The following is a 264,992-nucleotide window of genomic DNA, read 5'->3' on the forward strand; positions in this document are numbered from 1 at the left end:
GGAGGTGAATGACAGTAAATCCAAGTATATGCATGTGACTGTTATTGTTGCATTTGATCCACACAACACCTCTCTGGTAGCTCACGAAATAATTCAAATTGCACTGAATGAAACCACATGTTTATTGTACACATAGATCACTTAAAACTAACAAATACATTAACCGAAACACGCGTGTCCACTTGAGTTCCTCCCATCACGCCACTCTCCTCTTACTCAGAGTCCTTGACCAGTGCTGCCACTGTCCACATATCAGGTGAAATAAAAAGAGCTAAGCAATCAAACATGCCGCCCACCTAATTTGGACTACAAATTACAAATGAATGAATAAACTGACACACAAAAGGAGTATGTACATTGCAAGTCACCAAAACGAAGAACAAAAGAAAACAAAAAAGGAAAACAACTGCACTGTAAACTCTGCATAGTTCAGTCATCTGATGCTGCAGTATAACAAGATACATGGACATGTGAATCAATAGCAGAAAAAACACACAACTACACATCCACAGATAATGGGTGCCTCATGGGTCAGTAGGTAGGAAACAGGCATCTCTTGGTCACTGGTCGTTGGTAGGTTCCTTTGGCAGTGCACACAGACACCACACGAACATGACCGTCAGCTCCAGGATGAACCTCCTCTGTGATGCCAGTCTGCCACATTAGGGGTGGAAGATTGTCCTCCTTGATAAGGACAAGTGTTCCTGTCTGGACGTTGGTCTTGGGGTTGTGCCATTTGGTTCGCTGCTGTAATTGAGAGAGATAGTCACATGACCATCGCTTCCATATTTGCTGTCGACACCGCTGAACTAGCTGCCATCTAGATATATATGAAATTGAAGTAGTAAGACAGTCTGGTTCAGGGAAGGATGAGAGTGATTCACCAATCAAAAAATGTCCAGGAGTGAGGAAGGAAAATTCATCAGGATTGTTGGGTAAGGGGGTTATTGGTCGGGAGTTTAAGCACGCTTCAATCTGAGTTAAAAGGGTGTACATTTCTTCAAAGGTGAGAAGTGTGTCTCCGGCGACCCTCTTGAGGTGATTCTTCACTGACTTGATTCCTGCTTCCCAAAGACCTCCAAAATGGGGAGCATGAGGTGGAATGAAGTGCCAGTCAATACCTTCGTTGGACGCAAACTCCTTAACAGCAGACTGATGACTGCGGGACCTCATCAGGTGCTGCAACTCCTTCAGCTTTCTCATTGCTCCAACGAAGCAGATTCCATTATCACTAAAGATCTTGCTGCATCGTCCACGTCGTGACATGAACCTCCGTAGAGCTGCAATGAATGCCTCAGTAGATAGACTGCTAACAAGCTCGAGATGAACTGCTTTCGTGGCCATACACACGAAGAGGGCAATGTAACATTTGGTTCGTGTCCTGCTCCTAAGGGTGCCATGCTTGACATACAAGGGACCTCCATAGTCAACTCCACAGTTGGAAAATGGTTTGCTGGAGTTAACCCTTGCTGGGGGTAGCTGACCCATGAGTTGGTTTGTCGTGGTTGCCTTTAACTTGAAACAAGTGAGACAGTTGTGAATTACCTGTCTAACGATAGATTTCCCATTAGTGAACCAGAATCTCTGACGTAGAGAAGCTAACACCAACTGACTTCCCCCATGTAAAAGCCTATGATGTTCATGCAGGATGATGAGTTTGGTGATATGGTGTTTAGGATGCAATATGAAGGGATGTTTCTGGTCGTAGGGGGCTGAAGAATTTTCAAGTCTACCGCCCACCCTAATCAAATTGGCGCTGTCAAGAAAAGGATGGAGCGCCATAAGTTTGCTTTCAGATGGGATCATCTTCCCCTGTTGCAGGTTATGTAGTTCTTGCGCAAAGGTGGAATGTTGCGACATGCCAACGACAACCTTCAAGGAATGACGTAACTCAGCTGTGGTCAATGGCCCATGGCGCCTCTCAGTAACATTACTTCGAAGATTTTGAAGAAATCTAAGCAAATAGGCTGTCGTCGTAGTCTAGACCAACTGGAAAAGCGTCTAAGGTAGTCGTCCAGGTCATGGTTAACTGCAACGAGGCACATAGTTGGCGCTCGCTCTTCTGGTATGTTAGAGATGGTTTCCTTTAAGACTGGCCAAGTTGATGGATGATTCTGAAGCCAACTAGGTCCCGCCCACCATAGCAGCATTGTCTCAAGTTCCTGTGGTTCAAGTCCTCTTGAAATACAGTCTGCGGGATTGTCTTGTGAGGGAATGTGTTTCCAGTCCTCTACTCTTGACAAGTCCTGTATTTCTGACACCCTGTTAGCCACAAAAGTCTTCCAAGAATTGGGTGAATCTGCTATCCAAGCTAGAACTACCGTAGAGTCCGTCCAGTAATATCGAGCATCAATTCTCATGTTGATAGCTACAAACACCTTATCCATCAATCGGCTCAATAGTACAGCACCACATAGCTCCAGCCGAGGTAACGAGATTTGCTTTAGAGGTGCCACACTCGACTTAGCAGTCAACAGGGAGACGGTAACATCACCATTGATACTAATGCATCGCAGGTAAACACAGGCGCCATACGCTTTCTCCGATGCGTCCGAGAAACCATGTAGCTCCAGGCGCACCATTGCTCCGTTACATGTGACTCTCCTTGGTATGACGATGTTACTCAGTGCAGATAGGTGTTTATGGGTGTTTATCCATAAAATTTCAATTTGGTTGGGGAGGGACTCATCCCAGTCTACTTGTTGTTGCCAAAGTGTTTGGATGAAGAGTTTGCATCGTACAATAACTGGACCAAGTAGTCCCAAAACATCAAATATGGCTGCTACAGTAGCCAGAATGGTGCGTTTAGTCCACTGTGGAGGAGCATCCTTAGTTGATGTAACTCCGAACTTGAATATATCTTCAACAGGGTGCCAGAGAATACCAAGTGTTTTCACTACATCTCCAAAATTTAAATTACAAGGGACCTGATTTTCTTGCAGTTCTAAAGGAATGGATGCCAATATGTCAGGGTGATTAGCACGCCATTTCCTAAGTCTAAATCCTGCTGTGTTTAGAAGGGAAGTCAGTTCTGCCTGTAACTAATGGGCATCTTGGATGGAGTTGGTTCCAGTCAGCAGGTCATCAACATAGAAATCACGTGACACAACTCCACAGGCCCGTGGAAATCTTCGTTGCTCTTCCCTTGCCAACTGAATCAGACATCTGGTTGCTAAGAATGGAGCTGCTGCTGTCCCATAGGTCACCGTTGTAAGCCTACAGGTCTTCAGCGGTTGATGGGGTGAACTGCGCCATACAATTCTCTGTAAATCGCGGTCTTCAGGATGGACGTTGATCTGGCGATACATTTTCTCGATATCTGCAGTTATGACGTACTTGTGGGTACGAAACCGAAGGACAATGGAGAACAGATCTTGTTGCACTGTGGGTCCGACCATCATTATGTCATTAAGAGATACTGACGTTGTAGTTTTACACGACGCATCAAAGACTACCCTAACCTTCGTCGTAGTGCTACCTTTCTTTACAACAGCATGATGAGGCAAGTAGTAGGATCCTTGACTTTGAATAGGGGCTTCGATTTCCTCCATGTGTTCTAGTTGGTGATATTCTTGCATGAAGTTAGTATATTCCTCCTTCATTGCAAGCTGTCTTTCCAGTCTTCTCTCCAAGTAATGGAAACGTTTCTTAGCAGTGTCCAGTGAGTCTCCTAGGTTGCTCCGACTGGAACGAAGGGGCAGTTTAACCATGAAACATCCTGTTTCTTCTCGAGTGGTGTGCCTCTGAAAGTGTTCTTCACATTCCCTTTCTTCCTTTGTGAGTGGATTGGTCCTCACTTCTTCCTGTGCCCAGAAGCGCTCAACCTGTGCGCGGCAGCATGTCACCCTTTAAAAATAAAGCCTTAGTTGTAGCACTTCCATGTTGTACAGAGTGGTTCGGTATACAGCCAGCAAGTACCCAGCCAAGAGTAGTGTTATGAAGAATGGGATAGCCTTTCCTTGTGCGCTGCCCAGGTAGTAAGATATCATAGAACACACTTGCTCCCAGGAGAAGATCAATATCGTGTGGTTGGTTAAACCGTGAGTCTGCTAATACTATGTCCGCAGGCAAGTTCCAGTCATCACAGTTAATTCTAGTAGTAGGAAGTTGACCAGTTATTTGTCCTAACACAGAGCAAACAATGGATTTCCCATAATCACTAACTCTGGAAGAGATGGAAACTTGGCAAATATGTGAAGATTCCACTGTTTTCATATTGCTGATGCCACTGATTGGCATAGAATGGCGACTCAGTTTGAGTCCTAGTCGGTTCGCAAGGCCATGCGACACGAAATTCATCTGAGAACCACTGTCCAGTAAGGCTCGACATTCATGAACTCTACCACTACTGTCCCTAATATGAAGCACAGCAGTTGAGAGGAGAACTTCATGTTGTTGAAATGCTCCTTTCAAAGAGCAATATGACTGCTGTTGTTGGGGATAGACTGTCGAATTTGATGACCTCTGGTTGTCTTGCTGATAATGTAGCAGAGTGTGATGCCTTTGGTTACACATTCTACAACTGCCTGAAGTGCAACTGTTTGCAATGTGGTCACCTTTCAAACAATTGAGACAGAGCCTGTGGTCTCTAATTAACTTGATGCAGTCATTAACAGACATATCCTTAAATTTAGAGCACCGATAGAGAAAATGAGAAGCACCACAAAGTTCACATGATGAGGGAATGGAGGTGTATGTACTGGTGGAAGGCTTGGAAGATCCGCTGACCTTGCCTATTTCTTGCTTCTCTGCTCCGGTCTTATGGGAGGAGACGATTTCTAGTGTCTGGCAGTTACATTCAAGAAGGAGGATTAAGTCTTGTAAACTTGGGCATTTGTCCCCTGAGGTCGAGTTCTCCCACTGTTTACGTAGACTTAGGCTTATCCGTTGGAGTACTAAATGTGATAGGATGACCTCATGCAAGGGGGTCTTAATTTTCAAGGCTCCTATCGCATTCAGATTGCTACACAGCTGATTTATAAGCATTCTTAGGTCTTTGGGTGATTCACCCTTAACAACTGGAAGTGACAGAAGCTCTTTGACGTGAAGATCTAAGATGAGCCTTGGGTTATGATAACGATTACATATTAAGTCCCATGCTACTTTGAAGTTTTCTTGCGTTACTGGAAGGTTTTCAATTAATTTATGAGCTTCATCTGATACACATGACAGCAAGTAATAATAGCGTTGTATGTCAGTCAAAGAGTCATTACTGATGATTAGCGACACAAAGGTGTCATGAAAGTGCATGAATTCTGCGATAGAACCCTTAAATTTAGGCAAAGAAATAGTAGGTAATTTGAGTAAGTGGCCATTGCTTGTGGTTGAACTGTCTATAGGAGAGGAAGGCAAGGCAGTGTTAGTTAACAAAAGAGTTTGAATTTTTGACTGAATGTCTAAACAAATTTCTTCAAATGCTTCCCTATCAGAATCATGACTAACGTCGTCGTCATTTATTTCGAGTTGACTCTGAACATCGTTGTATTCTTCGATACTTCTTTGTAAAAGATCCTGCCTCAATTTGATATCATTTAAATTTTCTCCTTGAAAGTTACTGATAAAGTTTCCTAAGCGAGTAACTCGAGATTTCACAACAGCCCTTTTCTTCGTCAATGTGCGCTTTAGTTTTTCTTCCATTATGGGAAGGACAAGCAAGGAATAACAAGGAATGACAATTGAACCAGACTGCACTCACCCTTCGAGGACGCGATGATGCTGCTCCTGGTGGCTGACTCGTGAGTTGAAATTCCCGTTGGCTGCACTGATCCTTGTTCTGGCGGTGTACTGTCACTGTTGGCTCCACTGGCTGAAAGTGTGGTGGCAGCCCTGTTGTATGATGGCGTGGCTTAATTTGCTCTACAACATGGCGCTTCCCGCTGAAATCCACTCGTTTTCTTCTTGCACCTCAACACTGGCATGAACTGCTTTGATGCATATGATTTCACATTGAAAATGATTCTGACACTATAACCTCCTTACTTGTTCGCTCGCCCACTACGGCAATGTAATTATTTCCTTGATGTTCTACGCATGGACTGACCTCGTGGTTCAAGCGTGCTGTTACAGCATATCTCGGTTTAATAATGCACAATGAAAATCGTAAAGTCACACTGAAATGAATTCGGTCCACCTGTACTCCCATGAGGAGGAATATTTAATGAAACAATGATGCCGATGCGGTGAAGTGAAGCACGCTACGCTAAGGTACCGTATCAGTTTGAACATTAGGCCTACGGTTTGCACACTGCGTATCCGGCCCGGAGGACCAAAAAATGTTGCATTTGATCCACACAACACCTCTCTGGTAGCTCACGAAATAATTCAAATTGCACTGAATGAAACCACATGTTTATTGTACACACAGATCACTTAAAACTAACAAATACATTAACCGAAACACGCGTGTCTACTTGAGCTCCTCCCATCACGCCACTCTCCTCTTACTCAGAGTCCTTGACCACATGTCAGGTGAAATAAAAAGAGCTAAGCAATCAAACAGTTATAGAGGGCAGAAGAAGTCAAGATAATTTAACATAAATGGGCATAGTTTTGAGAATGTACGAAGTTTTGAGTATTTGGGAACCATGTTGACAAATAATAATAGAATAAGTGAGGAGATACATTGTAGAATAATAGCTGGAAACAGGGCCTATTATGCTAATCTTACATTATTTAAATCTCGCCTATCTACAAAATTCAAAATATATAAGACCCTTATTAGACCTGTAATGACATATGGCTCAGAAGCCTGGAACCTTTTAGTTGATGATGCAAATAAATTAAGAATGTTTGAAAGAAAGATTATTAGACAAATATATGGCCCAATTCAAGACCAGAATGGTTGGAGGATTAGGACGAATGCTGAAATACAGAGCACATTAGACCAGGAGGATATAGTTAGATTTATTAAGGCACAGAGACTGCAATGGCTTGGCCATGTGGAAAGAATGGAGGAAGATCGAATGCCAAGAAAAGTAGTTAAATACCGAATAGATAAAAGACGGCGACAAGAAAGGCCCCGAGACCAGCCGCTCAGGATCGAAGTAGCGCCGGATAAGTAAGTATTATTATTTTGTGTATGCTCTGCAATCCTTGTCTTCAGTGATTCACTCCACTTCTCAGACTATTATTTCTTGAGTTTAAAAAAATGCTTCAAGAGTGGGAAAATTATGATTGTAAATGCATTGAGCACAAGGGTAGTTCTCATTAGCTTGGAGCCACTTAGCAAGTTTTTGTTCAATATACAGTCTGTGAACATTGGTCTCCTCCATTCGCTTCACATGAATCCTGTGTCAGCCGTTATTGCGACTACCCGCGCTCATGACTGTTATTGTAACTTGCACAGCAATGCAACAGCACCTATTCAAAAATGTTATACGTGTAATGGAGCACGGAAGAGTCGTCTTGACAAGTATAGTAATCTGTTTTTTGACTTGCTTGTCAAAGTGGAACAAAACTCCTAACTCTGAACTGTAAAAAACTGAAAGCCATGCTTGTATGAATTGCTCTGACTTTATTGTACAAGGATACAAGAAGCAACAATAAACAAACACTACTTCTTCACGACTTGGATGACATCTTCATCGTGCATCACATGATGGAGACCAACTCGCTGGGGGGAGTACTTGGTACTTGTTCCCTGTAACACAACCAAATATTCTCCTATGTAACAGTAGCAAACATCACAAAATTATGTGTAAAATTACACTTACAATACTATACATATAAACAGAAAGAGGACTATTCAAGACTTGTCATAACAATGATCAGCTCATTTCACACTTCTAGGACACGTTTAAGGCTCTTATTTCAGCCATCTTCAGCTAATTGGTCACTTTAAAAGTGATACGTTATTTTCACATTAAAAACCCGTTCATTAGTTGCAAGAAAGAGCCTCTCCAAAGATTGTGTGGTTTCTGGGGAACACCAACAATCAACTCAGACAGACAGAAATAAGATGAGCAGATGGCACTGTGTCATTCCAGTCGGTAAATCATGCTGTACTGTTCACCTGCATACAGGATTTGAATTAGCATGCCATCTATACCTCGTCCAAAACCAAGTTAGAAATGTTGATCAAACGTGAGTCCAGAAGAATCTCGTGGGTTATTTGAATGGTAAAAAGCCAAATACACATCATAATGTCTTTAAAATTATTTAAATATTCAATATAATGATCATAAGTCTTGTTTGAAATTCAGCAGAGGAGAGAAAATCAAGCAATGACAAATTTTTGCGAGAAAGATCCTTACTATAAATCCCGGGCACCGAGTTTATTAGTCGTCATTTCTTGTGTTTCTGCGCTGCTCTGCGTCAGATTAGTCTATCAGAACATAATTGTTTTCTCAAGCTGGAAGTGTTAGTTGAGAGAGTAGGGAATTGAACTACATCTGAGTGGAGACATAGAGGATTGCTGGTCAGATATCCCTGCAGTGGCACAGTTCACTCAGGTAGTTTGAACAAGAGGAGGGCGTTTTGTTTTCTTACTGCCAGTCCCGGCCATACCTTTTTAGTGGAGCGGTAGCTTCTCGAGCGTGCAAAGTGTACACACCCCAGTCTACACATTACTAACCACCGGGCGAGTTGGTCGTGCAGCTGTGAGCTTGCATCCCACTGTCGGCAGCCCTGAAGATGGTTTCCAATTTTCACACAGCCAAATGCTGGGGCTGTATGTTAATTAAGGCAAGGGTCGCTTCCTTCCCACTCCTACGTCTTTCCTATTCCATCGTCGCCGTAGGACCTATCTGTGTCGGTGCGACGTAAAGCAACTAGCAAAAAGAAAACAAGTGTATCATCATACCACAAAAAAAAACTTGGGTATAGCCATGGATAGGATCATCTGTGCTTTTGTCTTGTTCTCATTCTCTATTTCTGGGCAGATTTTGGGCAAATTTTCTTTCATTTAAAGATAAGTGTTTTTGTGTGTGGTTGTAGGTAATCTCACTGTGTCCTTACGCTGATGTTTAATATATGGTCTGGGGAGTTGAGAGCCCCTGAGAAGCATGCTTGTGTCCTGTACAGTCTGAAGTGATATTTTATGATAATCCTATGGTTAGGATTCCATGTAAAATTTGTAACATTATTAAGTGACAAAGAAATTAAAAATCTCCACTATAAAGTATGCTATTGGTGTCTTGATCATTGTCAGCGAAACCCCCAGGACAATGCAAAGCCGACTACTGAATAATACTTTAAATTAAAATGATAATTACATTTTAGAAACAAATTACACCCAAAGAAAAAAATCAATTAAATATTAAAATATTTCAGTAAAATAAGTAGTTTTACAATAAATTACTAAATTTACAAAATAAGTTGCTACCTTCTCGAATAGTTGGGTTGAATAACCCACCAAAACATGACGTGACATTAACAGTCAAATGAAATGAAAACCAAAGGACAATCCAGAAGAAAAAATTAAATTAAAAAGAAAAAATTCAATCACAGATCAAACAAACCAAAATCACAAATAAAATAATATGGATCAGTACAGAAACTAAATCAAATCACATGGGCAGAAATAATCCCAGAATCAGTGACCATCAACAATGATCCAACAAAACAAAAACAAATCAGCATCCCCAGGTCAGGTAACAATGACATGGGGCAAAATACAACAATGTGATATTAAAGAAAAACACTAGAAACACTCCACTAGAAATGCATAAATCCCAACGTAATAATAGGTTTTTAAGTTAACTATCACCCTTTAGAAAGTTACAGTTTAATCATACATACATACATACATACATACATACATACATACATACATACATACATACATTATCATTATAGACTGTTATGCCTTTCAGCGTTCAGTCTGCAAGCCTCTGAGAATTTACTAAACGTCGCCACAATCCTCGATTTGCAACTAGTGTTGTGGCCTCATTTAGTTCTATACCTCTTATCTTTAAATCGTTAGAAACCGAGTCTAACCATCGTCGTCTTGGTCTCCCTCTACTTCTCTTACCCTACATAACAGAGTCCATTATTCTCCTAGGTACCCTATCCTCCTCCATTCACCTCACATGACCCCACCAACGAAGCCGGTTTATGTGTACAGCTTCATCCATCGAGTTCATTCCTAAAGTAGCCTTTATCTCCTCATTCCGAGTACCCTCCTGCCATTGTTCCCACCTGTTTGTACCAGCAATCATTCTCGCTACTTTCATGTCTGTTGCTTCTAACTTATGAATAAGATATCCTGTGTCCACCCAGCTTTCGCTCCCGTAAAACAAAGTTGGTCTGAAAACAGACCGATGTAAAGATAGTTTCGTCTGGGAGCTGACTTCCTTCTTACAGAATACTGCTGATCGCAACTGCGAGCTCACTGCATTAGCTTTACTACACCTTGATTCAATCTCACTTACTATATTACCATCCTGGGAGAACACACAACCTAAATACTTGAAATTATCGACCTGTTATAGCTTTGTATCACCAATCTGACATTCAATACTGCTGGATTTCTTACCTACTGACATCAATTTAGTCTTCGAGAGGCTAATTTTCATACCATACTCATTGCACCTATTTTCAAGTTCCAAGATATTAGACTGCAGGCTTTCGGCACAATCCGCCAGTAAGACCAAGTCGTCAGCATAGGCCAAACTGCTTACTACATTTCCACCTAACTGAATCCCTCCCTGCCATTTTATGCCTTTCAGCAGATGATCCATGTAAAGTACGAACAGCAAAAGTGAAAGTTTACAGCCTTGTCTAACCCCTGTAAGTACCCTGAACCAAGAACTAATGCTTATACATAGGTGCAATTACTGCTTTTGTCCAATCTGAAGGTACCTTACCAACACTCCACGCTAATTTTACTACTCTATGAAGCCATTTCATCCCTGCCTTCCCACTATACTTCACCATTTCAGGTCTAATTTCATCTATTCCTGCTGCCTTATGATAATGGAGTTTATTTACCATTCTTTGCACTTCCTCAAGCATAATTTCACCAACATCATTTTCCTCCTCCCCATGAGCTTGGCTGTTTGAAACAGCACCAGGATGATTTCCTTTTACATTGAGAAGTTGTTCAAAATATTCCTTCCACCTCTCCAGTGATTCCCTGGGATCTATTATGAGTTCACCTGAATTACTCAAAACACTGTTCATTTCCTTTTTCCCTTCCTTCCTAAGATTCTTTATTACAGTCCAGAAAGGTTTCCCTGCTGCTTGACCTAGCCTTTCCAGGTTGTTACCAAAATCTTCCCATGACTTCTTTTTGGATTCAACAGCTATTTGTTTCGCTCTGTTTCTTACATCTACATGTAAATCCTTGTCTACCTCGGCCATTGGAGCCATTTCTGATAAGCCTTCCTTTTACGTTTACAGGCTGCTCTCACTTCATCATTCCACCATTATGTTCGCCTTTTCCCATCTTTATACACAGTTGTTCCTAGGCATTCCCTTGCTGTTTCTACTACAGCATCCCTGTATGCCACCCATTCTCTATCTATATCCTGAACCTGCTTACTGTTTACTGTTTGAAACTTCTCACTAATCATATCTATGTACTTCTGCCTAATTTCCTAGTCCTGGAGATTTTCTACCCTTATTCGTTTGCAGACAGATTTCACTTTCTCTACCCTAGGCCTAGAATAACTTAGTTCACTACAGATCAGATAGTGGTCTGTATCATTGAAAAATCCACGAAAAACTCTTTCATTCCTAACGGATTTCTTGAATTCAAAGTCTGTTAAGATATAGTCTATTATGGATCTGGTACCCCTAACCTCCCATGTGTAGCGGTGAATAGCCTTATGCTTGAAGAATGTATTCGTAACAGCTAAACCCATACTAGCACAGAAGTCCAGCAAACGCTTCCCATTCCCATTAGCTTCCATATCTTCCCCACATTTACCAATCACCCTTTCGTATCCTTCAGTTCTATTCCCAACTCTCGCATTGAAATCGCCCATTAGCACTATTCTATCCTTGCTATTGACCCTGACCACGATGTCACTCAATGCTTCATAAAACTTGCCAACTTCTTCCTCATCTGCACCCTCACATGGTGAATACACGGCCACAATTCTTGTCCTAATTCCTCCAACTGACAAATCTACCCACATCATTCGCTCATTTACGTGCCTGTGTTGCGTGCAATGGTATTCCTGATAAAGAGCCCTACCCCAGACTCTGCCCTTCCCTTTCTAACACCCGTCAAGTATACTTTATAATCTCCTATCTCTTCCTCGTTATCTCCCCTTACCCGAATATCACTTACTCCTAGCACATCCAGATGCATCCTCTTTGCTGACTCAGCCAGTTCTACTTTCTTTCTCCCATAAGCCCCATTAATATTGATAGCTCCCCATCGAATTCCATTTCGTTCGCCAAGTTGTTTCCAAGGAGTCCCTCGCCTGTCAAATGGGAGTGGGACTCCATTACTCCCATAGGTCCGAGGCTTGCTTAAAATGTTCTGAGGTTTTCAAAATAATTAGGATTATTTAACCCTCTAAGCGCCAACGTCCTTTTGAAAGCCCCTTGCGTTTTCATCTGAAAAATGTCAACGTCCTTTCAAAAGTAAGTTCAGTATTAATTTTTTATTATTAAAAGTAACAGTCATTTCCTTTCAGAATTTCCCATTATGGTTAGTTAAAGACTTACTATTTTTGCAATAAACAGCCTCGTTTATTTTATTTAGTCCAATCAGCAGGCATATTTATTGGCGTGGCTGAGCAACTTGTCCGCTCTGTGTCTAGTTGCTCTCGATCTTTTACTCGTTCATTCATTTGCTGTGAAAATGATTATATATCCATTGTTCTTGACAAAACATAAGTGTGTTTGAGAGGTCTTGGAAAATATACTTGTACTGAATTTTATTATTATTATTATTGTTACCGAGTTTTGGTGGTAGGTAGAGGGGTAAGAAGGTGCGGGCGTGAATGGGTCTCAAACTACGGAATCAAAGTTAATGTAAAAGTTAACAAGGTTATATTTCCTTTTCAATATTAAGTAATAACAAAGAACAGGTACTTAGTAGCCGAAACACAATTTGAAATGTACAATTACAGGGATTACAGAGTTTGGGCTTCGAGCCCTGAGTTCACAATTTTGAGCAACTAGCCCAACTTTCCGATATACAAATTTTAACAAAGGGGCAGAAGACCCCAATCAAACCCTGGAGCCCTTGCTCCAAATTACACAGTAAAGCCTCCTCGAGGCATACAACACTCCGTTTCCAAAAGAGCCACACACTCTTTAATTTAAGCCTCTCCTAGGCCACACCAAACTCCACCTTCAAGTTGTCCTCAACGGACATAAACACAGGGGTAAAATACCCAATCTACTGAGGTCTATTAAATGAAAAGCAGGTTAATTGAATGACCTCTAAAACAATTTGAGAGGAGGCGAACTTGCACTCCTAATACACTTGGTTTTTAAGACCTACTTTGGCTCTTAGGCCACTGATGCAAGGGCTAATCCCATACTACAGAGGTGACGTAATAGCAATTTACATTACATTACGGAAGAATTGGTTGAGAGAATAAGTTCACCTCAAGACGATGTGAGTGGGAGCTCGAGAGGGTTAAGCACTCTCTATCCCGATATGTCGTTTTAAAATAGAATCGATACCAGTTGTTTTTACATTTTAGGAAAAGGTTACATGGTTGAACGCTTAGAACCCGCCCCGAAAGCTAAACTGCTGAGCAAGAAAAGAAAGAATTTATTAATCGGCCATTACCTTATTGTTGACCGCCGCCGAGGAAAGAGGCGCTTCCCGCCTCCTGCTATGTAATTAATACACTGAAAGATGGAACAGAAGTGGCCCGGAGACCCTAAAATCAGCAGTTTATATACTCTCGCGGAAGTTTCTAGGCGTTAGGGGAATGAAAACACCCGCCCACAATGTTTTTATTGGATAGGACCCCGCAACAGATACAAGTTGGGGGAAGATACACCAGATTGGTCAGAAATTACTAAAAGAAATTCGGGATTGGATAAATCTAAAACAAGGGGAAAAAGAGGGGTATACAGCCAACTTAAACAATAACAGAAAGAAATTTAACAAGAAACAAACTTTTGAAATAAAAATTTCTCCAACAAATAGTTCTTTGACTCCGCACTAGGGTGCGCTATTGTTGATCTTCAGTAGTGTCCTCTAGAAGAGAAAGTTCACACTTCTTACTTCAAGCGAAACAAAAACACATCAAAAGTGACACAGTTCAAAAACTCAAAATTTTCCACGTGGTGACATCTTCTGAGAAAGTAGAGAATTAATAGAATAGATAAAGTTCAACCTTCCTCCAGAAGAGGAGTTTCAACTGGCGCAACTTTTAAATAAACGGTGTAGAGGTGTACCGCGCGGTACAGACCTCCCCCCCCAAAAGTTCCTCCAGGGGTGACACATGAAATCAGTTTGAAACAAAGTCCAAGTAATGATGTTGATACGAAGATAGATAGCAGAAGCATTTACAAGATTTCTTAATTCAGTTTCAAAATGTTGTTGTTGCAGGTGAATGAAAGTCTTTAAGTTTGTAGAATTTGAATTTCTGAAGATAAACTTTTAATACTTAGAAGTGAAGAAAAATTTTTTTTGCACGGTCCACCAAATATTGCTGTTGAATTCCCAAATGTAGTTATCTCTTATAGTAACTGTCCATGTAGTTGATGTTGATGAAGTTGGATGGCCGGACCGGCCGTTGCAGCTTGCGTCCAAAAGGAGGCCGCTCGGACCCCTCAAGTACCCTGAGATACCGCTCGCCCGCACTATGAGGGGAGCAGAGGTGTAGAAGCACGCCGCGCCCGCGGTGAACATATACAGGCTGCGGGCAAGTAGCAGGTCGTGCGCCGCACGTCAGCCTTGGCCGGGAGGAGAGCTCCGGCTCGCCGTGCACATGTCGTCCTCGCTGGAGAGGAGGGGGCCCATCCCCCTCCCCAGTCGCTGCACGGCGCTGCGCGGCTGCGGGGGCGCTGAAACATTAAAGCTAGGCGGCAGAATTGTGTTGGACTATCATCTTCTTTGAGGGTACAGGCTTGTAAAGAGATTGAGGGGCCAGCGGCGTGCAGATATCCATGGCATTTACTATTATGAAGCCACAGTGTAAGGAGGAGCAGGAGACGGGAGCGTGGTAATGGCCGTGGCAAGAACAGGATGGCAGTTTAACGGGTCGGGGTGGGTTTTACAAAAGGCTTACATCTAAAACCAAAATATTATAGAAGGGGCAGAATGCCTTAAAAGTGAAACTCAAAAAAAAATATAACCTTCATATCCTTTCAGAATAATATGAAGCAAGTTAACACAGAAATTACACCGGTTTCACCTGGGACAGGTGAACTCTAAATATCCTCTCGGTGGCTGGATTACTTAGCAATAAGGTAACCGGCGTAAGAAAATCGAGAATGATACAAGGCCCATGAAATCTGGGGGCAAGCTTGCCCGCGGGAACAAAATTTTTGACCATAACCTGGTCACCTACCTTCAAAGTGGTGGGTCTCCGTCCACGATCATACCTTTCCCTAACCTTTTCATGAGATACTTTAAGATTAGCTTTAGCCTTCTTCCAAAGATCTTTAATGTTGTCCGGATCTATTGTCTCGGGCAGAATGTCATTCAGAGACCAGAGGTTAGAGAGCGGCGTGTTGGGAACGAACTTAAACATCAAAGAAGCTGGAGTAAATTTGTGTGATTCATGAACCGCCGAATTCAAAGCAAAAGCTAACCAATGCAGGGACGTGTCCCACCTGGAAGGATCTTCATGATGATAGGCGATAAGTGCGGACCTGAGATTACGGTTAACCCGTTCAGCCAGAGATGGTTGAGGGTAATAAGCGGAAGTAGTTACATGAGAGATGGACAAGTCAAAACAGAATTTACGAAATAAATTAGATGTAAAAGCCTTAGCATTATCAGATACAATGTATTGGCACGGACCAAAAGAAGCAAAAATAGAATTTAGGCAAGTAATAGTTGACTGAGCGGTAGCCAGCTTAGTCGGAAATAACCAGGAAAATCTTGTAAAACCATCTACACACACAAAGATGAACTTGTTGGCATTACCCTTTGACTGGGGGAAGGGTCCCACATAATCAATATACAGGCGTTCCATGGGGCGCGACGCTTGATGAGAAGACAAAAGGCCTACTTTAGTGGACATGGTGGGTTTACTGATCAAACAAGATTTACAAGCTTTTACAAGTTCCCGAATTTCACCGTCCATACCTTTCCATATGAACATTTCACGAATCTTTTCACGAGTTTTAAAGATTCCAAGATGCCCCCCCAATGGGGTCTCATGATAGTATTTGAAGATCATAGGTACAAGAACCGCTGGAACAACAACTTTCATCAACTTATCATGCCTCGAAGGGCAACATAGAACACCATTCCTCAGAACATAAGGGACAGCATGTTCCCCAGAAGAAAGGGTTTCCATTATCGGAGCCAGCGTCGGATCTTCACGTTGGTATTTCTCAATATCCCTAAAAAGCATGGGAGCATCTGTTAAGATGGCATTAACACCAGATAGTATGGACTCGGAAGGTGATGAACTGTCGACCGGTTCGTGGGTCTCTACGTCGTTATGAAACATACGGCTGAGTCCATCAGCAACAACATTTTCGGTACCTCTGATATGTCTAACATCAAACTGGAAGGCGGAAATACGAATAGCCCAGCGGGCTATACGACCAGTACGACGCGGCCTACCTAAGACCCAGCTTAAGGCTTGATTATCTGTCTCCAGGTCGAATTTAACGTGTTCCAGATAGAGACGGAACTTTTCTAAGGCAAATAAGACTGCCAAACCTTCGAGCTCATAGATGGAATACTTGGCTTCTTGAGCCGACAATGTCCTAGACGCATAGGCGATGGGTCGCCTCCCTAGTTCAGTCTCTTGAAGAAGGACTGCAGCTACTGCTGACGACGACGCGTCGGTTTGGACGATGAACTTCTTCGAGAAATCAGGCATAGCAAGTACAGGGGCATTACAAAGAGCTAATTTAAGGTCTTCAAAAGCGGCTTGTTGAGAAGGTCCCCACTCGAATTTGATGCCTTTCCTACGAAGAAGGTTTAAGGGCGCCGCTCTATTAGCAAAGTTAGGAATGAACTTTCTGAAGAAATTCACCATACCAATGAACCTGGCGATACCTTTAATGTCCTTGGGAGGTTTAAAATCACGGATGGCCTGTGTTCTAGAATGATCAACTGCTACACCATCGGGTGACACAATATGCCCTAGGAAAGACATAGAGGGCTTAGCGAAGGCAACCTTGGACAACTTAACAGTTAACCCAGCCTTACGAAGGCGATCGAGAACTTCTCGCAGATGATCTAGGTGTTCTTCAAAAGTCTCTGAAAATACTACGACATCATCTAAGTAGTGATATAAGTACTCGAATTTGATGTCGGAGAAGACCCTATCTAGTAGCCTAGTGAGCACAGCTGCCCCCGTGGGGAGCCCGAAAGGCACGCGGTTGTATTCGTATAAATTCCAGTCCGTGGCAAACGCTGTAAGGTGTTTAGACTCTTCGGCAAGGGGAATTTGATTATAGGCCTGATTTAAGTCCAAGATGGTAAAGAACTTGGCCTTACGAAACCATGAAAAACAAGAATGAAGGTCGGGAAGGGGCACAGATTGTAACACCACCTTCCGATTGAGAGCCCTGTAATCAATGACAGGCCTGAAACCTCCTTGGGGTTTCGGTACTAGAAAAATAGGCGAAGAATACGCTGACTTAGAGGGCCTAATAATACCGTCCTTCAACATCTGATCGATGATTTCCTTCAGAGCCTTCATTTTAGGTGGAGATAGCCTATACGGTGGAAAACGGACGGGAATCGAATCCGTAACCTCAATTTTGTATTCAATAAGGTCAGTGACACCAAGAGTATCAGAGAACACCTCAGGAAACGACTGACACAGTTTGCGAATACTATCAGCCTGCTTCTCAGGTAGATGTCTAAGGTCTAACAACATCTCATCCTGGATAGGCGAAATAGAAGAACATGACACAGAATTACACTTTAATAGTGGGATTTTACAACTAGAAGCAAATTTGAATGTGCACGACCTAGACTGCAGATCGAGCACAAGACCAGTGTGAGAAATAAAGTCAGCTCCCAATATAATGGGGCAAGACAATTGCTTGGCCACAAACAATTTAACTTTCCATGTAAACTTAAAAACACGAATTTTGACCAGTAAGGAACCTAGAATTTCTAATGGAGATGAATTAGCCGAAACGTATTGAACAGGAGAAGATTCATAGTCAGGAAGTTTACAAACCGTTTTCAATTTAGAATACCATTCAGCCGCAATAATCGAACAAACACTACCTGAATCTAAGAGAGCTGTTATAGGCTCGTTATTTACCTCAATCTTAAGAAAAGGAACAGGTGCGGGGGTATCCGCCGCAATCCTAAGACATTCTTTAGGGCATTCAAAAGATGAACTTGAAGGCTGATCGTTCTCTGCATTTACAATCTGTTTACTAGGGGCTGAGTCTCGGGAAGATAGATTAGTCGACTCAGCCGAAGCCACTAGTCACTTTTTATTATTGGCATAGGTGGAATTTGCACCAGAAGTTGAGCAGGAGGGGGTGCTATTTGAGTTTGGGCAATTCTTGGCGATATGTGAGAAGGCCCCACATTTAAAACAGCCTTGTGCTGAACCAGCTCCATTATTTGCCCTACTACTTTTGACTAATGGACATTTATTGCGAAGATGGTCAGGCGACCCGCAAGCATAACATTTACGGGGCGTGACTGGTCGGCGAGGTGGAGGCCGAGTATTACTAAAAGAAGGCGGGGGTTCTTTTGCTACACGCAAAGAATCGGCGTATCTAACTCCTTCCGCTGAGACGGCCAACGCTTCAAGTTCAGAGAAAGTTTGCGGGCACGCCGCAAAACACAAGTATGACCTATAAGATGGTGAAATGCCTTCCACAATAGCTTGTACAATTTGATCCTCAGGGAAGTGAAGAGCAAACACCCTGGTATAAAACTTAATGTCTTGTATGAAATCAGCCAAGTTTTCATCCAACCTCTGTACTCGATAATAGTACTTTTGAATCAGAGATGACCTCGCGCGGGCGGGAATAAAGTTTGCAAGCAAGTGTGCATGAAAATATTCAATAGATGACTGTTCAGCTATGGCTCTTACTATTTTGTCGGAGAGAATACCAATAGCATACGGATAGATAATTTGCAAGATTTGACATGGAGACAGAGAAAAAACAAGGGCATGATCCTGAAATTCCACTAGAAATCTTAAAAATGAAATTACGTCACTGGTGGTATTAACAGAAAACTTGGATATACCTCTTAGCAACATTGCCAATGGATGAGGCAAGCTGCTAAACCCGGGTGACATAGTAGGTAAAGGTTTCAATGGCAAGGAAGTCAATTCAGAACGGATGTTACTCAATGATGCACGACGTTCAGATTCGTTGTCCAATGGGGCAGGGATAGTTTGAGCAGCAACGGTTATCCTATTAACTTCTCCCTTGGGAGGAGCTTCCTCACTACCTGGATTCACTATGGTGGGTTGATCAGATTTGGGAGGAACTTCCCCAGTTAACAATTGAGTGACCTTACTAGATAACTCGGAAATATTTTCCAGGAGCGTACTAGCTTCCTTCCTCTGAACGTCATTCAGTTTTAGAGACAACAGATCGTTAACCCTATTCGAAAAATGATATAGCCTGCCTTGCACACGCTTAATTTGATTTGGAGACGGATCATTTTCATCAAAAAAACTAACTACAGAAGCTAGCCCAGTAATATTCTCCGTGATCGTGGAAAGAGAGTCGTCAATTTCTTTCTCTCCCAAATTGGGGATGGAAATGGGCAAATCAAGGGACTCTCTAAGCTTGTTAGTGTCTACTGCAACCGTGCCTCCAGATTGTACATTTCTAATAGTCAATTCATAGATCAACTCCTCCTTGCGCAAATAGTTAAGAAGGAGAACATCGCGAGGGCCGGGCATGATGACAGAACAACTTGGAAAAAATCAAAAAATTCCAGCAACTGAGAAAATGGTTAGAGTTCGGAACAAACAATGTTTAGCCGTCAAAAGGGGCTAAATTGAGACCCATTCAACCACGCTCTGCTACCACTTGTTACCGAGTTTTGGTGGTAGGTAGAGGGGTAAGAAGGTGCGGGCGTGAATGGGTCTCAAACTACGGAATCAAAGTTAATGTAAAAGTTAACAAGGTTATATTTCCTTTTCAATATTAAGTAATAACAAAGAACAGGTACTTAGTAGCCGAAACACAATTTGAAATGTACAATTACAGGGATTACAGAGTTTGGGCTTCGAGCCCTGAGTTCACAATTTTGAGCAACTAGCCCAACTTTCCGATATACAAATTTTAACAAAGGGGCAGAAGACCCCAATCAAACCCTGGAGCCCTTGCTCCAAATTACACAGTAAAGCCTCCTCGAGGCATACAACACTCCGTTTCCAAAAGAGCCACACACTCTTTAATTTAAGCCTCTCCTAGGCCACACCAAACTCCACCTTCAAGTTGTCCTCAACGGACATAAACACAGGGGTAAAATACCCAATCTACTGAGGTCTATTAAATGAAAAGCAGGTTAATTGAATGACCTCTAAAACAATTTGAGAGGAGGCGAACTTGCACTCCTAATACACTTGGTTTTTAAGACCTACTTTGGCTCTTAGGCCACTGATGCAAGGGCTAATCCCATACTACAGAGGTGACGTAATAGCAATTTACATTACATTACGGAAGAATTGGTTGAGAGAATAAGTTCACCTCAAGACGATGTGAGTGGGAGCTCGAGAGGGTTAAGCACTCTCTATCCCGATATGTCGTTTTAAAATAGAATCGATACCAGTTGTTTTTACATTTTAGGAAAAGGTTACATGGTTGAACGCTTAGAACCCGCCCCGAAAGCTAAACTGCTGAGCAAGAAAAGAAAGAATTTATTAATCGGCCATTACCTTATTGTTGACCGCCGCCGAGGAAAGAGGCGCTTCCCGCCTCCTGCTATGTAATTAATACACTGAAAGATGGAACAGAAGTGGCCCGGAGACTCTAAAATCAGCAGTTTATATACTCTCGGGGAAGTTTCTAGGCGTTAGGGGAATGAAAACACCCGCCCACAATGTTTTTATTGGATAGGACCCCGCAACAGATACAAGTTGGGGGAAGATACACCAGATTGGTCAGAAATTACTAAAAGAAATTCGGGATTGGATAAATCTAAAACAAGGGGAAAAAGAGGGGTATACAGCCAACTTAAACAATAACAGAAAGAAATTTAACAAGAAACAAACTTTTGAAATAAAAATTTCTCCAACAAATAGTTCTTTGACTCCGCACTAGGGTGCGCTATTGTTGATCTTCAGTAGTGTCCTCTAGAAGAGAAAGTTCACACTTCTTACTTCAAGCGAAACAAAAACACATCAAAAGTGACACAGTTCAAAAACTCAAAATTTTCCACGTGGTGACATCATCTGAGAAAGTAGAGAATTAATAGAGTAGATAAAGTTCAACCTTCCTCCAGAAGAGGAGTTTCAACTGGCGCAACTTTTAAATAAACGGTGTAGAGGTGTACCGCGCGGTACAATTATTATTATTATTATTATTATTATTATTATTATTATTTGTAGTATGTTATGTAAGTTACCGTTATGTAAAAGACGTTTGTACCGTATTTAGTAAGTATTGATATATAAATGAAAACGAGTGTAATTAGACTTGTATTTTTGGCTCATTTGGAAAAATTAATTATTTTTACCACAGATTTATTTTAGGCACAAAATGAATGAAATTTTCAATGTAGCTTCATAATCAGTTGTACTATTTAATAAATATGTCCGCGATGTACAAAAAAAAATTTGTTCTACCTAAATTTTATTGCTAAACTTTTGTTTTATTTTGAATTAATACTTTTGGGTTTGGCTGCCAAATGTTTACAAATGGTCATAAATAAACTGAGTAAGGCTTTATTCGTATAGGCAATTATTAGTAAAAAAATAACGAAAATGTAAGTTTCTACCTACAATAACAGCTGAACTGTGAGTGATCAAACAAAAGCTTGAAAAAACAGAAACTGGCCTTGGCGCTTAGCGATAGAAAAACCGTAACAGCACGCGGCGCTCAAAGGGTTAAACATTTAAAGCATCGCAAAATATAACTAGCCAGGCTGAGTGGCTCAGACGGTTGAGGTGCTTGGAAGGTTCGATCCTGGCTCAGTCCGGTGGTATTTGAGGGTGCTCAAATACGTCAGTCTCGTGTTGGTTGATTTACTGGCACATGAAAGAACTCCTGCTGGACTAAATTCTGGCACCTCGGCATCTCCAAAAACCGTAAAAGAAGTTAGTGGGACATAAAGCAAATAATATTATTATTATTATTATTATTATTATTATTATTATTATTATTATTATTATTAAAATATAACTAGACATATCCTTCCAAATGCCTTATGTATATAGATATATGAATGAAAATAGAATACTAATTTTTAAATGAATGAATGGTTTAAAATATCTTAAGTGAACAAATAATAATAATAATAATAATAAATTTTAAAACTTAAGAAGAAAAAGGGAGGAAATGGTGATTTACTCAGCGCATGAGGTGAACATAAGGCAATTTACGCAATAAAACATAATGCTATTAATTAATAAACTACAACAGAAGGACCAAATAACAACCCAAAAGAACGGGGGCTAGGAAAACCATATCCACAAAACACAAGAAAAATAATGGTAATAAAAACAGCACCACTCAAAATAAGACAAGAAATCACAATAAACCCACCAAAATAAATGTCACCCCAACAGGCAACATTAATTAAAGAACACATTTAAATCAATAATAATAAAGATATCAAATAACAAGACAACAGGTATAACGATCGCAAGTTTTGGAGACACACGTTCATGGCGACTAGTGAAGGATGTTGTCCCTAAGAGGACTTGACGTTGTAGGGAGAAAAACGGTAACGGGGTCCACATTCACTGACAAATTAAAAGAAGAGAACAGAACAACTACCAATTAAAATAAAGGTGTAACAAAGAATAACCACGGGGTTCGTATCCACGACTTAGAAATCACATGTGCTGCCGCACATCAACATTTCTCCTTTAATTTTCTTAAATGGCATATTTAGTATTTAACCCGAAAACACAAAACTCTTCACACAAGCGCATGATGAAGCGTAACCGGCGGCGTCCTAATTACAGATGGAAATCTTCTAAAGTTACAGTGAAGAAAATGGAAACAACTTTACAATTTGATTTACAAGGAAAATTAAAGAAACTGAGAATTTAAAACTCAATGCAGAGGCCTTTGGAGTAGCTGCCTTTCCTAAAACGCTTCAGTGAAAGACGCAATGCTCCAACACGGGTGCATTAAATCGAAACGTAATTACGGAAGGTATTCTCGGAGGAAAATTAGTTTTACATATAAACAACCAATTATGTTAATTAAAGAAATGGGAATTGCCTCCAAAATCAAAAGGATATCCTAGGTGCAGAGCTAAGGTATTACAAGAAAGGTGGCTAAAGCCAAGGTCTAAGGTAAACTCCGGATCTGAAAGCCCGCTAACGGGACGACACCCGAAGTGCGTTCGGCTGTTAAGCCGTACAAAAACCAAAGACGCGGACAAGAGCCCTGTTCCCACCAAGGAACCAAAGACCGGAAATTGAGAAACATGCGAAAGCCAATCAGGGAAGCTCGCTACAATTCATATATAAATTTTCACCAATTACCATGGAAATTTACCTTAAATGAGAAATGGCCGAAACACAAGAATGAATGAAATAAAATCAAACTCAACACAAATAACAAAATAGCGCTTACATATAAAGGCAAGTGTCCCAAGGCGGGACAGACGCAGAGCACATCCGCCCGCTAAGGTGATCAGAATTCACAGACGCGGACAAACTGCCTTGCACACACGAGGAGCCCAAAACCGAAAATCATGCGATTACAAGGTAACCAATGAAAACACGAAATTTCCCTAGGTCTCCGTATTCACCAATGAAAAAGGCCATTACTCTGACCAATAAAAATACATTTCCTTACATGGGCACGTTCTAGAGGGTTCGACTACGAAACAGCAGTTTCGTTATCGAAACCTCCACGTGTCAGTACAAGCTGACATGAAAGTTGGTTATCAATTTTAGATGCAAGTTACAACAGACCGATTACACAACCACAACTACAGGAAATTTTAATTACCCATCAGAAAAATTACTTTCAATATATTCTTCAGTAATGTCTTTGTCGAGAGTCCTAAAAACCTTATTCTAATTAACATTTTCTAATTCACATAAATTCTCAAAACACATTTTTTGCATAAGCTCTTCAGTTTTAAAATGTTCCCTTTGTTTTCGCAAACAGCAGTTTTACATAACATTTTAAAATGATGACAAGGCCAAAATTAAATAACATTGCATGACAAGGATTTGTATGGCTTCATTGATTTCTGCACACAGCTGTTCAACGTTGGTCACATCTTCATAGATTGAAACTTCTTCATTATTAACGTCCCACCATAGGTGACATCCTGCACCTCCCAACTTCGAGCTCAGTTCGACATTTACAATTTTGAATACATTAAATTAAATGGAGGTTTTAAGTCTTTGGCAAGACAACAAATCCGAAACATTATAACACAGAAATCTTAACCTCATTCTCACCACAAACGTCCATACAGGTCGAAGAATCACTAGCTGCCCACCGGTATTGCTGTATTGTGTAGGCGCTGACTACGGCCTATCGCCAACGACCTCCATCCACATTCAGTCCAACCTTAGCCTTCAGCGAAGCTTCATTTTTAGCTCACCTGTGTACTGAACTTACAATAAGCAAGTAGTGAAGCGTGGGACGCCGGCCCCGTGGTGTAGGGGTAGCGTGTCTGCCTCTTACCCGGAGGCCCTGGGTTCGATTCGTGGCCAGGTCAGGGATTTTTACGTGGACCTGAGGGCTGGTTTGAGGTCTACACAGCCTACGTGATTAGAATTGAGGAGCTATCTGATGGTGAGATAGTGGCCCCGGTCTAGAAAGCCAAAAATAATGGCCGAGAGGATTCGTCATGCCGACCACACAACAGCTCGCAATCTGCAGCCCTTCGGGCTGAGCAGCGGTCGCGTGGTAGGCCAAGGCCCTTCAAGGGCTGTAGTGCCGTGGTGTGTGTGTGTGTGTGTGTGTGTGTGTGTGTGTGTGTGTGTGTGTGTGTGTGTGGCACAGTACAGAGCAACTGCCGCACCAGGAACTTATGGTCACTCAACTCCAGTGTCGGATGCTAATCGGCCAGGAAATTCATAGTGCCTTTCCAACAGGCACAGCAGGTTCTCCTTTGGATGGACCTGGTTATCGCAGTCACTGCAACAGAGATCAATCCGCAGCAGAGAAAAGAAGACTAAGGAAAAGCCATCGTGTGGCCATTCAGAAGAGCTTTTCAAAATAAACGAAGGACTGAAGGGTGGGTTTTCTATTTTTCTTCACTTAAGCTGATAACTAAATTAGAGACACCAAACCGGTCGCTCAATAAGTCAATGTGGGGAGAATCTTCGCACACTATGCTTTCTCCCCCAGGGCAAGCACATTTAATAAATTTCAAAAGATGAAAAATAAAAGATAAAAGAAAGGGAGGTTTAAAGGAGTTTACCTTAACTCTGAAATTTACACATAAAATCTCAAGTTATGAACCCGAATGCAAACCTTTACATAACCTAATCTTATACCAACATACTAAAGGAAACAATCATTATCATTTCCAAACAACTAAATAACTCATAATTAAAATATAAGGATATACAAATGTTACCTGGCCAGCATTAAAAAAAAAAAAAAAATTGCTTACAACAAAGATATTCTTATAACTACCCAAATTCCTTATAACTAAAACACAAAGGATCTTAATTTGAGACGCGTGTACTCTGCTGATCCTCTTTCTCTCAGGATCCCTGACTGATAATGACACAGGGGTTAGGAATTCTAAAATTGTGCAGGGACCTCAAAATCTGGGGGCTAACTTGCTAATGACATGGTCCGCAGCACTACTGACAGGATACATTAAACCTGGTCACCCACAGACAGATTGTGCGGTCTTTGCCCGTGATTGTAGTTACGTTGATATTTACGTGCAAGATGCCAAGCAGAATGGATCGTTTCTGGACTGGCGACATCAGGAAGGACCATAGATTTGAAAGTGGAGAAACAGGAGTTTGCTTATGACTCTCGTGGGCAGCAATATTGAAAGCAAATGATAACCAATTAAGTGATGAATCGTACTTACAGCGGTCAGCAGAGTGGTAAGCAATAAGAGCAGATCTAAGATTTTGACTGACTCATTCAGCATAATTTGGCCTTTGATAATAAGGAGTAGTGGTTACATGAGAAACTGACAATCAAAACAGAAGTTATGGAACTGCACAGAGGTAAAAAAAACTCTGGCATTTTCACTCACCAAAAATTGACAGGGCCCAAATGAAGCAAAGATCTGTTTCAAACACGAAATAGTAGTAGACATGATACTGTATATGCTTTTGGGCTTATGCCGTGTCAAGAAAATAAGGTGAAATTCTTAACATTTCGCAGAAAATTGTGCTCTACGTCCTCAGAAGAAATCTCGACTGACCAAAAGAAAGGCTCCTTAAACAATGACACTTTGAATTTGGACATTATAATAGAAGTGAAAATGGTACGTTCATTCGCCACCAGATGGCTAGCGTTTGAAGCGGAACCTGAGTGAACCATCACAATCAGACTACGCGGTTCACGTAACGTGTATGCGTAACCACAGGCCGTGAAAGCATTAATGGCAACAAGAAATAGTAGTGTTAGCATTAGCCATACGACTAGGGAACAGCCACGTAAAATGCGAGAATACGTCAATACACACAAGTATGAAACGTTGGCCGGTCCGTGATCTCGGGAAAGGACCAATGTAATCAATGAATAATCTCTCCAAAGGACGAGAAGCATGTCCAGATGACAACAGACCTAGATGAGTATTAGGTGCGGGTTTATTGATATTACAGGTTTTGCAAGATTTGACAAAGGTACGGATTTCACCATCCATGGATTTCCAAAACAAATGTTTATGGATTTTCTCTCTAGTTTTGAAAACGCAGAGATGTCCACCAATCGAGGATTTGTGGAAATATTTAAAGAGAGCAGGAAAACACAGAACACCATTCCTAAGAACATACGGTTTGACATGTTCACCAGACTTAATCCTGTCAACAATAGCCTTTCATTCTGCATCGTCTTCCTGATGTTTAGCGATATCTTCTTTTTTTTTTTGCTAGTTGCTTTACGTCGCACTGACACAGATAGGTCTTATGGCGACGATGGGACAGGAAATGGCAAGGAGTGGGAAGGAATCGGCCGTGGCCTTAATTAAGGTACAGCCCCAGCATTTGCCTGGTGTGAAAATGGGAAACCACGGAAAACCATTTTCAGGGCTGCCGATAGTGGGGTTTGAACCTACTATCTTCCGAATACTGGACACTGACCGCAATTAAGCGACTGCAGCTATCGAGCTCGGTAGCGATATCTTTGAAAAGAAAAGGGGAGTTAGTGTGAACTACATTGACAAAGACTGAAACTTGTTCAGGAGAGGGATCTGCAAGCTCTGGTTGAGGATCATGTCGGAGTTTATTTTGTTATGCGCTTTCAGAAAACATTGTTCTATTGTTCATTTCCACAATCCAAATTTCCATCTGATAATTTATATGAAGAATGTCACAGTTACTCACCCAAACAAGAGCGTACTTGAAAGCTGCAACAAGAGTACGATGAATGGCATGGCAAACGTGTTCCACAGTGACCCCACGCCGTAGAATTAAACTGTCATCAAAGTCTGGAGGCTGGCCAGGCTTTTTGGTGTAGACACGGATCAGAGACAGATACTCCCACAACTGCTCCAACAGGTAGTCCAAGTTCAACTTCATGTTACAACTGAAACAAGTACAATGTGGTCATCAGTCCACAGCAGTGGGAATTTCCTATTTTATTGTATATTTTATTCTGTTTGGACTGAAATTTGGGACTTGGGAAGAATTGTTTCAATCTCATAAACCTGGAGTTATCCAGAACATTTTAAATTGACTGTAGCAAAAATTATCATTTAATCTGTGGATTTCAATATTTTTGTTTTTGGTCAAATTATCTGTGTGACACTCTGTACTATAATGTGCAGTTATGAAGGGACTTTTCCTGTTGTTTAATACACAACTTTATTCTCACTGAGTCAGCAAGAAAGAAGAGACTTATGATAGGAGAAAATAAGTGTACAAAAATGGGTGAATGTGAATTCTTCACTGTAACTGGTTTTCTTTGGTGATTGCACAATTTCCTGTTTCTCGAGCTTGCCTCGCTTCTTCGGTGGGCGCTTCTGTACCTTTGATCACCTGACCATCTTAGTGAGCTTGTCCTTTGGTGAGCTCTGTTTCTTCCTTTATTTTGATTTTTAACTTGATTCAAAAATAGTAATTTACCATTTTTCTTTAGCAGGAGTTTGCCCTTAAATTTCACGTTCCCTGCTAATTTTTTCAAAATGACTTTGCTTATATAATAGAGTTTGAGGGATGTTCCAACATTCAACATGTAGTAAAATATTTGAAATTTATTAAGTGAAGACCGGAGTCATCTTGTAGATAATCAAATCAATGGGAATCTGATAACTATCATCATGGGAATTGCCTACATACATACATATAATTGCCTATTTGATACCTTTTCAATCTATTTTAAAGAAGCCGGTTTTCTTCCACTGCATTATATTGTAAGTGATGTGCTCGACAGTATTATCTTCTCATTTCTCAAGATCTGTTTACCCCATGAACAAAAATGGAAATTCTTGGAAGTCAACAGACATAGTTCTTGGGAAATTTCCATCAGAAAAAACAAGGAACAATTTGACCTCAAAGCCTTCAACCTCTCCAACATTCTAAGACATATGCGAGAACCAATCAACGTCGAACCCTTATACCTCCTTCTCGACGTGAACCATTGTACGCGTACGCCTTGTCTTCAGAACGTGTTACGATTTATTGTGAAGAAGAAGGGTGTCTGTGGCAATGCCCGAAAAAAAATCATCGGGTGAGTTGGATGTGCGCTTAGGGGCGCGCAGCTGTGAGCTTGAGCCCCACTGTCGGCAGCCCTGAAGACGGTTTTCCGTAGTTTCCCATTTTCACACCAGGCAAATGCTGGGGGTGTACCTTAATTAAGGCCACGGTCACTTCCTTCCCACTCCTAGGCCTTTCCCATCCCATCGTCCCCATAGACCTATCTGCGTCGGCGTGACGTAAAAAATGTAATTGCAAAGAAAAATCGTCGAAGTCCTACTGGCTGAAGCGGTGGATCACAGATGGAAAGGTAGTCTTCTACCAAGCTTGGTAAGTTTGTTTGTTCCTTTTATCTTTTTTTGTGACTGAACTATGATCACATTTCACTGTAGCATTTATAGGCCAATTAATTTATGTATTGTGGAAAGTTATTTTGTTGTAATGCTGTATTAGTCGTGAACTTTCAATAATTTATACTACTAAAATGTAGATAATATTTTATTAGTGAACGAGGAGTTAGAACGTCGATGGTCTCTTGTCACAGAATGGATGAAAATTAAAAATCGGTAATTTGAAGTTTGATTCAATTCCTGCAAAAATAGAGATTTACAGCTGAAATATTTTATTTCTGTCTTTCTTTCTTAATCTGTTTACCCTCCATGGTAGGCTTTTTCCTCGGACTCAGCGAAGGATCCCACCTCTACCATGTCAAGGGCAGTGTCCTGAAGTGTGAGACTTTGGGTCAGGGAATACAACTGGGGAGGAGGACTAGTGCCTTTCCCATACAACCTCATCTTCTATGCTGAACAGGGGCCTTGTGAAGGCATGGGAAGATTGGAAGGGACAGGCAAATAAGAGGGAAGGAAGTCACCGCATCTTTAAGTTAGGTACCATCTCGGCATTTCCCTGAAGAGAAGTGGGAAACCACAGAAAACCACTTCGAGGATGGCTGAGGTGGGAATTTTATTTTTTGCTAGTGGCTTTACGTCGCACCGACACAGATATTTCTAATGGCGACGTTGGGATAGGAGAGGTCTAGGAGTTGGAAGGAAGCGGCCGTAGCTTAATTAAGGTACAGCCCCAGCATTTGCATGGTGTGAAAATGGGAAACCACGGAAAACCATCTTCATGGCTGCCGACAGTGGGATTCGAACCCAGTATCTCCTGGATGCAAGCTCACAGCTGTGCGCCCCTAACCGCACGGCCAACTCGCCCAGTGATGAGGGAATCGAACACACCTCTACTCAGTTGACCTCCGAAGGCTTAGTGGACCCCGTTCCAGCCCTCGTGCCACTTTTCAAATTTCGTGGCAGAGCCGGGAATCGAACCCGGGCCTACGTTGGTGGCGGCTAATCACGCTAACTACTACACCACAGAAGCGGACTACAAATGAATTGTAATTTTTAAAATCGTGAGTTACTTTCACCAGCGCTATGTGTAGGCTCTAGTGAACTTCCGCTACGCCTCCGCGCATCATAGGGTGAAGATCGAATGTGGTGCAGCTAGGACGATATCACAGAGGCTAGACGTACAAGATGTCACAGTGTGTTTAACAAGCTACAAAGACCATCTTTACAAGACCAGGCCAGTGAAAAGACCGTTGGTCTGGATTGGCGAGGTCCGGTTAGTAACCGTTGTGCTTGTAGGCGGCAAGGAAAGAGAGTATGGGGTGCGTAAGCTCTAGTATGCCATCTAGAGTCTTGCTAAATTGTGACAAAAAGTAAGGTTATGGGCGCATGCCACGACAATTTCAAACCACGCGGTTGGCAGCCGTATGGGCACACATGATGCAGGATCTTTTGCAGGCAACAGAAAATAGTCTTCACAACAGCTGACCAAAGCAACATATAAAATGTTCACAAATATGAGATGTATAGTATAGTGCCTCCGTTTTAATTCTTCTATATAAGTAAGAATTCTGCTAGAGGCAGCTTGTGAGTTTCTGACAAACATATAGGAAGGATCTCTCTTCTACGCTACTCAGGTATCGTTTCCCATCATTTTTATGATTTTTTTTCATCCGGTGAACTCGACAGGAAACTGCCAGATTATAACTGAACATTCTGAGGACATATTTCCTTGTAAATTACAAATTCTCTTGTTCCTACTTTAAAGTTTTGTACTTCTAGAAACATCACCTCTAATAGTCTTTCTCTATTTTTAATGAGAGAAATGCATGTTTATACTGTCCGACTCGTTGGCTGAATGTTCAGAACTGGCCTTAGGTTTATAGGGTCCCGGGTTCGATTCCCGGTCGGGTCGGGAATTTTAAACGTAAACGGTTAATTCCAATGGCTCTGGGGCTGGGTGTGTGTGGCATTTTCAGCATTAGAAATCATGCCAGGTATCGCCCTCATGTTCACAGACATGCAGGTCGCCTAATAGGCCGTCTACGAGAAAAAGACCCGCACTAGGCCTCTCCGGAGGCTATAGGCCATTCTTATGTTAATACTAAGCATTATTGCCAATTAGCCCAGCTGTAGAAATATAAGAACATTGTAATTTAAGTCAATTTTATTATTTTTCAGATCAAATGTGAAAAAAATACCATATAGATTAACATAGAAATACGGTGATGCATTTGACACGAGTACAGAAAGCGTTGTCATCGCAGCTTTTCTACCAGTCCACTGTGAACAGCGACCAACAACAATCTTCTATAGACCTGTGCACTGCAATGATGGGAGCTAACATCCTCATACATAAACTGGAGCATCTTCAGACTTCAACAAGCTGCCGGGAGCAATCACCAAGTAGGAGACGAGTGGCTTTCCCCCGGTGGAGTCATTTAGGGTTGTGGAAGAAGTCAGGAGAAATGTTGACCGAACCTCTGAGAAGGTAGCCGCTGTTAGTAAAAAGTTCCATAAGAATCCTACAGCAGAATCAATGATGGAAAACGATGGTAAAAGTAGCCAGGGTGCTACGAGGTGGGGTAGATGAAGCAGTTGAACTAAAACCAGATGAAGTGGCTTCATTGAAGTTTTGTATAATCACTTCCTGTGATGTTAGAGATTTCTCTCAGTACAAAACATTCTGCCCGGCAGGGGAATAAGATTGTTACCCAAAACATTGAAACGTTGGTTGTTGTAAATTCATTTTATAGTAACTGAGCGTGTTATTGAATTATAAGTATTTTTTTCATGCCTATTTTGTTGCCTATTTTACATGTTAGTGCCTATTTACATGCCTATTGTGGGTAATTTAAGGGCCTATATGATTGCCTATTTTAGCTGTTTTAGAAGAATAATAATAAAATGCCTATAATTCTCGTCTCTACTAATGACAAATTATATACACATTGACATGAAACGCTTGGCACTCTAAGAAAGTTCTTGGTTCTGGTTTGAAAACACTGCCGTCTGCTTGTGGAACACGGAACTGACTTGTTGGTCTTGTTTCATTCTATTCAAAAATATATGAACTAGTTGAAATATACACACTGACATGAAACGCACACAATGACATGAAATACTTGGTTCTTGGATCTGGGTTAAAAATACTGCCATGTGTTTGTAGAACACGGAACAGACTTGTCGGTCTTGTTTCAATCAACTTGAAAATATTTGAAATATTTGAATTAAAACACATTTGACAATGAAACATGACAAATATAGATACTGCTTTGCTCTAGTTCACGTAATCTTGCAGTGCTTTTCTGTAGTATGGAACAAACTTAGTGGTCTTGTGTTACGAATAATTGGTATATTTAAATTGGCTCAGGGGTTGGGGAAACATCCTTCATTATGGGACATCTGCTATTGGAACGTCTACTGTTGTTGTTGATGGTATGGCCTTGGTTTATGGCACCGTGTCTGAGAAAAAAGAAAAGAAATGAGAATCTTATGTGTGTGTTCGGGTTTGATTGTAAAGTGATTTAAATAGTACTGTTTCTGCTCGCGTTGACCTGCCGTTAGAAGAGTGGGATGTGTTGAATTGTGGAACATCCCTCAAACTCCATCATATTAATTATATGTCAAAACGGAAATGAAAATCATAACCTACGATAGTACAGCCAACAAATACGCTTACAAATAGTTAAATCTGAGGAAAAAGATAACGGTCATTAACAAAGATATAACTTTTTTGCAAGAATGTATTCTCAATAATCTAACGCCTAGATTTTTAAAAGCATACAACGTAAAACATTGGTCAACATTCCAAACACGAAACATTCATAGTTAAACCATCAAAATTTCGCTAAAAGAAGAAATAAAGTTCGTATATAGGAAAAAAACATTTTTGAACACTCATCTCTACGAGGCTCACTTAGACGCAGCTCGCACCCTTCCCCCAACTTATTGGGACGATTTTCTTAGACACACATTTTACGCAATGGAAAACATTGCCGTTAAGAAACTAGGCAATCTCAACAAGAAAATAGATAAGCTCAAAAAAGCGCACGTCAGTAATAATCACTCCCCATCACCTAAGTTAAATAAAAGAGGTATCACACTGTCGAACACTAGCATCGAAATACCCAATGAGCATAATTTCAACCTCCTAATCGTAAATATTTCTAAAACAACTTTTAATGAAACTGAAATTAAATATTAAGCAGAGGTCCAAAATTCAATTGGAGTCCGCAATCCAATGGAACTCACAATTAGCAAACTCTTCATGCTTCATCAAGAAGAAATTAGATGTGAAGCTAGAAAACGATTAAAAAAACCAATTAATGAATATTGAATTTTCACGATCGCATTGTAATCCAAAGCGACTTTCAAACTATTAGGTCGTGTTACGTACATTTAGTACCTCCCGGGACGTTGTGGGTTCGGATACCACTGGTGTCAGGTTGGCCATTTTTGTTCTGTACTTAAAATCTCTTCCACATGTACTAAATGTACATTACACGACCTAATAGGTTGAAAGTCGGTTTCGATCAGAAACTAATTAACAACAACAAAAAAACCTAACAAACCTAACCAGTAAATCTACCGACACGAGGCTGATGTATTTGAGCACCTTCAACTACCACCGGACTGAACCAGGATCGAACCTGCCAAGTTGGGGTCAGAAGGCCAGCACCTCAACCATCTGAACCACTCACCCCGACTTGTGAAAACTACATGAAGTCATTTATCTTTATCATGTTTAACTTTTTCCCTCCACCAAGATATTTAATGTTTCTCTTTCATGGGCCCGGAAGTGGGTAGGACAGTTGCCCCAACCATAAATATATATTTATCAACAAATCAACCAATTAAAAGAGAAAATAAAATCTAACAATCTCATAGTTACACAAGCGGACAAAGAAAATACCACCGTCATGTTAGACAAAGAAGACTATATCCAAAAAACCACCAACTTTTTTGAAGAAGGAAATTACAAATCTGAAGCTCTTACTTAAGAACACTTCATTTATTCTCAGTGAACAAGATTCCAGTAAATTAATAACCATGAACCCCAAGCTTCCAACAGCAAAAAAATAAAAATAAAGAAAACATCCACAGTAAGACCAATAGTCAATTTCAGACCCAGCCATACCTACAAACCAACTCCATTTATCCAAAAATTCCTCAAAAATCACTACGCCCTTCAAGCAAAAACTTCCATTAAAAACACATTAGAATTTTGCAACAACACCAAAAAGCTCAAAATTCAATCTTATCATTCACTAGCATCCTTCGACATCAAGAATATGAACCTGAGTATTCCTTTAGATGAGACCATTTCCATTATTCAAAGTAACTTCCAACAAAATAAACTACCGGGCGAGTTGACCGTGCGGTTCGGGGCACGCAGCTGTGAGCTAGCATCCGAGAGATAGTGGGTTCGAACCCTACTTTGGCAGCCCTGAAGGGCTGTACCTTAATTAAGGCCACGGCGGCTTCCTTCCCATTCCTAGGCCTTTCCTGTCCCATTGTCGCCATAAGACCTATCTGTGTTGGTGCGACGTAAAGCCACTAGCAAACAAAAAAACAAAGAAAAACACCAGGTACATCGAACATATTAATGCAGTCACACATAACAGACTTTCAGCCATGGATCTACGCACGCACGCACAAGTCCGATCATAAATTTTCTGACATAGACAAGGACATACAAATTATTAAAACCAAGGAAAAGGGACTTTTACTCAATATCAAGGAAATGTTTTACATATTGTTAGACCAACAAGTCAATTTTAATCATAATCTGAACGAATCCACCGAAAAAACAAACATTCTTTACGAGGCCATTCATCCCCTCACCATCAAGACATATCTAGGCAGAATGGCTCGACAACAAATCACTTTCCCACTCTCACACACCCACTCTACACCTCAACCAACCCAAAGCAAGCCACCGCTCCTGCCCCACCTCTCCCCACCCCCCTCCCCTAGCCAATAATAAGCACTACACACACAAACACAGTCGAACAGAGCACATCCCACTCTTCTAACGGCAGGTCAACGCGAGCAGGAACAGTACTATTTAAATCACTTTACAATCAAACCCGAACACACACATAAGATTCTCATTTCTTTTCTTTTTTCTCAGACACGGTGCCATAAACCAAGGCCATACCATCATCAATTCTACATCAACAACAACAGTAGACGTTCCAACAGCAGATGTCCCATAATGAAGGATGTTTCCCCAACCGCTGAGCCAATTTAAAAATACCAATTATTCGTAACACAAGACCACTAAGTTTCTTCCATACTATTTAAAGTTAAACTGTTCTAAGAATTCTATAAGAGCACAATTACTTACTCAATTATATTGAACTGTATATTTATCTATATACTTACTTTCCCGCAACCAAGGAAAATAACTGGATCGTCAAGCTATTCTCCATTTTACTTTGGCGTTTGAAACCACAGTGCCTGATATTGAATGTGTTGCGCTGATCACCGGGAGCCTGCTCGTTTTCAACTCCTACACGAATATTGACCTTCGTATGTGTTTGATTGTGATGTGACTCTATGCCGACAGTGTTTAAATAACTGGCTTTGAACAGTTCTCCGCTATTCGTAATCATTGTGGGACTTTGCCTAGCGCTGCGTGTGCCTTGCTGCCGCTAAGAGAATTGCGCACTGTTTTTCTTTTGAATGACTTGTATTTTATTTCTTCTAAGTTTTACAGTGTCTACCCCCGTTCATTTCCTTTTCATATTGCCTCTTGTACTGATCCTATGCATTGTTTTCCATTTCTTAATCGGCTGATGATGACCTGGACTAGGGTCGAAACCGGTACCATTTCTAATTATTATTAAATGAGAATGTAATTCACTACATTTCTTATTCTTTGGTATTGAATAGGTGGAATCTCCTTATCAATTTTTTCAATTTTAATTGTTCCGTACTACACAAAAGCACTGCAAGATTATGTGAACTAGAGCAAAGCAATTTCTATATTTGTCATGTTTCATTGTCAAATGTGTTTTAATTCAAATATTTTCAAGTTGATTGAAACAATTTAAATTTAAGAATTTCAATTTTAAGTCTGTATTGAACTGAGAATAATAGATAAGTAAAATTAAAACTGCACCCTTTCAATACTAATATTAAACTAAATAAGTTATAACATTTATTTGGAAGTAGTTTCGACGCTGGTGAGCATCATCTTCAGCCAAACATGAGAACATAAACACTCCTAGTATGGGACTTGTATCTGGAGAATAAAACTTCAAATAATCACTATTTCAAAATCCTAAAGTCACGATTAGAACAACGCTTAACACAATTTAATTCTTTTCACTCAAGTTAGAACTTTGAAAGTACTGAGTTCGACTTAGAACTGTAAGATTCTCAAATAAATGAAAAGTCTTGACATAAATGAAATGTTATACAAAGGTCGAACCACATATAGAGTTTCTCTGTAAATATGACAGTCACAGTTGGAACGGCACCTAATTATTTTACTCAAGATGTAACCTTGAAAGTCCTGAGTTCTACTTAGAGTAGGAACATTCTCAATTTAAATAAAAGATCTTGTCACAATTGATGATACATGTATAGAGTCTCTTTATAAATATTAAAATTATTCTTGAAAAACAAATTGTGAAGAGTCGTCTGTTTTAAATGTTGTAAACAGTTTCTGTGCGAACTGTAATACAGCTGTGGATAGTCTCCTTTAACTTGAATATTGAAATCTATTTAAAAAGGTGGAACTTGTATCATTAATAAGAACTTCAAGGAAATTTTTCTCAGTTTATTGCAGGGTCAAAGTAGTAAAAAGAAGAATAAAGATAAGTAAATTATGCAGAAATAAACAAGGGGAAGTAAAGGTTGAAAATAAAATTAAGTAAATTGTCAGGTAGAAAATGAAAGGGACAAGAGGAGGTGAGACAAATGAGAGAAGGGAATTAAGGAGAGTATAACTAAGGATATGCGTAACGTAAGAAAGTGTTATGCATAATATGAAAGATAGAGCTGCAGTTAGGAATTTTGTTATTAGCAAGAACTAAAATAAGAAAATCAAATAAAATTTTTGGTTTTCCGGAGATGTCATTTAACTTTAGGCCTACATTAAAATAATGGTCCAGGTCAAAGTAACAATTTTCCATAGCATCAAGCAAGGGACCTTTGTTTAGGACCTCCAATATCTCAATATCTTGATCGAATTCAGTAAAGGTATGATTAGAATCCTTCATACGTTGGTCTACTGCAGAAAACTTGTTATATTTAATTGCATTAACACCTGATTGTGAAGGAACAACCTGTTTGACCTACATATGAGCAAGAACAGTTCTTACAGCAAAACCTATAAGAGTTGCCCTCATTAGCAGGGGAGGGGTTGTGCAAAATATCGACATTTTTGTTGTTGGTACGAAACAAAATCTTAACATTGTGTTTTTTGGAAATATTTGTGACTTTATATACATTTTTGTTAAAAGTAAATGTGGAAAAGTAACAGCATTTGGTTTGTCTCTTGGTAAGGTGGTTTTAGGACAATACTTAAATTTGTTAATTATTCTTTCAATAAAGGCCTCTTTGAAACCATTAGCATTAGCTATAGAACAGATGTCTATTCAAATCAGTTTTGGACATGGCACGATTTACCAGACTCTTGTTCGTTTGAGGGTGACATGAGTCATATCTAATGGTAGTAGCCGTTTGAGTTGGTTTTCTGTAAATACTATAAGTAAAAGAGGACGAAAGTCTTTTAGTAGTTAAATCCAGAAAATTGATTGATCTATTTGTTTCCGATTGCAGGGTGAATTTGATGTGCTGATCTATGCTATTAAGGTTTTTTTAGGGTAGAATGTGCTTCAATAGAACGTTCATCTAGGTTTACAAACGTGTCATCCACATACCTGGCCCAGAACTGAATATTAGCAAATTTAACATCTTTATCAATTACGAAATGCTCTAGATAATCGAGGTAAATCTGAGTTAAAATTCCCGAGGCCGGTCATCCCATCGCCAAACAATCTTGTTTGTCAACAACATCGCCGAATGTGAATTATTATTAATGAAAAATCTTATGATGGTGATAAAGTCTTGAATTTCTAGTTTGCTAAGCTAACTGTTGTGAAGTTATTTTCTTTCAATAATTCGAGACTTTATGACCATCTTAAGATTTTTAATTAATAATAATTACTTTACATTCAACAATGTTGTTTACAAACAAGATGGTTTAGAAGTCAAGATCTCGACGTGCAGCCGTACAGTGCCAACACTCAACATATCATATTCTACAACATAAGAGAAGCCCTCACGTTATCACCAGAACAAGTGTACATTGACTAACATCGATATAATTCAAACCTTGCTTCAAGATGTACGGCATATCAAATGAAATTCAGCTCATAATAGGCACTATTTAACTTAATAACGGCACAAAGGAACGAATGAAAACAACCATAAGGCTCAACTTTAGCATATATACACCGTGCACTCACCAGTTTACAAGTACAATGCAGCGATAACAAACAGTACAAATCAGAACATTTTACTTGTTTTTACCATTTCATTTATTTTTAACTGGCCTGTTACATCGGGTCTAAAACTTTTGATGTAGATATATCTTGAAGACGATAATGCTGTAAATATGTAACAATTTTACAAACACATGAGGTTACAAGCCAAAGAATAAGATCCATTTACTACATTAATAAGCAACTTTTTAATGTTCGGTTTAATTGAGTCAGTTATATGAAGGTGTAATGTTTTACATATGATGTTTTTGAAACCAATTTAATGTGTGTCAGCTGAGGATGACCCCATCGGGGTCGAAACCGGTACTGACTGAATTTACTGCTTTATAGTTGATAAGGTGGAGGCTTCTAAATTATTTTATGTTGTAATAGCAATCAATACGGAAATGAAGCTAATAGATTATGAACAAGATGGGGTGCCGTGACACTGGCATACTACTTAATCAGATTGTTCCGCGAGTAGTCTGGGAGATGTATACGATGGGCCTGGGTGTGAAGAAATCCAAAGTCCTCTGCTTCCCTTAGTTGCCATTTAATGCCTTCAACTAGATACTATTTACATTACGTACATGTGTACACAATCTTGACATGATAGTTTATTCAACTCTGTAGCTTTCCTAAGTCCCCAACTTGAAGATATTATTATTACTACGGCGATAACATTGCGCTGACCGACAGAGTTTTGGCTTACAACTGCCTGGGCGTGCCTCCCTGTTTTATACTTTGTCGGTCACACCCGAGCTTCTCGAAGGGAGTAGAAACTCTCACTCCGTGGGAACTGAGTTCCACCAATTCGTTCAACATGATTTGTAACTTCTACAAGGCGATCTTCACCCTTGTTTTTACAGGTAGGTGTGGTAACCATTGTTTGACCAAGCCATGTCACCTTATTGCACAACTGGGCTGCGCATTTCCACACTCAATGCTTTTCCCATATTCTAAAATCTAACATCAAAAGCTTCCTCTAATATTGTGCACACTAATTGTGTCAATTACCACTATACATAGGCATAAATATGTACATATATATTCTCCCATTATTACCTAGTCATTCCTAAGCGACACCATTCCTCCTATGTTCCTGACTACAGGTTCGAACCTCGGAAGAAGTGGTTGTCCTGAGTTCGAGTCTGGGACGGACAAGACACCTCTGCCAGAAGCTCTACGCTCCTGGTCTGGGGTGCGCTGTGCCAAGTCATCCCTGTCATTTGTCCTGCCCACTGCACGCTGTTCATATAATTCTATTTCCGGTACCGATCCTGAGTTGCCAGGGGAAGTCTAGGATGCTGAAAATGGACAGTAATGCCCTCGTCAGAGACCATGGCTCTGTGATCGTTGGTAATTACGTTCTGAAAAATACATAAATTGTTGTCTTCTATACATTTGGATAAATATTCACATCTCCTACAGCAACCACAACAGTAGCAATAATAACAACAGATCAACAGTATCACTACAAACAAAATACTACCTTTAACAATTTTAAATAAATTTGTATACTCTTGGACAATTTGTTTCTTAAAGTCCTTTTCCTTTTGCAAAACGAGGGTTTCTACTTCCTCGGTTTTGTGACTTGCCCACTTATGTGGTTCAGTAAGCTACCTACTGTGACTCTGTTTAATTCAGGCACATCACCTAGTTTAATTTCACTGTCTAATTGCTTGCAGCAATCATAAACCAACATTATGTCTGGAAGTAAGTCCTTTTTAGTTGTGGTATTGACTGAACCCGTACTTTGAATGTTACTTGTGGGACAATACACTGTGCACAAGTCTGTGAACACCACTTAAACACTAATAGTATCTTGGCATACACTCGTCACTTTTGTCTCTTGTGGTGCGTAATACAAAAATAAAGCTACTATCATCAATAGGTATCCAAATTAGTTCGTAAACAGACATCACACTTTTCATACAATCTTCAGGAATATGACTAACACCAGTTAACAATTTGACAACACAATTACCCTTGACATTACATTATTAATTGGAAAATTTGATTTGCAAAATTTCTGTCCATTATCAGTCTTTTTGCACTGTTTCAACTTGTTCTTCGTTTAACTCGGCGTAAGTTTGTTTCTCTCGATCAATTATAACATATTGCTTTTCATTAGAAATATACACATAATGATTTGGATTATTTCTCATGGGAGTAGAAAAGGGAATACACTGGTATAGGTTGTATTTTATTCTGTTAGTAAATGGAGTACGTAATACATATACGAAGGTATCTTGTGTTAAGTACACACTCATTGTGGATATTTTAAAAATCAAGTACCCATAAGTGGCTTGTAATTCACATGGCAGATCATATACCCGTTTGGAAAATCCCTCTTGGCCTTCTTATATGCCCTTACTAAATCATCACTTGGACAGTTACCGTGCCTGTCTGCAAATTTTATCTAGCAAAATCTGACAATGCTCATGTAATTGTATTAAAAATCCCTGTAACTCAATTAGGTGCTTATTCAAAGTTATTTTTGTAACCTTTACTACGGTGGTTACACAAAACTAGTACTAAACACAATAAAGGAGGGAAGTAAGAGCAACTACACACTATACACTCAGAGAAACATCAGCTGGCCTACACGGATCTCTGCCATCGACAACATAATACGAAATATCAGTAGGGCCAACCAGTGGACAATGAACCAGGAAAATGGAAGGAACTACGACCTTGTGAGGGCATGGATATGGCTCAGGTTGCAGGTTCTGAAATAATTCGTCGTGATCCTTAAATTTGAAAAATATTATTTACAAGTGAAAATTTTACAAAACCGGGCGAGTTGGCCGTGCGCGTAGAGGCGCGCGGCTGTGAGCTTGCATCCGGGAGATAGTAGGTTCGAATCCCACTATCGGCAGCCCTGAAGATGGTTTTCCGTGGTTTCCCATTTTCACACCAGGCAAATGCTGGGGCTGTACCTTAATTAAGGCCACGGCCGCTTCCTTCCAACTCCTAGGCCTTTCCTATCCCATCGTCGCCATAAGACCTATCTGTGTCGGTGCGACGTAAAGCCCCTAGCAAAAAAAAAAAAAAAAAAAAAAAAAAAATTTTACAAATACTTTCCGAACAAAATCCACCATTTTACGATTTACGAAGTATACGCTCCGTGATACACATCTTAAAGGTTCTTTGATAATGGGCTTCACTACGAGTTTCAAAGTTCAAACCAACTATACAACTAGCTACAAATCCAGTAGTACAATGCAAGTTAGTACGATTACAATTTACAGTGAAGTGAATGTAATCTCCTAAACTCTAGCGTACATGAAGTGATACAGAACTACCAGAGACAAACCCCAAGGTAAACGTATTAAATTACAATCTACAATTTTCATCTCTGACTGTCTGAAAGTTTCATTTATTCCTGCCGTCTCATTCTGAATAAAATTCTTAAGCTGTTCGAAATTCTCACTCAGCTTTAGTTCATTCGCAGTGATGTCATACAGACCGACTGTTAGGTGGATTTAACCACCCATATTTGATCTTTTGCTACTCTAATCATGGACAACTGTTCCTGTCCTAACTCCTTAATTTTGCCTACGTAATATGTAGCATCATTTTCATCGAAGGTACCGAATAGGGTCTTTGCTATGGTGCCTATTGCATTTTTTAACCCACGTCTATTTCCTTTCCCATGCCTTCCGGCATGTCGATCTTAGTGATTCTCCTAATCAGGTCCTTCATCCCTTGAATTCTTTAAAATTGGTGCTCTACTAGCATTACCTCATGTTCGCACATAATGTGTAGCTCCTTTTCTATTTGTACACATAGGATTTTGGTCATTTGCAAATTTTTGCGAGCTACTGTGAACACGTTAGGTTAATATACTTCCACTCTATAGTATATAATTGTGCTTCCCCTTGATCATCAAAATATACAACAGGTGTATTTTCATAATAAACTACCTTGAAGTCCAGCTGGCTGGTGTATGCTGATGTCCACTGTATTATGACAGCGAGGGTTACCGTACGGCCTGGCCCACTCGCCTACCTTTCTTCTCTTCGACCTTCACACATCTTACTGCTAAGTGTTTATGAAACCCCTCATTCATCTGCTCATCTCTTCCTGACTAAACACTCAGTATTGACTGTAATTATCTCAGTCGTTCACCCGTACTGTTCACTGAATACGCAGCCTTACTTAACAGGATATTTGCTTCGACCTACACAGTTGGCCGTCTACCTGTCATTCAGTGAATTACCTTCACCACTAGCCTGGAAGTATTTCTTTGAATACCTGGCTACATACAAAAATTCATTTTCGTGAACTGACACCTCAGTAACATAGCTATGTAGTAGCTTTCTGCTCTCGGTGAGACTTCACTTTTCTGGGCAGCTTTAAACAATTCTTAAGAGCTATTGCTAGCTCATATTAAAAATTTCCCCTTTATCTGTATGACATTTACACGGCATTGTCTCTATAGTTCTGACCATCTACTCTGCATGATGTCCCTGCGTCACTCCTCCTTGATTCATGGCTAAATGAACAGCTTCATTGGCTCTCAATCCTTATGGGCCAACTGAGGATAACAAGGCCTGTAGTAATTTGCTAACAAATCGGCAAGTCATCTCCTTCATGAGTAAAAGTGAGGTAACCTCACCGAAGTTGTACCCTGTATCTTTGGAGTCACAACCCACGGGATGGTCCTCGTCATGGCGAAAACAACCACTTCGGTGTATTCCGTTCTCAAAGGAATCACACCGCTTCGGGTAGCCACCGGCTTAACGGTGATATACCCCAGGTGGAACCCGTCCTCCCGCAGGGTGCTTGTACCAGCTAAACACAAGGCCACTCCCTGTGGGGATCCATTAGTCACATCCTACAGTCTGGATCGCGCCGTGGTGTAATGCGTCCCGTGTCCAGATCTCGTCACCTGGACCATGTAAATCTTCCACATGTGAGGGAAGCGAATGGATTCCATCTCAGTAGAGCACTTTGTAGTAATTACAGGTAGAAGCTATTTACTTCATTACTCAGTGCTATCTTTCACTATTTGTAGTGAATGTTTCTCTGAAACGTGCACAACTTATTTGTTGATAATTTTTATCCATACTCAGTTCCAAACCCTGGGGTTCCTTTCTGGCAAGTTTGACAACTGGACGTACAGTCTCGCCACCTGTAGTCCCTCTGACGGGTACTTAGGATGTACTCGCAATGGTACTCCTGTACCAAAATTCCATGGTTCCTCAATCAGTCAGGTTCAAATTTCTATTACTTTCCTAATTTAGAACGTGATCTGACAGGGTATTTCATTTAACTCTATCAGCGGTCATCGCTAATCCACAATGCCATTGGAGTGAGGGAAAGTGTAACTCACTGCGGCCTCATGCCTTCGTCTTCAATTGATGTACATCTTTAACCTATTTTTATGGACCTTAATTTGCTTCCCATGCTTATTTACCTGTAGCGTGCAATTCACTCCTGATACATCAGTTGTCTTATAGGGGCCTTGGAATGGTGCGGAAAGTTTTTTCGAGCGCCCCCGACGTAGGGCATCATTGCGTAACAGCACAAGATCTCCTACCTTGAATGAGATTTCATTTTGAGCAGTATCATATCGTTCCTTTTCTCTCTCTTTACTTCTAATCATGGATTTCCTAGCTATCTCATGGCTTTCTTGGAGTTGTCTGGTTAGGTGCTCTAAGACATTGACATTTGTTATAGTTCTGTTCAGGTTTCTTTTGGAGCACACCTGGAACATTCACCTTGCATCCAAATATCAATTCAAATTGTGTATAACCTCTGCTAGTGTTATACACGAACATCGCCAATCATCTTGTGAACTACACACATAGTGTCTCCAATATTCTGTGAGTACCCTATCAGAGCGCTCCAGACTACCGTTACACTGCGGCCTGAATGCTGCTGTGTGGATTTTCTTAATCCGCAATATTCTACAAATTTTCTTAAAATCATCTGACATAAAGTTTGCACCCTTGTCCGTCAATATGGCATTTGGTAGGCCGAAAATGCGAATTACTTTATTAATCAGAGTTCGTACTATAGTTTTGGCACTTTGATCTGGTATAGCACTTGCAATCAACTATTTAGACAGCTGGTCTTGACAGGTGAGTATATATTTGCTCCCTGCTTCGGTTACATTCATAGGGCCCACTACATCTATGGCAACCTTTTTGACAACTGTACTGGGCATGTCTGTGATTACCATTGGTGCCCTCATTTCTGGCTCGGTAATCTTATTCTTTTGACACGACGGGCACGAGCGAATATACTTTTCTATGTCCTGCATCCCATCCCACTGGATGTGGTCCTTCATCCGGGCATAAGTTCTCGCAATGCCCTGGTGGCCTAACACTAGTCACTCATGACATTCTTTGATAATTTTTAACTTTTCCTGTTCCGTTACCTCTGTGCTAGCGTTTTTAACCTTCTCTGGTGACTCCTCCCGATCATTAACTGCCTCATCCTCGTTCTCAGGCTCTGTCACCTCTGCCGAAGCATCCTCGGATTGAGAGCTGAGTCTCTGCGTTCGCACATCATCACCTGGACTAGCGGGTAAAACTGGTGTCCTATTGGCATTCCGGTCCTCGTCACCTGTCCCCTGGTTGGTATCACCAGACCTGACCATTCGCACTTCCTGCTCAGGTGCATCAATCCCAACCGGAATCCTACTCACGACAGTTACGCTTGTCTTCCTTGTACACTATCTCGAAATCACACTTGGCTAATTTTAATCAGAACTTAATCAATCTAGATCTTGAACATTAAATGGCTTGTGGTCAGTTACCACCGCAAAATGCCGCCTGAAACACTCCAAACAATCGCTAGTAATTCTTTTTCCGTCACTGAATAATTCTTTTCAGCCTTATTTAAGGTCCTACTAGCGTAAGCTTTTGGTAAATCTTTACCTATCTGTCCTTGTGATAACACAGCTCTCAACGCCTTATTACTGGCGTCTGTCGTTAATATAAAGGGTTTCTCAAAATCTGGGTATTGCAGTATCAGTTTCTCTGTTAGCTTATTCTTTAAAATTTGAAAAGTGTGCTCCTGATTTTCTGTCCAAACGTATGGTTCTTCCTTCTTAAGTAACTCATACAGTGGTTTCGCTATTTTATTGTTTTTTGAATAAATCTACAATAATAGTTTGACAGGTTTGGAAATCCTTTCATAGTGGTAGGCTGAAGAAATCTCTTACTGCCTGAATTTTCCGGTCATCGGACTGAACAACGTCCTTAGTAATTACATGACCTTAGAAAGCCACTTCTGTTGTTAGAAATTCACACTTGTCTGGACCTAATTTGAGATTTACTTCCCTCAATCTTTGAAAAACATCACGCAGTTTGTGATTATGGTCCTCTACAGTGTTAGCATACACAGTCAAATCATCCAAATATGCCAGGCATTTAATACCTTCTAACCCTGTTAATGCCATCTTCAACAAGCGCGTGAAAGTTCCTGGGGCATCCCGCAATCCCATGGGCATTCTTTTGTACTGGTAATGCCTACCTACGGCAGAAAATGCCATCTTGTCTCTATCAGGTTTTAATAGCACCTGATGGTACCCACTAGCTAGATCCATAGTGGTAAAATACTTTGTCTCCCCTAGGGCATCTAATATCTCAGAAATTAACGGAATAAAGAATGTAGTCCCTGTAGTGACATCATTGAGACGTCGAAAGTCGACGATGCGCCACTTTTGCTTGCCTAGTGCGTCTTATGTTCTTTGGGACTAATAAGATAGGACTCGACCATGGGGATGTTGAAGGAGTTATGATATTGTCCTCCAACATTTTATTTATCTGCTGTCCTATCTCTTCTTTCTGAGCCTCAGGTAACCTGTACTGTCTTACATTTATCGGTGCTTGATCTACGGGTGTGGGGATAGCATGGTGCAGTACATCTGTATGTGTCAGTTTATACCCTTCTAAGTGAAAAATATCCTGATAAGCTGTACAAATTGCATAAATTTTCTCCCTGTCTTGAGGAGCTAAGTGTTCTAACCTCAGCATCTCCTGTATCCGCTGCGTTCGAGATTTGACACTATGATATTCTTATTACCCTTCTGCGTGGTCGGGCTCTTGTCACAGTTCCTTCAACCCTGTGTACAGTTGCCAGAGATTCACTCCCTACGTCCACTAGCTTGATGCTAACAAGGGCTCTCGTTAAACATGCCTGGTTTTACTTCCTGCCGCTTGCTTATCTACCTCTACCACCACACTCTTCTCTACACTCGGTACGAGTACCACCATCACAGTTTCCTTTGCACCCACTGGCTATCATGGCATAGCCCTCTCTGTAATTCAGGATGCTGTCCCTTCCCGGTAATTCCATCCTGTTTCACGTTGAAATCGTTATCTACTACATGAAAGTCCGGGCATCTACCTCCGACGGGGATTCGGATTTTTCCCTTGGTATGACTCGATCCCTTAGTAATTCCCTTCAATTTGAGATTTTCCTTTTGGTTTATCAATGTTCCATAAGGAAGACAACCTTCCTTTATAAGGGACACGTCGCTACCTGTATCAATTAAGAATCTTAGGGCATCTCTACGCCGTGCTACCACTACCAGCACAGTCTCCTCATCTTGCTGTCTGACCTTACCGGGACTGATAGTCCTTGGAGGAGCCCCAAGCATCCCTGTCTTGTGGCTCATGGCTAATTTAAATCCCCTCTTTTGAAATTGAACCAGCACTCCTTAGCTGAATGTGACACCTTTTACAGACTTTAGATTGCACTCTCTCGCGTGCCTTGTCACGGGGTTTATCATCATTCTGGGTATCCCTGTACTGACCTCTTGGCGAGCGAGCTCCCAGCTCTGCTCCTATGCTCGCTATTGCATCTGGTGCGGCACTGCCATTGCAGGTGGCGACCTCGCCGCAGGCATAACACTGCCTGGGCTTTGACTTCGGACCTTTCTGTGCCCTCTCTTTTCGCACTTAACACATTTTGGTTCCTTCTAAGTCAAGAGCTGTTGGTGACCAGAGGTGCGCACAATATTCACCTCTCCGTACCTGCAGCTTTATTCCTATCCTGATCAGATAGTCTTTTTTTTACACTGCCGTGCCCAATGGCCAAGCTTACCACAGTAATTACATCTAGTTTCTTACCTGGAGTTTCTTTTACTCCTCAGGTCTCCCTTCATCTCTGAGCTCCGATTTTTGTGTCTACAGTCCTTGGCCATGTGGCCTTCCTTCTCGCAATTAAAGCATATCAATAATGCCTTATTGTTTTGAAGGTTTTCCAGGTTTTTGTGTCCCCAATGTGGCCTTGCCTTGCCACTGGCATTTCCTGTGGCTCACGGGCTGACTATACCAGACCCACTTTCTCGAAGCTGAGCTATTCTTGTGGAGTGCCTCTCTCTTCTTCTGACAACTGATTAGGGCCTCCTTCTGTCGAGCAATCACAATGGCTGCCTCTAAAGTTTGAGGGCTGCGATCCTCCACCTTGCTCTGGATTCGTGCTGTGTGTATCCCTTGGATGAATCTCGCTATCGTGATTTTCACTAGCATTCTGCGCTGGCCTGTTTGGTACTCTACCGGTTCGTTTTCAAGGATCGAATTTCAAAACATTACTGCTGTTTCTTCGATCCTATGTGCCCATTGTGCTATCGTTTCCTTCAGGCTTTGGCTTTTTTGAAACAGCTGGCAAAAATACAAATCAAACGTACCCTGTTTGCTGTAATATTCCCCAAGGCTTCCTTAGCTCATCATCATCATCTAAAGGCTTTGCCTTGTCGCTGCAACCATTAATAATAATAATAATAATAATAATAATAATAATAATAATAATAATAATAATAATAATTGTATGGCCTCAGCTACCGTGTGCAGACATTTCAATTTGACGCCATCTGGCTGTCTGCTCGTCAATTTCGACGTTCCGTTTTACTCTAGGCCCCCACTAGATGGCAGACCGAGTAAACCGAAACTCTCTTGGGCGTCTATGGCTGAGATTTAATTAATTTTGTCGGGTAAACACCAAATGTGTCACCAGAGATCTTTTACATGCCGACATCGTACGACATGGAGTGTCGAATGGACTTTTTTCTGCCCTTCAAAAATCCGACTACCTCTGCCGGGTTTGAACCCGCTATCTTGGGATCTGGAGGCCGACACTCTACCGCTGCAACCATTGATCTCGTCTCTCTGCGATCCTTTTCATCTCATTACATGTAATAAATATCATTTTTGGTCCGTATTGATATTTGATAGAAATAATAACAGTAAGTTATTTATTAGACACCTAATCAATACAAAGTCTAATTTTGGATGATTCACATAAATTTGTTAACTAATAGTGGTACATGTTTCACCTTCCATGAAGGCATCATCAGCCGTAGTCTTAACCTTAAATTAAAAATAAGCGTCTAAATAACATGTAATAATGAAATGAATTTTAAAATCTTGAGGAGATTTGAAGTAAAATAACATTAAAAATAACAATGATGGTTTAAAAATACAATGTGATGAGATAATAGTGGAAGTATTAACAAAATTAACATTAGAAGGCTGCTAAAATAAGTGCAATGGATAAAACAACAGATTGTTATACAACAAGTAGTAAGATTGCATAAAAATAAAGTTGATAGTCTGGCGGTTATAATTAGATGATGGCAAAAGATCGTATATAATCAAAGTAAAGACAGACTTCTTGCTACGTGTGTTATAGCTGAAGGTTTGTGTTGGAGGGGGATCTGTTTGCGTTGACGCAAACCTTCAGCTATAACACACGTAGCAAGAAGTCTACTGTTGCAAATACTTCTAACTCATAACGTTACAAGCTATCTTTGTCACCGTCAAATGATTCCACTATTAATGCCTTTTCAACTAGAATATCTACAAACTCACAACTTACAACATTTGAGCATTACTTTAAAATTTGAGATGGTCCATAGAGATCCTATTTGAAACTGTTCTTCAACTTCTATTCTACAACTTCATATCCTCGACGTGTTCTAGAACTTCACCATATGCCCCCGACTTCCGGCTTTTATCTTCAAGATTATGATTAACTTTGGATCTCTCGACCAACCTTTGACTTTTATTCTCTCTTCTTTACTTTCTTTTGTTCATTATCTAAGAATTTATTAATTAAGAGTTGCTTCTTCTCCTCAAAGGCTTTCTTACACAGGGAAGTTCTTCTTTTTATTTCCACAGTGCATCTGTTGTCATCGGTAATAACTGGTCCCAGTTAATTATATCGCCCCTGGACAGCAATCTGTAATCTTCGCAAGGATATATTTAAAAAATAATGGCCGCTCCCTATCTTTGATCATATTCTGCAACATCTACATTGGCGATAAACTCACGAAGCTGTTCTGGTTTACTACCACTGAACTCATGACCAATTAACCGATAGCCCTCAGTGACTGACACATCGTGCGCCTCCCCCGCATTACTACTATCTGACATATTATCTGGCGTATCATTAGGAGAATTGGAACCTGCCATATTTACAACACTGTATGGGTACTCATCCCTGCCCGAATTAGCTGCAATCTTCTCCTCGTAACCAGATGCTGATGCTCCTCCAGGTGCCGTATGCTCCCGGGCTGCTCCTGCACTGGCTGGATCAGTAGGCCTCCACTGCTGCTCTGCGACAACTTCTTGCTGACTTAGCCTCTTCTGTGGGGCTCTTAACAATCTGTTTCTTCACTGAGGTGGACTTGAACCCAGTACACCACAGCTGCACACCAAACAAGTTGGATGTACTGTTGTGACAATGATTTTTCACGACTGGCGTACTACTTAATCAGATTGTTCCCAGAGTGGCTTGGGAGATGTATACGTGAAAGGTATGGTCAAATGTTCCACCTTTGCAATATTAAATTTTTTAAATTCTTTTATTTATTTATTTAAATAACATTTAAAAATAACGGAACGTTTTATTTATCGTGTAGACATCAGCAGCCGAAAAGTTTCAAGATTAAGCACAAAGGACAAAAACAAATTTAAAATAATTCGGACTGCCCAATGCGTCAGTTAAAATGTTGAAGAATATGTTGGAATGTTCTGAGCACAACACCTGAATACCGTTAAAAGTGAAAATTAAAATACTGTACACATCAGATCGTTCAATGAAATTGGTAATAGAGTCCTTCTTAACGTGCTGATGCTGCGTTGACATTGGAGGCGAACTGTGGAGGCCGTGTGTGATGGGGAGAGTAGGGGAAGGCGGGGAGCGACTGTGTGGAGGAACTGTTGAGTAATGCCTCAAAAATTATGTCCACAGTTTCTGAAATTTCATTCAAATTGTAAGCAGGATTGCATTTTCGGTCTATATTAATAAGATGTTTTATAAAACGTTGATTAAATTGTCCTTGTTATGCAAATAAAGACTTTTTAAGTCCTGCTCTATGGAGGTGAAGGAATGATTGACTCTGTTATGTGAGTCCTGATGGCGAATATTTTTTGTGCTTGGCGGTGCTGACGTGTTAAGCTTCTTCCGGTTTGCCCAGAGTAGCTTGCGGAACATTGGTTGCAATTTAACTTATATACACACCTGATTTGTTGTATTTATTCCCGATGTTATTGATTTTGTGCTGGTTATAAAAGAGATTAGCATTGTTGTTGACTGTTTTAAAGGCAATATTGACATTATGTTACTTAAGAATATTGGTGATTTCGTAAATCTTTCTATTGGTGTAAGTGAAGGTGGCGTAGTTATCTGTTTTTCTCTTTTCTTTCTCTGAGCGGAGTTGAAGTGGATTTGTTAACAATTTTGCTGACTATCCTGTCTATGAAATACCTGCCAAAACTGTTTTTTCTCACTATTAAGTAGAGGGCATTGAGTTCTTTTTTACGATTCGCGTCGGATAAAGGGAAGTGAAAATTAAGCTATAAAAGGTTGCTCTTTTTTGGAGTCCAGATGCATCGAATCTTGACGAATGGTGTTTACGGATTAGGTGGGCTTTCCAAAGATAGCATAAGCAAATTTGTTGGAGCTGTTGTTAGTAGTGATATCTAAACAGTTTAAATAATTACTGATTTCAACTTCGGGAGTAAACTTGATCCATGTATCCACTGCATTTAGCTGTTGAAGGACGATATCGCCGTTGGTGGTGATGTGATCTATTATGGCAAATGTATTGTCAACATTGGGGGTCCAGAGCACAATACCTTTAATTTTATTATCAATTTTGGTGCTTTCCAAATGGTCTAAATAAATTTTTGCCATTATTCCTGAAGCCCATAGGAAGACTGTCCTGCTCGTAAATTTTTCCACTGGAAGTGAAATTGTTGTTAGAAGTTAAAAATTATAAAATGTTTAAGAACTCTTCTATTTCCTGTGTGCTTAATTTACTATGTTTTCGAAAATTCTCCTTCATCTTTAAAGTTTTTTTGACCGGTATATTAGAATACCTTTTTTAATGTCAAAAGAGTACAATTTTTAAGTGTCATTCTAACTGTGACTGTCATATTTACAGAGAAACTCTATATGTGGTTCGACCTTTGTATAACATTTCATTTATGTCAAGACTTTTCATTTATTTGAGAATCTTACAGTTCTAAGTCGAACTCAGTACTTTCAAAGTTCTAACTTGAGTGAAAAGAATTAAATTGTGTTAAGCGTTGTTCTAATCGTGACTTTAGGATTTTGAAATAGTGATTATTTGAAGTTTTATTCTCCAGATACAAGTCCCATACTAGGAGTGTTTATGTTCTCATGTTTGGCTGAAGATGACGCTCACCAGCGTCGAAACTACTTCCAAATAAATGTTGTAACTTATTTAGTTTAATATTAGTATTGAAAGGGTGCAGTTTTAATTTTACGTATCTATTAGATTGAAACAAGACCAATAGGTCTGTTCCATGTTCCACAAACACACAACAGTATTTTTAAACCAGTACCAAGAAATTTCTTAAAGGACCTTTTTTTTTTCTTGTTAGTTGCTTTACGTCACACCGACACGGATAGGTCTTAGGGCGACGATGGGACAGGGAAGAGCTAGGAGTTGGAAGGAAGCAGCCGTGGCCTTAATTAAGGTACAGCCCCAGCATTTGCCTGGTGTGAAAATGGGAAACCACGGAAAACCATCTTCAGGGCTGCCGACAGTGGGGTTCGAACCTACTATCTCCCGAATACTGGATACTGGCCGCAGTTAAGAGACTGCAGCTATTGAGTTCGGTTCCTTAAAGTACCAAGCATTTCATGTCAGTGTGTATATTTCAACCAGTTCATATATTTTTTGGTAGATTGAAACAAGACCAACAAGTCTGTTCTGTGTTCCATATACAGACGGCAGTATTTTTAAACCAGGACCTTCGTTGTGATAAGACCCATCTGCGATGGTGCGACATAAAGTCACTAGCAATAATAATAATAATAATAATAATAATAATAATAATAATAATAATAATAATAATAATAATAATAACAAAACCAGATCCAAGATCTTTCTTAAAGTGCCAAGTGTTTTATGTCATTTTGTACATAATTTGTCACAATGTTTTAGGACAACCTATTGGTAAGTATTTAGGCAATTGCCATTGTGTGTATAATTTTGTCATGGAGATGTATGTAGGCAATCCCCATGATGATAGTTATCAGATTCCCATTGATTTAATTATCTACAAGATGACTCCGGTCTTCACTTAATAAAATTGAAATATTTTACTACGTGTTGAATGGTGGAACATCCCCCAAACTCTATTATATTAGCTATACGTCACCACGGAATTGAAAATCATAACCTATGATGACTTCGTTTCTCAGCTTGTCTGGAAGCAATACTCTTTCTCTGAACTTTTGTATTATGTCGTAATTATTCCTCGGAGTTACGTCACCTCGCGTAAGTACACTGTAACTGTGTGTTTGGTTTTATTTGTTTGAGTATTATGGGACTATACCTTATTTCAGTGGACGTTGTTGATAGGTTTGAATTTAGTGACAAAAATTCCTTTTAGTGCACTGCAGGTATGTCTAATTAACACGTAGTGTAACTGTGTGTCTAAAGTTTTTTCAATTTTTGAGTTTCTCTTTCAAAATAAAATGTTGTAATCTCTCTGTTTAGCAAAAGGCTACGTCCCATGCCACATCCATTCATGTTTCCCAACCTTTTGGTTGAGTCTAAATGTTTTTAGGTTAAAATTTTCTTAGATCTGTGTCTGTCTTATCCTTGGCTTTGACAATATGAAAGTGACTGAGTGACGCTAGTAATGCAGCCAGTCCCTGCTTTGAATGGTGTGAAAATGTTGTTCATAGGGTCAGTTGGTGCATGCATTTCAGTGGGCTTGGCAGACCAATATGTAATAGCAACTCTGGCTCAGAGAGGAAAGCAACGGGAAACTACCTCACTCCTCGTTTCCCTAGTATGCCTCTTCAGTGATGCCTAGGCCATCTATGACAGCTGATGGCAGCGCTGTTGAGGATCCCACCAGCGGCATCGCTGACGGAATGAACATACATACAATTATTATTACGCGTTAACCTGCAGTAACGAAGGTTACATTGGTAGCAAAGCGCGTGGATTTTGTGAACGAAATATCAGGAGATGTTAATTGAGCTAACCAGACCTTAAAATTAGGCAAGATTGCTCCCCTCATTTGAGAGGGGAGGAACTACTCTACGAACTCAGGAACGTAAATCCCGCAAGGAATGTTCTGGACGATATCTGTCTATTAGCTTCCTCTCTTAACCTACCCGTGGCCATTCCGGAGCTAACCACAGATGAATTGGGCGAGTCTTTGGCCGTGATTAAGAGTTTAATGTACCGCGCAAATCCTCTTTGCCTACCTTTTCTCAAGCATGTACTGTGATCACAAGTGGTAACGATGTTATTCAGGAATATTGTCCTAACTTTTCACAAGAAGGTAATATTGCTACTTCTTTTCATTGTGTCAAGCATTCTAATGTGGGTAACATTTCCCAAGTTGCTCCTTCTGCTCTGCATGCCAGCCTGTTTCTCACGTGTTTCTTCAGGTAGTCCATCCCTTACATTACAGTGCTCAGTTCGTGTCCTTGAATCATGGTCATAATGCCGCTGTAATTCCTTCCCGGGTATATTTTACCCCTACCTTTTCACAGATCTTCTCCAATTTATCTCACCCGTTGACAACTATCTTGAGTATTTAAATTTACTGCCAATTCCATTGACGAGGTTATTTCTTTCCTTTGTTTTTTAATGGAATTGAAATATCAGGTCATTGCTTATAATTTGAGCAACATGTGTCTGGAGCTCTTTCTGAGCAGATAGACCGTTGAGCAGTTTCATGCACATGTACTTGAATTCTTCAATCCTTCTCGTGTCTTGCCTTCGTTAGTACAGGAACACTATCTTAGAGTTCAGCATTAGAATGAATATTTGTCAGAGTATATTCAGGTTATCAAATTGAATGCTAGGATTTTTATGCTTCATTATTCTGAGTCTCAAATGGTAGCTAGCATTGTTAAGGGTCTTGGTTCCTAACTATCGGTCATATTTTGCTCTTTCACCACGACCAGCAACATTTACTCAATCGGAAGCTAGTGCTGTTTCTGACAAAGATATTAGATATGCCGACCAGCTACGCGTTGCGTTAGCTCCCCCTCCTACGAGTACATCTTTTCCTCGGGTTACTAAAGCCACCTCTTCCTTTTCTCCAAAGCCCCGTAATTCTTGTGTGTCTTTTAGTTGTGGTTCACCTGAACATTTCTAGAGGAATTGTCCTATGAATGGGTCCTTAGGCAATTTAAAACCCAATGTGGGTAGTTTCATCCACCAGTAATTCTTGTCAACACTGTGGATCGAATAGGCATTTCTCCAGAGAATTAGGTGATTCTTGCTCTTCTTCTGGACCTGGACATCCCCACACTGGTAATCAAAGATGACTAACTGCCCATCATTGTGATGAATCTCAAAGGGCTGCTTCAAATTCTGTTTATTGTAATTGCATGTTAAAGTATGATTCGCCTAGTTCTGAAGTTGATGTTATGTCTCAGTCTGAACCTTTTGCTATTGATGATGTAAATTTTCCACTACCTTATGGTATTTCCGCTATCCCCCTTGTAAGTTATCTTACATATGCTTAGAGGTAATAATGAACCTGTATGTAGATTCAGGAAGTAGCATCACAGTGATAGCGACGATTGATATAATTCCAACAAAACTGTTTGTAAGTTACCTTCCCTGAAATCAGAATCATTAACTTGCCACACTGCTAATTCGAACCCTTTGAATTTAGTACGATATCTAACTGTCAGCCATTCATTGTGGCCATTAACCCGGCTGGAGGGAGATAAGGTCACCTCCCGTATCGTTCACTTGAGTAATTCTTGTCTGGAGCATCCACGTTGCGGGGGTGGGCATCCTCCACATCAGTAGGCCAGTGTGCTAAGTTCACGGGGTATAACGTGGAACCCATGACCAGGATTACGGGTGAAGACCTTAACAGCATCTTAGGCAGAGAAGGAGACCTTCGGAATGGCAAAGATGGTGGGTGAGGCAACCCATCCTCTCTGGGGAAAATTAGAAGAGGAAACCACTGCCTTGTGGAGAAGAGGGATCTTCAAAGGCTAACGGAATAAACCCTCAGATGTGTTAGGCTTAGCAGGTCAGCAGATGAGTAAATTTGTACTTGCTTTCAACTATAATACAAGCCTCAGATGGAAATGGAATTGACAAGGCTCTGACTACAGTTGCACAGTATGATGGTAATGCTGATGTTAGATCAGAGAACAAAATCCAATTTGGAACAAAAAATATTCTAACAATGAATGGGAAGGAAAATCAATTGACTGAGAGACGAAAACTCGACATCCTGGGATTTAGTGAAGTAAAATGGACAGGGAAAGGAATGAAGAAACTAAGATGTACTGGATGTGTAGCAGTAAAGAGAAAAGAAATGGAGTGGGATTTGTAGTGAATCAGAATGTTGAACCAATAGCTGAAAGAATTATAATAATGCACATACATGTAAACAAGGAACTACTGAAGGTAATACAGGTGTATGCTCCACAGACAGGATGTAGCGTGGAAGAAAAAGAAGAGTTCTTCAATGAACTGGAAACACATATTGTAGGAGATGGGATCGTGATAATGGGAGATCCAAATGCTCATGTGGGAACTGACAGAATGGGATATGAGAATGTTCTGGGCCCACACGGATATGGCGATAGAAATGAAGATGGAGAGAAACTGTTGGACTTTTGTATCAGAAATAACCTGATAATAAAGAACACATGGTTTATGAAGAGCTGATAGAGTTGGGATGGACAGCATGGAACACTCATCGATTTTATAACAACACACTGACAATGGGGAAGATACGTCATGCATACGAAGGTAATCCCCAGTGAAAGTATGGAGGAAGGTGATCATAGTGCGCCCATCCCGCGTCCAGGTACGACGCACGTAAAAATATCCCGGTAGCTGGTTGTCTTCTCAGGGTAAATCTTCCTGAAATAGTTTAGCTTAACGTGAAAGCAAAGAAGAGTTAAATTGTACACGACATATTTCACCTCTGGATGAACGTCTCCATCCAATTGCATGTTTAATCACCACAGGTATATAAACTCAACTCAAAACTAAGTTAACATACTCTAATATCTACAAATCACTTACTCACACATTTAAAAATAAATAATAATAAGAAATTTATGAATCTAAATGAATTACTAAAGAAAAGAGAAAGTAGCATTTCCTAATATTCGTCCAATATCTCATAAAATAAATTACCATTATACTTGCATTTCGTTTAAGTCAGCGCTGGCTTAGAAAAATTGAATTTCAATCCTGACATGAGCTAACATCTTATTTCACATTTCATTTGATATGAAAAACATTCAATTACATCATTAAAATAATCATTAAATTGAAAGAAAATAATTAATCATATCTTTGATTAGCATAACACTCAATTCATTTCTGAATGTTTTCTTAAAAAATCACGCAACCTGAATTATTTTGCAAATATCGCTTTTTCATCGATGTTTTTGTTGAATGACATGCTAAGGTTACTACTCCCTATTGCCTTCCAAAATCTCAGCACCTATCCTCTTAGTCTATTATATTTACATATTTTAAAGAAATATAATAATCATGAAACACTTTTCAAAATATAAAATAATTTATATCTCATTTCTAACTAAAGTAGTTCTTAATTAACTTCCTCTCAATATGCGTTTGACCTTAATTATCATGGTAGGTTTATCTGAGCGACTCCTCTAAATTTTTGTCATGATAGCTCGATATTATCTATCTATGTTACTCAATATATAGCTATACACTCTATTCTTCCTGTATTTGACATAACAGAAACCATTTATTCTCATATACGCGAATGGGTTTCCCATGCATACCTTGTCTTATGTTATTCCCTCAAATATGTACTTGCTTCACATATTTGATCCATATTCTGAATATAAACATTTAGCATCCCTCATTACGTCTTCATTTCAACGTATCTTCCTAATACTTCACTCCAATCGCTTCATATAATTCCATTCTCATCTATATATTCCTCAATCAATTCAATTATATCAACAACAAAATCACTTTTCCTTATATCATAATCTCTTCATAAATAATACAATTATTAAAACTTCTTTGCAACTATGTTCACTTATTTGGATCATATTTCTTCTCATAGAATAACGTTTAACCTCTAGCACTTCGTAATTCTATCTGATGACGTAATTCGACAAGGAATAACTCATATAAATTATAATTCCTCTGTATATTACCACACAATGATGCTAACTTAGCTTCACAAAACCCATTAATGAAATCTAATGCACGCATAAACTCTCGTCCTGCTGTGTATAATTTACATTCCTTCTCGCAAATAATCATATTTCATTTCCTATCATAATCCACTCAACGTACGTATAACCACTTCTTTCGATCTTATCACAACTTGACTTATATCACTTCATTTCTTAAATACTTCACACTTATTGTAATCATATCTAACTTAATTTAGCAAACTTAGCTTGCCATTCAGCGAGTACGGCGACTTCTGTAGTTCTCTGTGACACATCTCTGGTCCTTTGCCGGCTGTGGTCTACGAAACGGCTGGAGTATTCCCCCTGATCAGGTCCGGTCTGCTGGCTGGTTCATATCCACCTCGAAATTAGCACGACATATCCTGCTTCATTCTTGAGCTAATGTTAAAATCAAATAATTCCAACGAGTAAATGTTCATTACGGAGCTTCTTAAAATTATAATCTTGCGTCAGTATCCTTATATTTTTCTTATTAATCTGATCAATCAAACATTTAACACTTGGTTTAGTGCCTTGAATCTTATCTTTGCCTTATTTAAAAAATAAAATCTATAATTTTACGTGATATTTCCATTCTTGAAGGCTTAATAATTGGTTAATTTCTCTTCTTGGAAAATGATTCCTGAATATTTTTTCTCTTCTCTAAGCTCTGTTTTTAATGAGCTTCGAAGTGTAGAATTCCTTCGTATCGGTCTAACTGGCGAGCGTATTTGATTCAAATTTTGTTATTTCACACCGCGATTCCTCTCTTTGATGTTGAATAACGTGTATTATGCCGTATTTTCTTCTTTAACACGGGCAATATTTGGTCTATCTTAGCAATTAGTCTTCCTTTGTGGCGCAGCTGAATTGATGTATGTCCGTTCTCTAAGTGTAATAATAATATCACTTGATACTGTTCTGTTCTCTCCTCACAGCCTGCATGCTCCTTCTGTCAACTTCTAACTTATGGTTCTTTTCTTATGATTTCATCTCCACTTTGACGCCATTTTGTAACACGTCAGAAATTGCAATGGGCACAATAGATTATTAATTGTGGAATTAAAACAAGTAAAAATCCCTAAAATTGTACTGAAGAAGAAACCAAAGATCAGGATTTGGGAATTGGATGAGGAAGATAAAATAATGGCATTCCAAGCTTGGATAAAAAGAAAGTTGCCTAATACGGATATACGAAGTGGAGAAGAAGAGTGGGACAATTTAAGACAGACATTTGTGGAAGCAGCAACTGAGGTATGCGGGAAAACAAAAGCAAAGGTTAATGGAAAGGAGACACGGTGCTGGACAGACAAAATAAAAAAAAGAAAGGAACAAGGTGAAAAAAGAAATGGATAAGGAAAAGCAAAAAACGTATCAGAGGGATGAGAATAAGATAGAAAGGTTGGATACAAAAGATTGAAACTACAAGTCAAGAGGACTATCAAGGAAGAAAAGGAGAAATGTTGGGGAGAGTTTACTGACAAAATTGAGCAAGATAGTGGAGGAAATCAGAAACTATTATACAGAGTAATAAAACCAAAAAGAATAAATCAAGAAACATCAAGGCATTAGAGAGAGAAGATGTATCCATAGTACATGACGAATAGGGTCTCAGAAGGTGATGGCAAAGTCAGTAGCGTAGCCAGGATTTCAGTTTGGGGGGGGGGGGGCATTTATTTTGATAGGTCACCAAACTTCAAGAGTTTAGGTGGTATAGAATACCTAAAAAGGAAATTAGCGTCCTTGGATCCAAGTAAGAGTGGTGGATTCTTGCGGATTCCGGAAGCTAATAGTAATCATCATCATCATCATCATCATCATCATCATCATCATCATCTTCTTCTTCTTCTTCTTCTTCTTCTTCTTCCTCTTCTTCTTTCTTCTTCTTCCGTTTTTCCTACATCTGTGGGGTCACGGGTGCGAACTGTGTCACACATGTGGATTTGGCCCTGTTTTACAGCCGGATGCTCTTCCCGACGCCAACCCTATATGGAGGGATGTAATCACTGTTGTGTGTTTCTTTGGTGCTTGGTAGTGTAGTATGTTGTCTGAATATGAAGAGGAAAATGTTGGGACAAACACCAAGTCCCCAAGCCAGAATATAAATACAGTAATTTTATTATAATAATGGTCATGTGATAAGCTATAAAGAAGTGACATTCTATACGATTAATGCGGCAAAGAAACACACACATACACGTCGAATAAAGTTTTCTCGCCCTTCTCCATGGCTAGATGTTGAAACCAAGAGAATGATGGCCCACCGTGACTCGTTATTTCGACATTATAAACAAACCTTAGATGACACAGACTTCGAATCTTACTGCATCTTAAGAAATCGCACAAAGCGGTTAATCAGAAATAAAAAAAGTGCATATTTCCGGAATTTAGCTAACAACTTTAATTCCAATCGTGCATGGGACCAATTTAGAGCTCTGGGAATAGGAAAACATCAACAGAGCCAGACAACTCCCGACATTCTACTTCACGAACTGAACGATTACTCTAGTAGAATAAATATTCAACCTACCCCAATTAACTGCACCGAATCACTGCCCTCCCCTCCAGCCAATCCACCATTCACATTTCACAGTGTCACAGAAAATCAGGTTAAAAAGGCTTTGTACTCGATTAAATCAAAGGCCACGCGTGTAGATGATAATCCTATTACTTTTATACATAACATTATTGGTGCTGTCCTGTCTATACTGACGCACATACTGAACTACTGTTTACTAAACGGAATTTTCCCTACTGTCTGGAAAACAGACAATATTGAATATTATACTGGTACCTAAGAGTTTAGACCCACAATCTCTCTCTGACATTCGTCCTGTGTTCATACTCCCTGCGCTTTCTAAAGCCTTTGAACGTTTAGTATATGAGCAAGTTCTGGAATACCTAAATAAAAATGCTCCTTTGGACCCTTTGCAATCTGGATTTAAGAAGGGTCACAGTACCGCGACAGCACTTTTGAAGGTAAGAAGAAACGCTATAGACAAACGACTGCTCACTAAACTTATCATTCTTGACTTCAGTAGCACCTTTGACACTATAGAAACTCCGACTATGATAAAGTAAATGGAACTGCTAAATTTCGACCTGGCTGCGCTTAAGTTTCTTAGTTATTATTTGAGTAACCATCAACAGCGTGTAACAGTAAACGACAAGGCCTCTAAATGGAAAATGAAACTTAGTGGTGCCCCGCAGGGCAGTACCCTATTCTAGGGCCCTTACTTTTCTGTATTTATATCAATGACATACCATCCGTGACAGGAAATAACATATCGACACTGCAAGACAAGATATTAACAATGACCTCTGATGACTCAGTATATATGCACAACGAAATTCTCTTATACTAAACTCCACAAAATCTCAGGCAATCATAATTGGACCACGAAAATTACTGAGCTGCTCAAACAATGTCGCAATCCTGCCTATCCTACTGAATGGGAACATTATTCCCCACAGTAAAGTGGTTAAAAATCTTGGCTTAATTATGAATGAAACACTTGATTGTTCTGGTCACACGAAAGAAATACGTAAAAAAAGACTTTTGGAGTGCTTCACCCTCTTAAACGGCAGAGGGATATATTTCCATTTGAGCTAAAGGCAAAACTAATACAGACACTCATTCCCCCTATTCTTGATTACTGTTACGTTGTATTAGTTGATATGACGAGAGAAGAAACACTTAAACTTCAACGAGCACTGAACTCCTGCCTGAGATTTATTTACAACAGTGGGTACGATGTTCATACCACCCCATACTATCAGGCTGTCTCATGGCTGAAGCCTGATAAACGTCGGCAGCTACACACTTTAACGATGGTGTTTAGGAGTGTTAGCTGAAAGTCAGCCACTGTATATTTCTTCTAAATTCACCTTTTTATCATCATTTCACAACTTAAATACACGTTCTAGATCCTATCTTTCTATTCCACTGCACCGCACAAATACAATTAATAGATTATTTGTGGTGATCGGCGTCACATTATGGAATTCCCTGTCAGCTCAGGTCAGAGAAACTAGCTCTTTATTAAGATTTAAGGTCACCTGCCGAGACGTCCGACTCGTTGGCTGAATGGTCAGCGTACTGGCCTTCGGTTCAGAGGGTCCTGGGTTCGATTCCCGGCCGGGTCGGGGATTTTAACCTTCATTGGTTAATTCCAATGGCCCGGGGGCCGGGTGTTTGTGCTGTCCCCAACATCCCTGCAACTCACACACCACACATAACACTATCCTCCACCACAATAACACGCAGTTAACTACACATGGCAGATGCCGCCCACCCTCATCGGAGGGTCTGCCTTACAAGGGCTGCACTCGGCTAGAAATAGCCACACGAAATTAAATTAAACCTGCCGAGACTACCTGCTGAGGACAGCTGACTGAATGGTTGAAGTGTGAATGTGTGCGTGCCTGAGGATGTCATTTTTAAGAGTTTTTAATATTGAAATGAAATGGCGTATGGCTTTTAGTGCCAGGAGTGTCCGAGGACATGTTAGGCTCGCCAGGTGCAGGTATTTTTATTTGACACCTGTAGGCGACCTGCGCGTCGGGATGAGAATGTAATGATGATGAAGACGACACATACACCCAGCCCCCGTGCTAGCGAAATTAACCAATGATGGTTAAAATTCCCGACCCTGCTGGGAATCGAATCCAGGACCCCTGTGACCAAAGGCCAACTCGCTAACCATTTAGCTATGCAGCCGCACTTTTCAATATTAATTAGTTTTAATATTAATTTAGTTAGTAATGTATTTAAATGTATTTTTTAAACTTAATTTATGTAGTTTTAACTGTTTTACGTATCTCAGTATTTTATTTAAGATTTTGATTAGTATGTGGTTAAGTACACGAGAGGGCCTCGAGCCCTAACTTCGCCACTGTAAAAAAAGCACTAATAAATAAATAAGTAAATATAGAATGTAAGGGGTATGTGTATAGATATTTTGTTAGTTGGTAAAGAAAAATATATGTCACAACATATGCTAGGGAGTGTTTACCTTGTCCTATTAGCTTCCCTAGCGGTTAGGGCAGCGCAGTTGTGAGCTTGCATCCGGGAGATAGTGGATTCGAACCAATCTGTCGGCAGCCCTGAAAATGGTTTTCCGTGGTTTCCCATTTTCACACCAGGCAAATGCTGGGGCTGTACCTTAATTAAGGGAACGACCGCTTCCATCCCACTCCTACGCCTTTCCTATCCCACCGTCACCATAAGGCCTATCAGTGTCGTTGCGACGTAAAGCAAATTGTTAATTCGTTTCCCTCGCAAGCCTGGGATGCAGAATATAGTAGCATTAAGTTGCAGTTTTACGACGCTAATATTCGTATGTATAATTTTTATTAACGTGCCAGAAACCAACGACATGGAGCTGTTGCCATTTCAACACCGTTTTGAGGGCCACCGACCAAAGTCGGGATTTGAACCTGCGAACTCGGACTCAGAAGGACAGTGACTCAACCAACTGAACACATGAAAAGGAGGCGTTTGTGATTATTTTTATAAATAAATTCAGTTAGTATGTTTACACAGGTTTTATGAAGAGCATTTATTAAGGCGTATGTTTTCCAACTGTCCTAAATGCACGAGACCGGACGGAAGAACTAGCTGGAAGCTAAAGAGCCTTGCAGGGGTGTCGCTTCCTTCTCTGTACACTTTTCCAAACCAAACTCCATGGCGTAACAGCCCCGAAGGGCCATCGCCAAACAAGCGACCGCTGTTCAGCCCGAAGTCCTGCAAATTATGAGGTGTCCTGTGGTCAGCACGACGAATCCTCTCCGCTTTCTAGACCGGAGACGTTATCTCACCGTCAGATAGATCCTCAATTATAAGCTCGTGGGCTGAGTGTACCTCGAACCAGTCCTCAGATCCAGGTAAAAACCCTGACCTGGCCGGGAATCGAACCCGGGGCCTCCGGTAAGAGGCAGGCAAGCTACCCCTACACCGCGGGGTCGGCTTGTTACTTTCAGGTCACCTTATTTTAGAATTAGACTTAAGGCATCCTGCATTCGATGCCCACCACTGACAGAGTTAAGAAAGGCATGGGATCGGGAAGATACAGCCTTGTTTGTGGGTGCAATAGAGTTGGCCATGAGTCTCCCGTGATCGAAATATCTACGACCTGGCAGGTAGTCACCTTCACGGGGCGTCGTACCAAAGTGGGTTTTTTTTCGAAAAAAATTAAATGAAGATTCTAATTCCTCACAAACGAAGAACGATATTATCAATTTTACGAACAGTTTCAATAATGCAGCCGGTTTAGAGTACAGAAGCTATGATTTCGATTGTTAGATATAATTACATGGCAACAATCAAAACCACCAATATCTACAGAAGATCCGTCACCGCACTCGGTAGGACCGGCTTTCTTTTCATATCCACCGGGCGAGTTGGCCGTGCGGTTAAAGGCGCACAGCTGTGTGCTTGCATCCGCTTCGAACCCCACTGTCGGCAGCCCTAAAGATGGTTTTCCGTGGTTTCCTATTTTCACACCTTAATGACAGCTGAGCTGAGCTGTTGAGGATCCAACCAGCCTTAGGGCTGAAGACTGAACATACAACATGCAATTAAGGCTACGGCCGCTTCCTTCCCACTCCTAACCCTTTACTTTCCCATCGTTGCCATAAGACCTACGGTGCGACGTAAAGCAAATTTTCCATGGAAAAGTTGTATCCACGCTACTGGCCTAGACTTGGCCACTGAAATTATTTCGTGGGTACGCCACTGCATCCACTCACCATTTAAGGTACAAGGTAAGCCCGAAGAATGGTTGATACTCAAAATACACCATCATAAATGATGCGGTTATTACTCAAAAGTACTAAACAAAGGTAAGGCATGCGACCTAGTGTTTTAAGTAGAATCTGTATCAATAGAACGTGACTTCCCATTTTAAAAATGTTTCATGCATCGACTGCGACTCAAGCCTCGGCCGTCTTGATGAGAAGATAGAACCACTGGAACTGAGTTATCACGTCCGCTAATTACAAGATAGTTACATGCACTTTTGATGGTGCCATTTGAAGTTCCAATCAGTCCCCAGGCATTTGACAAAATATATAGACCTACCTATAGAACTAAGGTACGCATCTGCGATCTGTCTTGCTATTAGAATTTTTTTAAAATCATAACTTACCGATGATGCACATTATTTTGCCCTTAGTGACAATTAAAGTTATTATATGGCACAAAATGAGAAACTAACGTGCAGCTCACAATCCTATCACAGTCTTCCGAACGCTGCAACTTAAACACAGCACATCTTTCAACCACGGTACAACCCCAGATTCCTGGAACTGATCTGCAAAAGCTGACACGATGTTGTTCGACTGTTTCTGGCTGTGGACCCCGTTATCTCGGTGGTCACGTTCCGGCCCCCTACTGAGTAATCCCTGGCTAATTGCCCCTTTCCTCATCTTTTGGCATTTGTCAACACATTCCCAATACTGAGGCCTCTACAGTGAAATATCCCCACGCATCACAATCCTAAGTGTCTTCCTTTCATTCAAGCAGTACAAATATGGAAAATTATGAATGGCCGTATTGAGCCCTGCTAGTAGATTCTTTGTCGCTACGTTAATTCGTCATTTCAGCGTAAGTTTTAAGTTGTTCGTATCGTATGTAAAACAACGGCTGATCCTCGCTCTAGTTTCAGAAAACATTTTGGCCCCCCCCCCCCCTTGGATACGCCAGTGGGCAAAGTATTTTGAAAAACTTTATAATGAGGATGACTGCTCGGAGGAAGAAGGAGATAAGAAAATGGAAATAATAGATGGAGAAAAAATGAGAACCTGATAACATGGTTTGAATTTGCAACGGCAGTGAAAACAATGATCAAAGGTAAAGCAAGTGGAAAAGACGAATTCAATACTGATATGATTAAGGCAGCAGGAAGCATTGGACTACAGTGGCTACACCAGGCCCTCAATGCCATATGGAAGGATGAAAGGAGACCTGAAGATTGGCAACAAGGAAGCATTGTACCAATGTTCAAAGAAGGAAATAGGAAGAAATGTGAAAATTATAGAGGTATAACCTTATTATCACATGGGCTAAAAATAATGGAGAAAGTCAAAGACAAAAGACTGAGGGATATAATAGAAACACAGTTAGAGGAAGAACAATATGGCTTTAGATCAAATAGATCAACAATAAATAGACTTGATATTTACAGTGCGAACGATAATGGAAAAACATCTGGAAAGTAACAAGGAAATCATCTTCGTATTTGTGGATTTGGAAAAAGCTTATGATACAGTTAAGAGGAAACATGTATGGGAATGCCTACTGAAAAGGAATGTACCAAAATCATTAATTAACAAGATAAAAATGTTGTATCATGAGAATAAAAGCAGTGTACAAGTGGGGAGTGGTGACTCTGAAACATTTTATCAAAAAAAGGTCTCATGCAAGGAAGTGTACTGTTGCCATTATTGTTGGGTGAAATCATAAAACGTGTAAAACAGAGTATCAGTAGTGATGAAGTGAATGCTTTGGTATTTGCAAATGATGTGGTGATTTGGGGAAAGGGAGTAAAGGAAGTACAAAGGAGACTGGACATTTGGAATGAAAATCTGAAGGAGTTTGGATTGGTAATTAGTAAAAAGAAAACTGTAGGCATGCATTGTGGAAAAAAGAAAAAGAGAAGCCAAGTGAACATAGACGGAGAACGGTTAGAGAATGTGGAACAGTTTACATATCTGAGTAGCATTATTAATGGAAGTAATGAAATCAAAGCTGAAATTAATAACAGACTAAGTAAAGGTTCAGCATTTTATCATCAATCAGAGAGCTTTTAAGGGATGACAAAGTACCTAAGAGAACAAAATTAACATTACATAAACAGTATTTCATATGAATTGTAACATACAGACGAGAAACACTGGTAACTAATAAGAGACAAGATAGTAAGATCCAAGCAGTAGAAATGAAATTTTTAAGAACATCGGTTAAAAAGACAAGAAGAGATAGAAATAAAAATATTAAAATCAGAGAAGAGCTAAGTATAGAACCATTAGTACAGAACATACAGAAAGCTAGACAGAGATGTTTCGGAGATGTAAAAAGAATGGGAAAGGAACGGGTAGCAAGAAGGGAATTGGAAAGAGAAGTTGTGGGAAAGAGATGAGTTGGAAGACTGAGAAGGAGGTCGATGGATCAGATTTGCAAGGACGTTAGAGAAGCTGGATTGGATGTGACAGAAGTAATTGTTAACCACACCCTGGTGACTGGAGTGGGACACTGATGATGATGATGATGATGATGATGATGATGATGATGATCTAAATGTCAATACGTGCTATTACATGGAAAATGCCTACACTAGTTTCCAGAGGTTCCTCTCCAGTTTCCCAGGTGTGGTTTAGGAGCACTCTCCATTTTAGTCTATTCATATACCAGTGCTCCTTCAAGACTTCATCCCTACCGGGCGAGTTGGCCGTGCGCGTAGAGGCGCGCGGCTGTGAGCTTGCATCCGGGAGATAGTAGGTTCGAATCCCACTATCGGCAGCCCTGAAAATGGTTTTCCGTGGTTTCCCATTTTCACACCAGGCAAATGCTGGGGCTGTACCTTAATTAAGGCCACGGCCGCTTCCTTCCAACTCCTAGGCCTTTCCTATCCCATCGTCGCCATAAGACCTATCTGTGTCGGTGCGACGTAAAGCCCCTAGCAAAAAAAAAAAAAAAAGACTTCATCCCAGTTGGTTCCTTTGCTCACTTGGTCCAGCCATCTCCTCCTAGGTGTTCCAGCAGGTCAGTATGCAACCATTGTTTTGCAATTCTTCTTTCTGTCATACGTTTGACGCGCCCTAGTCCTTCAGGGATTGATTTGTTCCAGCTTGTTCTCCAATCTTCTCATTTCTTACTTTGTCTTTTCTGGTCTTTTGAAGCATGCTGTCATCTTTGACCCATAAGTCAATATAGGGACAAAGTATGTTTGAAACAGAGTTTGTTTTGATCTTAGTGGCAGTTGTTTATTCCAGAGCAGATTTCGAACTTGCTGATGGAATTGACTGGATTCTGAATACTATTCTGTTGTCACTTGATATTATGCATCCAAGGTACTGATATTGGTTTACTGTTTCCAACTGTACTCTCTGTCTATTAACAGACATTGCAACAGTTTTTGTACCACTTACTTTCAGATGATCATTCCCGACGTCCATCTCGCTATTTCCCCAGATAACTAAATCATCAACAAAAGCAAAAGCTTTAAGATCCATGTTGGTGTTCTGCTTCACTTCTTTTATGATTTCACCCATGATGGTGATGCACTCCGCTAGATGTCTGGAACCAATCTGAATATCAATTTTCTACTTGAACACAGCTGTAGCAGTCATCATAAAGCATTTTTATTCTCTGAATGAGTTCCACAGTTACAGTCTTCTTTTTAAGACACTCTCATATAGTTGTTCTAGGCACACTATCGAATGCTTTTTCGATGTCTTAGAAACATAAATGTCAAGTTACGATCTTTCTCCCAGTGATTTTCTAATATCATTTTCAGTATGAATATGAAGTCTATAGTTGATCTATCTTTCTTAAATCCATAGTGTTCTTCTTGCAGTTGGGGTTCAATAATTTTTCTTAATCTTTTCTCAAGAATCTTCTCAAATATTTTTAAACCATGGGAGAGTAAGGTAATCCCTCTATAGTTGCTGCACTTTCTCGAAGAGGGAAACTATAACTCCCTTTTTCCAGTCATCCTTCCATATTGCCCTTATCACCCTGTATAGCCACTGAATTGTTCATCAATGCCAGTAGCTCGTTAAGGGCTGATTCTACTTCACTCCAAGTTGGTGGCATTTCTTCAGATATATTATCACTGCAGTTTGACTGAATCTGTGCATTAGGACTGGAGTCCTTCTCTTATTTCTGCATCTTCCCCAGTGATGCTCCCATGTGGTTTCTATAAAGCTGGTATTTCTAATAACACTGTGCAGCACTTTGGAATTTGCTTTACTGTCTTCTTCCAATTTATTTGTAAAATCAATTCAAGACTTTGGTTTTTCTTCTGCTACTATTCGTTTCACTCGCAGTCTACAATCACTGTATGTCTGTTGTAATTCACTCATTTTTAATTCATCTTTTTGATCTCTTTTCTGAATTTTTTCACCTCGAGCCTTTCTTGCTTCATATTTCTTCTGAACTGCACTCTTTACTCCATCATTCCACCAGACTTTCCTGCTAGTTCTGCCACATATTTCTACAGCAGTTTCAATAAGACATTCTTTCAATCTGTTCCACTCTGTATTTCCTCCTTGTGTTCTGTCGGTGATCATTTTTGAGGCCACCATTTTTGTATACATAATTTTTTCTACTTTTTTCAGTTCCCAGGTTTTAATTGTTGCTTTTCCTTGGTGTGTGGATTTTTGCATTTTTGATGACTGCAAGAAGCAGTCTGTGGTCACTATCTAAGCTCTCACTTGGTACAATCACAAATAGTTTGACCAGCCTTTCCATCAGATATTATGTAATCTATTAAGGATTAGGATTGTCCATCCCAACTATACCTTGTTATTTTGTGAGATTTTTTTTGAAACCAGGTGTTATTTATTTTTAAGCCATTTCTCACACAAAAATGTAGAAGTTGTTCACCTTCCTGCTTCGTGGAACCAAAACCAAGCAGGCCCAACACATTTTTATACCCAAGTCTGTCTGTTCCCACTTGTGCATTCAGATCACCCATCACTAATAGAGTTTCCACTCCTTCTGTTGCTTCCTCCAGGTCAGATCGAAATTGCTCCTTTTCTTCTTCATCACATCCGGACTGAGGGGCATATACCTGTATGACTGTTAACTCCTCCTTATTCAAGGAGACATCAGTTTCATGATTCTGCCATTCACTTACAGCATCTCTATCTTCTCTCAATACAATCCGACACCATTCCTGACTTCGGTTTTGTTATCCATCCAGTGTAGTTGTTTTACTCCTCTGTCTTTCCATTTTGTCTCAGTTATGCCAAGGATGCATAGTTTCCTCCTCTACATCAAATCCACCAGTTCTTCAAATTTACTTGTCAATGTAATGATGTTTAGTCTTCACATAACACTGTAAAAGATCATATGTCACAGATGTTTGAGAAGATCTGTCAGTCCGAGTCTCCTTTCAGTTTTGAAAGCGATCCAAATTACTCTTCAGCTGGCTTGCTAAGCCTAACAATGGAAAGGAGTTTCTCTCTTAGCCTTTGGCAGTCCCCTGCCACTTCTACAAGGCAGCAGCGTTGGTATGCTCTTCTAATTAACCCCAGAGAGGATGGGTTGCCACATCTGCAATCTCCACCATTCCGAAGTCCATCTCCTCCGCTGAAGACTCCATTGAGGTCTTCATTCGTAACCTTGAGCTGGGACCCTTACCAGATGATACACACACGGACCACTGTGCTCTGGGACTCATACAGGCAGGGGCACCACTCCCTGGGAAGGGCTGCCTCCAAAGAGGGTCCTTCCTGCTACCTGTAGTTTCCAGAAATTTACCTTGTCCATTCATTTTAGGTGCTAATTTGATTGCTAAAACTGGTATGATTTTGGATCTGCAGTTCAACGAATTGCACCTTTAATTATCTATAATAATCTATATGTTAAGTAATCACTCCATTATTCTTCCTTATCTGTCAATACTATTCATGAAGATACTGGTGAATTTGATTATTTGCCTGCTGATCAGGCCAACTAACTCAAGAATCTCTGCAATGAATTTCCATACTAACCTTTAAGGTGACTCCGTATCGCCTGACTCCATCTAAAATCAAAACCTTTAAGGCCATTGCTTGGTGACTGTAATCTCCTCCCTAAACCACAAGGTGGTTTTCGCCCGGTTGTTGATGCGAAACAGGAAAGTTGTTCTTCAGTCTGTTCCCCTTCCCGATCTTCACTCTTATTTTTCTTGATTTGCTAATGCCAAAATGTTCACAACTTTAGATTTGAATCAGGCATATTATCAGATACCTCTTACTGAGAAATCCAAGCACCTCACTGCTTTAGCCACTGACTGGAACCTCTATGAATTTGAACATCTTTCTTTCGGCATAAGTACTGGAGCAGCTGTCCTTACTCATCTACTAGACAATATTCAGTCAGACATTCAATTCAAGTTTGTGTACAATTACCTTGATGATTTGGTCATTTTTATTGAAACATTTGAAAGAAAACCTACAACCTGTTTTCCAGTCATTAACCAGGTCAGGGATGTAATGAATGAAGCATATATAGGCTGTTATTACAATGGGGTCGCCACTCCCAGGGTGATTTATTAATGAATGATAAATGCTATGAAATGATAATGGAAAGTGTTGCTGGAATGAAAGATGACAGGGAAAACCGGAGTACCTGGAGAAAAACCTGTCCCACCTCCGCTTTGTCCAGCACAAATCTCACTTGGAGTGACCGGGATTTGAACCACGGTATCCAGCGGTCAGAGGCCGATGCGCTGCCGTCTGAGCCACGGAGGCTCTGAAACATTTGAAGACCACCTTATACATCTCAATAAAGTCCTCGAAAGACTGCATAAAGTAGACCCTACCCTTAAGGCTAGAAAGGTTACTTTTGGCCAACCTCAACATCATTCTTGGGGCATATTGTGTCAGACAAAGGTGTTTCCATTGACAATCTTGTACTTCTGCCATCCAAAATTTCTCTACCCCTAAAAATGTCAAAGCTGTAAGCAGATTCATTGGTATGGTCAATTTCTTCCATAAATTCATCCTTAATTTTTCCAAAAGAGCAGCTTTGTTAAACACCTTGAGAAGAAAAGATGCCAAATTTGTGTGGCGCGATGCCCAAATTGAAGCCTTTTATGATTTGAAATCTGCCTTGTAACGCTCCTGTTCTGGCGATGCCAGATTTTTCTAAACGTTTCTTTCTTCAAGCAGATGCCTCTTCGACAGGTATATTTGGTGATTTTCTTCAAGAATTTGAAGATGGACGTCGTCCCATTTCTTATACTTCACACAGTCTAAATCCTGCTGAGCAGAACTATTCTATTTATGAATTAGAAGCCTTAGCTGTTGTTTTTTCTTTGGAATGGTTCAGAATGTGCCTTTTGGTCTTGAAACTGATAATCAGGCACTGACTTGAATTTTGGCTAAACCAAAATTATCGGCCGTCTTGCGCGTTGGGCAGTATGCATCTCAATTTGAAGCTTGTCACAGTCGTGGGACTGAAAACATTGCAGCATATGGTCTCAGTAGAATGTTTCATCTACGGAGTTCTGATCCTCAACAGTCTTCAGATCCCTCTCCTAACCAAGTTTTGGACTTTGTGAATGTTGTTTTAACTAACTCACCTTTTCTTTTCAAAGTAATTTCCAAACATCATGAACATGGTCCTGAATTGACGGCTATTATTGACAGAATTAAATTTGATGAACATGTTAAACCCTATGTTATTAAGAATGGTGTTCTACATTGTCCTGTTACAGAAAATGAAGCCAATTTCTTGCAATCTTAAGGCCAACCAGGCAAACAAACATGCCAACATCTATTTTAACCTAAAGGTTTAAGGACATAGTTTTCTTAAAGAACTGTCTCAAGGATAACTTAGTACCTAAATTTTTAAGTAAAACCCAAAAGAAACATGTACCCTCCAGGTATTACTATGATACACAAAAAAGAATTAATCAAATTTGGCTGAAAAATGAAATAAAATACCTTCATAGGAAGAAAGCACATTCAGCACATCTCCAACACTACTGTTGCCCTTGGAGTGGGATTCGTTCCAAAGATACACCCAGGAAAGAATGGATATCATTTTAAGTAAGAAACAAGAAACCCTTAATATTTAAAAAATGCCAAGTCAAATGAAGGGAAAGGCAAGACTCAATCTTTAAGTTTAGAAACAGGTTTTAATGAATACCCCTCTGCCATTAAGAATATTTCTTACTGAGGAGGAAAAGAAAACGTTAAGTCAAGGCCCACATTTCAATTGGATAGGAAAGGAGCTAATAACCACCACTGCGGAAGTTGAAACGGCTATTCAGAAACTCTCCAATGAGGTCCAAAATGGCGTCAGACATGAGGTAAAAAAGAAAATTCCGTACCTTGTAAAAGGCTTAAAAGTTTCCCCAAGTAGAATTAAACCCACTATAAGTTAATCACGCAAAATAAAACACGAAGAAATAAGAATTAAGGGGGGGGGACAATAGTAATTCTAGATAAGGAGGAATATATTAGAAAAACTGAAACTTTTTTCAGCAATAGCACTTTCTCAGAAATATCTCGGGACCCTACAATAAGTACCCAAAAAAGTTAAAAGCAATACTAAAAAGTGCAATCTTCATTTTAAGTGAACAAGATGTCCAGAAACTGATTAATATGAATCCCGGACTCCCAACAGTAAGGGCCTTACCCAAGTTGCACAAAGAAGGAATACCCATGAGACCAGTCATACACTTCCGTAACAGTCCTACTTATAAAACATCGCAATACATACATACATTTTTAACCAACCATTATGTTTTTCACAATAAGACACCAATAAAAAATTCTGTAGATTTCTGCAAAGTATTTAAGAACTTTAAATTAACACCACATCATACAACATGCCCCTTTGATATCAAAGACATGTATACGAATATTCCAGTGGAAGAAACAATAAAAATTATCAGGAAGAATCTAATAGAACATAAGCAACTAAGCCTACCAGAAACAGAAGGCTTCATACAGACAGGAAGGCCTCCCTATTGCGCCGTTCCTGCATCCAGATCGAGTCGCATGTAGATCCAGGCTAGCTCGAATATTCTGTTAACTTCTCGATACTTTAAATTTATGGGCTATGGGTCCCGCATTCAAGAAAGGATCACCAGATTATACTAGCAGAAAACCCTAACCTACGTAGTGGACGTCTCCTATCCGTAATTCGGTTACTTTTTGCGTTCGACTCACAAGGATACGCAAAAAATCAACGCTTACAACTACCATAATATTCAAACACGCATCACTTATAACTAGATCCTTACCCTAAGAAGTCATTAAAATAGGAATAAAGTTTTACAATATAATATTTATTTAAAAGTAAAGTAGAAATTGAAGAAAATGCTTAGTATGTTAGGAATTATTTCTTGAAAAATAAATAATAGTTGACTTCATGCTTCTTCAATTAATCATCGAAATGCATTCAAAATTAGAGATCTCTAACTGAATAAAGAAAATTACATCAAATTATAATATTTACAATATTGACTGAGAGTTATTAAATGTGTCGAACGCAGATTCAAAAGTCTGACTAAATCACAAATAAAATTAGAATTTCATCTTTCATCTTGTCAATCATTGCTTGAAATTGTTCCTAAAATCTTACTAATTTTTTCTCAAACATTCATTAATTACCTCACAGTATGATAGATTCACTATCCATGCTCAATTATTGACAACTTGGTTGTGAGAAAATATTAAAAAAGAATAATAATATAATTTAAATTATTTAACATGGTTCACTTGTGTTACACTTTCCTAACATTCTTTCAAAATTCTTGATGTCGCATTTCGTATGAGAAGAAAGGTAAATCATTAAGTCATTACATCCTTAAAAATAATAATATGATTGAAACATCATAACTAATATTTACTCAAATTGTTCACTTGGGGTAGCTATAAATCAAGTGCTCATACGGTGATTATACATGTCGTAATACTGTGCTATCATCCATATTTCATGGTCAATTAACACAATTATGCTGGATATCAGGCAATTTAGCTTGTAAGAAGATACTATCAATTACTAATAGCCTTCAATTTTGAAGAACAGTTACCAGTGATATCAATTAACGTACTACAGTAAGCTTCCTAGCTTTCCTAATCAAAGTGAGAATACTTGTGGTTAGAAGAAACATATAAGTATAGGCTAATTCTGTGCCACTCCTATTATCAAGAATTATCTGATAATGTACTAAGTAAATGTCAACATAGGAACATTATGAAGATCATAATCAACGCTATACATGGCTTATCCAAAGATTAAGGGGTGACTGAGATCAAAACATAGCCTTCTTCCATCTCAAAATACGTTAACTGAAATAATATCGTCGCTAAACTGAACCGTAACTCCATCTACAACGAAGCAATAATCATCACCAACATTATTCATCATCTTCGCATACCATTATTCGCATATAAATCATTCACTTCATCTCCTATTATACTTCACATTAATTTATTTCAACTTAACGTATATCATACTAGCATTATCACTCATTCATTCTATTATCTCGTTATGTTCTCAATCTTTCAACAATTCCATAAAATATCATCATATTTTCTAGCGAGTTCTCAAAATCCGACATACGATCTCATTTCCTCTTAACTTCACGTCACCTGTCCTAAAATAAACCTGACGTTTACCACAATGTCGTATAGTATTCACATTAAGGTTCCCTTAACCTCCTCTTACTCAATACGGACAGCATTGCAAACGGAATATTAATTCATCACTGGTTAACTGCTTCCTACATAATGGATTTGATATTTATGTCAGATGAATACTTACTAACCTCTAACATGCCTATATGAGTTGTCTTCTCATGTAACATCACTCCTTTGATAATATTTACGATAACACTTCATTCACATTTCGATAAATGAGAATAAAAATATAGCATAGCACTCTCCAAAAGAAAACAAATAACATTTTTATTAATGACTATAATGACTTATCTTTCTCCGTACTCCCTCGTCATCACATGTCTTGGTGGTTAGACATGCGGGCTTGGTTCACGGCATTTCCTTCATCCTTTTGGGAACATCTGGGACAATCTCGGGTCATCGCTGGTCATCATAGGCTTGACTTGTCATCTCGTGTCGCCATAATCTAGGTAGCTCTGCATTAACATTTTTAGTGCATGTCTTCGGCCTCTTGCACAGTTAAGACAGAATAAGACGTCATCATGGTTAGTTTCATCATCTTAAGGATACAGTCTGCCATAATCTATGGATAACATAAGAGTATTGCTCCTCTAAAATAATCTCTAGGATTTGCAGTATGTATGCGAATATTTCAATTTGACTAAGATGTTAGGTTTCCTCTGTCTTGCGCTCGTTATTATTATGTAGTTTATAAGCTCCGTCGGCTAACACGTCGTCTTGCAAGGATAATGTGACGTAGTATTGTGGAAGTCTTTCTGACTGCTGAATATCCTTTGACGTCAGCGGCTTGCAAACTTTCGCTTCGGTGCTACTATCCTTCCTCTTCAGCAGTCTTGAGTGAGGTTTTACTTCTGTTCCTTCAGTGTCAATTGAATGTTATTTTCTTCAATAATAAATTTTAACAATCTTCTCACGTCTTTCTTTGTCACCGCCTTCTATGCTTCTTTCTCCTCAAGTACCTGACGAAAATATTATCCCTTTGACATTTAGGAATGCTTTGATGTTTTATCACTGACGTTCTCACGTCTTAGACTCCATTTTCGTTCCAACCAGACTTCATTGAGAACAGTGAAATGGGAGCCCCCGCTTCTGGTATTTTAGCCAACAATTATCTAGATCATCTTGAATATACCAAAATAATAAGACAAATAGAGGGTCTTAAATTATGCATATGCTTTGTAGACGACACTTTTGTAGTAATAGATCAAAGAATGAACAACAGTGATAATATCCTCAACATGTTAAATTCAATAGATTCTAGAGTAAAGTTTACAGTAGAAAAAGAAAAAGAAGATTCCATAAATTTTTTAGACATAAATATAAGACGGGATAACAAAAAATTTATTTTTAAGATACATAGAAAACCCACATTTACTCCTAATACGATAAAGAATTACTCATTACATCCGGAATCACGAAAAAGATCGGCTTACTACAGTTACATATATAGAGAGTTTTTAACATACCTCTCTCCCACGCAGAACGAGAAAAGGAATTGCTCTTTATCCATAAACAAGCCCAATATAACGGCTTTGGCCCTAATGTGGTAAACAAAATAATTAGAAAGTTCAAACAAAAGTTTCACACTAATCTAACCCCCGAAATAAAGAAGAAAGATAAATATGCCAGGTTTACTTTCATCAGTCCTAATTTATATGCAGTAACAACTTTATTCAGAAAACATAACCATTAAACCAGCAATAATACAAAGCAATTTTTTTAAAATTATGACAGTGTTAATACCCTAGGGAAAAACAAATATTCAGAATCAGAGGTTTACAGATTAAAATGTCATCAATGTGAAGAATCTTATGTTGGACAGACAGGACGTAGTTTTACGGTAAGATACTGCCGAGAGGCACAACACATTTTCTGCGATGGGCCAACGTATGAGTATAACCGGTCATCAGTTCACCACTATAGAGCAGGATTTGACAATATTATGTAAAATAAACAAAGGAAGTCTTCTAAATACATTCAACAAAGCAATCAGGATAATAACTTGAATGATAACAGGAACCCTTTATACGAAGGGATATTATCAAATCTTGAAATAATAGGCATTAAAAACAACACAGACAATAAAAGAAAGAAAATGGATGAACTTCCACCGCCTCGTATATCTACTGCCCCTACCCCTCCTAAAGCCAAAACCGTGACTGTAAGAGACACGCCTCCACCCCACGCTACAGCCTTGCCTCCTCCCGAAGGTGGAGCAAGCATTGGAACGCACACATCATTATTACACAAGACGGAAGGCTGCTTCAGCTGTAGCTCCTCCAAGGCAAATACAGTAGACACAATACGCGACACTTCCGGATTTAGCCTTGTTAAAATGGGAGGCAAGTCGCAAGTGACGCTCCTAGTGCTTCACCTGAAAATTTGCACTAAATTCAAATATCAATGGAAATGGATAAATAAATTACGTTTAGAAAGAAAGTGTTACTAAGATATTAACTTCAAAGTTGCTAAAGCAATTCTGGATAAATGAATGAAGAATTATTTACAAGGTTATTATTTAAAGACTGAAATTAGACATATAATCAAGATGTGAAATGGACTGCTGTGAAAGGGCTTGATCTTTCATTTATGCATTTCTTTTTTAGCTTTAGAATTCCTGCCTGAACGTTCACAGCTAAATTTTTCTTTTTTTCTCATTTAAAAGCATTGTATCATCACATTAAAACACTTGTCAACAAAAATATCGGCACATTCCTTAAACAAATGATTCAATGAATTTACATTTAAGAGCTGGACAATTTTCCTTTTAACCTGAAGCCTACTAACAGAAAGAAAATCTATAAATTTAGCCTCAAAAACATTCAAACTTTCCCTATAAGCAATACTTGCCATAATGCCATCACATTAGGGTACATCAAATTGGCATCATCATATTGTTTCAATAAAATATGTACATTTCTTAAATCACCCATATTTTCTTCAGTGCTTGACAACGCATTACGGCATTCCAAATGGGGTAACTTGGAACACAACCAGCCACACTCATATGCATATATATTTTCCTGAATTAAATCAAACCCACAGATCACACCTACAACAAAACATCGGTATTGAAGGTTAACCGCTGCACTATACAATAAAATATGCATATTACATTTTAAGCCAGTTAAAATATGATTTGAGCAGGTCAGAAGATTACGAAGTACTATAAAAATCTCTTTGTCACTGGAAGAAAATACATGCAAACACAATATTACTTACATGTTCTTGTTACGAGGGTAGCGAAAGAAAGACCGCGCATTCTTTTCTACTTCATAGTTACTGCAGCCAAACACAGCACATATCCTTCCACTCATGTTGAGAGGAGATATCAAGGAATGACACACGCTACTATTTAATTATGTCAACTCACTGAAAACGCATAAATAACACCGAAAACTTCACACACAAATACACGTACTCTTATGACAGAATCAGTAGTTCTCAGGTCAACCCGCTAGAGAGAGCTCTAATAGCTGTCCCTTGATATCTCGCTGAGTGTCGCGTATTGTCTCTATGTATTTGTCCAAGGTCACAGTACGAGTGGATTTTGACAACAACAAGGTATGAAACCATTCTTTTTATAAACTAAGTTTTCCTTGAGCAGACACGTTAAAAAAAAAAAAAAGCATATCCACCATTTTGTTCATTTCAGATTATGGCGAAGCTCCTTTATTAATAGCAAAACAGCAATCAGCTTCACGGTTCCTGGACTAGCCGTATTCAAGAGACATTTTGTAAACTTAAAACAAATAGCAGCCATCGGAGGGAGTAAATGAAGTGAATACATAGCAACATTCAGAACGGTGACAAATTGAAAGTCATATCTTTTCAAAAACTTTTATTAGAAGATAAGCAGAATAGTTTAATGATACAAGTGCCGGACACATTTTTACAACATCTGTTCAAATGAATAGAAGTAATTTTTTAAAATACGCTACCTATAAGTAGATCCATCTTCCTCTCATTTCACTACCCCATTCATTGTTTTTAATTCATTTTATTTAATTTACTTTAAATTTACATAGTATTTAAGAAGAAATAAGGTACCGTACCTGATTAGAACAAAACTGTACTGTGTATGATTAATTCATTTGCCAAAATGCAAATACAAGTGTCAAAAAGGTGGAAGATTTTTTTATTGTTATTAAGTCTTTGCAACGTTTCATACTCGTGTGTGTTGACGCTTTCTTGCATGGCTCATACTAATACTGCCATCTCTTATTTGAAACGGTCTTTGATTTTTATTGATCTTGTCAATTCCTAGTAAGCGACTACGCCAAAGCTTTTCCTTCTCTTCAGTTCCGTAATTTCTGTTTAATGCGTCAATTTCTCTCAACTGGTTGTCTTTTGCCTTTAATACTCCCGTCCATGAGAGTCACAAGCAAACGCCCGCTAGCTTTTACTTCTAATTCTCCTCTTTCTAATGTGTGGTCCATTAATGATCTTCCTGACTTCACCAACCCAATATGATTCGCGCTACTTGGCATCATGTATGTAAATATTAAAAGGTTTCTTATGCTAAAGTTCAACGAAACTGAGACCTGTGTAGAATCTCTATGATGTGGAAAGTTGTTGTAGAATACTTTATTTGTAATCTTTTTTAAGGAATATTCACTGTATCATGTGGAGTGTTTTATTCGTATTCCATTTAGCTACCTAACCTGTATGGTGTAAAATATTTTGTAGTATGTTTTATTTCTATTCCCTTTATCTACTTAAGTAACTACTAGATTATAAATTATTGCTCTGTAATAGCTGGAACAGTCCAGAAAGGTTGTGACGCAAACTTTTAGAACAGGGTGTGTTGGCCCCTGTCGGTTCTGGATTCTAGAAATATATCCTTACTTATTCTGGAAAATGGAAAGTTCACGATTAGTGTCTGTATATGTTCGGGAATATCGTATAAACATCACGAGTTATGATCGGTGAATCTGGGTGGCGATAGGCAAGCTCCTGTGCTCTGATCGGTCACTCGGTAATCGCACTAAGGCCAGACTTCCCTTTTAAAGTGAGCGAGGCAGGATTTCGTGGTCTTTGGTTCTCTGATCAGTCTTGCCGTTTTGACGCACGTCGCTCCCAGGATGGGCTACCTTGATGTCAGTCCGGTTTTAATTTACATTTAATGTTTGCTGGTGTTATCGCAAAGGAGTTTGCCCTAGTTGCCACTCTTTTGCTCAGATGTTTTAGAAAGCACATTTACTTTCATTCTAAATTGTATTTGTATCTTGTGTGCCTAATCGTATTGTAGAACTTGGATTATGCTAAGATATTTTTGGTTAGCTTCTTGGCCTAATAGCAAAGCTCTTGTCAAACAACATCTAATCTTGTATTCGTAAATTGTGTAACAGAATTGTGTGGACAGATGAATATGTTCGGAAGTTACCTTGTAATGTTGATTTCGGAAAATAATATTTTGAAAACAAGACATCACCGCTGATTTTTCTGGAAACCTGCAACCTTCACTTCTCTAAGGCCTTTAGGTAGGTTTCCCAGCCCCCGTTCCACGTTCCTTGTTTATAGTCATCAAGTTGCCCAACCTGATATTTGTTTGTGTGTATTCGGCGCAGTTCATCTGAAGCTTATTGCGTGTCTAGGGTTTAAAGTACCGTGTAATTTGATTTATTTTCCTCCCCTTTTAATTGTGTATCGTGTAACCGCTAAAGCCCGGTTACATATTGGTAGCAGAGCGTGGTTGAATGCGGATGAAAGAGAAGTGAACGGTGATCGTACTTAGGTTTAAACCTTGAAATTTGTAAATTGCCTTGCAATTTAGTTTCTGCGCGTCAGGATGGTTCGTGCTGTTCCTAATCCTTTCCATTTGAGAAAGCCAGAACTAATTTACGAACTTCGTATCCGCAAACTGAATTCTACAGGCAATGTCAGAGATGACACAAGCTTATTGACCTATAACCATTCCTTGAGTTAACTATGGACGAGTTGCATGAGTCTTTGGCCATGGTTAAAGATAAATTGGCAGAATTTAATGCCATTTTTTGTGTCTTTTGGTGCTTCTGAGCCCTTGCATGGCCATTTAGCGCAGGTTAAGGCACAGTTATCATATTACCTGGACAGAATTAGGGATTTATTGTCTGTCAAATTGCCGGCAAATGAGCGGCAGGTGTGTGAACTCTTGCTAGTACAGTTTTCAAGAATATCGGACAAAATCATTGCCTTGCTTGAAGGGAATGAGTTGACTAACACTAGTTCTGAGGTTCAAGTGTCCAACCTTGTTAAAATGTTAACTCAGGTTCTGCATTTGTAGCTGCTCATGTGTGTACTCTGGCAACTAGTGCTAGTGATATTCAGGGGTCTGATGTAATGCTCGCCTGGGATCTTCCGCTTTGTTGTCAAGAGCTATGACACCTGTAAGTGATTCATATAATATATCTTCTTCGCATGTCGGGACCTCTACTAATTTTCCTGTGGTAACTGACACTTCCGCCATGGCTCAGTGTCTGCCCTCTATTGTTACACAACCTTCTTCTTATGCAATGGTGCAAAACCATCCCCCTGTCTTAGCGTCAACGGTATCAAGTGCTCTTTTAGGTTGCATAACCCCTACACAAGTAGTTACTGCCCCGATGGTCTCTCAGATTAGCGAGAACCTTTCACAGATGAGATTATCTGCGCCTGTAACGTTGCAGGCTAACCTAACCTTCTGTACTCCATCCTTTTCGCAAGAGCGTGAGAGGTACGATACCTCTGTAACCCCTCTGGACTACTCTAAGCCTTCCCAGGCACCTCCTACACCTGCCTTCCCCCAGATTTTCTCTAACCTACCGCACCCATTGACTACTGTGTTTAAGGGAGTCTCTTAATTTTCGGCTAACTCCATTGATGAGGTTATTTCTTTCCTTCGGTTCTTAACCGAGTTCAAGGATCAGGCAATAGTGTACAATCTCAGTAACGACCACATGTTTAAAATCCTATACCCGTATGTATCTGGAGCTCCTTCTGAACATATTGTCAGGGCCATTTCCGAAAGATGTGCTTGAAGTTTTCATTCATTCTCACGTCTTGTCTTCATTAGTGCAGAAGCACTATTTCAGAGTGCAACATTTCAACTGAATTTGTTCAAGATATTAAGCTCCAGGCTAGGATTTCCCGGCTCCACTATTCCGAGGCCCAAATGGTTGCCAACGTTATTGAAGGTCTCGCCCCGAACTACTGATCATATCAGGCTCTTTCACCGCGACCAACAACGTTCGCTCAGTTTGAAGCTGTCACGGTTTCTGCAGAAGGTGTTCGATATGCCAACCAGTTACGCCTTGCATTAGCCACCCGTCTTATGAACATACCCTATCCTCAGGATATTAAAACCGCCCCTTCACCTGCTTCGAACTCGCACAATCCTCGTTCATGTTTCAACTGTGGCTTCTCTGCTCATCTCAAGCGGGACTGTCCTAGGGCTGGGGCCTTCGGCAATGCAAAACCTGCCATGGGTAGAGGTTCTTCCACCAATACGTCTTGCCGTAACTGTGGGTCAACTAGGCATTCTCTAGGCAGTGCCCATGTAATACTTCAGGCTCTGGACCTCCAGGCAATAGTAACTCTAGATGACTAACCGCCAGTTCTGATGGCAAACATAAAAGTGTGGCTTCTTGTTTTGTCTGTCGTAACTGTAGTTTGGAGGATGATTTACCTAATTCTGAGGCTAATGTTTGGTCTCAGTCTGACTCTAGTGCCCATTTTTTGCAATCTTGGGGGATTTCTGCCATACCTTCTTGTAAATTACCGTACTTATGCATAGAGGTAAATAATGAACCTGTCTGTGCGTTAATATACTTTGGCGAGACCTGGTACAATTTGATGAAAACCATTTGCAAGTTACCTACATTAGAATCCGTGTCCTTAACCTGCCATACTACTAATTCCACCTCATTCAACATTGTAGGATCCCTAGATGTCAAGATAAGAGTTCGTGATTTTACATGGAAAATGCCAGTACTAGTGGCAAAAGATTTATCCTGTCAGTTTGTACCGGGTGCCAATTTTATTGCCAAAACTGGGATGATTTTGACCTACAGTTCAACAGATTCCATTTTAAATTTTCCGCAAGAACCTTTGAGCTGTACAATCGTTCCCCTATTCTGCCTTGTCACGTTAAAGTTCTTAAGATAGTGGCGAACCCAAAGCTTTTGATTTTAATCATTTACCCGATGAGCAGGCCAACCAACTTAGGAAACTCTGTGATAAGTTTCTTGATGTCTTTACCGACAAGTTAGGTGTCACCAATGTCTTAGAGTACAAAATTGAAGTCACAGATAACATACCTGTTCACCCTCATCCGTATCGGCTGTCACCTCCCAAAATGAAAGCCCTTAAGGCTATTATTGACCAAATGCTCGCTGGCGGAATGATACGCCCTTCTAAGTCACCCTATTCTTCTCCCATGTTTCTGGTCCCTAAACCGCAAGGTGGTTAACGTCTTGTAGTTGTCTATCGGATGTTGAACCGTAAAGTGGTCCTCCAATCTGTTCTCCTTCCTGATTTGCACTCTTGTTTTTCTTGGTTTGCTAATGCCAAAATTTTTACCACCTTCGATTTAAATCAGGCATACCAGATACCTCTTGCCGAGGAATCCAAACACCTCACAACTTTTGCTACCGACTGGAACCTCTATGAATTTGAGTGTGTTCCATTCGTGCTGGCGATGGGAGCTGCTGTCCTTACTCGGTTACTGGAATATGTTTTGTCTGACATTAAATTCAAGTTCGTTTATATTTACCTTGACGATTTGGTAAACTTCAGTGAAACCTTCGAGGAACATCTTGTCCATCTCAACGAAGTCCTTGAAAGACTGCATAAAGCAGATCTAACCCTTAAGGGTAAGAAGGATTCTTTCGCACAGCCCCATATGTCCTTCTTAGGCCATATTGTGTCGGGGAAGGATGTCTCAATCGATCAGTCTCGTACTGCCACCATCCAAAATTTTCCCACGCCAAAAGACATCAAGGCTGTAGCAAGATTTATTGGCATGGTTAATTTTTTTCGTAAATTCATTCCCAATTTTGCTGAACGGGCAGCCCCATTAAATGCCTTAAGAAGAAAGGATGCCAAATTTGTGTGGGGTGATGCCCAACATGAAGCCTTTTGCGACTTGAAATCCGCTTTATGTAACGCTCCTGTTCTGGCTATGCCAGATTTTTCTAAACGCTTCATCCTTCAGACTGATGTCTTTTCCACAGGTATATCCGGTGTTCTCCTTCAGGAATTTCAAGAGGGCATCATCCTATTTCTTATCCTTCTCGTGCCCTGAATCCTGCTGAACAAAACTATTCCATTTATGAGTTGGAAGCTTTAGCTGTTGTCTTCTCTTTAGAATGCTTCAGAATGTACCTGGAACATCTCCCTTTCGATCCTGAAACTGTCAGGCGTTGAGTTGGGTACTGGCCAAACCGTGAAGGACCGGTCGTCTTGCGCGTTGGGCTGTGCGAATCTCAGCCTTCCAATTTGAAGCTCGCTATATCTGTGGCACGGAAAATGTTGTGGGTGATGTCCTCAGTAGGATGTTCTATCCAGGCAGCTCTGGCCCTCAACCAGAGCCTGCAGACCCCTCTCCTGCACAAATATCAGCCTTGGTGAATGTAGTTCTCACTGACTCTCCTTTCCTTTTCAAATATATAACGAAATATCAGGAGGACGACGCTGAGTTAAAAGCTATTGTCGACAGGATTAAATCTTGTGAACATGTTAAGTCTTGCATCCTTAAGAATGGTATCTTGTGTTGTCCTGCTCGCAGTCGCAGAGACCCCAAAATTGTTATCCCAACTAACATCGTTCTGGCTCTCTTCAAGTATTTTCATGAATCCCCAGTGGGGGGGTCATCTGGGTGTTTTCAAAACTAGAGAGAAATTTTGTAAGCACTTCATTTGGAAATCCAGGGATTGTGAGATCCGTATACTTGTCAAATCTTGTAAAACTTGTAACATCAGTAAACCCGCTCCTAATACTCACCTAGGTCTATTGTCTTCCGAGCAAGCTTCTCGTCCAATGGAGAGATTATTCATAGACTACATTAGTTCTTTCCCAAGAACACGGACCGGCCATCGTTTCATACTTGTGTGTGTTGCCGCCTTTTCGCGTTTTACGGGGCTGTTCCCAACTCGTATCGCTAACGCCAACACCACCATCTCGTGCTTGACACAGATATTTCCTTCTTTTGGACCCTGTCAATTTTTGGTGAGTGATAACACAAGAGCTTTTACTTCTGTCCAGTTCCACAATTTCTGTTTTGATCTATCCATTGCTCATGTAACCACTACCCCGTATTACCCGAAGCCAAATTATGCTGAGAGAGTGAATCGTGACCTGCGATCTGCTCTCATCGCTTATCACTCCACTGACCACTCCAAGTGGGATTCATCACTAAATTGGTTGTCGTTTGCCTTTAACACTGCCGTCCACGAAAGTCACAAGCAAACTCCTGCTTCTTTAATGTTGGCCTTTACTCCAAATTCTCCACTGTCAAATCTGTGTTCAATTAATGATCTTCTGCCTGACGATGCCAGCCCAGAAAAGATCCGAGCTAATTGGCACCGTGCACAGAAAAACAGGTTTATTACACTAAAGTCCAGCGTAATTACAACTACGGGCAAAGGCTGCACAATCTGTCTGTGGGTGACCAGGTGTTTGTTCAAACGCACCCCATCAGTAGTGCTGCGGACCACGTTATCAGTAAGTTGGCCTCCGGATTTCGAGGTCCCTGCACCATCTTAAAGTTTCTTATGAAAGTGTCATTATTGGTGAGCGGTCCCGAAAGGAAAAGGATCAGGAGAGTACACCTCTCTCAGATAAAAGTACCTTAAGTCATATAGGGAGGGGTAAATACCATTGTTGGTGACCATGTAGATTTAGTTGTAAGGTAGTTGTAAGATTTTAGATGCTGGCCGGCACATATTAATTATATTTATATCCTAATCATAAGTAATTTGTGTTAGCCATGACTATAAATGTGTGCCTAATACATTAGGTATGTTTTTGTTTAGGGTCACTGATTGGAATTTATTCCCCTAACATTTCAGGCTCCTGTAGTTTTCTTTCACCCCCCCACCGTAATCTTCTCTAAAATGTATGGATAGTGGATAGTGCTTACCCCAGGCCGAGGTGCCCTACTGTCCCTGGTATGGGAGGGGGTCTCTACATGAAATTCATTGAGCCACCCGTTGGGTGACTCGATGCTAGTCAGTGAATAAAAGAAAGAACTCTAACCCTCCTTGAAAACTGTTTTTCTCAAAGATCGTCTAGTCTGGTAGGGTAGTCTTGCCTCGAGTATTCCCCTGTCTGCTGCGTGTTGGTTTATGTTACAGTGGCTGCAGTGACCAACTTCATCTGACGGCAACCTAACGTGCCAAGTTGAGAGGCACACTGCATACCTTGGGCGCTACCATCTGGCACCACAATCCTGTGGCAAAGTGTCCCAATGGAGGCAGTCTGACTAGACCCATCTGCTCATTTGGTTCAAGATACGGCTGGGCTGCACTGCAACTTACCTAGCAACCTGGTTTGGAGTGAACTTGAATGGAGGTTGTTGGCGAACGGCCATGTCGGCAGCCACATCATCAGCAAGAACCTGTGGCCTAGTTGTGCAACTTCGAACCTATGATTGGTGTGAAAAGTGGTGCAAGATCGACTTATTCCGTAACTTTGCTAAGAAGGAGGCATTGGACGCTTTCTTACAAGAAAGTTAAAGGGCTCTGAGTTACTGACATTTACCAGAAGGAAAATAGTGTCCATCCTTTCTGTGGACAGAGTTATGATGGTCAGTCTTTACATGTAAACCTTAAACCTTAACATATTCCAAGCTACTGAAAGGACTTTTGGTGTAGTGACAGTTTGTTTTTCAATATTGTTAGTAGGATGACTGTCAAACTTTCTGAGAACTACAGTTGTGAATACCATTATGTATGTTTACTAATCTGTGCTATGGTGTGCAAGTTTCCAGAAGTGATCGACCCCCCAGTAATCTTATGTTAATTGTCGACCGTAGCTTGATTTTCCGGGGGGAGGATGAGACCTGTGTAGAATTCCTATGATGTGCAAAGTTGTTGTAGAATATTTTATTTGTAACTCTTTTTTAATACTTTCAATACTTTAACATGGATCCTGGCTGTGAACTGGGTCTTCTTGCTAATTTTTAACACGTTATTATGGAACAGCGAAACATATTACATGCCTGATTTTTGTACCGTATGAAGGTGTCAACCATCCAAAATGAAGATGTTAATCAACAAGTGAATATCTGAAGTAATTTAATTATAGTAGTCTTATGAAAAACATGAAAAAAAATAGTACGGAAAATTTTTTTACATTGAGGTTATACCAATAAGCTTGCTAAAACAATAAAAAATAATCATTTAATGCGACTTCTTAGACCACAAATGCAGTGGAATAAAATATTCACCTATTTTGTAGTAGTTTGTTTTCATATAGTAACATTGGACTATACAGACTCCTTGCACCACCATCTACTCTCTTTTCTGATGCGCTTACCACTTTCCTTCTTGCCCCTGTCTGAGCATACCTTGCAATAACGAGTAGCATTCACTTTATTGTTCGTTGGAGGAACCTTTTCTGGAAAATGGCAAGCAACAGTCCTGTCAACACTGGGGGAGGGAGTAGGCTCCAGCCTTGAGATGTCTCCTCCTCCTTTAGCTGCTAAAACTGATCACTCTCATGTAATCCACTGATTTTGAGATCTCTTTATATAGAATGAAACTATTCACAACAGTTGAACCAGATGTCGACTGGAAGACAGGTAGCTGTGGTTGGTCATCTGTGTCTGACCATTCATCATCAGGTTCAGATGATCTAGCAAATGTTCCCGGCACAGGTGAATCGTCAGCCTGCATCTCTTCATCTAAATGAAAAAAATAAACCCAAATTTCTGTAGGCGAAGTATTTCTATCGTTTGTATTCGGAGTAAAATAATACAGCTAAACACTTACCTGAACTATCGCTTGATACGTTATCCGGTTCGTAAGCAGGGTCGTCATCACTTTCATTCATCTCTGAACCCGCTTCTCCCGATAAAATATCCAAAATGTCACTATCATTGAGTCGGCGTCAAGACATGTTTACACAGTAACACAGCTGACAGCGTGACAGATTTGGTGCGCGCAGCACATGGCAAGAAGAAAATACCCTGTATATTGTTTCAGTTCGAAATTCCCGATAACTGCTGCATTTTAGTGGTCAATAGATGAACCTCCAACCAAGGGACGGGAACCATACGCGATACGTTCAGCTGGATATAAACATAGGAGAAAATCAAGCCCGTATCACATACGGATGCCCTCCAGAAGCAGGAAAGCAGCGCACCCGTATCCCGTACGGGCATAGTGTTGAAAGTGTTAAGGAATATTCACTGTATCATGTGGAGTGTTTTATTCGTATTCCATTTAGCTACCTAACCTGTATGGTGTAAACTATTTTGTAGTATGTTTTATTTCTATTCCCTTTATCTACTTAAGTAACTTCTAGATTATAAATTATTGCTCTGTAATAGCTGGAACAGTCCAGAAAGGTTGTGACGCAAACTTTTAGAACAGGGTGTGTTGGCCCCTGTCGGTTCTGGATTCTAGAAATATATCCTTACTTATTCTGGAAAATGGAAAGTTCACGATTAGTGTCTGTATATGTTCGGGAATATCGTATAAACATCACGAGTTATGATCGGTGAATCTGGGTGGCGATAGGCAAGCTCCTGTGCTCTGATCGGTCACTCGGTAATCGCACTAAGGCCAGACTTCCCTTTTAAAGTGAGCGAGGCAGGATTTCGTGGTCTTTGGTTCTCTGATCAGTCTTGCCGTTTTGACGCACGTCGCTCCCAGGATGGGCTACCTTGATGTCAGTCCGGTTATAATTTACATTTAATGTTTGCTGGTGTTATCGCAAAGGAGTTTGCCCTAGTTGCCACTCTTTTGCTCAGATGTTTTAGAAAGCACATTTACTTTCATTCTAAATTGTATTTGTATCTTGTGTGCCTAATCGTATTGTAGAACTTGGATTATGCTAAGATATTTTTGGTTAGCTTCTTGGCCTAATAGCAAAGCTCTTGTCAAACAACATCTAATCTTGTATTCGTAAATTGTGTAACAGAATTGTGTGGACAGATGAATATGTTCGGAAGTTACATTGTAATGTTGATTTCGGAAAATAATATTTTGAAAACAAGACATCACCGCTGATTTTTCTGGAAACCTGCAACCTTCACTTCTCTAAGGCCTTTAGGTAGGTTTCCCAGCCCCCGTTCCACGTTCCTTGTTTATAGTCATCAAGTTGCCCAACCTGATATTTGTTTGTGTGTATTCGGCGCAGTTCATCTGATGCTTATTGCGTGTCTAGGGTTTAAAGTACCGTGTAATTTGATTTTTTTTCTCCCCTTTTAATTGTGTATCATGTAGCCGCTAAAGCCTGGTTACAGAAACTACAATCGCATGTGAAGGCCGCACAATCTGTCTGTGGGTGACCTGGATTTTGTTAAATATCATCCTATTAGTAGTACGGCGGACCATGTTAGCCCGCAGATTTCAAGGTCCAGGCATAATTCTGAAATAGTATCTTTACTGGTGAGCGATCCTGAAAGGAAGAGGATTGCATTTAAGACAAATAAAGGTACCCTAGTTGTTGGTATTCCTTTCCCTGTGACTATTTATGTCTTAGTTGTAAGAAAAAGTATGGCCAGCCCACATAGGTGTTATCCCTGTGTATTTATGATCCATATCAGTAAGTTTAGGATTTTTTTTTTTTTTTTTTTTTTTGCTAGTTGCTTTACGTCGCACCGACACAGATAGGTCTTACGGCGACGATGGGACAGGGAAGGACCAGGAGTGGGAAGGAAGAGGCCGTGGCCTTAATTAAGGTACAGCCCCAGCATTTGCCTGGTGTGAAAATGGGAAACCACGGAAAGTCATGTTCAGGGCTGCCGACAGTGGGGTTCGAACCTACTATCTCCCGAATAGTTTAGGAATTGTAATTGTGATTATCCTCTCTAGGTATCTTTTTAATGTTACGGAATTTTGTGTGGTATTGATTAAGTTATGTAAGGGTTTGTTTTTATGGTCACAACTTCAACTGTAACTCTCGGATTCTGGAGTGAACTCCTGTACATTTTCATGTTGTATGTTTGGCCCTTTCCTAATTAATAATATAGTTTGCTGGTTTACCAGGTTCTCGAGTGTGGGAGAGAGTTTTGCTCTACGGAGCCACCGGTTGGGTGATGCTCTTGTATTATAGCTTCGTTAATTGTAACAACAACAAAAATACCCTCAGATATCTACACGTCTTCATCAAAATTGTTAGCCTTGTCTGTTCCATTTCTCTTTTCTGCTGCGCTATCTGTCTGGATGCCGCCCTACACTATTTGGTTGCAATGCTCCAATACTAGGATCAGAGCTGACAGCATGTTGGACTGCTACCAGTGTCAAAGTCTCTACATAAATCAGTGATACCCTGAAGGAAAAGGAAGTTGATGTATACAGTCGTTCCTGTGGTGATTGGCAGCAAGAATGTATGTCATGTGGCAAACCCTCAAATTAAAGTGAGATTTTTTAAATCTGTCAGTTACCGATGATAGCTCGATTTGTGAGATGGAGAATTTGACAGTATAAAGACAACAGCGGGAATTGATTGGAAATTTCTCATTTTATTGTATACAATTTTATTCCATTTGGACTGAAAATGTCGACTTGGAAGATTTGTTTCAATCTCATAAACCTGCACCTAACCAGAACATTTTAAACTGACTCTGTTAAAAATTCTATTTATGGGTTGTATAAAAAATTTTCATTAATATGTGAATTTCAACATTTTTGTGTTTGGTCAAATTATTATGTGACACCCGGTACAACTACTCATAGTTTCGGAAGCGTGTTTCTTGTAGGACAGGTGTGAACTTTTCTAGTACATTTGATTCTCATTGAGTCAGCGAGATAGAAGAGTATTTTGATTGGAGAGAATAAAAATAAATTTAATTGGGTGAATATGGTTCATGTTTGTGGGTTACTGTAGTCACGTCCTAGTTCGTGAACCATGGGCAACGGCTGAGTGGCCTAGTAAGTGGTCCTGAGAGTCGGGATACCAGTTGCTATGGAATGGGAGTGGCATCTCGGACATATTCTGAGTCGTGCCCCTCCTTGTGCTCGGGCGGCTAGGACTATACAATTCACCGGTGGTCCATAACCCGTTAGAGGAGAGATCCTCACTTGGACTATGTGCAAGTAGGGCAGCATCCTGCTTCATGAATTTACCGAGCTCAGAACATTTTAAGGAAGCCTCGGACCTATGGGAGTAATGGAGTCCCACTCCCATTTGACAGGCGAGGGACTCCTTGGAAACAACTTGGCGAACGAAATGGAATTCGACGGGGAGCTATCAATATTAATGGGGCTTATGGAAGAAAGAAGGTAGAACTGGCTGAGTCAGCTAAGAGGATGCATGTGGATGTGCGAGGAGTAAGTGATATTCGGGTAAGGGGAGATAACGAGGAAGAGATAGGAGATTATAAAGTGTACTAGATGGGTGTTAGAAAGGGAAGGGCAGAGTCTGGGGTAGGGCTCTTTATCAGGAATACCATTGCACGCAACATAGTTTCTGTTAGGCACGTAAATGAGCGAATGATGTGGGTAGATTTGTCAGTTGGAGGAATGAGGACAAGAATTGTGTCTGTGTATTCACCATGTGAGGGTTCAGATGAGGATGAAGTTGACAAGTTTTATGAAGCATTGAGTGACATCGTGATCAGGGTCAACAGCAAGGATAGAATAGTGCTACTAGGCGATTTCAATGCGAGAGTTGGGAATAGAACTGAAGGATACGAAAGGGTGATTGGTAAATGTGGGGAAGATATGGAAGCTAATGGGAATGGGAAGCGTTTGCTGGACTTCTGTGCTAGTATGGGATTAGCTGTTACGAATACATTCTTCAAGCATAAGGCCATTCACCGCTACACATGGGAGGCTAGGGGTACCAGATCCATAATAGACTATATATTAACAGACTTCAAATTCAGGAAATCTGTTAGGAATGAATGAGTTTTTCGCGAATTTTTCGATGATACAGACCACTATCTGATCTGTAGTGAACTAAGTATCTCTAGGCCTAGGGTAGAGAAAGTGAAATCTGTCTGCAAACGAATAAGGGTAGAAAATCTCCAGGACGAGGAAATTAGACAGAAGTACATGGTTATGATTAGTGAGAAGTTTCGAACAGTAGACAGTAAGCAGGTTCAGGATATAGAAAGTGAATGGGTTGCATACAGTGATACTGTAGTAGAAACAGCAAGGGAATGCCTAGGAACAACTGTGTGTAAAGATGGGAAAAGGCGAACATCTTGGTGCAATGATGGAGTAAGAGCAGCCTGTAAACGTAAAAAGAAGGCTTATCAGAAATGGCTCCTGGGATTTGTACATAGATGAAAGGAACAGAGCGAAACAAATAGTTGTTGAATCCAAACAGAAGTCATGGGATGATTTTGGTAACAACCTGGAAAGGCTAGGTCAAGCAGCAGGGAAACCTTTCTGGACAGTAATAAAGAATCTTAGGAAGGGAGGGAAAAAGGAAATGAACAGTGTTTTGAGTAATTCAGGTGAACTCATAATAGATCCCAGGGAATCACTGGAGAGGTGGAGGGAATATTTTGAACATCTTCTCAATGTAAAAGGAAATCATCCTGGTGGTGTTGTGAACAGCGAAGCTCAAGGGGAGGAGGAAAATGATGTTGGTGAAATTATGCTTGAGGAAGTGGAAAGGATGGTAAATAAACTCCATTGTCATAAGGCAGCAGTAATGGATGAAATTAGACCTGAAATGGTGAAGTATAGTGGGAAGGCAGGGATGGGCTTCATAGAGTAGTAAAATTAGCGTGGAGTGTTGGTAAGGTACCTTCAGATTGGATAAAAGCAGTAATTACACCTATCTATAAGCAAGGGAACAGGAAGGATTGCAACAGCTATCGAGGTATCTCATTGATTAGTATACCAGGCAAAGTATTCACTGGCATCTTGGAAGGGAGGGTGCGATCAGTCGTTGAGAGGAAGCTGGATGAAAACCAGTGTGGCTTCAGACCACGGAGAGGCTGTCAGGATCAGATTTTCAGTATGCTCCAGGTAACTGAAAAATGCTACAAGAGGAATAGGCAGTTGTGTTTATGTTTCGTAGATCTAGAGAAAGCATATGACAGGGTACCAAGAGAAAAGATGTTCGCCATACTGGGGGACTATGGAATTAAAGATAGATTATTAAAATCAATCAAAGGCATTTATGTTGACAATTGGGCTTCAGTGAGAATTGATGGTTGAACGAGTTCTTGGTTCAGGGTACTTACAGAGGTTAGACAAGGCTGTAATCTTTCACCTTTGCTGTTCGTAGTTTACATGGATCATCTGCTGAAAGGTATAAAATGGCAGGGAGGGATTCAGTTAGGTGGAAATGTAGTAACCAGTTTGGCCTATGCTGACGACTTGGTCTTAATGGCAGACTGTGCCGAAAGCCTGCAGTCTAATATCTTGGAACTTGACAATAGGTGCAATGAGTATGATATGAAAATTAGCCTCTCGAAGATTAAATTGATGTCAGTAGGTAAGAAATTCAACAGAATTGAATGTCAGATTGGTGATACAAAGCTTGAACAGGTTGATAATTTCAAGTATTTAGGTTGTGTGTTCTCCCAGGATGGGAGAATCAAGGTGAATCAAGGTGTAGTAAAGCTAATGCAGTGAGCTCGCAGTTGCGATCAGCAGTATTCTGGAAGAAGGAAGTCAGCTCCCAGACGAAACTATCTTTACATCGGTCTGTTTTCAGACCAACTTTGCTTTACGGGAGCGAAAGCTGGGTGGACTCAGGATATCTTATTCATAAGTTAGAAGTAACAGACATGAAAGTAGCAAGAATGATTTCCGGTACAAACAGGTGGGAACAATGGCAGGAGGGTACTCGGAATGAGGAGATAAAGGCTAATTCAGGAATGAATTCGATGGATGAAGCTGTACACATAAACCGGCTTCGGTGGAGGGGTCATGTGAGGCGAATTGAGGAGGATAGGTTATGTAGGAGAATAATAGACTCTGTTATGTAGGGTAAGAGAAGTAGAGGGAGACCAAGACGACGATGGTTAGACTCTGTTTCTAACGATTCAAAGATAAGAGCTATAGAACTAAATGAGGCCACAACACTAGTTGCAAATCGGGGATTGTGGCGACGTTTTGTAAATTCACAGAGGCTTGCAGACTGAACGCTGAAAAGCATAACAGTCTATAATGATAATGTATGTATGTATAAATGTTAGATCCAAAGGTGAATTCTGCATTTCGATTGGTTTTCTTTTGTAATTGCACCAGTTCCTGTTTCTGGAACTTTTAAGAGCGGCAAAGTGTCCGTGTGTTTGATCGTCTGAGCATCTTTCGCTATCTTTCTTTTTGTTCAGTTTTAATTGCACTTAAATTTAATGTAATTTTATTTCGTTCATTGCTAATTTTGTCTAAATGACTTAGCTTTTCTGGTAACATTATTGTCATCTTGTTGGAGGCCAACCTTTTTTTAAACTTTTCGCTTATGTTAATTCAACTTATTCATCTCTAACTCAAGTAAGCGTTTCTCATCGACATGACCCAAGTTTCTTTTGTTGCTGAGTTGGTGTAAAAATTCATTACGATTTTGGTTTGTGTAGAACGGGACTAGCCCTCAGGTACCAAGTGTGGCCTTTGGTCCAGAGGGTCCCGGCTTTGATTCCTGGCCGGGTCGGGTTAACTTCAACGGCTCGGGGGCTGGGTGTGTGTGACGTAGGGCCCTCATCTTCACAGATTTAATAGGCCTGTCTACGAGAAAAAGACACACACCAGGCCATATGCCATTATTATTACTGAAATAGGTTTTCAGTATGTTTGAATTTAGTGCCAAAGAACTTGTAATTTATGAACATTTCTTTCAGCAGGTAGGTCAATATTTTTGTTTCATACCAAAGTTCATTCTTGAGTTTTGAAAATGCTTTTATTTTAAAATAACGCCTTAGCTTCTAGGATATGTTCCACTACCCCTCGGGCTTCCCTCATCCGATCGGCAGTTGTCATGCTTCCTAACTTGATTGGATATTGCCAATTTGTTAGTTCGTTCACCTCGGAAGTAGCATTCACAAGGTTTGACTTCCAGTAATACGTGTCCAACGTCTCTCCTAACGTTACACGGGACAGTTTATCAAGATACACAAAGTTTGCAGAACAACAACAACTCACAACTTCCACGTACTTATAAACAAATAAATACAGTAGAACCTCAATTATACATTCCCGGCAACTATGTTTTCCCGTATTATTCCTTCAAATTACGTAGTCCCGTGAGCATCCTAATTAAATGATGTTGTAAAAACTCTGCATTGTCCCTTCCTCGATGAAATGATTTCCCGGATCAACCGTCCAGAAACTTCAGTCCCATCAACACTAAATCCTCGATCACAAGTTTTTCAAGGAACTGCGTCTCACGAAAGGACGGCTACAGCACACTTATGGATCATGGTGTTAACGTCCCGTAATTTGGGGAAGTACTGTACTAGAAAAGCGATCGGCGGTACACTTGCATAAAGGAGCATCTTAGCATTGCATTCCGACGGTATTGTTTAGAGAATCCTAGGAAATCATAATGTAGAGAGTGTCCACAACAATTAGAAGGAGACAGAGTGCATTTCGACAGCTCTACTTGAAGACAGAACGAGTTTCTTCAAATGTTTGTACTTTCAAAACGTCTACATTATTCAAATGTTAGATGTTAATTTTTTTTACTTTTTTCGAGTGTAATCACCGAACAGGTTTTCGACACTTCCCTCAGGGCAATGTATAGTCACTGGGCTTTTGGGCAAAAATCGAAAATGCTCCTTCTTAAGCAACACAAACTTAGTACCTGTACTTTAATATTATCATATACGATTATCTTATCGAGACCAGAACAGATGTTGCACCTTACATACATAAAGCCTTGGGAGGGTTTGGGATTGCCTATTGCTGTTTTGGTCCTAATATAAGACTGGGAATTTCACGTTTTTGTGTTAAAATGTCATAAAAACTGTAGTCATTTAGTTTGTGCACGTTACATTTAAAAATTGTGTATAATTTCGCACTCCTACCGACTTGTACAGCAAGCGCCCTTTCCAGCTGAGCTCAAGGTCGCGAATAACCGTAATTTAGGAAGTTATGATATTTTTTCCCTTTTCAATTTGATTGTGATTAGTGACGGGCAGAAATGAATATAATGCATTCGAGAACTTGAGAATCGATACTTACATTCAAAACCATATTCTCGAGTTCAAGATAACCTTTAAAAGTCGATGTAGGCCTAATTTACGTTGTACAAGATTTCCATAAACTGATTATCAAGAGTGACCAAATTACAGTGGAAGATTAAAAAAAATTAAAAATAATAATAATAAAAAAAATCGCCTCATGTAGGCACTTTTGTATCTAACGTGCTTTAATTTAGATTAGATAATTAAAAACGACTTGTGGTCGATTCGATTGTTGTTCGGCTTGGCGTTACGGGTACAAGATTTTTTGAAGAGTTTGGCTGTTCAAAGTTGGTGAACTGAAAAAAGTTTTCAGAGAAAACTGATAAAGTTTTTCCGGTAAAACTGAACGTAAAGTTTCGAGATTTTTATGTCGCACACCGGTAATAAATGTTTGAAACCGCGCCACAGTCACACTTGCCTGCCTCTCACCCGGAGGGCCCGGGTTCGATTTACGGCCGGGTCAGGCATTTTTTACCTGGAGATGAGTGCTGGTTCCAGGTTCGGTCATTCTACGATTACCTTTAATTGAGGAGCTATTTAATGGTGAGATGGCGACCCCGGTCTTGAGAGACAGGAATAACGGCTGACAGGTAGGCGGAAGGCTGTACTTCGGTTTGGTTTAGGGGTGTTTGTAAGATTATAAGTATACATATTTCATTTTTGTGATGTTTAGCCAAATTGTTGATGATTCATTCGTTCCAGGATTTTCCGCTTTCCCGTGTCGTACATTTTTTTCCCCGGGGTCCCTCCAAAAACGGAGAATCGAGGTTCCATTGTACCACGCGAGGCAACAAGAGACAGCTATCCGACTGCCGCCTAGGTGCAAACCACACGGCTGGCGCAATAATGGGACAGCAATAATTACATGTAGTATGAAGGAGGCTAGTAAATGGCAGAAGTGGTTAAGAACAGCCAGAATACGTTTACAATTACAACTCCATATTCATGCGTCAAACCCAGTTAAGGGGTTCAGTTGAATTTCTGTTGCATCAAGCTTGGTTACTGTGGTCATGAGCGAGCAACCAAAGTTACACGAGATGAGTGCAGTTTATCCACGTATTCAAAATTATACATTTCAATCTATGCAACATCAACATTGCGGACATGTCATCAGTAACATTCAGTCATACTCTGATGAATTCTAATTAATGTTTCTTGTTTAGATCTTGATCCTAATACTACTGTATTATAATATGGTGGCTAATCTTCTAAAAGTGGTGAGAGCAAAGATTCCTTACAGTAATGGCTAAAAAAAAATTTATAAATTAGATCTTAATAGGAACTGAATTCTCATACAAAATTTAACACATTTTTCCTTTATTTTACCATGGTTAAGTCGTAACCAAGGTTGACACACTTAAGGAAAAGTATACTAACCTGACAACAACGCTGTTGGGTTGACGAGCGATACGGTCCACTTCCTCAATGGAGATCTGATCTATTTTGTTGTACACATAAAGGCAAGGAAGGTAAACTCGATTTGCACAAATGACATCGATAAGCTCATCTGCATTACAATCTTCGCGAAATAAAACCTGGAACAGAACAAGAAATGCAGCAATAAAGCATTCTCTGTAAGGTAATACTCGAGACTGAGAGGAAAGTTAAAATACCAGCTGCCCCTCCCAGAAGTAGCAGACATCTGGCTCTGAAAACTGTCATTTTCTTTAAAAGGAAGAAGCCTCCACCTTCTCCATTCTGTCTACACTCCCCCTTCCGCCTTTATAGGATTTATTATACAGCACACCAATGTTATTGTATCTATATAAAACAATTATATGACGAACTAGTTTCAAATGACACACAAATTTCTGTGGAGTCATCATTAAAGGAACACGTGGACAATACTTTTGAGGTTGCACGATGACGGATTAGCACAAAGTTAAGACCTGATGCAAGGTTCCTCATAGTTCTTCAACAGACCAATCCACAAACTTTTTAACTTCTGTGCTTATCACCTGGTGAATATTAAAGGTGAAGTGTTTGTCATACCAATATAAATGGTCCGTTATTGGACATTACAAATTTTCCAGCTAGCTCATTCTTGGTTGCCAGCGTTTCGCCCTCGTGTGCTAGGGTGGGCTCATCAGTTGGTACCTAGCACACCTACCAATACGCTGGCTAGTGCATACCGTGGAGGCCACTGCGCAGGCTAACTGGAGCCACCGGCAGTGCCAATGCACTAAGAGACTTTGTCTCATCACTAAAAAATGATGCCTGCTTGGCCATCAGATGATATAGATGTTGATTCCCATAGGGAATCTGAAATATTTGTCCTGAATGAGCAAATTTATAATACCAATATAAATGGTCCGTTATTGGACATTACAAATTTTCCAGCTAGCTCATTCTTGGTTGGCAGCGTTTCGCCCTCGTGTGCTAGGGTGGGCTCATCAGTTGGTACCTAGCACACCTACCTTCCCTATGGGAATCAACATCTATATCATCTGATGGCCAAGCAGGCATCAATTTTTAGTGATGAGAAAAAGTCTCTTAGTGCATTGGCACTGCCGGTGGCTCCAGTTAGCCTACGCAGTGGCCTCCACGGTATGCACTAGCCAGCGTATTGGTAGGTGTGCTAGGTACCAACTGATGAGCCCACCCTAGCACACGAGGGCGAAACGCTGGCAACCAAGAATGAGCTAGCTGGAAAATTTGTAATGTCCAATAACGGACCATTTATATTGGTATTATAAATTTGCTCATTCAGGACAAATATTTCAGATTCCCTATGGGAATCAACATCTATATCAAGTGTTTGTCACTCGTAATATTCATAATATAACTTAAAACAATACGTAAGACGAAATATTCACAGTCAAGTTGATTTATCTATTGTACGTAGGTCATATATGAATATTTGAATAATGAAACAAAAAACAAGGGGAAGATTGTGTAACAGTACAAACTGAACCTTAAACTTAAATATAAGATGTGTTCAGTTATATGCTGTTGATCATAGTGTAGCTTTCAATACATAAAATCCTTCACAGTGACAGTGAGAAGGTTTACGTTGTACCGACACAGATAGCTTTTATTACATAAAATAAATTTCATCGTAAAGTCCGTATTGTCATACGTATACTTTTAGGTTAAGTCAATATTTCACGTTTACAATCCCATAAGTTTATTGTCTATTTATTTAAACAACATTATTAACTATGACGGGACATGTTTCGTCTAACTTGTAGACATCATCAGCCGTAAGATATTTAAGAAAAAGCACGAGAACGCAAGTAATCAGATGTGCCACAATCTTCCTTTTTTCATTCTTTTGTTTTTATATCGTAAAAGCTTGCTTAATTTCAATTTTTTTCAATTTCTACAATAATCTTTATTCTCATTCTACGGCCGTCCACTGTATTTTTACGTACGTCATACGATCTGATATTCCACCTAGTTTTAATAAGAAATATCAACCTTGCACCAATATCTTACATCTTCTCACTGGATTCCCTACACATGCTCGTTGATTGTCTTTTTTCTGCTACAAATAACATTATGCACTTCATTATCAGCTTTTGCCGACGCACCTGAATGCTGCATGTCAACGGCACCGTCAAGAAGAACTTTAACAACAAGCTTTACTGTATCGTCTCATGTGTATGATTTTAATTTTGTTCATCAACAGCTTTTGCATGTTTGTACTTGGAACAATCTGGAACATACTGGCTATTTTGGTTCACGTGTTTGGCAACCCGATTTATTTTAATGTGTTGTTTTGTCCTTGTCATTTTTGTGCTTTTTCTTAAATATCTTACGGCTGATGATGTCTACAAGTTAGACGAAACATGTCCTGTCATAGTTATAATGTTGTTTAAATAAATAGACAATAAACTTATGGTACTGTAAACGTGGAATATTGACTTAACCTAAAAGTATACAGATAGCTTTTATGGCAATGATGGGATAGGAGTGGCAAGGAAGGTACCATGGCCTTAATTAAGGTACCTGTGTGAAAATAGGAAACCACAAAAAACCATCTTGGGGGCTGCCGACATTGGGGTTTGAACCAAGCTCCCTAACCGCAGGCCAAGTCGCTGGCTGCCTTCTTCACAAGAAAAATGTAATGTGCTGAGTCTATGTGGCGATAGGGAACACGTGCACGCTGATTGGCTGCCTCCAAGGCCAGTAATTCCTATATATAGTGAGTGAGGCAGTGTTCGAATGAATTCTGTATCCTGAATTCTGTCGATCTCGGTTTATCTGTCTGCGAGCAGCCTATCTGGTTGACGTCCCCCGGCTTCCAGGATGGCACTCTCCTCGGGTAAGCACTCTTGAATTCCGTTCCTGCTAAAAATTCCGTAATGTTCCGATTTGCTTTTCATACAGGAGTCTGCCCTAACCTCGCCTACATTCACCAAATTAGTTACTTATGACGCCTTAGTTTTTCAACTAAACTTACCTGTTCGTTTCCGAGGCATTCCCGTTTTGTTTCACTAAAATATGTATATTGTAGTTTAATAGTATTTCCCTTGGGGTTTGCCTCTGATAGTTCTGTATCACTTTAGGTACGCTAGATTTTGGATAACCTGTAAATTGCATTGTACTACTGCACTGGTAACTGGATGTACAGTTGATTTGTAATTTGAATTTACACTGCTACGAATAACCTATGTATATCACTGAACTTACAGCTCATAACTTGGAATGTATTTGTAGAATTATCTTGTAAATAATATTTTTTTAAACTAAGGATCACGGTGATTCATTTCGGAATCCGCTATCTAAGCCATGTCCATGCCTTTGGTAGGTTCCCAGCCCTTCCATCTTCCCGTTTTGTCGTTCACTAGTTGGCTCTACTGATAGTTACGTACTTGTTTTGTTGGAAATCCGCGTAATGCTAGCTACTGTTTTTCCGAGTGTGTAGTGTTTTCTTATATTGTGTATTGTACTCTTACCTTCCCCTTTTAACTGTATTTGTGCCTTGTTTGGTGTTGCCACTGTAGTAGAGGTAACATAATGAACCTCTGACGAGCACGTATTGTGCACTTTTTAAAGAAGAATACGTTTCTATCGGCGAAGCTGTCTCATTTTTTCACTGTGACAGACATATCTGTCGTCATAAGGTCAAACTACGTACATCTCGATTTCTGTTGCCTTCCTCAGATATGAGAAAATGGGAACGTGTGAGATTTGGGTTACAAGAACAATGCAATGAAGTATTCAATGCTATCTTAATCATTTTTTCCATTCTGGGCTATGAAGACACCTTACCTCACGCGGTGGCCAAGACCGTTCAGGTGTGGTTCGAGTCCTATCAGAATGTTAGGCGGCAGGTGATAGTGGTGTAGAACTAATTGGTGTTGAATTAAAGGACCTTTCTCTACCTGCTGATAGTAATACAATTATAAAGCTAGATTTTCTACCTAATCAATATTTTTTATTTATTTTGATTTATTTAATACATTTACAGACGGTAACAGAATTTTAGAACTTGACCCTAACATAAAACTGAAACAGATTGCACATTAAATTTGTTACCTCTACAACAGTGGGGTAACACGAAACAAGGCACAAACACAGAAGGGGAATATAAGCAAACACTACACACTCGGAAAAACAGTACCTAGCATTACTCGGATCTCCAACAAAACATGTACGAAATATCAGTAGGGCCAACTAGTGAACAACAAACCGGGAAGATGAAAAGGCTGGGAACCTACCAAAGGCATGGACATGGCTTAGATAGCAGATTCCGAAATGAACCACCGTGATCCTTAGTTTTTTAAAAATATTATTTACAGGATAATTTTACAAATACATTCCAAGTTATGAGCTATAAGTTCAGTGATATACATAGGTTATTTGTAGCAGTGTAAATTCAAATTACAAATGAACTGTACATCCAGTTACCAATGCAGTAGTACAATGCAATTTACAGGTTATCCAAAACTTAGCGTACCTAAAGTGATACAGAACTATCAGAGGCAAACCCCAAGGGAAATAATATTAAACTACATTCTACATATTTTAGTGAAACAAGAAATGGGAAGGCCTCGGAAACGAACAGGTAAGTCTAGCTGAAAAACTAAAGCGTCATAAGTAACTAATTCGGTGAATCTAGGCGAGGTTAGGGCAGACTCCTGTATGAAAAGCAAATTGGAACATTACGGAAATTTTAGCAGGAACGGAATTCAAGAGTGCTTACCCGAGGAGTGTGCCATCCTGGAAGCCGGGGGATGTCAACCAGATAGGCTGCTCACAGTCAGATAAACCGAGACCGACAGAATTCAGGATACCAATATAAATGGTCCGTTATTGGACATTATAAATTTTCCAGCTAACTCATTCTTGGTTGCCTGCGTTTCGCCCTCGTGTGCTAAGTTAGGCTCGTCAGTTGGGACTTAGCACACTACCCAAGACGCAAGGCTAGTGCATACCATGGATACATACATAATTAATTCGAACACTGCCTCGCTCACTATATATAGGAATTACTGGCCTTGGAGGCAACCAATCAGCGTGCACGTGTTCCCTATCGCCACCTAGACTCACCAATCACAACCTTACTTTCGATCGCGAACTTTGACTAACATTCTAGAATACGCATGATCGCGAAAGTCGTATTTTTCCAGAATAGACAGAACACACTTTCTAGAACACATACCAACAAAGTAACACACCCTGTACAAAAGTTATGTAACTTTCTGGATCTTTCCAGGAACTATAGACAGAATTCTACTATTTACAAATGCCTATGTTACAACATTATACAGTACAGGTTAGGTCAATAAAAATAAAACATCATATCGTAGTTCACCTGTAACAAAATTATCTAGACATATCCATCACTATTACAAGTTGTCCATTTCATGACCGTATCGATGTTTAATCAAGAAGTAAGTATAAATAACCACCTAATCGATACTTTATTAATGCCTCAGGCAAAATTGAATAAAATTAAAACTTACAGGACATGTTTCGACCACTTAGTGGTCCTCTTCAGCTGTATAAATAAAGAACTGAAAAGAAAAACATTGACAATAAGCACAAATAAAAGTTCTTTGGAGACTCCTTTGATAAAAATGGAGGTCATCAGAATAGGTCATCTTGCCTCTCGTTCTTGTTTGGAAAAGATGTTTATTCTGCGCTGTCTAGAGGGTCTGTCTTTGAGCGCGACCTGGTGAAGTAATGATGTGAAACAGTTTGACAGTTCATGGAAAGCTCTGGAGAGAAGGGAAGTAGAGTTTTATCGTCATCTAAAATAACATGTGAGGGAGGAGGGAGATTGGGCTGTGCTTCTGCGATGTCATGTTTGATTATATCTCTTGTTCGTCAAGTCTGTTTCATGTCTACCCATTCTAAGTATTTGCTAATATTCTCATATAAGATGTTTTTGTGCTCGTTGTTTTCGTTGAGATTCTCTTCACCGTTTTCCAATTTATCAAGAACGATGTGGATGTTTTCCAGGCTGTTCATAAGATTACCTTTATTAATCATACAGATAATTTGAAGGTCCTGTTTTATATTGGTGAATTTGTGGTTGGACTCTTTCATATGGGATCCCATGGCAGAGAATCTTTTGTATCTTTCAGCATTGACGTGTTCTTGATATCTAATTGAGAAGTTCCTTCCAGATTGTCCCACGTAAATTTTTTTACATTGAGCACAAGTCAGCTTATAAATACCCGATTCCTGGAATTCGTCATCTTTAAGTTTATTAGCTTTATTATGACTAAAGAATCTATGTTTCATGTTGTTGTTTGTAGAGAAGGCTACCTTGGTATTGTGTTTCTTGAATAAGTTGGTGATTTCGTAAATCTTCGGGTTATTAAAGGTGAATTTTACATATCCTTTTTCTTTTTCTGAATGCTGTTTAAGTTTAATTTGTTGTTGGTATTTGCATTTAGTGATGATTTTATTGATGAATTTCAAACTGAAACCATTATGTAGAGCCTGTTGACGAATGAAAGAAAGTTCCTTTTTTCTGTCTGTTTCTGTTAGCAGAATTTCAAAGGCTCTGTTGACGAAACTATAATAAGCTGATTTCTTTTGCGAGATGGGATGTAAAGAATCACTTTTGATTGTAGTTGGGGTAAAAGTGGGTTTCCTGTATATTTTAAATTGGAAATGGTTGTCTTTACGAATTGTTTGGATATCCAGAAAATTGAGTATGCCTTTCTCTTCTTCTTCAGCTGTAAATTTTATGTTTGGGTCTAAATTTTTCAAAGTATTAAGGATACTGTGACTATCATTTATTTCCTTGTTAATTATGGCATAGGTATCATCAACATATCGAAGCCAGAGATCGATTCCTTTAATGTGACCTACTATCTGAGTGTGTTCCAAAAAGTCGAGGTAAATGTTAGCTAAAATTCCAGAAGCCGGCGCTCCCATTGGAAGTCCATCTTGCTGATATATTTTATTATTAAAAGAGAAGAATTGTGGTTCAAAACGAATTCCAAGATAGTAATGAAGTTTTCTATTTCAGGTATACTGATACGTTTGTGAATTAATAAATTCGTCTTTATAATCTCAATGGTGTTCTTAATAGGAATGTTCGTGTACATGTCCTTGATGTCAAAGGAACTTGTTACATGAGATGAAGTTAACTTGAAATCTTTAATAGCAATGCAGAACTCTTTGGAGTTTTTTATCGAAGATTTCGTATAAAATACGTAGTTATGAGTTAAGAACCTATGAATAAATTGGGATATTTTGTATGTGGGGCTTCTCCGAAAATTAATTATAGGTCTCATACGTGCATCCTAGACAGTGCAGAATAAACATCTTTTCCAAACAAGAACGAGAGGCAAGATGACCTATTCTGATGACCTACATTTTTATCAAAGGAGTCTCCAAAGAACTTTTATTTGTGCTTATTGTCAATGTTTTTCTTTTCAGTTCTTTATTTATACAGCTGAAGAGGACCACTAAGTGGTCGAAACATGTCCTGTAAGTTTTAATTTTATTCAATTTTGCTTGAGGCATTAATAAAGTATCGATTAGGTGGTTATTTAGACTTACTTCTTGATATCCATCACTAGACATGACGACCATACAGAAAACCCACACAATAAAACAAGCACCCATAGTATGGTATATAGAGCCTTTACTATCCTTCTGACAAGCCTGAAAAATGTATTAAATACATCAAAATACATTTTAAAAAGTACTGATTAGATGGGAAATCCAGCTTTATAATTGTGCTTGTTGGAACTATCAATACGGGGCTAATGTCATTACGCTCTTTCAGCAGCTACGACAGCTGGACTGACGTACGAGACGGACAGTAATTCTGTGTTGTACCTCGTCTTATCATTCATTATCTTCTGCTTTAATTTAATTCAATGCACTTGGTCAATATTTCTAGGAACCCCAGCAGCCTTCACTAGTCATACTAAAGGAGCATTTTGAACAAAAAGTGAAGCTTTGCATGTCACGCTGCACTGTCTATGCGGCGATAAGGAAACGTACTAAATTGACACAAAAAAAAAAGCTTAATGTTTACTTCACAAAGCTGTAATGTTCGTAAAGGATGTAAAATCACTTGTAATAACTCCCAAGGAAATATTTAAACAGAAATGACTTAGAATAGTCAATATGCTTATGTGAAGATTCTTTGCCGTTAAAATGTTTCATTATTGTTTACAAACTTCTTTCAGCTGACACCTCTCGCGACGCAAATTTTTCTCAGAACCGACATCGGCTGTATAACAGCACTTGACATGCTAATATAGTGAAGTTGTATTTATATTTTCATCTAGGTGATGTGACTTTTTTTACCTCATAGGCTGGAAATATTCTACAGTGATGGTGTTTTTTTTTATTTACAAATCACGTTAAAGCATGGGACAGTAATCTTATACATTCAAAATTATCAATCTGAGGCTTGACCATCAGAAACTGTGTACGTACGTCTGTGAAACTGGGTGGGGATTCCCGTATAATGGTCTTGGAGCGAAGCGAGGATGACAGACCAACCTTTTAAAATGGTTATTGCAAGATGGGAGGGCATCAGTGTGAAGAGGAAGAATGTGTGTGTTTAGGGTTAGGGACGATCGCTGTCGCACCTTGTTCATACTACATAGAAGTGATATCATGCAGTGCCTACTCATTGAGGTATGTAACTGAAGTGTATATAATAACTGATTCTGGAGATATATGAGTTAGGTTGTGAGGCATCGTCAGATGACGATTCTTCTTCTTTCTTCTTTTCCTGCCGCTTTTCCCACACCTGTGGGGTCGCGGGTGCGAACTGCGTCGCACATGTGGATTTGGACCTGTTTTTACGGCCGGATGCCCTTCCTGACGCCAACCCTCTATGGAGGGATGTAAGCACTATTGCGTGTTTCTGTGGTGGTTGTTAGTGTAGTATGTTGTGTGAATATGATGAGGAGAGTGTGGGGACGGACATATACACCCAGTCCCCGAGCCAGAAGAATTAATCAGAAGCGATTAAAATCCCCGACCCGGCCGGGAATCGAACCCGGGACCCTCTGAACCGAAGGCCAGTACGCTGACCATTCAGCCAACGAGTCGGACCATCGTCAGATGACGATAGTTCTTGTTATTTTGTTTTTGGCAGTAAATTCATATAGTTAATCTAACAGTAAAATTTTATTGGTGGAGTGAAAACCTGGCATGTTACCGAGGTTCATTTTCAGGTGAAAGAGTGTCGGGTAAGATAAGGAAGCAAATTTGGATCCTCGTCAGCAGATGACCATCCCCTTAGGTCGTAAGTACTTTTGAAGTTACAAATGTCAAGTATTTATGCGAGTTGCTAATATTATGCAGTACATAAAGCATGAATGACCTGGATGAGTAGAAACATATCGAAAAGAAGAAGATGTAAAGCAACTTTCACGGAGCAACCAAAGCCAAAGATTGTTCAAAGAAAGACGCTGCATGTATACAGAGATGATGTGGTACCGCACTCAATACGATATTACTAAAAATAGCGATAATTGTGACGAGTCAGCGTTTGGTATTTAATAACCTGAACACATCTATGAATTGAAAATACGATTTTTGTATCATTTACTGTTAGAAGATACCTCCGTTATTAACCGTCGCACAGAGAGTTTTTCACAACTTGATGTAGTCTGACGTCGCATAGACAATGAGGTGTCTTTCAACTGCCAATACACGATGATGATGCTTGTTGTATAAAATGAGACGAAATGTAATGACAATCCACTGACCAGAATTCAAAACATGATGAAGTAGTCTTGTAGGCCCCTCATAATGGTACTTATCGCTAGGAAAGGTATTTGTAATTTGGCAGTACTAATCAAAAGTAGCGTACACTTGCGGTATTATGGGACTACTCACAGGTAATGTACTGTAACACAGACCTATGGTGTTCCTCACGTAGGTGTCCATTTTTTTTTGCTATTTGTTTTACGCCACACTGACACAGATAGGTCTTATGCCGACGGTGGGACAGGAAAGGCCTATGAGTGGGAAGAAAGTGGCCGCAGCCTTAATTAACATACAGTCCCAGCATTTGCCTGGTATGAAAATGGGGAAACCACCGAAAACCATCTGCTGAAGGTGGGATTCGAATCAACTATATCTTGGAAGAGAGTTCACAGCTGTGTGCCTCTAACCTAGGTGTTGTAATCACAGAGACTCATACTATCCCATGGAGTTCCTCATATAGCGGGTACTAATCATAGGCAAGGCAGACCCATGGTGTCGCTCATATAGTGCTACTAATCAAAGGAACTGTAAAATAGTGATGGGACATTCGATTCATTTTACTGAATCGATTCATTTGATTCCGTTCATGTTACTGAATCGATACAGTAATCAGATTCACAGCACATTAGAGTCACCGCTCCTACTACATCTGTGTACAGTAGTATGTACTGGTAAGACCGCAGTAACAGCATTCAGTGCTCGGTGCTGCCATCTGGTCTTCATACTATGAACTCCTTTCTAACAAAAAAATGCTAGTCACTCTAATACATCGAAGTTTCCGGCGATGCAGGATGGGAAAGCTCTAGGTTTAGGAAGGTAGCAGCCACGGCCTTAATTAAGGTGTCAAGATGGGAAAACTACGGAAAACCATCTTAACGACTGCCGACAGTGGGATTCAAACCCACCATCCCCTCAATGCAAGTGCATAACTACGCGATGCAATACTAAACGCGCGTCCAACTCGCTCAGCCATTTTTTAAAATATGCATTTTTCTATCAGCAGAGAATTTTTTAAAATCGTCATGTTTTGTACAGGCTACCCGAGATGTACAGTAGCCCACTGGTTTTCTGATTCAACATACTGTCATTGCGTCTGTCCACATATGATTGAAGGCTTGTGCAACGATGTGACATATGAAGTGAGAGAATACTGAGTCGTTCTTCCCAATATAAACCAGGTACTTCTGAGTGGTCATGAGCATGACTCATAGTCATAGGGCAGGCTAGAGTCAAGTTAAATTAATTGTGAAATGTCAACTAAGTTATAATACTAAGATTCATTAAACTAAGAAATAGCCTACCTACTTTCTAGCTACTTTAAAATTATGTTTTGACTACCTTTTTAACACTGTAAATAAATCCATCTATTATTTAAACCTCCCTGTGAGAAGAGGAAGTGAATGCAATGAACTGTGTGTGTGTTGTGTCTCAATGATCCGTGACTGCATACGATTCTTTCGGTGTGCCCTGGCTCACTGTACGTCTCGGCTCTCCGTCAGTGTCGAGTGAGTGCGCCACTCAGCACTGTCCACTGGGAGTAAGCTGAATCGTGTGCCGTTCACTCGGACGCTTGAATGTATCGATACACTAGCCAACACTACTGTAAAACCCACTAATCACAAACCTATTGTGTTCATAAGATAGTGGTACTAATTACTAGTAGTCTCATGGCTCTAATGTGTGTTTCGCCGGTTACGCCAGCGCAGTAGTTCCGCTGAGCTGTGGTCATCCTACCTGCACAGCAACAGTACGCAATTATCACTTTTCTTTTTCGCTGCGTGAGGATTTACGTCATTGCTGAGAAGAGAACCAGTGTTTGTCCTTATTTTATCCCATCACTTATAATAACCACACATTTACAATTATTCAAAGACCTGCTGTTCAATGTGATCACTTACTTCGGCATTGAATATTTTGTACTCGTGCAGGATCATCTGCACCAGTTTCTCATCAACCCTGGAAAGAGGACACGTTGAGTTGAATGACAAGCCACCACCCTTCTTCACCTGCAAACAATAACTACACTTCAGCTCCTCAATAACTCACGTCAAACAAACCTTACAGTAAATGTTATGTCCACATACCAGCCTTATAGTAAATATTACAAAGGGCACTACAAAAGTTTTTCAATGTTAAATGAACGCTAGAGACTTTTTCAAAATAATTTCCACCACACTCAATACACTTCTCTATACGTCAAAACCAGTCACTGAACCAACTCTGCCACTTTTCTTCGCTTACACTTTCACAGTCTAGATCCCGTGCTGCCAGAAGCTCCTCGCCAGATGCAAAATGCCGCCCTCTCACCTTCATCTTCACTTCTGGGAAGAGTGCAAAGTCACATGGGGCAAGATCAGAACTGTATGGAGCACAGTCAACCCTGATCTGGCAAGAAAATCCATTGTTACATTAGCACGATGTGCTGGAGCATTGTCGTGATGCAAGAGCCAAGTGTTGAGCCGTGACTTTGGACGGAGCTGCATGAGAGCCTGGATGACCTGAGGCAGACAAGTCTCACTGTACCACTTCGCAGTAACTGTCCTTTGTGTTTCTAGCACAACCCGAGTCAGGATGCCCTGTTTAGTGAAGAATACTGCAATCATCCTTTTCTTCACTGACCTCGACTTTCGCACAGTTACAGGAGTACCCTCATCTTCAAACAGCCACACCTTGTTCTGGAATTTTAGTGGGACATCGTAATAATAAAGCCAAGTTTTGTCACCTGTAACAATGCTATTCACATTACGCAAAGTCCCATTTTCAAACTGTTTTAGCATATTTCGGCACCATATCACTCGGTGTGCCCTTTGTTCCTTTGAAAGTGAATGGGGCACCCAAAGGGAACAAACCTTTCTAACATGGAGATGTATTAAAGTTAAAAACTTTTTATTTTATAACCACCTATTCAATACAAAGATAATGCACTCAATTATTTATAAAATATTCATGAGGTACATTGGTTAATAGGACATGTTTCGTTCGTCTTTGCGAACATCATCAGCTATAAATAACAAAGCCTAAGGTCAGGGCCCTGAGTTTATTTAATTGGTTAAAAATGTTGTCATATTAAAAGAATGGTAAAATTGTGATAAAAGTAGTTGTATAGTATTAAAATTAGACTGTAACATAGTATAACGATTAGCATCAAGAATTTTTCATAATGTACAATGAATATTGATAATCTGAAAAGTAAAAACAATCATAAGGGTTATTAAATTAGAAAAGATGTAATAATAGACATTAAAAAGACTTCGATGTTTGAAGCGTGGATTAATTGTAGACTTGTTGGGTATAAACTTGAAGTTTGAAATCTGAAAAGAAAGAAAAATGGAAGAGTGAAGTAGTGTTTAAAACGAGAATAAAAAGGGGATGGAAATAGTAAAAGGGGAAAGCTTACCCATTAGACCGGTGAAAATATTTGCTAGCAGTAACAGCGTGAATAGGACAAGGCAGGCCACTTGTTATTGCCTCTAGTGAATTGTGTTGGGTTGAGACAGATAATATTGTAGGCACTAAAATATGTCCGTATGTGACGCGTGGATAATGTTGAAAGCATGAACTTTAAATTTTTTTTTTTAATCTGAAAAGAAGAAGAAAAAAGGAGGAATTGAGGCCATGTTAAGACAAAAATTAAAAAGGGGGAGAAAGAAAAAATTGAAAAAGGAAGCTTACCTGCTGTGATAGAAAGGGAGTGTCCGCTGACGTTAGCTGCGAGAGGCAAACTGGCAAGCGGCTTTGTTATTGCTTCTCGTGTTATATGTGTGTATACGTAGAGGTGGGGAGTGAGTCATGTGAGGAGAGGAAGTAGCTGATTCTTTAGACGCGCTAGATGTTCGTGGAGGGGGTGTCAGATGGGGGGTGATGGAGTAGTAACTATTGTTACTGAGGAAATGCTCTTAGCGGTTGGATAATTAAAAATGTTCACAAAGTTGTTGTTATTTATTTTTTAAAAAAGAGTAATTCTGGGATTTTCTCAATTAATGGGCTTTTGATTTCTGAAATTTTGTTTCAGTTTTCATTTCCATTGAAATGTTGGTCCAAGGATATGTAAATGTTCTCGAACTCTGTCATTAGTTTGCTTTTACTGACGTATTTTAGGATTTGAAGATCTTTTTCAATCGTCTTAAAACTGTGGCCGGTTTCATCCATGTGAATACTCATGGCAGAATATTTTTTGTGTTTTGAGGCATTGTAATGTTCATGATACCTAGTCAAAAAACTGCGATCGGTTTGTCCGATGTATGAAAGATCACAATGAGTATATTTAAGTCTATAGACACCAGAGTTCGAGAATTTAGTGTGATTACTGTTAACTATGTTTGAATTGAGAAAAATATTACGGTTTGTGTATCGTGTTTTATGGGCGATGTTGATGTCGTATTTCTTTAGGGGGTTGGTGATTTGAAATAGGCTTGGGTTTGTGTAGGTGAAAGCGGCATATTTCAATTTTTTAGGTTTGTCCGGAATTAACTTAGTCGCAGTTTTTAATTTTACCTTATTGATGATTTTGTTAATCATCAAGGGGTTATAGCCGTTAATTCTGGCCAAATCTTTGATGTAATTTAATTCTCTTTTACGATTTACGGTTGTGAGCGGGATTTTTAATGCTCTATAAACGAGACTGAAAAATGCAGCCTGTTTATGAGATTGCGGGTGTAAAGAATCGTTTCTTATAGTGACGGGGGCGCAGGAAGGCTTTCTATATATTTGGAAATTAAACTTGCTATTCTCTCTTGAGATGTTTAAGTCCAAGAAGTTTAAGGAACCGTTAATTTCATCCTCCTTAGTGAATTTGACATCGTTGTCAAGTTCATTAAGGGAAGTTAAAATACTATGACTATCATTTTTTTGAGTATCAATAATAGCAAAAGTGTCATCAACATATCTTAGCCATAATTGGAGGCCGTTGATGTTATTAATTATTTTGTTGTTTTCCAAATCATCCATGAAAATATTGGCTAGAATGCCCGAGATCGGATCTCCCATTGCTAAACCCTTTTGGTGATATTAAAAGTGAAATAATTGTTATTAAGGACAAATTTTAATAGACTAATGACATTTTCTATTTCGCATTTGCTCAAGTTGCTGTGTTTTAAAACGTTTGTTTCAATAATTTTAACTGTTTTATTTACAGGAATGTTTGAGTACATGTTGGTAATGTCATAGGAAACCATTATGTGGTTGTTCTCAAGGTTGAATTTCAACAATTTATCACAGAACTCAACGGAATTTTTTATACAAGCCGTGTTGTTGAACTTAAAATGTTTATTAAGGAAATTATGCAAAAATTTTGAGACCTTATAAGACGGGCTATTCATACAGTTAATAATAGGGCGTATAGGTACATCTTTTTTATGGATTTTTGGTAAGGCTTTTACAGTTGGGAGTTTTGGGTTCATTGTTATAAGTTTTTGATACTCGTGTTCTTGTAATAAGAAAGGTAGGTTTTTCAATAGGTTCTTCAATCTTCGTTGGATTTTGGGGGTAGGATCTTTATTGATAATAGTGTAACTGCTATTAGCAAAGAAATTTTCGGTTTTATTAATATAGTCGTCTTTAGGTAATAAAACTATTGTGGAACCTTTATCGGCTTTAGTGACGATGATATTGTTATTACTAACTTTATTTCTTACGTCATATATTTGCTTGCTAAGGGTTGGATTTGAGGTGGTTTTCAATTCCTTTGCCAGATAAGGTAGTTTCTTCTTAATCTCGTATCTGATGTCATTGTGTGATTCTACTGGGAGTTTTTTGATGTTGGATTCAATTTTCGCAACTGTAGTAATCAAATCGTCTGTTTTTTCTGGGTTAGGCCAATTAAATTTCAGTCCTTTATTAAGAAGAGATAGTTCGTTGTCTGAAAAGTTAGTGTTAGTAAAATTTACAGTTGTAGGAAAATGATTTGAATTAGTGGAGGGGGGGTTAGTTTTACTGTTGACATTATTCGCTTAATTTTTTGTATTTTGCAGTTGAATCAGTTTATTGTTTAAAGTTGTCTGTTTCCTATTCACGATGTCATGTACTTTTTCGTTGACAAAGTTAGAGTATGAATTCCATTCTAATGGGGACATGCTAGAGGATACTTCAAGATGTGTCTTGTAAAGCTGTAAGTTTAGGAAAGATTTCTTTTTATAATGCTCCTTGATTTCATTTTTTAACCAAAATTCATTGACTTTTTTCTGAGTTCTCGAAGAATTAAGGTTCAAAAAGTTTTTCCTTTGGAGATGTTTAAGAAATTTAGGAATTAGTCCATGCTTCATACATTCTTTTAAGAAATGAATATCCCTAGATATTTTCCTGACCTTGACTTTGAGATTAAGTTATCTATTACCTTTATTAGCCTGGTAGGCTGCTAAATTACATGTGATAAATCTCATAATTAGACCGTATTGAAGATAATGTATTAAAGTTAAAAACTTTTTATTTTATAACCACCTATTCAATACAAAGATAATGCACTCAATCATTTATAAAATATTCATGAGGTACATTGGTTAATAGGACATGTTTCGTTCGTCTTTGCGAACATCATCAGCTATAAATAACAAAGCCTCAGGTCAGGGCCCTGAGTTTATTTAAATGGTTAAAAATGTTGTTATATTAAAAGAATGGTAAAATTGTGATAAAAGTAGTTGTATAGTATTAAAATTAGACTGTAACACAGTATAACGATTAGCATCAAGAATTTTTCATAAAGTACAATGAATATTGATAATCTGAAAAGTAAAAACAATCTTAAGGGTTATTAAATTAGAAAAGATGTAATAGTAGACATTAAAAAGACTTCGATGTTTGAAGCGTGGATTAATTGCAGACTTGTTGGGTATAAACTTGAAGTTTGAAATCTGAAAAGAAAGAAAAATGGAAGAGTGAAGTAGTGTTTAAAACGAGAATAAAAAGGGGAAAGCTTACCCATTAGACCGGTGAAAATATTTGCTAGCGGTAACAGCGTGAATAGGACAAGGCAGGCCACTTGTTATTGCCTCTAGTGAATCCATAAAAAAGATGTACCTATACGCCCTATTATTAACTGTATGAATAGCCCCTCTTATGTCTCAAAATTTTTGCATAATTTCCTTAATAAACATTTTAAGTTCAACAACATGGCTTGTATAAAAAATTCCGTTGAGTTCTGTGATAAATTGTTGAAATTCAACCTTGAGAACAACCACATAATGGTTTCCTATGACATTACTAACATGTACTCAAACATTCCTGTAAATAAAACAGTTAAAATTATTGAAACAAACGTTTTAAAACACAGCAACTTGAGCAAATGCGAAATAGAAAATGTCATTAGTCTATTAAAATTTGTCCTTAATAACAATTATTTCACTTTTAATAATAAAATATATCACCAAAAGGGTTTAGCAATGGGAGATCCGATCTCGGGCATTCTAGCCAATATTTTCATGGATGATTTGGAAAACAACAAAATAATTAATAACATCAACGGCCTCCAATTATGGCTAAGATATGTTGATGACACTTTTGCTATTATTGATACTCAAAAAAATGATAGTCATAGTATTTTAACTTCCCTTAATGAACTTGACAACGATGTCAAATTCACTAAGGAGGATGAAATTAACGGTTCCTTAAACTTCTTGGACTTAAACATCTCAAGAGAGAATAGCAAGTTTAATTTCCAAATATATAGAAAGCCTTCCTGCGCCCCCGTCACTATAAGAAACGATTCTTTACACCCGCAATCTCATAAACAGGCTGCATTTTTCAGTCTCGTTTATAGAGCATTAAAAATCCCGCTCACAACCGTAAATCGTAAAAGAGAATTAAATTACATCAAAGATTTGGCCAGAATTAACGGCTATAACCCCTTGATGATTAACAAAATCATCAATAAGGTAAAATTAAAAACTGCGACTAAGTTAATTCCGGACAAACCTAAAAAATTGAAATATGCCGCTTTCACCTACACAAACCCAAGCCTATTTCAAATCACCAACCCCCTAAAGAAATACGACATCAACATCGCCCATAAAACACGATACACGAACCGTAATATTTTTCTCAATTCAAACATAGTTAACAGTAATCACACTAAATTCTCGAACTCTGGTGTCTATAGACTTAATTGTACTCATTGTGATTTTTCATACATCGGACAAACCGGACGCAGTTTTTTGACTAGGTATCTTGAACATTACAACGCTTCAAAACACTAAAAAATATTCCGCCATGAGTATTCACATGGAGAAACCGGTCACAGTTTTAAGACGATTGAAAAAGATCTTCAAATCCTAAAATACGTCAGTAAAAGCAAACTAATAACAGAGTTCGAGAACATTTACATATCCTTGGACCAACATTTCAATGAAAATCAAAACTTAAACGAAATTTCAGAAATCAAAAGCCCATTAATTGAGAAAATCCCAGAATTACTCTTTTTTTTATATATAAATAACAACAACTTTATGAACATTTTTAATTATCCAACCGCTAAGAGCATTTCCTTAGTAACAACAGTTACTACTCCATCACCCCTCCCCCCCACCTGACACCCCCTCCACGAATATCTAGCGCGTCTAAAGAATCAGCTACTTCCCCTCCTCACATGACTCACTCCCCACCTCTACGTATACACACACATAACACGAGAAGCAATAACAAAGCCGCTTGCCAGTTTGCCTCTCGCAGCTAACGTCAGCGGACACTCCCTTTCTATCACAGCAGGTAAGCTTCCTTTTTCAATTTTCTCTTTCTCCCCCCTTTTAATTTTTGTCTTAACATGGCCTCAATTCCTCCTTTTTTCTTCTTTTCAGATTAAAAAAAAAAATTTAAAGTTCATGCTTTCAACATTATCCACGCGTCACATACGGACATATTTTAGTGCCTACAATATTATCTGTCTCAACCCAACACAATTCACTAGAGGCAATAACAAGTGGCCTGCCTTGTCCTATTCACGCTGTTACCGCTAGCAAATATTTTCACCGGTCTAATGGGTAAGCTTTCCCCTTTTACTATTTCCATCCCCTTTTTATTCTCGTTTTAAACATTACTTCACTCTTCCATTTTTCTTTCTTTTCAGATTTCAAACTTCAAGTTTATACCCAACAACTCTACAATTAATCCACGCTTCAAACATCGAAGTCTTTTTAATGTCTACTATTACATCTTTTCTAATTTAATAACCCTTATGATTGTTTTTACTTTTCAGATTATCAATATTCATTGTACTTTATGAAAAATTCTTGATGCTAATCATTATACTATGTTACAGCCTAATTTTAATACTATACAACTACTTTTATCACAATTTTACCATTCTTTTAATATGACGACATTTTTAATCATTTAAATAAACTCACGGCCCTGACCTTAGGCTTTGTTATTTATAGCTGATGATGTTCGCAAAGACGAACGAAACATGTCCTATTAACCAATGTACCTCATGAATATTTTATAAATAATTGAGTGCATTATCTTTGTATTGAATAGGTGGTTATAAAATAAAAAGTTTTTAACTTTAATACATTATCTTCAATACGGTCTAATTATGAGATTTATCACATGTAACATGGAGATGGCGGTGTAGAATTGAATGAATAGCTGGTGCAGGGATGTGGAGGGTTCTTCTACCTGCCGATATGTCAACCGCCTCTCTTGCTGCTACATATTCCTCACAGCTTCAATGTTTTTCTCAATCACTGAATCAGACGGTGGCCCAGAACAAGGATCATCTGCAACCCCTCTGGAACTCTTTGTACCAGTGGAGAATTGTTGTCCGATGTGGAGAGTCTTTCCCCAGCACAGGAGTCATTTCCTCCAGGCACTAGCCACGAGAAATATTGTAGCGGATAATTGTGCAATATTCACCTTTAGGCAACACTGACATCTTAACTTGGTTTCAATCCCACTGCTTGGTACAAACTGGTGTGAAGGTTGCTCCTTGCTGTCGTCTAGACCGGTTTTCACCCCTCTTTTTATCCCCCTTCATAACAGGGGTGTCCAGCCAACCGTTTTTGTGTATTGTAAAACTTTTCTAGTGCCCTTTGTATGTTCACATACCAACCTTGAAATAAATGTTATGTTCACATACCAACCTTATAGTAAATATTATGTTCACATAGAAACCTTATAGTACATGTTATGTCCACATACCAACCTTGAAGTAAATATTATGTTCACATACCAACCTTATAGTAAATATTATGCTCACATAGAATCTGTATAGTACATGTTATGTCCACATACCAACCTTATAGTAAATATTATGTTCACATACCAACCTTATAGTAAATATTATGCTCACATAGAATCTGTATAGTACATGTTATGTCCACATACCAACCTTATAGTAAATATTATGCTCACATAGAATCTGTATAGTACATGTTATGTCCACATACCAACCTTATAGTAAATATTATGTTCACATAGAATCTGTATTGTACATGTTATGTCCACATACCAACTTTATAGTAAATATTATGTTCACATACCAACCTTATAGTAAATGTTATGTCCACATACCAACCTTATAGTAAATATTATGTTCACATACCAACCTCATAGTAAATATTATGTTCACATAGCAACCTTATAGTAAATGTTATGTTCACATACCGACCTTATTATAACATGAAAACGGCAACAAGTATTTATTTGGTCATGCCTGCTTGTGTATTGGAATATTATCTCCCATTATCATACATTGTTGCAACATTAATCTATTTGTGCAGTCTACAATGCAAATTGATTTTAAAACTGTTATCTGCGATTATTACGTCATTGCCGGATCCTTCCTTATACGCTCAATATGCAGATCAATAAGTGCACGCATGCGCATCACAGACTTCTACTCTGTGTACATGGTTCGCTGGGAGTAGACAGAAGGACTTCTCTGGCGATAGTAGTGCCAGATGGTTGTGTCAAGGCGTGTAGGGAAGACATTTTGGTGTAGCTGGAACGTATTGAAAATGGAGTTGACACTCCTGGATAACGTGTGGGAAAACTAATTCCATTTCTTATGTAACTTGTATTTAAATTATTATAGCAGAAAAATGTCATGTGAATGTTGACCATTACCAGCATGGCTAGATTATGAATGTGGTGTAACTCGTGAAATTGGATATTCTACTCAAATATGTAAGTACTGGAAAATCATAATATTTTTGGGAGCTGTTCTAAGGCCGTGGATTATTTGAAGTAAAAGACTTTATTGTGAATCTCACCTACATATTAATGTTTGCTTACGTAATTTAACCGTATTCATGTCTGGAGGTGAAATTTTATTAAAAGGGACCACTTCATCATCAAGATGAAATTTTTAAACATGTAATTACTTTTAAATGTTTTATGGCGCAACATTTCAAGATCTAATTGTAATTATTGTGAGGGAATTTGGAATCGCTAGTTATGCGCTTATGAGGTTGTGTAGTGTTCCGTTTGTTTATACTTATTGTTTGTGCTGAATTTTCAATTCATAGTTTGGGATTTTTTTTTATAACGTTGAGCCTGCGAGGAACTTAAATTTGCTTGTCGCCTTTTAATTTTATAAATGCCATTCAGTCATCGTTCGGTTGTTCCATTCTCCGCATTGTTTGTGGTCTTATCCTTTGTCATTTGTTACGTCATAAATTATCTTGTGGGTACGCATTAATTTTTGGTGGCTTTGGCTACTTTCAATGAATGATAGTTTGGCTTCAGTAACGACTAGTTCCAGTTGTGCGAGTCCGTGTTCTGTTATTAACTGTGGAATGTTTATATTATTTTTCCCTTGTGATATTTAACTTAGTGGGGAAAATTTTCTGTCATTTATTTATTGTTATTTAAACTTCATTTATTTATTTAGGTAATTTTTATGTGCTGCTGGCACCACATTTTGTTTTTGGTGAGTGTGTCCCTGTGTATTAATGTAGGGATGTATAGCAATTTTAAACAGTTTACGGTATTTGCGGGCCCATATTTCATTTATCAACTGGGAATTATTTTTAAGTAAGATGATCATCTAATTAGTGGTGTTGATTTATGGTCCAAGCAATTATCATTTATTAAGTTGGTTGCAACCTTTTCAGTATTTTAGTTTTTCAACATTTTAATTAAACATTATATATTTAATTTATTTAAAGATGTACATTTTTTAAATCTTCCAAATAAATAAATAAATAAATAAATAAATAAATAAATAAATAAATAAATATATATATATTTAATTTTATTGTAATAGTCTATGTAGATATCAGCTTTGCATTTAATTCTATTTAAAATTCTTTTAGTGACATTAGGTCCTCAATTTATTTTTCTTTGAGTTTGTTGGTTTTAAAAGATTTAATTGTACATATATATAAGATGAAATTTTAAGCTCTATTTATTAAGTAAACATTTTTAAAATTTAACTTTTCATCTCTCTTCTTATTTGGTAGTTAGCGATATTGACGTGGCAACTCCTCAAGCATCCTGTCCTCTTTAATCCTTTATGTTTGGGTCCTCCACACATTATATTTGATGCTACTGGCCTCAAGGTGAGTAATTTTGTGATTTATGTTAATTTTGCCATTTATGTGTTTTCGTTATTGTGTCTATGTCCTTAGGGAGTGGTAACATTCGTCGTGGTTGCTGTTGTACTAATGAACTTGATAAGTTGCCTGGGTCAACGTTGCTAAATAAAACATATATTTAAAGTTAAATTTGTAAGACCAAGTGTAAAGTCTAATCCACCTTCTGTTTGTTTCATGTCTATGACAGAGTCTTGCCCCTTGCCAGTTCCTAGAATGTTGCAGAAGATGGAGTGCAGATTCATGGTAGAAAGTCATCCAGAACTATCCAGGGTGACGTAGAATTACTTTCTGAAATTGCTGTACCCCACATGTCAGAAGCAGAGATTGGCGAGTCTCTTTTGCTTATCACTGATGCTCTAGATGAAATTAATGAATTAGCTGAGGCCTTTAAAACATGTCTACCTTCAGAATACCAAGTACAGAGACAAATAGCTCGAGTAACCCATTACATCAATCGCCTCCAGGATCTGTTCTCATTAAAAATGGATCGGTCCACCCTAAATCAATGTACTGTGTTGCTAATTAAGGCTGTTACTATATCTGCACATTTGAATGTCATCATGCAAACCCTTAAATTGAGGAATATTAAAATTAATGCTGGTCTTCAAGATAATGTTTCAGCTAATTCCGATTTTAACCAACCCGTTTCTAGCTCTGTTTTGGGTAATCAGTCATTAGCTGCTTTTCATGGCCAACCTGTATTCTTGGTTGATAATCCTTGCATGCTACGGTGTGATAATGTAAACTTAGTTAGTGAACTGCTTAAAAGAGCTAATAACTTGTCTATTGATTGAATTGACGAAACTGTGTCCGTTTTGAGATTACTGGTTGAAGTGAAGGCGACTGCAAATTGTTTTAACTTAAGCTGTTCCAGTTTTTTCCGGACATTGTTTTCTCATTGTGTTGGTATTCTTAAAAGTGAAATTTTGGAAGCTTGTTCGATTGAAACTACTTTGGATCAATTTCATGACAGAATTTTAAGGAACAATTTGACAGCAAAACATTGTTTTCGAGTGCAGTTGTATTCAGAAAGCCTTTTTAACTATGTTAGTGAGCTAAAATTCTATTGCAACGTGTTTATGCTATCGATTGATGAAGCTAATATGGTAGATAGTATAAGTACTGTTCATACCTGTGCTTTAGGAAATGTCCTGAGTCCTTTAGTGATTTAAAAATTGCATGTATTAAGGCTGAAGAAGCTAAGCATAGTGATAGTTGTAGACCAGTTAATGTTCCCCCTCCAAAAGCTCACTACTGCAACGCCCAAGGACATAGACACAACAACGAAAACACATAAATGGCAAAATTAACATCAATCACAAAATTACTCACCTTGAGGCCAGTAGCATCAAATGTAATGTGTGGAGGACCCAAACATAAAGGATTAAAGAGGACAGGATGCTTCAGGAGTTGCCAGGTCAATATCGCTAACTACCAAATAAGAAGAGAGATTAAAAGTTAAATTAAAAAAATGTTTACTTAATAAATAGAGCTTAAAATTTCATTTTATATATATGTACAATTAAATATCTTTTAAAACGAACAAACTCAAGTGATATAGATGTTGATTCCGATAGGAAATTTGAAATATTTGTCCCGAATGAGTAAATTTATAATACCAAAATAAATGGTCCGTTATTGGACATAATAAATTTTCCAGCTAACATCAATTTTTGGTAAAGAGACAATGTCTTTCATAGTGCATTGGCACTGCCAGTGGCTCCAAGTAGCCTCCACGGTATGCACTAGCCAGCGTCTTGGTAGGTGTGCTAGGTACCAACTGATGAGCCCAACCTTGCACACGGGGGGAAACGCTGGCAACCAGGAATGAGTTAGCTGGAAAATTTATAATGTCCAATAACGGACCATTTATTTTGGTATTAGAACAAACTCAAAGAAAAATAAATGAGACCTAATGTCACTAAAAGAATTTTAAATAGAATTAAATGAAAAGCTGATATCTACATAGACTATTACAATAAAATTAACCCATTCGCCTCACATTTAAATACTGCTCTACGGCCATCTTCATCACACTATTATTTAGAAAATTATACAAAACCAACCAGTAAATATTCCTTTCTGAAAATTTGCATGCATGATAACAAAGTAATAAACTTACCAATGCCGCTATTTTAGTACGTCTGCTGGGTGTGGTACACCTCAAAACATTCTTCTAAATGAAGAGCTACGCCACACTTTTTGCAATGCCAGCAACTTTCACTTCTTTTACCCCGGCTGTAGCACACAACACACCTTCTTGTGACTTTTGATTTCTTGTCTGTAGGGGGAATACGCATGGGAAAGTGGGCCCATGATTTAGCTTGTAATCTGGTTGGGGTGGTGCTCGCTGAAGGTCGACCTCGAACCGAGTACTCCGGCAACTGAACAGTCTCTAGTAGCTGCTGCGCAATGCTAGTTCGGAACTCCGTGTAGCTCGTCTTTCTGTAGCAGCGATCTTGTGATACACAGTGAAGGAATTGAAAATGCACATATCTAGGAGGTAAAAGAATATTTTCCTATATCCTTTCACTGTGCGTCGCATGACGGGGAACAGAGCTGTAACCTGATCATGAAGGTCAACACCACCCATCCCCTTCTGGTATTCAAGGCCACACTTGGGCTTTATCACTTCTTCCCTCGGGGTTTGTCCTCTCTTTCGCCTGAGTTTGCCTGTCCCTGTGTTTAGTGGTGAGAAAGCAAACATCCTTGTTATCTTTCCACTTCACACACAACATACTGTTGGCAGCCCACGTCTCATACTCTCCACGTCTCACTGATATCGCGAGGCATGTCTTTTCGGTTCTGTCTAACACTTCCAATTACATTCATCTGCTTGTCGTGTAGCCTTTTGAATAAATCTGGGGAAGAATACCAGTTATCTAGAAACAATGTATGTCCTCGGCCTAACAAGGGTTCACACATGTTGAGCACGACGTTTGTACTTGCTGGCAGACTCTGATCCGTTACACCATCATCTACATAAATTTTGAAAGACACAGTAGCCAGAACTTGATTCACAAATTTTGTAAATTTTTATTCCAAACCTAGAATGTTTAGACCTATTACACTGGACATATGAAAGGCGGCCTCTGAATTTCATTAGACTTTCATCTAGAGCAATGTCTTGTGAAGGTAAATATAATTCTGAAAATTTTGAGTAGAAATGTTGTATTATAGGCCTAATCTTTCTTAGTTTGTCACTACTATTGACTTGTTCATCGTCAACAAAATGTAAAAATCGTGAAATTATAATAAATCTTACCCTGCTCATGGTTTCACGAAAAATAGGAGTGTTTATACACCTGTTTTTACTCCAGTATAACTGTATTCTTGACTTTCGCACTTGTGACATTAGTATAACTAACGCAAAATATGCCCTAATTTCGTCGGGTGTAGTCTCAAACCATTTGTCATCGTCTTTCAACTTTTTTCTGTCAAGATTGCTCAACTGTTTTGCTGCATATGAATTTGTCTCGACAGATATTTTGTCAAACAAAGGGTTCATGTATTCACAAAAAACTGCGAGTTCAGATAGTGGCTGCGTTTCACACTTTTTCAATAAGTTTTCGCTAACCCCACTGTATTCACTAAACTTATGTATAACAGGTTTATTGTCACTTTTTGTCCAGTTCCAGTCAGTCAAATTAGTCTGTGCCGAGGTACGATCTTGTTTCGAAAGACTCGGCACACCGTCGTTATTTGCATCACTTTCCGTGTCATCAGAACTATTATACGCACCGCTAGTACTCGAACTAAGGACTTCAGGGTCTATTTCGTCGTCACAAACATCACTGCCTTCAATATCACTCTCTAAAACACTATCTATTAGCTTCCGTATTCATTCTTCATCAACACCAGCACATCTGCTTGACACCATGATGGCAACTGACGAGAGCGAAATTATATGAAAAAAGATTCTCTTATCTCTTGTTCCGGAAGTGTGTGAGAACCTGGTGAAAGCGAAAAAACCGAAGCCACATGTGTAAACTTCAGCTCAGAATGCATACAAGTGGCGTCTGTGGGTTAGTGATGATGTACAGCTGTGCATCGCCGCGAGCAGAGCTCGTCATTTTATTCATATGCCACGAATAACTATGACGAGCTAGGATCGTCAAATGATGCGATTGGGTTCAATATTTGGAAGATTTAAAAAAATTTATATCTTTAAATAAATTAATAAATAATGTTTAACTAAAATCTTGAAAAACTAAAATACTACTACTGTCGCTGCTCGGCAGGAGTGTGACACCTCTCGGAAGAGTCTCTTCTGTTTTTTGTAATCATGTTTTAGTTCTCTGGGAAGCTGAAGGAAGTGCTCAACATTGGAATTTGAGCCTGCAGATTCACTCTCAGTTATTAGAGACGAGGCAATAGCTACCTAAGATATCACATTTTGGTTAAAAGGCACTTTTCCAGCCTTTCTAAATCCACCTGTTATGTTGGCATGGGAGAAATTTGAAATAAATGCAGGATTGAACAATGAATGGAATTTAAATTGGTTTGGTTTATCGTTGGGGTGATTTTGCATGTAATCCAAATTTGGGTGAGATACCTTCTGCAATATCTCTTTCTTCACTGTTTTGGAGCCATCATTTGAGAGACGACCACGGCAAACTTCTGAATTTTGAGGCTCGGTGCACTGTCGTTTTACCTTCAGTCACTAATCTAGCTGCCTCCACTAAGTCTGCACTGCTGTACTGCTTGTACACTTAAGGATTATCATCTTGTCGAGGCTTTTGTTTCATGTTGTTGTTGTTTTCTGCATTTTACCGTAAGCTAATTTGGTGACTGTCTATTTTCTGAAAATGATGATGAAATTTGTTAATTTACACTCCCTAAAACTGAAATATATATATAATTCTCATCCCTTCAGGCATTTAATGAACCAAGCTGGAAATAGAAAATAATATTATTGTGGGTTACCATCAGCTGAGTAGAAACTGCTTAAATAGTTCGGTATTTTCTTAAGGTTTGTCCCGAAAATTGTTACGGAATTAAACTTTTCTCTCAATGCAAAAAATAACTCACTTTTTTAGGAACAGTTCGACACCAATACTAACTAAAACAAACGGTTTATTGCCACAGTTTTTTCACATCAATAGCACACCGCATTTTATAAGTCTGCACTCGCCAAATCACTACTGCTGAGTGTTACAAAATCTCATACCTCAGTAAGTGAAGGAATCCAAGGATTATACCTGAGCGCGGGACAAAGGAAAAACCCAGGACACGCAGCTGACAATAGATGAGCACAAAAACACGACAGGTTTTGTGGTGGCATTCATTTAAAACATTATCACCAAATTACCTGTATCACCAAATAACCTTACTTCACCCTACCGAAATTCATAGCAGCCAACTACTATAACCATACACCAAATCGTTTTGAAATCTTTGGGAATTCGGAAGAAGATTTTTCAGCTGATTATGTGGGAGGGAGCGCTAATGAACAGAGGTTTTTGTTTCTCACAAGATGGCAGGCGAAGCTGAACGACGGTTTAAAAGTGCTCTGAAAAGCTTGGAAGACATAGCGAATGTAGGAGGAACAGCTGCAGGAAGCGTGAGTACTTTCAAACAATTAAACATGCCTTGGAAGACAAGAATAATGTTCAAGAAACAAATGTCGAAGAGGTTATGCATGTATCAAACAAAGACCAGGAGACAAACGACAGTTTCACAGCGCAACAACTAGCGACATCTCCCGGCTACAGCAACAACGACATCTCCGAGGTACAAAGAGATCAGCTGGCTACTAGTAGTGATGAACAAAGACTGACTAAGGGAAATGATGACGAAGTGGTGACATGTAATGGTCAGTCAGAAACACACAACACCAAACATGAACGGAAGAAGATATAGAACCAACAGATAAAATACATGTTTGGAAATCTGACATATAATATAAAGATGATGATAAAAGAGGAAATGAAAATAATGGTGACACAAAGACAGGGACCATGGCGTAACAGAGACAAAGGTAACAAGACAAGAGCGCAGGGGCCAGCAAGGACGACCCAGCGACTCTGAAATAAATATTTTATTTTATGAAATACTTCCTCTCATGCAGAGGCTGCCTTGCGACAAAGTATACTTTTACATTTATTTTTAGGAGATAAATAGATATACTGTACTTGAAAAATATTGAAGGTAACCTAATTGTAACAGTGATTTCTTAGAATTATCAGTGAGCCCCTTAAGGCTATGATGGCAATCTCCCGTAACGCTGTAACTGGCAGAGACATCGGGTTTCCAGAAATTGGAAATTCTAAGTTCCCATGGAGGGAATTAGATTCTTTTCCACCAATAGAGCATATCAAAAATCAGATCAAAAATTAGATGGATGGCTTTTCCGGCGTTTGCTCTATTAACCAGTGTTTCGTCTTAGGTCAGACCTAAGACGAAACACTGGTTAATAGAGCAAACGCCGGAAAAGCCATCCATCTAATTTTTGATCTGATTTTTGATATGCTCTATTGGTGGAAAAGAATCTAATTCCCTCCATGGGAACTTAGAATTTCCATTTGGAATTGCTAGGCGGGCATTAATTCCATTGTGGAGTTTTATCTCCCGTATGTAGTTATCAGACTGTGCTTCATAAATAAGCTTCTGATAAGTTCACCTGCATACACCCCAGCGTCAGTGGGTAGGGTCTGACACATCCCACTCTGAAGTGTCAGACCTAAGACGAAACACTGGTTAATAGAGCAAACGCCGGAAAAGCCATCCATCTAATTTTTGATCTGATTTTTCCAGAAATTAGCGGCAAAAGCGGGAATCGTTCCCCTTGCTCCAATCATCAGACCTACTATGTCGATTTCCTCTATCTGGTATTTCTCCCTGTAGTAAGGAATTGTTGGTAAGTAAATATTCCTTTTCTCTAGGTAAACATCTGAGGGCTGCGACTTACGGCTTTCAAACTGAATTGTGGGGTCGATGATGTAACCTCTCTTCTTATTCATGAAAGCAATGATGTCAATCCTTCTGTGGCTTCCGTTGTCCGCTAAGCCATGAACCTCTTCAAATACCTGGAAACCATGGTCTTTCAGTGTTGTCGCAATTAACGAGCGGATGTTATGATGATGCGTATTCCTTAAAAGTTCACCATGAGGACAAGATCCCAGAACATGCACAAGAGTTTCAATCTCCTTAAGGTAGCGCCTACAAGGGGAATCCTGAGATCTTCCTGGTACCGATCTAACTGCTGAAATGTTTGCTGTCATGCAGCAAATTGTCAGATGGAGGGACATTGAGGGATTGTAGCGAGAGAATTATTTCTTCTTTCAGATTTCTTGTAGCACGGATGTATTCGTCACTTGAGCTTAATAGTACCTTACATATGTTAATGTGCTGAAGATGAGCTTCCCAAGTGGCGCAGAAGAGTCCCAACCCCTTATACCTTTTCTCAGTGTAGACCATTCCATTAGCAATGTCTGCAGGTATTTGAAGAATTTCCTTAAGAGCACTTCGTATTAGTATGTCTGTATCAGCAAGGAATTTTTCAGAATCTTCTCTGGCTTGATAGTTTAGAATGGGTATATGAGAGATGGGCATATAACTGTGTTTATTACCTTAAATTTCTGGTCAGCCTGTAATAGTGGAGAAGAAACCAATTTCTCCATTTTATTCTGTAATTTTTTAAGCTCCTGCTAAGGTTGAAAAATTATTTCATTTGAAAAGTTAACTCCCAGATAGCGGATTGTTTCCCCACGTCGCAAACTCGATATATCATAGCTCTTAAATTCAGCTGGGTCTTCGATTAACTTTCCGCGTTCGATGCAGATTGCCGTAGATTTCATGGGGTTGATATAAAGCCCTATTTCATGAAATCTCCTTGTGACTATATTCGAGAGCTCAAGTGCTGCTCTTCGACTATTTCCTATGACAACCAAGTCATCAGCGAAACCCATGATCGTTAAAGGTGGAAGATGTGGTACTAAAGAAAATCCATAGTGGCTTGTGAGAGAGTCTTCAGTTAGTTCGTTTAAAATATGATCTGTTGCTAGATGGTAGAGACAGGGAGAAAGAGGTGAGCCTTGCATAACACCCCTTTTTAGGCTTAAGGTGGCTGTCTTTCCAGTTACAGTTTCTATTTTTGTAGTGTTTCCTGTCTGGAGATTAACTATTAGTTCCTTTAATTTCTCAGGTATTCCTAATGTCCTCAAGGTCTCATGTAAATGAAGGTGCCCAATGTTGTCAAACGCCTTTCTGACGTCTAGAAAAATCACTGTTAGATCAGTTTTGTTCAGTTTCGCGGAATTTAAAACCGAATCGAGTGTAGAAGTATTGATATGTGTACCGGCTGAAGATATGAATCCCCGTTGTTGTGGATTAAAAGCAACGTATTCTCTCAGGCGTTTATCAAGAGCTCGCTCAATTACTCTCCTAACAACAGAAAATATAGTGATTGGTCTCCAGTTTGCAATGTCATCAGGGTCACCTCCCTTGTGTATAAGAACGGTTCTTGCCTTTCTAAAACATGGTGGTACCTGTCCTGTTTGAAGCATACGAGTGGCTATTGTGGCAATTATCTCAGAAGCGATGTCACTTTTAATAGCTCTAACGATGACGTAATCTGGTCCAGGTGAAGTGTCCACCGCAATTCTACTTGTTGCAAACTGTATTTTATCTTTAGATATAACATCATTAAACGTGTCATTGTAAACCGTTTGTGTAGCTTCAGTCACTTTTGGGGGATAATTTTCTCTCACGGAATTATTTTCATGTCCTAATATTTCATGGAAATAGCCATATACATGTTGCGAATTAATCAGACATCTTTCATTGTTTTCATGAAGGACAGTTCTAACTGCTTTGCTACATTGATTGTGGAACTGAAATTGAGTCAACTGATATAAATATTTACTTCGTCTTATTTCTCTATCCCTATTAGCGGACCTTTGCGGATTTGAACTTTGTTTATATCCTTCTTCCTTATTAACATACGATTTCTTTTTACGCACCTCATAAAATTTCCTTGCTGGGCGTTTAGGCCCAGGCAAAATATCAATTGCAGTGGACAGAAACTTTAGGAAGTCTTCTACAAATAAGAAAAATTCAGAATCATTGATATCACCTTGTAGCTTTTCCTTCCATATCACCATTTGCTCTTTGTAGTACGAGTTGTGTGTTTTGTTGGTTTATTTCTTTTCTAGATTCATGACCTTGTTCTACGGATGTTCCTAAATTTATTTCAGTATTTACTTGGTGGTTCGATTCCCCAGCTGTCTGTCTATTCACTAGCCGTGTTCGGTGCTCATTCGGATGTGCTTTTGACCCCCCGAGTGGCCCGCAATGGTTGCACACAGGCTGAGAGGAATTACTTTTGTCATTAGCTGAAACATTACTTCTGTTTGAATCATCCATCTCAATGCATGATGTGTCAGCAGAGGTATATAAACTTTGGTTAACCTTACTTACGTGATCACCAGCTGATCATTCAAGTGCTATGGTAACTAAGCACTATAAGTAAATAAACAAATATGGCTTCCCAGACTGAAGATGTACACACATTCAATTTGAAAAGATTATATCAAAGAATATACTGACGAAAACACAGAAGAGGAAGAGTGGAAGCGACCAACAAGGCAACCTTGAACACCAGTGGTGAGAGGTGGGAACAGGCAACGGGAAAACAAGACAGGAAAAGAAGTGAACGGAAGAAAAATGGGAATGAGACAAGGGGAAAGTAAAATAAAGGCAGCAGAATGATACGCCTGGTTATACGTGGGAAAATTGGACAAAGATATGACGGAGGAAGCTATCATAGAATACTTGAAGAAAAACGGAGTAAAAGGGAAAATATACTGCAACCTGGCGAATGACAAAATAGGAAGCAGAGCCTTCAAAATAGGCATTCCAATGCAAGACCTAGAAACAGTCTACGATGGAAACTTCTGGCTAGAAGATGTAATATGTCGGCCCTTTCGGCAATGCTGGAAGTTCAGAGGCCCGGCAACCAGGGACTAATATAATAACATGGAACGTAGAAGGCCTGAGGGGAGTCTTGAGCCTGCTCCCGAGAAATACCATGGCTGATCATGACATTGGAGTACTTACAGAGACACTGGTAAAAGAGGACACAGAACTGAACATCCCAGGCCTATGCGATACAGTGTGTGAGAAGAGGAAGGACCAGCGGGCGGTGTGCTATGTATCATCAAACCACAACTGGCCCCCTTCAAACTACTATTAAGAGAAGAAAACATGCTGGTTGTCATAGTAGCAGTCTACTTTAATCCAGATCACACCGCGACAGAACTAGGGATGGCCTTGGATCACAGTAGAAGTATGGATAAGATAATCATTGCGGAATATCTGAATTGCGCAATAAATAGGCAAGATACAAAATGCAAAGAAGTAATGGAATATCTAACGAACGAAGGCTTTACAGTACACAACAGACAGGAGGACTGGACATACATAGGGCGTAACGGAGCTAGCACAATAGACCTAATAATCACAAAGAGCTTTAGAACAAAACACTTTCCCACCACAGTGAAAAAAGAAGCAGCAGCCATCCGTAAACGCATTCCAGTACAATTAAATATCGAAAATGTTAGAACTAGCAAATCAGAAGAAAGACAAAATATAACATTTGGCAAGATCCTGGACATGGAAAAAATTAAAGGGAAAATGAAAGAAAAAGATAAGGTTGAAAGAGCAATAAGACCAGGAAATATCGATGAGGCCGCTATGTGGCTGATATCAACTACAATAAATGGAACCACTACACAAGGTACAAATGGTTCGACAGAGAATGTTATGAACAAAGAAAATTGACACTGAAAACACTACATAAAACTAGAGAACAAATGGCAAGTGCAACCACCAAAGAATACTAACGAGAACGAAAGAAATACAAGAACCTAATAAGAAAGAAGAAAAAGCAACAACTGAAAGAAGAATATAAGAAACTAGTAGAGGAGGCAGAAGAAGACATTTACGGAGCTCTGAGGCCGAAAGGGCAAAAATACAGCCCAACATATCCATGGAAATATGGCTAGATCATATAAGAATAGTAATTTGCTCAAAAGAAACAAGACCCATGATTAAGACACCTAAGACTCCACAAGCTGATGAGATCTTCACCACGGATGAAATTGCGAAAGCGATACAGAAAATGAGGAATAACAGAGTACCAGGAGTAGATGGAATAAGAAGTGAACACTTAAAGCAGACAGCACAAGAATATCTACCTATACAGACCTCCCTTCTAAATGAATGTTAACTTACTGCTATTTGCTTTACGTCGCACCGACACAGATATGTCTTATGGCGACGATGGGATAGGAAAGGCCTAGGAATTGGAAGGAAGCGGCCGTGGCCTTAATTAAGGTACAGCCCCGACATTTGCCTGGTGTGAAAATGGGAAACCACGCAAAACCATCTTCAGGGCTGCCGACAGTGGGGCTCGTACCCACTATCTCCCGATTACTGGATACTGGCCGCACTTAAGCGACTGCAGCTATCGAGCTCAGTAAATAAATGTTTATAATTAGGAAGTATACCAGATGAATCTCAGAAAGTCAACAATCAAACTATTATACAAGGGAAAAGGAGACACAGAGAACCTAAATGCTTACATAGAGGAATAGCATTGGAATCTACATTACTGAAACTCCTCACAGGAATCCTCGCCAAAAGGCTGGTAGAGAAGCTAGAACCCCTTCTACCAGAGGAACAGTTTGGTTTTAGAAAGGGAAGGTCCACAACTCTGGCAGTAATAAACCTGTTGGAACAAATAAAACTGACGACAGAAAGATCAAAAGGAAAACTATATGTGGTTTTTGTTGACTACCCAATGATATTTATCACATGTAATACTCAAAAGCCTTCGATATGGTTAACAGAAAGGTATTAATAGATAGTGTTGTATCACAATTCAAACAACAGGAAAGAGTAGAACAGTGGCGGCCACTAGAGCTATGAATGAAATCAGAAACATCACACAACTAAACATACGTGGCCTAGAATTAGTGGGAGAATACCTCACGTACAAACAGCTGGAAGAATTGGAGCGAGCAAGATCGAGGCTTACCAGGGAGACCTTCTTCATATAGGATCTGAGATGCGAGCTCTGACTTACAGCTAGTACCAGCTTCAAACAGCTTAAACAAGATCTGCATGAGAACATAGCGGAGGCAACATCTGCTATGTGACACGTGACGACGAGATTGGCAATCCATGGTTTCGACCACAAGGTCTGCTGCAACAAATTATTTCATGAACCAAATGACGAATGTGTGTGTGAGTTGTGATAGATACCATATTGTAAAATGCAGGAATATCGTAGCTTATAGCAAAGAAAAGTAATGTAAATGTAATGCACGGCATGTGCGCATTTTCAATAATGAAATAAATGAAATACGGGCCCGCAAATACCGTAAACTGTTTAAAATTGCTATACATCCCTACATTAATACACAGGGACACACTCACCAAAAACAAAATGTGGTGCCAGCAGCACATAAAAATTACACAAATAAATAAATGAAGTTTAAATAACAATAAAAAAAAATGACAGAAAATTTCCCCTACTAAGTTAAATATCACAAGGGAAAAATAATATAAACGTTCCACAATTAATAACAGAACACGGACTCGCACAACTGGAGCTAGTCGTTACCGAAGCCAAACTATCATTCATTGAAAGTAGCCAAAGCCACCAAAAATTAATGCGTACCCACAAGATAATTTATGACGTAACAAATGACAAAGGATAAGACCACAAACAATGCGGAGAATGGAACAACCGAACGATGACTGAATGGCATTTATAAAATTAAAAGGCGACAAGCAAATTTAAGTTCCTCGCAGGCTCAACGTTATAAAAAAAAATCCCAAACTATGAATTGAAAATTCAGCACAAACAATAAGTATAAACAAACGGAACACTACACAACCTCATAAGCGCATAACTAGCGATTCCAAATTCCCTCACAATAATTACAATTAGATCTTGAAATGTTACGCCATAAAACATTTAAAAGTAATTACATGTTTAAAAATTTCATCTTGATGATGAAGTGGTCCCTTTTAATAAAATTTCACCTCCAGACATGAATACGGTTAAATTACGTAAGCAAACATTAATATGTAGGTGAGATTCACAATAAAGTCTTTTACTTCAAATAATCCACGGCTTTAGAACAGCTCCCAAAAATATTATGATTTTCCAGTACTTACATATTTGAGTAGAATATCCAATTTCACGAGTTACACCACATTCATAATCTAGCCATGCTGGTAATGGTCAACATTCACACGACATTTTTCTGCTATAATAATTTAAATACAAGTTACATAAGAAATGTTATGTCCACATACCAACCTTATGGTAAATGGTATGTCCACATACCAACCTTATAGTAAATGTTATGTTCACATACCAACCTTATAGTAAATGGCATGTCCAGATACCAACCTTATAGTAAATGGTATGTCCACATACCGACTTTATAGTAAATGGTATGTCCACATACCAACCTTATAGTAAATGGTATGTCCACATACCAACTTTATAGTAAATGGTATGTCCACATACCAACCTTATAGTAAATATTAAGTTCACATACGGACCTTATAGTAAATGTTATGTTCACATACCAACCTTATATTAAATGTTACCAACCTTGAAGTAAATGTTCGGTTTTCTCTTGTTCAGTCTGATGCCCACGCTCTCCAACTCCTTCTCCAACAACACTCGCTGCACATCCTGCTTTGTAGCGTCCAGCATCATGAGCACCAAATCTGCAGTACGAGCCACGGCTATCACCTGTGGCACCAATACAATGTGTTACTAAAAGACATGCCCCATGTAGAAAGTAACACTATACTGTGTATGGAGATGCCACACAGATTTAAAGGGGATTCTGTCCAATGTTCGCCCCATATTATTCAGACCTGGTGGTGTTCACTATATTACACAGGTATTCCTGTTTCGAGGACAGTACTACTTCACATGGAATTAGGTCCAGAAAATCTCCACAAGGAAGTAACATCATTCTCGTGGTGACATCACTATTCAAGGAACATTGTACTGGAAACTAGACAGCCCAAATGTATGCATTAACGATGACACTAAACTCTTGTGAAGGTCAACAAGGTGACTTCATTCATCAGTGTGTGGCCGGTTCAGTCCGCAACCCTACAGCCCAGTGTTGGGGTGCAAGAAATAACTCAAACCCTAAGAGGATCAACAGCTTTGAGCAGACGAGGAAACAACATTGAAAGCCAATAAGCAGGATATGGGCGGCCCCATGACAACAAGAGCCTAAAAGCGAGTACAAACATACTGCTTCTGGGGGAGCAGAACTCTGACAGACAAGACCAAAGAGAAGGTGAGACGAGGAGGGTACAGTGGAACACGAGATCTGTTCTGCAAACTGCAAATTCCTTGGAGAAATACATAAAACACAAGAGTCTTGCTACTGAGGCAGAGTATTTGAATATTTTGGGATTTAGTTTATCACATGTATCAAGACAGGGAAGCAGTGAACAAATACCATGGTATTCATCAGTTAGATTATCGAAAGTTTACTCTAATTGAATACTATAACCTAACGGAAAGTAAAATAGAGAATGACCTAGAATGTCTACTAGAAGGAAAAATAAACAGAAATACTATTATTATAGGTGATGATAATATCAATCTTCTTGAAGATGGACATTATAAAATGTATTTTGAGGTGATATAATGTTACAGTTTGTAATAAGATCTTGCTCGTGAGAACTACACCTTCGTGTTCAATGTACCCAATCAAAGTGCAGGATTTACCTCGTGGAAGGCTATTAACCAATAACATTTTATTTTATTTTGGCCAATTACATCAATCTTCATTTCTTGCTGATGTGAAATTCATTTACGAGTTTCTGTTTCTAGAACATTCATTGATCACATATTTGCTAGTAACGCTTTTCATAGCTATAACATAGTATTAGTCATTATTTAAATGATCACAATATTGTAATATTAGATATTTTTAATAATTCTGTTGTGATTATTGGGATTCTATTGTTAGGACTCGGAAAATGGCGATGAAATTGTACATATGTAATGTATTTATTCATTTGTTTTCCCGTTTGTCTCTCTGTCTATTACATTGAATCCAATCAATATGGAATATGAAACTTATAAATAATAATACCTTTTGTCTCTCCTCAGTATGTGAATTTTGGAATTGTTTAATTTGTTTGATGTTAATATGATTTTAAAATTATTTAATCGACATGGTAATTCTGGTGCATACTGTACCACATGCGCCACATCGGCGTGGGAGATTTCCGGTTTCGTAAAGTTGCATTTATTTCGAAATTTCTCGTGGATTCACAAATGTTCCTTGTCAGCACTATTTTTCCAGTGCTCCTATTGGAGAAAATAAAAGTAAATGTGATTGGTAGGTGAAGGAAAAGATCGGATGCTCATTGGCTGTGTACGATTTCCTAATTTCCGGAGAGAAGCGTTGTCGCTAGAGCCTGACTCTGCAAAGGCGTCTTTTCTGTTTCACCAGTGAAGGGAACGGTCACCTCCTAAGATATGGGTCTTCTTGGCCCCGCCATCCAGTAAGCACTTTATTGTTTTTCACTTTTCTGGTATTCGGTTTCAAATGTAATGTTTTGTTTAATTTTCTTTGCCGGAGCGTACCCGTGTTTCCTTTAGCTACCGAATTGAATTAATATGACTTAGCCATTTCGGTAAGTGGCCTCATCTTTGCAAAGAGACAGTTCCCGTTTTGTTGTTCTGGTAAATTAAATTTTATACGCCGTTCGATGTAACCACTGAATGTAAATTCTCCTCGGGACTGTCTCGTTCTTTCTGCTTCATCGTGGAGTATTCCCCTTTAGGTCAGGTACCCTTTCTCAGAAGTGTTTCTGAGGGGGCTACCCACTGAAGGCACTCTGCTCCATGATTATATTTTAAACGTTATTTCCTTACATGTACGTCTTCACCTTAATGTAAATTTAACTTTCTCTTACTTCTTTCAAATTGCTTTGGTTTTTAAAAGTATTGCCACAAACAGTGGAACATCATGTGCAATGTTCCGGTGAAAAATTACATAATTTATATCTAACCTCGAGGTATACTGTAATAACAGCTGTAATAATGTCGTCAAATTTTAATGGTGTATTTGTTATTGTTTTATATTTGAATTTGCATTGAAATTGTTAAGTAAAGATTAGGATTACATTGACTTTGCTTCTTCAGTATTACCAATACCTTCCACTCCCTGGATATCATTCCCAGCCGTTTCCCTGTTATCCTTTCGTAGCCGTCATGTTGGTTATCCTGTTCGTTTTAGTTTCTGTGGTTCATGTGTTTATAATTTAATTTCGTACATGTTGATATGCCTCATGTAGTGTACATATTTGGTAAATGCACAACGATAGGAAATATTTTCTCTTTATTATTTCTGTAACTTCAAGGAGAGGTAACAAATTCTAGTAAAATATCACACCCATTGGAAGAGATAAACTCACAGAAAAGGCCAACATCAATCAGTGCTTCAAATATAACCCTAAATAGTCTGTGCCAGTATGTTCACACTGCAATAAAACTTTCAATAACACGAACTCCTGCAAAGAAAGTCTCCCTTAACTTCTTAAACTTGAAAAAAAAAGAAAAACAACTATAAAAACCCATCAGCTCATAAAGCATGTACTCAACAAGTAATCAAACTGAAGAGAGAACTTACTGCAATAAAATTGGTAAGGGACGATGGCGACGATGTGACAGGAAAGGCTTAGGAGTGGGAAGGAAGTGGCCATGGCCTTAATGAAGTTATAGCCCCAGCATTTGCCTGGTGTGAAATTGAGAAACCATAGAAAACCATCTTCAGAGGTGCCGACAGTGGGGTTTGAATCCAGTATCTCCTGGATGCAAGCTCGCAGCTGCGCAACCCTAACCGCACAGCCAACTCGCCTGGTCCATAGACAAATGTGGCCTACAGTTGGGGATATTCTCAAAAATCTACCAACATTCAAGAGATCTCTAAACTGAAAGTTCAAAATATTACTTATACGTCTGATACTGAAAGTGGTGCAGGACACAGTGAAAAATCTCGCGCCCCTAACTGATTACAAAAACTGAAATTGTGGGAATTATAAAATCCTTAAAGTACAAAGACGATGGAATCAATAACAACCGTGTCCCTACAATATAATTATTAAATTAATGTAGTAATGGTCCACCTTTCAATACTATAATTTGGAATATTACATTAATTAGGGACTAGTTTCGGCCGGGGCTGGCCTTCTTCAGCCTTAATGTAAAACATCTATTAACTAAACAACTGTACATGCACACAATTGACATAAAACAAACATTATAACATTATAAATTTACTCAATTGGAACAAATGTTTCACATTCCCTATGGGAATCAACATCATCTGATGGCCAAGCAGGCATCAGACAAAGTCTCTCACAGTGCATTGGCACTGCCAGTAGCTACAATTAGCCTGAGCAGTGGCCTCCACGGTATGCACTAGCCATGCGTCTTGGTAGGTGTGCCCAGGAATGAGTTAGTTGGAAAATTTATTATGTCCACTAACAGACCATTTATATTGTTATTACTCTCAAGTGCCGATTCGATCTCTGACATGTTCTGCCATCTGCTGGACATTATGCAGAACTAAGAGATCACGGCTTATAGATTCGGGAAGTAACTTACAGAGCTTTTTGTAGACGTCTGTGGAGCTCATCTGTGATATAAACAACCATGGCGGAACAGTAAGTCCATTTCTATCGCAGCTATGTTATTTCGGATCAAAGAATCTTTCAGTTATTAAACACAGCAGAAAGTGGTGATGAAGATGATTATTTTAATGAATTGTTAAGCGATTTTGAAAGTGAAAGTGATACAGAGGGTGCTGAAAATATTGTAAGTGAGAAAGAAACAGAGCCTCCTTCTAAATGAAGGAAGAAAAACACGGTGAATTCAAAAGCTATTTCATCACTATTTTCGTGGCAGACAGATGACTTTTCTCCACCAGACTTACAAGTCTCTGTAGTAGTGTTTGATGACACCCCCAAAATTATTGATTAAAAAAAAAAAAAAAACTATTCTGCCAGTGGAGTTGGTGCAGCTGGTTGTTGATGAAACAAACCGGTATCACAAAACAACTGGTAGAAAACACTCAGCAGTAACCACATTCCAAGTTTAGAAAGTAGTTTAAAATATCAACTTACGTACTTGTAAGGAGTTACATGTAATAGTTGCCTTCAGATTTTACGAAATAATTTATTTTGGGCTCTTTACTCTGTACAAAGATGATCAGTACAGCCTAAGCCACTGACGAGTGCCGACGTGTTGAGTGGAGGGTCTCTGGAGTGGGAGAAGGGAGTGCAAGAAGGTAGTGAGGAGTTTACTGACAAGGATTGGTGTGGAGCAATACAGGGCGATCATAGGAGGATGGCAGGGAAGAAAGAAGAAGTGAAACCAGGAGGGTGTAATATGGAAATGGAAACGAAAGGAGAATTAATGCTAGCAGCGGCGGTGATTATGATAATGCTTTGGATTGGGGGGGTCTAGCTGAACCCAGGTCCGACTTCCAGTGGAAATATGAGCTGGGAAGACATGGAAGCAATCAGAAGAGTTGTAAAAGAGGTGGTTGTAGAAGTCTGCCCCTTTGAGCAACTCAAAAATATGATACAAGAGCAAATGAGGGAGTTTGAAAAAATGAAGGGATGGTTCCGAGAAAGGGAAGAAGATACAGCATCGGTGAGGAAAAATGCAGAAGAAGTTGCAGCATTAAGGGAGAAAATAGGACGATTAGAAGAGGAGACGCTGAAACTGAAAGCAGAAGTGGAAGCCAACACTCTAAATCGCAGGAAGAAATGCCTATTTATATATGGTGTGCCTGAGGAGAAGAGAGAGGACAAAGTGCTTACAATTTATAAAGTAGTGGACCTAATTCAGGGGAAAATGAAAATTAATTTTAGTGAAGTGGACATAGACGATGTGCTCTGTCATATACCTTCTCTAGATGTATGAAACATAAATGTAACTGTTTATTCCTCTTGTAGGATTTTTCAATTCCATGGCAAATACTGAAAATCTGCCCTGACAGCCCTTCTGTGGTCTGAAACCACACTAGTTTTCTTCCCACTTCCTCTCAACCACGGATCGCACCCTCCCTTCCAAGATGCCTGCTATACTGATCAATGAGATGCCTCAATACCTTCCCGTTCCCTTGCTTATAGATAGGTGCAATTAGTGATTTTGTCCAATCAGAAGGTACCTTACTAACATTTTGTGCTAATCCTATTACGCCATTAAGCAATTTTATCCATGCCTTCCCATTATATTTCACTATTTCAGGTCTAACTTCATCTATGCCTGTTGCTTTGTGACAATGGAGTTTATTTACCATCCTTTCCTCATCCCCAAGAGCTCCGTTCTTCTTGATGTCACCACAAAGCTGAGAAGATTTTCAAAATATTCCTCTGTCCAGCAAATCCCTGACTTCACCTGATATACCAGAAACATTGTTCATTTCCTTTATTGTTTCCATGCTGCTTGACCTAGCCTATCCAGGTTATTAACAAACTCTTCACAACACTACTTCTTATATTGCTTGGTTTCTTTCATCTAAGTACAAGTTCACGGCTACATCAAAACCTTAATGTAGGATGCTAAAAGGTTTGTTTTGTCACCTATTCAATACATATAAATTTTACAATTTAGGAATTTATTATTGATTCCACTTGAGACATGTTTCGCCCTTCATCGAGGGCATCATCAGTCAAATTATCTCCTCAAGGCAAAAATCAGGTACCTGGTTAGTAGTTGACATGCACAAATAAATACATATTATTAATACACATTACAAAAATTAAGTAAGAGAAACAGTTGTACAATAGTGATGGTTGAACATATAGGTTTATAGAATAAGAAGTCAGCACCAATGCGTAAAATTAAAATAGTAGAGTTCGGCAGTGGTGCTCTGGAGAACAGTTGACGCAATCAGAGGAAAATAAAAAATTTTAAAAATATTTACATTATAACAATCAAGGGAGAAAGGGTGTAGTGCTCGGCGTCAATGTTTGTAACCAAAAATTAATGTCGATGGTTGGTAACTATACAGTATTTACATTGTCCAATTGAACAGTTGAGAATTTTACAATTTATATACATATTTACACAAGAGCAGCTTGGTGAGCAAGGATATAAAAAAATCTAGTACCAAGTGCGTCCTGTTGTTTTAAAGGTTGGAAGAAGAATGTAGCATTGACATTTCAGAAATTTGCAGAGTGGTTTATCTTAGTTAAAATCACCGGGGGGAGGGAACTATTCCATAGCCAAATGAGGTTTATAGGCATCAAGCTGAATGTTGTCTGGTTGCAGCACCGAGATTGGTACGGAGACTGGTCAGTGTGGATGGAGACTCATGGGTGTTCAGTGCGTTTGAATGGCAACAATGATGACAGTTATTTGTAGGTAATTGCTTATTAGGAATATGTTGCAGGTTGAAACTTTCGCTTATTCTTTTAATTGACTTCTGTAGCTTCGAATGTTATGTGAAGACATCGATGTGAGATGCCGGTGAGACTAAATTGATATTATTCCGTGGAAAAAAGTATGACGGACCTCGGGATGAAGTGAAATAGAATAGAGTTGTTTGTGTTGCGAACTGCAGTGGAGAGATTAGAATGTATACGGTAACTGCAGAGTCAGAGCGTTGTAGCTGGGATGAGGCATCTTCTCATTCTGACGGCGAAGAGGAGCCGTAGTGGCACGCCATATTCGTGCTGATGTGCGCTGGGTTCTGGCGTGTTGTTGAAAGTTTTATTGCATGAAGTGGAAGTTATCTGTAATGAGATGTTAATAGTATTAGTTGGTGTGTAAGAAAGGTTTATGGTAAGTAATGAAGAGTAAATGTTATGTTACATACCTGATGTGTCGCTGAGAGGTAATTGTTGATGAGTATTGGAGGACTATGAAGGAGGCTCAGTCGGTAATACGCACATGCGGTTGGCAATGGCGGCGGGAGAGAGTCTCAAGTGGAATCAATAATAAATTCCTAAATTGTAAAATTTATATGTATTGAATAGGTGACAAAACAAACCCTTTAGCATCCTACATTCAGTATCTTCAATACGGATAACAATGATTTTTATCACTTGCTACATCAAACCTTGTTTTCCTTTTACAAGCTGCCCACTTTCCACCAAGATATTAGCTTTTTCCCATCTTTCCTAGGTATTCCCTTGATGTTTCCTTCACAGCATCCCTGTATGTCACCCATTTTCCTTCTATATCCTGAAATTTCTTAGTGTCTATTGTTTTAATTTTTCCCTAATCATATCCATGTGCTTCTGTCTAATTTCCTTGTGCTTCCTCTCCTTAGATGCTGAATGTATTACCATCAGCACTGTTAGATTAAGATATAGTCTATTATGGATCTGGTACCCCTAGCCTCCCATGTGTAGCGGTGAATAGCCTTGTGCTTGAAGAATGTATTCGTAACAGCTAAACCCATACTAGCACAGAAGTCCAGCAAACACTTCCCATTCCCATTAGCTTCCATATCTTCCCCACATTTACCAATCATGCTCTTGTATCCTTCAGTTCTATTCCCAACTCTCTCACTGAAATTGCCCATTAACACTATTCTATACTTGCTATTGTCCCTGACTACAATGTCACTCAATTCTTCATAAAACTTGTCAACTTCATCCTCACCTGCACGCTCACATAGCGAATATACTGAGACAATTCTCATCCTAATTCTTCCAACATTAAATCCACATTATTCACTCATTTACGTGCCTAAAAGAAACTATGTTATGTGCAATAGAATTCCTGAGAACAGCCCTACCCTTTTTAACACCTGTCAAGTATACTTTATAATCCCCTATCCCTTCTCCCCTTACCCGTCGAGCTCCACGACTAAGTGGTTAGCATAAAAAAGTATAAGAGAAATGTTTTGATCAGAACAAATTCAGATTTTGGAATTAGAAACAAATTTGTATGGAGTGTGCTACTGTAAGGCTGTGAATCTTGGGAGAATCAGGACTAAAAGCATTTGAAATGTGGATCTGGAGACGAATTAGTAAAATTAGATAAAATGGATTGCAAAGAGAACAAACAAAAGCGTTCTGCAAGAAATTCAAGTGAAGAGAGAACTGATGCTCATGATAGTGACGTAATACCTTGATGATGCGTGGGAGTCCGGGCTCCATGGCTAAATGGTTAGTGTGCTGGGGGTCCCGGGTTTGATTCCCGGCAGGGTCGGGAATTTTAACCATCATTGGTTAATTCCGCTGGCACGGGGGCTGGGTGTATGTGTCGTCTTCATCATCATTTCATCCTCATCACAACGTGCAGGTCCCCTATGGGTGTCAAATCAAAAGACCTGCACCTGGCGAGCTGAACACGTCCTCGGACACTCCCGGCAATAAGAGCCATTTCATTTATGTGTGGGAATTTAACCTTCGAGCACTACCCACTGTCACAACTCCCACCACGCCCTGCCAAGTGAGTTATGAGGTACATGTTCTTCGTTTCTGTGGTCGTTTAAACGGCTTCATTCAATGTACTTATAACGAATTAATAGTGGCGCTTACGATTCCTGCTGTCTTCTAGAGCCACACTCCGCTTGAGGAAGAAGGACCGATGTATTGTAGTAAAAGTAGTAGGATGCATAAGACTGGTGAATCACCAGGTATAACGAGATACCACTCCATTCGTATTCATCAAAATCATTCAAAATCTTTGAATATGCCAAATGTAGACTTTGGTGAAACGCCGGGACCATCGTATTGGCCTCAACTGCTATAAGTTTGCTTCTTCAAATAACAGGGAAAGTGTGGAACTGACACCGTGGTTCATCTGGCCGGCAGGACAGGAGACGTGGAGTGAGGGGAAAGTTATTTCTAGTGTACTTCGCATATTCAGAAATGACTAGAACTACCAATTGCAGATGTGAATGTCTTCACTACATGTTAATCTGCATAGCACTTGATGAATAATACAGTGTAATTATTTCTGTTTGTGTCTTCCAATTAATCCATCTTTTTGTACCACTCATTTTCCTTGCTCCATGCCTCATTGTTTCACTCGCCAGTTGTAGTTCCGTGCAGCAATTTACATGCATTCTCTTAATGCCATGTAGCATCCAGTCACATGATGGTTATCACTGTGCTCTGCAACTTCCCATCAGAAAATAGCTTCACTTTTGTGGCTTTAAATATCAGCAGTTACAATCAAGCTTCCAAAACACTTTCCTCTTGATGTCTCAAGCCTGAAGGACTGCAGAAACAAATTGGGAAAGTGTAATTCTTATCTGCTTTTCAAGTGGGAATATGCACCTTTGAACTTTCTTACAGCCCAGTAAAAGTGTGGAACATCATCAAGAAAAAGCTATGAATAATTCAGAGATTTTTCTAACAGATTTATCCCCTTTCTCCGTAAATTAACACAAAGTTAATGTTCCATCACTAAAAAACTGAAACTTAAGCCCATTATTAAAAGTTGGTCTTTATCATATGTTGAGCACACAGATCCCACTGGTGTCCACTACTGAACATGGCCTAAGACTTTTTTTTAAGAATATTAATTTTATTTTTTATCCCTCCCTGCTAAGAAATTTTTCTGGCCTAACTTTCTTTTCTGATTTGTCTACCACTGGTAATATTCATGGGGTAGGAAGGATACCATCAGCTGATGGTAATTCACTCGCCAATGAGATTTCTCTGCATGCAACAACCGAAGATACGTACCTGTCTGCCTCGTCCTTTGCCCTGAGAAGCTCCTTCAATGATCCCGGGTAGATCGAGAAGCTGGATGTTGGCACCCTTGTACTCGATCACTCCCGGTATGCACGTCAGAGTGGTGAACTCGTAGGAGGCAGCCTCGCTCTCTGTCGTCGTCAGAGTACTGAGGAGTGTAGACTGTAATAAATTACAGATGGCAACTAACTACAACTAAAAGCTCTGAAAATATGAAATGTCATGCAAAAGAAATAATATGATCACACAACGCGGTCTCTGAAATGTATCACTTATCTCAAGTCATGTGAAATGTATTTGAAGAAGAGGCCAAAAATATTCTTTTATACATTTTTTTACAACTTGCTTTACATCACACCGACACAGATATATCTTATGGTGACAATGGGAAGCTGCCGTGACCTTCATTAAGGGAAAACCATCTTCAGGGTTGCCGACCGTCAATGGCCACAAGTTCATTTCCTAAAAACTATCAAATATGCTCTTAAAAATGTGCAGTATTTAACTGAAGAATTAATGCCCCTTGACGTCAGAAAACAAGAAGTATTCCCAATACAGTTCACAAATAAACATCACAGAGAGGGGCAAGCTACCAGGAACACAACTTAAGGGAGTTCCTAGTTTCCAATACATTATAGCAGTTGGTAAAAAAAGTAAAGCAAAGTCATCTCCGTACAGCCCATGAAGGCCTTTGGAGGGGTACCAGGTAAAAGCTTCCACTATCCGCAACCTCGGCACGTGCCCGGCTGCCTTTGCCCCAGGAATTAACCTGGTACTCATTTTTGGTATAGGCTGAGTGAACCTCAGGGCCATGTGCACCTCCGGAAGAGGAAATCTCATTTCTTAAATTTTGCAACTTCTTGACGGGGATTCGAACCCACATTCTTCCGGGCAAACCGAGCAGTAGCAGTTGGTAAGTAACAAAAATAGACAGAATATTTTGAATTGACTCTATCATTTGAATCTAATGTCTTTCAGAGCCACGTCCCCAACAATGGCAAGTGCTCTTGATCTAAACATCTGAACTTGCAAAGGGGATTTTACACCATTTTCTTCTGTAGACACCACAAAGAAAAGAATCGTGTATTGTCTCAGAATGTGATGAACATGTTACATGAATTATCTCCAATTTACCTGCAAAGTAGCTGGTTATATTTAATACCAGAAGTCCATCAAACAGTGTGTTAGTGGCCGGTAATTCGCACACATTAAAAAGATTTGTTCATTATTCAAGGCACTGACAACTGCATTAGCAATAAAACAGACCAAAGACACGAAGTGATACGCATGTCCCTGCTTTCCAACAGGCCCTCGCTGTGCATGTTTTCTCACAGACAGTGGCCAAGTCATCTATCACACACATTATATGCAGCAAAACTCCAACCTACAGGATTCCCCGCCTTGCAGAAAGCATTCATCACCTTCTCTCTGCATTAACATCCGCAATGTTACTGCAAACTCCAGATGGAAAAACCTTAAAACTCGTTAAAGTAAGCCACATCGAAATATTGAAAATTAGATTAAATTATAATAATCACAAAAATAAGCAATTATATGCAACATGAAAGCATGTTCATATAACTGATAACTCCATAATTTGTATGCATAATGTATATCCCCAATGAATAATATACAGCACATCAAGTTTCAGCTCACGAGACACGGCTCACGTGCGTTTCTGCAGACCATCCTACCCTAACAAACACACCCTCTGTCTCATGTCAACAAAAGTAGAGAGCATGTCTATTGGAAGTTGTCCTTGAGTTACACATTCAGACAACTAGGCAGGTGGCATTACTAAAAAGTGTCAAATATTTTTTTCACAGCACATGATATCATACCTTTCCAACGGAAGGAAATCCAATCAAGGCTACCCTTGCATCTCCAGATTTCAAAACATCAAACCCTTCTCCTTTCTCAGACTTTTTTGGAGGCTCAAGAAGCTGAGATCGGTACTTAGCAAGCTTCGCTTTCAGTAAACCAAGATGGTATTCAGTAGCTGAAACAATACAAATACACATAAATGAAAACATGAAAAATTAAACATTGTCTCAAGTCCTATACAATGATTGTCAGTGTCAACAGCAGAGTTCAGAGGAGCTGGTCACATAAAGGTTCTCAAATACGTCACCGACAAGTTGGTACAGTAATATGATAGAGTTTGAGGGATGTTCCACCATTCAACACATCGCAAAATGTATCAAATTTATTGGACGAAAACCGGTTTCAACTCCGTCGGAGTCATCATCAGTTCTTCTTGAATATCAAATCAAGGGGAATCTGATAACAATCATTAGGGTTGTCTACATACAGCTCCATTGGTTGACATAAGACATCATAATAAATAAAACAATTATATACATAATGGCGATTGCCTGAAAACACATCAACAATGGGTTGCAAAACATATGCCTTCAATTGTAACGTACACATGGTAAGCAATACTTGGAACTTAAAAAGTTCTTAGTTCTGGCTAAACTGTCGTGTGCTCATGGAACAAGAACACTGGAAATATATGCACTGGTTGAAAATAAATACAAATTGACATGAAACATGTTGTTGGACTTGAAAGTCTTGTTCTATCTAATTAAACTGGATGAAATATATACGCACTGAAATGAAAAGTACAAAGACATAAACTACTTGGCACTTAAAACGTTTTTGGTTCTGGTTCGTGGAACACGGAATAGACTTGATGGTCTTGTTTCAATCTACTGGAAACAAATGCACTACCGTAGTTGAAAATATACACATTGACTTGAAAATTTATACATTGAATGGAACACTTGGCACTTTATGTTCTTGGATTTGGGTAAAATATACTGTCGCATGTTTGTATAAGTCGGCATAGACTTATCAATCGGTATTGCCACAATCATCTGAAAACATGAACCTTTTGAAACAAAACTTAATGACTAATTATACCACACAATCACATGAAACGTTTGGTCATTTAGAAGAGTTCTCGGATCTGGGCTAAAACACTGCATGTGTGTTTGAAGAACGCGGAATAGACTTGTTGGACCTTTCGTCTACATGGATACATGTACATTGGCTTGAATGTTTGGTATTTTACGAAAGTTCTTGGATCTGATTTAAAATTATTGCTGTGTGTTTGTGGAACACTGAACATAACTGTCGGTCCTCTACTTGAATATATGACATAGTTGAAATGAAAATACGTTTCACAATGAAACATTTAATAAATGTAGAAATTGCTGGGTTTAGTTTACGTAATCTTGCAGTGAGTATGAAATAAACTTACTGGTAGATTTAAATTGGTTGAAGAGCTGCAGAACATCCTTCATTATGAAATACTTGCTAATGCAGTTGTGACTGTCGTCAGCTATTGTTGTTGATGTAGAATGGTGATGGTATGGCCCTGGCTTATGGAAACGTGCATTGAAGGTGGGTGTCTGAGGAAAAAGAAAAGGAAAAGAAAGAAATAAGAAACTGTTGTGTGTGTATGAGTTAAATTGTTTATGATGTTGTATTACTTACTCACTCTGTTCCCGCCCGTGCTGACTTGCCGTTAGAAGAGTGTGTTGTGATCTGTTCAACTGTGTGTGTGTGTGTGTGTGTGCGCGCGTGTGTGTGTGTGTGTGTGTGTGTGTGTGTGTGTGTGTGGTGCTTATTGTTGGCAAGGAGAGGAGGGGGAAGGGGTGTGGGTTGTTTTGAGTTGGTTGAGGTGTGGAGGGGGTGTGCGAGAAAGGGGAAGTGCTTCGTTGTCGAGCCGTTCTCTCTAGATATGTCTTGGTGATGAGAGGATGAATGGCCCCGTAAAGAATGTTTGTTTATTCGGTGGATTCGTTCAGATTATGATGAAAAGTAACTTGTTGGTCTAACAATATGTAAAACATTTCTTTGATAATGAGTAGGGGTCCCTTTTGCATGGTTTCAATTATTTGCAGGCCTCTGTCTATGTCGGAAAATTTAAGATTGGATTCGTACATGTGTAGACCCATGGCTGAATGTCTGTTATGTTTAACTGCATTAATATGTTCGATGTACCTGGTGTTATTTTGCTATTTTGTTTTATGTCGCACCGACACAGATATGTCTTATGGCGACGATGGGAGAGGAAAGGCCTAGGAAGTGGAAGGAAGCGGCTGTGGCCTTAATTAAGGTACAGCCCCGGCATTAGCCTGGTGTGAAAATCGGAAACCACGGAAAACCATCTTCAGGTCTGCCGACAGTGGGGCTCGAACCCACTATCTCCCGATTAGTGGATACTGGCCGCACTTAAGCGACTGCAGCTATCGAGCTCGGTGTACCTGGTGTTAAAGCTCCGCTCTGTCTGTCCAATGTAGCTTGCTAAACAAGTCTGGCACTGTAATCTGTAGATGTCTGATTAGCCAAACTTGTCTGATTCATTCACGGTCCCTGGATTGTGGAAATGAGAACAATTGTTGTTGGTTGTTTTGAACTATTTTTACCCCCTGTTTTTTAAATAGGTCTGTTATTTGGTAAACAGAATCGTTGTTGAAGGTAGAAACTGAAAAACTGTCCTTTTGTTTGTTTTCTTTAATAAGAGTAGATTTAGGTTTGTTTTGGAATTTGGTCGATGAACCTTTTGTTGTACCCATTAGAAAGAGCTATTGTCCTGATGGAGTCTAGTTCTTTTTTTTAGGTTGGAACGAGATAATGGAATATTAAAAGCTCTGTGGACTAAGCTATAAAAAACTGTTTTTTTGTGGGAGCTAGGGTGGATTGAGTGTTGTTTTAGTTTGTGCAGGTTTCCTGTAAAAGTGAGGGAGTGTTGATCTCTTGTGACTGTTTACAAAACGGTTGTATTCTGTTTCCAATGTGAACTGTATATGGGGATTCAGTTTGTTCAACTCCTGTTGGTGTGTCTTCCATCTAAAATTGTGAAGGTGTCATCAACAAACCTGGTCCAGAAACAAATGTGTTTTATTTTGCTGATGTGTGTATGTTCTAGCTGGTCTAGGTAAATGTCTGCCATGATGCCCGATGCGGGGGATCCCATTGAAAGGCCGTTTTGTTGATAGATTATTTCCTTAAAAACAAAATAATTATTGTTAAATGTAAATTTAACCAGACTGATGAATTCTTCTATTTCAAGTTTACTCAGTTTATTGTGTTGTGGGAAATTACTTTGTTTGATGGAAATGGTCTCGTCTAAAGGAATGCTCGGGTACATATTCTTAATGTCAAACGATGCTAGTGAATGGTAAGAATGGATTTTGAGGTTTTTGATGTTGTTGCAAAATTCTATTGTGTTTTTAATGGAAGTTTTTGCTTGAAGGACATAGAGTTTTTTAAGGAATTTTTGGATGAATTGGGCTAGTTTGTAGCTAGGGATGGGTCTGAAATTAACTATTGGTCTTACTGGGGTGTTTTCTTTATGGATTTAGCGGAGTGCTCTTGCTGTTGGAAGTTTGGGGCTCATGTTAATTATTTTACAGGAATCTTGTTCACTGAGAATAAATGAAGTGTTCTTAAGTAAGAGTTTCAGATGTTTCTGAATTCTTTGGGTGGGGTCTTTTTTTATGTTTTATAATTTCCTTCTTGAAAAAAGGTGGTAGTTTTTTGGATGTAGTCTTCTTTGTCCAATATGACAGTGGTATTACCTTTATCCGCATGTGTAACTATGAGATTGTTAGATTTTATTTTCTCTTTCAATTGGTTGATTTGTTGCCGTTGGTTGGAGCTATTGGTTGGTTTGTTATTAATTAGTTTTGGTAATCTTTTTCTGGCTTCATATCTAATTTCTTCTTGATGTGTGGGGAGTTTACTAATTGCATGTTCAGTTTCTGTAACTAGGATGTTTGATTCTTCGTATCTGGATTGCGGACTCCAATGGAAATTTGGACCTCTGCTTAAAATTTCAATTTCAGTTTCATTAAAGGTTGTTATTTACAATTGCTGGAAGCTTGGGTATTTCATTGCCAGTGTCTGAGCCTGGTGTGGTATCTCTTTTGTGGAGTGATTGTTATTGAGGTTATCTATTTCCTTGTTGAGATTGTCTTGTTTCTTAGTAGCAAAGTGTGTGTCTAAGAAAATCATCCCAATAAGTTGGGGGAAGTTTGCGAGATGTGTCTAAGTGAGCCTCGTAGAGTTCAGTGTTCAAAACTGTTTTTTCCTGTATAGGAACTTAATTTCTTCTTTTAGCCAAATTTTGTTGGTTTTATTATGGGTGTTTCATGTATGGAATATTGATCTATGTTTTGGGTTGTAGGCTTTTAACAATCTAGGAGTTAGATTCAAAAAGGTGATATCATTGTTAATGATCCTTATCTTTTTCCTCAGATTTAAATATTTGTGTGCCTGGTTGGCTGTACTATGTAGGTTATGATTTTCATTTCTGTGTTGACGTATAACTAATATGATAGAGTATGAGGGATGTTCCACCATTCAACACATTGCAAAATATATCAAATTTATTGGACAAAAACCGGTTTTGATTCCCTTGGAGTCATCATCAGTTCTTGTTGAATATCAAGTCAAGAGGAATCTGAAAACAATCATCATTAGGGTTGCCTACATACAGCTTAATTTGTTGACATAAGACATCATAATAAATTTAAAAAAATTATATACATAATGGCGATTGCCTGAAAACACATCAATGTACACATGGTAAGCAATACTTGGAACTTAAAAAGTTCTTGGTTCTGGTTCGTGGAACACGGAATAGACTTGATGGTCTTGTTTCAATCTACTGGAAACAAATGCACTACCGTAGTTGAAAATATACACATTGACTTGAAAATTTATACATTGAATGGAACACTTGGCACTTTATGTTCTTGGATTTGGGTCATCATCATTCATCATTCCGTGTCCGGTCAGCATTTCCAAAATGTAGCAACTCCGATGGCCTTGTTGTTCGCCTCGATTAGGTCCTGTGTAGTGCAGGGATGTTCTAGTAGGGGACAAATGAGCAGGTGGTTCGGATCTTGTGTTACACCACACTCGCAGGATGCGTCTCCATCAGCTAGAAGTATGGCCCATTTTTACATGTTGGTCTTGCAAAGAGGTACGCCCACCCTAAGACGATTAAGTGATCTCCAAATAGGGTAGGGCAGGTCATTTCCTGGAGCTAGCTCTTCCTTTGCAGGAGTATCAGGCGGCAGCATGCTCTTCCACCTGGTGATGCGGTTATACTCAGGTGTTCCTACCAGTGGTTGAGTCCTGGTGATGAAGCTTTTTTTCGACTTCAGTCGACAGACTACAGCCTGGATTTGGGTAAAATATACTGTCGCATGTTTGTATAAGTCGGCATAGACTTATCAATCGGTATTGCCACAATCATCTGAAAACATGTGAACCTTTTGAAACAAAATGACTGAAATGAAATGGCGTATGGCTTTTTAGTGCCGGGAGTGTCCAAGGACATGTTCGGCTTGCCAGATGCAGGTCTTTTGATCTGACACCCATACGTGACCTGCGCGTCGTGCTGAGGATGAAATGATGATGAAGACGACACATACACCCAGCCCCCGTGCCAGCGAAATTAACCAATTAAGGTTAAAATTCCTGACCCTGCCGGGAATCGAACCCGGGACCCCTGTGACCAATGGCCAGCGCGCTAACCATTTAGCCATGGAGCCGGACACTTAATGACTGATTATACCACACAATCACATGAAATGTTTGGTCATTTAGGAGAGTTCTTGGATCTGGGCTAAAACACTTCATGTGTGTTTGAAGAACACAGAATAGACTTGTTGGACCTTTCATCTACATGGATACATGAATCAGCTGAAATTATACATTGGCTTGAATGTTTGGTATTTTAAGAAAGTTCTTGGATCTGATTTAAAATTATTGCTGTGTGTTTGTGGAACACTGAACATAATTGTCGGTCCTGTTTCAATCTACTTGAATATATGACATAGTTGAAATGAAAATACGTTTGGCAATGAAAAATTTAATAAGTATATCAGATGTAAGGCTTTTCAGGCGTTTGCTCTATTAACCAGCGTTTCGTCTTAGGTCTGACACAAGACTCGTCAGAGTGGGAAGTGTAGAAATTGCTGGGTTTAGTTTACATAATCTTGCAGTGAGTATGGAATAAACTTACTGGTAGATTTAAATTGGTTGAAGAGCTGCGGAACATCCTTCACTTACTTATGCAGTTGTGACTGTCGTCAGCTATTGTTGTTGATGTAGAATGGTGATGGGCTTATGGAAACATGCATTAAAGGTGGGTGTCTGAGGAAAAAGAAAAAGAAAAGAAAGAAATGGTAATGGGTGAGGTAAACATACAGGCAGAAAAAGGTTACGATGCAAGAATGAGGACCGTACCATTTACTGACCTCATAGCAACAGAACCATGCAATCGTTGCTAGCACTCACTCTCTGTAGACAGCAACAATCGAAGAAAGGGGCAGCCCAGGTCTTCGATTGCCAGCACAACCACTAAAGAGATAAGAGGCGATCCCAGCGCGAAATCACGCCAGCTACGGAGGGAAGGCCTCGATAAAACACAAACACAGGATAGGGAAGCGATGGAATCTGGGCAATACCCATAGGTCAATGACCATAACAGAGGGTGGAAAAAGTTACAGGACAGAGCAATTCAACTACAATAACACTCACCGTCACACTTAAGGAGCAAAATTTAATACCATTTTTTAAAAAGAAATTCGTCAAATTGATATCAAATAATTTTAAAAAAAAATTAATGACAAGGCTAATTTTCAAAAGAAACTACCACACCAAGTATGATCACAATGTCTGAACCAATTAATAAGGTACAATAAGATTTTCTAAAAGAAATTAACTTGAGTTGATATTTAAATTTTAACCTCATAACAAAATTACTTTCGAGCTTGTTACCTTTGTCTTTTTCAAAGAGAGGATGTAATGAGTAGTCTTGTAATTTCATACCTTCCTGCCCCTCGATTTACCCATTTACAATTTATCAATTTGTTATAAAACAGGCCCAACTACCATAAACAATTACATGGTTTGAGATACCTCAGTGAACACGGAAGCGTTTTATATGAAACCATCTATCCGCATCCCCAAACAGAACGATAATGTCGTGAAATGGCAAAAGAGTGGGCTATAATTTAAATAAGATAAGAGCCCACATCAAAACAATTAATGAATGAAGGAAAGCAATCATAAGGTAACACAATAATATAAAAGAAAAACACTCATCCCGTGACGCAGTTCACCACACCAACAGACAACAAGGAGCATCCGAACATCACAAGTATTGTTATGACACTGACTCACACCGCAACAACGTGTGCTAATCAGAAAAGAAGCATACCACAATGATGCAATAAAATGGAGGGCAACTTCAGAAACAGTAGCCATCAATCAAAATTTAAAGGAAGGAAAATTTAATAATAATAATAATAATAATAATAATAATAATAATAATAATAATAATAATAATAATAATAATAATAATAATAATAATAATAATAATAATAACTGCAAATTAAGAAATTGAATTAACAAAAGAGAATGGTATAAAATTCAATTCAAACCAAAGCACGCTTCAGTATTCACTTGGGTGTAAAATCTACAAACGTAACATTAATTTAAATATTCAAGATGCCTTTGTTAGCCTAACTATACATACAGACTACACGGTTTGTAAATCCATTACCTTATTTCTTTTCTTTCCACAGAGAGTTTTAAATTAATGACCTCAAATACAGCAAGTAAATTTATCACAGCTCCCATAAAAGAGCAGATCATTTGAAAGTACAGGCTAACAGTTACAAACAGTGGTTCACTCACCCAAATATAACATAATTGGTTGGGCACATTTAAATTCGTTGAATAATCTAATTTCAACCAACCACAAAAAGGTTAACTTCATATGCTTGGAAAGTAAAGGGAGCAGACATATTGGACGCACTGCTATTTCGCCGAGGTGCGGAGGCTGTTTCACAACTATGGTGGCGCTCCGATGGCGAAGAGAACGCTCACGTAATACAAATAACCATCCACTGCTAAAAATTCAATAATTAAGAAGCAGGCTAGGGTGCTTTGAAGATACACAAGGACATGTTGTCTGGCACACAACAACAACAACGGTTCCAGAGGCTTACACCAGAGCAAGCTGGGGAAACAATTGACGGTCAGTTGGCGACCCAACCAACACCAAGTTCATAACAACAAGGTTGCACCGAACATCCAATGGTGAGAAAAGAGCCCACCATTATTTCACATTTTATTCCAATAAGGACTTTAAATGCACAACAATTAGCTATCGCTGTTTTGCATTACATGGTGAAAAGTTCTTGTTTTTTAAAATTCTCAGGTGTAGTGGTAATTCCACATAGTCCCAATAGTTATACTGCCACATGGTTTCACCTGTTCTACAAGGAGAATTTGGTATTACTCATCTCATGTTAATTATATTTCTGTCTGTGGACTGAAAGCAAACTCCTTTAAGGCTTCATACATATATTTTTTTATTAAACTGGCCTTTTCCTACGGTTTCTGCAGAGTGCTCCGATCTTGTGTTAGCAATCTACACAGGTACCCCTCCTACATATCATCGACCAATCACTGCGCGGCACCTAAGCAAGCTTGTAAAGTTATCTTAGCGAGCAACGTGCAGCCGTGATGTGAATTAAATTTGCGAGTGGAAGCCATTGTGTGCAAACGAATTATGTGGTCTCTGACGATGCTAGCGTTGGTCTGGAATATTGACCCGGGATAAAGGTAATGGTTTTAAAACCCTATTTCATTTCTTTGAGTTTTCTACTTGTCATCGTCCTACTCATATTGAATTGAGTTCTTCAATTGTGACCTGAGATACGAACGTGTCTTTGAGTATAACACAATCTGGCTTATTCTTCGCTGACTATTGGATTTATACAACTAAGTTCTTCAAGCCTAACTTCAGCGATCATGAACTAAAATTCTTCTAGGAAATTACTTCATGGAAATCGCAGTGCTTTAAAGTGATCTGGAAGTAACTTTCTCCACGCGGCAGCTACGGAAGTGAAAATATAGTTGTAAAATTTTCTACAAGAAGTATGTCAAATTGATAGTTTGGTAATTTTACATGATAATTTATAGCTTGGGTGGGTTTGATTTTCCTTTTTAATCCTCACGTTACTGACCTTTGTTGTGGTCTTATTTTGTGACCGGTCGTTTAACTAGTTTTTGGTGTGTGTATTCGTTGCTATGACGAAGGATTGTTTTTAAATGTGGGTGTGGCCCTGTTGGTTTAGTTAGTTGGTTGTGTAACTACTTCCTGAATATAAATATTTTGCTCTTGTGAAGCTTATGCCAATCCTTTTTCCTCTTTTGATTTAATATATTTTTGGCATTTCCTGTGAGTTTCCCTTTATTCGAGCTCGTGAAGATAATTATTGTGAAGCCAGAATTAAATGCTCTTGTGAAAGCTCACTTATGCAAACCTCACTGAAACATTGGTTATTAATTATTGTTCCCAAGTCAAGAAAGCTTAATTTATGAATTTTTAATTTCAACTTAATTTGTTTGTTTATCTTTCACGGGATGGTGACCCTTTGGGTTATTTATGTTTTCCACATTCTTTTGATTTTATTGAAAGTTGAGTTTTCTTTCATGTATACAATATTAAATAGAAGGAAGGATCCACCTTTCAATACTCCGTTGTTAAGTTGAACCAAACAGAAGTTACAACCTGTTCATTTGGGATCGATTTCAACACATTTGAAGTGTCATCACCATCCAATGAGCAAAGCAGTGCAAAAATTAAGTTATAAAGGTCTAAAAGCAACCAACACAATGATCACAGGCAAAAATTTAACACTATTTTGTGCTGAAGCAATTCCAGTAGATGTTCATAACACAATGATCACAGTCAAAAGAGTAAAAAGAACACCACTATTTCGTGGCAAAACAAATGCAGTTGAAGTTCATCAGGTCTAGTACAATCCTGGTCTGCCGCATTCACATATGAAGACGTAACAAGATGTTGTATTTGAGATCGATAACGAGTTAAAGGACTTGTTCTAATATGCAAACTTGAAGGATAACTTGTTATGAAATTGAACTTGATATGCAGTTATGTATGGTTGTTGCTAGGCAGGTCTTGTAGGCATTTGTTTCTCCGGCCGAAGAGTAAAAGGTGACGTAATTGAAGTCTTAGGAAAACAGTGTAGGACTTAATTTCGACAATTCGGAGCAGATATATAAATTTTTAAAATAATTTAAATCGTTAAAAAGTATAAAACCAAATAAAAATATATAAAAAATAGGAAGAAATTTTAAAAGAAATTACAATGTGAGCTCAGCTTGCCGTGGGAGATAGCAAGCACTTATTAGAGTGGGAGTGTTGCGGAAGGGGGAAGTGGCATTGTGATTGAACGCTTGCTTCTTGACTTCAGGTTATTTAAAATGGAGATAAGAATATCGAAAAGGGCATTGGGCTTCACAGAAATACCATTCAGGTTCAGATTTGGATTGATAAACTGGTCGCGGTGTATAAAACAGTTTTCAGTGATGTCTAGGAGAGGGCCTTTATTTAGAGTGCTGAGAATTTCAATATCCTGGTCTATTGTAGTGAAAATATGTTGCCCCACTGCCGAAAATCTGTTGTATTTTATTGCATTAACGTGTTCAAAGTACCTATGTAAGAAGAGTTACAGTTGTTGCACTTGAAACGATCTTAAGCAATTCAACGCTGAAAAGGGTAAACCTTCTCCATGTCCTCTGGGTTTCACGGGGCCTATTAATTGGTAAGTTCCTGGTTTTCTGCTTGTTTTGCCTTTTTCTATCTTTGATTTTCATTGCCCTTCTACCCCTGACCGTTAGTGTAGCTGTGCTGGCGGGTCAGTTAGTGGTAGCCGAGCTCTGGTTTAATCGTTTTTCTTGTGCTCACTGCTAACCATGGTCTTTCACATTCCCTCCTTTTTCTTGCTAATTATTCCTGAATTAGTGTTGCATTGTTGAGATGTGACAGAAAAATTATGTTCACTAATTGTATGTGGAGTGCAAGTATCTCTCCTAATTATTTGATTTTTGTTTCATATTCATCTCGTATGGTGTTGTTCCCCTACCATTCACGCAAATTGGAACTCCTGTATGATGTCCAGATTCGCGTGCAGCTCTCATGTCCAATTGAGCTGAACAATCCTGGTGAGTCTTCAAACATTTCGAAATGAGTTTATTGATGTAATGCCTACTGAGGCCCAGGAAGGCTAGAACACTCCATTTCTGTGGCCGGATTCAAGACTTTTTAATGATTAAGCCTGCAGTAGAACAGTTAAATACTACTCCTTCCCATAATTCCCTTAAAGAATTGTTTTGTGGGGTTAAGAATTTTTCAGTGAATTCTATTCATGAATCCCTCCGATTCCTTGTAGAAATGAAGGAATCTGCGACTGTATATTCGCCTGATGATTTAGGTCTTTACAGTGCCTTGTTCTCTCATTGTGAGGGTATTCTAAAAAGGGAAATCTCCAAGGCTATTTCTCAGAAGTAAGAAATTAATGAATTTCATGAGCTGATCCTTGAAACATTTATTCCCACTTTAGCGCTTCAGAGTTCAATACCACAGCATTGTTTCAGAACTTACTAACATATATAGTTGACTTACAATTTTTCTGTTAAGTATTTAGGATTTCGGTTCCAGAAGAAGAAGAAATGGCAGCTCGTATCCTGAAAGGAATATTTCCCACCTACCGATCCTATCTCTCCCTCATGAAGAGTCCTACTAATTTCAAAGAATTAGAGGCTGCATGTTCTTTTGCAGAGAATGTGAAGCATCGAGACGCATCATCTACTTACCCCCTCCTACTAATCCTAGTTGTTCAATTCCTTCTAATTACAGCAATGGTGCAAACCTTAAAAAATGTTTTGTGTGTGGCTCTGTTGAGCACCTTAGAAATTCTTGGCCATCCAGGACTTGTAAACCTGATATTTGTTGTTACCTATGTGGATCTAGGCAGCATACAAAAAATCATTGCACTAATTCCTTCCAAAGATGTGGTAAATGACTGGAAACTAATGATAAACCTTGTAAATTTCAAAATTCTGAAAATACAGGTGGTTTTGAAGAGGTAATTTGTCCTCTTGAGTGTAACAAAATATATAGTAATGTTGCTTCCCATGGTACTTTCACTAACATTGAAGTAAACAATGAACCGTTACTAGCGTTAATAGATTCTGGTAGTGTAGTGAATTTGATCAATTTTACTTGGTATGCTAAACTGAAGAGTGCTTGTAAATTGCCTGAATTACAAACTGTTGGTGTAAGATGTGTCACTTCCAATGGTAATAAATTGGACATTTTGGGAGCTGTGAAAGTAAAATTGAGAATAGGAAATTTCACCTTGAGAATCACGTGCCTAGTAGCACCTAACCTACCTTGTAATATGATTTTGGGGACTGGGTTCTTTGCAAGTGATTGTAAAATTTGTAAAAATTTTATGTATTGAATAGGTGATAAAACAAACCTTTTAGCATCCTACATTCAGTATCTTCAATACGGATAACAATGATTTTTATCACTTGCAACGTATTTCTTCCACCGCTGCTGTAGGCGATTAGATGCGACGGACACTTCTTGGTCATATGCTTCGGCACACTCCAAGATTCGGTTTCCATCCTCATTCCTCAATACAAAGCCTCATCACCATCTCAACTTTGTCTGACGTTTGGAATAATAACAATAAGTTAATTTATTAATTTGACCAGCTAATCAATACAATAAGTCTTGTCTTTGTTGATTTACATCGACATGTTAACTAAAATGGTACATGTTTCGCCTTGTATATAGGCATCAGCAGCCATTGCCTTAACCTTGAAATAAAATCAGGCACCTGATTTACATATAAATTTTAAAAAAATAATAAAAAACCTAATTTTTAAAAAGCCATGGAGAGACTTGAACTAAAATTAACATATAGTAAAAGACTTGTACAATGTTGGTTTTAAAGATATTGCAATGAGTGAGGAGTTTACAATTGGTGAAAGTATTTGCAATATTGACATTAGAAGGCTACTATTATAAAGCAACAGTCTGTTATAAACAAGTGGTAAGATTGCTATAAAATTATGTTGACTGACCAGCGGTTACAATTAGACAATGACGAGAATGACGATCAAAATCGTATTTATTCAAAAAATAATGTTGAATAAAATAATGTCGGCGGATGGTGAAGTGACCTGTAATTACTTGTTAACATGAGATAAAAGTCGAAAGTCAATGGCATATGGTGAAGTTGTGGTTCACTTTTATGAAGAAACACGAAGTTATAGTTGAAGGTTGATGAACAATGTTTAAATTGGACCTCTATGGACCATCTTAATTTGATGCGATGCTAAAACGTTGTTAAGAATATGGGTTTATTGACATTCTAGTCAAAAGGCAATGTGACAGTTGAATCTGTAGAAGGAAACCAGAAGTGTGGTGTTAATTCTGTGAAAAAATCGTAATAAAATGTTTAAGTGGAAATAGTGTACACTTACCATTTGACGATGGTGAGGGTAACTTGTTACGTTATGAGCTAAAAGTTATTGACAACTGTCGACTTCTTACTACGAGTGTTACAGCTGTAGGTTTGTGTTGGAGGGGGATCTGTTTGTGAAGGCGTGACTATGGGCTTGTTTGTAGTACTTGGAGGGGAGCTGCTATTGGTGGGAGAGAAAGAGGAAAGTGTATTGCTGCGCGTATTGTGACGGTGAAATGCCGTTGGAGGGAGCGATATTAGAGTGGGTGTGGCTATGGGTTGCATTTGAATTAGAGATACTGGCGGTGAGGGGAAGGGACGGGAGTGTATTAGTTGTAGAGGAGGTGGGAGTGCTTATTGATTTGAATTTGAACATTTTTAAGAATATATTGGTGAGGGGAATTGATTCTTGTAACAGATATAAAATCTGTTCGTGCAAGGGGCTTTTTTTTTCAATAACGTCATTTAAGTTCTTATCTTTGTTAAAATGCTGGTCAAGGAAAATGAATAAATTTTTGTATTCTGTCATGAGTTTACTTTTTTGACTCTTTTGAGGATATATAGGTCTTGTTCTATTGTAGTAAATTTATGTCCTGTGTCCTTCAGGTGGTTGGCCATTGTGGAGAATTTATTGTGTCTTTGTGCATTGTAATGCTCAGCGTATTTGGTGGAGACGTGTCCAATGAGATCGCAACCAACAAATAACAGCTCGTTCTCTCATCAAGGGATTGCAGATAATTTTTAAGGTTAAAATTATCAGCACACCCAGTTTGTGCAACGTTACAGAAGACCACACATAGGCCATTTTTGTCAGTCAGATAAGCGGATGACTTCAGTGATGCTATCTCCAAGCGCCATTCTGGTTGAATGTCTTTCCATGACAGAACAGCTTATATCCTTCTCCTTTGTGCCAGTACAACTGAATTCTTGGATGCAGGCAATATCAATGTGGCAGTACTTCAAGACATCGGCTAGTTCACGACTGCAGGTCGTAACAGTACCAATGTTGATGGCGGCCAATCGAATTTGCTGGACTCGCGTCTTTAGCCCACACCGCCCTTAGCCCCCACCCATTTCTCGCTCAATTTGGGCAAGGATGATTCACATTGCTTAAGTCCTAGCAGTTCATGCAATAGGATTTCTTTCAGCCATTGGCATGAGATGCGACAAATGTTTTTACCAACTGGCATCTTGCAAAGCCTCACGTTGAAGCATTTTGTCACTGCTGCCAGGTATTGTATAAGGCAGCCCCTAATATGAAGAACAGATACCTTTTGCAAGCCACTCATCCCGTAGAAAATAGGTGCTGCATGGTGTCATTTCCTCCACTTGGGAGACAACTACTCCATCCAGTGTTCTCCCCAGAAATGTTTGTCAGCCGGGTGGGGAATACTATGTAACACTTCAATATGAAAAGAAATTTCAATTCATTCCCCTCAGGGCGTTAACAATAATATTAGAAAGGTAAACATTAACTGCAAAATTGAACTATTGTAATGTTATTATCACAAACAAGATATAACATAGTATTTTGAACTTCAAGTGTTCTATTGCACCTTCCAAATCATGTAACAGTGGACTTGGGCCTACCACTCAGTTGCTGTGGACATGTGGACTGCCATACGGATTTGTGACGTCATGCGGAAAAGAGGGCTCGCATGCGATTCCACACTAATCCAGACCCCCGATCGTGACTACGTAGTGGTCAAGCTAAATATTTTATCTCCGATGTAATTGATCCAATTATGCTAACAATAATGATTTATCATTTAAATTAACAGTTTTTAAATGGTTTGGACCACCCAATGACTCAAATGTGTACCTATTAATATTATGTAATTAGCACATATATAGGTTATATTAGCCGGGCGGTCTCTAAAAACAGCCGGGCGCTGCGCCCATTAGAAAGGTCCTAGGGAGAACACTGCCACCTAAGGAGGCTAATCCGCCCGAAGAGAATGGTCTCCCTAGGAGTCAAGTCATTTCCCGCCGCCCGACACTGTACAGTCTACATCATTAATTAACCAGAGCACCCTGGCCATATAAGTAAAACTATTTCTTGGGTATGGGTCAGTGGGTCTCTGCAAGCACAAAGGATCTCTTCCCTCTGCTACTTATGGAATCATTTCATATCATTTTTGCATTATTTTCTCCTTCCTGAACATGCACCTCCACCAGTAAAGTGTAGCCTGTTAATGCAATGTCATGTCTTAATGGCATCTAAATCTGGTCAACAGTAATATATTCCCATACAAAGGCTTAATGACAGTACTGTGTTCGTCTTCTATTATTATTATTATTATACGATAACATTATTTAAAAACAACAAGAAATCACTTAGTAGGTTTAAAGAAAACAATTTGCTTTACATCGCACTGACACAGTTAGGTCATATGCCGACGATGGGATAGGGAAGGACTAGGAGTGGGAAGGAAGCGGCCGTGGTCTTAACTAAGGTACAGCCCCAGCATTTGACTGGTGTGAAAATTGGAAGCCACGGAAAACCATCTTCAGGGCTGCTAACAGTGGGGTTCGAACCCACTATACCCCGGATGCATGCTCACAGCTGCGCACCCCCAAACGCACGGCCAACTTGCCAGGTTTAGTCGAATATAAAGAGCTTTGTTGGTACATCAATGAGACTAGTTTAGGTTAGAATAATATGGAAGAGGTTAGCTTTATAAATATTCCGTTTCTCATAAACGTGTCACAAGTCATAAAGTGCCTTATTACAAACATAAATCTATTCAGAAGACCTGCAATGAAAATGTTGCACTTAAGGTAATAGACAACTGAAAGAAAGCGAACAAAGCAGGGAATAATGTTAGGGTCATGCACTGGGAATAAAAGGTATATTCGAACAAGCTCACCTTTGTTCTTCTGTGTCCTAGCGATTTCCTTTTCAATTTCCGAAATTTTTTCTAAGATACCCATTTTCGGCAATCTTTACTGTCCAAAAAAATTCACAAAAATTAACAAAACCTGCACTATTCAATCCTACTGTCAACACTCGTTAAATATTTTATTAAAATTATGGTCTACATATTGGTAGCATTGTATTCAGATCAGGGAGTAATAACATCTGGAAACCAGGGAGAAAAGAATTCGTAAACACATTCCAGTACAATAGAATTATCTTAAGGCAACTTTCGCCGCTAGATGGCGAGAGTGTACTACACGGACTTCTTCTTCTTCTTCTTCTTCTTCTTGATAATTATGGACCCCAGAAAGTAAATATCGCCGCCCGATGCTCTTCTTTTCTCTTTTTTGTAATGGCTGATCACTGCTGCCAACCTGCCTGGTTACATATTAAAATCATCAGACATAACCATAACAAACTAACCTCAATGTAAACACCGATAATGAATATTTCCCTACCCTAGTAAATGATAAAAGATAAGATAATGATAAAAGATAAGATGAAATAAATCAAGATAATTATGAATATCTCCTCAATTAGGAATTAAGGAAATAAACACACTTTCTCACTTAAATTATCTGTCTTTATTTTGATATACAGTAGGCGTACTATAACCATATTCTTGAAAAGAGGGCCGTGTTAAACGATGCAATTTATTTAATAAGTCTTTGCAGTGTGATTTTCGAAAGTTCCAGACATACAATGACTTCCCTTTCTTTGGCGCGAATATTTCCTTCTGTCTTCAATACCGGTAACCAGTAAGGAGAGAGATTATTGGGCATATTTTAAGCCTGCAGGCTGGTTATATCTTCAAGCTTATCAGGAAACATATAGGAATACTAATGTGCCAATATCCGTGAACGGAATTTAGATCAGCTTTCAAGTTCACTGCGGATTTGAAAATAATAATGTTATAAGTTCTACTGCTAAAATTTCGTCCCGCAAGAGTTATTTCATGTACCGGTAGATCTAGACATGAGACTGACGTATTTGAGCACTTTCATCATTTCACACAATCTATGTTATTAAATGCATTATCCGAACATGCCACAATCCTACTTACCTGGTATTAGCCAAATAGATTTACAATCTCACAGAAAAAGAAAATATGCTTTAAATATTCTCGGAAATGTATCACTAGTGACTTTAACGGCGATGCGGTGGCAACACGCACTTCACGCTAGAGCAGTGATTGAACGTTGCCAACGTGCCAGATTAACGGTAAATGTAAGACGTCGTATCGGCAAGTAGGGTCCCTAAACTGTATGGTTACCGACACTGAAAAAGACCCAACAGCAAGAAAAGTAACCATAAATCAATATCTTAATATTACAGGGGAGAAAGGGTAAGGTTGCACCCTTAGGGTACGTCCTTACACGGAGAGGACTATACTGCCGTCCACCCACTATGCGTATAAAAAGGAGATCACACACCAAATAGAGTCCAAAAAACATAGGATAAGTGCATTTTGCACATATTATAGAGCGATGAAAAAACTTATGTCTTTGAAAGCAGTCTAAGGGTTCACTGTTCACATACAACCGAAAATTTGCACTGGATTCAGATGGAAGCCAGAACAGAACGCAATAAAGATAGGTATAAACTTGTAGAGAGAGCATAATATATGGAGCACCAGTAAATATGATCGAGCTGCAGAAATGTCATGTAAATTCTCGTATGGAACGTAACAAAGTAAAGCAGTTGAGAAGGGGGGAAATAAGGATGTGTGACAGAGAAAAAAGCACAGGGACACAAAGGTACTAAACTTCACGCCGAAGTGACCTGTCTTGGCGACTTGTCTACTACTCAAACACAACACCGGGCCAACAATTGGGATAGACAAACACTTAGGAAAAATGTAGTAGGGAGAAAGGAAAAAAATAATGCTAATAGGAGTATTAATTGAAGGCATATGGAGGAGTTGAGGTATAGACCAAAGAATTTAGTGCAGAAATGAGAGTACTAACCTAAAAACAGTAATGCGCAATGCTCTGATTTAGTTGGTGAAAGACGAATGCACCGGAATTACGTATAATAATGTTTGGAGCTCGAGTAACGTAAGTAACAAAAGACTCTAGCTGTGGAAAGTACTGAGACAAACAGTAGCGACTAAAGTGAAGTATAACGGGAGCCAAAAGAAAACTAAGATCAAGTGAAAATGAGTGAATAAATGTATATACCAGTGAAATACTTAATTAAATAACCATAAGCGTGGAATGATTATAGGATCAAATGAGCATCGTCTATAAATTGATTGAGAACTGCAATGATATCAGATGAGAGATCAACTAATAGACAAGTAAGACTTGTAGGAAAAGGAATTTTCATTCGTGTCAGGCTAGCGAGTAGCTTACGCCGGGGTGCAGAATAGACAGGACATTGAAAAAATGGATGGTTACTATCCCCTTCCAATTCACCACATACACAGTTAGGCTTATTAACTAAATGAAAACGAAACTTGTATTGCGGCGTAAGGGAATGATTGAAACGTAATCGAATTATGTTAGTGATATGTCGACGTGTGTATGAACCTTTGGCAAACCAGGATTTTGTGGTAATATGTGGTTGTAGTTGATAATAATACGTACCTCTAGAACGCGCAGTTTGATTCCAGTCATCTTGCCAGGAGTTGAAGACGGTGTCCTTAATACTGTGATAGAAATCCCGAGTGGGTATAGCTACTGTGAGAGGGGGCGTGGGGAGTCGACTAGCTTCTTTAGCAGCAGTGTCCGCTAGGTCATTACCAATAATATTGGAATGTCCCGGTATCTATACGAGTGTAATATATATGCCATTTTGTTCAAGGTGATACAGTAGGAATTTAACAGTATAAATATATAAATTTAAGGATGGAGTAACAGAGGATAGTGCCTGTAATACACTTTTAGCGTCGGTATAAATAGTAGCTTCTGGCAAGGAATGTTGTTGTATGTAAATTAATGCTTGTTGAATGGCAAATAGCTCTGCAGAAAAGATGGAGAAAGTAGTCGGAAGATGAAAACGTTCAATTGTGTTGGAATCTCTAATAACAAAAGCAGCACCAACACCTTGGGGGTGTTTTGCCCCATCTGTGTAAAAGTCTACACCGATATCAGAGGGAGATATGCGCATTCTTTTTGACATGGGGTAGAAGTCGACATCTACGGTATTCCTTGCCTGTAGGTACTTAAAGGTACTGAGCTAAGATCTCATCTACGGTATTCCTTACCTGTAGGTACTTAAAGGTACTGAGCTAAGATCCCATCTACGGTATTCCTTGCCTGTAGGTACTTAAAGGTACTGAGCCAAGATCACATGCACGGTATTCCTTACCTGTAGGTACTTAAAGGTACTGAGCTAAGCAAAAAGCTTACATCTACGGTATTCCTTGCCTGTAGGTACTTAAAGGTACTGAGCTGAGCAAAAAGCTTACATCTACGGTGTCCCTTGCCTGTAGGTACTTAAAGGTACTGAGCTGAGCAAAAAGCTTACATCTACGGTGTCCCTTGCCTGTAGGTACTTAAAGGTACTGAGCTGAGCAAAAAGCTTACATCTACGGTGTCCCTTGCCTGTAGGTACTTAAAGGTACTGAGCTGAGCAAAAAGCTTCCATCTACGGTGTCCCTTGCCTGTAGGTAAACAGAATGCGCTAGGCTAAGAAGCGGTTCTTAAGAGTATTGAGCTAAGACTGCATCTACGGTATTCCCTACCTGTAGGTAGACAAGGAGAGGACTAGGCTAAGAAGCGATTTTCAAATGTATTAAGCTAAGACTGCATCTACGGTATTCCTTACTTGTAAGTAAACAGAGGCGCTAGGCTGAGAAGCAATCCTCAGGAGCACTAAGCTAAGCCTACTCCACAGTATCCCCTACTTGTTAACGACCTTTGAGCTAGGGTAAGAACAACACGAGACGCTGAGGTACCGAAATATAGAAGTTCTGCAAGCAGACGTATTTGTACTACGATTAAACGAGAAGGCCTCTGAGCACAGCCCGAGAAGCTGCTGCTGCTACTAATAATTTTGATGTGGACTGTACATGTGCGGTGAACTACGTACTCTGCGAAACTAGTTTATGCATCACATTCCAACGGCAGCTCGCCAGCCTGATGTAGCTTGTGTGTGTAGGCTTGCTTCTAAAAACACATCCCAGATACTTTTTCTTGTTCAGGTACTCTAGAGTCTGCTTATTCGAAACCCAGTGCTAGTACATACCTACTCGCAAGGCATAAAGCTTGAACTACACTAGGAAGCAGCTAGCTGCTGCTCTCCTACTCCTAGTCCTGTTTTACAGCCCGATGCCCTTCCTGACATGAGATTTTAAGTCGCAAGGACCTGTTTCACAGCCGGATGCCCCTTCCTAACGCAAGAATCTGTTTTACAGCCGGATACACTTTTAGGATTTTAAATCACAGTATCTAGTGTTTTACATCATGAACTATTGGTTTACGGTAGATGCCCTTCCTGACGCTGAAAGACCAGGATTTAGCCAGTTACCCTTCCTGATGTAACCTGACTAGGATTTATTTTTTTCGCTAATTTACAAAAGCATGTTAGGTGCAAGTTATGCTAAGCAAACAATCGCTATCTTGCACAAGCTGTTCAGAACTGTAGTCTTATTATTTTTTCTCTGAGAACGAAGGTGTACCCCCAGACATGTTCTAAACACATCAATCGATGTTCTGATCATATGTTGTATCGAGTACAGTGTTCTATTATATTCTTAATCACTTCTTTTGTAATACCATTTTCAAGTATTCGATAAAGCTATGCCTTGACAGAGCAGGGAAAAGGAGGTCAGAACAATCGCTATCTTACGCAAGCTGTTCAGAACTGTAGTCTCGTTTTCTCCTAGAACAAAGGTATTCCTTGACATGTTCTTTTAAATTGTCCGCTACTACGATAAAGAGTGCAGTACGGTGCTCTCTTGGTTAAAGCTGACAGCTTGTCAAATTGTCCACCACCACATTTCAACTAAAGAGTGCGGCACTGCGCTCTCTTGATTAAATATGGCGGATGACAGCTGACAAAATTGCCCGCTAAAAGGTATCTGGCTAAAGAGTGCAGCACGGCGCTCTGTTGATTAAAGATGGTGGATGACAGCTGTCAAAAAAGCACGTGGGTTTGTTTCCAAACAAGAGCATTTGGAATTTGCGACCACCACATTTCAACTAAAGAGTGCAGGACTGTGCTCTCTTGATTAAAGGTGGCGGATGACAGCTAACGAAATTGCCCGCTACTACGTGCCATAAAGAGTGCAGCACGGTGCTCTGTGGATTAAAGATGGCGGATGACAGCTGACGAAATTACCTGCAAGAGGGCAGCACGGTGCTCTCTTGACTAAAAATGGCGGATGACAGCTTTCAAAAAGGCACGTGGCTTTGTTTACCGATTCAAATCTCGCGCTAGTAAGGTTAAGTCGGCAGCACTAAGGTTTAGGCCCGTCAAGATGGCAGCACTGAGGTTTGCGATACGTTGGTGTCTGTCAGAAAGCACGTGGATTTGTTTACCGAATCAGATTTCCCGCGGGAGGGGGAGCGGGCCCCTGGGAAGGCCTCCCGGGAGGAGGAGGTGGAGCGGGCCCCTGGGAGCCTGGTGGTGGCGGTGGCCGCCGAACCATCCAATTATACTACTAATGTGGGGTGGACTTTTCTAATTGAAAGAACACTTTGTAGATAAATTCTCTTGGAATGTTTGCTATTACAGTACTGTATAGTGGCTCTCAACACCACGTTTATTTCCAATGAATTCTCTTAGAGCCGAATTTTGACTGACTCTCTCACCATCTCTGTGTTCGCTATAAAATCGTTTCCTTTCTTTTTCAAAACCTGCCTTACACGGTCTGCAGAAAATGTAGATGTAAAAAGAGTTTTACATTTGCTGCCCACGAACTGTAGCGTGCCACACAGGACAAACAGGCTGGCGATGTTTCATCTGAGTACTTTGCTATTATGATTACATGCCGTGAACGTATTAGCACCATGTGCTTATCAAGATCTTGATTTTTGCCACATCAAGTCTAGAGACGTCTTTCTGCGGCTTCCTAGGTCCTTGATTAGAAGCATTCACTGTGATGTACCGACAATCGAACACAAGGGCAACAAAACAACTGACCGCACAACACCGCAAACACTCAGTTTCGATTGCCATTACTACCACAAGAGAGACGAGAGGCCACCCCTAGGCCTCGATCAAAACACAAGACACAGGAATGGGAAGCGATGGAATCTGGGCAGAACCAAAGGCCAAAAGAAACTCAACAGAGGGTGGATCCAGGTGAATAGGACAGAGCAATTCGTGTGAAATACCATGAAACCCTAAATAGTTTTAACCACATAAAAATTTAATAAACAAGAATATATTCTTTAAAGGAGTCACAAACATAAAAAATCCTGAAGTTATAAAACCGAAATTTAACTAAAATTAAATAAAGAATAAGAAGATATCAATTGATTAATTGAAACCATTATAATCACAAATCGTGACTGTACACACGAACTGCAGTTCCTTTTTGAAATGAGACCTTTAATCAATGGTCTAGTTTGAGAGCTCTCAAGGAATCTTCCTTTTAAAGGACGGGGAACCCGTTTTGGCAAACAAAATTTTTCTACTAGAATATTGAAGTGCATTAAAAATAACAATACCTTAGTCACAGAATAAATAAAATAAAAAAATAAACTGGAAGGGAAGGAGACACATCTCAACCAAAGAATTCAAAATACCACACATGGCAGAAGGAGAAAGATTAACCTAGAAAATGTACAAGTCGTCGATGCAACCCGACAAAGATAAAACAAGAAAGATAATTTAAACCCATAAATATCACCAAATGAGCACAAGAAGCAAAATACTTACCATCGAGTAGCAGCAGCATTAACAAAACCAGCGTGGAGGGCACGAAAGTAAGGGAAGAGGACTGGATCTTACGTTAACGTTTGACAGGTTGCCGGGTCAAAACCACTAACTACTAAATGAAAGCAAAATTAAATTTCAATAATGTAAACTTTACTTAAAGTTCAGGAAACCAAAAATAAAATTAATGAAAATTATAACTTTCTGAAATATGTTAAAAGGTGAACAAAATCAAGAACAATTAATTGAAAATTAAATAATCTCTCTGAATTATACATTGAAAGTACTATTTTTTTAAATAATAAAATAGTGAGTGTACACTCAGATAACAATGAAAAATAATTCTTATGCTGTAATAAATAAGTACGTCGAAGAACTTACACCCAAAACGAAAAATTTATTTTTAATTCATAAAAGAGGAGATGAATGTCCCTTATTTTTAAACAATAATAATAATTAATATCATGAAAACTCACTCAGACTGCACACTAGAGTAAATCTCACAGTACCTAGAAATGAGCGGAGTCTGCAGCTCGCATCAGAATTCATTCAATAACAAATTTTAAAACGGATCCGTGTATTAAATATTAATCATGTAACTGGCCAGCTTATCTTTCTAAGTAGGTAGAAAACAATCTCATTCCACTGAAATTTGTTCCCAGGACTTGTACACAAGGATATCAATCATCTAGAAACTCGGAAGCACACTCAAAATTTAAGAGAACGATAGCCAACCAAATATTTCACACGAAAATAATTTAAATAACACAAGAGAACAGGCACGAACTCGAATAAAAATATGACTCAAATAGTTTACAATTTACAAAATGGAAACTCTTAAAATTCCACAGAAAACAAACAATGGTACACACGAAGCATCCAGCTTCCCAAAACCGAAGCCAACATCTCACTACAAGAGACAATAGGCAAAGCCCCCACAAAATTATCGTACCAGAGATTAGATAAAAATACGACACGCAATAATGAAAGAAAGAAAACACGGACGCGAATAATCTGAGTAGGGCAAAAGTATCTTTAGGGAATAATTGGAACAAATTTCAGCTTCGAGCAACCACAATATTACAATATAATTATAATTTAAGATTACCTCCAACCAAAAATAAATAGGGAATATAAACGCCGGTTATTAAATATTAATTTTAGGAGGCCCTGGAAGACGGTTATGTCCGGACGAGACCGGAAATAAACCATCCCATTAAGCAATTAAAGAAAGATCCATCACGAAAACAATACAAGCACATAACGTCTTTCAAAACACTGATAACAGTGCAATAGATATCACAAATATGAACCAAGAAAAGTAGAAGGAAATGCACCAACCAAATAATAACAATAATAAAAATATTCGGAAACAGAAAACAGTATCATAACGATAATCATAATTAAATGAGGAGATGGAATAATTGGCCTTTCGCCCGTGCATCTACCGCGTTCCAGAATTACTCCATGATAATAATTTGAATATAGAACTTTACCAAAATCACGTTAAGTTACATTTGAATATTTAGCAAATACAATTTATATCATTAAAATGTCCGACGAAGAAGTAATTCCTGCTTAATTTAATAAATAAACGGTGGTTGACATGTCCATAAACTGTAGGCCTAATTTCAAATTACCGGTACTAGGTTGGCAGATACTATTCAAATGGTGTTGCCGAAATACTTCACAAAATTAATGTCGCACAGATACTTCTTTTCCAAATAATCCGGCAGTAGAACAGTTTTGAAACCACTAAGTAGATACTGTACTTACATCCTTGGGTATCCAATTTAATATAATCGCATAGCTTACGTTGTTAGGCCATCTTGCAAAAAGGCACACTCACTCAGATATTCGTATTCCGTTAAAATAAAAGAACAGTAGGTAGGAAATAAATTAAAACTCAAAATAGACTACAACTAGGGCAAATGCCCTGGTTTCACGGCTATCAGCCAGGAGTATTGCACTCCATTCTACCAAAACTCAATTGCGTCTTATACGCTACACTTCTCCAGAAGCGTTCATCTTGGCGAGCTCCTGGTAACAGACTGGCGTTCAGTGCAGTCAAGCCGCGCGTCGTTCAGTTGAACATCGACACTGCGCACGCTCAAGTCAAAAATTTGCTTATTGAGCCAATCAGAATTTCGAAGCAACCGACGTAACAATGGCAAGAAGATGCATTTTAAATCGCCACAGTTTCAGGCATATAATTTAACGGCAATGCAACCAATAGCCGATATTTGCAGATAAAGTCCCCACACACAAATATACATGTCCAACAAATGAGGGTATCGTAAATTATTGTCTCAGTCGACATGACAAAAGACGACATATTCACACCCAGAATTTGACCAAATCACATCACCGATTAAACCGAACAAATATCGTAGAGATCGCATTCCTCGACAATATTACTCAGTATGGGGCATCATCAATCAGGTCTTGCTTCACCACTACACTTCCTGTGGCTGGGGGTGGTTGAATAAAACACACACGGTAACCCCTGCCTGTCGTAAGGGGCTCTGAACTTTAGAGCGTGTGTTGGCGGCCACGTGGCCCTTAGCTGAGTTCCGGCATTGGTTCCACTTAATTGCTACAGGCTCCTCAATTTTATATATCCTCTCCGACCTCCCTTGGTCAACACCTGTTCTTTTCCGACCCCGACGCTGTTATATTTGCAAGGGCTACGGAGTCTTTCATTTTTATGCCCTTCGTGGTCCTTGTCTTCCTTTGGCAGATATCTTTATTTTAGAAGTGTTCGGCCCCTTCCATTTTTCCCTCTGATTAGTGTGTATAGAGGATGGTTGATTAGTTGTACTTCATCACCACCACCACCACCACCACCACCACCACCACCTGACCACTACACCACACAAACGTCTCAACCAGAACGCTTCCCGAAAGGTAATGGATTCGTAACAGTGACGCAGTGCATGTCTAATCATATCTTATCAATACCCATTTTCTTTACACAACAATTACATGACCGTTGTGAGATAATGCAACAACAACAACAACAACAACAAGCAGAACAAATCCGTAACGTTAAAGCAAATAAAGCTCCAAAAGTACAATAATATTTTATAGAATATAAATGATTAGTAATAACAATAATGATAACAAAAAACCAAGAAAATTACGTTAAGTACAACACATGTTAGTAGGTAAGGTGTGATGGGTCTGGACCACCTCAGCCTCTGCGAGGGCCTCTCACTGGCCAGGGGTCTAGGCGCGTGTGGAATGATAACTACACACTCCGAGGTCTCTATGTAAGAGGTAATTGTTTCTTGAAGGTTACTCTTGTGGGCGAGGTGCAGTGACTATGTGGCAAGTGGATTTGCTTTAAAAGGTCACTTGCTGGTGAAAGCTGAACAGGATGTTAGTTTATGTAAAAGAAGCAACGTGCTCTTTACTGAAGCCCCTCCTCCTCCTCCCCTACTGTGGGTGAGCGGAAAAAATAAGGAGTGGCGTTACTGGGCAGCTTGTTGAAGGTTATCTCCATCGCGCAAGGTGAACAGGATGTTTATGGCAGGTTGTAATTTTGAGTGAAGGTAAACCAGCGACGACTCCCCCAACTGGTGAGGAGTGAAGGTGGTGGCAGGAGCAGAGCACGACATGCTAACTATCATCTAGTTGGAAGAGGACTTCTCAACTACTACTACTACTACTTTTCTTTCCTCTTCAGTAAGTGAGTTTAAGTTTATTTAGTGTGTTAATTGTAAAAGAAATAGCTATTTCAACAGAATGGATATGCTAATGAAATTAAATAAGATAGCGAAGGCGCCACAGTTTTATAATAGAAAACTAAGCGAGTTGCAAATTAACAATCCATTTAAGGTTAAAGAGCTGAGAGCGGTGGAAACACGTTCGGAAGGAAAATAATAGCCGATATTGAGGGGACGGAGAGTATAAAGGCATGGAGAGGGGCTACCAACAAGTGTGCTTCCTACAGTAGAATGCCAACAGTTACGACACATATTTTAACTAAGTAAGTATGCAGAAGATCTTTTCGTTCTTATAAGTAACTTCTTTTTACCTTATTTGTAGTATGTGCTCTTTCTTTTCAGGTCAGAGTTGCTATGATGAAGTGGAAGAAAATGGAGAGTAAGGCTGGATCCGAAAATCAAGCATATCCAATCATACAGAGTCGACGCTTACAAGTACATCGAGAGGAGGAATTCGTCGCCAATGCGCAGCCTGTTGAAGATGAAGCGGGACAACTGAGTGCAGAACAACAACAACAAGAACTGAGTGCTGATTGTATTGAACTATGGACCAGAAGGTGTGCACTCTTTAATTTTACAGTATATGTGACGAACCTGAGTAAAGCATATGAAAGCCAGCAGGAGGTAACTGCTGCTGTAGTGCGATTTTTCCTGACCGAATCTTCAAGTAATGAACATTTTTTACTATTTGTTGGGTATAACACATTTGAAGAAATTTACAAGATTGAATTTTCCTTTTCTTCACAAGAATCGAATAAAATTTCCTATTACCGGAATACATTGTTAGGGAAGCATCAGAACGAGTTTCCAAGCGAAGCTGTTCACTGTTCACTCGATGTAGTAGGGAGTGAGCTAGCTCGATCGTTATACTGTGTGATGACGGATTGTACATTCTTGATAAATCGTTGCTACAGCAACTGCTGGACTTGTCTTGAGAACGCAGAAATATTTAGCACCAGAACGTAATTAGTGGCCACATTTTTTAGTCATGGAGTTTCCTTCGAGCAAACGTAGAAAATTAGACATTAATTTACAGACGGATGAAGATGAGGGAAGAATGCAAGCTCATCTTCATAGAGGGTTTGAACGCATTCGCGAGTTTATGAGGGAGGTAAATGGATCAATACTAATTTCATATCGGTTCGAACCTAGCGAGGAGCGAGAAGAAGCTCAGTTCGAGATGATTGAAAATCTTAACGAGCTGGAGGAAATGGGTAATCGGATGTTAGAAAATTATTTACACGCTCGCACTGTTAATGGGCTAACTTTTCAGATAGAAGATTTGTCTGCTTTCCAGTGTAAACAAATCGAGGAAGCACTTAACACACAGGCATTAAAAGTAAATACCGTTCTCTGCACACAACATGTTCTTCACGATAAAATCGATAACAATTATTTTCATTCAAGGAGCGCTGAAATTACCGAAGGTACTAATTTAAGAGAATGGTACAACGAGCTAGTAACAAAACCGATTCTGAAAGAGTTATCAGAGTTCGAGGCTCGTGATTCGGGTTGGTCTCTGCTACGAATTCGCGAATTGCGGATAAACATTAATAAAAATATAGGTTTTCACGTGGGCAACTCTAGTAGTCTAACGTTGCCTTCAGCAATTAGCAACAAGAAAGCAGTTATTAATCTGCAGAACACACGGGATGCTGGCTTTGCGTGGAGTGTAGTTGCTGGCTTAGTTCCAGCTAAACATCATGTGGATCGCATTTCTTCTTATCCACATTATAATTTAATTCTAAATTTAAAAGACATATCAATCCCGATGGAAATGAGATATATGGGAATATTTGAAGATCAAAACGAAATCTCCGTGAATGTATTCGGAGCGCAGTACGGCGAGAACAACTGGGTGTGCATAGGACAGAAAGAAGCCAATAAAGAGTTTACTCTTGTACCTTTGTACGTTTCACATAAAACGTGTGAAAAGAAAGTAGATTTTCCAATGCTTCATATTGGCGACAGTGAGAAGTATCACTTCTGTTTAATTAAGAATCTTGCACGGCACCGGAGTAGAATTTATATTTGCAGGCGATGTTTGTCTTACTTCCAAAATGAGGAAAAATTAGCTATCCACAGTAATGCCTGTAAACATTTTTCGGTGGCAAAAAGTGATAGGGAACGACTAGTTTACTTTGCAGAATATAAGGTTAAAGAGCCAGTGCCTTTTATTGTGTATGCTGACACGGAATGCATACAGAAACCTGTGTCTTCTTGTTTTCATTCATTTCATTCATTCATTCATTCATTCATTCATTCATTCATTTATTTCAATTAATTCCAACGAGCCTGCAGGCTCATATATAGGAATTGTACAGGATATTACATACTGGGGGGCACTTACACATCAAAATATAGTTTGTGTATATAAGATTATTAGTAAATGGTTGAGCATATAAACACATACAATATATAAAATATATACATCATCAATATGAGGATTACAGAGAATTATTTCTGACTGTATTTACATTTACATAACATAAAAGTTGCAAAGGTACAAGAATAGTTCCGGACAGTTGGCGAGATTGTTTGGGAGAATGACTTAAATGACAACTGACATTTTGATTTAAACACCACTGTACTTTTCCCAAAAATTATGCTTGACTCTTTGAATTTTGCCAAAGTTGGTGCTGTTTTTACCTCCACAGGGATGTTATTAAATAACTGGATCGCAGAGAACTTCAAGCTGTTTATACCATATTTATAAGAGCAAACAGTGTATAAGGCAAAGTCATTCGCGTGCCTAGTACTATATGGATGGTTGTCAGAATTAAGAGTGCATGTAGTGTTGTGGTGTATAAATTTATGTTTTATTTTATACATGAGTACAGCTGCATTGAATTCTGCACTCATGCTTAGGGGTGGTATTTTAGCACTTAGGTATAGATATTTTATTGGTGTTAAGTAGGGAAGATTAAGTATATTACTAACAGTTCTATTTTGTACTACTATTAGCTCATTCAAGTCAGACTTCTTACAGCGCATCCAGATTACATTCAAATATTGTAGGTGACTATGAATTAAAGAGTAGTAGATCAGTTTTAGAAGATGTTGTGGGATAAGGTAACTAAGTTTCTTTAAAATTCCTGCAACAGGTGTGATCTGTTTAGTAATGTAATAATAATAATAATAATGCTATTTGCTTTACGTCCCACTAACTACTTTTACGGTCTTCGGAGATGCCGAGGTGCCGGAATTTAGTCCCGCAGGAGTTCTTTTACGTGCCAGTAAATCTACCGACACGGGGCTGTCGTATTTGAGCACCTTCAAATACCACCGGACTGAGCCAGGATCGAACCTGCCAAGTTGGGGTTGTGTTTAGTAATGTATTCAACATGGTCTGTCCAGTTCAAGTTCCTATCAATCACCAACCCAAGATATTTGACAGTACTAACTAGTTTTATTTCAGTATTCTGCATATATATTTTACTGTGTGGGATTTCATTCTGACCTTGTTTTGTCATTAAAATATAATTAGTCTTTTGAACATTAATTGTTAATTTATTTGCTTGAAACCAAAAGTACAGAGTATTGAGGTCTTCCTGCATATCTTTAACAATGGAGTTTATATTGCAACCAGTATAGGACAAATATGTGTCGTCGGCATATAGTGTGATACGTCCTTTCAAACGGCAAGTTGCAATGTCGTTGATGTAGACTAGAAAGAGTATCGGCCCTAATACCAACCCCTGTGGAACGCCATGGGTTACCCTAATTGCTGAGCTCCTACAGTTATTCAGCAAATAATAAAATGTCGTATTCAAATCCACTGCACGAACATGTGCCATACAGCGAAGCATATTATTTACACTGTAGTTTTGACAGAGATTTGTGCTCTTTCAAACTCTATCGACGTAGTGATTGTGTTAAATGGTTCGTAGTTGAGATGTATAACTTAGTAGACACGCTTGGGCCCTATTATTTTGAAACGAAACCGATGTTACCATTGACTGTTGAGCAAGAAAAAATTTCCTCTCGTCTACATTATGTCACATATGTGAGAAGGAAATCGCAGATAATGAAATTAAAGTTCGCGATCATTGTCATTTAACGGGTGTCTATAGGGGATCAGCACATCGTGTAACTTATAGTATCGTAAGATTTCTACCTTGCCGGTAGCAATCCATAATTTGACAGCCTATGATGGACATTTTATAATTAGAGAACTGCATAGGAAGGGAGGGGATGTTGCGACAAATCTCGGAGGAAACATTAAACTGTTAGCAGTGAACATGGAGCGATACAAGGGATTTTCAAACTTTATACGTTGTAACCAAAGACAAAGTGTTGAACTAAGATTTATAGACACATACAACTTCATTCCTTTTTCGCTGGACAAAATGGCACTATTACTTAGTGAGGAGCCAAAGCTTGTAACGAGACGGTATTTCACCGATGATCAAATCAATCAATCAATCACTACTGATCTGCATTTTGGGCAGTCGCCCAGGTGGCAAATTCCCTATCTGTTCTTTTCATAATCTTTTCTTAAATGATTGCAAAGAAATTGGAAATTTATTGAACATCTCCCTTGGTAAGTTATTCCAATCCCTAACTCCCCTTACTATAAACGAATATTCGCCCCAATCTGTCGTCTTGAATTACAGTTTTATCTTCATATTGTGATCTTTTACTGATGTTTTACTTTCTCAAGTACAGTAATTTATATCTTCAACATCGCTACACATTCCTTAAACGGATTTAATTTCACTACGAGAAAGCTAACACAGTTATGCATTGTATACTTCTTCATGTGTCATTCTTTGTCTTTCGTTCACCATACCACGGCGTAGCCGGGGGGGGGGGGGTTACTGGTGGTTAGAGTCCCCTCCCCGATGGAAAAATTGTTGACTTTGTTCGCATGTTCTTGTTCTGTACTTTAATGTAAGATTTTTTAGTGTACAGTACAGTACCGCAATCTGAATAACAACATAATACACTTGTCAGTGTCCATATAATGACAAGCCATGCGTGCGCGCACCACACACGCGCCTTCATTGTGTTCTATAATCACCGGAACCCCCCCCCCGCTACGCTATTGCACTAACTATACTAAACAGATACTATAGACATCCCTTCCACTGATGATATATGTGCTGCGGGTCAGTATTAAGACATGGCGGTTTTCGCAGGCTTACCGACAATTTATATCTTGAAATTTGACTGAAAAAATGAATTTCTCAAGTCAGTTATACGATGCATCCTAAAAGCGAATGTCGGAAGGCAAATAGTGATGCGATAACAGCAATAAATAGACATGAAAATCTGTTGGGATTTTGGCATAAACTTCCAACTGAGAGGACAGAGGAGGAGTGAGACATCGCGCTCTTTAGAACTCCGGGCGACCATGGACACGAGAGGCTTCGTGCTGTCCCGGTGGAACACGAAATCCTTGTTCTATTCCCGCTCTGTTGAATGTTTACTTTTAACTTTTTAACTATTTGCTTTACGTCGCACCGACACAAGTAGGTCCCATGACGACGACGGGATAGGAAAGGCCCAGGAACAGAGGGAAGCGGCCGTGGCCTTATTTAAGCATTTGCCTGGTGTGAAAATGGGAAACCACAGAAAACCATCCTGAGGGCTGCCGACAATGGGGCTCGAACCCACCATCTCCCAGATGCAAGCTCACAGCTGCTCGCCCCCAACTCGCCCGGTGTTGAATGTTTTGGTACAATCCTATATATATAAAACAAGCTGATGTACCCGTGCTTCGCTACGGGATTCTCAGAAAGACTGTCTTTGTGGTTTTCCTACCTGAAGTCGTCAGAAGGAACGCAGTGATTAAAAGCAGTGTTATATAAAATAATCCATCAAATGAATAAACCGCACATATTCTCACTTTTAACGAACAGTACTACGCTGCCGATCTAACAATCCAAAATTCCAGTGCTGCAATGAGCAGACCGCAGACAGCCGTGAACACTTCTCTGCCATTATTCCTTTAAATATGCACACTGCTCATTCCAATCAGTGCCTCAGAGTAGGAATTGAATAGCTCGAATGTTATGATGAACCAGTTTGTTACGTATCAGTAGTATCAGAAGTTTATCTAACTACCCAGCTACTTCCCGCCAATTTTCAGGCAGGCTGTTATACTCGGTACGACCGGGTGATTTGGCTGTGCAGTTAGGGGCACACAGCTGCGAGCCTGTATCCCGGAGATAGTGGGCTCGAACCCCACTGTCGACAGCCCCGAAGATAGACCTCCGTGGTCTCCAACTTTCACACCAGGGAAATGCTGGGGCTGTAACGTAATTAACGTAGGGGCTGCTTCCTTCCCACTCCTAGCCCTTTCGTATCCCATCGGCGCCACGAGTCCCATCCGTGTCGGCGCGACGTAGACTAAATTTAAAAAACTCGGTATACAGCAGTAGTCCCATCTATCGGAGATGAATGGCAACAGAGACACAAAGCAAATCACAACAAACAATGGTCAATCTAATGTTTTTGTTGATCAATGATATGAGCTTTCTGTGTTGTAGTCCTTCACATTCAGTTTTCTTTCGACTCTGTAATATAAGGCCGTCTTATAAAATTAATTATAGCGTAGACAGTAGTTCCTTAATCCCCGACTTTACATGCCGATTTTCATTAAATTCTGTTTACCCATTTTCTCGTGACAGCGCTGATTTGATTTTAGCAACAAAAATCCATATTCATGAATATCTCCGTTATCATAGCCGGAAATTTAATACTATGTAACTTTATGTATATAGTAATTGTCCATAAGACCACTAATAACACATATATTCGAGAATTAAATTTTGGGCCTTCCTCTAAACTACCATTTCGCTCAGCGTGAATACAGTTATTTATGGCCTAGATTGTAGGGACTTATTTCCTGAATTGCGTACCGATTTTATTTACGATGGGACACCTAATAACAAATATTTGAGAATTAAATTTTAGGCCATCCCCTAAACTACCATTTTTCTCAGAGTGAAAAAGATTATTTGTGGCCTAGATTGTAGCGACTTATTTCCGGACTTTACATACCGATTTTCATCAAATTCTCCTCAGCCGCTTTCTCGTGATGCTTGTACATACATACATACATACATACATACATACATACATACATACATACAAACAGACAGACAGACAGACAGACAGACAGACAGAAACTACGGAAAATCAAAAAATGCATTTCCCTGTTACTATGGACATGACTGATACAGAAATACCATTATCTTCAAATTGTGAGCAATGTACAGACAAAACTCTTATTTCATTTATATAGATAAAGAGTGTTGTCTGTGCATTGCTCAGAATTTAAAAAGAGTGGTATCCCTGCATCAGTCCTGTCCACAGTAACAAGGAAATGCACTTTTCAATTTTCCGCCATTACTGTTTGTATGTATGTATGTATGTTTGGGCACGCCGAGGAAACGGCTGAAGAAAATTCAATGAAAATCGGCATACAAAGTCGGGGAATGATGCACTACAATCTAGGCTATACATAATTTTATTCACGTTGAGCAAAATGGTAGTTTCAGGGAAGGGCAAAATGTTCAATTCTTAAATATTGTTATTGATGGTCCTATCGATAAATAATAACTAAAATTGTATAGAACTAGTAAATGTACCAGTGCTTCGCTACGGTATTTTGCATTGTATACGAATATTGAAGTAAATACTGTACATGCAGTAAATAAGATTGTTTTAAAATAGCATGTCTCTTAGAGTTATCCGAGAAACAGCATGGAGAGGTCCCCATACGTTGTTTCCAATGTAAAGTGCTTGTTACGGATTTGTGATGATAACGACAGGCTCACTTGCCTACTGCCATTCACAGTCGAGTTGGGAAGTTTACATTATAATTGCAGGCCCCATTGTCTACTGCGCGGTCACAATCGATTTGGGGAGTTTCCGTTACAATTTCAGCCCCCCTTTCCTACTTCCAGACATATTACAAATTGTGGAGTTTTTATTATAATGGCTGGAAACTTCCCTACAACCAGTCAAAATTGAGTTGTGCAGTTATCAGTTACTGCCAGTCACACCAAGCTGGTGAGTTTCCATCAAAATAGCAGGCCAGTATGCCTAATGCCAGTCACATTTTAGATGGGTACATCTGTTTATAATTGCGGGAACGCTTGCCTACAGCCAAACACAATCGGGTAAGGGGAGTTTTGAACAAAACTGCATGCTCCCTTGCCTTCTGCAAGTCAAATCGAGAAGTGAATTATTCATTACAATGGTAGGCCTGCCTTATTAATGCCGGTTACACAGGAATTGGAGAAGGACCCCATTCCTACTGCCAGTCAAAGTCGGTGTGGGGAGTACTGATTACAATAGCAGACACACCCTTTCTCGATCGCTACAAAATCGACATCAGTGAATATATATAGTTCGACATACGAAAGTATGTGCTTGTTTAAAATATTGCAGACCTTCATTTACAGATTAACTGCTGCTAAACGGTACATCATATCGAGAAAGTATTGTACCATAAGACGCCGGATTTAGCGGCCTAAATTTCTGGTCTTATGATATCTCATCTATTCATGGGTCAGATTGAGTTAGAAACGTGGAACAGGGTAAAATTTGTGTAAGGTTATCTCACATTGCATTGCTTTTCGGATAATTAAGTGACATATGGCTACTGGGTGGACCAATTTTCGTGTAGAGTTTGATGATTCTATCTTTCCTATAAGTGATGGAAGGTATGAATTATATGTGTGAAAAGTCCAAATTTACTTAACATCGAGAAATAGAGAAAAATCAAACGTAAAAGGGATAGAAATACGACAAAATGTCATAAGACCAAAGTTGTAGATCACTCCAAATTGAACGGGGATTGTGCCATTCGTTATATGATAATACTTCCCGAAGGTCTGCACCATCATTAAAATTGCCTCAATATTTCGACATTCTTCGGGATAAAAAGGGAAAAATTTAAAGATCTTGGAAGTTTTCCGTCCGTTACAGGCTAAAACGTATAATTTTGCCAAATTTCAATATCCTTCTTCGACTGGCAGATTATGCCGCAACCTGGGTTTTCGGTGAGGAGTGTAAAAATTAGGACTTTCAAGAAACTAAACAAAAAATATGCAGATGGACATTATTACCCCTTAAACGTGTAGCTGTACGAAAATTTCGCCAAAATAGTCAATGTACAGGCACACAGTCGTTACGATTTTATTTACATAGATAAATAAGGAACCTGCTCCACGTACAACACCTTTGGGGCTATATCCGCTGGAGTTAACCTGAAAAACGGACCGTTTATGATATCTCCCTTATTAATCCTCCTGTCGAAAAAATGCACATGAAAAAATTTAGAGATGGAATTCCATCACGTTTGGTCGATTTCCAGTCTGGTTGGTCTTGTACTGTATATATTGTGTAAGAGTAAAATCACCATTTCGGCTCCCTATAAACCGCCAGTCCATTGCGGGAACATGAAATGTTATTGACGATTAACACCTACCGTTGGACAGGTAGATGTTAATGTAAAATTTGACTCAAATATCTTCAGTAGTTTTCAAGTTGTTAAAAAATACGCTTTACACGCACCCGCTCTTGAGTTAAGTCCGGTGGGACTTGTACCGGAAAACGGTCCGTTAATGATATCTCGCTTATTAATCCTCGTAGTGAAGTGATGCACATGAGGAAAAAGGCTTAGAAATTAATTTCCATTAAGGCAGGTAAATTTACATTAAGTTTGGTTGTGTATATTTTGTGGGAATGCAAAATCACGGTTTCGGTTTCGTATAATCCCCGAGTCAATTGAGGGATTTAGAAACAATATTTACCCTAAAGCCTACCAAAGGACAGGTGGATTCTAAATATCAAGTTTGGTGGAAATATATCCAGTAGTTTCCAAGTTATAGACAAACAGACAAACAAACAGACAGACACCAAAACTGAATATATGCAGATGGTCATTATTACACCTGAAACGGATAACTGTACGGAAATTTCGCCAAAATTGTCAATGTACAGACACACTCTAGAATGCAGACCTTTATTTCGATAGTTACTGCTTTGAAACTGTACGACGTATCTACAAACGGACTTCACCATCAGACGCCCCTTTCAGTGCTATACATGGTTGGTCCTATGATATCTTCTCGTATCTACTATATTTATGGATTAGAATGAGTTAGATTCATTGAATGGGGTGAAATGTTGTACAGTTTTAACATACTACTTTATATTTTTGATACTCATGTGACAGCTAGAATCATAAAATTTGGCTATAACATGGAAAATGGTCATGTCAATGTGCGTGCCGAATGACATGATTCTACCTTTCTTATAAGTGTGCCAAATGATAACATATACGTGTAAAAGTACAAAACCAACTTGAAATCGAGAAATACAGCTGTATTTAACGTATTAGGGATAGAAATACGACGGAAAGTCATAGGACAAAAGTTGTAGATCTCTCCAAAATGAAACGCCATTTGTTTTCTGACTTGTGATACGACTTACTGATCAGCCACCAATTACCCCGAAACGAAGGTCTGCACCGTCGTTAAAATTGCATCCATATTTCGGAATTTTCCTGGGCCAAAAGTTATACATTTCCATAGCTTAGAATATTTCCTCAAAGAAAAGAGTGTCCAGCATTCGGGATTAGCACTCGCATACATACGTGGTAATTAAGGAAGAAAATAATACAGTTTAGTAAGTTGAAATTAATAGAAAATGGATTATAACTGAGGACATCCGGATGACGACAAATATGTAAATACCAAGTGAATGTATTGGAAAATCAAATGCTCCTCAATAAATTATGCCGGTGTGTGTTATGGATATAAGAAAGCGGTAATCGGAGAGAAATTTAGGCGCAGGGATTCTTAGGTAATCAGATAAGAATATGAATATTTGTGTTATTACTTAAGCTATTCGAGGACGGTTATAACCTCCAATGATATTCCTCCAATATCCCGCAGAATGGCCGATTGACGACTCTCTTGCTTTCTACCCAAGGAACAACCACGAATTTAAAGGAATGATGAGGAAAATGGCAATACGTTACTTCCCTGCTGGCAAGCAGTCAGAGACGTTGCCATGGTAACCCATATATTCATTGTCGGTCTGGCGGTGACTCAATGCAGAGCATGGTATCGGCAGAAAATGGTAAATTTCTCCGTCATTTGAAGAGTAAGGTAAATTATGAACGTAAGTTGTTTATAATGAAGAGACCTTTCACATACGGTCCACAGAGTTTACAGAAAATCAATAGTATAAGAGAAAATGGAGGAAAACCGTTGTTGTTTTCCTATAAAACCCCCGTCTTTTCAAAGATTGTAAAATGATATGCATATCTAAACCTTCCCTGGGATGAGGATACTCTAAATATGAAGTTTGGTTGAGATCTATCCAGCCGTTTCGACGTGATGGTGGAACAGACAAACAGACAAACAAACAGGCACGAAAAGTAAAAACCACCTATTCGGTCTTGAGTTGACCTAAAACGGATAGATATTTGAAAATTTGGCAAAACAAAAGGAATTACAGACAGCGGACCCCCTACAACTTTATTTATAAGATTAGATTTCCGATTATTTATGTCTTATATATATATTGCCAAATCCATACCAGTGCCTAATCACGAGAAAATGAGTGAACTGTATTTAATGAAAATCCGTAGGGGCCTATGTATAGTCTGGGAATATTGTGTCACAGTCTAGGATATAAATAAATTTTATTCATGCTAGATGAAATAGTAGTTTAGGGGAGGGTGCCTAAAATGTACTTTTTAAATACCTATGTTATTAATCATATCGAAAAGTACTACATACGGTAACAAAAGTTATAGAGAACACATGTCTTACATAGTCTTACCCTGCGGGACTAAATTCCGGCACCTCGGCGTCTCCGAAGTGAGCAAAAAGTAGTTAGTGGGACGTAAAGCGAATAACATTATTTATTATTATTATTACAGTTTTACCGTACCGAATACGATAATAGAATTGATGAATTTAGAATTTTGTTGCTTAGTTCATTTCAACTCCAAGTACTGCTAACATGGAAATATTGTTTCATCATGTTAACTGGGGATGTATTTTGTTATGGTTGTCTTAAGGTGTAAAACCGCGTGGTCATCGGTCCGTATGGACAAGCAAAAGCGAGAAGATGATTACAAAAATCGTGAAGGAACAATCGCTTGAAGAATAAGACAAGACGCAGTCATGAAAAAGGACGGACTGCCTTTACATGAGATGCTCTAATATCACAGAGTCGAAAGAAAACTAAATGTGAAGGCCTACAATAACGAAAGCTTATAAAACTGATCAACAGTAATATAGTGATCATTTTTGTGATGTGATTTGTCCACGGCCGACTGGATCCCTCGCTGCGTTCCAACAAATAGCTTAATATGATAATAGTGGAAACTCTCCTCACTTAGCACGCAGAGCAGCGGCGACAGCACGTAGTGCTGCCATCTAGCGGCCCGCAGGGAACACTAACATTACGCGCTATTCAAACACTACACATTTCGACTTCCAACCCAACGAAATACAGATTTTAAGACGTTTGCGTCGTTCTTGTAACATAATATAGGGAAGGGAAAAGGTGGATGTTGATCTGAATGAACCAGTGATAAGAATAAAACAAATGTAATATCCAATTAAAACATTAGATCGTCGTGTTATGACTAGGGCCTACAGTCTTCAAGAGCAAATCACACATGCAATGTATTTTTAAACTTGGCATTTTTACAGGCAATATTTTTCACTGTTGAGTCATTGGTTCTATTCACATATGCTTTTATAAGGACTTTGAAATACTTGTTTGTCAGTCAGTAATTTTACACAGCTGTTACATAAGCCTACACTACATTCATTCAATGACAAAAACCTGTCATTTAATTTTATTCTAATTCCATCTTTGCTTTCTAACAAAAACTTTTGAAAAACCTATCTTCAAATGTTCTTGATATTTTAGCATCTAACTTTTCCCCACAAATATTTGGAAACATAATTTTAGAATTGTCATACTTTTTCATTTCTATGTGCAAGTTTCCCATGCTATAATCCTTATCGTAAGATGACAATACATCCCTACACTCAGCATGGGGAAATTTGCTACATGCCCATCCTATGACATAATTGTCTGCATTTTTCTGTATTATATCATGTCATAATCAGTTACCTGATCACTTAACTCACACTGTCGAGAGACATTAGCATCAAAATTGCATTTCATCACATCATTATGAGTCAGTAGAAAGCCTGCAACATCAGATTCACAATTGCTGTCATCAGAAGCAAAGAGCAATTGATTTATCATGACACTCCGTATGGCACTGCGAAATTTTGTTGCATCTGGGGTTACATTGTTACCTTCTCTTGCTCTGATGATGGAAAAAATGTAGTCAATGCAGTCTTGCGTGAGCCTCCTTGTTACCAAATAATGAAAACCATAATCACTGTATAATTCAGACCACAATAGTTTCAGTGCAGAAATATTGTCTATCCAACCCTGAATACAGAGAGGGTTGGCTTTGCGGTTATTCAAAACTTTGAGTTGTTTTAGACAATCACAAATTTCATCCAGTTTTTTCATATGCCCTGAGTCATTGCTTAAAGGTCTCCTGTACTCTTTGGGGCTACTGAGACTTGAAGAATTAAAAATATCAGATAAAGTATCACACATTTCTATAAACTCTGCAGTGTTTGCAGCACTTGATTGCAAAGAATTGAATGACACATGAACTAGCATTCCAGAAGCTACAGAATGGCTGAGGACTCTGGTGGCTAAACATACCCTCATACCTTTCATCTAAATCTGCCCTTCTGCTCTTCACCCACTGAGTACACCTAAAAATCGATTAAATGCATAGGTTTATTCATAACAATATTTTAAAGAAAGTATGTTGTCATAGATAGAAAAAAAACCGGCACGTAAACATTAACAGGTAGGCCTATACTCACAGCACTTTGTTGTTAGGAATTCTGTAAAATGGCTTGCGAGTACTTTGTCTTCTGTAATGAAAACACCCATGCATAGCACAAATAACTACTCTTCCTGCCATTTTCAAAATCGTGATACATAACAAGCATAAAACTATCTGAAGTACAAATAAGACACTTCTGGCATACACAGCTGACAGCCGTAGCAAGAGTAGTTAGCCTCTCGAGTCGCTAGATGGCACGCAGAAGCAGTGTCGCCAGTTTCTCGCAGGAGTTTCCACTATTATCATATTAAGCTATTTGGTTCCAAGGAGCTAGCTAGAGCGACGCATCAAGCTGGCCGTGGATTTGTTCACATCGGCAATCAAAGTCAATATCTTTTCCATAAAAAAGTATGCATTTCTACCGCAAATAGGTCGGCCGCTAGTGCGACGTGTCAAGCTGTGTAACTACTCGGATTACAGCGCGTGGACCCGATTGTCAAGGCCGGTAAGGAGCTAGCTAGAGCCACGTGTCAAGCTGTGTAACTACTCCGATTACAGTGCGTGGACCCGATCGTCAAGGCCGGTAAGGAGCTAGCTAGAGCCACGTGTCAAGCTGTGTAACTACTCCGATTACAGTGCGTGGACCCGATTGTCAAGGCCGGTAAGGAGCTAGCTAGAGCCACGTGTCAAGCTGTGTAACTACTCCGATTACAGTGCGTGGACCCGATTGTCAAGGCCGGTAAGGAGCTAGGTAGAGCCACGTGTCAAGCTGTGTAACTACTCCGATTACAGTGCGTAGACCCGATTGTCAAGGCCGGTAAGGAGCTAGCTAGAGCCACGTGTCAAGCTGTGTAACTACTCCGATTACAGTGCGTGGACCCGATTGTCAAGGCCGGTAAGGAGCTAGCTAGAGCCACGTGTCAAGCTGTGTAACTACTCCGATTACAGTGCGTGGACCCGATTGTCAAGGCCGGTAAGGAGCTAGCTAGAGCCACGTGTCAAGCTGTGTAACTACTCCGATTACAGTGCGTGGACCCGATTGTCAAGGCCGGCAAGGAGCTAGCTAGAGCCACGTGTCAAGCTGTGTAACTACTCCGATTACAGTGCGTGGACCCGATTGTCAAGGCCGGCAAGGAGCTAGCTAGAGCCACGTGTCAAGCTGTGTAACTACTCCGATTACAGTGCGTGGACCCGATTGTCAAGGCCGGTAAGGAGCTAGCTAGAGCCACGTGTCAAGCTGTGTAACTACTCCGATTACAGTGCGTGGACCCGATTGTCAAGGCCGGTAAGGAGCTAGCTAGAGCCACGTGTCAAGCTGTGTAACTACTCCGATTACAGTGCGTGGACCCGATTGTCAAGGCCGGTAAGGAGCTAGCTAGAGCCACGTGTGAAGCTGTGTAACTACTCCGATTACAGTGCGTGGACCCGATTGTCAAGGCCGGTAAGGAGCTAGGTAGAGCCACGTGTCAAGCTGTGTAACTACTCCGATTATAGTGCGTGGACCCGATTGTCAAGGCCGGTAAGGAGCTAGCTAGAGCCACGTGTCAAGCTGTGTAACTACTCCGATTATAGTGCGTGGACCCGATTGTCAAGGCCGGTAAGGAGCTAGCAAGAGCCACGTGTCAAGCTGTGTAACTACTCCGATTACAGTGCGTGGACCCGATTGTCAAGGCCGGTAAGGAGCTAGCTAGAGCCACGTGTCAAGCTGTGTAACTACTCCGATTACAGTGCGTGGGCCCGATTGTCATGGCCGGTAAGGAGCTAGCTAGAGCCACGTGTCAAGCTGTGTAACTACTCCGATTACAGTGCGTGGACCCGATTGTCAAGGCCGGTAAGGAGCTAGCTAGAGCCACGTGTCAAGCTGTGTAACTACTCCGATTACAGTGCGTGGACCCGATTGTCAAGGCCGGTAAGGAGCTAGCTAGAGCCACGTGTCAAGCTGTGTAACTACTCCGATTACAGTGCGTGGACCCGATTGTCAAGGCTGGTAAGGAGCTAGCTAGAGCCACGTGTCAAGCTGTGTAACTACTCCGATTACAGTGCGTGGACCCGATTGTCAAGGCCGGTAAGGAGCTAGCTAGAGCCACGTGTCAAGCTGTGTAACTACTCCGATTACAGTGCGTGGACCCGATTGTCAAGGCCGGTAAGGAGCTAGCTAGAGCCACGTGTCAAGCTGTGTAACTACTCCGATTACAGTGCGTGGACCCGATTGTCAAGACCGGCAAGGAGCTAGCTAGAGCCACGTGTCAAGCTGTGTAACTACTCCGATTACAGTGCGTGGACCCGATTGTCAAGGCCGGTAAGGAGCTAGCTAGAGCCACGTGTCAAGCTGTGTAACTACTCGGATTACAGTGCGTGGACCCGATTGTCAAGGCCGGTAAGGAGCTAGCTAGAACCACGTGTCAAGCTGTGTAACTACTCGGATTACAGCGCGTAGACCCGATTGTCAAGGCCGGGAAGGAGCTAGCTAGAGCCACGTGTCAAGCTGTGTAACTACTCCGATTACAGTGCGTGGACCCGATTGTCAAGGCCGGTAAGGAGCTAGCTAGAGCCACGTGTCAAGCTGTGTAACTACTCGGATTACAGTGCGTGGACCCGATTGTCAAGGCCGGTAAGGAGCTAGCTAGAGCGACGCATCAAGTCGGCCGTGATTTCTCTGATTTGCCTTTTCTGGTGCCATTCATCTCCGATAGATGCGTCCCGAGTAAAACAGCATGCCTGAATATTGGCGGGAACTAGCTTTACATGCTATGTGATTGCCCCGTCAACGACGGGCACTGCAGCTAGTGTTTGCGTAAGGCTACAAAACGTCTGTGGATGCCTTAATTTTCGTATGAAATAGCTCAAGTCTTTAGAGCTGTCGACAGTGGGGTTCGAACCCATTATCTCCCGGATGCAAGCTCACAGCTGCCCTAACCGCACGGCCAACTCGCCCGGTCGTAATCATAGCCCCGGCACCACCAGTTTTATGCACAATCCGAACCACATGAACGCTGAAAGAACGCCTTAGAAATACCATACTCTGCCCCCGTCAGTGACGGCTGTAGAATAAATCCACGGTATCCCCTACCTTCCCGAGAAAGCGACTGAAAGGGTGATTCAAAACAGTGGAAGGCGGGTTGGCGACTACGAGGCCCCTTGTTGACACCGGGGTTGTTTTACTTATTTGTGTCTCTTTCCTCACTTTTATCTTCCCTATCTGACCTCTCTTGGTCAAATCTTGCTCGTTTCCAATTTCGACGGCATTAGATTCGTAACCCTTCCCTTTACCGATACCTTTATTCTTCGCAGTGCTAGCCTCTTCTCTCTCTCTCTCTCACTGTGTGTGTTAACAGAAGCGGAGACAATGTTCACCTCTCAAATTGTTGAAATATGTTGCGTGTTTTAAAAAATTAATTAATGTTATTAGTTCTACGTCTCACTAACCAGCTCTACGGCTTTTGGAGACGCCGAGGTACCGTAATTTTGTTTCGCGGGAGTTCTATTAGCAAAGCAAACAGCAAAGTCTTCTCCGTACAGGCCATGAAGGCCCTTGGAAGGGTGGAAGGTAAAGGCTTCCACTGTCCGTAACCTCGGCACTTGATGGGGTAGAGTGGTTAGCTCTACGCCCGGCCGCCTTTGCCCCCAGGAATTACCCAGGTACTCATTTTTGGTGTAGGCTGAGTGAACCTCAGGGCCATATGCACCTCCAGAAGTGGAAATCTCATTTCTTAAATTTTACGACTTCCTGACGGGGATTCGAACCCACGTCCTTCCGGGCGAGCCGAGCACGCCTTTACCGCCTCGGCCAGACAGCCCCTGGGAGTTCTATTACATGCCGGTAAATCTACCGATAAAGGGCTGACGTATTTGAGCACCTTCAAATACTACCGGACCGAGCCAGGATCTCATGTGTAATCAAATACTATTACTGCCAAACTAGTTGGAAACGTGTTAAGTCTAAAATACAGCTAACCACACGATATGCAAGATATGACAAACACGTGCTTTGTCTGAGTTACTACCAGGGTAGGTGGATAAGTGTCAATATCTCCTACTATAAACGATCCTTCTTTAACGAGACAGAGAATGATTATAAACGTATATTTTCATACACAACTTGTTGTACAAGAAAGAAAAGTTTCATATTTCATGTATGATACGATCTGAGAAACACCATGTTAATTAAGACAAGTTTTATGAAGATCTAGTTCTCCCAAAGTTTTCCTATCTAAGATTGGGGGCAGTGCCTGCGCAGGAAATCTTCAAAAACATTCGTTGATCATAAACAGTACTTCCAGCATGACAAAATGAAAATTATTAGAGTAACCATTTGACAGAAATTTTAGGTTGACTCAAAGTGTGATGACGTGATATTTCCGCGTTGCAAAGCAACATCGCGATTTCTTTCAAGTGAATGTTTAAGCAGCGGTTCAATTGTTAGCGAAGTTGTAAAACTAAAAGGAGCACTACACTATAAAGTTAGTCTCATGTCAATAATGAACCAGCAGTAGCCTATTGGGATTTTTCACATGTAGAAAAATAAATGTCCATAGGTAATGAATGCTTCAGTGATACAAAGTTTGGTTAAATTTGTATTAGGTATTCATTGGTTTAGTTCGCTCACTGACAATAAACAACTGTGAATGTTGATTTCTTCACAATAAAGGCACGACTTCAGCCAAAGAGTGGGCTGTTGAGTTGAACCTGACGTCAACAGGAAGCCATCATAAAATACGATCTGGAACTGGAACTTTACAGTCCTTGAGGAGGTTCACGGTCTCTCCGTTACAGACAGCACACACGTCGAATTGACATGATAGTTTTCAAAGACCATCAAACGTGCTTTTATAACAGATCCGATGATCAGATTTGAAACGTCTGAAACACAACTCAATGAGGTTCACGAGGAAAAGAAAGCAACATATGAACCAACCAACCCATATTATCAAAAAGATTAGCGGTTGGACAGTTTAAACTTGCTTCTCGGAAAGGGATATTTCCATACGAATATATCACAAGTCTGGAGGTGTTAGACGACACTAGTTTACCGCCAAGGAGTTCACTCTTTAGCTCTATTAAGGGTGAAACTGTGTCGGAAGAAAACAGTTTGCTCACCTTATTTGGAATAAGTTTAACTGTAAATCGTTGGGTGAATATATACTTAACTTTTGGCTGATGCATTTCAAAATTTTAGATTGAGTGGAAAAGAGATATATGGTATTGATGCCGCTCACTTCTACACAGCAACGTTTATGGCCTGGAGTGCTATGAAGAAAATAACAGCTGTCCACTTAGAATTACATCAAGATGTTGACATGCTGCAGTTTTTCGAACGCTCTATACGCGGTGGCAATGTGCAATGCGTTACGCGGCATGCAGTATCAAATAACAAATACATGTTAACATACGATGAGTAGAAAACCGGAATTGTTTGGATTCGCTATGCAACAGTTTCTTCGAACGGGCGGCTTTCAGTGGGTAAAGAACGTCGAGAATTTAGACATTATGAATGTAGGAGATGAAGCAAATGTAGCGTTTGTGGTAGAGGCTGATTTAATCTACCCCCCAGAACTTCACGATAAACATCCTTTGTGCCCTGAAAAATTTACGAAACTAATGAACAGTCTTTACATCAAGGAACGGTATGTTCTTCATTTTAGACTATTAAAACAGTGTGTAGAATTAGGTATGAAAGTAACTCGCATTTACAGAGCGATTCAATTTAATCAGAGCGCATGGTTAAAATGCTACATTGATTTGAACACAGAGAAACGAAAGTTAGCAAAAAATGAGTTCGAGAAAATTTTCTATAAATTAATGAATAACGCAATGTTTGGTCGTTCATTAATGAACGTAAGGAAGCTGCGCGACGTCAGATGGGTCACACAGTGGGAGGGTCGTTCTGGTGCAGGTACGTTGATCTTAAGAGCAAACTTCAAACATCGTATTATAGTAGACGATCAGTGTATGATTATCGAAATGAAGAAACTTCAAAATCTTCACAATCAACCGGTTTACCTCGTTGCTACAATTTTAGATTTGTCAAAAATGAAAATGAACGATTTTCACTACAACGTTATTTTGAGAAACACAGATTCAATCCCACAACTGCTATACACTGACACCGACAATTTGATATACAATTTTTCTTTTGATATATACGAGTTTATGAAGGAAAATTGAGTTTTGTTTGATACAGGAAACTATGAGGAAAATAATTATTTCCAAATTGAAAGAAAACATTCAGGTGAAATAGGTTTGATGAAGGATGAAAACAGTGGAAGAATCGTTGAAGAATTTGTAGGTTTGCGACCAAAGATGTATGCTATTAAGTTGTGTGAAAAAGAGAAACGTACTTGTAAAGCTAAAGGTGTCAAAAATGTTGTCGATCACCTTACAGTTGATCAGTATAGACGTTGTCTGCATGAAGGTGAGCGAGTGACCAAACTACAAGTGTGCATCACTTCTACTTCTCATTATGTGTTCACGATTCGTCAATATAAATTAGCACTCTCATGTCATGATGACATAAGGTACATCACAGACAACAAAATTAATACATTACCATTTGGACATTACAGTCTTGCAGAGAAAATCTTAAATTAACATATTATATCCAATGTAAAGCAGCTATTTTTGTGAAGCTATCTTGCATAGTAGGCTCCTTTTTTCGGAGCACCTCCTCCACTTCCTCATCGGTTTACCCTTCTATACGTAAAAATAATATAATTTACTCTGTAGGTGATTATCAAGTAATAGCGTGAGAAGCTCTTGTTTCTTCTGTATACAATTTATCAATCTTTTTTATTTAAGAGAGAATTGTATTCTTATAGAACTTCAAACTAGATGAACATTAAACTTTTGAGTTTCTTTTATTCAATGTCTTGTACAGTATTTATACTTTCTTTTATAAATTGCACTGTAAACCCTTAATTTTTCTTTATTTTAAACTATTGTACTGAATATCTACTTTCTGTATATATTAAAGTGCATTGTAAACCTTTATATAATCTCTTTCTCTTTTTTCGATAAATAAAAGGCAAACTAGATGATCAAAAGTTGTTAAGAAGTTTTCTTTCAACTATTCTGCCCTATTAGTTACTGCGCCACTTCTCTTTTATTCCTTATACTCGGACTAAAGTAGGAGTAGGAGAATGAAAAACATATATATTTCTTTTTAAATTACATTCTAATTTATTGTAACAGAAAGAATTACAGAATTTTTAAAAATAAATTTTTGATAGAATCTTCATAACTGCCACTACGAGGAGAGACTTGCAGATGAGAAAAAAGATCAAAAAAATCTCTTTATTTGCAAATGAGGTGTCTACCTCGGTGGCAAATGGTACACTAAAATACATTATTGTCAAGCACTAAATTTTAAATTAACAGGAGACGAAGAAAATTTTCCTAGAATACAATATTATACAATTTACGCTAATAATTTGTTTTATTAAACACACACGTCATCCTTAATAAATTTATATTGTTTACAAAATTCTACTTATAATATCTTACAAACATAATCAACTCATATATAGTATGTGAAATTACTTCTAATAATAATATACAACTGGTATAAGATTAAAACTAACATTGAATTTATTTACATATTTATATTTTACCCATTTTGGAACCTAAGTAGCATAATGACCTGCAGCGTCTTAACCAGAGCCCCTTTTGCCACCACTTTTCAGAGTTCCTGAAGGGCCTTCACAGCTACCGTAGCGGTCCCAAGGCCCTCGAAGTCCCCACTGTACTTCACCCCTACAGGCAGTCCCCTACTTGGGCATGTCCAAACTCCTTAGACCAAGGGATAGAATTAATTTAATCACACACATTTTTATTTACAATATCCTGCACTGGTCGAATGCCCTCTAACATTTAATATATTATCTCTGTTGTTGTTTATTCTCTTCTTGAATATCTGTACAGATTTTGGAAAAGGATCGAACACTACCCCTGGTAAACTGTTCCACTCCTTCACGCCCTTCCCAATGAATGAAAATTTACCCCAATCGCTTCTGCTAAAATTCCTTCTAATTTTGTACTTGTGGTCAGTTCTACCAATATAATTATTTTCCAACTGAAGCCTCTCACGGATATCTCTCCATGCTTCTTCTCCTGTATAGGCTCTATATAATCCTATAAGTCTGGTTTTCTCCCTTCTCTTACTTAAAGTTTCCCACCCTAGTTCCTTTAACATTTCTGATACACTACTCTTTCTCCTGAAATCCCCTGTTACAAACCTTGCTGCTTTCCTCTGCACACCATCTAGTTCTTTTGTTAGGTATTCTTGGTGAGGATCCCAAACACTGTTTGCATATTCCAATAATGGACGAACAATACTTAAGTAACTTTTTCTTTTAATTCTTTGTAGCATCCTTTAAGTAGCCTCATTATGACATGTAACGATCTGTATGCTTTCCCAACAATGTCATCAACATGACCCTTCCAGTGCAAATTACTTTCAAATCTCACACCTAAGTATTTGCACTTGCCATATTTTGGGATAACTACCTCAGCTTATAAATCTCATATTTATCCCGTATTGGCTCAACACAACTAAGGTTAAGTTATGAGTAGGTTCCCACCTTCCAATACTTATCAATTTCTGTATAATAGGTTTATTAATTACATAATATAAACCATATTCTTTTCTCGTTTCAGACTCATTTCAATAATCTAACCACAACTCAACTTCAACTACGGTTGTTTTTATCAAGAGTTCCCCCGATAAATATACATTAAGAAAATATTGTATTTCTCCAATTTATCTTCAAGATTAACAAAATGTACACGTCTCCAACATGAAGAAGAACCTCAGTGTCGATTTTACTTCGTCATTTGAACACTGACTTGTTGAATTTTTAACCAACATGAATGAACTTTATTTCATCATCATAATTATATGTTTTAAACTTCGTGCCATTTTATCATATCTTTTAGATTTTGTATCATCATAACATCAATGTGTTTTAATTGTCTTGCCATTTTGTCCAATTTTAGCTGAAGATGTTCCATAATCGGAACGAAACATGTACTAGAGATTAAGATGGTTTATATTATGTAATTAATAAACCTATTATACAGAAATTGATAAGTATTGGAAGGTGGGAACCTACTCATAACTTAACCTTAGTTGTGTTCAGCCAATACGGGATAAATATGAGATTTATAAGCTGTAATTTAGCCAACCAGGCAAAAAAACAATCAAATGCCTATTTGAACTTAAAGATTAAATTGTCAAAAATTGGCTAAGACATAAATTTCCTAAAACAATGTTTACATAAAAAACTCGTTACTAAATTTCTAAATTCAGTACAGAGAAAACCTTGTACAACAAAATGGCATAAAGCTACTCAAGAAAAAACTAACGACTTATGGCTCAAAAATGAAATTAAATTTCTATACAGAAAAAAGTCCTTTTTAAACTCTAAGTTATATAATGCTCATCTAGAAGCTTCCTCCCTTATGGCCCCTATTGAATGGGATTCCTTTTTGAAATATGGTGATACTAATATTCAAAACATCTTAGATAAGAAACAAGAAACCTTGAACAAGAAACTTTACGGTCTTACTCTAAATCAAAAAACATAAATCAGTCAAAAGAATCCTCCATTAACATCGAACCCAATTCAACCTTTCACCCCCGAACTAAGAATCTAACTGACGTTGTTTTCGAGGACAAAGAGTTGCAGATTATCAACAAAGGACCCAAACATAATTGGTCTAATCCATACAACCAAAAGCAATACATAACAACCATCGCTGAAGTAGAACAAGTCATAGCTCAGCTTCCAATACATCGAAAACTTGAAACTAAATTCGAAGTCAAAAAGAAACTTGAAGAATTATTTAAAGATCAGAAAGTTAACACACCCCATTTACCCTCTACAGATATAAAAGATATAAAAGATATAAAAGGCCTAAAAAAAATTAAAGATAATGGCCTTATAATCACAAAGGCGGATAAAGGTAATGTGTCAGTTATTATGCATAAAAAAGAATATATAGAAAAACCGAAGCATTTTTCAGATAATACTTTCACAAAAATTAAAAAAGACCCGACTAACTCTGTCCAAAGAAAACTAAAACAAATACTTAAAAACATTAATTTCATCCTTAATGAGAACGAAATATCAAAACTAACTAATATGAATCCAACAGCAAGGGCTTTGCCTAAGATACATAAACCTGACACACCCATAAGACCAATTATTAACTTTAGAAATAGCCCCACCTACAAAACCTCTAAATGTATCAATAGCTTCCTTAAAAAGTACTATACTTTCCAAAGCAGAACCACAATCAATAATTCAATATAATTTTGTAAAATTATCAAGAACACAAAATTAAAACCATCTTTCTCCTTGAACTCATTCGACGTTACTAATATGTATTCTACGATCCCCACGAAAGAAACTCTAAATATAATTAAGAACAACTTAAATACACACAGAAAACTTAGTAACCATGAAATAGAAGAATTTATGTTACTCCTAGAATTTACATTTAACAATAATTACTTTTCCTTCAATAACACAGTATATCAACAAAGTGGTCTTCCTATGGGATCTCCAGCGTCAGGTATCCTTGATGATATATACATGGATCACTTAGAAAAACATAAAATTATAAATGATGAAAAAGATATCATTATCTGGCTAAGGTTTGTCGATGACATCTTTGCAATTATAGATGAACAAATCAATAGTAGCACTAATTTATTAGACCAGATCAACAGTTTGGACCCTTTCATAAAATTTACGTTAGAAACCGAGAACAACAAAAAACTACATTTCTTTGATTTAACAATCGAAAGGAAAGGAGAAAAGTTGGCCTTTACAATCTTTAGAAAACCGACTCAAACTATAAATACCATACGAAAAGATTCGTACCATCCTGAGGCACATAGAAGGAGTTCCTTTTTAAGCATGTTAAATGGAGCCTTTAACATTCCCTTGTCCAAAAACAACCTCCAAAAAGAAATTAATTTCATTTACAAAATAGCGATAAGCAATGGATACACAAAACACTACATAGATAGATTAATGAATAAAATGAAGAATAAACCTCAAATGCAGCTGGTAAAAGAACATAAAAAGAAAAACTTCGCCACCTTTACTTATAATAACGGAAATATTTACCAGATTACTAATATTTTTAAGAAATTCAATTTTAAAATTGCTTTTCGCACCAATAACAACAATCAACGTTTAATTTTCAATCATCAAAGCATTGCAAGTAATAACAAATATTTAAATTCCGGGATATATAGGCTTAAATGCTCAAATTGTGCCAATTCTTATATCGGACAAACAGGCCGTAATTTCTTAGTAACATATCAAGAACATATTAATGCTGAAAAACACAGGAAGTACTCGGCCATGAGTCTTCACATGACCGAATATAAACACAGTTTTACATCGATAGAAAGGGACTTAACCATTCTACGAACGCTAAACAAAGGCAAATTGATGAATATTCTTGAAAATATCTATATTGAAATTGATCAGAAACGAAATCCCAACCAGAATGTTAACGAAATCACGGAAAATATAAATATATTATTAGAAGAGGCTACCAAATTAGATTCATCTAGAAAAACCATCAAAAAGAATCCCAACATACAACCAGCACACCTCCTTGCGATTAGCTCCACCCTACACAATAGTCCCCCTACTTTTCCTTCCGTTTCCCCTAGCCTATCACAGCGCCACTCCTCAGTTAGCTCCACCCTACACAACATTTCACCCGCTCTCCTCACGTCACTTACCTGTCCTTCCGATACTCGCCGCCCACCGCAAGTGCCTTACATACGTACACAGGACTGTCAGTTAACAACACGACATAAGGGAGGACGTCAAATACGACACGACTGACTATAAGGAAATCAACTCCATTATCTTTTATTCTCGCGAACATACACTTTTAACAAGGGTTTCTCCTTAAAATATCCTCTATTTTACTCATTCTTTTCTCGTTTCAGACTATTTCAATAATCTAACCACAACTCAACTTCAACTACGGTTGTTTTTATCAAGAGTTCCCCCGATAAATATACATTAAGAAAATCTTGTATTTCTCCAATTTATCTTCAAGATTAAAAAAATGTACACGTCTCCAACATGAAGAAGAACCTCATCACCGATTTTACTTCGTCATTTGAACACTGACTTGTTGAATTTTTAACCAACATGAATGAACTTTATTTCATCATCATAATTATATGTTTTAATCTTCGTGCCATTTTATAATATCTTTTACCTTTTGTATCATCATAACATCAATGTGTTTTAATTGTCTTGCCATTTTGTCCAATTTTAGCTGAAGATGTTCCATAATAGGAACGAAACATGTACTAGAGATTAAGATGGTTTATATTATGTAATTAATAAACCTATTATACAGAAATTGATAAGTATTTGAAGGTGGGAACCCACTCATAACATAACTACCTCAGCCAAAGTATATTCAAATTCAGTTTTAAAGCTCCTGTTTGTAAATGTTGTAACAGTTGATTTGCCTCCATTAATCTTCATATTATTTTCTTCAACCCATTCTTGGATACTCGCAAGGTCCCTTTGTAATTCTGAACAATCCTCAATGTTATTTATTTCCCTATAAACAATTATGTCATCTGCATACAATCTTATTTTCGATGTTATATTGTTCCCTAAATCATTTGCGTATATTAAGAAAAGTAACGGACCGATTATACTACCCTGTGCAATTCCCTTCCAAACTTTCTCTTCCTGTGATATATAATTTCCTACTTTGACTTTCTGAACCCTTGAATTTAGAAATGTTCTTATCCAACGTATAACCCTTACGTCCAGTCCTATTCCCTCCAATTTCTTTAATAATATTCCATGTTCCACTCTATCAAAGGCTTTGGAAAGATCTATGGCTATGCAATCTAACTGGCCTCCTGAATATAACTGATCTGATATGTCCTGCTGAAATCCCACTAGTTGTGCCTCGCAAGAAAATTTCTTTCTAAATCCATACTGGCTCCTCATGAACCAATTTTTATCATCACATATCCCTCTGATGTACTTTGCTATTAAACTCTCCAGTATTTTACAAACTATACTGGTCAGGCTGATTGGTCTGTAGTTCTCTGGTTTCCTTTTATCACCCTTTCCTTTATAAATTGGTATTATTATAGATTCCTTCCATTCCTTTGGTATTACACTATTATTTATGACATAGTCAAAGAGAAATTTTAAATAAGGCACTATATATCACCCCATCGTCTTTAATACCTCCCCAGTAATTTGATCACTTCCTGCTGCTTTTCCTCGCTGAAGCAGTTGGATTTCTCTGAAAATATCTTCATTTGTGAATGAGAAGTTTCTTTTATCCCCGTGTGTCTCTCCCTCTCTATCTTCTGTTACGGTTTCCAAATCCTGACAATCTTCTACTGAATCTCTGAATTCCCTGCTAAAGAGGTTTGCTTTCTCAGTATCTGTTAAATAGTGTTCACCCCCTTCTCCCACCATTGTAGGAATTTGGATTCCTTTTCCTTTTTGATTCCTAATGTATGAATACAGCTTTTACCATTTCCCTTTGTGGTAATTATCCTCTTGAAGAATGCCATTCATATAATTCTCTTTTGCTTCCTTTTTCACTCTATTCAGTTCCCTCATTAGCTGTTTTCTAGTTTCTCTATTCTCCCTACATTCTTTGATTTTTCTGTTTACTATTCTACATTTTCTTTTTAATTTTCTTATTTCCCTTGTATAATAAACAGGGTCTGAGGTCATTTTACCCTTCTTAACAGGTACAAATCTCTTCTCTCCTTCCCAAATGATTCCTTTAAATTTAGCCCAAAGTGTATCCACATTATTCCCTTCACTTATCCAACAACTGAATTGTGATTTAAGGTAAGTCCCAAATTCATCAACTTTAGTTTTTCTGTATAATTTCTTGTCTTTTGTGACCCTCTTATGAGGCATTTTTGGTACGAGTCCTACATCCATTATTACAGCCTTATGGTCACCTATTCCGTCAATTACCTCAGTTTTATCAACAATTTCCCATGGTTTAACCAAGAATACATCTAGCAAGTTGTTGAGACGAGTTGGTTCTTGTACTACTTGTGTAAATCCTCCCTCCCAAATTAACTTATTTGCCAGTTTCTGTTCTGGGCTTCACTTGCAGCTCCATTCCATTCAACTTCAGGCAAGTTTAGATCTCCCCCAATTATTACCGTCTCAATATTGTTTTTATGAGTAAAATCTATTATTTTCTCAAATATTTCCATGTCTCTTTCCTCTCTTCCAGGCCTATATGTTCCTATAATTCCCACCTCCTTCATATTATCACAAACTAATTTTATCCCTAATATTTCATCCCTTTCATCAGTAAACCATTCATATGAACAGAATAAATACCCCTCCTCCCGTTTTATTTCCTCGGTCTCTACGATAGACTGTGTACCCTTCTGGTAATACTTCTGTATTACCCACCCCTTCTCTCAACCACGATTCCACTTCTATCACCACATCCGTCTCATAAGATTCTATCAATGTACCGAATTTTAATTGTTTATTTACTACACTCTGACAGTTTACCAAGAGCAATCTCATACCTCCTTCTTCCCTAAAACTTGACTGTTGCAATTGGGTAACGTTTGACTCATGAGTTGAGAACTAGTTGTGTAATTAGTTGATAGCAAAATAAAACAGAAAAAGCGAGCAAGAGAAAGGGAACCATAATCTATCTTTCTTCACCTTAATAATTGTCGAATTAGTACCTGATATCAAGCTCGGACGTTGTTGTCGTTGTTGGCTCCTGAATCCTGACAAGCATGGTGTAAGTAGGCCTTCAGATGATCTGGTAGATACTGCCAGAGCGCACTTAACTGATGATGTTCGTAAATAGTTAATATGTTTTCAGGGAAGAAAGCCCACTCAAATTTATTGAATCTGCTCACACCTTCTTTCTTGAATTTGTTTATTACTGAACACACTATTGTCATCACACCATCTGACGATTTTAACCAACTATGAACTGCGTGAACGTTGAACATAGCACAGCTGCCTGAATGTCTTCCAACATGTGGTAAATGGCGCGGACAGTCAACAGGGAAACACTCGTTACGCATTGTTCTTAAATCGGGTACACCTTCTATAGTGTTCAAGTCAATTATGCATGTACGAGGATATTCTTGCAGTGCTAATAGACGTAACTCATTAACACAGTTGCACACAACCAGATATTGGTATTGTTGTTCACTGAGAAGATTGAAGAACGACGTAAGCGTGAAATCTAAATTAGGTACGGTACACTCATACCTGTAGATAACACATTTTTAGACGAATCTATATTACAACAGGCTATCTCGTAACCTCCAGTAGATAATTTCTGAATGTCAACTATCACTCCTCTAGGTTTAGCACTCATGGTGTGTCCGATATCGAAGAAGTGAAGGAGAGAATTCTCTCTCTCTCTCTCTCTCGCTCGTTTATATACACACACTTAGGGAAAAAAGAAGAAAAACTCGCGCAAGATTATTGGAAGAAAAATACTTCATTCATTAGAGGTTTATAATTTATTATGCGATCATGAATAATAATGCAGTGCAGAGTAGTGTTGGCTGGAATAGGTTCGCTTGTTTCAATTTCAACGCGAACATCTACAGAGGAAGATTTTATCGATTCTAGCTGTTCCATGCAATTAATAACAACAATAGGACAATGCGATTGAAATTCCCTTCGTGATATATTCGGTTCGGAACGATTATCATCAAGCTGATAGTACGCATTACGAAACTTGATGAACATATCATACAATTCACCGCACTCGCCATTGTTAAAATTAGCCACAGCGTTTTCATAGGGATAAAAGTTTGAATTTAAGAATACGGCAACGGATCGGATATTACAGCGATCGAACTGAGAAGAAGAAGCATTAATTTCATTTCTATCGGTTTGGAAACAAAGCATGAAAACTCTCGGTTTTCTATTTGTGACGTAGCCATAACCGTCCAATTAATTACCATTGAATTGGGAATAGTGGGAAACTCATAATAACTCCACGATAGAAATTCTACAGGAATAGAAGGATTTTTTGGATCAACTTTATGCGTTTAACTTGTTCCTCGTCGGACAGTATTAGAGTTGGTAGCTTTATACACATTTTGCGTACTTTAACCTTAGCTGTATCTTCCGAGTTGGGTGAAAACAGTGCACATTTCTGTCATCTCTAGAACGAATAAAAATAAATTCAAGTTTACCGTTTATGAATGGTTTCCTGTAGTCTTTAAATAAACAGCAAAGAACACGCAATGAGGTGATTGTATGGAATATTCGCTCCGTTTGGTGGTGTAGAAACTGAGGGAAAATAACCGGCATTTTGCAGCGCTAGCATTTCATTTTTAGAATGCGAGGCGGAAGTTTTTACACGAGGGCAGATCAGAAAATAAGTTGCACTTCCCAGTTATGGCCATTTATAACACCACCTATACAACAGTAATACGACTATAGCGACATACACTGTAACGCCACTTTTCCACATAGTTTCCAAGAGACTCCAAACATTTCTGCGAACGCACAACCAACTTGTCGATGCCGGATGCATAGAAATTTCCTCCAGCGTTCTGCAACACTCGGAGACAGCGGCCTTCACCTCCTCATCGGTCTGGAAACGTCGACCACCGAGCTCCGTTTTGAGCTTATCGAACAGATGAAAGTCACATGGCGCTAGGTCGGGACTGTAGGGTGGATGTTGCCAGACCTCCCACTTGAAACGCTGCACCAGTTCTCTTGTTTGGCGGGCCTTGTGAAGTGTTGCGCTATCGTGCAACAAAATCACACCGGCGCTCAATTTCCCCGGCTCTTCTCTTTAATCGCTTTACCCAACCGGTGCAACGATTGACAGTACGACGCCGCGTTGATCGTCGTTCCTTTCGGCATGAATTCCACGTGCAGCAAACCCTCCATGTCAAAGAACACTGTCGCCATAACCTTACCGGATGAACGTTGAACTTTGGCCTTCTTTCGTTGTGGTGATGAGGGGTGCACCCATTCCATTGATGTTCGCTTCATTTCGGGGGTGAAGTGGTGGACCACGTTTCGTCGCCTATGGCGATTCGCCGTAGAAACCCGTTACCGTCTGCGGGATAGCGTTGCAAAAATGCCAGGGAGGATTGGAAACGTTGTCCCTTGTGCTCATCGGTGAGAATACGTGGGACCCATCTTTGACACAGCTTACGATATCCAAGGTCCTCGTGAACAATGGAGAACACACTGCCATACGACATGTTCAGCTGCGTCGCGATTTCTCTCAGTTTAATGTGCCGGTTCTTTCTAATGATCGCATTCACACTGTTGACCTTTGCACGGGTCCTGGATGTTGCGGGCCTGCCTACGCGATGGTTGTCCGTGATATCCGTTCGTCCGGCTTCGAATTGCTGACACCACTTTACGATACCTTGCCGGGAAATGGCCCGCTCCCCATACACAGCACTAATTTCACGATGAATATCCGTGCAATTCTTCCTTTTGGCCCATAAGAATCGGATTGTCGCACGCATCTCATATTTGGAGTGAACGTCCAGTTGACGCGCCATTGTATTTGGCCGCTATTCACACAATACTAGACGAGACACCACAGCGACCTGCCTAACAGACGTGTGGGCAGTGTCTGTCCCTTTCTCCGCTGTGCCCACGTTTGTGACACACAGTGCGCTGCTGTGGTTTGTTAGTGCAACTAACCTTTTGATCCACCTACGTAGCACTAATCGTACCTACACGCCGAGTTCTTTCCATCTCCTTTCCATTCAATCAATACGAATTTCATCGAAGAGATTTGCAGCAAAGTTTTGATCGGGAGCGGCTGTAGCTGAAGATGTATTATCTGCGCTTGATCTAACTATTTCACCTTCGATGTGAACATCGACTTCAGAGTGTAAAAAGACATGCGCTTGGTTGTGTACAGGAACTCGAATTTCATCGTTTTTTCATATTTCGTGCCCGCATATGGATGATAGCTTCTTTCTTCCCACCTGGCAACTCTCTTGTCAAATATAACTTTGTCCGTTACGTTGAACATATTTCTCCTTGATGTTACCGTGATTGTACACAAAAAGAGACTAAAGTAGTTTCTGATAGAGATATATAATTAAAATGCTTTATCTTATAGTAGTCGGTAGCATTGTAAAAAAAATCTTTCCGAGTTCTTTCAATTTCCTTCGCATTTAATTTAATACGATTTCCATCGGAAATATTTGCTGCAAAAATTTGATCGTGGACGGTTGAAGTTGAGGTGCATCCTCTGTGTTTGATTTAACAATATAAAAAACTTCTATGTGAACATCGGCTTCAGAAGGTCCAGGAACTCGAATTTCGTCGTTTTTATATTTCGTGCTTTCATTTGAACGATAGCTTCTTACCTCCTGCCTGTCTACTCCGTTATCAAATACAACTTTTTCTGTTACGTTAAACATATTTCTTGTTGATGTTACCTTGATTACACACGAAAAGAGATTAAAGTAGTTTCCGTAGAAGAAATAGAACTTATAGTAGTCCGTAGCCTAGCGATTGTAAAAAGTCTTTATTGTTTGCGGTTAATTTTTCTTGTAGCGTACCGGTACACGATGAGATTTTTTTAGCTTTACTCTATATTTTACTACTCTGTCTGCTTCCTCTTTTAATCCTCGCTTTTTTGACTGGTTGTTGTGAATTACTACCATGATGTTGTTGTTCAACTGTTCCTTACTCGAATGATAGTACATAAGTGTACGCTTTATGTTATATACGATTACTGTATTTTCACTGGACGAATAATTATCTCTACTGTTACATCCTCATTTTGTAAGTCGATTGGGTTTTCGAACTGATCTTCGAGTACGACGGACATATGTTGAATAACACTAGTGTTTACCGGTAAGAAGCTTATAGTTGACGGTTGAACTACAATAGTATAGCCTGCTGGAACAATCTGTTTAAAATTGTATAACGAATGTGTTTGTTTACCGTTGAGATAGGAACCGGAACCTAACACGAGATTACAACATACGCTAATCGAGTTTACGTTATTAATTCTAATAATCTTCCCTGAAATATGTAATTTAGTAGCTTCATATTTTTGACGTGAAAATCCTAACAAATCTGCAACTGAGTCGGAAACATCAAAGTCTACATCTAAGTTTGAAGACATTTTACAGCGAAGATAGGTATTTTGATAAGTAATAGTAATACGTTTATTATCTCCCTCTAGAAAGTCTCTAACCTCGTCGAGAATAGGGAAGTGTAAAAGTGAAAAAGTGTAACTACCTTCAGGTAATGTGATTACAGTTGTTTTGTCTCTCTTCATTTTAATACCAATCCGGTTATTTGTGCTATTAACGCTCACGTTACCTATTTCACTCAGCTATGATTCGTGGTTAACATATTTCTCATACACATTTACAGATAACCTAATCTAGTACCAATACTGTTCGGTACATTGAAATCAATGTCAAGCGGAGAATGCATAGTAGGTTTGTTGTTACTAGTTGAGATAAAAAAACTAAGTTTTGGAGTGTACTCTTGCAGAAATAGTTTCACATTTTTAATAGTTAGCAAACTTTCTATTTTTGCAACAAGATCATCGAATTCATAAACACCTTCTGCAACACTAAAATGACTTTTTAATATTCAAATATATAGCAAACTTATTATTTTTACTGGTGATATTTCGAATACTATTAGATGTAAATAGTGCGGCAAGTCCTATTTCATAGAAAGAAGCTCCATTCAAGTGAATCGGGGTTTCTAATACTACATCAATTTTCGAGCCTCTACCCTCGAGTGTGATTCGTCTTTCATAAGATATCGTGCACACTGAACACAAATCCTAAGGTCGTGTTTTATTTATACAGTATAAAAATAGTAAACACAGATGTCCACAAATTGATGAACTAAAAGTTTGATAACAATGAAAATTATACCGAATGTAACAGTTTTTTAACCTTCTAATGCCCCTTTAGGGGGACGTACATTACCAAAACTATCGAAGTAGTACACATATGCACCTCGTTTACTGAACGAAACCCAGTGCTAACGAGATTTACTTATCGGATCTAAATTCAAAATGCAACCCTCATTTTGACGAGAAATTTTCGGTAACGTATCTCGCATAAACACACCTCTGAAGAAGGGAATTTTTAAACGAAATGCGTAACGATATAGATCTCTGTTAGTTAATGTTCTATTCGGCAGGCGTTCCATTATATTTGTATGCTGGAGGATTTAAGTAAATGCCCTTTCCTTTGTTTCGAGTAGAAAGCCCTTCTAGCATTCGATTGTGTCGCTTCATTTCTTTTAATTCTTCCTGTTCGGCTTTCGCCTTGTTTACAGCCGATGACATGCCCGCAGTTCCACTTGCCCGACAAGGCTGCACATATCGGAAGGAGTGGAAGAAAACTAACTTTCTTTTTTTACAGCATGCTGTCTTTTTAAACGTTCTCTTCCATGTTTTGCTTTTCTTCTTCGTCTACCCCCACCTACTTTATTTTTCGCTTTCATAATACCCGTAACTTTCTCCTAATGATGCGTCCTGAGTGTTTACACGAGACCAAGCCTTAGAGGCTTCTTTCCTCTGTTCTGACCTCTGTATGTAGCATAAGCGATATCGTGTTCTTTACATGCAAAATCTAATAGATTTATTCCTTGATCACCGCGCTTAAGTCGTTTTTCTAACTTTGTCCCAGGTCCCAGAATTCAGAACCCGGTATGTGTAATTCTACTGGTAAATTATCTATAGCTTTATTAAGAACTTTGCCCATAATTCCTCCTCTCCCTACTCGTTTACATAGAGCTGCAACAATGTTCCGTCTTCGATGCAGCATACTCAAATGAGAGCTTCTGCTAGCAAGTGTGTTATTATATACGAATGTGCAACTGCTGCATAATAACATGTTTAAGTTCAGATTTTTTCTTTTTAAAAGGTAGGTAAGATATACAAATAAGAGAGATATTTTTCTGCTCTCCTCATTTTAAAGCATCATGGGGTACATTCCTCGCCCATTAAATTTAAAATCTGAGGTAGATCGGATAAGGACTTTCGCTAGATGCCGTGTACCGCGAGTTTAGCTAAAGCTGGATTCTATTACACGGGATACCTCGACACAGCTAAATGTATTCTTTTGCGGAATCCAATTATTTTCGTGAGAAAAAGGTGACGATTCGTTAACAGAACACAAAAAATGGTCACCTTCGTGTCGGTATATGAGGGGTTGTGAAGTTGGCAACATATCGTTAGATCTCTATAACACAACTGCTGTTCCAGCAATTCTTAATAGTGGGTGTGGTGTGATGCACGAACTATATTGGAACTGGATAAGTGAAACAGAAGGTTAAAAAGTTTGTGTTTGTTTAGTTATCAACAATAACTTTGATATAAAAACCACTGTACGTGTTGCTCCTGTGCACTCGATCGTTGAAAATCATTATTATCAAAATAAAGTGATGGTAAAGGCGTGTGACGAATCTGAACGAAACAAAACGTTTAATAAGAAGGAAAAATAAACATAGTAAACTGTTGCCGGACACAATACGCGGTATCATATGCGGTCCTTCGAATGCAGGGAAGACTAATGTTATTATTAATTTGTTATTGCAACCAAACGGGTTACGATTTGAGAATGTGTGTGTTTACTCAAAATCTTTGTCGCAGAAGAAATATATTGAGCTAGAGAAGCTTTTAAAATCTATTAAAGAAATAAAAAGCGAGTTTTACTCTGATCATGAGCAAGCAATACCGCCAGGAAAAGCTCAAAGAAATTCCGTTTTTTATTTTTGACGATGTAGCAAGCGACAAACAGCAGCACATGAAAGACTACTTTAGTGAAGGTCGACACCATATCGTGGATGTTTTTTACTTATGTCAGACCTATTCCTGCATTCCAAAACAACTTATTAGAGACAACGCTAATTTCATTATTCTGTTTAAACAAGATGCAAGAAATCTTCGTCATTTTTACGATGATCACGTAAACACCGATATGAGTTACAACCAGTTCACTGATTTATGTTATCGCTGTTGGTCGCAGTCGAAATTCAGCTTTCTCGTTTTCGATAAGGATAGCGAAATAAGCAATGGACGATATCGAAATGAATTAGATATATTTCATGGGATATAAATACTTCAGTGTATGCATTAACGAACTAATTTTCAAATTGTTGAGTAGAGAAAGAACATCACGATGGCATCAAACAACAGAACTAGTAACGTGTATGTAACACGACCATCATCACGACATGATATTGCCACAAATCATATGTGGATGAAAAAAATGTTAATTAATACAAATCACGTAACATCAACATCTGACGGAAACTTAAGTATTCAAGGTAAACGGTTAAAGAACGTCGGCAATCCTATAAACATGGAGGATGCTTGTAATAAACGTTGTGTGTTAAAACCGTCAAGGGCACTATTAATAAAGAACAAATACAACGTGACATTTTAGATCGTAAATCTATAAAAATAATAATGAATCGCTAAATGTGTTGCTATGCGCAAAACTCGGGAACTGCAGAACCATTTCAGCTAATTCTTTTTTTTTCAAATATTCGTCGAAGTCCGAGTAAGGTTTTTACGAAGAGAAAAATTGGAAAAATGCCAGGAAAATTGTAAAAGCCCCATTTCTCTTTTTCCATTCAAACTGTTCGTCTCTCCTTCCTTCTTTCAAGTTTGCGCTTAGAGCTGTCCTCCTCTAATCCAGCGCGTTTGCCAAATAACCGTAAATCTCATTGTTATCGGTTAAAAAGGGTGAATATTAGATTATGTACAAAATTTCAAGCCGCATTTGATGCCGCTAACAAAAAAATGGTTTACAATATAATTGAGTGTGAAAATGTTAATATAATGGAATGTTACCTCAAATGCAAAATCTTCATTGCATAGAACTTGTTGTTGTTTGAGTCATCAGTCCATAGACTGGTTTGATGCAGACTTCCATGGCACCCTATCCTGTGCTAACCTTTTCATTTCTACGTAACTATTGCATCCTACATCTGCTCTAATCTGCTTGTCATATTCATACCTTGGTCTACCCCTACCGTTCTTACCACCTACACTTCCTTCAAAATCCACCTGTACAATTCCTGGGTGTCTCAAGATGTGTCCTATCATTCTATCCCTTCTTCTCGTCAAATTTAGCCAAATCGATCTCCTCTCACCAATTCGATTCAGTATCTCTTCATTCGTGATTCGATCTATCCATCTCACCTTCAGCATTATTCTGTAACACCACATTTCACAAGCTTCTATTCTCTTTCTTTCTGAGCTAGTTATCGTCCATGTTTCACTTCCATACAATGCCACAGTCCACACGAAAGTCTTCAAAAACATCTTTCTAATTCCGATATCAATGTTTGAAGTGAGCAAATTTATTTTCTTAAGAAAGCTCTTCCTTCATTCACGGGAATGAGGTAATAATAGCTTTGAAAGGTTCAGTAATATTCGTTGTATGTGATTTGCAGGCATAATTTCTTTTGGGCTGCTATTTGTAGAGTAAAAGTCAATACATTTAATACCACGTGACAGAATACTGTGGCTTGGCATTTTATTGCCCCAATGGGAGTGACACTTATCTTAGGAATATTATTTTATGATAATGAAACAATGTCTTTTTTTCAACTATTTTAATCAGAAATGGAAACTAACACCAATCTTCAATTCAAATAACATTTCCACCAATAATATTTAAATTGGTAGCAGTGGAAATCGGGGTAGAACTGGCAACTGAAAAGAAATTTAAATAAATCAACATTGATCCGTCACGGAAAGAAGGTCTGTTTGTATCTTTTAACTATGTTGTTCTTTTCAAAATATGGAATTTAGGAATTTATAACTGCAGATGCATAACATTAAAACTAAAAGATCAGCTGCTCCTTTCCTACACTCCTTCAACTTCATTAGTGTCTTCAGAATCAGGAATCAAGCTGAGATAAAACTGGTGATGAACAGATGGGACGTAGTCCAGGAGTTTCAACACATCTTGCAGTTTATTTTTCTTTATTTTTCGCACAGTTGTGTACTTTCGTTTCAAGCTCAACGTTGTGGTGTTACCTCTTTTTCACACCCTACAGTATTCAAAATCCATATTCACTCTTGTTTTTAGTTTGATAAACCATGGATTACTTACTTCAAATTTGATCAAATTACGTCTGTGAATTTAAATTCCATGCCACTTACACATGTTTTTTTACTGGTGTTCAGGAGTCCAACTTTTAATGCTGCCAGGTCATAAAAGGCGTCTTGTTTCATGTCTGTTACACTGAACTTCTTCTTTCTCCCAGATCTTGAATGATACATTTCTAGTCGGCAGCGTCGTACACAGGCGGTTGATTTCGTTGGTATTTCTCAATTTTAACAAAGTCTCTATCTGATGGCAAGAATGTGTGGCCAGATGTTAAAAACCAGTGTTCGATCTCATTAAATCGTTTAGTGTGAATTAAATAAGGCCAGAGTGCCATTATATTCCAGTTTTTATTCTAGCCCCCGCAGTTATCAGAAAAAATCACAAGTTTTTTAGCATCGACGGCGTTTGTTTTCAGATACTTCAAAACTGCACTACCTATTTCGTCACTGCCTTTCATACAATACTCTCATCCCACAAAAACATGCACACTAAGTCTTCACCACAGTCATGAATGCCTACATGGTATGTCCACAATTTCCGTAACTTGGCTCTCCTTCAAGTGTCCTGTATCTCCGTTTTACAGGAATAGCTCCAATACATCCAAATAAATAAGCATTTTGCTTATCAAAATCAGCGAAATCCCAAAACCCATTAAATATTGACAATATCTGTTGTTCTTCAAGTTCAAAACATCTCAGGGGACAGCGACATAGCTCTCCAACTTTTGCTCCTGGAACAACTTTTCCGGTCTTACGCGCTACATATTCTCTTCCTTCGTCTCGCCTCTTCTTATTCATCTGTATCTATTTCTCTTCCTAGAATTCGGGCCTTTCTCAGGCGAATCTTACGGTATCCTTGAATGATCCAGGATATCCTAAACAGTGCAAAACACCAAGTCTTAGTACGAGAAATACCCATGTTGTATCCTCTGTTATGTAACTAATAACGATACTTTAACAAGAGTGCTGCAAAATTATGCACTAGTTTTTCTATTAACTCGTGTAAACCTCTGGTCGCAAGTGAAAAATGATGACTGACAGCAACAGATTTAAAATTGGAGCAATATAGTGCCAAGCCACATAATGAATATTTGCGAATGTTGGTCAACAAAGGCCTTAAACTAACTTGAGTAAACTTTGAACTGAAAAAGCCACTTGCTATAGATCCAAGAGTGTGTTATAACGGTTCCTAAAACATAACCTAATGACTTAATAAGTTACATAACCCAAGCAACAATGGCGGAAACTTTAGTTATGGTCAAAATAATGCCAAGCAACACTTACCTCACTTCCGTTTTGAGAGGAAATTTCACATGCTATGTGAGGAAGGTAGTCAGGGTCTACATCAGGATCATTGACATATTCTTCAGAATCACTCAAAAACACAAGCTTCCTCCTACAATCCATGGCAATCTGCGTCTCCTGGTTGCTTGGCACTGTTTTTCTCCGAGTGTTTCTAAGAACTGTTGGGGTCAACAAGATGAAAGTCACATGCAGTGCCACTTGAATATGTTTCTGTGCAAGTTTCCAGTGTTTACTGACAGCTTATCTTAAACCTCAACAAATGGCACCGACAGCTCAGTTTTGACAAAAATGTTGCTTGGCACTCTTTTGCCCCGACCCCTTCAAATATATACACTAAGGAGGTAAAGTGCGACCTTCAAATACAACACGCAACAGTTGCCGAGGCACTAGTACAGTCTGACCATCTCGCACGAGTTTACGGTGAAAGCGATGTACTTCTAATATTTTCTTATCTGACTGAATTTCTGAAAGTAATTCTTCCTCCGAGAAGGACGTATCTACCTGTACTGCATGAATTAGACCTGTCTTCACCGTTACAATCCTTGGTATGTAAAGATTGAGTGACGGGGTTTGTAACTGAGCAAGCCTGTTTGCACAGATAGCGGAAGAAAGTTCTATTTGAACCCTATTACGTCCCTTTGTAGTAATGTTCATTATAGAAGTACGCATGTCTGGTTTTATACTCCGCACGGCTCTACTTCTAAATTGACGTTTAGGCCGACTTTGGCTCTGTCTGGTGGTTGTGCACCGAAGCATAGACATCCAACCAATCCCAACCTGCCATTTACATCGATTTATATCGGCCGAGCATGATTTCAAAACCTAGTTGCCAAGTCTGATATTTACATTCACCACGTGTTAACCTATATCGTTCAACGTGTATGGTATTGGGTACGGTTCGCGATCATTTGCATTTTCCTCCAGTAATTAGTTTTTATCTCTCTAGTATAGTACAGAATAGCGTAGTTTACAGTTTAGCATAGCATAAGTACAGTATAGGTTTAATTATTAAATGGCTGTAGTTTTATTTACGTCCGTGTATCAGTGTACTTAGTTCGTCGTGTTTACCATGTCTCAGTGTAGTTCGGGAAAGACAAGTGGCAAGAAATCGAGACATGTGGGACAAAGCACGCTCTTGAGAAGCCAGGCTCGTGAAATTGTGTCCAATGTGCGCGAGCGAGTACTTTGAGAAAGAAAAGGAGAACGGTGCTACATTGCTTCCTTTAGCACAAGCTGTACAGAGAACTGCCGACGCTACCAAAGTGAGTAAATACACAGTAGTGGCAATTGGAAAGGAGAAATACCACGCTGAGGAACAATCTCCTGGATCATCTATGTTTGAAACACCGGGTAGCCAAACCAGTATTATTATTAAGCGTATGGAATTTACAGAATGGACAAGTATATAATTATACAAAAGAAAAACCTGCAAAGAATACAAGGTAAGTAGGGAACAATTACACATGAATATCTAAATTGTTTATCCACTGCACTAGGGATACTGAGACATCAGCAAAGTCTTTTCGTCGTCATATTTATGACTACTACCGCAGAAAAGAACACCCTACTCTTGCGAATCTACGTGAGTCTCTGAAGGAAAGCGAACTATTTAAAGGAAGCAAGACTTCACTGAATGTTGTGGTAAAGGAACTGGGATTCCATTACAAGAAATAAAAAACGGTCGCCGAGTGTTAATGGAGAGAAGTGATACTGTGATGTGGCGCTGCCGGTTTTTAAGGGACGTTATGAAGGAAAATTTTGATTCGATTGTGTGGTTAGATGAAACATGGATTAATGCAAACCATACCGTACGAAAAGGCTGGACAGATGATTCCGTGGAAGGTACAATGGCAGTGCCCATTGGAAAGGGGGAAGAATTATTGTGCTACATGCCGGTACCGCAAACGGATTTGTACCTAACTGTTTATATGTTCTGAGGTCTAAGAAGACTAGCGATTACCACGAGGAGATGAATAGTGTCAATTTTCAGAACTGGTTTGAATACCTGTCTGAAAATTGTACAATAATAATGGACCATTCCGTAATTCAAGACAAAGCTCCGACAATGGCAGCAAAGAGTGGTTAAGGAGGCACAACATTCCTGTGCGGGACGACATGAAGAAAGGTGAACTGTTGCAGCTTGTGAAAGAAAACAAGCCACAATTTCCTGTGTATGTCGTGGACGAAATTGCAAGACGTCATGGACATAAAGTTATTCGACTTCCACCTTATCATTGCCACTTCAATGCAATAGAGAAGATTTGGGCTCAGGTTAAGGCTTATGTTGCAACAAAAAATAAGCGTTTTACTGTACCCGAGGTGGAAAACCTGTTAACCGAAGCTGTGGTGAACGTCAGTGCCGATGACTGGAGGAAAGTTGTGCGCAGTACACAAAGATTAATACGTGAGGCGTGGAAAAATGAAGATGTACTGGAGAACAGTAGTATAATACAGGGATTCGGCGGCCACCACCTCCTCCGGGCTCCCAGGGCTCGCTCCACCACCCGCGGGAAATTTGAATTTTGGCGGGAAATTTGAAATTTGGCGCGAGATTTGAATTTGTAAACAAAACCATGTGCTTTTCGACAGCTGTCATCGACAACAACGCATCGCTAACCTCACTGCTGCCATCTTGACGGGCCTAAACCTCAGTAGTGCCAACTTAACCTAACTAGCGCGAGGTAAACAAAGCCACGTGTTTTTTGACAGCCACGTGCTTTTTGACAGACAACAACGCATCGCTAACCTCAGTACTGCCATCTTGACGGGCCTAAACCTCAGTAGTACAAACTTAACATAACTAGCGTGTGGTAAACATAGCCACGTGCTTTTTGACAGACAACAACGCATCGCTAACCTCAGTACTGCCATCTTGACGGGCCTAAACCTCAGTAGTACCAACTTAACCTAACTAGCGCCAGATAAACAAATCCACGTGTTTTTTGACAGCCACGTGCTTTTTTGACAGCTGTCATCCGCCATCTTTAATCCAGAGAGCACCGTGCTGCCCTCTTTATCGTAGTAGATGTAAATTCGTCACCTGTCATCGGCTGTGCTGCCATCTTGGCTGGCCTAAACCTTAGTCCTACCAACTTAACCTCACTAGAGCGAGATAAACAAATCCACGTGCTTTTTGACAGCTGTCATCCGCCATCTTTAATCTATAGAGCGCAGTGCTGCCCTCTTTAGCTACTTACCTTTGAAATGTGGTGGCGGATAATTTGAAAAAATGCTTTTCTGAGAGCTGTCATCCGTCATCTTTAATCCAGAGAGAACAGTGCTGTAATCTTTAGTTGAAATGTGGTGGCGGAAAATTCTACGTGCTTTACAAATTCACGTGCTATTTTCTGACAGCTGTCATCCGCCATCTTGCATCACAAACCTCAGTGCTACACTCTTTAGCTAGATACCTTTGAAATGTGGTGGCGGCAAATTCTACATGCTCTTGTTTGGAAACAAACCTATGCGCTTTTTTTGACAGCTATCATCCGCCATCTTTAATCCAGAGAGCACCGTGCTGCCCTCTTTAGCTACTTACCTTTGAAATGTGGTGGCGGTAAATTCTACGTGCTTTACAAACCCATGTGCTTTTCTGACAGCTGTAATCCACCATCCTTAATCCAGAGAGAACAGTGCTGCACTCTTTAGTTGAAATGTGGTGGTGGCAAATTCCACGTGCTCTTGTTTGGAAACAAATTCTACGCGCTCTTCAGCTGTCATCCACCATCTTTAATCAAGAGAGCACCGTGCTGCCCTCTTTGTGGTGGCGGATAATTTGAAAAATTCTTTTTTGACAACAGGCATCTTTAATCCAGAGAGAACAGTGCTGCCCTCTTTAGCTACTTACCTTTGAGGCAGTTAATTTGAAAAATTCTTTTCGACAAGCAGCCATCTTTAATCCAGAGAGAACAGTGCTGCCCTCTTTAGCTACTTACCTTTGAGGCGGTTAATTGAAAAATTCTATTTAACAAGCTGCCATCTTTTATGAAAAGAGCATCGTGGTGCTATCTTGCGGGTAAATTTTACGTCACAGCCGTCATCCACCATCTTGCATTGCTAACCTTAGTGCTGCCCTCTTTAGCTACTTACCTTTGAAAAAAAATCTATTTGACAAGCTGTCACCCGCCATCTTGCATCGCAAACCTCAGTGCTGCACTCTATGTGGTGGCGGATAATTTGAAAAAATCTTTATGACAAGCAGCCATCTTTAATCCAGAGAGAGCAGTGCTGCCATCTTTAGCTACCGCTATCTTACATCGCTTACCTCGCTGCTGCACTCTTTAGTTGAAATGTGGTGGCGGTTAATTCGAACAAGTTTAATCACGCATCGGGAAAGCTAGAGTAAGGACGTGCTGCAGTGATGACGTCATCATGCATGTTTAGACTTGTCCGTTTTCTTAAGAGTAAGTCGGTGTAAAGGAATGTGGTAGCGGTAAATTCGAACAAGTTTAAACATGCATCGGGAAAGCTAGAGTAAGCACGTGCTGCAGTGATGACGTCATTGTGCATGTTTAGACCTGATCATTTTTCTTAAGAGTAAGTCGGAGTAAAGCAATGCAATAAGTACAACATTTTTGAATGCGATCAAATATTTATTTACAAATGTACTACAACAGTGTTCGTTTTTGCTGCTGGCAAGGTTGGTGTGCTTCATAACAACGTATGCTTCTGAAATGCCTCCTGCAACATTCAAATTAAACAAAACATTTAGAAATATATTATACTAAGTATGTTATGCTTTACAGAGAAGACCATATACTTCTTACCTTGTTGTTATTCCTTTTCGGAATCATCTTCATCATGAGGTACTAGAGAAAGTTCATTCATACACTGTGTACAGTGTTCAATCCTCGGATTTGGTCCATCCCAATCATCATCACCATTTTCTCCTCGATGCTTGTAATGTCGTTCACAAGTTCTGCATAAAGCTACTTCGATCGACATATTACTGTGTAGAGGAAGGATGTCCCAAAAATTATGTACGTAAGAGGCAGCGTACGTATATAAAAATCCTGGTGGTAAGTATTGAATAAGATGTTTCGGCATCGACGATCTATGTTTATAGAACATCTTAATAGCCTCACTCACTCGTGTAAGATAAATAAGATGTTGCGTATGGGCATGCAAACAGCATGCACATTTACAGTTTTGTTCCATAGCGTACGATATCGAAGCACACACTAATGAAAATTATAAAGATCTATTCTTATTTATAGTCTCGTAACAATATTCGTTAGCGGATGGTAAGTAACATCACTCATATGGATAATAAGACAATAGGCTGCTGTGTTGGCAGGAAATTTTTCAGATGTTTCAAATTCTAAACGAATATCAACTGGAGATTCTTTTAGAGATTCTTCATGATAAGAGCAGTCTATAACTACAATCGGTGCTTTATTTTTAAATTCTTGAGGTGTAAATAGCGGACGATCTTCTTTCTGATAATACGATGATTGAAATTTACAAAACGTGTCATAGAGCATCCCAAACTTATTTTTCTCAAAGTTAATGTATATGTTTTCGTAGGGATACGTAATTCCGTTGAGATATAGTCTAACGTGTCTTGATTTACAGTGATCAAGCACTGAGCTATCTTTTTCGTGATTGAATTTACGATTAGTTTGAAATCCAAAAATAATGTACAAGGGCTTCTCAGTAAAACGTGATGTTGTAACAGCCCAGCTATGCTTGTTTGTAGGTTGTAATACGGGATATTCATGCAGCTCCCAACTTCTAAAACGTATAGGTAACGGTGTATCATTTTCTACAATCTTGAGCAATCGAAGTTTTTCACGATCAGATAAGGTTACATGTGGAATCCGCCACAGTATACGATGCAGTGTTATTTTCGATTCTACTGGTATTTCTACCGCTTTAAGAGAATTGTAATCACTTCGATCACGGATTAGAATAAGCTCTTGTTTTGCGTTGATTATAATACGTGTAAAGTCTTCTGCGAATCCAAAAATATGTTTCAGTGATAACATACCCGTAAAAGTTCCATCCTCATTAATCATCCAGTTGTTAGTAGCTTTTGGACACCATCCAGCCATCCGCAAAAGATTACTTTCTTCATCACAGAAAGAAGGGTAGAGTTTCATTGCACTTGTAATACCAACATTCTTCGTTCGATCTATTTCAACATTACTTACTTCATACCGCGCTTCAGAAAAGAGAAAAGCTGGAGCATGGTTGTTTAGTTGTGAAGTGCTTGGTCCACTTCCATCAGACTTTTATAGCCGTCCTTCAATATAGAGGTAGCTTTCGTGTGGTAAGTTGTAAACTTCTTGCTGATTAATAATAAAATATATTTTATCATTGTTATTTAATCCAAACGTAAAAGGTTGATAGGAATGAAGCTCACTTCGTACTACACCTTCACGACTTTCTACTGTATTCGTAATGTCTAGCGCATCTTCCATTCTGTTGTAGTAGTGTATATCCTAAATCTTGGAGTATCTGCTTATGGGTATCTGATAACTCGATGAGTCTCTGCACACATGTAGTATGTCTTCGGAATGTACACCGTGTTTTATAGATGGTTTTCATACTGGTTTAAGATGTAGTTTGTAAGCTACGTACGCGTGCTGATCGAAATGAATAAGCTGATTATGTTTATTTACAAGTCTAAGAGTAATGTTGCTAATGTGTTTTACAGACACAGGATGATAAAGAACTACTGCTGGTTTCTCACAAATAGTATATCCACGTTCCTCTGTAACAATAAAGTCGTGTAGAACGTGCGAAGGTTGTAGATTACTATTCAAGTCTGTAATAATATTACAAGTAATGTTCACATTATAATCATCGAAGTGTTTTATAGGTTGATCAGACTCGTAACGTACGTTCGGTAGGAGCTCCCTCGATGAAAATCCAAGCAGTGGTCCAATCGAATCAGGTTGTGATTTGAAGTCAGTCTTAAATGATGATTCAATAACACATTTATGTGTAATGTTGCTTATAGTGATAGAGAACTTGTAATTATGATTACTAAAACTATCTTCCCCAAACTGATCAATTAACGTACCCTCAACTTGTTTAAACCATCACGCACATTATAGATTTTATTGTAGCTTTCAAACGATACTAGTCCAAGACTATGCAGCTGATAACCTAGTTCGATTGGTGGATTAAAATAGACGGTTGTTTCAGGTCCTTCTTCACGTACAGCAAACGTTCTTTCACTGTTCGTCATCACGTAGATACTAATGCACTTTCTCTACTGTCTGGGTTTGATATAAGAACATAAGACATAATCGTCCGCACATGCGTGTATTAAAGTTTTGCACACGGTTTTTATTGTAAACAATGTCTGCACTGCTTCCGAAATAATGTATGAGCTCAAAAGGAGGAGGTAAGTCTCCATAGCTATCAAAATACCATACTTTAGATTTAAGTTTTACATAAGCAACGTAATGAGTTCCAGATCCACGACTGTCGTCTAAGTTAATTACGGCACTTTCACGTTCACGTGGGTGCGCTGGTAGTTGATCGCGCATATACACTCCTCGAAAATAATGAATTCCTAGTTGTTTAGCAAACGTAAAAACTTCATCATGCGTTAGAGCTCGATATGGCAGTGCATTCAGTAGACGTTTTTTGGTGAAATGTAGATACCAAGCCCTTTCTTGTATGGTGCTAGCTTCATGTGCACACCTTTGCCACGTAACGCAATTGCCTCCATCGTCTTGTTATGACGTTCACTCTCTTTCAACTGTTGTTTCGCTTCTTCTACAGCTTTGACAGTTCTTGCTACAGCACTAGCACCACCTAGCAATGACCCTAACGCTGCTAAGCCAGCAAACAGCGCAGGAAGAAATCCTCCTCGTTTTGGTACAGGAATAATTCGTGCACGTTTACTAAATATTGCTCTACACTTTGGAGAAATTCTCGCTCTTGCTGCGCGTAACGCCTTAGTAATAGCTACACGAGGATTGTATTCCCCTCGAATAGTTTTTGCGCAGCCTTTATAACATCTTTCCATCCAACAGTTTTTACTTTCTTCTTCTTCTTCATGTCGTTTGGATATCGTTGTTTCACCATGCTGGACACGACTTTACTAGTCAAGAGCAAATCATAAACCAACCGTTACCTCTTGTTTCGTTTAATATATATATATATATATTACTATTACGTACTTTATGATTCAGTTATCATGAAGATTATAAAGCAGCAAGACACGCTACCTGTTATCGACATTGTACCACATCTCTTACCTAGTTCTAGTACAACTACAGGAAAACGTCATGGAACGTTGTTTCCTTTCACTGTTCGATGTATTATATCAGGTCCGTCGGGATGCGGGAAAACAAATCTTTTACTCACACTTATTACTTCTGTAAATGGTGTACGCTTCGAGAATATTTACGTTTTCGCAAAGTCACTCTATCAGCCGCTATATACTATTCTACAAACTGTAATGCACGATCTAGTTAAAGATGGAATAAGATATTTTAAATTTAATTCACATGAGCAAGTACCATCACCAGACGATGTGCTTCCTAATTCTCTTATGATCTTTGATGATGTCGCAACAGAACAGCAAAACGTTATTCGTGCATTTTTTAGTATGGGTCGGCATAAATATGTTGATTGCATCTATTTGTGCCAAACCTATTCTCGTGTGCCTAAGCAGTTGATACGCGACAACGCAAATGTTATTGTGCTTTTTCGGCAAGATGAGCGCAACATGCGACATGTGTATAACGATCATGTTAACACTGATATGACATTCGATGACTTTAAACGTATGTGTGCTAAATGTTGGTCATTACACCGTTACAGCTTTTTAGTTATTGATAAAGAAAGTGATGTACAGCATGGACGATATCGCATGGGTTTCGATCATTTTATATGCATTAACACAGAATTACAGTAACTACTTGTTTAAAAACCATCATCATGTTAACATCTAGCAAGGAGATCACAAAACATATCATCCAAGCTCGAAACAATATTCGACGGAAATTTAAGGAGCTTAAACGTATTCAAGCAGACACGGACTTATTTTTAAAAACACAACTAAGTACACCACTCAAAGAAATTTTTAATTCTACTTCATTACCGCAGTCTACTTCAAGTTTTGCTTCTATGCAAATATCATATCATAAAGAGAAGCATGAAGAAGAAAAGCATGAACAAGATAAGGAAGAGAAGAAGCAGGATGTAGATCAAGAAGAGGAAGATAAGGAAGAAGAAGAAGAAGAACTTAATGATACATCACCATCTAAGCGTGTTGAGTTTTTAACTACAGATGTTATTGCTGAAACACCTACTGCATCGACGCAAAATCTACCATCTTTGTCTGAGGTTATGATTACACCAGAGTATCGCAATCAGTTTAGAACTTTTATTCAAGATACCTATGGATCTCTCTTTGCACCTTATATAGAAAAACTTTTTACAGGACAAACTGACACTACCTACGGTATTCGCTACGAAGATGACTGTTTCCGGATAGGAAATTCAAATGTTAAGATTAATAACAACAAACTCATTGTAAAAGGTGTTACCTATAAACCTACGAAAGGACTCTTAGAACTTCTTTTCTCACGAATACCTGACAAGAATATAATTTTGCAAGATGATCTTAAAAAATATAAAGCAATACTTTTAGCTACTGACGCAACACGACGTAATTACAAGAGAACAGAAGCTGTAAATGCAAATAAGTGTTACAAGTATCGTGAGTTCATTTCTAAGCTCTTTCCGACTGCACGTAGTCTTGATGTTATCTACAAGCCTTTGTTACCGTATGTGGACGTAAGATACTGGAATAACCCAAACTTACTCGTTGAACGATTACAACTTTTAAGAGCATCGCAAGAGGCTGGTCAAATTGGTCACGGATCAGAAATTCTAGAAATAGAAAGAGAACTACGTTATGCTGGTATTATTTTGTAATGGCTCGTCAAGAGAAGATCTCACCTGTAAAGGTAAACATCGCACATGAGTTACATAAACCAGCACGTCGCACCTACTGTCGCAGACGCGTTATTACACGAGGAAAAGATGATCTCTGGCAAGCAGACTTAGTAGAAATGATTCCATATGCCTCTAGTAATAAGGGGTATAAGTATCTACATACTGTTATCAATGTGTACTAGAAGTTTGCTTTTGCACAACCCGTGCGTTCTAAAACAGCAGCTCAAGTTAAAGAAGCATTTAAACATATTGTTGAAGAATCGAAACGCTGCCCAAGGCTTCTTCAAACTGATCAAGGTAAAGAGTTTTACAACAAGGATTTTTCTTCTTACCTCAAGTTACTTGGCATTCAACACTACTCTACGTTCAGCAATCTCAAGGCAAGTGTTGTAGAACCCTTTAATCGTACACTCAAAACAATGATGTGGCGAGAATTTACAGCGCAAGGTTCATATCGTTGGATTGATCTGCTACCTAGACTTTTATCTACCTACAACGATACACCTCATCGTACTATCGGAACAAAGCCACGTCTTGTTACAAAGAATACAACTTGTATAAATTCTATTCATCTTGTAATTAAAACAGCTGATCCACGTCGCCATCGCTTTAAAGAAGGTGATTTTGTTCGCATCAGCAAACACAAGTCTATCTTTGCAAAAGGATACACACCTAACTGGAGAACTGAAATTTTTCAAATCAGAAGTGTTAAGCTTACTAATCCAGTTACGTATTTACTTCGCGATCTCAGAGGACAGCCTATTGAAGGAGGATTCTACATCGAAGAACTGCAGAAAACAAAATATCCTGATCACTATTTAGTTGAACGTGTTATTCGACGTCGTGGCAATAAACTGTATGTTAAATGGCTTGGTTTTAATAACAGATTTAATTCATGGATTAATAAAGAGGATGTACTTTAAATCTTATGTGTGTTTTCTTTTAATCCTCTACTTTTCCTTTCTTCTAAGTCACTAGGACATGCTGTAGGATTAAACAACACCTGTAATATGTTTTGACAATTCATATTTATTTTAGAATATATACATTTTTATCCTTTGTTTATTTTACGGTCTTTGTCACTCAGTTTTCGTTTTATTACACCAACAACGACAAGTGCTGCTATATTCTTCTTAGCAGCTAAAGCACTAGGTAATAACACACACACAGCATAACTTTACGAAGCAGATTTTAACAGCTACACGACATACTCTATGCAGGCAGCATGTAACTACGTGTCAGGCGAACGTGTTCTAGGGCCGCAGGGGAGATGAAGCACGAAGAAAAGAAGATCAGTCACTCTATTGATGAGTCCACGCCCAACATGCTTCCTCATCTTTCTCCCAGCACGTTTCTTCACCTTTTCCTTGTTTACTCTCTCCACAGCCATGATAAGTGTTTATAAGCGAAGACAACTCGTTAGTTTTAGGTCCGTGATACAGTTTAATTAGTTGACATGTACGGCACTGTCTCACAGAAGGTCTTCTACCTAAACTCACGTGTTCATGATGTAAACTACACGTTTGAAGCTCTGACAAAACAGGATCTTGAGTCCACTCACGAGGCACCTTTTCCCAAATCTTCTTTACAGTATTCGCAGCTACATTAACCAAAAATGCCTTTGGTAATGCATTTAACTCTTCTTCAGTAAAAGTGTTTAGTTTCTTTTTGCATGCATAAAACTTTACGATCGCCTTTTCAACTGCGTTACACTTAGTATCTGTTAGAAATGACATGATGTCTTTACTCTACAAATGTTTCTTTTACACTAAGGTTATTTCGACATTGCAGTTTACATATGTTGTTCACTTCCCGGCATGCACTGCAACACAACCAATCAAAGAGCATGCATACATGTTGTAAAGACTGTTTACTTGTTTCTCTACTATGCTCTTTCGGAAGAGTTTTAAATGATGGGCACCCCAATTCATGCATGTCGATAACTTCACACGATGATGGTAGAAAATCACGCAACCATTCTTTCTTTTCACAACCCTTTAAAAGAACAAGATCTGCTCTTGACAAATGTGCATTCATCATTAAAGGTAGAAAACGAAAAGGTATTCCTTTTTCTTCCCACTTCAAACCTAAATTGTTTTCAATCCACTGAGTCTGCTTTTTATCTTCATCTGTTTGCAAACAGTAAGGGAACGGTGGACTAAATACTAAACTAACAAGTTTTGGTGCCCACAACACACTGCAATCTAACACAGCCACCTCTTTAAACACAAATTTGTTTCCGTTTACTTTAAAGCCTTGCACATCAACTATTAATGTTTTCGTCATGTTTGCACTCCACTCTCTATCACTGTTTCTCGAAGACTAAAGCTTTTAGTCAACGAACGGGTTTAAACATGCACAATAACGTCATCACTGCAGCACATGCAAACTCTTGTTTTATGATGCATACTTATTGCATTCCTTTACACCGACTTACTCTTAAGAAAACGGACAAGTCTAAACATGCATGATGACGTCATCACTGCAGCACGTCCTTACTCTAACTTTCCCGATGCGTGATTAAACTTGTTCGAATTAACCGCCACCACATTTCAAATAAAGAGTGCAGCAGCGAGGTAAGCGATGTAAGATAGCGGTAGCTAAAGATGGCAGCACTGCTCTCTCTGGATTAAAGATGGCTGCTTGTCATAAAGATTTTTTCAAATTATCCGCCACCACATAGAGTGCAGCACTGAGGTTTGCGATGCAAGATGGCGGGTGACAGCTTGTCAAATAGATTTTTTTTCAAAGGTAAGTAGCTAAAGAGGGCAGCACTAAGGTTAGCAATGCAAGATGGTGGATGACGGCTGTGACGTAAAATTTACCCGCAAGATAGCACCACGATGCTCTTTTCATTAAAGATGGCAGCTTGTTAAATAGAATTTTTCAAATTAACCGCCTCAAAGGTAAGTAGCTAAAGAGGGCAGCACTGTTCTCTCTGGATTAAAGATGGCTGCTTGTCGAAAAGAATTTTTCAAATTAACTGCCTCAAAGGTAAGTAGCTAAAGAGGGTAGCACTGTTCTCTCTGAATTAAAGATGGCTGTTGTCAAAAAAGAATTTTTCAAATTATCCGCCACCACAAAGAGGGCAGCACGGTGCTCTCTTGATTAAAGATGGTGGATGACAGCTGAAGAGCGCGTAGAATTTGTTTCCAAACAAGAGCACGTGGAATTTGCCGCCACCACATTTCAACTAAAGAGTGCGGCACTGTTCTCTCTGGATTAAAAATGGTGGATGTCAGCTCTCAGAAAAGCACATGGGTTTGTTTCCAAACAAGAGCACGTGGAATTTGCCGCCACCACATTTCAACTAAAGAGTGCGGCACTGTTCTCTCTGGATTAAAGATGGTAGATGACAGAAAAGCACATGGGTTTGTTTCCAAACAAGAGCACGTGGAATTTGCCACCACCACATTTCAACTAAAGAGTGCAGCACTGTTCTCTCTGGATTAAAATGGTGGATGACAGCTGTCAGAAAAGCACATGGGTTTTTAAAGCACGTAGAATTTACCGCCACCACATTTCAAAGGTAAGTAGCTAAAGAGGGCAGTACGGTGCTCTCTGGTTTAAAGATGGCGGATGATAGCTGTCAAAAAAGCGCATAGGTTTGTTTCCAAACAAGAGCATGTAGAATTTGCCGCCACCACATTTCAAAGGTATCTAGCTAAAGAGTGTAGCACTGAGGTTTGTGATGCAAGATGGCGGATGAAAGCTGTCAGAAAATAGCACGTGAATTTGTAAAGCACGTAGAATTTGCCGCCACCACATTTCAACTAAAGATTACAGCACTGTTCTCTCTGGATTAAATATGGCGGATGACAGCTGTCAGAAAAGCATTTTTTCAAATTATCCGCCACCACATTTCAAAGGTAAGTAGCTAAAGAGGGCAGCACTGCGCTCTATAAATTAAAGATGGCGGATGACAGCTGTCAAAAAAAGCACGTGGATGTGTTTATCTCGCGCTAGTGAGGTTAAGTTGGTAGCACTAAGGTTTAGGCCCGCGAAGATGGCAGCACAGCCGATGACAGGTGACGAATTTACATCTACTACGATAAAGAGGGCAGCACGGTGCTCTCTGGATTAAAGATGGCGGATGACAACTGTCAAAAAAGCACGTGGCTGTCAAAAAACACGTGGATTTGTTTATCTGGCGCTAGTTAGGTTAAGTTGGTACTACTGAGGTTTAGGCCCGTCAAGATGGCAGTACTGAGGTTAGCGATGCGTTGTTGTCTGTCAAAAAGCACGTGGCGGTCAAAAAGCACGTGGCTGTCAAAAAGCACGTGGCTTTGTTTACCACACGCTAGTTAGGTTAAGTTTATACTACTATGGTTTAGGCCCGTCAAGATGGCAGTACTGAGGTTAGCGATGCGTTGTTGTCTGTCAAAAAGCACGTGGCTGTCAAAAAACACGTGGCTTTGTTTACCTCGCGCTAGTTAGGTTAAGTTGGCACTACTGAGGTTTAGGCCCGTCAAGATGGCAGCAGTGAGGTTAGCGATGCGTTGCTGTCGATGACAGCTGTCAAAAAGCACGTGGCTTTGTTTACAAATTCAAATCTCGCGCAAAAATTCAAATTTCCAGCCAAAATTCAAATTTCCCGCGGGTGGTGGAGGGAGCCCTGGGAGCCCGGAGGAGGTGGTGGCCGCCGAATCCCTGTATTATACTACTGAGAACTCCGTCGAAAGTTTTATAATATCTTTGGGACCTGGTGATAGTGACAATGATTCATTGTTAGAGGGTTCCAGTGACTCTGAGATCAGTGGAGTGTTCCCTTTGTAGGCCATAACCTCCTTCCTGTGGCGGTGAGTGATGTGTTATTTCCTAATTCTCTTTTATTCTGAATAATATATTCTCTTATTAGTGTCAGATGTTGTTAGTAAATGTAGATTTTACGAATTTGTTCTCATTCCATATGTATTCGTCTTTCTGAGAACGGTATTACATTTTACTGTATATGGCTGTTTACCGCGGTCGTATTGCATCAGCTGTTATCGCGGGCGTAGCGCGCTGGCAACAGAGGATTGGCGATGCTCATTTGTTTCGCAAAACTTCAATTTAGAAGTAAGACCGTGCGGAGTATAATGCCTAAATACACTTTCCCACGGACATTGGATGTAACCGGCCGATATGTTTAGTTGCCGCACCTGCCTCATCGAGTTTATGTTCAGCGTACACTATGAACGGACCTTCATCATCTAACTTATAGAAGTATGACTCATGCTGAGCGCTGCTTCGTGCCTGTTGACTTGGAGCAAGCTGGCTAGCTGTATGCTGGGACATATTCAACTGCACAGGCTGCACAGATGGGGCTGGCGGAATTGGGCAGCTAGTTCGATGTTCATGAGAATTTTCACTGGTACTTCCTGATACTGATAGCTTCTTCACACTTCGGCCCTCTTCATTCCAGTAATCAGGACGCTCGTCCGGGAGACCATGTTTACGTAGTGTAGATATTTGAGAAGGTATTTGGTCTACATCACTTAACGGTCCGTCTGAATAGCACAAGTTTAATGCGGTACCTACAGCTGAGCTAAGTGAATTATGGTTAGATAGAGTACCTAGGCTACCGTCTGATGATTCTTCTACCCTCACTAAGTCCCTGGGACCCTCGTCCCCACTCACAGGTAACACTAATCCCTTATGTGTACGTGTCTATATAATACTATTATTCAATACAGTCACACTGGAAGAACAGTTCTGTAAACACAGTTCAACGGGCACGAGGTGATAGCGAGCTCTAGAGAGCAAAGCGACACTTCTAGCACAGCCAGCAAAGCACAACCGTGTCTAGATGTTAAGGATGTTGGAAAGTTATTTTCACAAGATTATGTAGTTTGCGTAATTATTTAGTTTTGGTATTTATGTGAGGAGCTTGTTTTTCTTCCGACTATATTCAATATGGCAGCCAACAATTTAGAATACACGGTTTAAATCATTTATTTAAACGATAAATTCCGAATTAAATCACATCACATCTCATTTAGAATCACATGTTCGTAGACAGCTGATCTCCTTCTATCTACACCAGCGCCGCGTAGTGTAGGAACATATCACCCAGCAGAAGACGTCACACTATGCATTTCTATGGGAGGCCTAAGATTCACCGCCATCTAGCACCACGTGTGACGTCACGCAAAGCCGAACTTAGCCGAGTCCGCTCCGACCCGGAACAGTATCTATTCCAGCACTCGATAGAGGCCAGCGGTTGCGCGCGCAATGGGACTCGCACTGACATAATTTAAGAAACGCATTTTATAAATGATGAAATGAGATCATTTAATAATTATTGAAAATTGTTGAAAATAACTGGAAGTATATTTTAAAATTCAAAGTTTTTTCTTCAGAAATATAAATACAAAGTACGCCCACACAATAAATTTGATACTACTGTAAATATCACTTTGTCAGAAACATAATGCTGAACTTCAGCGGGATAGAAATATATCATCAAATAATTTTATTCAGAACTGCTCTGTTAGTTTTGTATCTTCAGCCAGAATCCTTGGAAAACTCTCTGTAAATAAAGAATATTTATTCATTTTATGACAGCAATCGATATGTTTAAACCTGTTTCCAGTCATTTGACCGGGTCAGCAATGGAACGAATGAAGCCCCCTTCTAGCGGCGAGGATGGGAATTGTGCCAGCTGCCGAGGCCTGTCGCACTCGTCTGGGGCAATGATTAATGAATGATTAATGAAATGAAATGAGATTGGAGAGTGTTGCTGGAATGAAAGATGACAGGGGAAACCAGAGTGCTCGGAGAAAAACCAGTCCCGCCTCCGCTTTGTCCAGCACAAATCTCACATGGAGTGACCGGGATTTGAACCACGGAACCCAGCGGTGAGAGGCCGGCGTGCTGCCGCCTGAGCCACGGAGGCTTCTCGATATGTTTAAAATTCAGTGTAATTTTATTGCTAAAGTAAAACGAATATTTGGTTAGATATCAGTTCTCAGTAATAATAGAATTGTACAAAGACAAGGGTCACATAGGGCGTGAAAATGAAAGCCTCCGTAGCATTCGCAGATGTAATACCGCCGGGGTCGGAAATGAACAAGAGTTGATCAAGAGAGGTTGGACAGGACTGATGAAAGTGTGGAGTCTGGCACAACTAAGTGGAAACAATGACAGGACTCAGGTAAGGGCCTCGTGGTCGCCAACCCACGCTCCCAAGCTGAAATCCCCAGGGACCCCTTTTAGCCGCCTCTTACTACAAGCAGGGGATACCGTGGATATTATATTCTACAGACACCGCAAACTCAGAAGGCTCCATGAAAGGCGTTATATATTACCAACAATAAGCGTATACAGTACTTCAGTGAAACTTATATAGGCCTATTAAAGTTTTCTGGTTGGATACTGGTTCTGAATTTTCCGATTACAGCTGTTAGGTCCCTTTAAACAAACAAACAAACAAACAAACAAACAAACAAACAAACATTTCTGAGTTTTAAAAAAATGTTCAAAGCTATAACAGATGCAATAGGAAAGCAATAGTGCCATGGAATTTTCCTATTCTTCTTCTGTTTTTCCCACATCCTTGTGAAGTCGGGTGCCAACTGTGCAGCACATGTGGACTGGAGCCTACTTTACGACCGGATGCCCTTCCTAACGCCAAATATATGTGGAGGAATGAATTCAATATTACAAGTACCGAGTTTGTTGACCATGTGGTTAGGGTCGCGCAGCTGTTAGCTTGCATGCGGCAGATGGTAGGTTTGAATCCCACCGTCGGCAGCCCTAAAAATGCGTTAATGCGAGGTTAAACCACTATCAAAACAATCCACTCAGTCCCCGAATTAAATTAACTAGACGCAGTTAAAAAGTGATCCGGGCGGGAATAGAATCTATGACGTTCTGAAATGCAGGTCTTGACGCTGACCATTAAGCTACGGAGCTAATAGCAGCGTAGAATTATGTGTTAAATAAACATTTGCTTGTGTTGTAGCTATGCACATTATTTTCAAAAATTCAGAATTATATATCCAATATAGAAATCTTTATTATTAAATTTACACTGAAGTACTGTATAGGCTTCTTGTTGGTAATATATAGCGTTTTCATGGAGCCCTTTGAGATTTTTTTACAACTTGCTTTACGTCGCACCGACACAGATAGGTCTTATGGCGACGATGGGATAGGAAAGGCCTAGGAATGGGAAGAAAGTGGCCGTGGCCTTAATTAACGTACAGCCCCAGCATTTGCCTGATATGAAAATGGGAAACCATGGAAAACAATCTTAAGGGCTGCCGACAGTGGGGTTCGAACACACTATCTTCCGGATGCGAGCTCACAGCTGCGCGCCCGTTACCGCACGGCCAACTCGCCCTGTACCTTCTGAGGTTGCAGGGTCTGTAGAATATAATATCCACGGTATCCCCTGCTTGTCGTAAGAGGCGGCTAAAAGGGGTCCCTGGGGCTTTCAGCTTGGGAGCGTGGATTGGCGACCATGAGGCCCTTAGCTGAGTCCTGTCATTACTTCCACTTAGTTGTGCCAGACTCCATACTTCCATTAGTCATGTCCAACCTCTCTTGATCAACTTTTGTTCATTTCCGACCCCGGCGATATTACATCTGCGAATGCTACGGAGTCTTTCATTTTCACGCCCTTTGTGACCCTTGTCTTTCTTTGGCCGATTCTTTCATTTATTGAAGTGTCGGACTTCTTTCTGTGATCAGTTTGTTAAGCGTTGATGGTTGCCCAATGTATTTTTTCTTAAAGCAATAATCACCACCCCGGTCCCGTGGTGTAGGGGTAGCGTCCCTGCCTCTTACCCGGAGGCCCCGGGTTCGATCCCCGGCCAGGTCAGGGATTTTTACCTGGACCTGGGGACTGGTTCGAGGTCCACTCACCCTACGTGATTAGAATTGACAGTGAGATAGCGGCCCCGGTCTAGAAAGCCAAGAATACCGGTCGAGAGGATTCGTCGAGCTGACCACACGACACTTCGTAAACTGCTGGCCTTCGGGCTGAGCAGCGGTCGCCCTTGAAGGGCTGTAGTGCCATGGGGTTTGGGGTTTGGTTTTTAATAATCACGACCACCTTCTCACTGTTATGGAGATATAAAAAGAAACAGAGATAATTACAAGGTTTGGGTTGAAACGGAGATTAACTAAAGACATTATTTCTAGGGAGATAACTAGCTCTTCACGAATAATAACTGTGTATTTTATTGTACAATTTTATTTTTTATTGAATACTGGTATGTAAACGAATCTTCGTATTACATCAATAATAAAGTTACACTGAATTACACATATTGTTTGCTGTCATGAAAATATTCGTTTTGTAACAGTGAATAAATATTCTTTATTTACAGAGTTTTCCAAGGATTCTGACTAAAGGCACAAAACTAACAGAACAATTCTGAATAAAATTATTTTATGATATATTCCTATCCCGCTGAAGTTCAGCATTACGTTTCTGACAAAGTGACATTTAATATAAAATTTATTCTGTACTTTGTATTTATATTTCTGAAAAGAAAAAAGAACTTCGAATTTTAAAATATACTTCAAGTTACTTTTGATAATGACTACTGGGGATGATCTCATGTCATCATGCGTAATACAGTGAAAGTGTATATTTCAGTATTTTCTTAAACAATTACCTGTACATTAATGCGAGTCCCAGTGCGTGCGCTGCCTCTGGCTCCTGTCAGGTGCTACAGTGAACTGTTTCGGGTCGGAGCTGAGTCGGCTATGTTCGGCTTTGCGTGACGTCACACGTGGTGCTAGATGGCGGTGAATCTTAGGTCTCCCCATTTCTATTCGTCCTGATTGAACTTGTTCAGCTATCGATACCTTTCTTCCGCTTTCCTCGAGACAAAACATTGTAAGCAAATTCAATTATTGTAAAATACTATTGTACACTTCACATTAGGTTTGACATTTAGTTATTTATTTATTTATTTATTATAGAATGTCCCAGTGAGCTAGTGGCTCAAGGAGGGTCTGCCCTTTACAATCACAGCTTGGCAGCTTTAAGTTTCAGTTAACAGATAAGGCATAGGCCTACATATATAACAAGGAATGTTTTACAAATATGGATTTACATCATAACATAATTATTTACATGGAAAAAATAAGGTATTAAAAACAAACTAAACTTAGGTGTCAGAACAAGAAGTATTCTTATCTTAGATTATTTACATGAATAAAATTAAAACAAAATGCATACAACAATTATTATTATTATTATTATTATTATTATTATTATTATTATTATTATTATTATTATTATTATTATTATTATTATTATTATTATTATTATTATTATTATTATCATTATTATATGCGAAAAAGACCAGAAAACTGATCACGCAAAGCTCACTTAGAAGTTGTGCATTTCCTTCTTTGCCAGGCAGCCTTCAATTTTTCTCTCATCGTGGTTCTTCGTTCTTCTGTCCACTTAGCTCCTGTCTTCTTCTTGTGGTTTCTCTCTGACTCTACTTCCCACTTGTTGATTTTCGTTCTGAAGCAGGTTCGGTCAGCGATGTCGGATACTTTGATTCCTGATTTTTCCAGGTCTTGGCGGATTTCGGTTGTCTACCTATTTGTTTTGATGTTTTCTGCTGCCTCAAGTAAAATTCTTGTCAGTATGTTTTCTGGAAGGCGTTTGATGTGTCCGTAAAATTTCATGCGTCTTTTCCTGATGTCGGCCGCAAGGTTTGAGAGTTACTCGGTTTTTGTACGGGATTGCAGTCTATATCTTTCGTCAGTCAGTTTTGGGCCGAGAATTTTTCTGATGATTTTACGTTCCTCTTTCAGGATGTCTTCGAGTACTGTTTTTCTGTGGAGATCCAGTGTTTCACTCGCGTATAGTATTTCAGTTTTGATCACAGTGTTGTAATGTCGAATTTTGGTGATGATTGTAAGGCATTTTTTGTTGTAAATGTTTTGCGTTCGGCCGAGGGCTCTCTTCATTTTCTGGATGCGGACCTCGAGGGCCTTCTGTTCTTTTCCTGTTGGTACTATATTTTCTCCGAGATATCGGAACTCAGTTACTTTTTTCGATTGTGCCAAATTTCGTGTTCAAATTCTGGAGGCTGCAGTGATTGCATATGACCTTGGGTTTTGAGAAGGAGATTTGTAAGCCGAATTTTTCTGAGTATTTCTTGAGAGCTTCGATTTGGCTGATTGCCTGTTGTTCGTTTGTTGCAGGGATAGCGAGATCATCTGCGAAAGCGAGGCAGGAGATTTTTACATGTTTTCTTGTCATACATATTGGTTGCCAATTTCCTTGAACTTTTAGAGCTTGTTCTCATTCTCTCATGACTTTGTCCAAGGCTATGTTAAAGAGTAGTAGGGAAAGTCCATCTCCTTGTCGGACACCGGTTTTTATCTGACATTTTTAGATATATTTCCCATGAATTATAATTGGGAGGTTGTGTTGGTGAGAGTTAGTCTGATGATTGTCTGAGTCTTGTTGTCCAGCCCGTATTCACTCAGTGTTTGGAAGAGGGATTGCCGGTCAATGCAGTCCTATGCTTTCTGGAAGTCCACAAAGGTGGAGATTGTGGGTTGTTTCCTTGTGTGTCGTAGTTTCGAGATGGTTTTCAGGTTGAGTATCTGTTCTGAACAGGATCTGTGGGGCCTGAAACCCGCTTGGTATTCGCCTATGAGTGGTTCTAGTTGTTCCTGTGTTCTGCGGAGACGATTTTGTATGCGACTTACACCAGGAAAATTCCCCTGCAATTGTTCACATCTGTTCCGTCACCTTTTTTGTGAAGTGGAACGAGGAGGGCGTTTGTCCAATTGAAGGGGTCGGGGCAACAGAGTGCCAAGCAACATTTTTGTCAAAACTGAGCTGTCGGTGCCATTTGTTGAGGATTATGATAAGCTGTCAGTAAACACTGGAAACTTGCACAGAAACACATTCAAGTGGCACTGCATGTGACTTTCATCTTGTTGCCCCCAACAGTTCTTAGAAACACTCGCAGCAAAACACTCAAGCAACCAGGAGACGCAGATTACCATGGATTGTAGGAGGAAGCTTGTGTTTTTGAGTGATTCTGAAGAATATGTCAATGATCCTGACGTAGACGCTGACTACCTTCCTCACATAGCATGTGAAATTTCCTCTCAAAACGGAAATGAGGTAAGTGTTGCTTGGCATTATTTTGACCATAACTAAAGTTTCCGCCATTGTTGCTTGGGTTATGTAACTTATTAAGTCATTAGGTTATGTTTTAGGAACCGTTATAACACACTCTTGGATCTATAGCAAGTGGCTTTTTCAGTTCAAAGTTTACTCAAGTTAGTTTAAGGCCTTTGTTGACCAACATTCGCAAATATTCATTATGTGGCTTGGCACTATATTGCTCCAATTTTAAATCTGTTGCTGTCAGTCATCATTTTTCACTTGCGACCAGAGATTTACACGAGTTAATAGAAAAACTAGTGCATAATTTTGCAGCACTCTTGTTAAAGTATCGTTATTAGTTACATAACAGAGGATACAACATGGGTATTTCTCGTACTAAGACTTGGTGTTTTGCACTGTTTAGGATATCCTGGATCATTCAAGGATACCGTAAGATTCGCCTGAGAAAGGCCCGAATTCTAGGAAGAGAAATAGATACAGATGAATAAGAAGAGGCGAGACGAAGGAAGAGAATATGTAGCGCGTAAGACCGGAAAAGTTGTTCCAGGAGCAAAAGTTGGAGAGCTATGTCGCTGTCCCCTGAGATGTTTTGAACTTGAAGAACAACAGATATTGTCAATATTTAATGGGTTTTGGGATTTCGCTGATTTTGATAAGCAAAATGCTTATTTATTTGGATGTATTGGAGCTATTCCTGTAAAACGGAGATACAGGACACTTGAAGGAGAGCCAAGTTACGGAAATTGTGGACATACCATGTAGGCATTCATGACTGTGGTGAAGACTTAGTGTGCATGTTTTTGTGGGATGAGAGTATTGTATGAAAGGCAGTGACGAAATAGGTAGTGCAGTTTTGAAGTATCTGAAAACAAACGCCGTCGATGCTAAAATACTTGTGATTTTTTCTGATAACTGCGGGGGCTAGAATAAAAACTGGAATATAATGGCACTCTGGCCTTATTTAATTCACACTAAACGATTTAATGAGATCGAACACTGGTTTTTAACATCTGGCCACACATTCTTGCCATCAGATAGAGACTTTGTTAAAATTGAGAAATACCAACGAAATCAACCGCCTGTGTACGACGCTGCCGACTAGAAATGTATCATTCAAGATCTGGGAGAAAGAAGAAGTTCAGTGTAACAGACATGAAACAAGACGCCTTTTATGACCTGGCAGCATTAAAAGTTGGACTCCTGAACACCAGTAAAAAAACATGTGTAAGTGGCATGGAATTTAAATTCACAGACGTAATTTGATCAAATTTGAAGTAAGTAAACCATGGTTTATCAAACTAAAAACAAGAGTGAATATGGATTTTGAATACTGTAGGGTGTGAAAAAGAGGCAATACCACAACGTTGAGCTTGAAACGAAAGTACACAACTGTGCGAAAAATAAAGAAAAATAAACTGCAAGATGTGTTGAAACTCCTGGACTACGTCCCATCTGTTCATCACCAGTTTTATCTCAGCTTGATTCCTGATTCTGAAGACACTAATGAAGTTGAAGGAGTGTAGGAAAGGAGCAGCTGATCTTTTAGTTTTAATGTTATGCATCTGCAGTTATAAATTCCTAAATTCCATATTTTGAAAAGAACAACATAGTTAAAAGATACAAACAGACCTTCTTTCCGTGACGGATCAATGTTGATTTATTTAAATTTCTTTTCAGTTGCCAGTTCTACCCCGATTTCCACTGCTACCAATTTAAATATTATTGGTGGAAATGTTATTTGAATTGAAGATTGGTGTTAGTTTCCATTTCTGATTAAAATAGTTGAAAAAAAGACATTGTTTCATTATCATAAAATAGTATTCCTAAGATAAGTGTCACTCCCATTGGGGCAATAAAATGCCAAGCCACAGTATTCTGTGACGTGGTATTAAATGTATTGACTTTTACTCTACAAATAGCAGCCCAAAAGAAATTATGCCTGCAAATCACATACAACGAATATTACTGAACCTTTCAAAGCTATTATTACCTCATTCCCGTGAATGGTACGATTTCACGATTTGAACAAACTTTCTAACTGCTCTCCCTTAAAGTTAAGAAAATGTTGCTTGGCACTCTTTCGCCCCGACCCCTTCATTTAACACTCGGTGTGGTGTAGAACCGTGTGTCCAGAATGTAACCCTTTGCTACCAATGTCTTAAATACGGCCACGTAAATAAACAGTGTCGTAGCAAAGCACGCTGTGCATGTTGCGGCGGCAGTCACATCACTGCAGATTGCCTTACTCCAGATCCGCTTAATGTGTTTACTGCTCTGGCCCTCATCGTGCAAATGATCGATCCTGTCCAGAATACGAACGACAGCGTAGGATTAAATATAATATGGCCCATTTAAATATCACCATTGAGCAAGCACTCGAAATGGAATCCACAAGCACATATGCTAATACTGTGATGCAAAATAACACTCCTCCAGCAAGTACATCTTATCACAAGGAATTTTCATCCTTTCCCTTCCCTGCACGTGGGCCACTTCCCACCAACAACCTTTCCAACCCTTCTTTCCCTAGTACGTCTAAGGTGTCCTCTCGTTTTACACCCAAACGTCCCTCCATCACAACGTCTAGAGTTCCAGTTCACAACCAGTGGAAAACATACTACAATGGACAGCGTTCTCCTGCCAACTCCACTGGACCTATATACCCTACACAACAAGTTCAACCAAGTCAACAGCCTCAAACAACACCACAGGCTCTACCTACAACTCCACTGCTTGAAAACATTGTCCAGTTTATTTTGACGCTTAAAAACACGGCCTCCTCGGAAATCGAACCCGCTCATATACGTGACGTTATTTCATTACTTTTGAATCAGAATGACCATGGATACTGCACATCAACTGAATAAAATAATACAGTGGAACTGTCACTCAATACGAGCGCATAAACTTAGCCTTCAACTCGACTGCGAGATTAGTCCGTTTCAATGTGTGTAGTTAGTGAGACATGGCTGAAGGATACTACCCCCCTTTCAGCTTTCAGGCTACAATTTTATAAGTAGTGATGTGGTGATGGTTATGGAGGGGTTGGAATTCTCCTCCAGAAGAACATCATTTATGATCAAGTATCTCTTAATCTTCGAGGGTCTAAATTGGAAACATGTGCCATCAATGTTAACTACAGGGGTTCACCGTTAACTATTGTTTCCGTATACCGGTCACCTAACCAACTGGTATCTGTACACGAACTGCGTCGACTCTTTTCCCAACTTTCACAGCCTGTACTTATCTTCGGAGACTTCAACTCACACCACTTGAATTGGGGAAGTTCTTCTACTGACTCACATGGAATTCAACTCATGGGTGTAGCTGAAGAAGAAAACTTAGTGCTACTGAATGATGGGTCATCTACCCGAATTTCCCGACCTAATCAAGCTCCTTCGGCAGTAGATGTTACTTTTGCATCTCCTTCAGTAGCACTCGACTTCTCCTGGCAGGTTCTACAGGATACTCTAGAATCTGACCACTTTCCAATATTATTAACATCGACTAATACATCAACCATTCCTCATACCATCTACCCAACATATCGTTGAGAATTTCGACAAGCTGACTGGGCAAGTTACAAGGAGGCAATAGATCTCATCCTGGAAGAATACCACGAAACGAATGACATTGTTAGAGACTACGAAACATTCTGCGATTCCATTAATCGAGCAGCCTGCCTTACAATTCCACAAAACAGACCATATGCATACAGAAAACGACCTCCAATTCCCTGGTGGGATAATGAATGTCAAGCTGCGCTGCATGACAGGCGTGTGGCACTCCAACATTATAAACAGGATGCTTCTGAAGCTAACTTCCTCACAAACTCAAGCGAAAGCAAAACGCTTATTCAAGCTTAAAAAGCGTCAGGGTTGGCGCTAATATTGTACTTCTCTCAACTCATCTATCTCTCCTGCTACGATGTGGCGGAATATTCGTCGTTTCCGAAACTCACAGAACTGCCCTCAGTTTACATCTACATGTACGATACCAGTAAAAGAGGACATCCTGAGAAAAATGGCCCCTCCTTCAGCTCATATAGGTTATTTACCACACAATGGCCATGAAGATAATTTCCATCCACTACTTGGTCCCTTTGAATTTCAATAACTTTTTAAAGCCTTGAAAACGTGTAATAATACTTCCCCAGTCCCAGATAACATCCATTACCCAATGTTACCCAACATGTCTAGTGATGGACATAAGAAACTACTTAAGGTGATGAGCAGGACGTGGTTTAAAAAGAGTGCATCCTCCGTCATTTAAACTTATTCGTCTGGTACCATTATTGAAGAATGGGAAAAATCCACGACTGTCTTCATCCTATCGCTCACTGTCCTTGATATCCTGCTTGTACAAGACTATGGAAAGGATGATTAAGCATCGATTAGAATGGTGGGTAGAACATCACAAGCTGCTACCACCTCAACAAATGGGTTTTCGCCGTGGGTAAGGTACAATAGATACACTTGTACATCTAATTACAGACATCCAACTTCGTCTGAGCAATAACAATTACGTTGTGGCATTGTACACTGATCTGTCTTTTGCATATGACAGCGTGCTTATTTCCGTTTTAGAAGACAAATTACGCATCCTACATCTCCCAGAGGACTTTATTGGGATCCTCAGTTGCCTTCTACAAGATAGACATCTCATCATGTTTCACAATGGCACGACAATTGGTCCTCGAATGATATCCCAAGGTCTTCCACAAGGCTCTATCTTGGCCCCGTTGCTTTTTAACATATACACTGCAGACCTCACATCTATATTTTCTCCTGAGATTCAAGTTCTTCAGTATGCTGATGATATTTGCATTTATACAGAAGCTGAATCCTTGGACAAGTGTCAAGAACAGATGACGGTTGCCATGAGGACTTTCACTCCTTGGCTTCATAACCATGGATTAACGATATCTGCAGGAAAATCAGCAGTCTCTATCTACACTCGACATTAGAGACCCCCACTGGACACGATTCGTCTGGGTTCCTACTTATTTCCCTACAAGGTGGTGGTGCCTTATCTAGGACTTCTCATCGATCACAAATTGACATGGTCTCCACATATTCATCATGTGCTCCGTAAGTGTGATATTTCAGTCAATATCTTACGAGCCATTAGCGGCTCTTGGTAGGGCTGTGACCCGAAAATTGCGCTGCAACTGTACAGAACTTTGATTCGACCTCTCCTGGATTATGGAAGTGGATGCTTTTCTACGGCTTCCAAAACATTGTTAACTAAACTAGACAAATGTCAGTATAAGGCCCTTAGACTCTGCATAGGAGCAATGCAGTCCACACCTACAAATGCTCTGCTACTTGAAACACTCGAACCTCCTCTCCATCTACGAAGGCAGTATCTAGCGGGGAAATATATTTTCAAACTGTTTCAATACAGGAAGTCTCCAATACTTCACAAGATATCCAAGCTGACTACCCTAGTACTGACTTCACGCTACTGGAGAAAGAAACGTCAACCGATCCTAGTGGATGAATTTACCAATCTCAGTGGTTGCAGACGTATTATAAACACTACAGATACCCATCCCAGTTTTAACTGTTCTTTTGAAACTACTATTAAGAAACTGGATATTCCACTAGAAACATCATTTGAGATCACTGTGAACTGTAACGATGTCAGCCTGAAACGTTACCTGGCAGAATGGCCACACGCCCGACACATCTACACAGATGGATCAAAGGACTGTAATACAGTGGGTAGCGCCTATATCTATGTTCGATCCAGCAGTTGTGGTAAATTCAAGCTACCTCCGACAGCATTTATATTTACGGCTGAGCTTACAGCCATTTTGGGCGCCCTCGAATACGCCGCAAATCTTCCTGAGCGGTTGATTGTGGTGTTGTCTGATTCTAGATCAGCACTGCAGAGTCTACAAACCATTAACTCGCGGACATCATCCTTGATTCTCGTACACGAGAATATTGCACAGGTACATCGACTTGAGACACAGGGGAAGAAAGTTTCATTTGTGTGGGTAAAAGCCCATGTAGGAATCCCAGGCAATGAGCTAGCAGACAAAGCAGCACGATCTTCTGCCACTGAAGGCCAACAGATCTACACGACAGTTCCAGCATCGGATTACACCTCCTTGCTTCGTCGACGGCAATTGACGGCGTGGAACAACGAGTGGCATGATACCTCCCAACAACGCGGAAAACACTATGCCACTATCCATCCAGATATTCCAAACGTTCTTTGGCACCATCAGCGTCCCTATTCGCGTCAATTCATCAGAGCAATCGCAAGAATGAAGTTTCATCATGGTTGTTTCCCTCAGCATCTGCACAAAATCCAATTACTACGATCTCCCGTCTGTTCATGTTCAGCTGATACAGTTGCCGATCTTAATCATATATTCTTTGGATGTCCACACCACTTTGTAAGCACTACTTGCCTACTTCAAAATTCATTGGCACTGGGACACCAATTACCCCATATTCTTTCGTCAATTCTCCACAAAAGTGACCAATCTGCTTCCTTTGAGTTATATGCATTTCTTTCTGACATTGGACTGAGAATCTAAGTCCTTCACCTAGCATCGAACTTACCCTATCAGAACTACAACACTCCTATCTTCTTCTGATCCACGGCCTACTCACGCGTACCACTGGATGTCCTCATAGGCCTTATGATGAGAAGATGAATCCATCTCTCCTGTCTCCGAGCAATAAATAAATTAAAACATAAGTTCCTATAAAAATCCCTTCCATTCATAATTCACTGGCTGAGTGGGCTTCGACCCGAATGCCAAAAAAATCTGTGTATTAATTATTGTGATGCTTCAGGACTGTGCATTCCGTTCACTGACCGATGACTGTGTTTTCGTTCAAAGTAATATATACCGGTAGTGTTCGTTGTTTTGAAAGTAATATATGAAAACTACGTAGGAAATATTTTGTACCTAATAATTTAATGACATTACTTCTGAAACTGGTTCATCAGTATCTTAACGAATATCTCAAACGTGTATATGTCTATAGAGCTAAGTGATCTTCCATTAATTCACTCCGAAATCAAACTCAGTTACAATTATCAATTATAACCTGAAAAACCTATGTTCAACAGTAATATAAACATATTATAGCTCATTATAAACATTATAAAATCAAAGCCATTTCTTAACAGTGCTGATGTAGTTATTTTATTATTATTATTATTATTATTATTATTATTATTATTATTATTATTATTATTATTATTATTATTATTACGATTGTATATAATTAATAACAAAATATTATAACTTTGCAGGCACCCACATGATTGTTACGTACCGGTGTGTCATACAACTACTTAAATTATATGAAAATATGCTGAGCTAATTCACCCCATCACTGGACACATTTGACACTTTCCGGGTGTGTTTTGCGAACGTACGTGCCTGCATTTCATTCCTTACTTCTTTTACTCGGAAATAAAATACGTATCGTATGTAATGGAAAATTAATTTTGGTACCAAGTTCTGAGCATGTTCAGTACAGCATCCAAGTCCATGAGAAACAGTAATTGGAGGTAAACTATCCCGGCAGTCTTGAAATATTTCTCCCCATAATGCTTCTTGTACACTAAAATTTCTCATAACTTCCTCTACGTGAGAAAATTAAAATACTTGCATCTCCTCTGTATTAAATAAAATGGCTTTTAGTGCCTGGAGTGTCCGAGGACAAGTTGGCTCGCAAGATGCAGGCATTTTGATTTGACGAGGCGACCTGTGCGTCATGATGAGGATCAGATGATAATGAAGATGACACATACACCCAGCCCCCGTCCCAGCGAAATTAACCAATTATGGCTAAAATTACCGAGCCTGCCGGGAATCGAACCCGGGACCACTGTGACCAAAGGTCAGGACGCTAACCATTTAGCCAATGAGCCGGACTCCTCTGTATTGTTTTGAAGAGAACCAATACATGCTGTAAAATCTGTCACTTTGGTTGCATGTTTAACAATATACTCACGGAGGTGGTGAATAACATTCATTATTGAACTGGTGATAGGAAGTATTTGTTCATCTTCCCAACTTGATAATAGTGACTGATCAAAAGTAAGCTAGCTGTAATTTTTTCCTGAGCTGTACTTACGATTTTGGCATTCTCTTTGACAACAGCTTTTGCCATGGCTCTAATCTGACTGAAAAATAATGTTAAGGTTACTATCACTTAAAGGCAGATCTTGACGTGGGATAGCTTTCGACCACTTTGAGAATAGAGTGGGATCTTTTGGGGGTGAAAAAATTACCGTTCTTCATTCGAATGTTTATCGTAACCTGACTTATAACCCTGGACATAGCAAGTTGTAGGCATATTCGCATGCGTTATTAAATTGAAACACATGCCAAATTATACGTCCTACTTCTCAAATGCGTAATCTTTTTCACTTTTCAGTTCACGAAAAGTTAACACCAGATATTTTGCACGTATAAAACTGGAGAACGTATAAAACTACCGGAAAAGGCCACAAACTGTTTGCACACTTCCACATTAAGCCGACAAAAAGAGCGCGTACATGGACTTTTATCGACAACAGCGCTACAGGTGGTGGAGAACATGTACAACATGTCTGTTAACCACGGCCGTCTCAATCCCATATAAACTGCCTGCTCTTAGTGTCACGAACTTCCGCTAGGGGCACCAGCTTATCTCCGTACCCACGTTATTGTGTTCCAGTGCGCTCGCATGTGTGTGTCGCCGGTTGTAAAATGATTGTTGTGTTCCTCTCTGTATATCAAAGCAGGAAATCCAAATTCTTCAAGTGTGAGGTTTCCTGTTATCCTCCCCCTCAAGTAAAGAACTTTGGGAAAATTGGCTTAACGTATATCAAGGCAAGGGTCAACCAAGGGTAATCCATCCGATTCTTCTCGTATTTGTAGCCTGAATTTTAGAGATGGAGATGAAAGATAAAACTAAAAGAAAACTATATTGAAGCCAGAGAGCGTGCCTAGTCGGTCTTCGAATTATCCCCATTACCTGAAAACCAGAAGAATAGCTCCACGAACGACCAGGCAGCGACAAGATATTTCTTCGGAAGAAATCTGTAATGAAACAAACTCTTCAACCGCAGGAAATACATTGGATGACGAGTAGGAAATTCATTTGAACAACGATGTAAGTTCAATCCAAGTCAATTTTCCAAAGTTTAAGAACGACAGCTGTGATCAGAAAATCGAACATTAGAGGTTCCGATCAAGAATTCCGAGACTGCGATATCAGCTGATGACTAACCATAATGAAGTTAAAAGACTACAGAGACAATTCGAAGACAATCCAGAAATTGATCGTCTGAATAAAGTAAAGGAAGCAGCCAAATATAAAGGAAAACGACCCTTTTAAAAAATCAAATATATAATTTTCGCAAGACCAAATTCGGGCACTCAGAACAAATCACGCGGTACTATGTGGCGTGGGGAATAATATCTCAAACAGTTACGAATATTTCAGGACTCCTGGTCTAGTGTCAGCTTCGTCACAAAGTAGGTACTCTGGACAGGTAGCCTAAATGGAAAATGTTGATAGTGTTTGTCGGGATTTCCCAATTAGTGAAGAAAGGACTTAGAGTTGAATGTACAGAAAACTCTCCGACCAACGAAGAGTGATCGTCGATTATATGGCTAATTAGGAACGGCTCCTCTACGACCGAACCAGTGACAAGTTCGTTTGCGTGGTCAATGTTGAAGGTGTATGCGGCACATATATTGTAAAATCTCGCGAATAAACTTGTGTTTTCTTGTAATCCGGCTTTCGAAGTTCTTTAGTCCTGCTGCCTACTTTCTCGTTAAAGCCTTAGAAGTCTCCGATCTATCCCTTTTAGTTCAGAAATAATTACTGCAATGCCTTTCGGCAAAACAATGCAGACTGTGTGCATTTCTATTCATCAGCAGATAAAATACTTACAATGGTTGAATGATGATGTCATAGAGTACGTTAAAATAATTCCGTTAAAATCAAAACGTGAAGAACTGAAGTGTCTGACTAATGAGACGGCATATGCTGTCTCGCTAACTGTGAAATCTATAGTGGAGTGTGTGTCTTATCTGTTACAAATTCGATTGTTTTATGTTCTCACTAGATGATTTTCTGGAGACGCAATAGAAGCTATATTTAGTTCAGTGATGTAGTGTGGTGGATTTAATGACATGACGAACGCACGCACTGCATTATGTGCTATAAAACGTATCCTGAAAACTGGTCATGAACAAAGGGTCAGCCAAATAGTGATAGAAATATTTTTGCGTCCACTGCTGGTAAGTAACAGTAAGAAAAGGACAGAAAAGGTGTTCCGTTACTCGGGTTGAGAAAATTCTGAAATTTGTATGCACCATGCACCAGTGGGGTAATCCTAATGTATCTATTGTAACAGGTAAGATTTTATATATTTATATTAAGCCAAGTTTAAATGTGAAATGTAGGTATATTTACTTGTGCATTATCTTGTCACTTAGTAACATATTAAGGATTATTTTTCATTGTATATTGGTGCTACGAGCCAACTCTCATTTAACCAACATGTGCTCTGGCTGCGGTAAATGCTGCCATCTGCAATGTCGCTGTAAACGCAATTCTCGCGGCACAGAGCAGGCAGTATATAGAGATTGAGACGGCGGTGCTGTTAACATGTGATTCAGACGAACTCGTCACACTATTCATTTCTATTCGTCCTGGTTCAATGTTATATAAGCCGAAAAACCTGTGGCGTATGCTGGGATCAAGACGTGGGCTACCAGTAGACATAGGTTACCCATTTTCGATGGTTGCTTTAGTGAACGTCAAGCCTTCGGCGTTTTCAGCTGCAGCCAATAGCCAACGGAGAAGCCTGGTCTGTTGTGAAGGCTGCTTCACAAGCTACTACCCTGGCCTCTGCTACTGCCAATGCTCAACCCATGATCAGTGGAGAAGGTAGCCTAAGGTTTAGCAAATTAAAGTCCGGTTTTGTAGCTAAATGGATAGAATGCTTGTCTTTGGTCCGATGGCCCCGAATTAATTTTCAGAATCAAACTCCTCATACTGTTAATATCCCTGACTTGGCGACTGGATATTTATGACGTCTTCGCGATTCATTTTATCCTCATTAAGACACCATCAAGCGTATACAGATGCCATGCACCATTATTATTATTATTATTATTATTATTATTAAATACGAATGCTGAATTTTACAGTGGTCGTACCCATCATTCACTGATTTATTAGCTTCCTCGGGAGAAAAGTAGTGATGTCCGACCCATAATCACGGGTTCGATTCCAACCAACAAAAGAGAAACTGAAAGATTGCATTCCATTTTAGGAGATCTACCTATAAACGGCAAACTACATTTCTCTTATAACAACAGTCCTGTAGGATGTAGAAGTAAATGGAAGTGAAATAGCAGCACTCTGTTATCTATGAGGTGAGGAAGTATATACGATGAGTAACGCATGGTTGATAGCAGTGGCAATCTGACGTACCGAAGCCTAGCACACCTTATCCCCCCCGGTCCCCGCGCCAATCTGATACACAGCAGCAAGCCTTGCGGGGAGAGGGGCGAGTGTCTAGGCTGCGATATTAGTCTCCAATGCCTAGCTCTCAGAAATACGTACCGGTACCACGTTTTTTATCACTGCTTTCAAGTTTTGTAAATGGAACAATGTGTCAGATGCTTACATTATTATGTGCTTTAGACTTCCATCATTCTCAATTGAGGTTTGGGCTTCACCGATAGCAAATACAGTGGAGATAATACGCGACAGTGAGCGAGATATCGAGGGACAGCTTCTGGAGCTCACTCTAGCGGATAGACCTGAAAGGTACTGATTCTCTCATAAGAGCACGTGTATTTTTGTGTGAAGTTTTTGGTGTTATTTATGCGTTTTCACTGAGTTGATATAAATAAATATTTGTGTGTGTCATTCCTTGATATCTCCCCTCAACATGAGGGAAAGGTATGTGCTGTGTTTGGCTGCAGTAATTACGAAGTAGAGAAAAATGCGCGGTCGTTCTTCAGGTTCCCTCGTGACAAGAACATGCAAGTAATATTGTGGTTGCATATATATTCTTCCAGTGACAGAGATTTTTATAGTACTTCATAATCTTCTGACCTGCTCGACCCATATTTTAACTGGCATAAACTGTAATACGCATATGTTATTCTATAGTGCAGCAGTTAACCTTCAATACCGATGTGTTGTTGTAGGTGTGATCTGTGGGTTTTGAAATGTCACAGAAGCGATTTGGATAAGGTGTACAAGAAAGTAGGGACGTTACGCTTATTTAAGAATTATAAGATCTGTTCAGATCATTTCCAGGCCAGCGAATTTAGAAATCCTCGACAATACAGCCAATGGTATGTTACATTTTTGCTCTAATTGTACGTAAATATTCCTTAAAGCATCACTATCGACAACATTTTCATATTTTTCTTTCTTTATCCCTCTTCTCAGATTGAAGCCGGGATTTTATAGATTATCTTTATGTTAGTAGGCTTCATGTTAAGAGGAAAATTGTCCAGCTATTAAATGTTAATTCGCCGGGCTGAGTGGCTCAGACGGTTAAGGCGCTGGCCTTCTGTCCCCAACTTGGCAGGTTCGATCCTGGCTCAGTCCGGTGGTATTTGACGGTGCTCAAATACGTCAGCCTCGTGTCGGTAGATTTATTGGCACGTAAAATAACTCCTGCGGGACTAAATTCCGGCACCTCGGCGTCTCCGAAAACCGTAAAAGAGTAGTTAGTGGGACGTAAAACAAAAACATTATTATTACCTTAGAGCATTAATACTATAGAGTGTGCTTACCGCCACCTCGTCCATGTTGCGGCTTGAAGCCAACATCTCGATCAGCTGACTGGGGGGTAGTTCGAAGCAGAGTCTGAGAGAATATAAGGAAATTGTCAAACAGTGACATTCGAAAAGGCGGCGAAATCGGAATATGATATGTACCGTGCTTAGCTGTTGTGGTTAAGCGTAAATTACAATAAAAACCGTGGACATAAATGCATAATTACGACGGAAATGTTTAAAACCAAAAGAGACCTACGATAGGATACACCCTCATTATGATCTTCTTTTTAATTTTTTTTTTTTTTGCGAGTATTACATCCCCGTGAGTAACACTAATTGTTTAATGTTAAATATTTATTATAATGTAAGAGACAAGTAATTTTTTCCAATTACCGCATCATATTGGGATTAATAGCTGGAAGGTAACCTCTGAAAGTTGTCCGTAAGGAAGTGTAGCCTAATTTGAAATATGAATGCGACTGACATCTACAATAAACACTTCATAACTTCCAAAAACAACTTTAAAATACTGTATTTGCCGTGCTTGGTGTACTTTTGACTGAAATAGGCCTACTTCAAACCAATGCCCAACAACACAAGATGCAAAGAGTGACACATAGCCTACAGGACCATTATGGAAAGAAAATAACACAAGTATCATACTTAAGTGAACCATACACCACCAACAGATGGCAACAAAAATGAACTCTCCAGGGTAAACGATAAACAGGTACCATAACAAGAAATATTCACTTATCATAAGTTATAAAAATTCACAATACAGTAGGGTCAACTGCATATCAATTGGCACTGGTTGTAGTACCTATTTATGCCTATGAAGCAGGGATCTGTTGTAATATGCTGCTTCAACAACAACAAAATAATAATAATAATAATAATAATAATAATAATAATAATAATAATAATAATAATAATAATAATAATAATAATAATAATAATAATAATAATAATAATAATAATAATAATAATAATAATAATAATAATAAAGGGATTACATAAAATGCTACACAGGTAAAATTTCACTCCACTGCCACCTACTAAATTAAGCTTAGTTTAAAGCCCAACATAAACTAATGCACATGCCACATTTGAAGTAGGCCTATAAATAGGAGGTCACATCTGAAGAAAAGAAAACCTCCTGCAGCATTCAGTAATGTTGTTCCCAAAATACAGAAACAAGACATGCCAATATAAAAGTAATTTGAGAATGAATTTCTATAAAAATCTATCTGACTCATAGACAGAATTATTAGAGGGAATATGCCTAAAAGTAGAACACTAATACAAATCAGTGAAACTAGCATACCACACCAGCATCCTCTTACATTAGCAACTTGAGTCTATATAAATATTCCAGTCATAGGAAGCATAGAAATCCTCATATAGGCCTACACACTCTAACACGTTATATAGCAAATGCAATAATTATATTATAAAGCAGCCTACCTTATATTACTGGTTCCTGAATAGAACAGTCTTTGTGTGAAAGCCTCGTACCCTCACATTGTGAAGTTTTTCTGTTTCAAGCCGTGCTTTATGGTGTAAACTCACTTTAAAGTATTCCATCAAAACTGCTCGCTTCAGCTGATGAATGTGGTTGTCAAGGGGCGGAGAAGCAAATGTATGCTCCTGAAGTTCATCAAACACTTCTCTCTTAGCATGGTTCAGTACTGCCATTACAAGTACATTTAAAGGGTCCTTCATCCTTGTCATTTTGTGCTGGAATTGTCGCATCATCTTTTCACCTTCCCTGCAGAGGTATATCACATCTAATGATGGGATTGAAAGGCCACCTCTGTTTTTCCTCTTCAGGAGTGTTGAATGTGAAACTGCTGTTTGGAGAACCGCCTTACAAACATCACATTTAACTGCTTTGTGTAATCTTTTCACAACAAAACCTGCTATATATTCCACTACATCCTCAACATACAGTGTCAGGTTGGCTGGATGTGGAATGTAGTCATGATCATGACTAACAAAAAGTACATCAGTACTGTTGGCAGGCAGATGAATAGTATCACCAGTTATTTGACTGCGGTCTCTACAATTCATAATAACAGTAGGGTCAACTGCAGAGCAATTGGCACTGGTTGTAGTACCTATCTGTATATGGAGCAAAAGTCTTCAATATGCTGCTTCAAACTGTCTAGCTGTGGGGTTGTTGTTATGACTACCATGACTCCTAATGGCACTAAAGAATATTTCCAGGTGATCCTGACTAAGTTTGTAGGTGAGCAGAAAATGCATCTTCAGCTGTGGCATGTTCAAAATTGAGTCATACACTCCTAAGACAGACTTTAGACACACAATCAAACCTATGAAACCAGTTTTCCTAGAGCACTTCACTATACAAACATCACCATCCATCTATTGCAGCGATTGTATCTATTCAATAGCTTCCTGAATGTAGGCCCTCGTACTGTGGATATTCTCTGCTTTCAATGGTTTCTGCCATCCCTTTGAACAAATTACGGCTGTTCAAGATATCAAATATAGGTATTGTTCATGAGCCTAACAAATTTTACAGTCTCCTCACACCCTTGAAACTGAGGAAGATTTAAGTCTCTGTCACCATATGTCATTGCACTTGCAACACTTTCACTGAATGTTTGTGTGGCGAGCTTTACTTTCATGGGTTCCTTCTCCCAGTGAATGTGCCTTTTGGTCAGTTTTGTTCCTAGATGAAGGCCCTTGATACTCTGAAGTTTCTCTAACTCTTCTAAGTACCTCCAATCTATGACATTATCACCCCTGACAAAAGTTTTCTTAGCTCCTAAAGTGTTCCTCACTAATTTTATAGCATGGCAAGCATCTAGAAGAATAAACACTTTAGAATCATTTGAGGGATTTTCAAACCAGTTCACCATATTATTTTCATCAAAGGAAGCTCCCAAACAACAGGCCATGGATAAATTAGAAGCAGCACCATCAAAAGTAAGTGACACTACAATTACATTTAAGTCATTTAAAAATTTAAGGCACTCAATCACTAGGTTTGCTCTCTCCGAGCCACTTAAACCGTTAATCAAAAAATAACCCACTGGAATTTTCCAGTGTCCATTTAGTGAGACCGCCATAAACACTAAAGCCTCCTTGGCTTCTGGTAAATCCTGATCCTCGATTTCAGTACCACAATTCACATAACCAAGGCATTGTTTTCCATCAAATTCAATGTGCTTCCGGATGCACATTTCATCCATCATCAGTGCACACGCTAGGGGCTTTCCACTGAGAGCCATCTCCTTCCCTTTCGAAATGAGAGCAGTTGCGGCCTCTGAACTGAATCCTGGCTTACCATCCACCGACTGATACCACTTCCGCAGTGTACTTGGATGGGGCAAACCATGAGGAAATACATCCCTCAAGTAGCTGTATGCACGACTTGAATAGAAATTCAATGTAAGTGCAAAGCAGCGTAGTTCAGGAGGATACTCTGCTCTTGTATCACCATCCTTTGTTCGCATCAGAAGTTTGGCAGCAGCACGAGGAAGACATTTCTGGAACAATGGAAGTTAAAAGGTGCATTGTGCTTTTTCACAAGTTAATTTATGGTATTACATTATTTTTTAAATATTTGTTTAACAGAGATTGTAATGCAATAAAAACAAATTACAGACTTCTAAAGGCTCCAAATTTTATGTATGTCTGTCTGTTAGGTCATCAACCCAGAAACTGGTTGGATCCTCAAATAGCACCACCAAAGGCTAGCGGATATAGGGAAACCGAAAAATAATTTTAAAGCTGTTGTTTTCTTACCTCAAGCGTGCAAGCAGCATCTTCAGTTATCATCATTTTCTCCTTCAGATGGTTTACTAAGGCTTTCCCATTATGCAACTGATTAATAGCTCGCCCATACTTCTGCCTTTCCAATTTTAGCTTCTTATGGGATTTATTAATAACTTCCCTGGCAACCTGCATTAAGGTCTGGGCTTTCCTTGGTGACTTTACCATTTCCTCAAGTGTAATCACCAACATAAGATTTTCTGAACACCTTTCTTTTAGGAAGATATTCATTCTCCTCTTCCTGAGGAACACTGAAAAAATATGAAAATTATAAGGGCCAACAACAAAAATGTCTTACCTATGTGTAATATAGTAACCTAATATGCTGCTTTTAGTCGACGTTTTAGCGTCTGGATGTTTCGTTCAGCCATTCCATTAGTTGCGGGATGTCCAGGAGCTGTGAATTTTTTGGAATATATCATGTTCCCCACAGAACGATTTGAACAGGTCACTTACAAATATTGTAGCGTTATCAGTGACTATCGCTATTGGGAATCCATGAAATGAAAATATTTCTCTTAATAGCTCAATTGACTTCACAGATGTCGGAGCTTCTCGAATTACTTTGATTTCTGCCCACCTGGATTTTGCATCAACAATTATAAGGAAGTAGAAACCTTGAAATGGACCTGCATAATCCATGTGTGTTAGGGAATAAAACACGACACACACCAAGCACGCCTTCAATACATTTATTTGTTATTCACTCAACTCGATACAGAAATGTCGGAATCGATAGAGATATGTCGATAAATGAATAGTACTTAAAATCCCCGGTAGATGGCGGGGCACTGTCTATTTACAATCCTCAACATCCTCCCCACCCTGGTCGATCTCGAGGGGGATGACCAGTTGTATGGGCCTGCAGATAGTGGTCCCGTCAGCTGTCCGTAATATGAGTGTCCGCACCTTCCCGTCTCGTCCGGGTCTTCTCTCTGTGATGCAAGCTCTCCGCCACATATGCCTTGGTCTCATGTCGTCTTGAAGAAGGACAACGTCTCCTACTCTGCACTCCGTCAATTTTCCTTTCGCGCTCTGGACTTCATGGTAGTTCCTGAGTTCGAGAAGATATTCCTTCTTCCATCTCTTCAGGAAGTCCTCACGCAGCTTTTGTCTGAGTCTCACTTCTCTTCTGAGGTCTTTGAGGATACTGGGCTCTGGACCAGTGGGCAACGTCGTCAATTTTTCACCATTTAAAAAATGGCTTGGTGTCAGTGTCTCGGCGCCATCTTGAATAATAGGTCGAGAGTTTAGGGCGGCTTCTATTTCCACCAGTAAGGTTGTAAGTGTCTCTTCGTCAACCTGCGACCGTCCCAACACTTTCCTCAGGCACCGTTTGGTCGTACCGACCATCATTTCCCACCAGCCTCCCCACCAAGCCGCCCGTGGAGCGATGAACTTCCAAGAGACCTGAAGGTGAGCGAAGTGCTGGCTCGTGAGTGGGCTGGTGAACAGTTGGGTGAGAATGTCCAGTTCCTTATTAGCTGCTTGGAACGTCCTCGCGTTGTCAGAGTAGATAGTATGTGGTACTCCTCTTCTACCGCAGAACCGTCTAAACGCCATTAGAAACTTCTCTGTGCTCATATCCGATGCTAGTTCAAGGTGCAGAGCTCTTGTCGTAGCGCACGTGAAGAGGACGATGTAGGATTTCTGTGGCCGGCTCCCCACCTTGATGTAAAGTGGCCCGGCGAAATCGACACCCGTGACGGCAAATGGTTGCGTGAGTTGCACACGAGCAGGTGGCAAAGGAGCTTCAATTTCACGTCCTCGGTCGTTCTTGGCAATTTTGCATGGTAAACATCTGTGAATGACCTTCTTGACTGACTGTCTTGCCTTGAGAACCCAAAGTTCCTTGCGTAGCTCCGATAACACAATCCTAACTCCCAAATGATGTAGGCGTATATGGGTCTGTTTTATCAGCAGTTTGACAAATGGATGAGAACCATCGAGAAGAAGAGGGTGTTTTTCCTGCTGAGTCAATTCTGCATATTGGAGGCGTCCTCCTAGTCGTATTAGGCCGTCCTGTAGGAAGGGATTGAAGCGTCCAATTTTGGATCTTCCTGGGAGTTCTCTTTTGTCACTCAAGGCGTTGTACTCGGCGGTAAAACTCTCTTGCTGGGACATTCGGATCCATCGCAGTCTTGCATCTTCCAATTCGCCTGCGTCCAGATGGCCCGTGAGTTTCTCGGAGTGCCGTGCATTATGGATGAAACGTAGAATCCATGCCATCATGTGTAATATCTTCCAGTAGGAACTGTATTTTGAGGCGTCGATGGGAGGTTCCCAGGTACTCATCGTTAGCACCTGCTGGTGCGTCTTTCGGATTTCTGGAAGAGAATCCTCGGGGAATACGTTGGGAGGCCAAGTATCTGGGTGTTCGGAGAGCCATGGTGGTCCCTGCCACCACATCACGGAAGACTGTATTTCTTGCGGTGACATTCCACGTGACACGAGATCTGCTGGATTGCTATCCGTTGGACAATGTCGCCATTGAGCTGGAGTCAGATATTCTTGAATTTCCGTGACACGGTTACAGACAAACGTCTTCCATCGATTGGGGTCATTGCGTATCCAACCCAGTGCTACCATAGAGTCGCTCCACATTGTTGCATTCGTGATGTCATATCCAGTTGACTTACAGAAATATTTTAATAAGCGCGAGCCCATCAAGGCGGCCAGCAGCTCCAGTCTTGGCAGCGTCACTTTCTTTACTGGTGACACTCAGTTTTTGCTGCATGCTAGACGAACCGTAATATTATCGTCGAGTTGTGTTCTTACGTACAACACAGCTCCGTAAGCCCTCTCGGATGCATCGCAGAAAACATGAACCTGGAAAGCTTCTTGCGTGCGACTAGACATCCCTAACCAACGAGGGACCATTATGACTGACAAGTGAGATAGGCTTGAAATCCAAATTTGCCATCTAGCTGCGAAGTCTGAGGGAAGAATATCGTCCCATTTTATGCCCCTACACCACGTGTCTTGGAAAAGGATTTTTCCCACGATGGATACTGGAGAGAGGATGCCGAGAGGATCGTAAAATCTGGATATAGTGTGAAGTACCTGTCTCTTGGTAGCGGGTTTGTCCTGCAGCCTGTCAGTGACATCGCGATGGTCGAAGAGCAGTGAGTCAGATTCAGTGTCCCAGCTGACGCCCAGAACTGTCGTTTCCCGTTTGATTTCCTGCCCTTCTGCCCTCCATATATCTTTGAGTGGCACGGAGTTCGTAGCCCACTTTGCCATTGGTAGGCGTATTTGCCGCAACAGCGCTGTCATCTCGTAGTACAAGGTTATAGCCTCGTTGTCGTCTTCGGAACTGGCGGCGAAATCGTCCATGAACGTACTCTTGTCAAGCAGTTTCGCAGCCGTGGGAAATTGATCACTGAACATGGTAGCCAATTCACGCAGAGTAGCAGAGAGGAGGAAGGGACTACACGTGAGCCCGAATGGTAGACGAGTGAATCTGTACGTGATTACGTCATCTGTCGTACACCAAGTTCCATTTTCGTCCTTCTCGACGCGAAACCAGAAGAACCTGGTTAAGTTCCTGTCACACTTGTCCAAAGACAATTGCAAAAATGCTTGAGTTCCGTCCCCGATGATCGCTCGTTGAAACATTCGGAAACGGATCAGGGTCGACAGTATTTCTGGCAAGAGATTAGGCCCTGCCTCCAGACAATCATTGAGGGATGGTGAATCCTTGTCGTGGGATGAAGCATCGAAGACAATCCTCCATTTGGTTGTTTCGTGTCTCTCTTTCTTCACTGCGTGATGAGGAAGGTAGTATATGTCGTCCGTGGTGTCCTGAGTGTCGATCATCTCGACGTGCCCTCTCCCAATGTAGTCTATCATTAGAGAATGGTACATTTCGCGGAACTCGGAATTGCCATTAAGTTTTCTTTGAAGTGTTTGGAAACGCTTTTCTGCATTGCAGCGGTTTGAAGACGGGTATGCGTCTTCCTTTCTAATCAAAGAAACCACTCTCCGTCCATCTTCTGTTCGATAGGTGTCGTGAAAGTCTTGTAGAATGGCAGCGTCTTTCGTCGTTAGTGATCGCTCCTGCTGTTCCTTAATTCCCAAGGTCTCCAGGTCCCAGAAGCGGCGAATTTCGTGGTCCAATGCCGGAGGTTCGTCGTTGAAGTGCACGTGATTCACAGTGACATGGTTTACAGTTATACCGGATTTTTTGCCACTTAAAACCCAACCAAATATCGATGGAAGGAGCACTGCGGAACTTGAAAGGCGAATCAGTTCATCATCTTTCATCACCTTCCAATACTGATCTCCACCTATTAGGATTTCAATAGGATGGTCATGTCCGTCATCATTGGGATCCGCAAGCTGCAGCTTTCTAATTCGTGGTAAGGCTTGAATGTCGTGCGGGACAGCTGGATGTGGTGAGTACGTGTTTTCGCTTTCAAACGCTGAGAGATTTACTGTAGCATTTGTCCAAACTCCGGTAATGCTGAACTGGATGAGACGACGATTTCTGGATGTAGAGTGAGGTGATTCGAAACCTGTAACGGTTATAGCCTTGTGTCCCACGACGCGTAGCTTCAATTGATTTACCAGTTCCATGCTGATGAAGCTGGATTGGCTTCCTGCGTCAAATAGGCAACGTGTACGTTTCCTTAACCCAGTCGGGCCCGTGATCCAAATACTGGCAGTCTGGAGATGCGTGAAGTGAGGCAATTCTACGTCGATCTTTCCTACTGAAACTTCCCGTTCTTCGTTGCAGATTGACACATGATGAGATTTCTTGCATTTTGAACAAGCTACCTTGCTTCTTTTGCTGCAGTCTTTTGTATTGTGTCCTCGCTTGAGACACAAGAAGCATCGATGAGCAGCTCGTAGCTTATCAGTTCGTTCCTTAATGTTGGACACCTTGGAACAGTCTTGTGCCCAGTGGTCTCGCGACTCGCAGAATACGCAGAATGCCGATGGTCCTTTCTTCGTTCTTCTGTCCACTGTTTTCGATTTCGCATTCACGTGAAGCGTAGCAGCTGTGGGTGTGGACGTGTCTGAAAAGGTACAGTCTCCTCTAATTTTGTATGAGGTCACGGCACCTTCCACTTCGTCATTCAGGAATTCCATAAGTTTCGTTATATGACTTTCTGCGATCTTTTCTCTCTTAGAATATATGATCCACCGGCGGACGATATCCTCCGGAAACGCGCGTAATATCTTGGGAGCTAGCATCCGTCCGTAGTCGTCAACCCTTTCCCCTAATGCTCGTAATGCCTGTATGCGTCTGTTACATTCAATGTAAGTGCTATTTAAGGCATCGGGAGAAGCGTGTGATATGGGTTTGAGAGCTTCGAGATAATCCAGATGAGCCTGGATTATACGATTCTTGTCTCCGTATCGTGAAACTAGGATCCGTTTTGTCTCCTCGTATGCGTCGCCGGTTATTGGTATTCCATCAACCAAATCCTTGGGCTCGTCCTCTAGGTACCCGCGGAGGAAGACATGTTTGTCGATATTAGAGATTGAAGGGTTGCTGTCTACTGATGAATGGAACTGCTCCCAGAAGCGGGACCACTTCTCTACGTCCCCAGAGAAGGGCTCTAATCTGATGACAGGGAGTTTCACGGTATGCGTAAAGGGTTGCGGTGTTTGTACTGCTGGAGTGACTGGAGTGAGGTTCAAACTGGCGACCGATGAGGAAAGTCTCTCTTCGATCGCGCGTTTTGCTTTAAGAATTGCTCTCTTGGCTGTGTCGATGTACTCTTCGCACTTAGCGGCATCAGTTTCATATTCTTCGTCGGATAAAAGATCGTGTATAGCAGAGTCCAGGGTGATGAGATTGTCTAGTGTATCTTGAAGTCTTATGCTATTGTATTCGTAGTCAATTACTGTGTCCACAGTAGCCTCGTTAACTGCAGTGCTAAGTTTAGTTAGCAGCGCCCTGGAAGTCGTCCTTTTCCTTTTCAAATTCCTCAGTTTAAATCAGGCTTGTCTTCTGTCATGGTGTGCTGGTCGGCTGAAATGTTTTAAGTAGTAAAGAAAGGGACCGGCTGGCTATAATCCCTTTCACTACCTGCTCGCTGGAAGAGGAGGGTAGTCGTGAGAGGGATGAAGCAACTGTGAAGGCTAGCAGCAGTGGTACTCTCAGTGGCCGTTAGATGGAGATCGTAGACTGAGATTACAGTACAGTGAATAGGTGATAGATGGCGCTAAATCTGCAACGTTCGTCTTGGAGTCGTCTTAGGCGCTAGAATCGCGATGAAAATCAGCGTGCTTGTTAGTACAGCTCACTGCTACTAGATATCGCTGGTATCATGCTTTGTTGATATGAATGTATGTCTTGTTGTGATGCATTATCTTTAAGCATTAGCGATTTTTCTATTATATTTGCAATCATGCATTAGTTCCAAGTAATCTGTAAAGTATATGTCCCATATATAAGTCCATGCGACTTAGCTCTGTGGTGATGTGTTCGTGGCGTCTGGAGTGGCTGGTTACACATTCGTCGTTTTCAACTCTTCTCTCGCTGCGTGGACGTCCAAATTCCTGGAGGTTGTCGTTCGTCTTCTCACACAGCCGTATCACGTATTGTAACAGTCACTCCCGGGTTTCGGCACCAAAATGTTAGGGAATAAAACACGACACACACCAAGCACGCCTTCAATACATTTATTTGTTATTCACTCAACTCGATACAGAAATGTCGGAATCGATAGAGATATGTCGATAAATTAATAGTACTTAAAATCCCCGGTAGATGGCGGGGCACTGTCTATTTACAATCCTCAACAATGTGGAAGCGGCTCCAGTTGTCTGTAGGTACGTCCCAATGGTGAATCGGTGCTTTCGCTGGAGAGGATCGAATGTCAGCGCAGGCCTGGCAAGATTTTACCATTTTCTCAATATCCTTATCAATATTCTTCCAGCAGCAATAACGCCTTGCTAATTGTTTCATTTTCTTAATCCCTATGTGTGTGCTATGTAATTCCTTCAGTACTAATGGCTGGAGTTTGGACGGAATGACGACTCTTTGACCCTTGAATAAGATTCCATCATCTAGCGTGAATTCATTGTCTACGGATTCAGATGACATGAGCTCTGCTTTGATTTTTTATAACAATTCATCGTTTTCTGTTGAAATTCGAATACTGTCAGGATTTAATTCCGTGGTTGCTATTTCAGCGATGGTTAAATAACAGAGTTTATGAACTTCGTCATTGAACACTATATCCTTTGAAATGTGTGACTGAATGATCGCTGCTCTTGACAAGCAGTCAACGTTGGTATGTTCTGAACCTTTTTATATACAACTTCATAGTCAAATCCCGAAAGAAATGAAGCATATCTTAATAATCTAGCAGAAGTCATAGCTCGTAATCTTGAATTCTGATGGAAGATTCTGGTAAATGGGCTATTGTCTGTTATCAATTTAAACTTGCGTCCAGATACTTACATATAAAAATAGTTGACAGCGAACATAATTGCTAGAGCTTCACGATCCAGCTGGCTGTAGTTACGTTCGGCTGAAGACAAGGACCTTGAAGCAAATGCGATAGGCTTTTCAACATCATCAACAATGTGTGACAGGACTCCAGCAATACTTGTTGGACTGGCGTCACAAGCTAGAACCAGTGGTAGATCTGCGTTATAAGGTATCAGCACTCGATCACTTGCGATCTCGTCCTTTAGTCTGGCAAATGCTGATTCACAAGAACTAGTCCAATGACACTTCTTATTCTTGCGGAGAAGTTGCCTCAAGGGGTAGGTCATAGTTGAAGTATTTGGAATGAATCTTGAATAATATGTTATCATTCCAAGAAATCTTCGAACATCATCTGTATTGACCGGACGAGGCATTTCAAGTATTGCTTTAACCTTGGCTGGTGACTTCATGATTTTTAATATATTCAATAACATGGCCCAGATATTTGATGCTGGTTTCAAAGAAAGCACACTTCCTTTGATTTAGATGTAAGTCGAATTCTTTGAGCCTTTGAAGGCAGGCAGATAGGTTTTGTTGACATTCTGTTTTTGTAAAACCATGAATAATAATGTCATCAAAATATGAATGAGTTTTTGATAGTCCAGATAAAACTTGATCTATGATTCTATTAAATTCGGACGGAGCTGTTTTTATACCAAAGGAAAGACGATGCATGCGATATTACCTCGATATGTTGATATGGTTTGGATCTTGCTGCTCTCACCATCAACCTGGAGATGAAGATATCCTATATATATGTCCAGGCGGCAAAAGAACCTCGAGTTCTTCAAACTATTTAGGATGTCATCCACTTTCCGAATTGGGCAGTTTGCTGCTACTAATTTGTCATTGACGCCTATCTTGTAATCGACGCAAAGTCGAAATCCGCCATCGGTCTTTGGAATCACTACTAGTGGCGAACCCCAATCACTGTAATTGATTTTTGAGATTATCCCACCTTCTTCTAAATCGTCTAATTCTTTTTCTACTTTCTCCCGTAAGGCATATGGAACATCACGTTCTTTATGAAAGACTGGCTTGGCATCCTTTCGGAGCTGAAGAGACACTTTCAAATTTGGCACACACCCTATCTTTTCTTCGAAAATTTCTGGAAATCTCTTGATTATCTCAGTAATACTACCGACTGACTGTATATCGATATGACTAGTATTTGATTCTGCTTCACGGTCAATTTCTTGAAGATTAATACCAAGGTGACGGATCCAGACACGCCCCAGAAGCGGTTCGAAGTCCTCCGGTACTACATATAACTCTTCAGATGAAGTTCTATTCTGATAAGAAACAGTAACATTAACTTTGCCATCAGGTAAAAACTCATTCTTAGTATAAGAACGAAATGCAACATCTGCTTTCTGGAGTTGTACACGTAAGTCAAGCGCTTTGAAACTAGAACGTGAGAGCAAGGTAAAACCGGCTCCAGAATCTACTTCAAATCTCTGGGGTAATCCTTCTATAAGAACTGTAGAATAAAATTTCTTCGCATGTGGATATTCGTGATATTGAAAAATGTCTATTATATGGCTAACACCGAATGTTTGAGTAATATCTTCTTCCTGAAGAAAGTTTGAATCGATTTTGGAATTCCTTCTTGTTGCTAACAAAGTACGGAAACACACTTTCTTAATGTGGCCGAATTTCCCACATGGACTGCATTTCAGGTTGTTAAAATCAGGCCTACAATCCTTCGCTAGATGATTGTTTCTACCACAACGTAAACACATATTTTGAATTCCCAATTCCTTGTAGTCAGTTTTTGATCTGGCCTTGCTTACAGGTGTTGCTTAGCTTTGATCATCGTGAGATACGTCCTGTCTTGATTTGTGATTGATTTTTTGAACGGAATCATTATAAGTAGCCTTGTATACAGCTGATGGTTATAGTTCCTTGCTGTCTAGCGTACATGTTTCAAGAGCGATAACTTTTGTTACAATTTCGTTAAATTCTTGAACATTTGCCTGGAGTAACTGCTCACGAATTGAACTGTCATAAATTCCCCTAATGAACTGTGCTCTTAGAAATACATCTGCAATGCTTTACCTTACATTCACATGTAGAATTGAAGTCGCAGTCAATTGTAGCACGCCTAAATGTTGCAACATAGTCAGCAATAGGTTGATTTTCAAGCTGGTAAGTGGATAAAAACCTATGTTGGGCTACCAGAACATTCTTCTTAGGACAAAGATGTTTTTCTAGGGTTTCAATTAAATTGTCGTAATCGAAATCACTAGGTGTTTTTGGTGCCACTAATGCAGATAATGTGTTATAACTCGTAGATCCAATCGAATTAAGTAGCATCTGAGCAGCGTATTTCTTGTTGGTGAACACATTTTTCAATTGTAGATAGTTTTCGAAACGTTGCCGGTAATTTCGAAAGTTCTCTGCTTGTGGGTTGAAACATTCAAAGGGTGGAATTAGAAATGTATTGGAATTAATAATAGGTTGAGTAGATTGAACTGGTGCTTGGGTTCTCAGTTGATCTAAGACTGCCTGTTGACTGGCATGCATTGCTGCCAAAAATTGCTTAAACTGGTCTGCATCCATGGAGAAATGTTTGAGATATGTCTCCCACAAAAATAATTGAAGTTTAGGAATATGACATTTACGTAGTTGAGGTTATATACGTAACACGTGTACGTATTCCCGTTCAGTCACTAATCGCAGAATATATTTGTATTCAGACACAATATTATCATTTTCCTCTGACGTTTTGAAAGTTTTCCTCGTCGCCAATTGTTATGACCATACACGAATGACATTTATAATTAAACATGAACACCTTGCTTACACAACACTGTATTGAAAAGTGATACAATGACGTAAAGCAACCTCTACAAAGCAATAACACAGTTTCTATATAAATGCTGTGGTCGACATGCGCGCATTCTACTGGGATATAACAGGGGGGTGGAAAATTAAAAATTGTTGGTACTGCATTTGGCTTCAGTTTAACTCCCACACCAAATGCTTCATTATCAAAACATTCCGGTGAAAAATGCTTAGAGCATAATCTTGAATGCTTTCCAGGCAAGAAATTCTCTCTTCTTAATGCAACTACCCATTGCTTTTTCCTTGTCTCATCAGCAGGAAAACTTAAATCAATAAAAGCACAGTATTCAAAATTGCTGTAACCGGGAAACTGGAACTGTAACCAATATAATAAACGTACGTATTCTACAGACACCTGACAACAACTGTATGAAACCCCTTACATCATCATCATCATCATATTCACGTAAATATTTACTCACCCGTGAAAGGAAATGCCAGATCCTTTTTTGAAGGTGTCCTTGCATCCATACGCTACGCAATAGTGCACCATCGCTTCATTAACAGTAGCTAAAAGTCACTTTTAAGTACGCTGATCACTATTCTCGCTTATAACACAATGTTCAAAACTCTCGCACTACCCACCAGTCAGCTGATTGAGATCCTTGCTTCAAGAATGTAACGTCATCAGCCATCTATTGGATATATGATTGAATATTATTACGGTATTTTTAATGTTAATTCATTGCATCATATGTGTAAGGAATATCTTTCTGTTAGTAGGCTTCATGTTAAAAGGAAAATTGTCCAGCTATTAATTCATTGCATCATATGTGTAAGGAATGTTCCGATATTTTTATTGACAAGTGTCTTAATGTGATGATACAATGTTTTTAAATGAGAAGAAAGACAAATCCAATCGTAAGAATTCAGGCAGAAATGCTAAAGTTAAAAAAGTAATGCATAAATGAAAGATCAAGCTATTTTCACACCAGTCCATTTCACTTCTTGTTTATATATCTAATTTCAGTCTTTGAATAATAACCTTTTAAATAATTCTTCATTCATTTATCCGGAATTGCTTTAGCAACCTCGAAATTAATATCTCAATAACACTTTCTTTCTAGACGTAATTTATTTATCCATTTCCGTATATACATTTCCATTGATATCTGAATTTAGCGCGATTTGTTCAGGTCAAGTCACTAGGAGCGCCACCGTCGAATTGTCTCCTATTTTAGCAAGGCGAAATCCGTAAGTGTCGCGTATTATCTCTACTGTATTTGCCGATTGCCTTGGTAGCCGTCACTATACGCCAGTGCAAAAAACAGCATAAATTTTACAAAACATGGATCAATACTTGTATGATTGTAATTCCAAATACCTACTTTTGTTGCCAGAAAAATTAAATTTTCTCGAAAATCATATTCATAACGCAAATCCAAGAACAAAATTTCACACTACATCAGCTGATTGGTATTACTACCAAATACTGTATTTGTATATTTGTATATTCAGTTTTATGGCCGTCCCGTTATGTGCCCTGCCTATTAATGTCTTGCGATATCTCGCAAAGTGTCACGTATTCTATACAGTGTATTTGATATAATAAAGCTGTTAGGTCTGAAGCAGTTAAAACAGAGTGTTTGTTTTTGAAACGGTTTCAAGGTGGATGCTGTATCAAAGTAGTATTCTTTTTTTTTGTTTTTTTCGTCTCACTTGTCTTGTACTTTCTAGCTGTATTGTTTAACAGACGATCCTCTGAGTGCATTATCCCTGCTTGAGTCGGGAGGGCGTTAGTTTAATGCCACTATCATTTTAAGAGATCTTTCACTCTGAATCAAGCTGTTAGTACAAAAAGTGCTGAACCGTTGAAATATATGAAATTGAAATTCCTTGAGAATGCCAAAATATATGGCCATATCATACACACTTCATTTTCCCTGCTGGATTCAAACCTGTATTTGTTCAAACATAAACATTGGAAACGCGCAGGGTGAACCACTGTAGGGAGTAGAGAAAATTTACTAACCAAGACTGATCTGTGAAAATGTTATGAAAATACTGATTTTTTTAAAATCATTTTTATGAGAAACGATTCCAAATGCGACAGTGAGCTTTTCAATCACGGGATATGAATTGTTTATTATTTATAAATCTTTATTGCAACCAATGGTCATATAAAAGAATAGAATACAGAGCACTATTCACTACAGAGACTTTTCAGAGAGTAGGCTCTCTTTGGGCACTCCAAAGCGTGGTAACGGCCACAAAGTCTATTGCACCATCGACATACACAGTCACTATTCGGATCGTGAAAGCGGAGAGTAGCACAAGCCTTGTGGTGAAATCCGTGGACCGCTGCACGGGTCACCGCGTGTCTCAGTTCAAAACAACTTTGTTGCCAGTCAGTTGTAGTCATTGCATCGGTTGTGTAGAAGTCACTCCATATTTCGGTCTTTTTAAATTTCAAATTACGCAGGGTCTTGGTATTCTGTCGTCGATTGCAGGGTCATAGAAAACCGTAGGTCTTCGATGAAAAACAGTTCTCTTGTCAGTTCGTAAACAAGTCTCGAAGGCGTGTATTTGGACACACAAAGGATTCGTTTAAGGAAGGTAGCTTTAACCCTTTCTAATTCCTTTAGGTCTTTCTTTTTCAAGAAGGTCCATATTAGTTCTAAACCGTAAGTTGCAATTGGAGTAATCTTTAGATAAAACAGTTTCATTGCTGTCTCAATTGATAATTGATCGATGTGTTCTATATCATTTATTGCTATTATTGCTGCAAGAGATCTTTCTTTCACGTGAGCTGAGAATGTTTTGCCATTCATTTGGAGAGTTATTCCAAGGTATTTGAAAGAGTTCACAGAATGTAGAAGAGAATCTTCAAAATAGAAAGTATCTGCAGCCGCTCGTTTTCCTCCTCTTCTAAAAACCATCACTACTGTTTTCTCTTTGTTAACTTCCAAACCGGCCTCTTCACACCATTTTGACAGTCTATCAAGTGCTGTTTGTAGTTCTTCTCTACAAGACGCGACAATAACCATGTCGTCTGCGTATAGATAGATACTTGTCTGCTCTGTAACGATGGCTTTCGTTATGTCATATGTTGCGACATTAAAGAGTAGTGGACTCAAAGGATCTCCTTGAAGAACTCCTATAGTCTGTAGGATTGGCTTAGACTTTGTTAAGTCATCATCAATTCTTACATAATTTTCCGATAATATATTTTTTATCAATTTTATGTAGCAGTTTTCATCGCAAATCTCTCTTAATTTCTGGAGGATCAATTTCCTACTTGTAGAATCGAATGCTTTGCGAAAGTCAACAAACACTGCATACAATTTTCCTTTCTGTACTTTAAGTGCCTCTTGAATGTCTTCCATCAAACAATGTACTGCCTGCAACGTTGAACGACC

At 39.4% G+C, this 264,992-nt stretch overlaps 1 protein-coding gene across 1 annotated transcript; it reads right to left on the bottom strand.

Moving 5' to 3' along the window:
* Positions 1–7,493: 7,493 nt before the first annotated feature.
* Positions 7,494–163,049, bottom strand: LOC136876030 (developmentally-regulated GTP-binding protein 2). Its single transcript, XM_067149641.2, has 8 exons — positions 162,827–163,049; positions 146,415–146,572; positions 144,565–144,735; positions 134,474–134,617; positions 110,215–110,322; positions 98,546–98,703; positions 27,702–27,903; positions 7,494–7,639 (listed from the first exon to the last, which is right to left on the bottom strand). Exons 1-8 carry the CDS (start codon positions 162,888–162,890, stop codon positions 7,553–7,555), a joined length of 1,092 nt encoding a protein of 363 aa, XP_067005742.1. The 5' UTR covers positions 162,891–163,049; the 3' UTR covers positions 7,494–7,552.
* Between the last annotated feature and the right edge of the window lie 101,943 nt (positions 163,050–264,992).

This window comes from Anabrus simplex, chromosome 6 (genome assembly GCF_040414725.1).
Source record: "Anabrus simplex isolate iqAnaSimp1 chromosome 6, ASM4041472v1, whole genome shotgun sequence".
In the NCBI taxonomy this organism is placed as follows: domain Eukaryota; kingdom Metazoa; phylum Arthropoda; class Insecta; order Orthoptera; family Tettigoniidae; genus Anabrus; species Anabrus simplex.

Excerpts from the sequence above, each read along its gene's own strand:
- LOC136876030 (XM_067149641.2), bottom strand. The coding sequence starts at position 162,890 with ATGGGTATCTTAGAAAAAATTTCGGAAATTGAAAAGGAAATCGCTAGG. Across the intron at positions 146,573-162,826 it reads TAGGACACAGAAGAACAAAG|CTACTGAATACCATCTTGGT; the intron begins GTGAGCTTGTTC and ends GTATTGTTTCAG. Across the intron at positions 110,323-134,473 it reads AACCGAACATTTACTTCAAG|GTGAAGAAGGGTGGTGGCTT; the intron begins GTTGGTAACATT and ends TATTGTTTGCAG.